The 270,889-nt window shown below is 40.0% G+C and overlaps 10 protein-coding genes across 20 annotated transcripts in view; 5 read left to right on the top strand and 5 right to left on the bottom strand.

Annotated features, from left to right (window-relative positions):
- piezo1 (piezo type mechanosensitive ion channel component 1 (Er blood group)) overlaps window positions 1–13,497 on the top strand; it is a 175,763-nt gene extending 162,266 nt beyond the window's left edge. For 4 of the 5 annotated variants that reach the window (XM_028604250.1, XM_028604248.1, XM_028604247.1 and 1 more), the window contains 10 exons: window positions 1,668–1,826; window positions 3,040–3,187; window positions 7,096–7,284; window positions 7,798–7,890; window positions 8,495–8,667; window positions 10,887–11,009; window positions 11,104–11,183; window positions 11,707–11,896; window positions 12,575–12,716; window positions 13,335–13,497. In XM_028604250.1, the coding sequence (XP_028460051.1) occupies window positions 1,668–1,826; window positions 3,040–3,187; window positions 7,096–7,284; window positions 7,798–7,890; window positions 8,495–8,667; window positions 10,887–11,009; window positions 11,104–11,183; window positions 11,707–11,896; window positions 12,575–12,716; window positions 13,335–13,463 (1,426 nt within the window). In that variant the 3' untranslated portion in view covers window positions 13,464–13,497. Of the gene's footprint in view, window positions 1–1,667; window positions 1,827–3,039; window positions 3,188–7,095; window positions 7,285–7,797; window positions 7,891–8,494; window positions 8,668–10,886; window positions 11,010–11,103; window positions 11,184–11,706; window positions 11,897–12,574; window positions 12,717–13,334 lie in introns of those variants that run through there. The other variant, XM_028604252.1, reaches the window with a different exon arrangement.
- A 3,874-nt stretch (window positions 13,498–17,371) lies between these two features.
- On the bottom strand, window positions 17,372–19,997 carry LOC114572580 (uncharacterized). 4 transcript variants are annotated; one of them, XM_028604265.1, is made up of 5 exons: window positions 19,855–19,997; window positions 19,237–19,328; window positions 18,948–19,143; window positions 18,572–18,650; window positions 17,372–18,459 (listed from the first exon to the last, which is right to left on the bottom strand). In XM_028604265.1, the coding sequence occupies exons 1-5, from the start codon at window positions 19,886–19,888 to the stop codon at window positions 18,138–18,140; spliced, it is 723 nt and encodes a 240-aa protein (XP_028460066.1). In that variant the 5' UTR covers window positions 19,889–19,997; the 3' UTR covers window positions 17,372–18,137. The 4 variants fall into 4 exon arrangements, with proteins under 4 accessions (XP_028460066.1, XP_028460067.1, XP_028460068.1 ...); XM_028604266.1 differs by having other exon boundaries at window positions 19,237–19,316; XM_028604267.1 differs by lacking the exon at window positions 19,237–19,328.
- Window positions 19,998–33,267: 13,270 nt separating this feature from the next.
- On the top strand, window positions 33,268–52,271 carry tm9sf2 (transmembrane 9 superfamily member 2). The gene is made up of 17 exons (XM_028604259.1): window positions 33,268–33,681; window positions 35,964–36,031; window positions 36,586–36,679; window positions 38,618–38,745; window positions 39,642–39,771; window positions 40,898–41,022; window positions 42,478–42,586; window positions 43,345–43,424; window positions 43,586–43,694; window positions 44,125–44,257; window positions 46,129–46,248; window positions 46,414–46,471; window positions 46,611–46,770; window positions 47,174–47,325; window positions 48,775–48,886; window positions 50,670–50,841; window positions 51,761–52,271. The coding sequence occupies exons 1-17, from the start codon at window positions 33,565–33,567 to the stop codon at window positions 51,826–51,828; spliced, it is 1,935 nt and encodes a 644-aa protein (XP_028460060.1). The 5' UTR covers window positions 33,268–33,564; the 3' UTR covers window positions 51,829–52,271.
- A 1,019-nt stretch (window positions 52,272–53,290) lies between these two features.
- pcca (propionyl-CoA carboxylase subunit alpha) lies at window positions 53,291–84,760 on the bottom strand. Its single transcript, XM_028604257.1, has 23 exons — window positions 84,677–84,760; window positions 81,500–81,577; window positions 81,172–81,219; window positions 80,767–80,835; window positions 79,808–79,921; window positions 77,473–77,526; window positions 75,928–76,059; window positions 75,435–75,471; window positions 74,942–75,020; window positions 72,876–72,978; window positions 71,627–71,721; window positions 70,177–70,327; window positions 68,162–68,305; window positions 67,063–67,137; window positions 66,583–66,651; window positions 66,349–66,424; window positions 66,029–66,242; window positions 60,028–60,130; window positions 59,632–59,730; window positions 56,010–56,063; window positions 55,191–55,331; window positions 54,419–54,496; window positions 53,291–54,052 (listed from the first exon to the last, which is right to left on the bottom strand). The coding sequence occupies exons 1-23, from the start codon at window positions 84,728–84,730 to the stop codon at window positions 53,984–53,986; spliced, it is 2,136 nt and encodes a 711-aa protein (XP_028460058.1). The 5' UTR covers window positions 84,731–84,760; the 3' UTR covers window positions 53,291–53,983.
- A 6,151-nt stretch (window positions 84,761–90,911) lies between these two features.
- On the bottom strand, window positions 90,912–97,863 carry LOC114572579 (zinc finger protein ZIC 4). Its single transcript, XM_028604263.1, has 2 exons — window positions 97,107–97,863; window positions 90,912–92,626 (listed from the first exon to the last, which is right to left on the bottom strand). Exons 1-2 carry the CDS (start codon window positions 97,627–97,629, stop codon window positions 91,995–91,997), a joined length of 1,155 nt encoding a protein of 384 aa, XP_028460064.1. The 5' UTR covers window positions 97,630–97,863; the 3' UTR covers window positions 90,912–91,994.
- A 17,309-nt stretch (window positions 97,864–115,172) lies between these two features.
- On the bottom strand, window positions 115,173–117,284 carry LOC114572582 (DELTA-stichotoxin-Hcr4b-like). The gene is made up of 3 exons (XM_028604269.1): window positions 117,261–117,284; window positions 116,425–116,530; window positions 115,173–115,684 (listed from the first exon to the last, which is right to left on the bottom strand). The coding sequence occupies exons 2-3, from the start codon at window positions 116,490–116,492 to the stop codon at window positions 115,261–115,263; spliced, it is 492 nt and encodes a 163-aa protein (XP_028460070.1). The 5' UTR covers window positions 116,493–116,530; window positions 117,261–117,284; the 3' UTR covers window positions 115,173–115,260.
- A 10,005-nt stretch (window positions 117,285–127,289) lies between these two features.
- On the top strand, window positions 127,290–188,687 carry vps8 (VPS8 subunit of CORVET complex). 2 transcript variants are annotated; one of them, XM_028604253.1, is made up of 45 exons: window positions 127,292–127,495; window positions 129,754–129,822; window positions 130,942–131,072; window positions 132,389–132,485; window positions 132,807–132,839; window positions 134,357–134,411; window positions 142,619–142,743; window positions 143,763–143,849; window positions 144,081–144,148; window positions 148,796–148,949; window positions 149,059–149,118; window positions 151,512–151,619; window positions 153,614–153,694; window positions 154,220–154,390; window positions 155,425–155,499; window positions 155,750–155,785; window positions 156,798–156,888; window positions 157,932–157,978; window positions 158,085–158,174; window positions 160,227–160,273; window positions 161,526–161,748; window positions 161,997–162,086; window positions 163,490–163,541; window positions 163,666–163,708; window positions 164,453–164,525; window positions 164,817–164,936; window positions 165,695–165,766; window positions 166,096–166,215; window positions 168,632–168,688; window positions 169,190–169,272; window positions 169,930–170,014; window positions 170,307–170,405; window positions 171,370–171,459; window positions 172,958–173,004; window positions 173,136–173,280; window positions 175,097–175,186; window positions 175,962–176,144; window positions 176,228–176,309; window positions 178,375–178,457; window positions 180,153–180,233; window positions 181,236–181,405; window positions 182,261–182,429; window positions 186,528–186,581; window positions 187,204–187,284; window positions 188,174–188,687. In XM_028604253.1, the coding sequence occupies exons 1-45, from the start codon at window positions 127,424–127,426 to the stop codon at window positions 188,297–188,299; spliced, it is 4,215 nt and encodes a 1,404-aa protein (XP_028460054.1). In that variant the 5' UTR covers window positions 127,292–127,423; the 3' UTR covers window positions 188,300–188,687. The 2 variants fall into 2 exon arrangements, with proteins under 2 accessions (XP_028460055.1, XP_028460054.1); XM_028604254.1 differs by lacking the exons at window positions 187,204–187,284; window positions 188,174–188,687 and having other exon boundaries at window positions 127,290–127,495; window positions 186,479–186,559.
- Window positions 188,688–211,343: 22,656 nt separating this feature from the next.
- On the top strand, window positions 211,344–223,505 carry fam98a (family with sequence similarity 98 member A). The gene is made up of 8 exons (XM_028604261.1): window positions 211,344–211,520; window positions 212,285–212,433; window positions 213,267–213,401; window positions 217,278–217,459; window positions 217,956–218,036; window positions 218,145–218,261; window positions 219,719–219,886; window positions 222,200–223,505. The coding sequence occupies exons 1-8, from the start codon at window positions 211,483–211,485 to the stop codon at window positions 222,881–222,883; spliced, it is 1,554 nt and encodes a 517-aa protein (XP_028460062.1). The 5' UTR covers window positions 211,344–211,482; the 3' UTR covers window positions 222,884–223,505.
- An 11,599-nt stretch (window positions 223,506–235,104) lies between these two features.
- LOC114572572 (uncharacterized) lies at window positions 235,105–256,520 on the top strand. Of its 2 annotated transcripts, none has more exons than XM_028604256.1 (8): window positions 235,105–235,434; window positions 248,476–248,621; window positions 250,354–250,936; window positions 251,582–252,221; window positions 252,608–252,675; window positions 252,792–252,885; window positions 252,990–253,108; window positions 255,232–256,520. In XM_028604256.1, exons 1-8 carry the CDS (start codon window positions 235,258–235,260, stop codon window positions 255,775–255,777), a joined length of 2,373 nt encoding a protein of 790 aa, XP_028460057.1. In that variant the 5' UTR covers window positions 235,105–235,257; the 3' UTR covers window positions 255,778–256,520. The 2 variants fall into 2 exon arrangements, with proteins under 2 accessions (XP_028460057.1, XP_028460056.1); XM_028604255.1 differs by having other exon boundaries at window positions 255,229–256,520.
- A 4,010-nt stretch (window positions 256,521–260,530) lies between these two features.
- Window positions 260,531–261,964, bottom strand: LOC114572584 (cadherin-3-like). 2 transcript variants are annotated; one of them, XM_028604270.1, is made up of 3 exons: window positions 261,862–261,964; window positions 260,996–261,162; window positions 260,531–260,651 (listed from the first exon to the last, which is right to left on the bottom strand). In XM_028604270.1, the coding sequence occupies exons 1-3, from the start codon at window positions 261,896–261,898 to the stop codon at window positions 260,604–260,606; spliced, it is 252 nt and encodes an 83-aa protein (XP_028460071.1). In that variant the 5' UTR covers window positions 261,899–261,964; the 3' UTR covers window positions 260,531–260,603. The 2 variants fall into 2 exon arrangements, with proteins under 2 accessions (XP_028460071.1, XP_028460072.1); XM_028604271.1 differs by having other exon boundaries at window positions 260,649–260,888.
- Between the last annotated feature and the right edge of the window lie 8,925 nt (window positions 261,965–270,889).

Raw genomic sequence — 270,889 nt, 5'->3', positions numbered from 1 at the left:
CTTTCTTTGACATCATGGGAAAATCAAGAGAAATCAACCAAGACATCAGGAAAAGAATTGTGGACCTCCACAAGTGTGGCTCATCCTTAGGTGCAATTTCCAGATGCCTGAAGGTCCCACGTTCATCTGTTCAGACAATAATACGCAAGTATAAAAAACATGGGAATGTACAACCATCATACCGCTCAGGAAGGAGACGGATTCTGAGTCCCAGAGAGGAACTTTTTTTTGGTGCGAAATGTGCGAATCAATCCCAGGACAACAGGAAAAGACCTTGTGAAGATGCTAGCTGAAACTGGTAAGACAGTGTCATTATCCACAGTAAAAAGGTAAAGGTTACTCTGGGAGAAGAAAGCCATTACTTCAAAACCACCATAAAAAAGCCAGACTACAGTTTGCAACTGCACATGGGGACAAAAATCTTAATTTCTGGAGACATGTCCTGTGGTCTGACGAAACAAAAATGTAACTGTTCGGCCATAATGATAAACGGTATATTTGGAGGAAAAAGGTTGAAGCTTTGAAGCCTCAGAACACCATCCAAACTGTGAAGTATCGGGGTGGTAGTGTAATGTTGTGGGGCTGCTTTGCTGCAGAAGGGACTGGTGCACTTCACAAAATAGATTGCATCATGAGAAAAGAACATTTTGTGGATATATTGAAGCAACATCTGAAGACATCAGCCAGGAAGTTAAAGCTTGGGCGCAAATGGGTCTTCCAAATGGACAATGACCCCAAGCATACCTCCAAATTAGTTACAAAGTGGCTTAAGGACAACAAAGTCAAGGTATTGGAGTGGCCATCACAAAGCCCTGATCTCAATCCCATAGAACATTTGCAGGCGGCACTGAAAAGGCGAGTGTGAGCAAGAAGACCTACAAACCTGACCCAGTTACACCAGTTCTGTCAAGAGGACTGGGCCAAAATTCCAGCAAACTATTGTAGAAAGCTTGTGGAAGGATACCCAAAACGAAGTGAAACAGTTTCGGGGCAATTCCACCAAAAACTAAGGAAGTGTATGTATACTTCTGACTTTGATGAAAGTGATTAAAAAAATACATAAAAATTTTCCCTCGCTCGATTCTGACATTTAACAATGCAAAAATATGTTAATACAGTACAGGCCAAAAGTTTGGACACACTTTCTCATTCAATGAGTTTCCTTTTTATTTTCATGACTATTTACATTATAGATTCTCACTGAAGGCATCAAAACTATGAATGAACACATGTGGAATTATGTACTTAACAAAAAAGTGTGAAATAACTGAATATGTTCATTCATAGTTTTGATGCCTTCAGTGAGAATCTACAATGTTAATAGTCATGAAAATTAAGAATACACACTGAATGAGAAGGTGTGTCCAAACTTTTGGCCTGTACTGTATGTGTTGATCTAAAACAGAAAAGGTTTACTCTGATTTAATGTATGACAGTAAAGAAATAAATGTTTTTGTGTTTTTTTTTTTAAAGTGTATGTAAATTTCTGGTTTCAACTGTGTGTGTGTGTGTGTGTGTGTGTGTGTATATATATATATATATATATATATGTATATATATATATATATATATATATATTGTATAGCATAGTTTAGTCTTCAGCATTCTACTGCAAAATTAAATTTATCAAGTTTTGTTTTTCCTTGTTTCTCTTTCTCTATGTTTAGGAAGTTCAATCAGAACTTTGTGGCCCAGCTCTGGTACTTTGTCAAGTGTATTTACTTCGGCCTGTCAGCCTATCAGATCCGCTGTGGATACCCCACCCGTATCCTCGGCAACTTTCTCACCAAGAAATACAACCACCTCAACCTGTTTCTCTTCCAAGGGTATGGACACAATGCCAGTCTGCAACTGTCTGCACTGTTTAGTAGAGCTTTCAATCTTCTTCTATAATACCATTCGAATTTCAATAATATTTGAATATTTAATGCTCAAATGCAGCCTGTTATAAATATGTACTACACTACTCAGGCTTATGCATTGTCAAGACACTATAAGCATGTGGTTGTTGTTACATGTTCTGTCCACTAGAGGAACTTCCAACATCAGCCTGTCCTTGAAGGGGACCTACGTCATGGCGCATTGCATTTCTGGCACGCCGCTCTCTGTATACATTATATTCCACCACACACACAGCGACAAACACAAATCAAGAGAGAACTCTGTAATGAAACATTATCTAAGAAGTGTATTGAAGCGGCTCTGTTGTAAAGGCTAACGGTGCTCGATTACCACAATGACATCATGTTAGAAAGCACAGTCGAAACGATTTGTCATAAACTAGGTAACAATAGTTCTAGCCATGATGCTAATGGCATTGATAACTAAGCCAAACGCAGCTGCCACTACTATTTTCGTGATTTTAAAATGAAGTCGAAGTTAACTCTGACAGCTGTAGGGCAGCTGATAAGAGTTGTCTCCATGAAGCTTCCAGCTGAGCTCCTATAACAGCAGTTAGGAAACCAGAACGAGCTAACTATTAATAACATAAGCATTTTGGTACGGTGGATGTCGATTTTAACGTTACTAACGTTACTCGGTACGTAATGCTAGCTAACAATGCCTTGTGTTTGTCACTCCTGTAACTTATTGTTCATCAGACGTGACATGAGAAGAGGGAGATTAGCTGATGTTAGCCAACCTATTTATAAAAAAAATCTAATTTGAATAGTAATTTCAGCATTCGAATAGTATTGATTTTTTTACTGTTCGAATTATATTCGACTTTCTGAATTTGTTCCAACAGCCCTACTGTTTAGTAGAATGAACATTTGAAACAGACGTTCCAAGAATCAACTATGTGTATCAGTTTACATATTATTATTATTATTATTATTATTATTATTATTATATATATTTTAGTTTTCTTATAATAATGAGATCTACAATCCAGTGGGAACTGTATGCGTGTTTATAATGATAGAGATTAGGTCAACTTTTATCATTACTAAAGAAAACTGAGGGTGTTAAATGGGTCAAGAATCCACATATAGTATATTGACCGTATGATATGGATGTTGTGCGTCTGTGTGAGTGTAGGTTTCGTCTGGTGCCATTCCTGGTGGAGCTACGAGCCGTGATGGACTGGGTTTGGACTGACACCACTCTGTCTCTATCAAACTGGATGTGTGTGGAGGACATTTATGCCAACATCTTCATCATTAAATGCAGCCGTGAGACAGAAAAGGTATGTTGTGTATGAGTACAGTGATATGACAGCAAACCAAAGGACTTCTACTGGCATAAATGTACTTGGGGAATGACAACTCAATGAAAGAGGAAACTCCTCAGAATCAGCTGCAACAATATGTGAAAACTAAATCTTTTCATTATAAAAAATGGTCACACTGCATTGGTGTGAACCTCAGCACCTTTATAAGTGTGAACCTCAGCACCTTTATAAGATGACTATAATTTGAATGCCCTTTTTTGTTTGTGAAGTGACCTTGGATGTCATGAAATGCGCTTTAAATAAAATGTATTATTATTATTATTATTATTACAAACACTAACAGTAGCCAATCAGAAACAGCTAGCAATTTAACATTCAAATCTAGTTTTTTTATTCAAATCTAAAATCGAATTGATCCAACGGAAAACAAGCTGGCACTTATCAAAGGGTAAAAGCAGAAGACGCACGCACACAGAAAAGTATTTTGGTGATGACAAACAACTTGAAAACAACACCTACTGCCGAATGGAAATAAGTTTACAACCTTGAAAGTTAGTGAGAGCCGTTTTTTAGGGTTAGAAGAGTCTGAAGGTTTGCTATTGCCTGTCTTGCGAGTAAATAGCAGAAAAAACGTTTGGAGAAAATGCAACCCCACATTGCGCTGTGTTTTGTGGAGGTGTGTGAGAGTCCCGTACAGTATACGGTAACATCACTGCCTCTATCGCTTCCATAAGAAAGTTTTAAAACACCAAACGCAAGCCGTCAACTGGCCGGGAGTGTATGGAACAGCTAAATGTTTGCCAAACAACAAAGCACAGTCAATCTCTCTGCACGTCTCTTTTCTTTTTCTCTTTCTCCGTGAAATGAAGCTGCATTCAGGTACAGTAGGAAACACTGTGTTCTATAAACCATCTGACGAAAAACTGTTACTGTGAAATTGGCGCACGGAGCTGCGCCAAACAAAGCTGACAGAAGCACAGAAAAGTTAGGATACCCGTCTCGTCCAGTCGCAGTGCTGTAAACTGGCAGGTTTTAATGTTGCAGACCACTTATTTTTTTAGTAGTTTAAGTGTAAACGTATTATTGTGAATCTTTGGTTTAAACTAGCTTTCAAACAAACGCCCCCCAAGGGCACCTCAACGCCCCCCTTTACAAAATATTGCTTCCAACGCCCCCCATCATCTTCTGAACGCCCCCTGGGGGGCGGTACCGCCCCCGTTGAGAAACACTGCTCTAGAGCCATCCTTAGGATAGTCTCTGAAATACAGCAAAAATTTGTTCAGAGACGACACCTTGACGTAAAGCTCTATGTGTAGAAATGTTTTTGTACATTCTGTCTGCTTTCTTATTGCAGGGTGTAATGAACATTGCAGCCTCTAGGTGCAACTGATGGTGTTTTAAACTTTTAGTGTTGTTATCTTAGACTTTATAAAAACTAATTTATTTTCCAACCTCACACAAAAACCTCTTTTGTTCAAAAGTATTATCACTGTAAATTTTGTAAAACACACTTTTAAAGGAGAATTTTTACGTTCTCTTGATCGCTATACGTATATGAGTACTGTTGATAGCAAAAAAAAAACAGGCCGAATCGATGGTAGCAACAAGAGCTCCCACTTAGCTAAAACGGCAGTTTGGGGGGCATAAGATAAAGAGTTCCTTTGTGCCTCTTAACAGACACAAAATGCAATTAAAATGTCTGTGCAACATGAATAGGGCCCTTACATAACAACAAGATGCGTTTAGCAACTTAGCCATTGTTTAAATTCACCTACCCTGTTACTGTACGTACCGCCGCCGACTTGAGCTGCAAAGAAGCTCTGGCCGCCCTGTCGAGGACGCTTGTCAAAAAGTCCGGGGAAGCTGTTTGACGCTTTGGCCGCTCTGACGTGGGAGCATTCTTCGATCATGTTCAACACACGATTGAAAACAAAGCACAAGCAGCCACTGCACGGCCAATACACTGACACTAGAAACCTTTTATAAATTACATATATAAGGACATAATTTGTATTGTTTGTTGGTCACAGCAGTGTCTGTTAGCAGTTAGCTGTTGAACCGCAGCAGAATGCAGGCAGAGCGAGCAGCCGCCAGCTGTTGACCCGTGCAGGACTTCACCGTGAGCGGACTGTTTAGAGACCATGTGACGGCACGTTAACTGGTCCCTATACACAAACAACGTCACATCATAAATGATAGGGGAACCCAGCAACGGCGATTATGAGATTTACCTCCATTTTCATGGAACATCGTATGTTTCTCCAGAATCAGCCAGCGAGAAGGACGTCTATATTCCGATTGGTTGCTGCTGTTTGCCGCTGCTTGCCGCTGAACCGCGTCATAGCTCATTACCATAAAGTTGACCAAAGTTCAACTTTCTGATTGACGCTCAAAACGCCCACGTTTTTGACGCTCCTTGAGCTGAGAGAAGCCAGCTTCCATTGAAAATGAATGACTTCCGGTATCTTTAGACGCTCAAGTCGGCGGCGGTGTGTACGTACAGTTAGCTGCTAGCTGCCGTCTGGGATGAGTGAGTGTGTTCAGCCAGGCTTCGGAAATAATCATCACGAAGCAGTTCCGTGTGTATTTGTAGCATATATATCCATTTTGTGTGTGATCCATCTGGCGTTGGTGAGTAGGAGTCTTGTCGATCGTTGTGGTTTCCTTAGCCGGGCTAGCAGGCCAGCAAGTCATATTATGCGTCGTATATTTGCTTGACAGTTGTCAGAAAAGCAAAAACACGGCCGGGAGGTCAAATGCAATGACTCGGATTAGCTTTAGCTGAATTGAGAGGGACACCAAGCAGAGCTGCACATAGGAGCTGCAGCCCAGGGCTAGCCTCGTCTGTCTCACTACAGGCACCTGTCACTCAACTTGTGACAACGGCCACACCCTTAATTATGCAGAGGTTTGAGCCTGAATATAACTTGATCTGATAAATTATAAAAAGAAAATCACCCCCCTCAGAGTTGTCATGAAGGGTAAACTTAGCTATAGAGACCAAAACCATTTTTTGAACCAGGCTGTAAACATGTTCCATTCTGCTGTAAAGTGGGGAATTTAACATGGGGATCTATGGAAATTGACTCACTTCTGGAGCCAGCCTCAAGTGGTCACTCGATGAACTGCAGTTTTTGGTGTGTGCTTCATTGCTCAGCAGGGAAGGTGGCCCTTGCTTGTTATATACATAGTGGCCGCATTAAATACAAATGTTTAAGCCACCTCTGTGTTTCAGTGGATCAGTGTACTGTATATGTCCAAGTGTCTCTTTCCCTTAGGTGCCTGGGTAGCTCAGTTGATAGAGCATGTGCCCATATGAAGAGGTTTATTCCTCGACAGATGGTTCAAATTCAACCTGCGGAGATTTCCGCTAAATGTCATTTAGCTGACGCTTTTATCCAAACTGCCTTACAAATGCTATATATAACAGAGGTTGTACGCCTCTGGAGCAACTATGGGTTAAGTGTCTTGCTCAGGGACACATTGGTTGATGTATCGTAGTGGGAATTGACCCAGATCTCCCACACCAAAGGCATGTACTATCATATCCACTGTGCCATCACCACCCTCCATGTCTTTCCCCTTTCATATCTAAGCTGTCCTACTGATTAAAGGCGGAAATGGCCAAAATTTTATCTTAAAAAAAGTGTCTCTTTCCTGTTTTGGGTTGCAGCTCTGATTTTGCCAATTTAGTCTATGAATCGCTCTTAGTCTGGCCCCTCAACTGGGACCAATTTGCCTTTAGAGTCCCTACCAGGGGCCAATGCCCCCAACAACATAGCTCCCATGGACACAAAAAACCCAGTGCCTGTCTAAATTATGGTTAACATTTTTTTATTTATTTTTTTAACAAAAATACTCAACATTATAAGTTTAAAAAATAAAATGTATTATCTCTAAAAAATAATATTTTCTCCCCTCAGAAATACCCACAGCCTAAAGGACAGAAGAAGAAGAAGATAGTGAAATATGGCATGGGTGGACTCATCATCTTCTTCTTGATCTGCATCATCTGGTTTCCCCTTCTCTTCATTTCATTGGTCAGATCAGTGGTGGGTGTGGTCAACCACCCCATCGATGTCACGGTGACTGTCAAGCTGGGAGGATATGAGGTAATCAACATTGCATAAAACAGTCTCTTCTACTGTCTCTTAAAACAGAAACAAATACGTTATGACTATTCAAAAGTACAACTATGGCAGAGTAGCTGTATTTAATGTGATTTGACATCAACAAAAATCGAAACCTGCTTTCTTTCAGTGGGTTAAATTAATAGACAGTATACAGTGATTACTTTAGATATGACTTCTTAATACATTTATACTTTGCTTGGTCTTAATCTAAAATGAAATCACTTTCCCTAAAATATTAAAACTGGCATGTGATACATTTCCACAATGATGTAATCAGGGTTATTCCAGTTATAACTCCATTTCATTTCAGTTATTCCGATTGTAGTTTTTGAGGCTGTACTTGTTCCGATCATCTGGCAGGGCTCAAAGAAGTAGGTTTACCATGCAAGCCAAATGGAATAGAGGCAAATGTAAAACGCAAATGACACAACGTGACACAGGATATAAAATGTGCATAATACACTGGTGTATTTTTTGTGTGTGTATGTCTAGTCCCTGTTCACCATGAGTGTGCAGCAGCAGTCCATCCAGCCGTTCACAGAAGCTGAATTTGACAAACTAACCAAAAAATTTGGAGACAATGCGGTTCGTACTGATTTCAGTTTGATTTATATGTCTTGTCTGTCTGTATTTACTGCTACAATCTGTGTTTCCTGCTGTCTGACCATTATTTGAACAGTTCTGTCATTCTGTAAGACTGTTTCTCAAGGCAGGAATTTAGTAAAACAGCCCTAAGGAGATGACAATGAAAGTGATATGTGTCAAAATTCTGTACCTCTATAGAGTATCCCAAAACATGGAGCTGCAGGTTCTGGAAGTATTTTTTACTAAGTGTACTTTTAATGATAACCTCAAACACAGGAGACTCTGGGACGAGAAATTGATACTACAGGGTTTTGTTATGGACATGTGTTATAAATGTTTAAAAAAACAAAACCTCTAAATGAAAGTTCTATCACACACCAGGATACTAGGATTGACACTATATTTTATTAGCAGATTACTTATGCGTTTTGCATGTTTCTTCATCAGATTCACTCTGTGCTTGATTGCCATCAGGCATGCCTTTTTCTATTTTAGCATGCTCACCTCTCACATGCTCAGTTGTGTGTGTGTGTGTGTGTGTGTGTGTGATTGTGTGAGTCTCTGTATAACTGTTTTTCATGCATAATTTGCATTGTGCACCTAGGTAGCCATGCAGTTTATCACTCTCTACAGTTACGAGGATATCGTGACCGCCCTGATAGAAGGGAGTTCAGGATCGGTATGGAGGATCAGCCCTCCCAGCAGACAGGAAGTCATTAAAGAACTACTTGGAAGTCATGTTGACCTAACACTACGTCTGGCCTGGACTTTCCAGAGGTAAGACCTTTGCTCTCCTAATCAAAAAAGGGTGAGGCTATTTGCACCCCTGGTACAATTAGCAGTGTATGCTATTTGTACCCTGGTGTAATTAGAAGTGCTATTCGTACCCTGGTGCAATTAGAAATGAATGCTATTTGTACCCCGCCGGTGCACACAGCAATGTGTTCTATTAATACCCCGTCTGGTACAAATATCAATGTATGCTATTTGCACCCCTGTGCATTTACAGTACCTTGGCATATATTTACACACAGTTATCCATACTACTCATGTATTACACCTTTTTGGAATATTATCGCTCTCACATTTTTACCATAACCAATCCCACTCCTCTTGCCTAAACCTAACCAACCAAACCAGAGCAGGCATATTCATGAGTCTTCCCGTACCACCCTCCAAAAAAAAATTTTGCGGCCCCAGACTTGCGCAATTGCATGCAAATGATCTAATCCAAAATTACAAAATCAAGATCGCCTCACAGGGGAATCAAACTCCTAACTCCCATACCAAAGGTAAGCGTTCTAACCACTCACCTAGCAGTTCTTACAGGGTGTTGAACAACTGTTTACCACTTGCTTTCTTCAAGCCTCGGTTGCTAGGTAACCGTACTGTATACAAAAAATAGATACTAACTAACAAACCAACGGTTGTATGCTTTCACTGAAGACAGCGCAACTGTAGTATCCATTTTCCACTAGAAATTCAATTGTTATAAACTTCAGAGACAAAACTTTCCTAATATGCCAGTTTCTGCGGTCATGGAAGATGAACGTCGGCCATGATTTCGGTGCAGGCAAGCAACGTGTTTTTGTTGTTACGTGACAGCGTGTGAATAGCTCAGCTGTGTGGCCGAGGCTATTCGTACCGGGGGTGCAAATAGACACTCCGATAAAAAAATCGCACTATACTATTAAACATTATGCATAATTCTCACCAAACTAACTGGGTAATAAATAACAATGCTGCACTGCTGTAAAATAAACTGTACACTATCTTTACAATATCAATACGCTGATGATGGTGAATTATGGTGGAGTCTGACAAGAAGTCAGGAGTCTGAGATATCCTAAAAGAGCCACCAAACGTATAAAAGGTACAGCTTTTTAAAGAGCCCCTGTTATACTAGGTTACAATAGGTTATAATAGGTTTACAAAAAACATGTTATGTTTCTCATACTGCTCATTGCTGCAGCAACTCTGCCTGAAACACTCTGTCTGAACTCTTGGCCCACTTTCCCAAAATGCCCAGTCTGCTCTGATTGGTCAGCTTGGCCCACTCTGTAGTGATTGGTCAATCAAATTCAAAAAGCCACTGTGATTGCTCAGGCAGCACCTATGGGCGGTACATATGAAAAACTAGGCTGGCATTTTCCTCCATCCATCCATCCATCCATCCATCCATCCATCGTCAACCGCTTATCAGGGGTCGGTTGCGGGGGCAGCAGCTCCAGCAGGGGACCCCAAACTTCCCTTTCCTGAGCCACATTACCCAGCTCTAACTGGTGGATCCCGAGGCGTTCCCAGGCCAGGATGGAGATATAATCCCTCCACCTAGTCCTGGGTCTTCCCCGAGGCCTCCTCCTAGCTGGACATATCTAGAAAACCTCCCTAGGGAGTTGCCCAAGGGCCATCCTTACCAGATGCCCAAACCACCTCAACTGGCTCCTTTCGATACAAAGGAGCAGCAGCTCTACTCCGAGTTTCTCACGGATGACTGAGCTTCTCACCCTATCTCTAAGGGAGATGCCAGCCACCCTCCTGAGGAAACCCATTTTGGACGTGACCAGTGACATCACTAATTGAGGAATTTCGAACAGGAATGTGGGCAAGGCGCTTTATGGCATTTGAGAAAAAGTGCTGTCTGTGGGAGAGAAAGCTCTGTGAAATGTGTATTTTTGTACGTTATACATCTATTAGATACACAAAAACTATATAACACACTTCAAGACGGGAAAAATTCATAAAAGCATAATTGGGGCTCTTTAAATTAGGTTACACAATTGTCCTATGAGATAATACAAGACACATTATATGGATACTATGGATAGCTGTTAGGTCTGGTGGCGGCCCTTCACTTTTTTATTTTAAATATTTGTTTTCCTCTCTGTAATGCAGTTCCTCTGCTTTGTCAGTAATATCAATGGGTATATGTGATGTATATTTTTATCTGAGGCTAATTGTATCTGTCTCTCTTTCTGTCATAATGTCTCTGACAGGGACCTAGGTAAAGGAGGGACGGTGGAACATACATTTGACAAACACTCCATAGACCTGGAACCCGGGAACCCAGTCAGAGCAGATCTGGCCTCACTACTGGTTGGCAATCGCACTGAGCCTGTGTAGGTTTCCTCTCTGGAAGGGTGTTAATGTCTATACAAGTGTTTTAGTTACATATAGTTGTATCTTACAGATGGTGTCTTGTCTCTTTCCCAGGCATGTCCCTAGTATGTTCCCTAACTACATCCGTGCCCCCAATGGAGCTGAGGCCAAACCAGTTACTCAACTATATAAAGGTCAGAGTTCATTACATAAAAATGCATGCAATATAAGGTTTTTTCATAAAATGAAAAATATTACAGGCAAAATAATTTCCATTAGTCATGGCAGGGACAACCAAAACACCGAAATGAGTTATAGCCTGCTTTCTTTACAGTACAGTACAGTACAGAGTAACAGTTCTTGCAGGATCAAGTCAAAAGTAACATACAGGTTTTCATAAGGACACATTAATCTACTTGTTAACATTAAAATCATATCACTGACAAAAGTGGCCCAGTGTCTTTATCACATTTAAAGCTACTTGCTGGATTAATTTGACCAACGTGGTGTCACAGAGCACTTTGTGTCTCACAACAATAACACCACCACCATGCTGATAAAGTGTCTGTTTACTAGTTACACTAGATGGCAGCATAGCAACCAGCAGCCTAGTTAGTATTATAGCGTTATAATCTCAGACTGGAAACCAGCATTTATATTTGCTATTTACACCTCAAAGTATCTGTTAATTAACACAGCTGACTGGCTGTCTTGTAGGTAATGAAGATGGTTACCTGAATATAACCCTGTCTCTGATGAGTGACAGGTCACTGAATGGCAGTGGGAACCAGGAGTGGTGGGACATTGCCATTGCGGGCTGTGCCCAACCCTCTTGTGGGGTTCTGCCCATGGTCATATTCAATGATAAAGTCAGTCCACCCAGCCTGGGTTTCCTGGCTGGATATGGGTAAGGAACCTACACTTGCAAACATCACATGGGTTGGATGTATACAGTTTTAATTTTCATAAAAACATCCATGAATGGAGTATAAATCCATAAAGGAGCCATTTATAACTTGGAGCGCTTTTTTCTGGCAGACCTCTATTTTTGGAACAAAAAATCCAGTCTTTGCATAATATTAAATCTTTCCTGTGTCACCTTCCACGTGTTTTTTCTCGTAACAAAAAGTAGTTTGCAGACCAGAAATGCTCATCGGGGATTCCTCCTGATAGAAAATGTTGTAGTGTGTGAAACAGGTAATTTATAAGTGGCAGCCCTGTTCAAATAGATTTGGTTGGTTGATAATCTGTCAGTTTTGATGTTTTGAGCAATTTACTGTCCTGTTTCAATCCATCCATCAGTGATTTCAGTTCTGCAAAATGCCAAATTACATTCCATGACAGTGCTGTGTATTTCAAACATGCACGACAGCTAAGTAATAGTTGCATTCAGGCAACTAAAACTTTTTGTTTATGGTTAGGGAGATTGTTTATGGTTAAGATTAGGTTTTAATATGTTTCCATACTGTTCCCTTCTGCACATTAAATGTTTTTAAACATAACAGTTGTGATTTGTTGTTTTTTTCACACCTTTTGAATGTAAACATTATTTCTTCTCATTTCATTTTCTTTTCTGTCCTTCCAGGATCATGGGTCTATATGTGTCTGTGGTCTTAGTCATTGGGAAGTTTGTGCGGGGCTTCTTCAGTGAGATCTCCCACTCTATCATGTTTGAGGAGCTGCCCTGTGTGGACCGCATCCTGAAGCTCTGCACAGACATCTTCCTGGTTAGTGTACAGTGCGTGCATACTAACACACACATTCTGTACATGCATTTACTGTACTCGTGCACACACATATCAGTCATTGTGTAAAATAAGTTTTTCAAATTTGAATAAGCAGTTCTTAAACCAAGAATTATGGAATATTCCCCTCATTAGCATAGACTTTCCGTATCTTTGAAATAACGCGTCCACAGTAGGGATGTAATGTGCATCGTGAATCTGTTAAAAATCAATATAAATGTTTAAAGTTTACAACTGGTTGAGAAAAAAAAATTATTGAGATGCAATTTCTAAATGGCCTAGGGCGTAATCTACTTTTCATTTCACTTGTTTGACTTCAGACGTCACTGCATATTTTTAGTTTATTTATTTGAAGAGATTTTTTTTTTCTATTTTTTTGTTATTTTGATGTGGGGTTTGTTGATACATCTATTGTTTTGCATAATTTATATAAAGGAATATTTTTTGGTCATTTCATTCTGTTTGAAAAATCGTATCCTGAACTTTAAATCGTGAATCGTATTGAATTGTTAGTTGAGTGTATCGTTACATCCCTAGTGTCCTGGCAAATCATGTCTTTGTAATCCTCTTCACAAACTGAAATGTTTCTGTGTGATTCAGGTGCGTGAGACAGGAGAGCTGGAGCTGGAAGAGGAACTTTACTCCAAACTTATCTTCCTCTATCGATCTCCAGAGACTATGATCAAATGGACCAGGGACATGCACAGCCGAGACCCAGACAGACACTGACTGATAGACTGACTGATCATGTTAGGTTGTAAAACACAGTGATATCTGAAGCACACTGCAAAGATGTCCAGGGGACAGCACAAGGAAGGCTTCTCGAGAACACTCCCTACCAGAGTGGACATTGCCTTACAGTCAAGGAGTCCCATGAAAGGAGTTGTACACTAATATACACACTGTATGAAACATCTCCTGTTGCTGTTGCATCTTCAGAGCTGCCTGAGCACTTTCATCAAACCACCTTACACTACAGACTATTGAATTGCAGTCCCACTGATGGATAGCAACTGGATGTCTGTCCTGCAGGTTTTGGACATGACTCCCCTGGAAGGCAAAATTAGCTGTGTTAATGGTCAGAGATTAAAGGTCAAACACAAGAGACACTTCATTTCTGACCTCTGTGCATTGGAGCCACCCAGGTGGAGTGACTGTGTGGCTGAAACCTGAAACTAATTGTAGGTTAAATCATCTGCAGTTACTGTATTAGAATGCTGATTGATTGGAAAACATGCCATGCTGTCAATTAGAGGTGTGAATCTTCACTGATCTCCCGATTCGATTACAATTATCATGTCAGCGATTCGATTCGATATCTCAATGCATCACGATGCGTCAAATACATTTTTACTATTAAAGCCATATAGGATATTTAATTCATAGCTTTTCAAGCTTCAAAAACAAAACATATTGCAGTGCTCTAATACTAAATAAATTGGATACATAAAACTACAGCACTGAGCACATGGCACTTCCTGAAAGTGCAAAACATAACAGAATATGTAAACAGAAAGGTTGTTAGGCATACATTAAATTGTAAACAGAAATAATCGATTATGGCCTGGCCAATTATCGATGCAGAATCGTCCATGTCCACGATTCGATGCATCGATTATTTGATTAATTTCAACACCTCTACTGTCAATAAAATTCCTGTAAAATCACTGTGTGTGCAGCAGCCATGTTCGTTTGAGTTTACATCATGAACCAAGGTTTGACAAACAGGTCCGATTGAAAGTTTAAGGATATATTTCCCTTGTCAGAAGTAGCCAAATTCTAAGTTTGGACTAATCAAAAGCACCTCTTTCAGTTAAAGGCTGCCACAGGCAAAGGAATGGAAAAATGTGGCATATACACTAAACTTCCAAATAAAAAAATAAAAAACATGTTACTATTTTGTTGGCTTACAGTCCAAAAACTCATCAAACTCATTGTAATATGATGGCGCAGAGAGCTCAACACACTGCAAATTAAGAAACCACAAGCAAATAAAACAACCATCCTCACCAATTTGACAACACATACAGTAGTTAGCTGCAAATAGAGAAAACAATCAAATACAGAAACATGCTGCAAGTAGCTGAAATAACAATATAAACTGTTTGTAGGGGACATGTGGTAAAGACGGCTGGGACACGCTTGTTGTTGCCATGGTTTTTGGCTTATGAAGTTCTTGAACTCAGTTGTCAGTGGTGTTGGAAAATTAGCTAAAATGTAGTTATGTTGTTTTGGTTTATTTTGACATTGATAGCATTATTAAAATATTATTGCAGATGTCTGCTTTTAATCTAGTGTCAGCTTTTTGCATATTATTAGCCTGCCAATTAAAGCAATCGGACGAAATACACAATTAAGTGTAGAACAGGCTAATGTTAATGATTATTCCACCATCATTTATAGCACTTAAATATTTTTTTATTTACATGTGTAACATTTAAGTTGCTATTTCATGATCCCTTAGCCTAATTTTAGTTAGGCCGTCATTGTTTTGTGGGGGACAGGTGGGAGTGTAACAGACTCAAGAGTGACATGCGCGAGAGTTGAGTGGAGAGTCTGCTGTGAACAGAGTAAAGTTGGGTGTTGATTAAAGATTATTCAAAGAGAAATTAATTAAAAGATAAAGAAATAAATAATTTGTAATGAAAGAACCAGCAGCAGTTACTTAATTGTTAACTGATGAAGCAAAATACAAAGTGATAGGTTTAGTAATTTAACTTGCTTATCAGGGATCTGAGAAAACCCTAATGTTAGCCTGCTGTGTTAACTATTCCTGCTCAGTCGAAGCTTCTTCTTGAAGCGTGTTTCTGTATTTGAGTTGCGTGTTGTCAAATTGATGATGTTTTTTTATTTGCTTGTGTTTGGTCTATTTGTATGTGTTTTCTTAATTTGCTGTGCGTTGAGCTCTCAGGGCCACTGTATTGTCCAAAATAAATAGGTTTTTGATGTTCCAGACAGCACACTGCAGTTTAATTTTCTACCTGAAAGTGGAGATATTATTTTTGTATCTACACTCTTAAAAATACCTAAAAAATCAACCTTTTCTAAACTTTGAGAGGTTTATTGCTGTAACCTTTGAGAGAGAACGCATCAGAAGAGAAATAATCATGTAAATAAATCAAAGTGGCTGATACCAGCTAATGACTCACTAAGCTGTAGAGAAACTGGAGTTAATAAAGCGCATCTGTCTTTTTTAACTGGCCTGCCGTTTGTCTTCAAAATGTTGAATTGCTGCTGAGAAATAGCAGCAATTCATCGAAGAGTAGCAGTTTTGTAGCTCGGTGTGGGATACCTGAGGCAGCATTGGCAGAGGCCGCATTGGCTGAGGAGATTTTCTGTTAGCTGGCTCCACTTGTTTCCAAAAGGCCAGGAAAGATTTGTACGATGCAAATCTGAAATAACAACAAGACCTTAACACATTTGGGTTGTAATAAACAATGATAATAAACAGAAATTAACATTAACAGATCTGTGGAGATTTGATAGTTGGGGTCGCTACTGGATAGGCTGCAAAGACACACACGTATTTATGAGAAGTGGCGCTGTGAGTTGAAAGCCTACTTTACGGCTTTATTATCGAGTAATTAATTGGCGTGCGTGTTCACGTTGACCGCTTCTGAAATGTAAACATTTTTTGACTACTTTTTAAAGGGCGTACGCCCGTGAGCACCCACGGAGGAAACACACACACACACACACACACACACACGGAGAGGGGGGAAATCAGTATAATAAACAGTATAGTAAACAAACCTTGTATAAAAGCGAATATCCTCGTCGGATCCGGCGATGCGTTGGAGTCCAAAAGTTGACCGCAGCAGCAGGGACTCTTGCTGGTGTTGGAGCTGCTCAATCTTCCCCCTGAGTTTCTTGTTTTCCCTGGTCAGCTCATAAACTACCACGGAGGTGTTGGGAGTGACACAGTAGTCGTGGTCGGTAACGGTGACTTCCATAGGCTGAACGCTGTCTTCAGACATGTCCGCCGGCAGTAACTCTGGGGTCGGAGGTCTCGGGTGACGTTGCCAGACATTGAGCCTGGGTGCCGGAAGAGAAAATTTGTTCCAGGCGAACAGACATGGTACTGCGCCCTTCTTTAAACTTCTCGGTCCCACAAAATCCCCAGGTAAAAAATGAACACTGCACACTCGAGTACAGTGAGTTGGGGAGAAGTTCTCCCGTCAAATTTTTGCTGTCCACACAGACTTCACTTCTTCATCCACAGGGAAACAATGAAAACTCAGGATTGAATTGTACGCGATGAATTGGTACACAGCAGTGAAGAGAAGTCTTCTTTTCTTGGTGCTGAAGTTTCAAACGCTTACCGGCTTTATTACCAAAAACACTCATATTTTTTTTACAGTACACTGGACCACAGTCCGTCAAGCTAGAGGGCGCTATCAACGGAAGCAGTGACCGGAAGTGGTCTAGCTCACCGCAGATAACCTGGAAATTCTAATTCCATTGTTGTGCACCTAGCAAATTACCGTATAGTACAGGAGAAGCAGGCAGTTTCGACTTACATTAGCTGTTTAGGTTTAATTACTAATGTTAACTAGCGTGTTAGTGATCAATAATTAGCCTGTGCCTATGTTATATACTAGTATACTATATACAGTAGCCTACATAAACAAATGACACCTTGTATATGTTTGTAATGACAAATATATACAGTACATAAACATGAAACTATTTACATGTGCATGTGTACATTGTAATGAGAACTATGAGATTACATTTTACACAAACACATATCTAGGGAGAATGGGGTGATTCAAGTTTTCATGGGACATGATAAGTAAAAGTAGAAAAAAAAATCCCCCTTCTCCCTGATGACTGCAGCCACCTCTGGGTCCTTGTAGATCCTTTGAATGACCATGTCCTCCTCTGCAAAAACAACAAAGTCACACCAGTCCATACCTGTCAGTAGGAGTTGCCCTTGGACCTGCCAGTAGTAGCTGTGTTGCTTTTTTAGCTTCATGGAGTCATTGTGGAGCTTCAGGTATTTGCAGTCAACGTAACTCTTGACATTGGGGCATTTTACCTCCAACAGGCCAAAGGGTGGGTTGTCTGTGGGGTCAAAAACAACACCATCGGGAGAAGACCCTAACCAAGGGGCATCAGGGTATATGACGAAGCCACAAGGCCAGTAGCTGTTGTTCTTCACTTTACAGTATTCTTGAATGGCCTGTGGCTCCAATACCAGACCTCTTTTCATGACCGATGTTTGGGCCACACCCCTGAGCAGTCTTTCAGCAAGATGTCCTGCTGATGTCTGACCACGAACATGACAAACCTCCCTAAAGTGAGAAGATGTTAATCTCATCTTTCTGACCCGATGCCACTCCACAGACATACTCTGGTCCCTTGTTGCCACTTCTATTGCCCTTGCCATATCCAAGTTGGTCAGTATAGATTGCAGATGCAGTTGCTGGTGGAGACTGCATACAAACTGGCAACAAGTGGGCTCCAATCTGTAGCCATCCAAAGGCAGTGGTGGTGGTGTAGGAGCTCCAGTGTGGAGTGAAATGATGCGGCTTGCTGGCACTGGTAAGAGATCAGACTGCCCTCCTGAACTTTTCCCAAAGCTGACTCGACCAGCGGGACATTGGCACTGATGGACATGGTGGTAATAAGGGGTGCTATGTCAGGTGAAAAGCCTTTATATGCTTCGGTCACTTTCAAAACATCAGGCATATCCCCCCGCATCGCCTTGTAGAGAGGGCTCCTATGTGGAATTTTATATCACAATTCAAATTAGTAAACATGTACCTATACATATCTGTGTGACAGATAACCACATTTTCATGATTATTTTTTTTACTTAAGACATAACCTACCCAACACCACTGGCAACTGTCCTTTGTTTGGGCTTGGCAGACATCACAACCATATCACTGACCCGGCCTGGTTTTACAATCAATGATAAAAGTAAAAAGAAATGGCATCTCAGAGGTGGTTAAATGTAACGTGTGGAAAATGTTATCTTTTATGCACAGACAAATAGTCCAGGCAAAGTAGCGTTTTACGACAGACAAATTGTAAAATAATTTTTTGCAGCTTAGATAATTGCTATGAGGTGTCCAGAACAACATACTAAAAGTCCTAAGAAATCCTAGTTGAGGAAATATGTTTAATTCTCAAAATGAGTTACTTTGTCTTGACTAAAACTACACCCAGCACATGTGGCTACTGGTAATAATGCTCTGAAAATTACCATAGTCTTTGGCTTGTGCCAGCGTTGCTCTGTCTCGGTGCAGCTAAGGACTGGGGGTACAGCAAGGAGGCGGAGCTGAGAGTAGGTCGCTGTCTGAAAAAGGAGAGCCACGGTATGGTTGCAAAGTGCCTTGCCAGCAGCACACGAGCACACCGTCTCATACAGCTGCACTGGGGAGGAGTCTTCGAGGACAATCTAGGAAGAAAACAGCAGAAAAAGTTACTACTCACGCATAACTAACCTTAATCTAAGCAAGTGTAGTATAATGTGATGTGAACTATATCCTACTCTCAAGTTGTGAGGTCTCTCCTTTTTCCTCAGGGACCTGTGGCACATATCTCGCACACTGACTCTCCCTGTGCCTGACACTTTGTTTGACACTGAGTTAGGGATAACATCACATTGATTATCATTTAAGTGACACATCACGATCGTTTAGGAATAATTACATGGTACAATCACTCAAAAGTTATATATTAATTTTTAACAGAATAGCCCCGTTTACATGACACCTTTTCACTTTTAACCCAATTATGATGGGGTCCGATCAAACATCCATTTCGTTAATCGATTGATAGAAGTCGTGTGTGTTATGTACACATCTATTTTATACGCTATTCCAATCAAGCAGGAAATTAGTTACGTTAGGATCTTGTGAACGGATTGACTTTCAATCGGACTAAAAAGAGGTGAGCTAAATGTAAACGAAAGTCTAAAATAAAACTATCTACTCATGAATCATGTGAAATATGGCCAACCCTAGAGGAAAACCTGTAATTCCCATAGATGATTTGGTTAGTTAGTAACAATCAAGCTACTGCTAACCCGACATAGTTTTAGTCAGCTAGCTAGCTAGCTAACTCAGCTGTCACTGAAGATACGACACATTAAAAAAAAAACACGTACCTTCATAGTTGTCAATGAACTGGGAAATGTACATTTTGAACCCCTTCTCTCTCTTACTCCTGGGAGCAGATGCAAAGGTGTTAGTAATCCTGTGCAAATCACTGATGGTAAATTCAGGTAGATCTTGCAGGCTTCTTGTATAAAACAACGCCATCTTCAGGCCAGAATGACTCAGGAATGAGGCGAGCGGAAGTGGGACGGCTTACCGGAAGGAAACCGGATGTCGGCAACATTTTTTTTTTTTTTTTTTTTTTTTTTTTTCTTGACAAAAAGCACCAACATACAAAACTCTCGTTGGGGAAAGATATACATGCTTACATACAATACAAATGTTGTCAATGTACAAGAAAAATTACCTGAGAAAAGAAACAACAAAGAACAAAACAAAGAGGGGGAGCTGCCTGAAAAATACAAGTCAAAAGCAAAAAAGGCTAAAGAAAGTAAAATTAACATTTAGAGCGGTACACAAGGAGACTAATCAAAACAGTAGTTTCCTAGATATGTCACTACATATTTCCCTTGCAATCTTAGTAGATTTGATCTTTTTCAATGAGGAAAAAAACAATTTAAAGTCATTTATAAACCAAACAAAGGAAGGCTTAGAAGATCTCCACTTACTGCAATGAATATGATATTTACCCATTAAAATAATCATGTTGACTAAGTCTGATATTGATGAATCTATATTATCCATATAAAAGAGGATGTGTGGTAAGGTCAGAGTACGGATATTATCCATCTTAAGGGACAGCCAATTATGTATCTCAGACCAAAAGCAGTTGGACACGGGGCAAAAAAAGAACATGTGGTCCAGAGTTTCATCAGCCACCTCACAAAAAAAGCAAGGGTCAACATCAAATTTGAATCTTCTCTTAAGAAAGTCAGCGACGGATATATCTTGTAGATTATTTTGAGGTGAGTCTCTTTGACTTTAGGGGAAATAGGCCATTTAATGAATTTAAAATGTGCTTTATCTATGGACAAAGCGTCCATGTTCGGAACCTGTACACACAATCCTCTGTTATATCCAAAAACTAATTTAGATTTCAAAGCATCACTAATACATTTATTATTACATTTATTGTCAAATAAAGTACAATCATTAATGACTAAATTTGGTAAAAGTCGGTAAGGGTCTTGATCTTGCATATAGCAATGTGTTTTGAATTAACTGTAATAATGGTACAGGTATTGCTTTACAGATCTTATTGTATTCTCTATATGTACAGTTTAGATTATATTTATCTAAAAAAGCTTTATATTCCAAAAAGTTACCATTGTCATCTATAATATCATTCACAAATACAATGCCCTTTTCGTACCAATCATACCAAAACAATGATTTCCTATTGATTATAATGACCCTATTATTCCATAAGGTAGATCCATGTGGAGAAAAGTTATGGGTAAATATCATTTTCCAATATTGGAGAACTTGCTTGTGGAAGTTTGACAACTTAACAGGAATTTTGGTCACCTCAAAATCACATTGCAGAAGAAAATCAAGCCCTCCTACTTTCCTAAATAGATGTCTGGGTATGTGAAACCACATAGAATCTGGTTGTGATAGATATGTTTTCAACCAGTTAATCTTAAAGGTCCCAAACATTGATTCAAAGTCCAATGCTTTAATACCACCCATATCATACTCTTTAACCAGCTGTGATTTCTTTATATAATGGGTTTTGTTTTTCCACAGGAATTGGAAAACGATTGAATTGGCTTTCTTAACATTACCGGAAGAAACATATAGGGAGTGACAGGGATAAATTACTTTGGAAATACCTTCTGATTTAGACAGAGTGACTCTACCAAAGATAGTGAGATCTCTAGTAAGCCAGCGACTCAACGATTTCTTCATATCTGTTAAACGGTTAGAAAAATTAACATCTTCTCTTCTAATAGTATTTTTGGATAGAACTATTCCTAGATATTTCACTTCAGCTTTAACCTCAATAGATGAGATGATAGAATCAGTTGATGAGTGAATGGGAAGTAGCTCACATTTTTTAATATTGAGGGTTAAACCTGAAGCTTTAGAGAAAATTGATACTGAATCAAGGGCAACATCAACCATGAACTTATCTCTTAAAAGGATTGCTGTGTCGTCTGCAAACTGACTAATTTTAAATACCTTGTCAAATATTGAGATCCCATGCAAGTTGGGGTTGTGATTAATGAACATTATAAGAGATTGGGTGGCTAGAATAAACAGTTTGGGAGAAATCAGGCATCCCTGCCTAATACCGCGGAGCACTTCAAACCTAGGAGTTATACCAGGATTAAGAGACACAGAACTATATATATCAGTATAAAACATCTTAATTATTTTACAAAAGTTGCTCCCAAAACCTAAAAAATCTAGGATTTCAAATAAAAAGGTATGTTCAACAGTATCAAATGCCTTATAAAAATCAAGAAATAAGATAAAAGCATCAGTGTAAATGAAGTCTCGATAATCAAGCATGTCTAGTAGCAGTCTGGTATGATTATGTATGTTCCTACCCTTCATGAAAGCTGATTGACATTCGTCAATAATATGTGGCAATCCCTCATTCAGACGATTGGCATAAACAAGTGCCAGCAATTTATAATCGTTACATAACAAGGTAATTGGTCTCCAATTATCCAATAAAAGATTATCTTTGTTAGGTTTCGGAATTAGAGTGATGAGACCATGTTTCATAGTGGGAGAAAGATTACCTTTTGAAATACAATCTAAATAGGCATTATAGAGCATTTCCCTGATATCATTCCAGAAGAAGGAGAAAAACTCCACGGTTAGCCCATCTATTCCAGGTGATTTCCCCTTGGACATCTGTTGAACTGCCAAGTCCAACTCCTCAATTCTTAGCTTACCTTCCATAAGATGTTTAAAGTTATCTTCTATTGTCTTTTTAGACCCCTGAATCTTACTTAAGAAAAAAATAACAATCTTCTTTAGAAAAATGGGATTTATACAAATTACTATAAAAATCTTTAATGTTTTCGTTTACTTCTTGTTGATTTTCAACAATAACATCATTGATATTTAACTTCTGAATATTTTTCTTTGTCTGTCTTTGTTTTTCTAGACTAAAAAAATAGGAAGAGTTTTTCTCCCTTCTTCAATCCAACGAGCCCTTGAACGAATAAATGCTCCCTTGGCCTTTTCCAGATATATATTATCAAGATGGGACTGTAAATTGTTTAATTCAGTCTGTTCTTGCTGCGTCAAATCATTTTTACAGCATAGAGTATTGATGCGACTAATGATATCCCTTTGTTTTATCCTTTTAAGTGTTGATGATTGCTTACTAGTTCTGATAGCTATCTGTTTAACTTTGAATTTAAACCATTCCCATTTACTCATAAAAGACATTTCCAAATCACCTACTTCTTTAACCAATTGTTTGACTACATCACAAAACTCAGTATCTTCCAAAATGGTATTGTTAAATTTCCATATAGAATTTATGTTATTTTCTTTACCACCCGGAGAAAGTGTCAAGGATATTACACAATGATCAGTCAGGGGTGATGCTGAAATATCACATCTATTAACCTCATTAATGAGATTGTCTGATAATAACCAATAATCCAATCTTGAGCACTGGCCATTATTAGATGAGTTGAACCAGGTAAATTGTTTTCTGGTTGGGTTTTTCATTCTCCAATAATCTATTAGATTGGCTTTCGTGATCAATTCAAGTATTGTTTCATCAAGTGTGTGGCAAAGTCTCTTTGACGGTAAGCGGTCTAACCAAAGATCAGGGGCTAGGTTGAAATCTCCGCCAATTATGACTCTATCTGTTGTAAAAAGCATTTTCCATTCCTCTAAGTACTTACTTAAGGATGAGAAGAGATTTTTGCATTGTGCTCTTTTGTTATGACCATACACACATAATAAGATGTAATTTATACCATTCATTTCTGTCACGACCATTAACCAATAACCGGTAGAGTCACTTTTATGATCAATAATTTTTCCAGGAAATCTGTTAAATAAAATCATAACTCCTGCGGAGTGTGACGTTCCATGACTGAAAAAGATAGAGTCTCCCCATTGCAATTTCCAAAATTTTGTGTCAGCCTCAGCTGAGTGAGTTTCTTGTAAAAAAACACAATTAGCCCTTTGCTCCTTACAGAAAAGAAAAATAGCCTTACGTTTTACATTATCTTTCATCCCCCTAGTATTTAAAGAAATAAAGGACAACATTTAGGTAATAAGTGAATAATCTATAAACAATGCACAAAAGAGTGTAACGATGCGCAGGAATGAGTAGTAAGTCCTGAATCTACATGTTTTGTGTAACTAGCCCTCTAGAACCCATAGGGACAGAAAGAGAAACCTACAAACTTAACAGCTATTGTAGCAAAATCCTATTTAAATGTAAAAACAATTTCGCCTACTTCATTACAATATTCTTAATTTTGGCATAACAAGAGATAGCAAGGGTTGAGCAGTTTTAGTACCATATATGAACATAGGTAAACAGGGTAGACAGTATCTGTCATATAGTCTACTGGCGTGCAAAAAAACAAAATGGGAATCATTAACGTAACATTAATCATGCTCCAATCATATCATCAGGTTATTTAACCACAAAAGTTCAGTGATGCATTGGCAAACAAAGTGCGGTTAGTGTCATTATACTTATATATCGGAGCGTTTATGTCAAACAAACAAAAAGACTAACGTTTCACTGAAAAATGTTATTGTAGGCGGAATCACTGACAGCCCTAAATGATAACAATTCAGTTCGGGTCTACTCTCCGGTTATCGATCAGAGCGTATCCTTCTTTCAAAAATGCCCGTTTACCTTTCTTTCTGGCTTCTTGGACCAGTGGCCATAGCTTCGCACGCGTCTCCCGGTCTTCTTTGGAGAAGTCTTCTTTGAAACGTATGTGCATGTCTTTACACACTCTCGCATCCTTCGACTTCTTCCAAACATCGTCCCGCACCATTCTCATCCCGAATTGAATGATGATTGCTCTCGGTGTGTTCTGTGAGGTAGCGGGGTCACCTTTCCTTCCCAGCCGGTGAACGGTGTCAACGGTGTCACGCAGTCGTTCCACTGACAATGGAACAACTTTCGTCAATATCCCGATAACAACTTCTCTCGTGTCCTCTCCATCCTTTTCAGTGAGGCCAATCATCCTCAGATTCCACCTTCTTTTGTACCGGGCTTGCTCTGCACATGCTTCTTTCAAAAGGCTGTTTTCTTTCTGAAGGCCTCCTATTTTTCCCTTAAGCACGCAGATTTCCTCTCGGTTTTCTTTTGCTGTGGTTGTGTTAGCTTCAATACGTCTGTCAAAACTCTTCAAAAGTTCCATCTGCTCGTCCATTTTTCTGGTCAGAACTTGTACAGCTTGTAGAATTGCGGCGCCAGTGTTCGCGTCCTCGCTTTCCCTTTGGTGTTTCGGTTTCTTTGGATTCGGCTGTTTAACTGGCGTGTGGTCCTTGTTAATTTTGCCTTCTTTAGAGGAGTGTTGCTCCGCTTCCATTTCTTCCTCAATGTCAAAATCATCACATGCCTCATGGAGAGCAGCCAAGTTGTAGTTATGGTCAGACATGGTTACAAAAACGAAGAAAAAAAACCCCAAAATGTTGTAATAGCTTACTTTGGTCACTTAATTTTGACCCTATATTAAATAGCTGTTAAGTAGAGGGGTTGTTACAGTAGTTTATCACATTTCTAGGACTAAAAATTTTTTTTTTACCGGAGCCTGCAGAAAGTGCTGCCACTCACTCCGCCATCTTAAAAACCCCCCTATGTCGGCAACATTCTATTCATGCAACTAGCGAATTCCTCTACTGTGTAAGTCACTTGGTTATGACACAATTGTTAGCTTATTTTTACAAAAACGTCTGCTACAGAGCCATAACGTGAGGTACAAGGTAATGGAGCCTTTTATACATTGTCGTGTTTCTTTAGAAATAAACAATGGACAAATAGAGTCTTTAAACGCTTCAGATGTAAAGTTATTCGCAGTCAAGTGACATAAAAAAAAAAATGGCGGTTAGTGTAATGCTAACAAGAGGTGATACCTTTGTAGCAACAAAATGGCGCCATCGAAGCGAAGCTTACCCCCTTGGGTTTACCTGGTGCTCTGCCTGCTGCCATCGCCAAGTTCGCCTTTTTCATATATCCCCTTGACTGGGATTCGTGAGTACTGAGTATATTGCACGTGCATTTTATTTTACTGGTTGTGTAAACAATTGAAACGGCCGTCACATTTTTAGGCCTCCTCTCCCAAGCTTCTATTCAGGCCTGCAACAGGGTTTTTTTTGTTTGTATTTTGATTGCTGAGTATGAATGTGTGAGTGTGGGCCCACAGATAACTATTCAGGTTTACATGTCAAAAGTACGGTGGCTGACAGACGCAAACGCCCTGCAACTTCAGAAAACACATGCAAATAGACAAAACACAAGCAAATTAATTAAATAAACGCGATGCGAATAAAAAACGATGCAAAAAGAAAAGAACACAAACCCCAAAAACAAATGCAACAAAAAAACGCTGCATCCAGATTCCACAACGGAAGTTCTCCAGACCTCCAGAGGCAACAGCTAATCAGCTGTATTTTCGACCCCTTTTCGGCCTTTTTATTAGAGTCGGGTATGGCTGCTGAGGTATATTAACATCCTACTTTATTCTGATCATTCTATAACTTGTATTTAGGCCATATCTGAACTATCTATATGTAGCTAGAAGTGATGAACTTTAGCCTACTTTCAGAAGACACATCTGGAAAAGTGTTATCAATGTGGCCCTCCAGGACAGAGCCAGTTGGCTTGTAGCCATTGGTCAAAGTATTGTTTCCTCCCCCATCTATGTTACATATGTTATAGAATATATACCATGTTCAAACAAAGAAAGCCAGAGTAAGCATCAGAGAATTGGGAAAACAGGTCCTCTCCGAGCTCTGCAGGGCTTGTACATGATGCTGATTTCTTTGATGTAAATAAACCGTTATAATCAAGAAACAGTGTCAGCGGATTCCTCTCCACATAGCATTACAGCATCGCTACCATATAAACAACACTGCATAGTAAAAAGAGAACTCCTGTCTCATGCCCTTATTAATAACATAATATAATATATTAGTAATATACAGTCTATGCTCCCGTCTCAGCCGGTGAGCTGGTGCCGTGCTCGAGCTTCGACTTTTCAAAATAAAAGCTTGCGCTTGGTCGGCTAGTCTTCCTTCGGTGTTTTGGATGTTTTTGAACTAAACAGTACGGCAATCATGGTAATGAATACAATAACTTTTTCAGCAGATGTCTTACTTACAACACAATGGAGCAAGCAAAGCAGTTTTGTTTTTATTTGCAGGCGGGATTTATTCAGTTTGATAAATCCCACGGTAAATTGGCTGGTTTACTAAAAAGGGAGGGATTATAAATAGTCTGTTTCTTGTATTTCAAGAGCGAATTGCTCCACAATATGAATACAGATTGGTCACTTATTTTGTTGTATAATCACAATATTACACTTGAGGGAAGTCTACACTTCAGTGATGCGCTTTCGGACCTGGAAATTAAACCCTCTTATTTAATGTAGCTTAAACAAACGTCAACGTTAAACACTGATGCAGTTTTAAATGTTTTATTACCACGAGTTTACAGACACATCTCTGCTGATTGAGTATCACCTGTGACCCAAGCCAAGACACACCCACCAAACGAGAGAAAACATATCTCAAACATAGACTAAATATTTACAGTCTATGATCTCACCGTTGCACACCGTTTAAACGTCTCTCTCTCTCTCTCTCTCTTTCTCTCTCTCTCTCTCTAGCTCTCTCTCTCTCTCATAGACTGTTATGCTCTCCCCCAGCCCAAAAAAAATCAGCTGTTCCACTGCTAAGTGTAATATTGTGATTATACAACAAAATAAGTTACCAATCTGTATTCATATTGTGGAGCAATACAAAAAATACACTATTTAAAATAGTCCCTCCCTGTTTAGTTAACCAGCCAATTTACCGTGGGATTTATCAAACTGAATAAATCCAGCCTGCACATAAAGACAAAACTGCTTTGCTTGCTCCATTGTGTTGTAAGTAAGACATCTGCTGAAAATTGTATTCATTAGCATGATTGCCGTACTGTTTAGTTCAAAAACATCCAAAACACCAAAGGAAGATGAGCCAACCAAACGCAAGCTTTTATTTTGAAAAGTCGAAGCTCGAGCACGGCACCAGCCTCCCAGCTGAGACGGGAGCAGAGACTGTATATTACTAATATATTATATTATGTTATTAATAAGGGCATGACACAGGAGTTCTCTTTTTACTATGCAGTCATACCCGACTCTTAATAAAAAGGCCGAAAAGGGGTTGAAAATCCAGCTGATTAGTTGTTCCCTCTAGAGGTCTGGAGAACTTCCGTTGTGGAATCTGGATGCAGCGTTTTTTTGTTGCATTTGTTTTCGGGGTTTGTGTGCTTTTCTTTTTGCATCGTTTTTTATTCGCATTGCGTTTATGTATTTGGTTGTGTTGTGTGTATTTGCATCGCGTTTGCTGAATGCTGCACATGTGTTGTCAAATTAATGAAGTTGTTTTCTTAATTTGCTTGTGTTTTGTCTATTTGCATTTGTTTTCTGAAGTTGCAGGGCGTTTGCACCTGTCGGCCACCGTACAAAAGGATTTATGCATTTATTTTATTGAAACCTAAGCAGAGGTAACAATTTATAATATACTCTGATAGCTGTATTGACGTAACATATTATTTTGGGTGTCATGAAAAATAGGGAGTTATTTATACTGGCCTCACTTGTGTTTATGTTTCTAACACCATACATGTGTTTATTATTTTTGTACTTTAACTAAATAAATTCCAATATCTGGGTTTATAGTATTATCATTTTTGGGTCTTAGATTTTGTATATGAGGTTTTGTTCTGAGTTACAATTTAAAAGAGTAATCAAGGTTAACACAAAACTTACCTAATTCATATTGGAGGCACCGCCAGTTATTTTAATAATATTGAGAAACATAGATTGCATTAGTTAGTACCAGTAAAGACAAAAACAAAAAACACATATAGCTACATGGGACAGGTGTTACAAATATAATAAATGTAGTGTGTCCCTATTTGACTGGTGGGTCCACCATGTATAAACTCACCCTATTACTGCACTAGTAACCTGTGGACAGCCAGGGGGAACTAACAGCTGGTAAGTAACATTAGAGAGTAGAGTCCATCACTCAGACAGTGACACATTTAGGTTGTTATGAATGGCATATATGATTTGAAATGAAACATAAACTCAAACTGACTAAAACCAAGTTCTGACTCGGTTTCAATAGTGTTAGTGTGTTGAAATACATACTGGGTGAACAGTACCAGTATCGGTATCGGCTCCGATACTGCCTAAAACGCTGGTATCGGTATCGGGAAGTACTGGAGTTTATGCACCGATCCGATACCACGTAATAAAGCCCTAAAGAAAATCTACATTAAAGTAGTTCATTTATGTTTTTTTCCGTTATAACTGACTGTCAAACTGGAGAATAAAAGAAAGTTCTGGGGCATTCATTGTTTGTGTTTGTTCATGTTTCAGAAAGAGTTTAACCTGAGCCAGACCGACAACAAAGATAGAAATCATATCCCATCCATACAGGGATAGTAGTATACAGCTGTTAAAACATAATAAAATACATGACACTCTGGTATTGGATCGGTACTCGGTATCGGCCGATACGCAAGTTCAGGTATCGGAATCGGTATCGGGAAGCAAAAAAGTGGTATCGGGCCATCTCTACCAGGAACTATGCACAAAGGACTACTTGCACCCTAGTGCTGCTGAATTTTTGATGTTATTTAATAAATGTCATGCTTTATATCTGTCATGCTTTTGTGTTTGTCAGTACATTTTTTCAGCTTTACATTTTTAGTAATGCATGGAATAAAAATAAATTAAAATGCTTATAATGATTTATCATTACAACTTAATGTCCAATTGACTCAAGATCATAAACCATAGTATTTGAATGTGTTGAGAGATCTGACACCTGCTGTTCCTGTGTCAAGGTAAGTCTCCTGAAAAGTCAAATGAAGTATGACACGTATGTTTAATTTAGTTGCTTTATATAGAGCGCTGGTGGGTGTTTTTTGCGTAAAGATATGAAAGTAGAGGAAAGAATTAATATATCTAGCTATCTTCAGGTCAATTGCGTGCAGGCAATGCCGCGTTCGGCCAGCAGATGCCGGGAAAACGTCATTTTACGATCCGATCGATATTCAGAACAACAGTATATTTAGTATATCTAAATGCTTGCTCTTGGGGGAATTACTGGAATTGTTGGGTCTTTGTAAATTATAGAGTGTGGTCTAGACCTACTCTATCTGTAAAGTGTTGAGCTAACTCTTGTTATGATTTGATACTATAAATAAAATTGAATTGAATTGAAAAATTGGAGTAACTTATTGAAAATGCTTGGATCAGATCAGCTGTGCCGGTGACTAGGCACTATGCTAAAAATAGCATTGACAACATTTGAGAAATAATATTTTTTGCAGCAGATATCTTTGTTATAACAAGATTGAGCTAGCTAAGCAGTAAATATGTGCGGGATTTATTGAATTTGGAATATCACACAATCTCTACAAAGCTAGGAAATTGTCTCTGATGCTTGAAGTCCGCGGACATAAGGTAAAACATAAGGTAAAACCATAAAGCTAAATCTATCCATTAAAAAAATATTTTTTCAGCAGATATCTTAGTAACAACACAAATGAGCTAGCAAAGTCAGTTTTGTGTTTATATGTGTGGTATTTATTCAGTTCGGGAAATACTAAAATCTCTACAAAGCTAACGTTAGCTTGAGTTTGCTTGCTGACAAAACAGGGACCAGAAATGGTCTTTGTTGCTTGAAGTTGGCGGGTGAACTTTCTCCTTTGAGATGTAATAAGATGGTAGTCCAAGGTTTCTAATGTTATGCCAAATATATTGTACTACTTCTAATATCTGCAATCATGCTCTCTCTTCCTAAAACTATTCAGCTGTTTAGAGGCGTAACCAACCAGAATTGACCACGAAATTTATGATCCAATCGCATTACATCCCTGCTACCACCACTTTGGGAGTAGTCGGAGAATGCACACCAGAAACGTTCTAGAATATTTGCACATACTGGGGATAATGGTTAAGAATATTATTGTAGTGAATGCTGATGTGTGTGCAATAGCAGTAATCGGCACAATGACTATTATTTGTCATACTTAATAGTAATAATGATAATAATAATAATAATAATAATAATAATAATAATAATAATAATAATAATAATAATAATAATAATCTTATTCTCCATCTTTCGCCACATTTTCGTTCCGCAGTGTACGCAGCGTTGCCAAACTCTTATCATGGAGCCTCTTTACTGTAGGACGTGTTGTTATCTTCAGGATATGTCAAACAGCTGATTTACTGTTAGCCAGGGTACTACTTGGGATGTGCACCAACACAGTGTCCACATTTCTTGCGGAAATGTCTAGTTGATTATATTATTATAAACCAGTGGTTCTCAACCGGTGGGAGAGTGTCCTAGGCTACAGGATGGGAGAAAAATAAAAGAATTCAGAAAAAAAATGTCTCCCATGTTGAAATTCAAGTGGTTGGACTATAACACACAAACAAATCATCCTCCTGGCAACTTTTTTGTCAAAAACTAATCTAGCGACTTTTACTGGTGTTATTAGAGACTTTTGTGGTGTTTGGAGACTCGAAAGCACGTATCACTCTGCAGCTGTGCTCAACGAGCAGCGGGTGCTGCCGTGAGCCCCTCCCCCGTCCTAAAGCCCTCCAGGCGGTCAGTCTCTCAGTAGCCTCGCGCACCAGTCCCAGCCTGCAGTCGGACCAGAGAGGAGACACACACCACTCCTCATATAAACTCAGATTTTGCTCCTTGCAGACAGAGTGGACGCCTTCACACAACAACTTGACCTATGGCATGGCCGCATCAGTGAGGGAACTGCGACATGTTCCCCAGCCTTGCAGACTTTATCACTGATGCACGTCACACGACTTCTCCTCTCTATTTCAATCAGCGTCTGAGGACCTGTCAGCAATGAGAGAACAGCCACTGACCAAGCAGGAGTGAGAACGGGTCAAATTAATTTCCTTGTTTCTGTTATGAAGACGATCGTGTGTGTGTGACTCGAACATCTCACATTTACCAACAAAACGTACAGCGAAAGACCGCGCAAAACATTTCAGACTCTACTGCAAACGTGTGTACATTTTAACATCAATGTACGCTGTAACGATTTTTCATTATAGTCACTGAAGCCGCTGCTGTTTCAGTACTGTCTGCTCTCTGCAGCGGGCGGGGCTGCTGCTCCATTTCCCCGGCGACTGACGCGCGCGCGCGCGCACACACACACACACACACACACACACACACACACACAATCACACACGGTGGATGCAGGAAAAAACGCAGATGAGCTAAATTGAGGACCGCTATGCTCGTTATTGTAAGTGCAATGATAAGTTAAAGTCCAATAAGTACTTTATCAAACTGTGTGTGTGTGTGTGTGTGTGTGTGTGTTCATATTTGATTCATTCAATGAATTATAATTTTTTTGTCTTAAATCCACCAGCCATTTTCCTATTATACCAACATTTGCAGCATCCAGAGCCTTTTAAGATTCCCTAGGAAATCTCAGCCCAGAGTAATTAATTAATAGTAATAATTATTATTCTCCCCAAAACAAGTTTCCTTTTTATTTTTAAAGAACTATAAAAAAAAAAATTCACTGTCTTCTGCAACTTAATTGCAACACACATACAAAAGACACCACATCTTCTATCGCAATTTTTAACAAAAGCTCCTGCTCCCGTGAAATCAGGCATTTTGGGCCGCAACAATCTCAAAAAAAGGCAGTGAAATTCTGGAGGGACTGCCCTTGTGTGTTTTTTCATGTGTTATGGTCAACATTCACCAGTGTTTTTTTGTTGCTGTGGTGCGCATAGGCTACTCCTGATTTTGTCAGTCATCCAATCTCTTATATGCTGTGTCTCTATGATCCTGTCCTGTCCTATTCATGGTAGCCTACTCGGGGACATTGCGCCGTCATCATGTGCTGTAGTGGGGGGGCCCGCCTTGATAATCCTGCATAGGGGCCCGGAGTTGGCTAGTTACGCCCTGACCTCCTGCCCTCTTTCGTCATTCTGGGCAGCATTGATGCCGGAATGCAGGAATACTCTCAACTCTGTGACGTCACCTTGAAGATTCTTCTCCCTTTCACGTTGGCATATTTGTGTGAGGCAGGATTCTCAGAAATGACTGCACTCAAAACGAAATACCGCAATCGTGCACAAATCGAGGATGATTTGAGGCTACGTTTATTAGACATTTCGCCAAGAAATTGGAGGGGGGGCAACTGCAATGAACCAGCTTTGGGGGGGCCCAGCTTGCAAAAGGTTGACAACCCCTGTTATAAACAATTTAATTCTGTTACAACATTACGGAATGCATGCTTCTCGCGATTCATGTATTTGGTTTGGTTGTAATGGTTGTAGGCATAGACAGTATATGGGTTGTAGGCTACATGATCCCACAATGCTCCACTTCATGAAGCAGGACTTCCGGCATATGACGTGTCTGCAGAAGCGGATGCTGGTGGCTACCCAGTGTGGATGTCAGATGCAGTCTTAAAACTGCGAAGAGGAGCAAGTTACCGTCTAAATTTTGGGTGAAGATTGGCCGGTGTGACGATGTTGCGGTGGCTGCTTGGGGCTGTGCTGCTGGCTCGAGCGGCCGGATTCTACCTACCGGGTCTGGCACCCGTGAGCTTTTGTGAGCCTGGAAAAGACCAAGTTCCGGACTGCAAGGTAAACAAAACATGTCACAGATCACTGTGTAGCTGCCAGATGTTATAGCAAAATAACTGAATAAATCAATATTGACTGCTCCCACTTAACAAATAGACAAGAGGTATTGGAATGCAAATGCTTGGTTAGCTAACGTTAGTTCTTTATAAACAGCTATAACGTTAATGTATGTGTCAGCTAACGTTAGCCAAAACAAACAACAAAGCTAACGTATAACGTTACTATGTTAGCTATTAGGTTAGCGAGGTACCTCAAAGTCACTTCGTTCGCTGGACATCAAACTAATAACAGATTGTCAGATTTTATAACGTATTTCAAAACTAGTCATACTCTCTGTAGTGCTGATACCGATTTGAACTGACTAACATTAAATGATTGAAGAATAATTACTTTATATTCTCATCCTACCCATTTTATTTTATTTTATTTTATGGCTATTGGCTACTTAAACATATTCGTAAACTCATGTACACTACAAATTGAGTATTGTGAATATTGTGAGGTGTTGGTTCTTGGTATTGAAATTTTTAATGCCATGTAAAATCCTCTACAGTTTTTAGTGACAGACTGCACTGGTATTGCAACTAGTTGTGCCATATTTGACTACATGTGGTACCGGCTTCTAGCTTTTTCAAAAGCTTTTACAAAGCACAACTTTTCATATAAAAAGATTGAGTAAAAACCATTCAGACTGATTAGAAAACACATTCAGAACTTTTTTGCTAGAAAGGAACCTAGAAACCTAAGTCTCTAATCCACATAGCACAATCCTTGAGTATTAGGCATTCATTAGGCATTCACATGTTTATTCTGCTTGAATCCACAACCTCAGACACCAAGGGCAAGTCATGATAACTGGCAAGTTAGAAACCATAGATGGCTTCACAGTTCACACTATGACTGAGGCAATCACCAGGGTTGCTTGTAAAGACAGATTTATAACTAGTGTCAACAATTCATGTATCAAGACAAAATTCTGAGAATTTGTGTACTCCATCTAAACAACATAGATATGACAAAACTGATGTTTAAAAATGCTCTATTTCCATTGAATGCAATAGCTTACTAGCCTGACAAGCCAGACCCACATCAAGATGTTGGGTCTGGTAACTCACCATCGACAGGGCTCAATCCGAGGGCCGGGATAAACGTTTGTCTTTCAAATTCTCTCTGCATGCAATAGGATAGCGCTACAACCAAGCAGAGCAACAATGAAGGTAGCAGAGCTAGTTGATAGATTTTGCCATATCCGGTCGGCAAAACGGTGAACACATCTTCCTTTTTTTAAGAATGACTTCAGTGCCGCTCTTTGTTCTTTTCTCAAAGAAAAGCTTAACTCCCAAGTTTTCCAGAGTCGCGGCCGAAGCCTTTTCGAAAAGCCACTGTTCCCAGCAGCAGCAGCAGCCATAACCCTGCCCACCGACTCAATACACAATGTGATTGGCCCGGCCAGAGTTGGGTTTTTCCAGCTCGCAAGCCAACGGAGAGTTGCTAGACCCCCAGAAATTACATTTGCTGCCGCTAGGGTGCGTCTAGATTTCTAGGCTAATTGCTTACATCAGGATAGAATTCAAAATATTGCCAAAAATGATTTTGTAATTTACCACACAAGATCCAAATTTTGTCATTTATTTTCATAAACATTGGAGATTTATTTTGCGAGAATTTGCAGTAGTTGTTTACAGTACTGTTTGCAGTAAAAATAAATTTTTGGCTGGATTGTTTGTGGAGGACAGTCTGAAGATGCAGTGGGGCAATGTGTATATATACTGTACTAACAATAATTAAGCAAAATCTGTTGTAGGAGGTTTTATAGTTTTTTGAGAAAAACAGAGTAATTCCTCACAGTAAAACATTTGTGCTCAGTTGGGCCTACAATTTGGTGAAAGTTGCAAAGTGCTACCATGTACGACTGATTTGTTATACATTTAAAAAAAATTAAACTAGATGGTTGCTGAAGCACCACCATCATTAGCGCAACAAGCGGGTTGGGGAAGTTTAGCATAGAAAATATATTGTATTTATTCCCTTGGACTTTTTCATGATTTATTTATTCACCCAAATTACAAAAAAAGCAGCAAACAAATGTCCTTACTTAGCCAGAATATCCAGAACATTGTTTTTGGAAAAGACACACTGCTGTTGAGTTTAAAAAAAATGTCGACACAATGTAGTCACGACAAGGTGTAATAGCCAAACAAGAATCAATATCTAACAATATGAAAATTAAAGCCTGATAGGAGCATGCCTAATATGTGTCTGTCTGCTTTGTTTTATTCTAGTCGACCATTGAGCTGTTTGTGAACAGGTTGGATTCAGTGGAGTCTGTTCTGCCTTATGAATATACTGCGTAAGTGTGTAACACTGTAATTGTGTAATTGTGATTTCCCCCAAAAAAATTGTTTTAGATTTAAACACATCAGTTTTTCATCTTAACTTTGTAATAAATTGGTTATTCTCTGCACTGCACTATTTGTTCTTTTTTAAAAATGGTGTTTGGATTCATACATTCCTACTCATCATATTCAAAGTGTGTCAAATTAAGTTATTTATTCAGTAACAGTTTTTGGAAGGCACCTGCTGTGGCATCAGAACATCAGAACTTTTGAAAACATTTCAACATGATTAAAAGTTTTAGCCCATGGATAACGATGCATCAGCATTTCTCTTATTTCATTCAAGTCGGGTCTAATTTCAGACAGAATTCAGGGAGTTTTAACAGTGTATCTGTATTAATGTAAGCAGCCTCTCGTTCTCATCTATTTGGATTTCTTTCTATCATCTGGAAACCCTTGGCCCAGTTAACAAGTTACTGAATGCAGTGTTCAATGGGGAATAAAGGTGTTGTGCAGTTTAATGTGTCCTGCCCCAAACTTTTTGAACATTCGCTTCCTGTTTGTGCAGGTTTGACTTCTGCTCAGAGAAAACAATGAAACGTCCATCAGAGAATCTGGGCCAGGTTCTTTTTGGCGAAAGGATTGAACCCTCACCGTACAAGGTAACTCACAAAACTACAGAAATACACACACACACACACACACACACACACACACACACACACACACACACACACACACACACACACACACACACACTCTTTCAGCAACAAACATTAAAACAGAAGCTCCTTTCACACAAGGTTCACTTTTAATTGACCAGGCAAACCAGATCCACAAACCTCATTAAGTATAGTAAGAGTATATGAAAATACATTTCTTGGTGTGATTTTAGACCACAGAATCTGCTGGAAACCTCACATAAACCACATCAAAGTAAAACTGGCAAAGACCACAGCAAAATAAATCAAGACAATAAAGCACTGCATACTTTCTGGGGGAAAGCATACAAAACCAACCTATGCACATTACAAAAGAGAGCAATCAGGATGATTGATGATGGCACAAATCATGTTCAAAGCAAGAAAAAATCTACTTCTGGGAAATTAAAATTTTTTTTTTATTGAAATGCAGGGATAATTTGAGAGAAGAACAAAACTTGTGAAAAATAAAAAACAACTCTTAAAAAGTATGTATATCACTATCTGGGGTGGTGAGTCTTTGGAAGGGTTTGGAGCAGGTGCTAAAACATTTTACAAACATTAAAAGGTTTACAAAGTTGTATAAAAACAATTTACTAAAAGGATATGTGTTCTTAATATGTAATCTTTGTGCTAAGCAGTATATGATATCAGATGTATTTCCTACCACAATTTAGTTGTTTTATGTTATTTAATGCCAGACGTAATTATTCTACTCATTTTTTAAACAATGCAATTATCTGTTTCAGCCACCAGGGTTTTTTAAAGCAAACTCATGGGTCAGACCCACCTGGTAGCGAAGGAGGGCCGAGACTAGCCGGGGATTTCCACCAGATGCGGAACTGCTCCGAAACGGCAGCGGAGTCATTAGGTTTCCATTAAAGTCAGTGTGTGTATTTCCACTGGCTGCATAACGGCTGCGTTCTGACTCTGGCCCAGCTCCGGCGGTCCGCAGCCCTCCGGAGCAGATACGCAGAGCTTCTATTTCTGCCGAACGCCGGAGAGCTCAGATAGTGCGGGACAGGAAGTCGAGCACAGAAACAAAATAAATATCCGGTTAATTTTCAAAATAAAATACACCGTGCTCACGGCGGATCATATTTCCCTGCACTACGCCTTGAAAACACAACACAGAGTCGTTTCCCCTATACTCCTCTGGATGGAAACAAACTGTTGTTGTTTTTTTGGTTCTATTCTACCTGAATTCGCGAGAACTTGTGGGTCCTCGTGACTACAGCTGTCAGTCAGTGCCGCAACAAATCCGGACCTGGTGGGTATTGACAGACGGTGGAGCACGCAGCAGACACGCAGCGGCGCCGGTCCGCGGCCGTTACGCATCTGGTGGAAATCCGGAGTAAGAGCTACATAGAAAAATATGCACCAAACAAGCCACTTTTAAATTTTGCTCTTTCATGAATACGAATGTTGGGTGACTCCCCCACCCTCCCCTCAACAAAGAATAAAAAGACATGACCCTCCCCTCTTTTCCTCCAGTGGTCCATTCCATAAATACCGAACGGTCCCCCAAGCTAGGCTAAACTGTCTGTGCTAATCTTCCTATTTGTCTGGGTTTGAGGTTAGTGTCCCCACAACTGTTGTGGGTGCTTTATGGGGATTCATTAATTCATTCCATCTCTCACATCATTACAAAGGGGCATATTAACACCTGATTGACCCAGACCGAGACCAATGTCTGTGTTATATATTGTTTTTTTTTTTTTTTTACGGGCAAAGAAAAGGTTTTAAATTTGACATTATTGATCCTGCTTTTTATGTCAAATTTAGTTTCTTTATTTTGTTGTAGAGTGTGCACTGTCAATAAATGATGCGTTGTTTATATGAATGATGGCAACAAAAAATAAAACCCAGTTGTTACATTACGTTGTTCCTGTGTGTCAGTTTGAGTTTAAGAAACCTGCAATGTGTCAGAAGGTGTGTACCCAAACCTACGACACCAACAGCCCCCCAGACAAAGCCAAACTGGACTTTCTCAAGAAAGGCATGTTACTCAACTACCAACATCACTGGTATGTATGATTCACTTACATGCTGACCTACTAATATCATAAAGTGAAGGGAAATGTAACCACATGCTTAGAGGCTTGCACATACATCAAAAACACAAACTGTGTGATGTAGAAATTCTGGTCAATCTTCACTTTGATGAATAATAGAACAAAATTGATGAGTTATTACAACACAAAATCTGACTTCAGAGAAGATCTCGGTACAGCATGTATGTATGGACAAAAACTTGACAGCCATGAATAGTTTAACAACTCCAGAGTGTGCTGCTTATGAGCATTATTGTTTATTAGACAAGGTACAAGTTAGAGATGGCCCAATACCATTTTTTGCTTACAGATTCCGATACCTGAACTTGCTTATCGGCCGATACCGAGTACCGATCCGATACCAGTGTGTCATATATTTATTATGTTTTAACAACTGTATACTACTATCCCCGTATGGATGTGATATGATTTATATCTTTGTTGTCTGTCTGGCTCAGGTTAAACTCTTTCTAAAACACAAACAATGAACGACACAGAACTTTCTGTTTTATAATCCATTTTGGAAAAAGAAAATAAATAAACTTTAATTTTAATTTAACGTAGATTTTCTTTAGGGCTTTATTACGTGGTATCGGATCGGTACATAAACTCCAGTACTTCCCGTTACAGATACCAGTGTTTTAGGCAGTATCGGAGCCATCTCTAGTATCGGACCTAGTATAAATACAGTAAATGATAGCAAATTTATGAGTGTTCATCTGATTGATGTCCGTGTTTTCTATCATCCACCAGTCAGTCTGTGGCCGGCGGCGTGCAAACGCCCGCGTTCGGTACTGTTGTCAGTGTACACTGTATACTGTTAGTAAGCATCACAGGCTTTGTGTGTGTGTGTGTGTGTGTGTGTGTAGGATTGTGGATAATATGCCAGTCACCTGGTGCTATGATGTTGAAGATGGACAGAAGTTCTGTAATCCTGGTTTCCCTATTGGCTGTTACGTGACAGAAGCAGGTCGCCCCAAAGATGCCTGCGTGGTTAATGTGAGTGGGTCACGCACGGACATACACACCCCCTTTAATACTATAAGTCACATTTTCATCAATCAAACATCTATGCAATAGGCCAGCAATTCATTAGATCCAAGTCTATAAAAAATATAAAATAAAAAATGATGATGATAATAATAATGTATACTCTTTATTGATCCCCAGTGGGAAATTTACAATTTAGACAGGGAGCTCTGATACATAAAATCAGTGAGATGTTGACTAGGGATGCCACAATCAATGTATGAGGACTATGGTTAACAGCTCCTCAGATCTCTGCAGGGTAAATCCAGACAGCTAGCCAGACTATCTGTCCAATCTGAGTTTTCTCTAGTATAACTAAAACAACCTTTGAACGTATACGTTCCTTCCCGAGGCTATTTTGCATGAGGAGCTTAGCCCATGACGATTGTGATTGGTTTTAAAGAAATGCCAATAAACCAGAGCACGTTTTTCTCCCATGCTAGAATAGCCAGACCCTCCTCTGCAGCGCTGTGGAGAAAGGCGCCTTTATCTGGGAACATTTTGGCTTCACTTTTATACAGTGGGAGGAAGTGGAGACACGTCTTCCATCTTTTTTTACAGTCTATGCTGTAGACAGGTAAAACACTCTCAATGTGGTATGAAGCCTTGCAGAGGACGGATGAAAACCCAGTCGAAACTCGACACCACTGCACCCTAGTGTTAATAATACTATGCTTGTATTTTACATATTAGAGTTTTTTTTTTTTATATGATGAACATGGGAGCTGATACAACGGTAGTCAGTGTATGCCCAAACACAGCGTAACACGACTACCGCAGCAAGCAAGTTTTAAGGCCCCTATGCATATGATTTTTATGGAAGTATAGCATCTTTCAGACTATTTTTTTATTTTTATTTTTTTAAACATGCCAATCCTGATGAAATTCATAATCTGTGGGTAAGATTTGATAGGGGGTAGAAACACGGTGAGCGGCATGCATCACTGTCAGCCGCTTTGCCTTTTTTGATACTAGCACTTGTCTCAGTCGCCAAAGTCAGAATGGTTTATATCCTACACATAGATGTCACTGTATAACACATTATTACTTTATATATCTATGCTTTAAACCTTTGTGTCTTGGTTTTGTTTTCCAGTCTAACTTTAATGAAAAGGATGCTTTTTACATCTTTAACCATGTGGACATCACCATCCATTACCACATCGTTGAGCATGAACAACTGGGAGCACGATTGGTTGCTGCCAAGATTGAACCCAAAAGGTAATGAATGGCAGTTTTAGCTGATATGAATCTGATTTGGAGCTGTCCTATGTTACCGCTTTATGTATAATTTATAATTCATCCACCTGCCATACATTCCTGTCATACTGGTCATCTCCCCCCCTTTATATATTGCATATATTGTTATGCACTGGTTATATTGTTTCATTTTTCTGAAACTCATACTGGTCATATTGTTTAATTGTTTAACTGTTTCATTTTTTTAATATGCATTTATATATAATTTTTTTTTAAATGTACTGCACTTTCTAATGTGTATGATGTGTATGTGACAAAAATAAATCTTGATTTAATTTGATCTAGCCCAGTGTTTCTCAACGGGGGTGGTACCACCCCCCAGGGGGCGTTCAGAAGATGATGTTGGAAGCAATATTTTGGAAAGGGGGGCGTTGAGGTGCCCTTGGGGGGCGTTTGTTTGAAAGCTAGTTTAAACAAAAGATTCACAATAACAATACATGTTTACACTTCAACTACGAAAGAATAAGTAGTCTGCAACATTAAAAGCTGCCAGTTTACAGCACTGCGACTGCACGAGACGGGTATCCTAACTTTTCTGTGCTTCTGTCAACTTTGTTTGGCGCGTCTCCGTGCAGCCTTCATGGAAACGGGACGTCAGAGCATTTTTTTAAGAAAAAAAAAGCAATTTCTGATTGGCTACTGTTAGTGTTTGTTATAATAATAATAAGCATAATACATTTTATTTAAAGCGCATTTCATGACACCCAAGGTCACTTCACAAACAACAAAGGACATTCAAATTATAGTCATCTTACTTAAAGGTGCTGAGGTTCACACCATGCAGCAGGCCTTTTGATAATACCTAATTATAGTTTGAATGTTACATATCTAGTCGATTGGCTGCTGTTATTTAATTTGAATGTGAAATGGTTGCATTTTTAAAAAAAACCTGTAAATATATATAATTTCTATTCACATGGCTTTTTGATACCTGGTAAACTAATACATGTATTGTTTGTTCGTCAGTGATTTGATTTTTTGATAACCATAGTAACAACAATAATAGGCCTATATTAGGGCGTAATCATTAATATTCGGGGCAATTAGCCTACATAATATTTATATATTAAGGTTGAGAACCACTGATCTAGCCAGTTTTTTATCTTAGTTTGTCGTTTGGTTAAAGCTTTAGTGAGTAACTTTTTGATATTAATGAGCGTTACATTCAAGCCATTGCCAAATGTTGCTACAAAGCTAATTAAGACTATCAGCTCCACAGCTGTAGCCAGCTGTAGAACTTTTTATGGACACTAAAAGAGCTCTGATGCTGTCCACAGACTAGTTGAATAGTGTGGTGTTAATTAGTGTTCTTGTAGGTTCTGCCTGTATTGTAATTAGATCTCAATATGCAAATTAGATAACTGGTGGACTTTGCTACTTTGATCTATTTTCTTTTGTCTCTCTTTCTCTGTCCAGCTATGAAAACCCTAACGATAGCCCTGATTGTACTGGAGGGCCAAAGTTCCTGAAAAACAAACAAACAGGAGTGTTCAACATCCCATACACCTACTCTATCAACTTTGTGGTTAGTACAATACTATCGTCCTGGTGTGTTTAATGCTGTCCATGTTTTTGTCATGTGCTCTGCCTTGTTTCAACTTTCTTCTCTGTAGCGGGGCACCAAAATTTGTAGCGTAATTACAATAATTGGTACGAAAGATGAAGTAGAGTGAACGCACTCAACTTCAGGCTATCAGAAATATTCAGTATTTCCCCAAGAAAATGTTACGGTTTTACACACACACACACACACACACACACACACACACACACCACACCCACACCCACAGGCCTGAACGATTATAGGAGGAAACTGCAGCTGCACTTAGCTGTCAGCAATTTTGGTGCCAAGAATGAGTGCGTCTCCTCTCCGCTTGCTCAGAACAGGCCAACAGTTCTGTGCAATGGGCTCCTCCCACTGTGGTGCATCAAGCCATAAAGATATCAAACCAGTGCAGTCAAGGGAATAACCTCAGTGCGTCTTAGATAATTACCAGGTCACCGGTGTAAAGCTGCATGTCATGCCCGGCACCAACACCGAAATAAAGCCCTAATGCAGTCATTAAGTCAGTGGAGGTTTAATGTCAGAATGTAACTATTAAAAACTTTCAGCAGACCATATGTAGGTGTGTGTGATTGTGTGTATTTGATAATGGAATGTAACTGCAAAACTGTGTGTGTGTGTGTGTGTGTGTGTGTGTGTGTGTGTGTGTGTGTGTGTGTGTGTGTGTGTGTGTGTGTGTGTGTGTGTGTGTGTGTGTGTGTGTGTGTGTGTGTGTGTAGGAAGACAAGAATATTCGTTGGGCGTCTAGATGGGACTACATCCTGGAGTCAATGCCTCACACCAACATCCAGTGGTTCAGGTAAGGCACACACATTAGTTAGATTAGTATTGATTTTTTTACTATTCGAATTAAATGCCCTAATAAAGTTAGCTGACCCCTTGTCTCTAGGCAAAGAGATAATCCACATCAAATACAACAACAGCGATAACTGATTTGGCTTTGCTGTCTTTTATCCACAGCATAATGAACTCTTTGGTGATTGTGTTGTTCCTGTCTGGAATGGTAGCCATGATCATGCTGAGGACTCTGCATAAAGATATCGCCAGATACAATCAGATGGACTCAGTGGTATGTAGGCGTGGGACGGAATTCTTTTGTCCTGATTAGATTCTCTCATGATACATGGGTGCAACTCACTCTTGTATTGCGATTTTCATTTATTGCGTTTCTAGATACTGCGATTTAATGGTATTGAGTATTGCGATTTTCCTTTGCTTCTTTAACAAAACAAAAGTTGAATAATATACTTCTAGAGACGATATATAATTTCGAGACATTTCTAAAAACTAATTCTTTTCTAAGAAGAATTCCCATCACCAGTCAGTCAGTCTGACATTTGTTTCATTTGTAAAGAAGTATGTATTTTCTGCTTTCGGTCTGGGAAAAAAAATTCTAGGAAAAATAATCAATTTTAAAAATCGTCTAAAAAAAAATCATGATGCATACGATTTTCGATTTGAGGTTCTCATCATATCTGCTCATCCATCTTGTTTTCCAGGAGGATGCTCAGGAGGAGTTTGGGTGGAAGTTGGTCCATGGAGATGTTTTCCGTCCTCCCAGGAAGGGCATGCTGCTGTCTGTTTTCCTCGGCTCTGGAACCCAGATCTTCATTATGACCTTTGTTACCCTTTGTATGTCTTTTTTTTTTTTTTAATCTTTATCTTCAACAAACTAGTACTGCCTGATAGACAGTGCCTGAAAGGTTTGTTGCTTCATTACTTGCTGTAGACATGCCATTAGCTTTCCTCTTCTTCTGTCCACTCTTTATTTCTGACACTTGATAATTAATGCTCCCTGACTCTTTGGCTTGCCCAATTAAGTAAAAAAAAAAAAGTTTAAAATTCAAAACATGCAACTTTTTGTGGCATCAAATAATTCCGAAATATTTTTTATTTATGCTTTGAAAAATGTTACATTGCACAGATATCTTATTTACCTCCCTGCCTCTCTTTAGAACAACTCAGGAAACACTTAATGTTGCTCTCTGAACAATAACAGATTTTGAACATTATTTGTATTAGTTATTATTATTATTATTATTATTAGCCATTAGCTTATCCCAAGTATAACGGTATCCGTATACATATATCTGCTGAGGACTATTAAGAAATGTCAGTAAAGTCCTATTCGCACGGAATTAGTATAATCTTGGGACCTCACGTGATTTAGAAATTACCCCCCCATGTCTGAGTTTCATGTGGCGTATTCGCACGGGAGAAGCGAAGCCCACTTTTACTCAAATTTACTCTTACTCATTTAGAAACAGTGTCTCCATTATGACATTTGTCCACCAGAGAGCACTGACATATCTATTTTTACACTGAAAAATGTCCCGCTCAATACATATCTTGGGCACAGTTCTTTAATGTCTAGATTTATGAGATTCTTTTTGAAAATGTCAAGTGTTTCTGCTGAAAAAAACAGTGGCCCGGATGTGCAAAACGCAATGAGTCACCAATATACTAGGCTTGCATTGCCAGACCTATCCCCACAGCACTGTAGAGTAAGGTCTGGCTACAGGTGTGGGCGACGCTCACCTCTGGATGCAGCGATGGTGGCTCTGCAGAATAATCTTGGGAAAGAACTTGTTTTGGTGGAACATTTGCACCCCGCAAAAGAAAACGCCACATACAATATTAAATAAAGTTTACTGTTCACACAATACAGTAATGTAAGCTATTTAAATTAGTTGGATACATTGTTAAACGTAATTTGCTTTTACCAGTGTATCGCTGTGTACTTCTTCCACAACAATCCCACCAATCAGTCTCAAAACGTTAAATAGTAAATGCCTCAAACATATTCTTTGTAAATCTTTACAATCATTCCCCGAAAGAACCAAGCAGTCCTGCCTTGTTGAACAATCCAAATTTTCTTCTAAACTTGCCATCGAAGTTTGTTGTTTCCCGAAGAGAAGAAGGGGTCGGACATCCATGTGCCGGATGTCAGGCAATTATCCTAGAAAGGTTGTTCTGTTGATCCAAACTACCAAGATACCAAACTGACGCAGGCGAGGAAAATAACAGTCCACCACCGGTGTGACATTGCGTTTTTTGCCGTATACCAACACGACAATGCCCAACATTTCACAAACCTAAAAAACACAGCAACATTTTAAGAAACGTGACTGCGCCGACTGGCTGTGTTAATATTATGGACTAATGATTCAACCATGCTATACCGATCCAACTTTGGTCTATGGGAAAAAGGAATAGGGCTTTACTTCAGGAACCAATACAGGGTTCTGTCCAGTCATGAAGAATGTTGTCCCTACATTTTCCATTTTGTAAAATGTGTTTTCTATTTTGTTGTGTTTTGTCAGATGTTGTTGTGTTCTGTCCTTCAGGGCCATACAAATCCAATATAAGCCAGTATTTTAAACTCAAATATAAATATTGTTATTAGCCTAACAAAAGTCCAGTATCAGTGGAGCTCTATAACTGCCTTACTTATCCTAACTTCAAATGTGTAACATGTAATAATGAAAACCCCCTCTCTCCAGTCTTTGCCTGTCTTGGGTTCCTCTCTCCGGCGAACCGTGGGGCTCTGATGACATGTGCTGTTGTTCTCTGGGTTCTTCTGGGAACTCCTGCTGGATATGTGGCTGCTCGCCTCTACAAATGTAAGTGGGAAAGGAAACAGGGAGGTGTTTTATGTTGAAGGAAAAAAGAATATTGAGAACAAATATTCCAGGTAGGGCTACAGCTACTGATTATTTTCATAATCCAGCTAATTTGATTTCTATAAATCCTTTTTTTTTCTATGTCTTTGTTTGGTTAATTGTCAGCTTTTGGAGGAGAGAAGTGGAAGACCAACGTTCTGCTGACAGCTTTCCTCTGCCCTGGGTAAGTACTGTTACGGATCGCTCAAACACTGAACATAATAATGGACACAACACCAGGATAGAAGTTTACTGCAGGACAAAGACACAACCACTTGATCTCGCTCTCTCACTGAATAACTTCTCATCTAACATTCTTTCAGGGTGGTATTTGCAGATTTCTTTGTGATGAACTTGATCCTGTGGGGTGAAGGGTCTTCAGCAGCCATGCCATTTGGGACTCTGGTAGCCATATTGGCTCTTTGGTTCTGTATCTCAGTGCCACTTACCTTTATAGGAGCATACTTTGGCTTCAAGAAGACAGTAAGTAAATGTAAACATTGGTATACATTTCATGCCAGTTTGCAAAAAAGAATGTGCTGTCACAATGTTGTCAGTTCAGTTACAGTAAGTAGCCCTGAAGTAAAAAAATAACCAAATGTGAAAAAGAATACAATACTACAGCATTACTAATTAAGTTGCTGGAAGTATCTGTAGCTTGGTCAAACATTGTCTGTGTTGTTATGTTCTGTCATTATGAAGATTTAATTTTCCCTCCGCTCTAAGCTAATGTGAGTAAACCAACAAGAATGTGAAGACGTATACTGTGGTTCAAAATCTGATGTATGTGATTTTTAAATTGTTTTCTGAGTGACTATTTCAGGGTGTACCTGTCTGAATGTTTGATTCTCTCTCTCTCTTTCTCTGCTGTGACTGAATGTTTAAGGGTATTGAGCACCCAGTGCGGACCAATCAGATTCCTCGTCAAGTCCCAGAGCAGTCATTCTACACAAAGCCTTTCCCTGGTATCATCATGGGAGGAATTCTGCCCTTTGGATGTATATTTATTCAGCTGTTCTTCATTTTAAACTCCATCTGGTGAGAATAAAGAAAAAATAATTATTCATAGAAAGCCAGAATCCTTCTTGCAACCTCCGTCTTTGCTACTACATTTAAGTATGGAAAGCTAAGAACAGAGCTGTGGGGAGTTAGTTCATTTCCCAGCTGTCGCGTTTAACTGCTGGGGGCTGGCTGAATTAGGGATCATCAATGTATTACTGTTTAAAGAACACAAAACCAGTGTTTTTACAATATCTTCATGCTGACTTGCACATATTAGTAAAAACATATGATAAAAAAATTATACAAATTAGTCTCAAGTAGCTTAACCATTTTGTAATTACCAATGTGTAGTTAATTTATTTTACATAAATATTTTAATAGAAAATAATGAAAATGCTTTCAATAACTTCCATGTAATGTGACGCAGTGGCTCAAATGAAATACCAAAATGTATCACTACACAGGACACACCTGTTCACATGGGATTTTAGTGCTTGATGTATTTTTCCAGTAGTAGTTTTACTGTACATTACTGTAGTTTCAGCCAGATCTGGTGCAGGTAAAAAAAACTTTGGCGCATGTAATTTTGAAAGTTACATGCACACAGTGCATGCACATAGAAAAAAATCATTTTGAGCTGTGCATATTGGAGTCAAAGGTTTTTAAAGCCACTAGAAATCCATTTTCACCACATTTTTAGGTATTTATATGTTATATAAATCATGCTATGAATAATATATGAACAAAATTATCTAATTACCTACAGTTTGGTAAGTTCAGTGTTACTGAAGTGGAAGTTTCTGGCTCAGAGTCTGAGAAGAAAACCTTTTGAAGATAGGGATTAAAAAATTCCCACATTTTGAAGACCCTACAATAGGATAAAATATTTTAACTAACAGATATCCCTATGAAACTTGCCCAGTTGATTACTTACATTAATGTAAGTAATCAACAATTATTTCTGAATCTCTTAAGTTTTCTGAAATTTTTGTTTAAATAATAAATGTTGCAAATGGGGAATTATCTAATGCAAACTTTTGAGGAATTTAGGAGAAATCTACAGGTGCAAATAGACAAAGTTTAGTAAAATAAACACCTAAATGTGTATGTTTTTTCCCCACTAGTCTGAAAGAAGAAATGTTATAGAACACAATAGCCCAAAACCTCAAAATTGAAAAATGATGGGTAATCCTTTACTTGAAGGTATCTACATAAGAGACACTGTCATGAACACATGACACTGTCATGACACTGTCATGACACATGAACCCTAACCATAACCATAACTTGTCATGACAAAAACCGAATGACACTTACTAAAAGAAGCATTATGTCATAATTGTTTATGACTTGTTTATAATGTTTATGACACGTTCATGACAGTGTCATGTCACTCTTATGACATACCTTCAAGTAAATTGTAACCAAATGATGTTTAGCCTGTAAGTGTCTCCCCTTAAGGACATATCTCTGCCTGTCATCCAGGTCCCATCAGATGTACTACATGTTTGGCTTCCTTTTCCTTGTCTTCATTATCCTGGTCATCACCTGCTCTGAGGCCACCATCCTGCTCTGCTACTTCCACTTATGTGCTGAGGTAAACAACATGGTCAATGCAATACTGACAATCATCTTTATGTTTCAGGGATGATATTAACACTGGCATTTTTGTATTGAAGCCATTAGCATTAGCTATTAATTTTAGATTTGTCCAGTTTAATGCATAAAAATACTGTTACTGGTGATTAGATCATTGTGGCAGGAAATAATTGTTGCCAATAAGTTTGCAGGTGTCCAACAGCCTGATCATGGACGGCAAATGCAATGGAGGGTAATTCTGAAAACCACTAGGAATTAACTAGAATGTTATTAGGGAAAAACACAATTTATTTAGAATATATGCAATTTGCAGATTATCTATATCGTGTTTTATTTCACTGATTAAAGTTAAAGGGTTTTTTCTTCAATCTAGGTGCCATTTCAGAGAGAGAGAGAGAGAGACACAGAGACAGAGAGAGACAGAGAACACAAAAAACACAAAACCATGGATGTATTGTAGCCTATTGCTCGCATGAAACATTGAGCAGCTGCAGCGTCTCTCTCGCTCTCTCCCCCTCACTTGCTTATCAGTATACTTTATCCATAGATTATAGCCTGTTCTGGCTCAAATGAATATGGGCGGCCATCCAGTTAGAACGACTTCATCCACATTGTCGAAATCATGTAAATATTGAGCCAGTACATTGAAAACCGCTATCTTCAGACAAAAAGTCGCATCCTAAGATGGATAATATTGTCAGACACTTTTAGTAACAAGCTGAGCCTGTAAGTAGCACAAAAAAAAATCACTGTTATTGGACAAAAAGCAAGGCTCCACAATTTCCCCATTATGTTACATTGCAGCTCGGTTCGCGCCAGCTCGTCATTGCGATCTCGCTCAATACTGGACCAAATTCAAAGCTTTTTGGTCACATCAGTCTATTAGACACAAATGCATGGGGAAATGTTGGAAATGTTGTCCCAGGTTGGAAAAAAAACGGTAGTTACCCTTTAATTAATTAAAAAGCGTACGCTACAGCTCTGTAAGCAAAACTTGCAATCAAACGTTTAGCATGTTAAAACTTGTTTTTATTTATTAATTTTTTTGACTGCATATTATGTTTAAAGTTTCAGTTTTATTTAATAATTGCTTAAAGCAACTTGTGTGTTGGAGTTTATCAATCCAAAATGTTAATTTTGACCAGAAGATTTTCATTTTTACGGTAAATGCATATCGGTTCCAAATATCGTTTTTTTTAAATTAAATACTAATTATTGGTATCGGCCCTGAAAAACTATATCGGTCGACCCCTAATTTAGAGTCTAAAGAAGCTAATTTACTCATTTAAAATGCAGAATTTATCTGCGGTTACAGTTTGATTTTATTCAATTGATTTGACATTCGTTTTTTGACATTTGACAGGTCTAAAGATTCATATTGCAGTACAACTTTAATTTTTGTCCCAATAAATTACATTATCCAGGAACTGATCTAAAAGTAAACTTTATTTTTTGAATGCAACCGAAATCGCAAATTCTAAAATTTCTGTATATGGTCGTGTTTAGAACTTAACCCCAATCCCTTTAGGCCTAGGAGCAGGAGATTGTGACATGAGGTGTGAGGTTGATGGTCGACAAACCAAAGGATGCCTTGGCATGTTTGCATTAGTTTAAATTAGATTTTGTTCTGACTTCTGTGTTCCTGTGATTTATTTAACACTCCCCCACCACTGACACTGTTCATGGCTCTGTATGACAGGGGCCTCTCGCATTTTTAACCCTTCAGTTAGAGTGTGTGTCTTCCCTTACATCTCCACTTTGGCTGTTTGTCCTCTTCACAGGACTACCATTGGCAGTGGCGTTCCTTCCTGACCAGCGGCTTCACTGCAGTCTATTTCCTGGTCTATGCCGTTCATTACTTCTTCTCTAAGCTGCAAATCACTGGACTGGCCAGCACCATCCTGTACTTTGGATACACCATGATCATGGCTCTCATCTTTTTCTTATTCACAGGTAGGTACATAAAAAACAAAGATGGGAAGGATGAGGGTTGAAGTGTTTTTCCATTTTGAATTTTCATGGCTGGTTAAAAGGAAAGATCTCCGTTTAGAGGGTGGAAAATCTCGCAGTGGAAGGAGGTATTTTTTATGGCTATTATTTATTATAAAACGCTACGTTACATCACTACCAGCAAACTTCACAGAGAACATTAACGAAAAACAGCATCACCAATCTGTTTATTTGAATATTCTCTGGTCTAGCTCCGCTAAAAACACAATACGGATCCGCCAGTTAGCATTTTGTTCACTACTGAGTATATTGATCTGTTCAACTGACTTTAGCATTTTAGAGAACACGCTCGACTGTCCTGCTGTTACAGACATGAACTAACCAAAGGAGGTTGCCTTGTCAGTAGTCTCATGGCAGTGCGTCGCTGCAGAATGAATACACACTTATTTTTCTTATTTTTTTGGCATTAAAAAAATTATTTTCCTGGCCTGGCGGGGGTTCCCACAGGCCTGTACAGGGAAACAGTGGTCCTTTTACCATTCCACAATGATGGAGTTTTATTAAACGGAACCATTTGCGTGCTTGGCTTAATAAAAAGAAAATACAAGTGCATTTTTTTGTTGTGTTGAGTACACCTAGTTTTAGCCAATCTAGACAGATTTTATGCATCTGATTCCTGGTCAGCTGAGTTCTAAGAAAAGCTATACTATTAAACAGTAAGTCTTGTAGTGTCCTGAACTTGCAATGTGATAAAGTTACAATGCTTAAAATGAAATAAATGACATACTGGTTGAGGGACAGTGGCCAATGCTTAAGCATTGGCCACTGTCCCTCAACCGCACGTGTATGCAATAATTAATTGATGTGCTATGGGTCAAGAAAAACTTCATATAAATCAAAGGTGTATTTTCTCTGTCCTCAGGTTCAATCGGCTTCTTTGCCTGTTTCTGGTTTGTTACCAAGATCTACAGTGTGGTTAAAGTGGACTGAAGGATCCAAACACGCAGACTATATAAGGCTGGAGGTTGCTTTCTCCCACTAACCTCTGGAACATTCAGCACTGTCAAAATGAACTGAACAATACAATCTGAATCTTCAACTCCTCGTTTCCTCAAGCAGAGAGGACTCTGCCTCAGACAGATGACATTTTTCTTTGTTTGTGTGCCTATGCTGTTTGTGTGTGAGCATGTGTACAGTACACTGGGTTGTAATTTTGAACATACAGTATCTATCTGCTAAATGATTCATAATGCTACAAGCCTGTTCCCAGTATCTGACACAAAGACCCACAGCTGGACTGCCAAAGACTGTGTCAGCTATCATGTCATGCATTTTAGGTTTATTTCATGATCCATGCACTCTGGGTTTGCAGATGTAGTTGAAAATTGTAGTCAGACAAATAAAGCTGCGAGGCTCTGCTTCTTAAAAGCTTCTTTCTCAGACTGGTTGTGTTCAATTATACAGTGGTATGAAATTGCCTTTGTCACCATTTTGTGTGCAACATGTTGCACGTTGTGTCCCAAAATGTGTCTGTGCACATTCCAACACCAAATATGTCAAAATGGGTCAATACAGCTGTTCCAGTCTTAAAGCTCCTCCCAGTGCAGCAGAGAAATGCAGCCTACTTTTGTTTAAATACAGTTTATTTATTTCTCTGAAGTCGGGGGATATGATGAATCCCCTGCTGATGATTTGGGTTCAGCCAACCAGCCTTCAGTTCTGGGATTGACAGATTCTACAATTCTGCATGCCTTGAAAGAGAGCCTGAAATAAAAGCGCTGCAGTTTACCAGCCTTCATGAAGCAGGGCCAGATTAACCTTTTTTCAGAAAAGGATTGTATTTCTGATTAGTAATAAATCCACGTTATTGCCCCAGAAAAGCAACAATTTTATTACATTTACACCTCACACGAGGTACTTCTCAGCTACCTATTTTGGGGTTCATTGTGTACAATAAGCAGAGGTGGAAAGAGTACAAAAATATTCTACTTAAGAAAAAGTACTATTACTTTGATGAACTTGTACTTAAGTACAAAATCAAAATCTACAAGTAAACTCAAGTAGATCATTTAAAATGTACTCAGAGTAAAAGTTACTTAGTTAATTTTCAACAGGGGAGGATTTTCTATTTTATTTATACTTATATTTAATTAATAAAAAAAAAGCAAATTGACAAAAACCTTTAAAAAAGAATATATTCCAAAATCTAGCAAGTACACTCACTCTCCAGGTTTTAGGTTGCTCATTTGGATCAAAGTATGTAATTCCATGCCAGCACAGGTATTTTATATTCTATTTCTTTATTATACAATTGTGTGTCCAAGTCCCGTCAGTCTACAGCTAAAGAGTAATTGAGCATATCATACACATCATATACTCTGTCATATTGAGGCATCTCTTATCTTATTTTAACAGTTGTTTCTGATGTAGCCAGACAGCAGTTCAGTCAGAGTTACTGTTTGTGGAAAAGAAGGAGCACTTTATTGGTTGTATGTAGTGTGCCTTTTAAAATGTCAGTTCAACCAAATTACAACAGACATTTTTTTTACTTGCCTTGAGTGGTATCGGGCAATGCACAGTTTGGGTTTTCTGCGATAAGGTTTTAAGATATCCGTCTCTGCCTCCACTCTAATACAATGGAGGTTAATGGAACTCTTTTTGGTGCTCAAATCACAGAAAAATGACATTTGAAAAACTCAGCAGCTCCATGTACATATCCAGCAGCAGCTGACATTTGCTATGTAGATATCTCAAAACATTGGCACATAAATCAAAACTATCTGCAAAGAAAGACAACATAGGGGTAAAAACATGTTTTTCTGTAATATAACAAAAACTAATAATCAGGTCTGGAAAATACATACGGGAGAGAGATTCTTTTTTTAAGATAGCTGCATCTAAACAAGCAACATCATTGAGTTTGACATGGAGAAAACACTGGTACACTGCTGATACAGCTCAGCTCTGAGTCACCATCAGGGAAACTAAACTGTGCTTGGGGCCACTCTGGAGACTGACCACTGGCAAGATAAATCAAGCATCTGTTATTGTCCAGTCTGTTTGCCAATGTGGCTCTTCAGAGGGGAGTAAGGCTCATCCTGGTGCTGATGTTACACATCAAAAGTTAAAAAAAGAAGCTTGGGTTTTATTCAAGCTCTACCAGCAGGTCTCCTTCTCCCACCGTCTCCCCTGGCTTACAGTGGACACTCTTAACCTGGGGGGCACACACACACACACACACACACACACACACACACACACACACACACACACACACACACACACACACACACACACACACACACACACACACACACACACACACACACACACACACACACACACACACACACACACACACACACACACACACACACACACACACACACACACACACACACAGACACACACAAATAAGTGTCTAATCTACCACCATGATTATTTATCAATTTGCTCCCAATAACTGCATAATCTGTGGACCTGGTGCCGCTTCTTTATATTCATTAGCAGGGATGCACTGATCTTAGCAACACACCCATAATACGATAACAGCTCCACTGTCAGTGTTTCATGTTGTTACCTTTGCTTGCTTGACGGCAGTCAAACTGTTCTGCATCTTCATTGCTTCGATCACACAGATCTCCTGACCCTCTGCAACCTAAAACCACACACACATTTTAACAATATATTTATGTCCGCAAAGAAAGAACCAGGACAAGGACACAAATATGAACGGCTGGCGGATGGCTTAGCAGCATTTATAGAGTCCACCCATAATGTTTGCAGTTTGTCACTCAGTACAGTAAAACATAACTGAAAAGTTAAGCTCATCAGGGCACCTACACTACAAACAACCACTGCTCACTCGAATCGTGTTTGGACTGAAAAACCGGAGCACATGCACTACATAGTGGACTTAAAGGTGGACACCTTAAAATATTGTACCACCCATACTTGAAAGTTGAACAGGTTGCTCTAAAATCACAGGTATGATGCAATAACAGCATCCACTTCTCTGGTTTCAGGCTTTTCACCAGACTTTGAAACCTGGCTGCAGGGAGTTGATTTGGGAGTGATGAGGTTAGTGTTTCAGCATTCCCAAAGTGGGAAAACCATTTCTTTATGGAGCTGGCTTTGTGCATGTTGAGAGAGAAAAGGGACAAATCCAATCTGTTGACACAATGTTGGAAGCACACTATGATCTAGATAATTATATTATAGCTATACATTAATCTGCAGCTAGGAATATTAGTTTGTTGAGTCTCTCTTGTAACATCGAGTTAGGTGGATAAAGATTACCCAGGCAGTGAAATCAGGTATTTTGAAAACCTCTACATATTGAGGTGTGTTACCGGATCTCCAGGCTTGACGGACACCGCTACCACTGTGCCTGGCATCGGTGAACGCAGGATGCTGCTGGTGTCTTCTGGAACTTTTTCTGGCATGTAGGAGTTAAACTCTGCAGCCAACTTAGACAGAACGCGAACCTTAAACTAAAGAAAAACAGTATAAGAAACACAAGCAAGATGTGTCTTAATACGGCAATATGATCAAGAGGAAAGATGGGAAGGGAAACTACCAATTTAACATAGCAAAGTCTGTTTACAGCTCTTGCTGAGTACAAGGTAGAATTTATCCTAATTCTTTCCTTATACAATAATCAGTATACAGGGAACCAAGTTAAGTTTCTTCAGGGCAACAGTTTACGCTATAAAACAAAGAATAATAGAAAAGACAGCATTTTGTTGCTCCAGAGGAAGTCATCTGATAAATGTCCTCAAGTGATGTCACTTTACATTGAATTACAACCATGGATCACTTGGAGAACAAATGTTAATTAAGGTTTCACTTGGTCTATCAATGCAATTTACAAACTGCAAGCAAAGTACATATATTTGTCCTTTGTGCTCATCTCATTTGAAGTACATTTGTCAACATTTAATTACAAAATAGTTTATGGAATTATGGCACATTTACTCAACAACACTTGCCAACATTCTCTACACTTCCTTGATGCCACTGGTTGAGGTAAAAATGACCACGTTCCTTAACATTACACTCTGCACTATAGCCTGCTTGCATAGCATGAGGACTAGAGACAGCAGCCTGTGTGATTAAGTGTAGCTGTATGTGATTATGCAATTATAATTCCTGCAGACATGCAGCCTTACCGATGTGCCAAGGTACTGCAGGAGAATCCTTCCAGAAGCATCTCTGGACAGACACTAAAACAAAAGACAAAATATCACCTGCACTACATCTGTCGCCTCGAGAACTTTTTAAAAACACTGGTGATTTTATTTTTTGAATCTGTGTTTTTTTAAGCTCTTACTGTGTGCTTACTGTAAGGTAAAAAAAGATAAGAGTGAAGCTACAACGATCTAGACTGTAAACCCAGCCCGATCTGCCAGCAATTTGATTGGCGGGAAACCTGTACGTTTATCTATCCTGCTTCCGTTACAAATTTGCGGGGACCAATCACAAACTGGCTTATCCACCTGGCGCGCTATTGGCGGGTTTAACACGATGACAATAGAGAAGCGACTAAGCAGCTTTTTGTTTACATTCAACAAGCCAGACACCGAAGCGCAGCACTCTATGGCAGCAACCCGTTGATGCCGCTGTCGCTGCTACGTCAACCGGATCGTTGGTCTGATTGGTTGAAGGACTATCCAGTTGCGTACGGAGTCATTTGAACTATGCCCGTTGATCACGCCTCTTGTGCAGAGAAAATACAGAGCAGACTCCCCAGACTAATGTTCAATCTTAAAAGATTGAGCTTGGTCTGGTGATAGCCAGACTAACAATGATCAGGTGTGCTGAACTATCGAGTAACATCTAATTGGGTATTTCCACTGAATGCAGAACGTCTGCGGACTGGCTCCGCTGCATGCTCCGCTGTCCGTCAATACCCACCAGGTCCGGATTTGTTGCGGCACGGTTGCCATGACTGACAGCTGTAGTCATGAGGACCCACAAGATCTCGCGAATTCACGTAGAATAGAACCACAAAACCAGAAACAGTTTGTTTCCATCCAGAGGAGTAGAGGGGAAAGAACTCTGCGCTGTGTTTTCAAGGTGAGGTGCAGGGAAATAGGATTAGTGTTGACGAACTGACCGAAGAGCCGGTTAATTAACCCGACTTGTGTCACTGAACCGGGAAGATCGAGTGCCATACGTCAATGAACTCCGTTTTTTTTTCTTTTACCTCATTCGTGCCGTTGTGTGTAGCTGGTATGCTTTTGCTACTGTGTGTGTAGTAATCTAGCTCATTAGCGCCTCCACTTGAGTGGTGGTGGTAGAATCAATCAGGAAATGAGCTACCTAGACTACTAAACGAGACCGAATGTAACCGTGCAACCGGCTGGCCCGCTTGAGTCACGTAATCAAGCGGTGTCTTGGTTCTCGGCAAGTTTGAGTTATTAACAAAGCCTTGTTTCTGGTGCATCTTAGATGATTGTGTTCATGGCAATTCGCACATTATCGATGAGGAAGTACATCACATACAAATACACGTAATGTTATCTTGGTAGTTATGTGAAGTTAAATGTTAGAAGTGAATGTTGCTACATGGTAGTTAGACTGTCACGAGAAGACCGCCCACCAGGTGGCTCTGGGCAATAGTTTTAAACTTCAACAAAGTACCCGTCTTCAAGGAAGTTAACAATTGTCAATGGAGTGTGGCCAGACAAATGAAATGTACGAGTAGGGGTGGTACGGTTCATGAAAAAACATCCGAACCGCTCGGTCCGCTTGTCTCGGTTCGGAACGTGTGTGCACCGCACGGTTCGACGCATGCGCAATGTGGCCTGGTGCCTGTCAGGTATGTGACCTCAGAGTGTTTTTCCCTTTCGCACGAAAGAAGAGGTGTGGACAAGTTACCAACAAAACGTACTGCACTACACGTTATTTTTAATCTATTGATTCGTGTACACGGACACGATTATCTCGTTGCTGAGGATGTCATTTATTTGTGTGGTCAGCATATAATGGGAAGCATCTATACGGAGGTTGGGTTTTGGAAAGGAAGCACGGGGAAAAGACACACCACGCCAACGCCCCACAACAATGGGATGCCGACGCGCCACAACAACGGGACGGTTGGGGTTTATGCCGGGACGTGAACCCCGGTCTCCGGGGTGAAAGTCCTGTGTTGTTCGACCCATCCACCACCCCAACCAACCTCCTTACTTGGATTTTCTGCATTTAATACTACTCGCTACTGCAATCGTGCTGTGATCACGAAATATGCTTCCCATTGAAATTCATTAGTTTAAAAATCGTCCTCACCAACACAAAATATTGAGAAAAACGTGATCTATAGATTAAATAATGTGACCATTTCACGAACTACTGAGAAATGCTGTAAATGCTAGCAGGTTTAGAGCCACTACTAAAAATAATAAATAATTTTGAAATCATATTTGCTTTACTGAAAGCGCATGAAATCTTGCAAAACGTGCTTTTCTTTATAGCTTGTAACTTTTGTTACATTCCATACACTAAACATTTAATTGATTAAAATAACCATAAATTGCAGCCATAATATTTACAGTCTATGGTTGCATCCCAGCTACTGACAGGAAATGTAAACACACCAATATTTAGTTTCATCAAGGCCGAATGTCATCGTGATACATTGTGTGTTGAGCACTGAAATTAATTTTCAACTGGAAATGTCAAAGTGCCAACAGACCTTTCTGACATGTTGGCCATGACCAGTTAGAAATTATATAACTAACCACATCACTGCCTCTTGAAAAAACTACTTACTACTTAATACTTCCAACTTAAACTTCAAAGTATTTGTATAACTTAACTCATGGTAAGGGAATTAAGGTAAAGTAAAGTAAACATGAAGGGATTTTGGTAAGCACTGTTTCAAATAGGAATACACTAATGCACTGTTAGTAGCAGTGATCAGATCAGTAATTGGTAGAGAGTATTAAAAATAATGTTAACATTTAGTAAAAATAACCTTCAGGGTGGTGAGACTGCTGCCATTAGATGTGTGGATCAACAGTGAATGTATACCTGGCAGTCACAGTTGATAAAAACCAAAGGCTCCTAGGGTTAACCTTTGAAATTCCATAGAAAATGCTTGGGGTCATTTTTGACCCCACGTATATAAAAGTGTGGTACTGATACAAAACATGCAATTACTTAAAAAAATATAACAATTAGATACAAATCCAAATGGCCTCATGACAAAGACAACCTATTTGAGGAATACATGGAAGATTAAATTATAAAAATGTAAAATTACAAAGATATTGCAAAAAAACAACCGCTGGGGTCATTTTTGACCCCACTTATGCATCTAAGGGTTAAAGGATAAATTTTTGTAAGAGCTACACTGAAGTTGGCAGTTTGATGAATGCAAGTTATTTCAATGGATATTCTGTAATATTTCAATCTTCATGTGCTAAAAAGGCACATTCCTGTAGATGGCAATACACTGTCTCCTTTTTTTTGCCAAATAAATGAAAAGCATTTTGAAATCATCAATGTCTTCCCCAAAATCTCAGCTAGCTTTCCTCAGAGAGTGTTAAGATTAAAAAAAAAAATAAGAACCGTGAAGAAACAAAAAACGTGACCCTAAAACTGTGATACGAACCGAACCGTGGGTTTTGTACCACCCCTATGTACGAGAGTCTGGTAGGACCAGGCTACCTGTCTGCATCAGCTTCACTCAACTGATACACCTGCTTTTACAGCTACTGTGTGTGTGTGTGTGTGTGTGTGTGTGTGTGTGTGTGTGTGTGTGTGTGTGTGTGTGTGTGTGTGTGTTACCTGTAGCGTCCTGTGTGTGCCGTTGATGGTAAGTGGTAGCAATGGGGAGGCCAGGTTCCACTGTCCACTTACTTCCACCTTTCCTCCATCCACCTCCACCTACAGAGACAGATTATTCTGTAAATGCCCATTACCAAGAGACAGTGCCCTCCTGTTGTGGCTACACATCGTTCCCTGCTAACTGATGTCAGTTTTTTTTATTTTTCTCTTTCTTCTGGAATGTGAGCTTGGGTTTTGACACAGTTGATAACATATTGTCTTAATCAACTGTCCACATTGATGAATTAACATCACAGCTTTAAAGATTATTTTCTTTTTTTTCCAGTACAGCAGGGCAGGAATGCCCATAGATATTGATATATTTAATTTGTTCATAGAGGCACATTAAATACTCACAGTATAAACATTTCCTGATTTGGTAACCTCCACAGAATGGCTTCCATCCTCCAGCTGCACACACAGCTCCCAGCGGCTACATTCCACAGGACTGGAAGACACCCTGCCACACACACACACACACACACACACACACACACACACACACACACACACACACACACACACACACACACACACACACACACACACACACACACACACACACACACACACACACACACACACACACACACACACACACACACACACACACACACACACACACACACACACACACACACACACACACACACACACACACACACACACAGGGGCATCTTCTGGAGTAACATCCAGTCCTTCTATTGAAGACATTTTACAGTTCCAAATGATTCAACTGTGCCACCTAAACTACTTAGTACCACGTTTCTAGCTCCTAGGTGGTGCTGGACAAAATGCTCCTCTATGAATGTATTAACGTTACAGCATTTTTGTTGGTTAGTGTTGATATGAAGTGGGCGTGAATGTTTTTCTGGTTTCTGCAGAATAAATTTTGATTATCTTGAAAAACACAATAAAAAAATAAATTAAAAAAAAAGGTAAAAATAAAGGACAAACACGCCAGGTAGACATCTTGCTCTTACCAACTGCTTCCGCTGCTAATTCAACCCATTCAACTGCTGATATTTTAGAGTCCAAATAAGATTGTGCAAATGTGAAAACTTACCAGTGCGCACAGGTGCGAGTGAATCCGGGCTCTGACACTTGGACTGCCAAGATACAGACAGATTTGCAAAGCTCCCATGCTAACGAATTTCTTATCTGCTACCAAATATTTTCTCTCCTTCTCATTAGCAAAGCTTAGTGTACAAAACATTCAGGTAGCAGCTTCTTATTTTTATCTGGCCCCGACCATCACTTTCACATGTTAAAATAAACGTTGTTGCAGGCAGACGAAGGGTAAATTAATTAAATTCTAGTAAGTAACTTGAGTTGAGTAACTTTTTCTGGTTCCCACAACACAAACCGATACGTGTGATACGTCTTCTAAAATTATCTAGCTCACAATTCAGATTGGATTTTTATCCAATTATTGAGTCTTGTTTCACTATGAAACACCAACCCTACTTGCTATGCCTCAAAAATGTCTTAGTAATCCCTAAATCAGTTTGCTCTTGCACACTGTATGTTTATTGTTAAAAATAAATAAATGACGTGTAAAACAGACTTTACCTTGTCAAAGTTGAAAAAAGATGGTGGGTAAATAGGACATAAATGGAACCTCAAAATCCCATTGAAACATCTTTCCTCTGCAAATCTCACAATTTGAAACTGCTGCTGAAAACGGACGAATCTCAACAAAGCTAAAAGTTGACGTCAACTTCTCAACTCCTCATCTGGCTGTAGTCTCTAGTCTTTGTCATGCCCCAACATTTACATAGGCTACACAACTGACCTGAGGTCAGCTTCTTCTGAATCTAGGTCACGCAGATCTCTGAAATTGTATCCATTGTTCATCTGCTATTTTACCACTAAATTCACTTCTGAGACTTTTTTTTAATGCGAGAAATCAACTATATATAGCTCAAATATGGGCCGTTTCACGAAAACATATGGCTAATTGCAAATTTGGTAGGACAGTATCGGACTTCATGAGCTCCACAATCTGCCGGGACAGGCGGCGGCTGCCGGCCGGGTTTGCTGCCTTCCTTGTGGGCCTCTCCCACTTCACAGACCCGCTGAGCTGGAGCTCTGTCAGGATCTCACACATGAGCTGCGCTACGTAGGACTTTAGAAAGAACAAAGTTTGGAAGTTTTTCAAGGATATTGAAAATGAACCACGGTCGTAAATGCATTGTTCCAGACTGTACAAAGGAATAGCCTACTGGCCCAGAGAAAAGTGTTTAGAACGAGTATATCGGACAATGGAGCGTGAGTTATGGATCTAACGCAGCGGTGCAGAGGCACTGGCAGAAGACACTGCAGGGGTTCACTCTCCGCTCCCCGCGCTTACTAGCTATTAGGTGAGTTGTGATTCTTTGGTGGAGGTTTTTTATGTCCCAAGGGTAACTACAACTACACTAGTTATAATGAAAGTGTCGCCGGCTCGCGCCCGGGCATGTCGGAGCATGTAACAGACAGTGTCCATCCATCCATCTTCGTCCGCTTATCCGGTGTCGGGTCGCGGGGGGAGCAGCTCCAGCAGGGGACCCCAAACTTCCCTTTCCCGAGCAACATTAACCAGCTCCGACTGGGGATCGGCGTTCCCAGGCCAGGTTGGAGATATAATCCCTCCACCTAGTCCTGGGTCTTCCCCGAGGCCTCCTCCCAGCTGGACGTGCCTGGAACACCTCCCTAGGGAGGCGCCCAGGGGGCATCCTTACCAGATGCCCGAACCACCTCAACTGGCTCCTTTCGACGCAAAGGAGCAGCGGCTCTACTCCGAGCTCCTCACGGATGACTGAGCTTCTCACCCTATCTCTAAGGGAGACGCCAGCCACCCTCCTGAGGAAACCCATTTCGGCCGCTTGTACCCTGGATCTCGTTCTTTCGGTCATGACCCAGCCTTCATGACCATAGGTGAGGGTAGGAACGAAAACTGACCGGTAGATCGAGAGCTTTGCCTTCTGGCTCAGCTCTCTTTTCGTCTGGCGGTGCGATAGATTGAATGCAATACCGCACCCGCTGCGCCGATTCTCCGACCAATCTCCCGCTCCATTGTCCCCTCACTCGCGAACACAACCCCAAGGTACTTTAACTCCTTCACTTGGGTTAAGGACTCATTCCCAACCTGGAGAAGGCATTCCATCGGTTTCCTGCTGAGAACCATGGCCTCAGATTTAGAGGTGCTGATCCTCATCCCAACCGCTTCACACTCGGGTGCGAACCGATCCAGTGAGTGCTGAAGGTCGCAGGCCGATTATGCCATCAGGACCACATCATCTGCAAAGAGCAGCGATGAGATCCCCAGCCCACCAAACTGCAACCCCTCCCCACCCCGACTACGCCTCGATATATCCTGTCCATAAATATTACAAACAGGATTGGTGACAAAGCGCAGCCCTGGCGGAGGCCAACCCTCACCTGAAACGAGTCCGACTTACTACCGAGAACCCGGACACAGCTCTCACTTTGGTCATACAGAGATTGGATGGCTCTGGTAGAGACCCCTCACCCCATACTCCCCGCAGCACCTCCCACAGTATCTCCCGGGGGACCCGGTCATACGCCTTCTCCAAATCTACAAAACCCATGTAGACCGGTTGGGCATACTCCCAGGCTCCCTCCAGGATCCTTGCAAGAGTGAAGAGCTGGTCCGTTGTTCCACGACCAGGACGGAATCCGCATTGTTCCTCCTCAACCCGAGGTTCGACTATCGGCCGAACCCTCCTTTCCAGCACCTTGGAGTAGACTTTACCAGGGAGGCTGAGAAGTGTGATACCCCTATAATTGGCACACACCCTCTGGTCCCCCTTTTAAAAAGGGGAACCACCACCCCAGTCTGCCACTCCTTTGGCACCGTCCCAGACTTCCACGCAATGTTGAAAAGGCGTGTCAACCAGGACAGCCCCTCCACACCCAGAGCCTTGAGCATTTCTGGACGGATCTCATCAATCCCGGGGCTTTGCCACTGTGTAGTTGTTTGACTACATCAGTGACTTCCGCCTGGAAATCGACGACAATCCCCCATTATCCTCCAGCTCTGCCTCTAAGATAGAGGGCGTATTAGTCGGATTCAGGAGTTCCTCAAAGTGCTCCTTCCACCGCCCTATTACCTCCTCAGTTGAGGTCAACAGTGTCCCATCCTTACTGTACACAGCTTGGATGGTTCCCCGCTTCCCCCTCCTGAGGTGGCGAACAGTTTTCCAGAAGCACTTTGGTGCTGACCGAAAGTCCTTCTCCATGTCTTCTCCAAATTTTTCCCACACTCGCTGCTTTGCCTCTTTCACGGCAGAGGCTGCAGCCCTTCGGGCCCTTCGGTACCCTGCAACTGCCTCCGGAGTCCTCCGGGATAACATATCCCGGAAAGACTCCTTCTTCAGTCGGACGGCTTCCCTGACCACCGGTGTCCACCACGGTGTTCGTGGGTTACCGCCCCTTGAGGCACCTAAGACCCTAAGACCACAGCTCCTCGCCGCAGCTTCAGCAATGGAAACTTTGAACATTGTCCACTCGGGTTCAATGCCCCCAGCCTCCACAGGGATGCACGAAAAGCTCCGCCGGAGGTGTGAGTTGAAAGTCTGTCGGACAGGGGCCTCCTCCAGACGTTCCCAATTTACCCGCACTACACGTTTGGGCTTACCAGGTCTGTCCAGAGTCTTCCCCACCCTCTGACCCAACTCACCACCAGATGGTGATCGGTTGACAGCTCTGCCCCTCTCTTCACCCCAGTGTCCAAAACATACGGCCTCAGATCAGATGAAACGATTATAAAATCGATCATTGACCTTCGGCCTAGGGTGCTCTGGTACCAGGTACACTTATGAGCATCCCTATGTTCGAACATGGAGTTTGTTATAGACAATCCATGACTAGCACAGAAGTCCAACAACAAACAACCACTCTGGTTTAGATCAGGGAGGCCGTTCCTCCCAATCACGCCTCCAGGTGTCTCCATCATTGCCCACGTGTGCGTTGAAGTCCCCCAGCAGAACAATGGAGTCCCCCACTGGAGCCCCATGCAGGACTCCAGTCAAGGTCTTAAGAAGGCCGAATACTCCGAACTCCTGTTTGGTGCATATGCACAAACAACAGTCAGAGTTTTCCCCCCACAACCCGCAGGCGTGGGTAGGCGACCCTCTCGTCCACGGGGTAAACTCCAACACAGCGGGCGCTCAGCCGGGGCTTGTGAGTATCCCCACACCCGCCCGGCGCCTCACACCCTGGGCAACTCCGGAGAAGAAAAGAGTCCAACCCCTATCCAGGAGTATGGTTCCAGAACCAAGACTGTGCGTAGAGGTAAGCCCCACCAGATCTAACCGGTAGCGCTCCACCTCCCGCACCAGTTCGGCTCCTTCCCCACAGAGAGGTGACGTTCCACGTCCCCAGAGCCAGCGTCTGCCGCCCGGGTCTGGTCCGTCGAGGCCCCTGACCTTCACTGCCACCCATGTGGCATTGCACCCGACCCCAACGGTTCCTCCCACAGGTGGTGGGCCCATGGGATGGAGAGGGAGTTGCCACGTAGCTTGTTCGGGCTGTGCCTCCGTGGCAAACCCGGCCACCAGGCGCTCGCCGACGAGCCCGCCGTCTGGGCCTGGCTCCAGACGGGGGCCCCGGGCTTCCTCCGGGCAGGGTCACTCCATCTCTGCTTAGCTTTTTCATTGGGGTTTTTGAACCATTCTTTGTCTGGCCCCTCACCTGAGACCACTTTGCCTTGGGAGACCCTACCAGGAGCACAAAGCTCCAGACAACACAGCCCTCAGGTTCACAGAGACACACAAACCTCTCCACCACGATAAGGTGATGGTTCACGGAGACAGTGTGTGTGTGTCTAATATGAGACTCCAATGTATGCATATGTGGGTCGCTCAACCAATCAGCGCGCAGCTCATCTAAATATTCATGAGCATACCATATTTGGAAGAAAAGCTCTTTTTCAAAATAGGGCCATATTCACAGGGTAGTTAAAGGCCCACAGAAAATCACTTGGGCCATTTTTCAGCCCAACCCAGACCATTTACATACCCTATTATTAGGAGACCTTAAGGAAAAGTGTGAAATACCCTATATAATCATTCTATCACAGCTTTAAAATAAATTGCTATGCTCTTGACTTTACTTACTTAAATACCTGTAAAAAATAAATGCAAGTGTGGAGCCCTGTAAAAGTACCAGACACCGTGCAAAAACTGGTGAGCCTTATATGCTCAACGACAGTCAGCTTTTAAACTTTAACATTTTAGTTTCTATTATGTTGATTATGTGGTGAGGCTCTATGAATGCACTGCATTTTTCAGGAAATGTTAATTGACGGTAGGGCCGGTGTGTAGCCCCGATGACATCTCGCTGGTGTACTCACCTCAGGTCACCCAGGACCTTCTGTGATCGGAGCTGAGCAGTGATGTAGAGCGCTGCTGCTGAGGCCAACAGCTCCCTGCGTGTGTCTACGTCCAGCTGGTGACCCTTAAAGCCATCAGGGTAAACCTCAGGCAGGAAGTTGGTGCTGATGTCACCAGAGATAAAGCGGGGGTGTGTGATGATTTCCCGAAGGAGGGGAATGTTGTGGGTCACACCTGGAGAGAAGATTATCAAACATCATTACAGAAAGAAAAATAAGATAATATCCATTTAAAAAGCAAAGTCTATAAGCTGACAATCACTGAAAATCTGTTTGTGTACCTCTGATTACATAGTTATCCAGAGCATCCTCCATCCTGGCAAGGGCTTCAGCTCGCGTAGCTCCATAGGTAACCAACTAGAATATACACCACAGGAAATTATTGCAGAACCACAAACCCTTGTGAAATGGCGGCATGTTTTGATCTATTGTCTTGATGTATGTGACCATCAGTTCGTAAAAAAAAAAAAAACACACTATTTACAAAACTATTATGTATTCAATACATCACTGACCTTAGAGATCATGGGATCATAGTAGATGCTGATGTCACTTCCTTCCTGGATTCCGCTGTCTACACGGACCTAACAGAGTGGGGAGCAGACAGAATAAATGTTCATATTGGTAGGACACTTGCCAGTCACTCAGGCAGACTAAGTGGATTGTGTGTGAGGAAAATATAGTTTAAAAAGAAAGAAATCAGGTGAAACTACAAACTGCAGTATTCTATCTGAGAGAGGGCTGAATGTTCTTCTCTGTTGCAGCTCTAATATGTAGGTTAAGGTTGTAAGTTTAACAAACATCTTGCCTCGTGAAGCTTTAAGACTCATATCACACACACACACACACACACACACACACACACACACACACACACACACACACACACACACACACACACACACACACACACACACACACACACACACACACACACACACACACACACACACACACACACACACACACACACACACACACACACACACACTTACATTGCTGAGGTTGAGTGGCTCTTGGTATTTAGATAGCCGTCCAATGGAGGGAAGACCAAAAGACTTGTAAGGATCCTAACAGAACAAACAGAGAAATAGATGGACAACAACAACTGAATCTTCAGGTTTCCCTTACAGTAGTGTAGGAGAATGTTACATCAACAAAGGTTTAAAGGTCCTATGACATGGTGCTCTTTGGATGCTTTTACATAGGCCTTAGTGGTCTCCTAATACTGTATCTGAAGTCTCTTTCCCGAAATTCAGCCTTGGTGCAGAATTACAGCCACTAGAGCCAGTCCCACAATGAGCTTTCCTTAGTATGTGCCATTTGTGTGTCTGTAGCTATTGAGGAGGGTGGGGCAAGGTGGAGGGTGTGGCCTTGACCAAGCTGCCAAGCGAAGGCTTGTTTGCAAGCCATGATGTCTCTCTCTTTCTCATGGGCGAGCCAAATTCTCTGGGCGGGCAAAGCAGAGAAAGGGGCGGTAACCTTTCCCCTTATGATGTCATATAGGGAAGATTCTAGATCAACCCATCTGAGCTTTCATTTTCTCAAAGGCGGAGCAGGATACCCAGGGCTTGGTTTACACCTATCGCCATTTCTAGCCACCGGGGGACCATAGGCAGGCTGGGCAAACTCATTAATATTAAAAAACCTCATAAAGTGAAATTTTCATGCCATGGGACCTTTAAATGTTTAAAATGTAAATACTTTATTATTTCATTGGCTTAACACCCCGCCCTCCCCCTTGCATGTCTTTGCAACATGTTTCTATGTGTTGTGCATGGTTTGATCATCGTGATCAGTGTGTGTGTAGGGATCTACAGCCCTTTCTGTGATCAGTCCACTTCCAGCTGCTGGTGTTTGTTTCTTTGCTGCCTTGTCACTCCATACAGTCCTTACCTTCAGAAGTAGTCTTTGCAAGTAATAACTAATTTAATAATTGTAAAACCATTTTAATATTATCAAACAGAGCCTTGCAAAGATTTCTTTTACAAATACACCAATGTAACAGACACACACAGACACACACAGACACACACAGACACACACACACAGACACACACACAGACACACACAGACACACACAGACACACACACCTCAGCGTAGACGCGACTCTCAATGGCCCAACCGTTAATTGGGATATCATCCTGTTTGTGCTGCAGTTGGTAACCCTTGGCAACCCTGATCATTTGCTCCACCAGGTCCAGGCCAGTAATACACTCTGTAATTGGATGCTCCACCTGGGATCAAAGTTAAAACAGAGAAGATACAGTTCCTGAAAGCAAACTAGTGGAGTTCTTGTTGAGCGGGAAACTCAAGGAACCATTACTGGCCAGTCCTTCCAGAAAAATGAGTTTTTTTGCGATTTTTGCAGGCAAAACTCCTTGATTATCCGGCACGTTTTTAAAAAAATGCGATGGAATATGCGAGATATTTAAGCAATTTCATGCGATGAAATTGCGGGAACTTGCAAAAATTGCAGGAACTTGCAAAAACTGCGGTTTGATGAAAAAGAAAAAAAAAAGTGATTCCCCCCAACACCCTGGTTCATCACGTAATTACGTCACTTCATAATGTTACCATGGCAACAGGGGAAAATGGCTGCTCGTGTGAAGTAAACAACATTTTTCAACTTTCTGCTAAGATATGAGACATTTTTGCAACAAAAATGCAGGGATTATGAAATCATGCAAGCCCTGCATATTTTGCATGGAAATCGGCAATTTATGCGGCGAAAGTGCGGCGTATTTGCAGCTTCACCTTCAACTAATGCTAAAAGGAAAATTGACCACTTTAAAGCACATTTTAGAAAAGTTTATTTAATTTGTCATCTTTATTGAGAGACATACTTAACACTCGGTTTGCTCTTAAATTTATAATTCATCATTGTTCGCATAGAACTCCACCCAGCTGGACAGGGGATGTTTTGGTTCCTGGTCGGCGCTTTCAACTAACAGGGGGCCCCAATTAAAAAATCTTAAATTAAGGTCTATTTACAAGCCTTTACTGGAGCTTTAAGCCACAGGTCACAGTCTTCATCAGTTCATTGAGTTTGACTGAGCAATCTTTGAACCTGTCCATGACAACTGAGAACCCCCCCAACATGGTAAGTGAGCATAACCGGCTGACTGATGTTATTGCCAGACCTTCCTCCACAGCACTGTGACTGACTGATGTTACTTGTTACCTAAGCTCTGCAGACTGACAAGCTGCAGGTTCCTTTAATACATACAAACTCAACACTGCTCTGTGATTTATCCTGTTTATTTGGCAGATTTATTTGCCTATTTTTTAAAGGATAGTCTCTCATTCCTTAGTCTCGCATTGCCAGACCTTCCTCCACAGCACTGTGGAGGAGGGTCTGGCTAGTCCACACGGGATGGGAGAGTTAACGTGCTTTGGTTTATTGTTTATTGACATGGCTTTAAACCAATAACAATCGTTATGGGTCATTATGTTCCATTATCTTTATTGTGACTATTATTGCCACTGTTCATCACAGTCCCAACCGGCACTGTCAGACACTGCCTATCAAGAGCCTGGGTCTGTCCGAGGTTTCTCCCTTAAAAGGAAGTTTCTCACCACTGAAGGGATTTTTTGCTCGCCACTGTGGCACTAATATGCTTACTCTTGGGGGAATTACTGGAATTGTTGGGTCTTTGTATATTATAGTGGTCTAGACCTACTCTATCTGTAAAGTGTCTTGAGATAACTCCGTTGTTTTAGCAGTTGTTTAACAGAAAACTCAGATTGGACAGATATTCTAAGCTAGCCGTCTGGATTGACCCTGCAGAGATCAAAAGGAGCAGTTAACCATAGTCCTTTTAAAAATCGACCGGAGTTTAAAATTCCAACACAAAGAAAGCGGAAGGTATCCGGACATCCGGCGAAAAGGACATACGGCATATGAAAGGTCGGGATACTCATTCCTCAATGGATCTTTCCAAGTGAAAATAAAGGCTAAAGGAATAATAATAATAATAATAATAATAATAATAATAATAATAATAATAATAATAATAATAATAATAATAATAATAGGGAGTGTAAACCCAACTGTTAAACAACTGTCTACACCTACATACAGACACACAACCAGCCCTACACTGACCTGTAGTCGTGTGTTCATCTCCAGGAAGTAGAAGTTCTTTTTAGAATCCACAAGGAACTCCACGGTGCCAGCAGAGGAGTACTGCACAGCCTTGGCCAGTTGCACTGCCTGCTCACCCATCGCCCGCCTTGTCACTGGGTCCAGGAAAGTACTGGAGAGGACACAACACTAGACACTCAGACTCACCTCAGTGGTGCAAATTCTTTTCCCAAACACTTTATTTAATTTTCTTTTTCTTTTCATGCAGTACAAAAGAGAGAGTTAGTACAGATAAAAGTACAATGCAACCAGCAATAACCATGACAAATTGGGAGCCTGATCAAAACAAATTACAAAGCTTGACATTCCACAAACCTTTTTTTTTTTATATAATTACTAAAATGTACTCACAAATGTAATCATTTGCAGCCCCTATCATTGCTGAGTATTGTACGGGTGCAAGGTTTTATGGTTAACCTGTAATTTTGGTTGCGGATGTTAATTTTTCCCCAATTTCAGATCATATTCCTGCTGCAACAAGTTTGATTGTGTAGTTTTTGGTTTAGAAGCTTTTATTGTTGATTTATCTCGGTAGAAAGTGCAGCTATACTCTGTTACAGCATACAGCTAACTTCATGTTTACGCCAGGGAAAACTGTAATCTTGGTTGCTGAGGTTGTAATTTTCTTCTCAATTTCAGGTAACATTCCTGCTGGAACATGTCCGGTTACTCATAACATATGACATTGGTCGCAAGCCGCTAGTATTTTACATGCATTTGATTGTAATAAAGCTATGTGCAAGTACTGTCAATGTGATTGAGTATGTAGAGTCTCAAATACCATTGGGAAAATATCCCTTTACAAATACATTTAGAAAAGATAAAATTGTGCGATTGATGTTAATCATCGTGGCCGAGTTGGATCAGTGGGTAGAGCAGGCGCACATACACTGAGAGGTTTATGCCTCGATGCAGAAGTCTAGGAAATCGTCACACACCTGTGACGTCATATGTTATGAGTCACACACCTGTGACGATTTCCTGCATGTCTTCCTCCTCTCTCTCTCCCATTTCTCACCTAGCTGTCCTATCAAATAAAGGCGGAACAGCCCAAAAATAATCTTAAAAAAAACAAACCCAAAAACTATGGACAATCATGTGATTAACCACAATTTAAATATTTTAATCTATTGAAAATTCTAGAAATAATATTTTCAAACATTAACAACGAAACTGAGTATATGATGTGAATAAGCAAATATTAGAATGAAACTAACTGTTTTCATAGTTTATTGCATTCTTAATGAATCAAGAGCACTACATCAACTAAAAATGGGGCAACATTAGAACATTATTGGTATCTACGTTGTTGGCTAAGCTGTTCAAGGAAACTACAAGATTTTACATTTAATTTAGCATGCAGTGTGTGGCTTAAAATGCGAAGAAAGAGCAGACGCAGTTTCTCACTAACCTGGGAGCTTCTTCCACCACCTTCTGGTTCCTCCTCTGGATGGAGCATTCCCTCTCATTCAGCCACAGAGCATTACCATGTTTATCAGCCAGCACCTACAAGACAAACAGTATTATACAACAAGTAGATCTGACCGGGCTAGACTGAGAATATTACTCCGCCATTTTTTTCATGTAAGCATTCTAAGAGTTAATTCAAAATTCAACTGTGCCGGTAAGTCAGTGACATGGCCCTATGTTAAAAATAGCCTACATGTGAAGTTTGCAGACATTGTAGCCAACGATCTATCCATGTAAAATATGTTTTCAGCAAATATTTTAGTTACAACACAATTCATCTAGCAAAGCAGCTTTGTGGTTATATGTGCGGTATTTACTTAGTTTGGGAAATCCTAGGATCCCTACAAAGCTAACGTTAATGTAAAGTTGGCTGGCTGAGGTTGACTCAGCAGGGACTAGAAATCTTTTTATATTTATGAGCAAATTGCCTCACAATATAAATACATTTTGATTAAATCTTTTATTTTGTTGGTAACCGTTGTATGTATAATCGTATAATCTCAAAACTATCGCAACTTCAGTGAGGCTTACAGACCTTGGTGCTGACCGCATCACTGTCGTTCAAATGACGACATTAAAGCATGCCCTCTTGTATAATATTGATTCATTCTATGGTTCTCTTTGGTAAAGGAGAGGCATTTGGAATTGATTTAGTTATTTATTTGACTTTTTTGTCAGAATAGCTAGATGTCAACAGTGTTGCGATTAAAACTAGAATATTTGAATTTTCTGAAACAAGATTCATGTGTTGGAGAGCTAGAATCTGCTAGCTGCTGCTCCCAGCTGCACGCTGCTGCTACAGCAGCAATTATTTCTTCCTTAGCCCATAATACACCCACCAAGTCTCATGAAAATCTAGCCAGTATTTTTCCGTAATCCTGCCGACAAGGAAACAGCCAACCCGAGGCGAAAACCTAACCTTCCTGGTGGAGGTAATAATAAATAATGTTTTGCTACGCCTTACGGTTCATGAGTTATTAGCCAGAACATAGAACATGCAATAACTGACTACATGGCGGCGCTATTGGTATCATGTATTAATGTGTTAATATGAAGATTTCAGATTTCAACATTACTCCCATACACTTCCCATTATAATTTTTAATAAAATACATGCATGTCCTGGTCACACTCAAATTGTCAATATTAAATGACATCAGACCTATGTGTGCATGTGTCTTACACAGTACCTGTATCTCAATGTGTCTGGGGTTGTCTATAAACTTCTCAATGAGCAGCCTGTCATCTCCAAAGCTGGATGCTGCCTCCTGGGACGAGAACCGGAAACCTTCCCTGTAACAGTACACATACACACACAAATTGCATTAGACATAAAAGGTAGCACAAACAGTCTTTCCAGTGGCCCAGGACAAGATGATCTCCAAATAGCACCTCTGTTATAATTTTCTCTTTTTCCTTTCTCTGCCTTTTGATGATTGGCCATTTTTTAAAAGTTTACTAGCGGGAGGACTAGATGTTAAACTTTTGATCTTACAGTAGCATGACCAGGGCTATTCAATTATAAATTCAGTTGGGCCAGATTGTAAAACCATGAAATGGAGATGGGTCAGACATTTTCACCTGCCTATTTAAAACCTGTCTGCTTGCATGACCTTTTTTTCTGAGCCCACTAGATGGCGCTCTCTGTTTAATAAAAGGGTTGAAAGGTCACTGAATTCATCTAGTGGGGTTAACAAATACAACTAATGGTTCATAATTTTTTTTTAATTTTATTTATCCTTTATTTTACCAGGTGATGTCCCATTGAGATAGTCAAATCTCTTTTACAAGGGAGCCCTGGAGCAACAATAAAGCTTCATTTAGACATCACTAGTATTTGTCTCTCTGGCTTAGACCCAACTGATAAATATGTGGAATTACTGTCATTTAAAAAACACAATCACAAACAGCGGTGATACTAGGCTATTTCTAAGAAATATAGTAAATGGGCAGATGCAGACAGGAGGCGGAAAGGCCCCAAAGTGCTGGGAAGCACTGCCAGCTTTCCTTTTTAAGAATGATTTATGCTTCTGCGTTAAATCTACGTACATAGATACGTGGAAACACTGTAGCCTGACGTGCACCTCTTGAAAAATGTAACTACATGTCGCAGCGACGCACATTGCTCAGCCGTAGCTTGGTAGCATTGCATTCCCCCCCCACTATGCCTCGGAGTTGGTACTCGCCATCACTCTCTCAATTACTCTACCATACACCACATGCCAGCCCTGCTATTCTCTTAAAGAGATCAACGCAGACACCAACGCACAAGTATAAACTTCAGGCCACTTACGTAGGCTATGGCAAAAGCTGTGTGGAGCCTCCGCCGAACCATAAATCACGCTTAAGACTGTATAGGCTATGGCTTCCTTTTGGCGCACATGTCAATCAGTTGGGCTGTTCAGACAGACAGGACGCGCTGCGGCCGACTCGTCCATCTGCAGCAACTGGTCTATTTTCTCCACGCATAATGAGCGAATTGGACAAGACAACACACTGACCATCTTTTATAAATGATAAATGATAAAGGACAGCCTATATTATAGCTATGAAATACAAAATATCTGATTATGCTGGGCCACTCTGAGGTTGCTTCTAGGCCAGTTGTAGCCCGGCCGCCAACTGAATAGGCTGGGACTAAACCATTTTTAGCATTATAGGGAGGGAAAGTGAAATTATTTTCGACCACTATGTCAATGAAAATAAGGAAGATAAAGAATAACAAGCTTTTGTGTTACCTACAAATACTATATAAAGTCTTCATATGTCAAATATGTATTTTTGAAACATTATTCCAGCAGATTATTTAAAGGTTAGAGTGCCCTTTTGGGCCCTCACTTGACCCCCGATGTGTGCGGCCCTGCAACAACAGCAGTAGGAAAGAAAAGTAGCCGAGGTCTTGGAAGTAAGAGTAGACAGCGACAGCAGGGAGTTGAAGGGGATGATTAACAAGTCAAAGTAGTAACTGTAGAAGTAGCGTAAGGAGAGTTTTTGGCATTTCAAACAGTTAAAGTAAAAAATAAGCTGCAGGAGTAGTTATTGTGTATGCATTTGCAATACAAGGTTTTGCAGTAGTATCTAAGGTTTAGCAGTTTAAGTCATACAGTATTTGTAGAAGCAAATTAAGTAATTTTTGTTTAAGCAGAAATGTCTGATTGTTTTCATTGATAAAGTTGTTTATAAAAAAAAATAAAAATAAAAAAGGAGTGCATAGATAGTGTACATTGGGTGCGTGACAGAGACAGGAATACAATACCTTGTCTCCTCAGCATTCCAAGCAATCCTCATTCCTTTCCCTCCTCCTCCTGCAGATGCTTTGATCATCACTGGGTAGCCTAGCAACAACAGACCTGGCATTAAAATGCGTCCTGGGTGATCCGATCACAAGTGGACAGCTCTCAGTACGTGAGTTCACACCTGGCATTAGAATGTGCCTCCACTAGGCTTGCTAAGGTAGTCTGTGTTACATGGTGGTCAGCCATAAGATTACAGATACACGGATTACATTACTTGCCCACCTTCGTTTTTTTTTTTTTTTTTAATAGGAATAAACCCATTCAACCAAATTATCGAAAAACTGTATAAAATAAACCAAACTTCTTTATACTACTAATTAGTATATTTCTAAATCATTCTGCTACAATAATACAACAGTTAATTGCCTGACATAAATGTCCCTTACAAGTGTACGTAGAACATTTCTGCAATAGAAGAGCTGAGTGGGAACGGAACACACACTCACGACTTACCAATGTCCTGTGCAATCTTCACAGCTTCCTCAGCAGTCTGACACAGAGAAGGGTTTATGGTTACTGATGAGGAACCAAGGCATTACTGACAACTATGCAGTGATCCATGCTTTGAACTGGCTTGTATTGTTACAATTAATTGTTTGTCTGGAGGCTAACTGATGCTAGTGGTGAATGAAAATGATCTTGTACCACACCATCTTGAAAGTTATTTGTATGTCATGACTGTTTTTCTAAATTTCTTTTTTTTGGTAAAAATGTTTTGTGCCCAAGTTAAATGAAAAAATTAATCTTACTGTTGAAACAGGAAACAATGAATCACTTTTGGCATTGCCCATTACGGTTTGTAAAAAATTATACTGATTAAAAAAAAAAAAAAAAAAAAAAAAAAAAAAAAGATGAATAGGGTGTGTGCCCCATAAAGGGAACATTCCTCTACTGCACTCTTCTTGTTGCATACATGCATTGCTGTGTACTGTATGTGTGCCCATACCTTGACAACTCCATCATATCCTGGGATAGTGTTGACGTTTGCAGCCTTAGCAATCAGCTTGCTCTCAATTTTATCCCCCATTGCCATTATAGCATGGGTATCTGGGCCAATGAATGCCACGCCTTCTGCTGCCTAGTAACAAAAGAATACTACGATGAAATTTACCATATCCGGCATATAATACCACAGATATGTTTGCATTTAGTAAATCTATCATCCAACTTCCTAAAAAAGATGAAACATAATACTGAGGTTTATTGTCCATGTTTTTAGTAACTACTATTGTAATTGCCAGTAAAATTTGAACCTGTTTTTTTAAAGCAATAGTTCAACATTTTAGTAAATAAACTTATTTGCTTTCTTTCAGAGAGTGAAAAAAAAAGATCAATCTCATGTCTGTGTGTAGGACAGCTAGAGTCAGGAAAACTATTCCTTCAAAAACACAAATGCATACACTTTTATTTTAGCATTTAATAACAATTAAAGTACTGTAAAAACCTGACTGTAGGTGGTTTTATAAATGCTAACAAAATAACTTCTCTAATGTGGGACAAAAATACAAGAAATCATTACTACCACAGGCAATACAACTTTTTAAAACACTTCATCACTGAGTGTTAGATAAGACTCATATTCATCACAATACTGCACTAAGTTCAAACTGCATCTTTATAAATGTTATTTAAGTAGTTGTACATTTTTATTCCCACTTTATATACCTTTGGACAATCTTTCCCTTATTGTATATTTTTATCTTTATTTTTTGTATTCTATCCCATTTATTAATAATTAATATTCTACATATTTCGTGAATTTGGGTACATTTAATTAACCTAAAAATATAAGGTTTTTGTCTTCTGGCAGTACCCCTGCACACACAGAGAGCCAGTGATGAGAGCAAGCGGGTGTGTGTCAGATATGTGCAGACCACCGGAACAAAAACACCAACACATCCTCAACAGTATGATAATAACATCTAAAAACACAAGATTCACTCTCAATGGATGACATGAGAAATACTTTCAAAAATACAAATGATTAAAAAAATATAAATAAAAACAAATATGGTGAAAATACACCGTGAGGAGGAGAAAAACCAAATCCTTTATAAAAGTTTGCTCTCCGCAATGTCATCTGCCGTGTCATATTGTAAAAGATGGATTATGATTGGCTGTCAGTGTTCCATTCATCAACTTGTTCTTGGTGTGAATGACCCTTTATCCTCCATAGATGCACAAGCCTCCACATCCCTAATCCATACTTTCATTAAACATTTGTGGATCATTCATTAACACAAATACTTTCTGTTAATGATACTAAAATAAACCATCAATAGGTCAAAGACTGTAAATACATCAGTAACAAATGCATGTCTCACCCCCAAAGCAGTAATCAATTACCTTGGCATGTATTTGTCATGGATTCATTTTGAACTCATGGTAGTAAAGTGTGTGATAAAAGAAAATAAGTGTGTGTGTGTGTGTGTGTGTGTGTGTGTGTGTGTGTGTGTGTGTGTGTGTGTGTCTGATTCTATGTTTTACTCACCAGTCGCTTTGCAAACTCTTTGTTTTCAGAGAGAAACCCATAGCCAGGATGAACCTTCACAGACAAACAAAAAACTTTATTTGATTGTTTCAAAGTCTTTAAAACACAAAGCTGTTGTCAGTCTGCTACAAAGATGAGTCTGCTTTTTAGACGAGGTTCAAACTTCTCACCTCAAGATCAATACAAGCAAAAGGAAGGACATGCTGATTGATTTTTCATCTCAGACTGTCATAGCAAATAACACAGTGGAGATTGTTAATACCTACAAATACATGGGCACAATCCTCTATATATTACATTACCTGTCATTTAGCTGGCGACTTCCAATTAAGTGAGAGGAAGCAGTATTTAGTGGTGGGGGAAACCAGAGCACCCGGAGAATACCTCATGCAGACATGGGGAGAACATGCAAACTCCACACAGAAAGGCCCGGGACGACCTGGGTTCGAACCCGGGACCTTCTTGCTATGAGGCCACAGTATATTTTTCTATATAGTTTCTATCTCAATGGCGGAAAAAACAGCGGCCAAACTGCATTACAGCAATATTTACGTACTGATCCTTGTCCGTTCTTAGTGCCATGTCAATTTTGCACTCAAGTTCTTAATAAAATGAGAAAAAGTCAAGTATTTCATTCACAAAGGAGTATACCAAAATAAGCTTCAACACGTGGTTATTTCATATAGACTATTTGTTGAATTACCAGAAAACATCATTCATTCTGATATACAGTATCTTTATCAAGATATAGAAGGACTTGTATCAAAATAGAATATTGTCAATAGACCCATGTCAATACTTGTTGTTTATAGTGTCTTTGTTGGTGCCGTATATTTCTTGTTATTCATAGCGTTTTTGTTGTCGTTTAGGTTCTTAGGTACTTCTCTCTTTTTTATGTTGCACTAGAATTACACTCCATTATACAATAACTGAACCTCTTGACACAGCTCTGTGAAATGTGATGCAGTCACATGATTTACGGTTTAGAGGACCTACATGTTGTCTTGAATAATACCTGGTGTACCTTTCGCATCTGAACCAATATGGGTACCGATAACGGTACCTGAAATTCGGTTCCCTGTACCCAACGATACTTTTGTCTGTACTTTCCCTCTGTAATTACAAAAACATTATTTCAGTTGTAAAAATAACTCCAAACCTATTTACTTAGAACATTATGTCATTTATTTAAAATATTTTACACTGACAGAAATTAAATAAAAATAAACCCCCTCCCACTCTCCTCCCAAACCCGTCCCTACAACTTATTAAATTTAATAATTATTCAACTTTTATTTATGCATTTGTAAATAGTTTTATTTTCATCATGACCGTTTTTAATTGCTCTTTAATGTGTCATATAAAGCACTTTGAATTGCCCTGTTGCTGAAATGTGCTGTAAAAATAAAGTAGCCTGTCGGTCAGTCCCCAGGGCATAGAACCCACTCTTGTGCCTGCTTGTCTCACAGGAAGTGTAACGTCAACAGCACCGCGACTGCTTTCGGCTCGCCATTAATATCATATCACAGTGAATGGCTTGCACTTAAGCGCTCTCAGGTACCAAAATTTGGCACGGTTTGAAGTCGTTACACACCAACCACACGGCTGACCCTTGGCAGAAAAGCCAGTGGAAATGATCAGTCGCGTCCCCAAGGTCCAAAAAGTGCCACAGAACACACCAAAAAGACGAGACGAGACCTAATACATCTCTATAACAGCAGGCGGCGCTAATCTGTATTGTTGCCCAAGAAATGAAAACCGGCAGCCGATTGGACGAACGCGTCACATGGGTTTGTTTTCTCCGGAAATTCAAAGCCAGACTGTCATGGCGGCCGTTCAGAATACGATCTCATATTGTACTAAAATAGTTCACTGAAACATGTTTCTGAGAACATTTTAAGTGAGAAATAGGCCATGCAGTTCCTGAATCTGTCTTCATTTCAGTTTAAAAGATTTTCGTCAGATTTTGAGAGACTCTAGTCACCTCATTCCGCTCGCCATTACCGGGTGAGTCCCAACTGCCCTGCCGCCGACTGAACATGTCAGGTCGGCCAAAATGAACGGCGACAGCCCCTCAGATGTACGACGGCACGGGACACACCGAACAGACTCGAGTCACTGACCTCGCCAGACTGTCCAAAGGCCGATAATCGGCCCCGTGTGTCCCGGGCTTACGTGAACAAATACTCGGTCGGTACGTGATTCAGTCGGTATTGGTACCGGTACAGGCTTCGGTACCCAACCCTAGTCTTGATGGGTGTATCAAGTACACAGACTGTCATGCATGTCACTTACCACACTCACATAATGTAACAAGAGCCATGTAAATGCTTACAGCTTGTGCTCCAGTCGCTCTGATGGCGTCCATGATGGCATCCATGTTAAGGTAGCTCTTACTGGTGGGGGCGGGGCCAACACACACTGCTTCATCAGCCATCTTTACATGAACCTAGATACACACAAACAGGGAAATTCAATCCAGATTAAGTGAGAAAGACACATCGAATATGGTTATCACCTATTCCATATTCTATGAGCCCTGAAGATTCCAAAACAACAATCCAAAACATCCCTACCTTATATAGTTAGGTTTCAACAGAAACTCTGGGATTTGTGTTATAAAGATGTATTTCACGTGACTGTATGTATGTGTTAGAGGTCAGAGCCCCTCCTTTATTTCTTCTTCGGTGGTCCTGTGACTGTAAATCACTTGTGCCCCCTTTCCCCTTTTGTAATACCGTTTGGGAAGAGTTGAGTGTCATTTATTTTTGGCTCATTCATTACTTGAATTCATTCCATTATTTCTTGTATTATTTGGTTCATAATTTTATAATGTCTTTCTACATCTTGATTTCAACTTTCTTTTGTCACTTTATTGTTGTTTTACACATTTTTAAGAGTTAGTGTAGCTAGCTTAAATTCGCAGCAGACAAAGCTAACTTCGGTTTTGTATATGTGTTAATGTGTGTATTGTAGAATTTGGATCAGGCCGTTGTATGATGAGGTCTGTTTATTCAGGTTTGTCACATTGCTGTATTACGTATATTATTTTTGTTGATTGTTAATATGCCCTGACATACTGATGTATGACGAGATCTGTTTATTTTTGTTTATCACTAGAATAAACAGACATCATCCTAAAGAGATCCTGGTGTCACGGTGTGGTGAATAAAATATAACGTTACACAATGCAGAAGTCCACCAGTTACACATACATGAGTTTTCAGTACACACCAGGCTTAAAAACGAGTAGATGTTAACAAGAATTTCCTGAGAAAACAGATGGAAACTCACAGCACTGGAGTCTACATCACTGTGAACAGCTACAGTCTGGATGCCCATCTTATGACATGTCTTCATCACCTGATGGAAAACACAACATTAACAACTTGTGCTTCGCTCTATGGTCAATGTAAAATACAACACTGAGAATGACCGTATATTAAGTATAGGTTGCTATGTGTTAAGGTGGAAATGTACGATTAACAAAAATCTGCCAAAAAAAAGGAACAAAGCCAAGTTTGTGGTTAAACATGTTCATAATTCTGCCCTTACAGAATATTTTTTTACAAGCTCCTCCATCTGGGGTGGTGTGAGTTGAAGCTCCAGTGAGTGTTTGTCTTTATGTGTTAGACAGAAATCCAACCCAGTTTCAGTTGGATTTCATTTACAGTGCATGTCTGTGTCAGCCAGTCTTACCCTGCAAGCAATCTCTCCTCTGTTGGCAATGAGGATCTTATCAAAGGTCTATGGAAGGAAACAGCAGACAGATTAGCGGTTTATCAATATCAACAAGGACTTTCTTCACTCCACCTGTTGGTCATAGAGAAGACTAGCAAACTCTTTAACTCACCCTAACTCTGGAGTAAGGCATTTTATTTCAAATCACAACGGTTCTTACCAATGTCAGACATAAATCACATCTTGCCTCACAATGTCCCAATTTGGAAAATGTTTTCAGTGTTAACAGCTGCTTGTTGAAAACATCCAATACAGTCAAACCGAGAGAAGGAGAGTTATGCATTACCTTTTCACTGGGACTGTGGATGGTGGAATATTGAGCGTTGCAGTGCACTGCACAGCATCCTGACTGGAATGAGGCATACTGTAAAACACATACAAATACATTAGGCATGTGTAAGGGTGTGGTACGTCTGAAATTACCACCCGCCAAATGTGTGTAAATTGTTGTTGTAAAGTGTTAAGTAAAGCTAGATAAAGCTATAAATTTGAAAGACGCTTGCAACTGCTATATAAAAGCAATGCTACTGGCCGTAGAACCTTATTTGTTTGGTTGACATAAACAAATTGGCCCCTAGAAAGCCACAGTGTAATTCAAACACTATAATTAAATAATTTAAATAATGTAATGACAAAAAATGCCGCAGGCAGTGAAAAAAAGTTCATTTCAGATCCTGAACTCAGTACACAGTAGCCTTAAACAACTTTAACAGTGGTTTTGCATATTGCACTAATTTTACTAATCATTTTATAATCCAAGCTACTGTGTGTTAGGATTTCAAGTGTAACACCCGTCCCATATAGCTATATAGTCTCTAGTGTAGTAGTACTATGGGAAGGCGCCTGGGTTCTTTGTTTTTTCTTTAGATAGCGCCATTTTTAGTACTAACTAATGCTTGTTAGCAATCTATGTTTCTCAATAATATTAAAATAACTGGCAGTGCCTCCAATATGAATTGGGTAAGTTTTGTGTTAACCTTGATTACTCTTTTAAAAATTGTAACTCAGAATGAAACCCCATGTACCAAAATCTAAGACCCAACAACAATACTTTAAATACAATAACCCAGAAAAGGGAATTTACAAAAGTACAAAAATAATATGAAAACAAATTTATGGTGTATTAGAAAAATAAACACAAGTAAGGCCAATATAAATAAACAAAAGTACTCCCTCTTTTTTATGACACACAAAATAATAGGTTGCCTCAATATAACTTTCATTGTATACTATAAATTGTTACCTCTGCTTAGTTTCAACAAAATAAATGCATAAACTCATGTTTTATTTGCTCTGGCAGATGTGTCTGGTCCCCCTTCCGCTTTGAACAGATTTCCTTCAGCTTAAGCTCCGACGGGCAAATCACAAGCATTTATTTAATATGGGGGATGTTTGAGAGGATTTCTGTTTTGAGGAGTGCCAATGAGGCATTTTCAAAAACAACCAAAAATGGCTGCAGCTGATGTGGAACTTTCTGTGGAAGCTGCTATTGCGTAACCTGACATCCCAAGACCAAATCGCAAATGCATGTGCCAGAACAAATAAAACATGAGCTTGCAAATTCATCTGGTTCCCAGGCAAATTACCACATTTTAATGGCAAAAACAGGAACACTTCACAGACATATTGATGCTATAATGGATGTATAAAAAAAAAAAAAAAAAAAAAAAAAAAAAAAAAAACTAGATACAGATTTTGAGGCAGAGCTCTGTTCATTCCTATGAGAGTTGTTCAGTGGCGGATGAACATGGATGAATTATAAGAACTGGATACAGCATTCGAGGCCAGTCATTGCTCAGTGGCATATGAAACCATCATGGAGCTAAAAATTACCTGGATAATCAGCACTACTTACGCACTACGGGGCCCATAGAGTAGGCACACTAGAGACCTCCGGCTACTTCTGGTTTTGCGCTCCACTAGCTCTTCTAGACTTTCCAAAGGTTACCGGACCAGATGCATCATATTCTGATAGTGATTTCACAGGGGGTTGTGATGCTCAAAAATAATTATCCACTAATTTACAGATGTGTCTTTCCCCATGTAAATCTATGGGGAAAGTCTTTTTGGGCCATAGGGCATTACTGTCGGCCTGCAATTCCACTTTCTCAAACTGGCTTCAAAGCTTGACGCACTTCATGGGGGCTTGGACCAGCATGAAACAATTAAACTCAATATATATGGTTTTATCAAGTGTGAAAGCACTTGTAATACGACTTTGATATAAAAACAAGTACTAAAGTTGCACTGTGCCGCCTGATCATATATGCAGGTATGCTTGGTAGAGTGACAATAAAGAAATGTGACATTTTGGCAGCTTTTTTTTTTTAAAGATTATTTTTGGGGCACTTTCGGGCCTTTATTTATAGAGGACAGCTGAAGACATGAAAGGGGAGAGAGAGGGGGAATGACAAAGGCCCGCAGGGCGGACAAAGGCCTGCAGGGCGGAGTCGATCCCCGGCCGCTGCTTTGAAGAGTAAACCTCTATATATGGGCGTTTGCTCTACCAGGTGAGCTACCCAGGTACCCGAAATGTGATATTTTGTATGAGTGAAAAATCAAAAAACAACTTTGTGAGTGAGGCCCTTCTAATGCACAAGCCTTGAGGAAATTACCAACTTATATAACTGGTTTGTACAGAACAATAGTTTTCAAACCATTTAAAGTGCCTTTATTCATTTGGAATGCAGAATAATTAACATGCACACATGCTCGGACTCAAACCTCCCTTAGCATTAAGGCTCAGTGTTAGAATGAAAAAGCTATGCTATGTTTGAGGGTGAACCAGTTTGCTTTAAAATGTTGCTCCTAATGTGTTAAACCAAAGTATCACAAGCAGGTGGCCACTAGGGGCCAAACGATCAATTTTACTTGGGGGCCCCCTAGTGGACTGATCTGGTGAAACATTAGACCTTAGAGGACCCAGTCAAAACAAGTTAAAGCTGCAGCCTGGACCCCTCAAAGCGATCCAGCGATGTCTTGCTAAGGTCATGCAATAAACAAACAAATAAAATGCAATTACAGTTGTTTAAACAGGATATAATGAGTTAATGTTCAGCACCATCGTACCAGAACTTGTTTTATACACACGTTTGGAGTACAGCCTGTCTGTCAAAGTCGGACTGGATTCAGTCGCTTTCTGGTTAAAAAAAACTAACAAAAAATGTAGCCTACTAGTCAAGCTTTTAGCAGCATACGTTTTTCCAATTTTAGCAAAGCGGTTCTTTCTTTTGATTATCTCATCTAAGGACGTTCCATGTTTAGGTTATCTTTATGCCTGTTCCATCAAGAACGTTCAGGACTGTCCTACTTGTCATTAGTAGGTGTTGGACTTATGCTAACAGCCATCATGTCATTCTGCTGATAGTAAACACACGGCTGTCAGTTTGGTCAACGAGCTCGCACTTTGCACAGTCGCTCTGTGAACAGCTCACCTCTACAGCAAAAAGTGTGAACAGCTCACCTTTACAGCAAACAGCAGCCTGTTCAGTGATGGAGAGACCCTGTGCGCCGCCATGTTGCCAAACTGTGACGGTGACGGTTAATGACGTATTAGCTTTAAAGAGACCAGATTGGCGGAGGGAGAGGCGTCAACGCCAAATCATATTTTTTTTCTCGCAACTTTATTTATTCATCATCATCGTTCATCATCATACCTGCAAACAAGAAACGCTGCCTTAAAAAATCTTTGGCAGAAGACATGCTAGTCAAAATCCTAGCAATTGTTCCTTTTGTCTGGTGGGTACATCATAGATTTTCTGTCAAGAAACAAGATTCATTGAATTTATTGTGGGGCAGTTTTTAGAAAAATAAGTTGGTAACTCAGAATGTGTTTTGTAAGGAATAAGGAGTAGGCTCACTGCGTTGTATAATAACAGTGGATTATGACTGTAAAGGATAGGTTGGGTAAGTCCATTTTAAAACAGTGTTCACATTCTCATAGGCCTACTTTGCAACAGTTTTTGGTTGCTCTAATTGTTCCTCCTGTCCATAGCCTACTGGTCGTGAAATTATCTCTTCTTAATGCATTTCCACTGTAAGAGATATGCGCAATGCGGAAGTGCCTTACATCTGCATTCTATCTTATTTAAAGCAGGGGGCGACTCCACTGTTTCCAATAGAGGTCTATGAGGAAATGACCCTACTTCTCACTTGATTTATTAACTCAATAAACATTTTCATTCATTCATTCATTCCCATTAATCACTAGTTTCAAATCTTCTTCATCAATACAGCATGATATTCATTTTGTAAATTAAGGTCCCATTTATTTTAAAATAGACATAGAGCAGGAAATGCTTCATGCTTTTTTCCGGGTTTCTCCCGTTTTTTAGCCCTATCTCCCGGACCCCTTACGGTTTGTTATTTCTCCCGGGAAACTCCCGTAATTTGCATGGCCCAAACTCCTTTATAAATAATCGGATCCAATATGTTTGTCTAATGTTGACCAGTTGCCAGGTCTTGTATGAAACGCATCCTATTCACACAATTTTCAACCCGTTTGTCACCTCAACCTGGCAACCCAGTTGCGCAGTTGAAAGTGAGCCGACAAAAAAGGTAGGTGAAGGCGGTGTTCCCGCAAAGAAATCAAAATATAGCTGTAAATATCAACAGTGTTGGGCGCAACAATTTACATGCATCTTATCTTATCTTATATCGACAACCTCCACGCTTTTTGTAAGGTGTGTCGCATTGATTTTAATGTAGTGCACGGCGGGAAAAAAAACCTTACCCAACACATTGAAACACAGCGGGTCTTGTAAACCAAATGTTGGTAGGTATGGTGTATATTGAAATAGCCATTAACTTGTTTTTGGGTGTTGTCCATGTTTTCATCTTGAACTTTGACCCCTCTGTGTGTTTTCAATTTATCAAAGTTTAATGGAACACTTTAGTCAATTAAAAATTTCTTATTTAGCCTTATACCAAACTAGCGTTAGCTGGTAACAATTTTCAATACATGCTAACGAAACAGTTCGTACCCGTGGGTCTGCGTTTAACCATCAGTAAAACTCTGCTGGATGACTCGCGTCAGAACAGTTGAAAATCAGCATTTAGCTTAATGCAGCACCATGAAACCATACACAACACTGGCTTACACATCTTCCTTCCCAGCTGCGCCTTTTTGTTCGAATCTGGTCACTTCTGGCTCCAAAATACCAAGATAATGACAGACAAAATGCAAACTCGTGTCTTCAAAACGGCAGTCCACAAACCAATGGGTGACGTCACCGATATTATGTCCATTATGTTTACAGTCTATGGTTTGGTTGTTGAGGTCTGCATACAGCAGATGCAGCAGTAGGCAATATGAGAAAAATCATGTGGTTTTTTTAACATTAAAGCATGTAAATATGTTCTAGTAGAAAACCCAAGCATGTTTTCTTTAAGACTATACATTTTACTTCTCCTTTTTCAGACTAAATTAACCAAGGTAGCAAAATAGATAAATATATAAAAATCCTAACAGATGCACGTGGGTCCCTGTGCTCTCTGGATTCAAAGAACAATGTTCATTTGTGTCTCTCCACATTGGCCGGAGTTTTGTGGGGTCAGCTGTGTATGTTGTAATTAAAGTGAATCCTTCAAAAAGTTTTGGTCACATGCCATTTTGCCATCCATTTAGAACAGCACTCCCTAGAGCCCTGAAGAAGGTAACATATCCAGATTTTTTAAATGAACAAAGCTAAGATGAGATGAAAGTCTGAAATAACATACCTTTGCGTAGCAGAAATATGTTTTTGTTTGTTTTTCTCTCCTGTTAATCATCACAACCAAGCAGATTTATCTTGTGACCCACATTGGGAACTACTGACTTACAAAACCACACTAAATTGTAATTTTTGTGCAGTTACTCCGAATCTGTGTTAAATGCTGCATTCCACTGATATCAAAAAAGTCAGAAATTCACGTCACACGGAAGTATCAAGTCCATGAATCCACATATACAATCCCACCTGAAAATCAAAGTCAGCTCCACATCAGTAATCCTGGTCACTTGGGGTGGACACACTGAGCCCATATCTTCATTATTTCCGGCCGCGTGAAGGTTTGAACAACGTGTTAACATGTGTAGCTTTCAATTTATGTGGAAATCAGTTGCTCGGAATAGTCTGCCAGGATAACTTTGTTGTCTAATTTAAAGGTTTTTCAAAAATATTTGGTCTGGCTCAAGTCTGTCAGGTCCTGTGAAGCCTATGTAGCCTTTTTGTGGTTGAAAGAAAAGGGTCACAAATGCTGTATTTGATTAATAAAATAACAAAAAATAAATTAACGGTAAATACCTCACCATCTACTTGTTTTAAAATTGCTGCTGTATTGGCTTCTATACATATTTTTGTAACATTTTAAAATTTTTAAAATAAGAAGTTAAGCCACAAAAAAATGAACAAATAGTAGGCCTACAGCCGAAATACTACTGGTTATTTTTCAAATTAAATTAGGCAAAAATAATTCTTATCCACACAAAAAAAAACTAATTAGTAAAATCCTGTCAAAAGAATAATTAAGAAGCTGTGTAGTAGTAGTAGTAGCTGTGCCTGCTTCATATATGCTTAACAGAAGACTAATAATAAGTTATTAGGATTTAAATGGTTTATTTAACAAATTACACTTTCATGTGCATGAGAAAAACAATTCATTGAGAAATTCATTTTAGATTTTTTTGTATTGCTCTGTGAAGACTGCATGTGACTGTAAACCAGTGGACCTGCATGAAAAATGCAATTTTACTCACCATTAGTAAGTAACCTATCAGAAACTTGCTAGTGCCTCCAACAAGTTTTTTTTTAATAATAATTTAAAAAACAAACAAATAAATATACTTGCTAACTTATATACTACTCGTTCAGTGTATTTGTGACACTGTCTTTTAAATTATGGACCATGACAGAGTCCTTTACATTGTAAGTCTGACAACAAAATTCATCATACTCTTCTTAAAACTCTTGACTAATGTAGACACATACTGCTAGTGTCTTTTTCTTGTTAAAACAGATAGACACCGGTCATCAGGTTTGGTGTAAAAGGATCTCACACGCATCAGTACTGTGGGACACTGGGAAATGCAAATTGAAGATGGGTCTTTCGTAAAATGGCATTGGCCTATGCTAACTTTACAAACAGCTTATTGGTAAGCAGTCTGGGCAGGCAGTGTATATCTGATTCATCCCTGACGTCAATTAATCATTAAACCTAGCACCAGGATACAGATTCATTTAGTTGGCTTGAATTATGTGGTTAGAAGAAAGCATTCGTCTAGTGAGACCAACTATTGTCACTTCAACAGTTCAGCTAGTGGTACAGTAAGACATCTTATTCCATGGGCTACTTACTAGTATTTCCAAGGGCTGCATGGTGCCTTAGATCAGGAGGGTCAGGGTTTGAACCCTTCTATGTGAAGTTTGCATTTTCTCCCCACGTAATTGTGGGTTTTCTCTGGGTTTTGCAGTTTCTTCCCCCAGTCTACAGACATGCAGTTTAGGTTAATTGGCGACTCTAAATTGTCCGTAGGTGTGAATGTGAGCAGTTACAGATAATGATTGAATAATATTTCCAAGATCAAGAATGAGCTTTTTAATGCTTAGGTGGTGTAGTAGTTCCAGTGCTCCTCAGGCACACTGGATATGAATCCTTTCAGCTGCTCTGTGGTCAGATTTGTGTCAGATCTCTTGACCTCACACTAAATCATAACGTTAGGTTGTTCTTTTAAAGCCTGATGAGCCTTGTTAATAATCATGATACAAGGACAGACAAATGCTGTCCTTTCACCTGTTTCCAGAGAGTCACCAAGATACAGTACTGATTACTGAGTAAAATCGACAAAAATGATTGATAAAAACTCTGACATTACTCAATAGCAATAGCATGAAACTTCAGTAATGTTGGTTGGTTTTAATTAAATTTCTTATTCACTCGTTTACTCACACATCATTGTGACTTAGTGTTGCTAATTCAGAGGGTTGGGGTGGGAAAGGGTGAAAGGAAATGTTGATCTCACTGGAGTTCATATTAGCTGACTGTATCTTGCATTTCATCTGATGCGTTGAACATGTTTTTAGACAATGTATTGTTCAGAAGGTGTCTGAACTGGAAACCTTCAATGACTTCTGGTGGTCATGGTGTGATACTGCATCAAACAGCCTTTCTCGATAAAACAAATATGTGCTATTTAGTGATCAATAACTCTGAAATGTCTGCCCTATCACGAGGCAAAATTAATCAATCTGTAGGGCAACATTTATGATAACCCAGGGACAGATTTGTACTCAAACAATTTGAAGCAACAACCTGATTGGGTACTAGTTTTCATTAGCTGAGAGATTCTGAGCACTTGATAACATGAGACAGAGAGCTGGAGCCTATCCCAACTCACATTGTGTGAGAGGCATGGTACACCTTGAGAAGTTACCAGTCTAGCACAGGGCTAACATATATGGACAGACAACCATTCACACCTACAGCTAATTCAGAGTTTCCAATTAATCAGACCTGTATGTGTTTGGACTGTAGGGAGAAAACCCACACAGACATGTGAACTCCCTACAGAAAGGCCACAGCTGTGAGGTGATGGTGCAAATCACTGTTTCAACGTGACGACCAATAAAATAATACAAACTTCATAAACTGAGTAGTTGCTTGCTCCTGTCTAGAGATTATTGAGAATCAAAACTTCAATGACACAATTCTGTCTGTCCAATTTTGTTCTGCACTTACTGTATGTACTTCCCTGTACCCTCTCCACTCTTGACTTCCAGATTGATTTGTCGTATGTAAACCTAAATGAAATTGAAACTCACATTTCTCAAATAACTTAAATTGTTTAAAGGGAAATTCTAGTTTCATTCAACCTTGTTGTTATTTACTGTTTTGTCCATCATTCCTGCCAGTAATAATAATGTACACACTAAGTTAATAGCTTGGGGGAAAAGTGACTTAAAAGGTTTTAAACAAACTCCCACTTTAGCCAAACGTACTTGGAAGATGAAAACTAAAATTATTTCCCAAGATAACCCTTGAGAACATAATTCACAGTTTACAGACTCACTTCCTACTCCAATTTTGATGTACTGTACTTACTTACTGCACCCAGTTTTCCTGTGCAATGAGGGATTATTAGAGAGATTTCAGGTGTGCTCACTTTCAGTTTTAAGGTTGTAAGACCTGGGTTGTACACACTTTAAAACCAAAAATCAAGGGCACGCACGCACACACTAAATACTGGCTCTGCTCTGCTATTCTCTTAAAGACATGCGCTAGAATGACGCAGACACACTAGCACACAAGTATAAATCCTCACAACGGCATAACCCACTTACTTAGGCTCTACGTAGAGTCACGTACAACCATAAATCAGCCTTAATTTCCCTTTAAAATATAATTTAAATCCTGTCTCATTGTATGTTTAAACAATCTGCTTCAGCTAGATTTTCTTAGAACTCAGGTTCAAATCCAGCTTGATATGTCCTACTAGTTGATGGATAATGTATATTGGTATAAGTCACTTATTACTCACTTAAAGTGTTCTCAATGCAGTAAGTTCAAACATAGACAAAATATTTTTCCAAGCTCAACCACAATCTTTCACAATACATTCTGCTCGTTTCGTTGATTCATTGAAGCTACGTTGAGTACATTTTCAAATCCAAGATTCCACTTTTTATGGCTGCCCCATTTGATCAAAGGGCAAACAATAGATGTCTTGTGCATCATTTAATACACATTTTCATGTTAAAGGAATATGTGTATGACATATATGGTAATTTTGGAAACCTTGGGGTCTTGACTTAATTGTAGATGGAGTGTAAACAGATGCAGGCGATTAACCCACTGAAAGGTCCATAGAGTTGAAGAGGTTAAGGAGACACTTAATGATCAGTACAAAGAAGGAACAGTCCCTATGGTCTTCAAACTGCAGCTTCACTGCTGGCTACTGTGTTGGATTAGACTGTGATCACATAAAACACGTTTGAACAAGTTACTACCAATGGTTTATAAGTAAAGGCATCAGTTTGCTTTAAACAAAGTGCTTGATCACCTAACAGCATTTAAAAAAACCTTTCCGACCGCAAAATCAGCTGCTTCAAACAATTTCTGATCTGATGTACAAACTAGTTTGTTTAAAACATACTGGGGCCATAACAGGCACACGCTCACCTCCAACCTGTGTGCCTGCTGTTTTGGACCTGTCGGGGTACCATGTGTACAGAGCTATATTGACCTCAGGATAACATTAACCACCTTCTATCAGTGTCAATGTAGCCCTTAAAATTGCTTCATTTAGGTGGAGCGCTTAGATAAATTGGGTCAATAATCTGTCTCCCTAGAGAGGTCATCATGTACACACACCCTCTTCATATTCTTTAACAGCAAGCAGAGCAGTACCCAACATCGCCTGGTCCATTTTTACAATGTCATCCCCTTTGTTAGCTCAGGTAAGCTAGCTAGCACTGATTGGATATGTTGTAGTTTTTTTGTCAAACATTTTGTTTGATAACCATAACGATGGAATTCTTCTTGTCCCTTCTGGCAACATTTGAGCCATTGCTTTTCGGTCCACAGATAGTGATGATCGCCAAGCTGAGTTTTGTATTAGAGACAGAGTAAAAAAAGGTCTCCATCGGATCACAGCCTTCTCCATATTAGCAGGGCCTCTGATGTTGAACCATACAACTGCTGGTTCTGGAAATTTACAGCAACTATGATTCCACAGAGCATTCTCTTGGCCTGACCTGGGTCTGATAATACATGTTCATCAAGTCCAAATTCTCAGTCCCTCCATCCTACGTGACATACTGCTCATCATCACTAGGTTCTGATTTGATGTGGTCTGGGTGAAGTAGAGGAAAGTGTGGTGCTGTACTCCTGGTACAGACATACCACTCCTTAATGTTAGACAACTGAGGTAAGGCTGGGTTGACTGAGCGCTGGCTCCTACGCTGGGTCCTACCACTCTGCTGCTTCTGGGCCAGCTGACTCTTCAGGCCTGACAGAGAGAGATCCAGAGGCATTGTCATTGGCGATGAACTCCGCAGCAGCAGCTTATGGTCAACTTCGCTGGCTGAGCTGATATCCAATTGGTGATTGGACAGGAGAGGAAAATTTGTGTTTTTATTGGCAAGTGATGGAGAGAGGCGATTCATTTTAAGGTCAAGGGGCTCGAGGAGGGCTTGATGAGGTTGTTGGAGTTGATGAGGGATGGAGTCGTACACGTCCTGGGGTTCAGAGGTAGGGGACGACTTGACGTGAACCTTCATGTGTTTGCGCAGGGAGCTGGGGTGGGTGTAGGACTTGGTGCAGCCCAGGGCTTTGCAGTCGTAGGGCTTCGAGGCTGTGTGGACCTGTGAGTGCTTCTTCCGGTCGCTGCTGTTGGCGAAGCGTCGCTCACAATAATCACACTGGAATGGCTTCTCACCTGCAACACAAACATCCCACTCATTATCATCACACTCTAGAATGGGCCCTTAAGTACTGGTACAGTTGAAGAGACACCAACTTTTCTCCACCACCTGGTGGATATACTACTGAGTGCATTTTGGCCTATGGTGTGTTAAATGTGTTGAGCGACAAGAAACTCTTATTCATTGAATGTGGGGCTGTGTTCAGGTAAAAGAGATTTGGAAGGAGGTGATTAAAAAGAAATCTTGAGGATTCTTGAGAGTTTATTAATGTTTCTTTAGTACACATGGAATTGTTAAATTTAGTTCATTCATTTAAGAGCAAAAGAGTTTAGAGTGTGTGCACATTACATGTAAAGTTACTTATTGCCTTAAACTGGAAGAAAACTGTCAGTGTTAAAAATATGGTGTACTGTATGGGATTGAAAGAAAATACCATTTACTTTGAGAGCCAAACTAAGTTATTATGAAGAGATTATATTGGAATATTCCTGTGGATGAAGAACTGGGTCATGTTCAAATATAAATGCAATGGTATGCCTTGCAAGAAGTGAAAGGGAGGCTTATTAATCATAAAAAAGTAGGGAGAAATGAAAAGGGGTTTGCAACAACATTTTGCTGTTAATATGCTTTTTTTAGATATGTAATTTGGGATGGCATGTATATTGGAAAACTGACAATACAAATTATGGTGTCAACCAGTGACATGAGTGCAGCTCTGAATAGTACATAAAAAAACTCACTGCATCTCTTTCCTGCAGCTAACAGATATTTGAAAAAATTACTAGATTTTATTTACTTTGCCATTTTATTTCTGCTGTCAGCACTGACAATTTCTGTAGGAAATACATTTTCTAGTTATTATTTGTTGTCTTATGCTGTTGGTTAATTTGCTGTGTACTATGAGCTAGAGACACGATACTTTGCCGCATAATTTTAAATGATGCAAATGCAAATGCTTCACAAGAAATATGACCCCAATCAGCCTGATGGTGGCGCTATAATAAAGTTCAAAAAACAAGTCAGATTGACTTGAAATTTGAATATTGAATATTTGGACAAAACCTAGACAATAAAGGCCACCATGATGGATTTTCTGCTCATTTGCATAATACACATTTCATTTACCATTTGGGATTTTGACTGTATCAACACCACATTTATACAGCAGATACACCAACACATTACAATTGAGCTAGATTGGTCCGAAAACATGGCTGCCATCAATCAAAAAACATTTGGTGTACGTGCTCTGGGGGAAAGAACCAAAATCTGAAGTTTCATAACTCAAGTTCCCTTTGAGCAATACTGATTAAACTCAGTCGAGACATTTGCACTATGTCCTGAAAATAAAAATCAAGCTTCGTTCACATTAAATAAAGAGGGGGGAGGGGATACGACTATCACAGGTTGTACTTCAGAAATTACAACCAAGTGACAAGAGAGAAAAGAGGAGCCTGGTGATTGGATAAAGTTTTAGAGAGGACTTCTCTTTTCTGGTTTCCTCCATTACTGAGTGTAGCAAGAAAGTTAATCCTCTTAGTTTTTCATTATATTTTTAAAAAACTACTTGCTGTAAATTATTGAAACCATTTTTTGGATGAATTATCAAGAACATGTTTTATAGGAATTTTACAAATACAAATATCTTTTTACAAATGACATGAAGATTTGACAAATAAGTTACAAAACACTAACCCTAAAACCCGCTCATTACTGTGGCTTTAATTTTGGGTCCATAAAAGGATTGAACCCAGAATTGCTGCTTGCGACTTTATTTATGACAATTATATATATATATATATATATATATATATATATATATATATATATATATATATATATTTGTATAACATAGGTGGAATATGGCGAGGGAGGTGTCCATAAGTAATAGAAGAGGAAACCCTCAGTTAAAAATATTGCACTGCTTAAAGGTAACCCCATCCCACCTTTGACTCAAATTGTCATGTAAAGGTGGGATTTAGAGGGACTGTGTGTGGACATGAATCCATATTGGACTACTGGGGCAAAATGTTGGTAAACTTAACTTGGTCTTTAATGTGACATATCCTCATTGTTTGTCTCTGGGTTTACCCACTCATGAAAAAGAAGCTGACATTCTGACTGATAATTCACCATCTACAATTGTAGAATGGCATAAACCGATATAATTGAATATCTAATCGATAGGTTTAAATGTTTTGAGCCATTTCTGTAAGGCTTGGACATTGTTCTTAATATATATTGGTCAAACACTCACAACTAACAACTAAACAACATTAAAAAAAATAAAAATAAAAATATATATATATTTTTTTTTTCCCTCCTTGTTTTAATTCTACCTAATTGTTTTAATTTGTTTTCTTCTTTCTCATTATGTGGTCATTTGTCACTGTCAACTGGAATGGGGGTGTTTCTATATTCCTATGTGATAATAATGTCTCATTTATTCTCTCGCTCACAATTAGGTGTGTGTACAGCTATGTCTGGGTATGTCATGTACTATGTACAGTAGACATCATACTAGTGTTGTACCCTGGACCTAAGTTGGATTAGTTATTGTTGTCACTGTCTAAAGTTTGTACTTTGGGGGTTGTTTGTGTTTTTGGAATGATAAAAAGTTATCAATTCTTTTACAGCATTATTTCATCACCCCATGGACATCTAATAGAGCTAAAAGGGTCCACCTAGCTAAAGGTAGCTATTACAGTCTAATTCAATAGCTCTGGTTCTAATGTTGACTTTTTTGTTTAGTTGTTCAGTTGGGTTAATTCAACATTATGTTGATGGTCCTGTTGAAAGAAATGTATTGCATTCTACTAAAAAGTGTTTCTAATATTTCGTCAACCCCATTTACATGATGGTAGATGGTGGCTGGGCGAAAAATCAATATGGAGAAAATCAAATATCACGAAATTTTTGACCAAATACCTCGATTATCGATACTGCAACAATATTGTAGTGTTGACTATTGGTGCTTTCACTAAATATTTACACAATGACATTTTTTGATAAATAATCATCAGTAATGTGGATAATGACTAAATGGGTAAAAGCAAATAATAGAACAGTTACAACAGTCTGGTAAGTTCAGAAAATGACATAACTTTACTGTAAGGCAGCCTTTAAAACCAGGAAAAGACAATACTTATGCCATATTACGATATCCAAAATCTAAGACGATATCTAGTCTCACATCACGATATCGATATAATATCGATATATTGCCCAGTTCTAGTAGATGGTAATGCTTTCTAATATGGCACACTTTGCAAACGTTGTAACTAAGGGCTTTATAAAATGTATTAAATTATTTAGTATTTTTTCATAGATTTGTTTTAAGCAATTAACAAAAACAACTTTGGGGTTGCCAGGTTGTAAAAAAATCCCCATGACTCCATCATTGCACTTGCTTTGTCTTTTTAGCCAGCTTAGTTTATCAGGTTAAACTTAAGTTAGTAGGGCATCTGGAATTAGATTTATTAGTAAATTGGATTCTAAAAATAATGACTCAAGTGTTCAGTTGTAAATGTTAGGTTGTTTAAATAGATTTTGGTGGGGTGTTCTGGTAGCCAGAGAGTTTAACATACTAAGAACATTAAGAACAAATACCATACTACATTGTATGGCATTTGCTTTTATGTCCTTTGAATATGTATTGCTGTGATTTTTTTTTTTGCTGTGATCTGCATAACAAATTTACCCTTGGGTACTAATAAAGAAACCTTGAAACTTGAACATTGTCCGAGTCTATTCTGGGACCTATGTTAAAGTTTATCAATGCTATCTTCCCTTACACTGTCTAATAAAACCAAAAAAAAAAAAAAGCAAGCAAACAAAACACAAGGGATTGACAACTTATAATTAATCTATAGAGCATGAATAAATGATTCATTGACCATTACAAAATATATTAGTTACAGTTTATAATCCCTTCACAAAATGTGTCTAAGTAGAAATCAGCACTGTCTCTTTGGCATAAATGGAATGCCACATTTTAAACAACTGGCAACTGAACTGCACACACTGACATAATATAGGCCTGATTCTGGGTAATTGTGATAAATAATAAAATTCCTGCAAACTATGTTTTATGCAGGCTGGGAATTAAAATGACAACTATAACCATATGAATGTCTCAACACACTCAGTTCTTTTGTGTACATCGAATCAATTAGATTCTGCACTAATCCTTTTCCCTCTCTCACAATCCAGCTGCTTTGTCCTGCTTCCTGTCACCTTGCATGACTCCTGAGCTGCAGTTTCGACCTATGATTCCTCTAGGAAACAAGGAAGCAATGAAGGCCGGATGTGAATGGGGTACTGAACTGTGCCTACGTAAACATGGAGGGGATTCCTAGCAGACTGGGAACAATATCTATTAACCTCTTTATTCTCTGTCAGGAGGCTGCTGTCTAAACGGGTGACACGGATTTAAAGACTATAATGACTGTATCACAGCGCTCGGTGTGTAGTCACAGAATCATGAGACCCTACCAGTGTGCGTGCGCGTGTGGATCTTGAGGTTCTCGGAGCGTGCGAACATCTTGCCGCAGTTGGGAAATGCGCATGAAAAAGGCTTCTCCCCGGTGTGCACGCGAATGTGGTTGATGAGTTTGTATTTGGCTTTGAATGCCTTCCCGCCGCGCATACACTCGTCCCACATGCAGACATGACTGAGGGTCTCGAGCCCCGCTGCTACATGCTCGGTGGTGACGTGGTCCACCAGCTCGTGCATGGAGCTGAAAGTTTGGTCGCAGACGGATGTCGCCGTCCGCCCAAGCCTCGGTCTCGAAGAAGTTCGGTCAATCCATTTACAGACCAGCTCGGTTTTGACGGTGGGGCCTTTGGAGAAATCCAGCAGGCCGTCCATCCCACCGCCAACACCACTGTCGGCAGAAGCGGAGATACTAGTGGCTCTCGGCTGTGGTGGTGAGACGATGCTCGAAGCCCCGGAGTTGTTGTTCCCCAGCGGAGAGACGAGGCCATTGTGCCTGGCCACTACAGCCGTCCGCTTCATGCTCAGCAAGGCGGGCTGCCCCGCTCCTGTCTCCAACTACAACCCTCTCTTCCACGTAAAACGAGTTAAATCCAAATGGCAAATCGTCCGCCGCTGTCCTGCTTCCTTCCTGTGTGTTTTGGTGAAAGGGAGAGCGCATGCGGTGTCTTTACCCCCCGCTGTTCGGTATTAGATCCCGAGAGTCGGAGCCTCCATGCTTTTATTTACTGTGTGAATGGAGGTGAACAGAGGCGAAGAAACACAGCAGGAAGCGACCCAACAGTGTCTGGGGCGTCCTCGTCTCCTTTCCTTCTCAATCCTTCCTTCCTTCATTCCCTTTCTTATTTTTCAACTAACAGACCCCCAAAGTTATGGTAGTACACAATAACATGACAAATTTACCTTCAATGATTACACTTTGTCACAGGATTTGTGTGGATGACCTAAGTTTGTCAACCCAACATTACATGGAAATTTGTGTTAAAAAGACAACATATAAAATAAATCTAATATATGAGCTAGTATTTGTGTAACCATAATTCACACACACACACACACACACACACATATTTTTTGTATCATTCCATGTCTGGTATGACAATTCTAGATTTTTACCATACAGTCTTATTGTATAGTTTTGACAATTATTCCCATCATTGCTGCTATGATTTGTATTATTATTAGCCCATTATTAGATATATTATTATACATTTCTACCATGAAAAACCTCCCTATCATAAAATGCCACTTTTGTCCAGAAATTATTGAAATCAAATAACCATAATGTTGGGTGACAGCCCATCTTGTAAGAATTTATTTTCCTGCATCACAAACACCAAAATGACCTTTCTGAATAAGAAAAGAGAGGGAGCGCTAGTTAATGTTTAAACGTAAGTTAATATAACAAGATAAATGTAATGAATTTATTGATAATAGTAATAATAGGTGAATAGCCAAATGATGGTGGATTGTAGGTGAATAACCAAATGCTTTGAAATGTAAGGTCTAAGTGTTTGACACAGTTGTGTGTTGTTCTTTTTGCAAAAAAAGCATTGACAAATTGCAGTTGAATGGGTATAGCCTGGAGCCCTGCATGTATTGTATGTATTTATTATAGGATTAGATTATTCAACTATATGAGTATAAGGGCCCCTTTTGGACTTTCCTTAAAGATAATAATTTGTGATATTTCTGCATTAAAATGTATAAAAACGACTATACCTATGTTATTTATTATGTTATCTTTAATATAAGCTATGTACTTACCTTATCCCAAATGTTTCCAACAATGTTCAAATTCCGAAAAATCTGTAATTTTAATCAATGACACGTTTGGCCTGTCAATGGCATCATATATTAACCCCTCTAGTTGCTCTAACTTTGGTTAAAAAAACAGGAAACGGACAGAAACAATACGTTTTGATGTATTTCAATATTGTTCCAGCTTTGTGAAGTGCTACGGTGACAAATGGCTCATGGTGATGTTTGATGGCTAAAAATTTCAATGTTAAATACGCTCATAAAGTTATTTTTAGTATGATTGTTTTGACCAATCGTGGGCTAACATACGATTAAATTTGCCATAAAACATCAGCTGTATGGGTAGTCAAATAATCTAATGCTATAGCCAGCTAGGGCACCCCGGTGCGTCTGCCTCATTCCCAGCAGACAGACAGACTTCGTCAGGATGAGCGCGGACAACAGCCCCGGGGACACAGCCACAGCTGGCCTCGAACTAGCAACTACAGCCACCTGAAGCTAGCCAGCACAAAATCCAGTGTCGGGTGCTAATGGTGCTAACAGCAGTGTGGAGGTCCTGAAACAGACCGCAGGTGCTGGTGCATGAATCACATGATATTTTAATAAGCATTACTCAACGTAATGTGAATAAAACTTTAATACATTAACTAGTCAGTACATACAATTTATGCTACGTTTACACATGGCCGGCTATTTTCATAAACGGACATTTCAACCTCTCCGTTTTCAAAAATAACATTGTACACAGCTGTCAGTTTTCAGAAAAGTGTTCGTTTACATGTACCAATGTATATATGCCGTCAGTGCAGTCAAGAGCATGCCAAACCTGTAGGTGGCAGTTTAACAAGAAGCTCAAGCCCACGTTAGCCAATCAGAATCCTGAAAATAGCAACAACAGCGAGGAATCACTTCCTCTTTCTCTCTCTCGGCTGCCTAAACCTCCGTTTGTCTCAGTTTACATGCAAACGTGCAAACAAAGATTTCAAAAATCTCCACTCTGGCCGGAGTTTTTAGAAAGACTCGGTTTCAGAGGCGAATTCTCTGTTTGCGTGTAAACGAAGGGTACAAACGAAGGGAAATGTCTCCGTTCGTAAAAATAACTATGTATGTGTAAACAGGGTCTCAATAGGCAATTGTGGGTTAAGCAAGCAAGTGTGCAGAAAGTAGGTGAGTAGTAAGTAGGGAAGAGGCTTTGGCCCCCCCCAATTTACACCCCTGGCCAGACAACTGTGCAAGATACGGTCAGAAAAATTTACAGTAGTAGAGTCGTAGCGTAAAGAGTAGTCTAGATCAAAGGAAGTACATTTCCAGGATAATTGCCTGACAATGTCCCTCACCTTCCGCTCTATGGTGTTGCCGTTCTCAAACTCTGCTTCCTTCTGGGACAAACAACAAACTTCGAGCTAGCAAGCTACACCCTGAAAATGGCAAGTTTAGAAGAAAATTTGGATCGTGCAATAAGGCCTGCTTGATTCTTTCGGGGAATGATTGTAAAGATTTACAAAAAATATGTATACGGCATTCACTATCTGGGACGTTTTGAATCGATCTTTGGGTGAGCTAAGCATATGTCATAGATATGAGGCACAACATGCCTACACTGTACACTGTACACTGTAAGAAATAAATCCGTAGAAAAACGGATAATGTCCTGGCAGAAAATTACCAGAACCTTTTTTTGTTAAGTTTACGGACATTTGGGCCCATGGGTAGCTCTCCCGTATCATGTCTTCAGCTGTCATATAAATAAAGGTCTAAAATCCCCAAAAAAATCATCTTTAAAAAAACTGACATTTCTGTTAATCCAAAAAACAAAATACGGAAAGATACCTGTGAAAAAGCATTACAGAAAATTCCTTCATATTAACACAGTATACAAGCCGGTATTTCTACGTACTTTTTTAACAGTGTAGTCTACCATCTTTAGTGCCAAGATGGCATAGAGCTAAGCTAAGTGTTATGATATCAGTTTAGCGTCCTGTGAGTAGTGAGCTAATGGAGTAAATGCTGACATGTGACATAATGGGGGCGTGTTTGTGTAATGCTGATACAACCCAGATTTGCAGGTATGTGGGGGATATCATTTGAGGAGATTGCTTCCAGCTGGAAGCAGTCCTAAAGAGCGGACGGCTGCACACCAGACGTTCCACACAGAGAACACTACTGAAGACAAAGAAGCTGAAAGACATTCTTTTTCATTCATTGTTTTCCTACAACACAAACTTTTATACAACACAATAAATCTTTTCAAAACTGAATTACAAACAAGGAAGAGCAGGGTTGGCCCGGTGAAGATGTCTACAGAGCGGAACCAAAGCATTGCTTCAGACGCAAAACCATGCAGAGTCTGGGTGAGTCAATTTAACACAGCACAAACCCCTCTAGAAGTAGGAAAGACATACAGTACGCTCATCCAGGCAAGTTTATGCCTACCCTAGGCTACACTTTAAACAAACTTTAAAAAAGAATAAAGTCTGACACCATCTCACATCTAAAGACAATCAGCTAACCGCCAGCGTTAAAGGCACAGTTTTTCCGATTTTCTGTTCTGGTGTACATGCAGATGAATGGTGGCAGTACCCGGAGGTCCGTGTTTATCCGCCGGTAAAACTTCCATTGACATGCTTCAGAAGAGTTGAAAATCTGCAAATTTCCCTCTATAGCAACCATGAAAAATACTGGCTCTAACCGTTTGCTGCTTCCTGTTTGAAGCTGGAGGGAGCGCACCCATTGGTTGTTGACAATGTTCACGTGATTCAATACGCAGACTTAAAACTTACGATAATATCAAACACGTTTTCACGTCAAGATGGGAAAAAAAGACTGACTCGGACTGAGTTTTATGATCAAACGATTGAGACGGCAGTAGACACTGTAGCAAGACTCTCATGATTTCGTTCCGATATTGGAAAATAGTCTGCGACAGTGGACATCATCGTTTAGTGTAAGGTCGGCATTAGTCTCATGTCTCATGTTAAACGCAACACATAGGGACAAGGAGACTGGCGGATTGTTGTTAAATGAGCCCAGGTATAGCTTTAGCGATTTGTAACACTATAACGCGGTGCATTTAAAGAGTGTGAGCATGCCTGTAAGGGCGTGTGTGTGTGTGTGGTAAGTAAAAGGGAGAGATAATCACCCAGAGCAAGGCAAAGCAAAAGAGGTGAGATTCTAAATGCCAGCAGGGAGACAATAAACTATTCTTTTGATCTCCAGTGTTTACTTTATTATCTTTATCTGCAGTAGTATGTAACTAACACGGTGAGACAATACAATTTATGTAGCGTATTTAGCATACATTAACAAGCAGCAAACACAATAATTAAGGCACTTAATCTGTCAGGATTTCACAATTATAAAATAAGACTGTACAGCAATAGAGCTTACATATAACCAGTGTTGGGCAAGTTACTGAAAATTAGTAATTAGTTACAGTTACTAGTTACTTCTTTTAAAAGTAATTTAATTACTTTACCAATTACTGTATATCAAAAGTAATTAGTTACTATGGAAAGTAACTTTTAAGTTACTTTTATGTCTGCTTTTTAAATGTAAATATGAACAGTACTGAACAGTCAAACACAATAAACATAATTTTTAGTCCTATTTATTGTAATCAACAGTTGACAGAGGATGCATGTCATCGACAACATACTACAACATGCTATGACAATAAATGTCATGAAATATTAGCAACATAAAACCCACACTCTGAATGTCCAATATCTAAAAGTAATAATAAAGTAATAATGGTGTACTTACCTTTGTATGATCTTCAGAGTTGAAAAAAGGCAAAACCAGTTTTTGGTGCTGTCAGGACAGAAGACAGACTGCTTATCTTGTTTAAAGGGGTGATAGAATGCAAAACTTATTTCACCCTGTCATAGTTGAATAACAACAGTTCGGTGGGTACATAAGACATACATAGAAGCTCAAAATCCCATTGACACCCCTTCACTATGAAAATCTCATATTTTGAAACTGCCGCTGAAAATGGGCGAAACTCAACAAAGCTGGAAGTTGACGTCAACCTCCCAAAAACCGGAACCTTTGTCAGCCCATGGGTGTATAAAGAGAACGGTCACGCCCCAACATTTACATAGGCTACACAACTGACCATAGATCAGGTAGTCTTCTGAATCTAGCTAGGTCACGCAGATCTGCTATTCCATTACAAAATTCACTTCTGAAACTTTTTTATGCGAGAAATCAACTATATAAAGCTCAAATATAGGTACTTGGAGCTCCGTCACAACTGGCAGCCCACATCACGCCAAACCCGCGCAAAGTCACCGTCTCTTGGGCTAATAGACAACCAAATGCCCCTGCCCTGACAGAGCTCTAGGGCTTGCAACTCCCCTCTTCCTGCTAGCTAAATGCCCGGTGTATGTGAGTGAGAGCGCGGTCAGCGAGCTTGTTACACCAGCAATCTCTTACCACAGGTTTCAGTTAATCTTTTAATGTGTGTAATTATAATGTGTTGAGTTATTTAAACAAACAATTGGGGAAATAAACGCTGCTTGTCCGCGAGTCTCATTGATAGAGCCTTTGGCTGGATGTAGCTCTATCAATGAGAGCTAGCTAGCCTCCTGTTAGAATTCCTCTGAAATTCAGAAATATTCATTAACTTCAAATCGGACACCGTTGTTAGCTTTATAAGACATTTAGCTAGATGTTGTATACGTGGCGTGACAAAATTCAAACTGTAAATATACTCGGAATTACGCTGAAAATGAAGCTAACTATCAGTAATTTGTAGCTACACAAGTAGCTACGATTGAAGGGACAGTTGCAGCTAACAAAAGCCCTACTCTTCACAAATATTCATTAATTTGAAATCGGACACCGTTGTTAGCTTTATAAGACATTTAGCTAGATGTTGTATACGTGGCGTGACGAAATTCAAACTGTAAATATACTCGGAATTACGCTGAAAATGAAGCTAACTATCCGTGATTTGTAGCTACACAGGTAGCTAGGATTGAAGGGACAGTTGCAGATAACGAAAGCCCTAATCTTCACAAATATTAATTAATTTGAAATCGGACACCGTTGTTAGCTTTATAAGACATGTAGCTAGATGTTGTATACGTGACATGACGAAATTCAAACTGTAAATATACTCGGAATTATGCCGAAAATGAAGCTAACTATCCGTGATTTGTAGCTACAAACGGGTTACATCCAGCCGCAGGCTCTATCAATGGGACTCGCGGACAAGCGGCGTTTATTTCCCCAATCTTTTGTTTAAATAACTCAACACATTATAATTACACACATTAAAAGATTAACTGGAACTGTGGTAAGAGATTGCTGGCGTAACAAGCTGACCGCGCTCTCACTCACATACACGGGCCATTTAGCTAGCAGGAAGAGGGGAGTTGCAGGCGAAAAAACAGTGACTTTGCGCGGATATGGAGTGCTGTGGGCTGCCGTGACGGAGCTCCAAGTACCTCATAGCAGGCCGGGGTCTGTGAAGGAAGGCAGGCCGGGCGGCAAGGCAGCAACAAAGGCAGCACCGGTCGCTGAACTCCGACACACAGTCTTACCAAATTTGCAATTGGCCATCAATTTTCATAAAACGGCCCATATTTGAGCTTTATACAGTTGATTTCTCGCAAAAAAAAAGTCTCAGAAGTGAATTTAATAACGAAATAGCCCGACAAACAATGTATAACTTTGCAGTGTCTGAAATATGAGACCTGCTGTCGAGTCTCCCATGTGTTTCTATGTAGTTTGCTCAAACCAATCAGCACGTAGCTCATTCTGAATATTCATGAGCATACCATATTTGGAAGAAAAGCTCTTGTTCCAAATAGAGCCATATTCACAGGGTAGTTAAGGGCCTAATAAAATAGCATTTGGGCAATTTTCAGCCCAACCAATGTTACATACCCTATTAGGAGACCTTAAGGAACAGTGTAAAATACCCTATATAATCATTCTATCACCCCTTTAAGTTGGTTCGTTAACTTCAGAATAATTAGTGCAAGTCTCGTACAGGGATCTTTCGGTTTAAGAAGCCACAGTCAGTGGAATGCAGTTTTTAGCTACACTATTAGGAAGTAAACATTCAATCACATAATTAAATGGCCGACAGGTAAATAAAACAACTGTCACAATAGCATCAAATGAAATTAAATGAAAATGTACCTATTTACGGAACTGCATCATACTGCGAACAATAATTATTTTATTACCAGATAGGGATTGCTTACCTACACCTGTGAGTCTGAAAGCATGTCTCTCTCTCTCTCTCTCTCTCTCTCTCTAGATAACACAGAAGTACCACCACAATGAGGCTAAGGCCTATCCGCTGGAGAAGAAGGGAGATGTTCATGGAGCTTTTGCTGTCTTGTTAGAGGTAGCTACAAAACACCTATGGAGTAATCAATCCTTAGATTTATTAATTAACTAATTATTCATAATTTACAAATTTGACACATCAATACAAGAGCTCTAAAGTAGTAGTGGCTAATAAACAGTGCCAACATGTGGAAGTTATCACTCCTCAGTATAACAGTGACTGTCAGCTATGGCACTAGGTTCTTGCCCTCCTTTGTCTTCAGTGTGGCCCGACTAGGGGCAAATTTAATGGGGCTGGATCTGTTCATGGCATTGGGATTTTCACTCATTGACACAGGGGGGGCTGCCATCATGACTGTCGCTGCCGGACCGCATCAGAAGTGATCATCACTGTTCAAAGGGCTGGGCTGTCTGTTTGCGCTGTATTCCACTGGCCCTGAGGGATGGAGTGTCCGTTGAGCTGCAGCGGCTGCTGGATTGAGCCGGTTGATGCTTCGCCATGGATTTCGACCCTGGTTGTGGTCAGAAAGAAAACAAGTGCTCTGCGCGTCTGTGTGGACCTCGCAGTAAACAAAGCAGTTATCCCAGACAGATACCCATTGCCCACGTCCGAGGAGCTCACGGCACAATTTCATGGCTCCACTGTCTTTTCTAAACTGGATCTCAGAGAGGGCTATCTCCAGGTGCCCCTCCACCCTGAAAGCAGAAACCTGACAGCCTTCGTTGCACACCTTGGTGTTTTCTGCTAAACGAGGATGCCGTTTGACCTTTGACCCCTCTTGCTTCCAAAAGGTCATGGCCTCAATGTTGGCAGGTATACCAGGTGTGGTGATCTACCTTGATGATGTGGTGGTACATGGTGCTACTGCTGCTATCCATGACAGTCGCTTGCGAAGTGTATTCGAAGCCCTCGCCAAGCACAGTCTAACCCTCAATGGCAGCAAATGTGTTTTTGCGGTGCCGGCGATTGAATATGTAGGCTTCCGACTTTCCACTGAGGGCATCTCCCCCCTTCAATCTAATGTGGAGGCCATCCTCTCCGTTCCCAAACCGACCTCGGCTGCCCAGCTCGCTTCATTCCTGGGCATGACGGGCTACTACATGAAGTTCATCCCTCAGTATTCGGTCATAACGGCCCCACTGCGACAGCTACTTTGGAGAGATGAGCTGTGGGTCTGGTCCCTGGAAGGCTGTGCAAACCCTCAAAGCTCAACTCACCTCACCTCCAGTGTTGGCACACTTTGACATATCCAGTCACACACCCTGGTCACCTGTGATGCCTCGGCCATGGTGATAGGGGCTGTACTGTCACAAAGTACAGAACGGCGTGGAGAGGCCTGTTGCATTCACCTCCCGGGCTCGGAACCAAACTGAACAAGGATACTCGGTTGGGGAGTGGGAGGCACTCGCTTGCATGTGGGCTTGCGAGAGATGGCACCTCTACCTTTATGGCCGCCAGTTTACGCTGAGAACTGACACCAGGCCTTGACAGCTCTGCTCTCCTCTACTGGCACCTGTCACAAGCTGCTGAGACTGCATTGTTGGTACGACCCCCTTTGCCGGTACAACTACACTCTACAGTTCACCCCGGGCCGGGATAATGTTGTTGCAGACCTTCTTTCTCGGTCAGTGCCTGCCCAGGCCCCGCCCGACAGCGTCAACCAAATCGAAAGTGAGATTATTCACATGCTCCACATGCCGCTCGAGTCCACGGTCACTCTGCAGGAATTGAAGGCAGCCTCAGAGCAGGATCCAGTCATCTCCCAGCTCTGCACCTACATTTGTCAGGGATGCCAAGGGCGTTGCCAGAGGAGCTGTTAGCCTTCTCTCATATGCTATATCAACAATAATGCATCTCACTCTGAAGCATCTTGAAAGTCCTGTTGCATATGCTAGACTGCTGTTTGTCGATTTTAGTTCTGCCTTTAGTTCAATCCAGCCAGATATCATGCTTAGGAAATTAGTTCAGTTAAATGTAAATCCCTTTTTAATCAGGTGGTATCACTCATTTTTGTCAAATAGGCCACAGCAGGTGAAGTTTAATTCCTCCTTGTCTGATCCAGCAGTGTGCAGCACTGGTGCTCCCCAAGGGTGTGTCAGTTCACCTCTTCTGTTCACACTGTACACCAATGACTGCATCAGCTCTGAGCCAAACCAATATGTAGTTAAATTTTCAGATGATACTGTCCTTCTCAGTTTGCTTACTAAAGAAAGCAATATCAGCTTCCACCAAGTTGCTGTGGACAAGTTTGTTAACTTTTGCGATTTACATCAACTTCACATTAATACTAGTAAAACTGTGGAAATGTTGGTAGATCCAAGATTAGCTGGGGATCAGAGCCCTGTGGCCATTCATGGTTTTGACATCAAGCAGGTGTCCTCCTTTAAATATTTAGGAGTTCATATTGACAATGACCTAAGCTGGCGCACACATGTAACAAATGTCTGTGCCAGAACTCATCAGCGTCTTTATTTTTTACGTACAGACTTAGAGTGTTTGGGGTCTGTACAAATATCATGTTAATCTTCTAAAGAGCAACAATAGAGTCAATTCTTCGGTATGGTATAACCAGCTGGTTTGGAAATTTGACAGTTAAATCCAAGACGCAGATTTTTAATTTGGTTTAGACGGCAGGCAAAATTATGGGAACACCTGCACCCCTCAACCTGCAGGAGCTTTTTAATCATGCAACAATCAGACAGGCTAAGATCATTCTATCTGATAACTCTCATGTGTTGTTTTCGGAGTTTGAGCTATTGAACTCAGGAAAGAGGTACAGGGTTCCTCTCTGCAAATATAATAGGTATAAGCACTCATTTGTTCCTCTCGCAGTTAAGCTCATAAATGAGCAGCAATGAATGTATGACCACGAATTATATTAATGTAAATTTGTGACTGAATGTATGTATGGATAGGAATGAAGGAATTACTGCATTTTTACAATGGATTGTAAGGATATTTATATTTCCAAATGGATACATTTTTTTTTTTATTAACTGCCTTTTTAGAAAATGGTAACTTGTAATTTTGCACAGCTACTAGAGTAGCCTACATGTTCAATGTCTAACTGTTTTAACCCCGTGTTTGATGTGTGTCTAGGTTACTCTTGCAGCAATTTCTTTCTGTCCAAAACGAATTTCTCCTTAGGGAGACTAATAAAGAGACTTTGACTTTGACTTAGAGGAGCTTGGCCTGTTGGAATGACACATGTGTGGTGCGTGATTCCTGGGTCCCTTCGCGCCCGTGTGCTGGCCATGGCACATGAGGGCCACCTGGGCATAGTGAAGCTTAAACAGAGATGCCGTAACCTGGTGTGGTGGCCAAGCATAGACAACGACATTGCGCCCCTTGTTAAAGAATGCCCAGCATGCCTTGTGAGTGGGAAAACCGGCCGCCTTCCCCCACGACCCCTGCAACTTCTGGCCTGGCCCTCAAAGCCATGGGAGCATCTGCAGCTAGACATATGTGGCGAGATCCACGGGGCCCCCCACTATCAGTGGTTCTTGGTTGTAGTGTATGACTTACACTCCAAATGGCCTGAGCTGACCACCACTGGCTCTGTCACCTCCCAGGTCATTGTGGACTTTCTGGAGTCCCTCTTCTCCCGCTGGGGCCTTCCACAGACCATTACCACTGACAACGGTCCACAGTTTATTTCTGTGGAATCATACCTGAAGAACAGAGCTGTATAGTAACGAAGTAGAACTACTTCACTACTGTACTTAAGTACTAAAAGGCTGTATCTGTACTCTACTGGGTTTTTGATTGTGTGGGTGTTGGTGGAGGCAGAACGTTTGATATTACTTTATGGTGTTTTGCTTTTCTTTAGCTTTTCCTGACTTCCTCTGATTAAATCTAAGCTGTACATTTTTTTTGTTTCAAACCAGGGGCATTGTTAGCCCTTTTTTAGGGGGGCTGAAACTATCCCAAAATGTTCCTAAGCCCACCCAAATAATAGTAATAAAATGAAATATATATACTGTCACTTATGTGATGACGAAAGGACGTAGTTATGCGATGTATAGTTCTTTAGTGCGCTTGCATAACTGTGAAACCAAACAAACCACATCAGTGTATACTATATAACAAAGACATGGACCTCAGTCTGGACTTTGCTTCAAACATTCAGGTGTGAAAAGGCCCTATGGTCAAGTGACAGGTGGCTGCCATCACAGGAGACTGTGCCACCAGGAGCTGCCCACTCTGAGCTTAATTTTGTCTCTTCAGAAACCTGTAGGTGATGTCACAGGAACCACTTCAATATTTTATTCAGTCTATGGTTTATGTGCATGATCATACAAATGTCTCTCCCGTCATACACACACATCCACAAATACTGACTGTAGTCTGTGCAAATGCTATGCTGCCCTCTAGTGTCTGTCCTTTACATACACACCTAAACCTAGGTTTATTGTATCATTAGTAGAAAGCGTGGCCTCATAAGACTTCTTCTACAGTCCTGTTCCATAGATCTGAGTAAGGTTAGGGTTATTTTCACACACACTCAGGCCATCTGGTGGAAACACAAGTTTTCCCAATTAATTTTGAATGAGGGTAGGCTACTGTTTTGGCTGTGTCAGTTGAGGGCTGCAGGGTGGTACCAGAAAAAACAGTAGCAGCCTGCGGGTAGAAGTTAAGACAGATTCAACTTTGGGAGACACGCAACCCAACATCACCCTGCGGTGGCCAATCATGTAACCGGTGATCAGACTTGTCAGTCGGTTTTGGGGCGGTGTGAGAGTCACAAACATTAAACATGTAACATCACTGCCTCTATCGCCGCCACAAAAAACAAAACAAAAAAAAACACTGAACTGCCCAGGAGTTTGTGTAACAACAGCTGACTGTTTCCTGCAACAAGCTCCAACACAAATCACAGTCGCTCGTCTCTTTTCTTTTTCTCTTTCTCAGCGAAAGGAAGCTGCCTTTAGAAATGATGGGATCATAAAAACGATCTGATGGAAAACAATAATTGTAAAATATAAGGTCTACTTGTGATACATTGGCTAAAGAACACAACAGGACGCCACACAAATAGGCCATTTAAGTTACACTCTCAGCGGTGCACAACTCTGCAGCGAATTGCTCGCTTTGGTCTGAATGCGCCCTAAAAGAAGTTTGCAATTTCTCTGGGCCCTCCCACAGTCATGTAAAAAGTAATGTAGAATACATATGTAATAAATATGAACTTTAAAGTTAAAACTCTCGAGGGTAACCGGATGCCAGTACTCTCAGAGTGACTGCAAGTCTCTCTTGTAAACTTACTGGGTTTCGGTTAAGAGGAGTTATTTTATGGCGAATGAAAGGCTTGATCCGGCTGCGGCTACTGTAAAAAGGCCCTTTGGAAGCCCAAGACGACATCTACTCAGTATACAGTGGTGTGAAAAAGTGTTTGCCCCCTTCCTCATTTCCTGTTCCTTTGCATGTGTGTCACACTTAAGTGTTTCGGAACATCAAACCAATTTAAACAAAAGTCAAGGACAACACAAGTAAACACAAAATGCAATTTGTAAATGAAGGTGTTTATTATTAAAGGAGAAAAAAAATCCAAACCATCATGGCCCTGTGTGAAAAAGTGATTGCCCCCCTTGTTAAAACATACTATAACTGTGGTTGTCCACACCTGAGTTCAATTTCTCTAGCCACACCCAGGCCTGATTATTGCCACACCTGTTCACAATCAAGGCATCACTTAAATAGGAGCTGCTTGACACAGTAAGGTCCACCAGAAGATCCTTAAAAGCTACACATCATGCCGAGACCCAAAGAAATTCAGGAACAATTGAGAAAGAAAGTAATTGAGATCTATCAGTCTGGAAAGGGTTATAAAGCCATTTCCAAAGCTTTGGGAATCCAGCGAACCACAGTGAGAGCCATTATCCACAAATGGCGAAGACATGGAACAGTGGTGAACCTTCCCAGGAGTGGCCGGCCGCCCAAAATTACCCCAAGAGCGCAGCGACGACTCATCCAAGAGGTCACAAAAGACCCCACAACAACGTCCAAAGAACTGCAGGCCTCACTTGCCTCAGTTAAGGTCAGCGTTCATGCCTCCACCATCAGGAAAAGACTGGGCAAAAATGGCCTGCATGGCAGAGTTCCAAGGAGAAAACCACTGCTGAGCAAAAGAACATCAAAGCTCGTCTCAATTTCTCCAGAACACATCTTGATGATCCCCAAGACTTTTGGGACAACATTCTGTGGACCGATGAGACAAAAGTGGAACTCTTTGGAAGGTGTGTGTCCAAGTATATCTGGCGAGAAGGAACACTGCATTTCATAAAAAGAACATTATACCAACTGTAAAATATGGTGGTGGCAGTGTGATGGTCTGGGGCTGTTTTGCTGCTTCAGGACCTGGAAGACTTGCCGTGATAAAAGGAACTATGAATTCTGCTGTCTACCAAGAGATCCTGAAGGAGAATGTCCGACCATCTGTTCGTGTACTCAAGCTGAAACGAACTTGGGTTCTGCAGCAGGACAATGATCCTAAACACACCAGCAAGTCCACCACCGAATGGCTGAAGAAAAACAAAATGAAGACTTTGGAGTGGCCTAGCCAAAGTCCTGACCTGAATCCTATTGAGATGTTGTGGTATGACCTTAAAAAGGCCGTTCATGCTCGAAAACCCTCTAATGTAACTGAATTAGGACAATTCTGCAAAGATGAGTGGGCCAAAATTCCTCCAGGACGCTGTAAAAGCCTCATTGCACGTTATCGCAAACGCTTGGTTGCAGTTGTTGCTGCTAAGGGTGGCCCAACCAGTTATTAGGTTTAGGGGGCAATCACTTTTTCACACAGGGCCATGATGGTTTGGATTTTTTTTCTCCTTTAATGATAAACCCCTTCATTTACAAATTGCATTTTGTGTTTACTTGTGTTGTCCTTGACTATTGTTTAAATTGGTTTGATGTTCCGAAACACTTAAGTGTGACAAACATGCAAAGGAACAGGAAATGAGGAAGGGGGCAAACACTTTTTCACACCACTGTATATATATATATACTGAGTAGATGTCGTCTTGAAAAAGCAAAGGGTGGCTACTTTGAAGAATCTAAAATATAAGACATGTTTTCAGTTATTTCACACTTTTTTGTTAAGTACATAATTCCATATGTGTTCATTCATAGTTTTGATGCCTTCAGAATCTACAATGTAAATAGTCATGAAAATAAAGGAAACACATTGAATGAGAAGGTGTGTCCAAACTTTTGGCCTGTACTGTGTATATATATATATATATATATATATATATATATATATATATATATATATATATATATACACACACACACTCACCTAAAAGGATTATTAGGAACACCTGTAAGATTTCTTGTTAATGCAATTATCTAATCAACCAATCACATGGCAGCTGCTGGCAATGCATTTAGGGGTGTGGTCCAGGTCTAGACAATCTCATGAACTCCAAACTGAATGTCAGAATGGGAAAGAAAGGTGATCTAAGCAACTTTGAGCGTGGCATGGTTGTTGGTGCCAGACGGGCTGGTTTGAGTATTTCACAATCTGCTCAGTTACTGGGATTCTCACCCACAACCATTTCTAGGGATTACAAAGAATGGTCTGAAAAAGGAAACAGAATGAGAACAATTATCACAGCTTGTAAACGCTTTTTGTAGCCAGCCAAGAGTCTTTCAATTCTTGTTTGAGGTATCTTCGCCCATTGTTCCTTACAAAAGTCTTCCAGTTCTTTGAGATTTCTGGGCTGTCTGTCACTCACTGCTCTTTTAAGGTCTATCCATAGATTTTCAATTATGTTGAGGTCAGGAGATTGTGAAGGCCATGGCAAAACCTTCAGTTTACGCCTCTTGATGTAATCCACCATGGATTTTGAGGTGTGTTTAGGATCATTAGCCATTTGTAGAAGCCATCCTTTAACTTCAGCTTTTTCACAGATGGCATCAAGTTTAGCATCCAAAATTTGCTGAAATTTTATTGAATCCATTTTTCCTTCTACTCGTGAAATGTTCCCTGTGCCACTGGCTGCAATACAACCCCAAAGCATGATTGATCCACCCCCATGCTTAACAGTTGGACAGAGGTTCTTTTCATTAAATTCTTTGCCCTTTCTTCTCCAAACGTACCTTTGGTCATTCCGGCCAAAAAGGTCTATTTTAACCTCATTGGTCCACAGAACTTGTTTCCACAAGGCATCAGGTTCATTTGCAAACTTCAAACGCTGATTTTTGTGGTGAAGACGTAGAAGAGGTTTTCTTCTGATGACTCTTCCATGAAGACCATATTTGTACAAGTATCTCTTTATAGTGGAATGGTGTACCACAACTCCAGTGTCTGCCAGATCTTTCCGGATGGATCGTGCAGTCAAATGTGGGTTTTGACTTGCTTTTCTCACAATCCTGCGAGCCATTCTGTCTGATATTTTTCTTGGTCTTCCAGATCTTGCTTTAATTTCCACTGTTCCTGATGACTGCCATTTCTTAATTACATTCCGAACAGAAGATATTGGCATCTGAAAACGCTTTGCTATCTTCTTATAGCCTTCTCCTGCTTTGTGAGCGTCAAGTATTTTCAGTTTCAGTTTTCTAGACAACTGCTTAGAAGAACCCATGGTGCTGATTGTTGGGGCAAGGTCAGATGAGTCTAGGCATTTAAAACCTTTGAGATTGACATCACCTGGTCTTTCCAGACGATGATTAAGAACAATCCATGACACTGTCAGGTCTCAGCTTTCCAAAGGGGGTGGTGCATGCTATAAACTCTAGCCTGGTTGACACCAGACCCTTCTCAGTTGTAACTGAGAGCAAATCTCAAATTTGCCGGAAGTTCGTCAGGGTTTACCCAGGCTATATAAACTCTGCAGGGTGCCCAAACTTTTGCAGACGCCATTTTTTTTGTTTTCTGTTATTTTGAAATTGTAAATGATGGAAATAAAATCTAACTTTTTTTGACATATTATAAGAATATCTAATTTGTCATTTGATGCCTTTTGGAGACTTTTCCATCTTTTCTTGGCTTCTTTATGCGCATTAATACAAATTTTTACCTGGGGTGCCCAAACTTTCGAGCCCCACTGCCGGTTCAGGCCTGGCCCCAGTGGCCATTGTCGATTTAGGACCAACTGAAGTTGTCTCAGACTGCATTTTTAACCTTTGTGTTAATTTAATGGTAGGCCAGAAATAACATTCAGGAGTCCTCTATTTCAAGTCAATTATCTTTAGTGACAATATTACAAGTTATTACAGCTTATGCATATGTGTCAAACTTCCTTCCAGACAATCCTCTCTCACCCTGACGCCAACGTGTCTTTTCAGAGTCAGACCCAGCCCTAACTTTCTTGTGGCTTTTTATCCTCTTGAGATCCTCCTTTCGCAATGGTCCCGTTGCCGCTATCAGTTGGATGCAGTCCAGGTCATCTTGGCTCTGCTGTCCGGTCCTCTCCTTTCTGCCCCTTCCGCGATGTCGTGCCATGTATGAAATACACAGACTCTCCTCACTCCAAGGCCAAACAGTTTGTTACTGTCTTGGATCTACAAATTGGATCTACAAAATGTTTTTATGATGTTCATATTACTGAAACATCTGTGTGTCTTATCTTTTCTGCTGACCTAGGAGTGATGATTCCACAACCTGTATCTTACCTTTCAGTTATTTCAAACTACATCTTACACAGTTGCCTTGTTCTCTGCTCCTCCCGATCCGAGAGTCTTTTTAATCAGCTCAATTATTTTCCCAGTCCGGTGCTCCCTTTCATATTTATCAGGTCAAGTCCTCTCACAGATACTCAGGAAGAGCAACTCCTTTTCAAACTTATCAGGTCAGATGCTTGCTCTCAGATAGTCAGGGAGATCAGCGAACAAAGCAATTCATGATCTCTACACATATTTCACAAAAAATATCCTACAGAATCAACTTTTTAAAATCACACCATCACCACCACTATTTAATGTACTCGTATTTTAGGTATACAGTATTGATTAATGAGCACCACTTCAGCTAGTGACAAACTGTGCCAGTTGATTGAGCTTCACACCTACTGAAAGATTTTATTAAAATGACTAATCAGTTCATATGGCTTACATAAGAGTAGGATCTTCCTCCTTCTGACTTAATACATGCCAGCGTCACAGATATCCACCCTCAGGACTGCTTCACATGAGTCTGACATGGAAGCATTGACAATAGCATAACCACCCTGAAAAGAAATGCAGGAGCCATCAGCCCTTGCTCTTACAAAATTTTCATATCCATTATACATCATATCATAAAGATCGTAGTCACAGATGTATCCTCTGTCAAGGATCCCCACAGCAAACCGGTTGGAGTAGAGGTTTCGGTCATAGGGCACAGAGAGCATGATGGCCATGACGTGGCTGTAGTCGTTGAGGTTGGGGTTGAAAAGGTCATAGGTGAAGACGCCGACAGCCCCGGTCGCACTGCCCATGTGCTTATTGAACAATGCGCTGGCAGGGGAGTAGGGACCCACCATCGGTGGCAGAGAGACCTCACAGTGGCTGCTCTCAGTGAACACCCTGAACACAGAGAGGCACATCATATCAGACAGGTTCTTGCAGAAATCTTACTTTCCAAAAATCATACCATTGATTTGATTTTAGGTTTGTGTCTTTTCCTACAAGCACACGAATGTACCCACAAAGAGTCGGTTATCTCAACGGCTTAACATTCTTGCACTAATGTGACATTATACACACAGCTGAGCATTATATTCAATACACTACAAATAAGATATTTAATGTTCAAACTGATACATTGTTTTTTGCAAAAATTCCAAAAAGGAAAGCATAGTAGTGTGTGGGAGCATGCAGCTTTTTCATTTGAAAATGGACAGTAAGTACTTGAGTAAAGTCAATTTTGCCAATGAGAACAATGTAGCTTGAAGTGGTGGCACCTGCAAGTTGATTAATGCAATCGGTCTACCTACTGTTGTCATCTCTGTCCATTCTGTAAACTTGTTTTTACTTTCTGTATTTTTCTCTTTAAATGCAACAGGTTTGTTGTCAAAAGAGTGAAGATGCTTTGTTTTTGTTGTCACACACTGACTAGCCTAAAGCATTTCCCTAACTACCTATACAACTGTCTTGCTGCTGTGTATTATAGTCTTTGCCGTCAGTGGGTCAGTGGGTGGCGGCAGTGTTTGTGATTGCGGTTACAAAATACAACTAATACAACCCAGGGAACTGCTTAAGTCTGGTTAAAAATGTACTTTCTATACCTTCAGAAAAAGTCAAGTACAAAAGCAATCATGCATCACCTTGGGTTGGCGAGAGTGTAGCAGCCAGAGTTGTTTTTAATCTCAACAGAGCAGAGGCGATGAGGCATTGTGATGAGGTGTGGTGGCAGAAGAGGCTGGATGTGAACTACAGACAAAACAGAATATTTCAATTAATTCAGCATCTGTGAAGCAGAGAGACAGTTTGTCAGAATCAATCATCTATGCTTTGTTGATCGATGAGTTTGTATCTAAATGGACTGCATTTATATACATATAAATCAATTTTAATTAGAATAAATTCCCTAGCGCTGCTTCTTTATACAAGGCTTCAAACTAGATAAAGTTCAAATTAAGTTAAAAAATTAACTTCACTTCTGAGACTTTTAATGAGAGAAATCTGTGGAGCTGAAATATGGGCTATTTTACAAAAATTGATGGCTAATTGCAAACTGTGTTTGAGTTCAGGAACTCCGCAGTCTAACGCGACAGCGGCCAGTTCGGCCTCGCTGCTTGGCCTGTCCCCGCTGTGAATTTTAACAAATTGTGTGTTTACACTTTTTACAATTACAATTTTTTCACAACATTTGTCACAGCTGGCCCAAGTTTTTACAAAGCTAACACTTTTTTCCCCGATTTCAATTTAATGCATTTCTGGGAATTTGAGGGGTCACGGGGGAGACAGAGCTTTGACCCAAACACAGTGGTGACGAGAGCAGAGTAGCATTCAACGATTTAATAAGCAAAACGTACAACAAAAGGTGTCCTGAAGTCACAGGCAAAATATGTTTTAAAAAAAAAAACACTGAGGTTCGAAAAGCCCAGGAAACCCAGAACAAACTGGAACACTGACAACAAAACATACCAGACAAGCGCACCTGCAACACACCAGCACCACAATACAGAACAATGATCCCACAAAACACCAAGAAACACAGAGACTAAATACACAGGGCAACGAGGTTAAACAAGGAACAGGTGTAACACATCAGGGCTGGGCAGACAATCACAAAGGCGGGAAACACAAAGCAGGAAGTAAAACAAAGGGTGTTTCTCAATCTCAAGAATGCGAAGTACGGACTTGTGTTCTTGGGGAGAACGTTCTTGCTGGTTGTTCTTGGAAGAATGAACTCGCAAGTTCACAAGCACAGAAAACGCTGTTAACAGTTTGAGACGATGCCTTCTTCCTGTTATTGCTCAACACTCCCAGCACAGAGGCTACCTGCAAGGCTCCAAAATACCAGCTAGAAATAAAAACCACAACAATATAACCACTTTGTATTAAAACAATCTCCGGACAAGAAAACCTCATAATGCTACAACTATTGCAATAATATTGAAAAATAAAACTAATTGAGCTTTAATTTTATTGTTTATGGTTTAGCTCAAACACCTCTAACTTATTCAAAAGAGTGGAACGCGATCCCTACTATTATTAGTGTATAAGTTTAAGTCAGTTTAAATTAAAAAATAAATAGGCATATGTACTGGTGTGTGTTCCTATTAGTGTTATGTGGAATTATCATTTCTATATTATTGTAGTGCACTGAATATGCTCCGAGTGTGACTGTCCGAGCACCGAGCTAGCGGCCCCGGCAGGCGCAAGCTGGCGGCCGCGTCACTTTATGGAGCTCCAAAAACTTTGGAGCAAATTGTCGATTCGGCAAAGATTTTCGCAAGACTGCCTATATTCGAAATTTAAACCATTCATTTCTCACCTAAAATGTTCTCAGAAGTGAATTTAGTGATGAATAAGATGGCGAAAATGTATCCGTTTTTGGGCTGTCTATGTACTGGAAATCCGACCATCATCGAATGCCGAAATGAATGTTGGGATACAGGTGCTGCAAAGTTCATACAAGTTACCAACCAATGCATCCTTGGTAAAATGGGTGTGTCAAGAACATTTCCGGGAATCTTAACTGTTCTTGGTGAAATGCGAACTTGTGTATTGGGACAGCACTTTGGCAACACAAGATGACGTTCACTAGGGATGGCTGAAGTGAAACTGACGTTCCGAAGCTTTGTCGAGATCCTGAAGCGCAGATGTTTCGAAACACTGATTCAAAGCGTGATTCAAAACACCCATGTCACGTGACTAAGGCTAAATGAAACATCGGAGTGTTTCACAAGTGTTTCAACAGGTGGCATGAATCAGCGTTTGATTGACAGGGTCGGGAACACACAATCGCACATCAGTATAAAAGTGAAGTCAACGCATCTTGACCTTGTGGGTTTTTGTGAGAGGAGTTTGATTTTGAGATAGCGGATTTTTGGTGATATAGTGACATTCATAGTGCGAGTTGTTTAGTTATATTTAGGCTTACATTTAAATTTACACATTGACTGATAGGCTAGAGACAGACAGAGTATACATAGTGACACATTAACATATTGATAGGTAGATACATATATAGATACACAGATAGATAGATATATAGATATAGATAGAGATAAATAGATATATAGATATAGATGGATAATTATGATTGAAATATAATAAACTGTTGGGACATTCATATTTTTGAATACAAATCTATAAAGAATTGAGACATTGTGGCTTGATTTCTTTTATTAATATTCTTTTGTCATCAACACCTGCAAGTGACCACTATGTGTTATCGTTGAGACGGGTGTCGGATTGTTTCGAAGCCTCGACACAATATGGCACATTTGCTTCAACAGTTTCATTGTTTCACGAAGCCTCGATCTGCCCACCACTATGTTTCACAGGGACACAAAACATACCAGACAAGCGAACCCACAACACACCAGCTCCATAATACAGAACAGCGATCCCACAAAACACCAAGGAAACACAGAGACTAAATACACAGGGTAACGAGGTTAAACAAGGAACAGGTGAAACAAGGGAAAGTAACAGGTGTAACACATCAGGGCTGGGCAGACAATCACAAAGGCGGTAAACACAAAGCAGGAAGTAAAACAAGACATGACAAGGGAGAAAAACAGAGACTTCAAAATAAAACAGGAAACAATAACAACAGAAACTCACAATCGTGACAGAAAAACTCACAATCATGACAAGGGGTCTCGTTAGGAGGAGGCTATGTTTGCTATTCATTCCTACGAACCCAGAAACGGTGACTTTGCGCTGGGTATGGAGCTGCCGGCCGTGATGGAGCTCCATCCAGGCCACAACGGGGTCTATGAAGGTGGATAGGCCAGGCGGCGAGGCAGCTACCCAGGCAGCAACGGCCGCTGTCACGTTAGACTGCGGAGCTCCTGAACTCTGACACACAGTCTGCACAGAGGGGAGCGGTGTGTGTGTGTGTGTGTGTGTGCTTCGATCAACCAATCAGCATTCATGAGCATACCATATAAGGCAGAAAACCAGTCATTTCAATCAGGCCTATTTTACAGGATTGCATTTGGGCCCATACAACAGCAGTCGTGCCATTTTCAGCCCAACCAATGTTACGTACCCTATTAGGAGACCTTGAGGAACAGTGTGAAATAACCATAGACAGTTAAAGAAGTGGACAAAGTGACACTGTTGTTTTCTACGGAGACCAGTGAAGTATATTAGACTTTTCCAGTGATGGCTGAGCGTTACTGCGCAGCCTCCAACGGAGCTTGACTACGTAGATGTGACGTGAGCAACCTGTCTGAAAGTTGGAAGTCTTCTGGTAACTGTGCCAAGAGAAATCTCAATCATTCCGAATCTTGCAGAGATGGAGAGCTTAGGTAATTAAACTTAAACAGCTAATGTAAGTCGAAACTGCCTGCAAGCTTCTCCTGTAATTCCTCTACTATGCGACAGTAAGTCGCTTCAAAGTGGCGCCAAAATGAATGGCAGTCAATGGGATTCTAACAGCGGGTGATTGATAGCAACAAAGCAAACAAAACAAAATGGCTCCATAGGAGCTGGACGCTCGCTTACTCTCTTGGAAATACCCTAAATAATCATTTTATCACCCCTTTAACTTTTGATCTCAGGACTAAGACTATGACTAAATCTAAAAATAGATAAAAACATGTCCATGTGGAAATAAATGTCATGAAATATTAGCAACATAAAACCAATGTCCAATATCTAAAAGTAACAATAAAGTAATAACGGTGTACTTACCTTTGTATGATCTTCAGAGTTGAAAAAAGGCAAAACCAGTTTTTGGTGCTGTCAGGACAGAAGACAGACTGCTTATCTTGTTAAAGTGGTTTATTAACTTCAGAATAATTTGTGCAAGTCTCGTACAGGGATCTTTCGGTTTAAGAAGCCACAGTCAGCGGATTGCTGTTTTCAGCTACACTATTAGGAAGTAAACATTCAATCACATAATTAAATGGCTGACAGGTAAATAAAACAACTTTCACAATAGCATCAAAATATTTGTATATTAAAGGATGAAAATATATCTATTTACGGAACTGCATCATACTGCAAAATAATTATTTTATTACCAGATGGGGACTGCTTACGTGCACCTGTGAGTCTGAAAGCATGTGTGTGTGTCTCTCTCTCTCTCTCTCTCTCTCTCTCTCTCTCTAGATAACACAGAAGTACCATCACAATGAGGCTACAGCCTATCTGCTGGAGAAGAAGAATTTGGATTTTTAATACTGATATATTTCATAAGTTTGCCAATTCGTTTACATAGAAACTTTATTTGTATTCGTCACATACACAAAATACAATGTACTAAAATTCAACTACTACATTTAACCCATACTAAGTATAGCAGCAGTGGACAGCTATACACCATGACCACTCTCCCTCCGAGCCACAAGCCACCATGGGTGTTTTTGTCTATATTTAGATCACATTTTGTGGATGAATTATGCATAAATGTAGGTAATTCCAAAGGGTTCACTTTCTTTTTCTTGGCACCAAATATCCACATATATATAAATATTAGGGCTGTCAAAATGAATGCGTTAATGACGAGTTAATGCAAATTCCTTAATGCAAATTAACGCACACACGTTCTGTGATTTTGCTCCGTAGTTAGGGAAATCAGGAAGCTGCCTGTAGCAGTAATGTTGTGGACAGTGTTGCCAACCTGGAAACTTTCTCGCTAGACTTTTTAGACCCTCTTAGCAACTTATATATATATGTATATATATATATATATATTCTGATATAGTTCCATTGTAATTCAGTCCACAACTCCTTCATACAGCGCAGCAGCTCTCTCCCACTTTGTCCACTGTACTGCAGCACTGTGACTGCTTGCAGCAGAAGACGAGACGGTGTCTCTTCATTCATTATTTTTACTTCCTCACAGGTTCTGTGGTTTCCATTGCTGGAGACAATGATGGCTTCTCAAAAACTAATAAAGGGGCTCAATGCCAAACACACATTTGAAGGTAAACACACGCACTTGTGAGTAAGAATGTTACAAGTTATTTGGCCCTAATCTGGACAGAAGTCCTTCACTGTTTTTGTGTCATGAAAACTAACGTTAGCTCTGTGCTTCTCTCTGCTGGACTGCACTGAAATGCGGAACACCTCTTCACGTTGGTTTCATGTGATTTTGATTTTATGTGGCATTGAAAAATTGACATAAATGACATAAAAAGACATGAAAAGTTAAATTATTTTTCTATTAGCATATGTTATTCATTCACGTATGACACAGTGAGTGCATACACGCAAAGGAAATACAACAATTTATGATGTACTGTATGGCAATATTTGTTTTCCTTTTTATAGGGTGATTTAGACCATGAACATTATAAGATGTAAATGTCAAGTTATTCTGTTTCATTATGTTCTGCCTCTATCTGGACTGTACATAATGGACGATTAAAGCAGTCTTGCTTACTTGAACTTTATTGCAAGTGTGCAGTCATCACATCTCAACTCTCTGTCTTAGTAACGTTATCCGAACTGGTCAGCATGTAACCTCTAAATCAGTCTCCCGTACAACAGTACTTAAATAAACAATCCTATTGTTACAGTCGCCACTCTAAATTTACCATATGATCTTAATAGTTGACCCATTTTTTCTTTCCTTTTTTTTCCTTCTTTCTTTTATTTCTTGCCTTGAACTGTGTACCTGAGCTTGTTTGTTTACGTTCTGAATATTCCTGCTTATGCTTGCTTCTGGATAAGAACATGTGAAAAACACTGAACATAACATTTGCTTCCAAAAATCCTAACTGGTCAATAAAACAACAATACATGACCAACTCTAAGTCTAAGAAACAGATGATCACTAATCAAGGTGGCGTAGTGTTATCTTTTGGTCTGGCTGTCAGAGACCTGCGCTCTCTCAATATGAATGTTCAGGTCGTCTGGAAGATGAAGTATGGTGCGGATTAGCTCTGTTACAAATATTATTATTAAATATTTTTTATAATCACTTTAATATTTACGACTTCACCAAGGAATTGTCCACGTACAGGGAACCATGGGCAGAACAAGATGTGGCTATCACTATTGATAAGTGGACAGAGTTCACCAAATTCTTAGGGGGGTGAAGGAAAGGAAGAGCCCTGGTCCAGACAATATTGGTGGCCGCCTCCTCAAAAGCTACGCAGAGCCACTGTCTGACATACTCGCCTTTATATTTAATAAGTCACTTCAATCACACCGGGTGCCTCATCTCTGGAAAGAGTCAGTGATTGTGCCTGTGCCTAAGACCAAAGGACCTAAATCACTTAATGATTTTAGACCAGTGGCCCTCACTTCTCTCATTATGAAAGCTTTTGAAAAAATGATCAAACAGGAGATTTTAGCAATAACACAGCCACAACGCGACCCCTTACAATTTGCCTACAGGGCAGGAAGGGGGGTCGAGGATGATACTGGCAGCCTGCTCAACACAGTTTTTAACCATCTGGAAGGGGCAAAGCAATTTGTACGACTAATATTTATTGATTTTTCATCAGCTTTTAAATGTATTCAACCCCACATTTTAGCAGAAAGACTTTTAAAGACACACAACATCAACCCAGGGCTAATATCCTGGCTAGTTGACTTTTTAACCTCAAGATCCAAAAGGGTTAAAGTTAATGGTGTTTTATCTGGCAATCTTTTATCTTCTACTGGCTCCCCCCAAGGATGTGTCCTCTCCCCTCTCCTTTTTGTCTTATACACAAATGAATGCTGTTCACAATATGATAGAAGACAGGTTTTTAAATTTGCAGACGATTCTGTCATTGTGTCTCTTCTTAATGAAAGTGTGATTGACCACAGACCAATAGCGAAGGATTTTAATGATTGTTGTAAGCCCTCCTTTTTAAACATAAATGTTTTCAAGACTAAAAAATTAATTATTGATTTTAGGGACCATGCCCCCCTCTTCCCCCCACTATCATTGATGGCCAACCTGTTGAGATAGTACAAGAATATTATACCTTGGAACAATAATTGATAGCAAGCTATGTTTTGAACTACACACTGATGCTGTTTGTGCCAAAGCCCATCAGCGTATGTACTTTTACCGAAAACTGAGGAATTTTATTAAGAATCAACCCCACTTTTATGAGAATGTTTTATTCCTGCTTTATTGAGTCTGTTTTAACCTTCGGTTTTATCTGCTGGTTTGGTTCTCTGTCCATAAAAAACAAAAAAACGACTAGAGAGTATCGCTAGGACATGTGGCAACATTGCAGACATCAACTTCCCCACTCTCTCCCACATCTACTCCAACAGAGTGGCAAAGAAGGCCCAATCCATTGCTACTGATCCTAGCCCCCCCTTGTCCTGCCAGTTTAAGCTACTTCCTTCAGGCCGTAGGTACTCCATGCCCAGATGCAGGTCGAATAGACTCAGAAACTCTTTTATCCTGACTTCCATTTCCATTTTAAACAATTTGCCAGAACTGTTTTAAATGTATGTATTTTATGTACTATTGTGTTTTAGATACTGTGGGTATTTCATGTTTTGCTGTATTGTTGTGTGTCTTGTCTTTATGTCTGTCTGCTGGCTGTACAAACAATTGCCCCTCGGGGACAATAACGTTACCTCACCTTGATCTTACAAACATTAGGCTTGCACTACATTTTAAGCAGCAGCCTCATGCCATCATTATATGCCACATTAAGTTTCTGCATACTGCTTTTTTTATAGCACCGCCACAAATGGGCAGTATACATTGGGGTGCAAAAAGCTTTAAAAAGTGTGGTCTTCACAGACAATGAAAACATACTAAATTTGCGATTTAGCATATTAGCTTGTGCATACATCATACAGTACTGTCTATGAATGTCCCTATCATCAGACAGGTCATCAGTTATATAGTGTTTTGTTTAGTTTTGTTCTCTTTTTGTACTCTACCTCCCCTGGAAAGCGACTTTGAGTCTATGAGAAGCGCTATATAAATTCAATTTATTATTATTAAGATCATCTGCGTACATCAGGTGGTTGATAATGGTGTTCCCAACCATACAGCCTGTTCCACTGTTTAACAGCTTTGATAGATCATCCATATACATATTAAAAAGAAAGGGAGATAAAAATGCTTCCCTGCCTAACTCCATTGCTTACATTGAATGGGGCAGACATAGAGTTAGCCCATTTCACAAACATTGACTGATGAACATACCAAAAAGCCAAAATTCTCACTAGATATTTGGGAACCCCTCTGTTGTGCAATTTGTAGAATAGCTTCTCATGATTTACATGATCAAAGGCTTTAGAGGCATCAATAAAACACATAAAAATTGTGGAATTATGACTGTTCTACGTTATACAAATCTAGGACCTCCTTTAAGGCAAAAATACACATCCGTGCCATGTTTAGGTTTGAAGCCAAACTGTTTGTCATAGGTCAGGTCAAACTGTTCCAGCCTATTCAGTATAGTCCCCTCCAAGGCCTTGGATAAAATACTGGCCAAAGCTATAGGCCGGTAATTAGGCTATCCAAGCTGTTCATTTTGCCAGCTTTGTCTTTGATGATAGGCACTAATGTGACAGATTAAATAGAATCAGGTAGAATACCATGGAGTAACAACCCAGTAAAACAAATAGCAATAAGGGGACAGAGTTTTCTACTCACAAGTTTAAAATGCTCTGCAGATATCTTATCCATCTTATCCAAATGCCTTATTTTCTTTTAGCATCATAATTGCATCGTATATTTCTTGAGGGAAAACAGTCACATCTTCATTACTATCAATGTTACCCACTGTAAAGGAGTTACTTTTAACACAGTTAAACAGCTCATAATAATGTTTCTGCCACAATTGAGTAATTTTCTCTGAGCTGCTGACACCATCAATGTTCGTTGGTAACAATGTTTTACAGTTATTCATTCTTTTGATTTCTTTCCAGAAATTAATAGGACTATTGTATTGCAGCTTCCTTGCAAGAGAGTCAGACCTCAATGTATTTTCATTCCTCTTAATGAAACGTAGAGCATATTTCAATTTTACATTCACATGTTTCTTATATTCAAATAAGGGACCATGTTTATGTCTGCCTGACTCAACCCATGCTTTGAAGGCCCTTCTTGCCTCAGCATGTATCTCTTCCACATAGCCATTCCAGCCTGGCTTGACTTTGTACAATCTATGTGTCTTATACAGGGGCCTGCTCGAAACAAGGAGGGACTTCACAATATTCTCATACAGGGAGCACAGCTCAATACCATGTTGAGGGTTCTTATAATTAATATCACAGCATGCAGTGGAATCTTTTGGTAATTCAATGTTACTCAACAAGATGTCAGATTGAATATAGTATTCTTTAAGATCCTCCTCAGTCAGGTTAGGCCAATCTATTTTCCCCATACACATGGTGTTATCTACAGACACAAGAGTAGGTATATTGCCTAGATTTACAGGTAAAGAAAAAGGCACATGATCAGTTGTGGCAAATTCATAATTAATTCTCATGGCCTCTAAAGAATCATGTGCATCAGCTGTGAAAATGCAGTGATCTAGCCATGAGGTTGTGTGCCATGCCTCACGGATGTAAGTGTAGCTACTATCAGGCAAGAGCACTTTGCTAGAAAGAATCAGACCATTATCAGAACAAAACTGCAGTAAATATTTGGCAAATAAAGAGCTGCCATCGGAAACATCTGCATTCATATCACCCAAAATAAAGAAGCATGTGGAAGCATTATCTTGAATGAAAGACATGACACAAGCCAATCTATTAAGATATTCATTTTCATTTTGAGAACACTCATAGGGTGTATAAATGTTTAAGATAATGAATTTTTTATTACCACAACTAAAATTAATTCCTATGGCCCAATCAACATCCAGTCTAACCACATTAACCAGCTGATCATATTTTTTACTTGATTTGCAATAAAGATAAAAAAAAAATAATAATAATTGTCTACTTATTATAGAACTTTATCACAGTTTGCTAAGATTACACCGGGGTGGCATAGATGTTCAGTTCTGCTGGGTGCCAGCAAATGAGGGGGTGAAGGGAATGGTGCAGACAAACTAGCAAAAGAGGCATCATTAAAGGAAATAACAGTTCCATTTCCACTTGGAAAAGGAGAAGGAAGCTATGGTTAAGAAAAAAGGAATTGATATATGTCAGAAATGGTGAAAGGAAGGGAAAGGAAGGGGATATCATAAAATACAAAAGTATGTCAGTAAAAAAGAATCATAGGGAAAGTTCCAGGCTGGAGGAAATTAGAATGACAAGACTCAGAGTGGATCACACAGGACTGAATGGCACCTTTTTTTCAATGGGAAAAAGGAATTGTGAAAACTGTGGGGTTAAAGAAAAGGCTGAACATGTCATATGGTACTGCACATTAAATCAGGTGAAAAGACGGGTGTTTAAAGATAGGGTTCAGGAGGCAGGGCAGGAGTGGAATCTGATGGGGATACTGGATTCAGAAGGAGAGGGGAAGGGGATAAAAAATCACCATGAGAGCTCCAATTAAAACTTTGAAAAGACACAGGGTTGATGAGTAAAATTTGAGATAATTGTAAAATGACATGATGTGACACACTCCTGTACACTAGGTGTCGATATGCACCTAAAAGTTGTTTGCAATCCGGCATTAAACAAGAGAAGAAGAAGTAATCGTAATAGTTCCTGACAGAGGAACAGCAGAGGGACACAGCGAGCCTGTGCATGTAAATACCATACGCAGCGATGTCGGACTCTCCGGACGCCCGCAGCCTACTCTCTGCTTCCTCACAGCTCAACCTGACGGAGATGGACGCGGTGAGAGACTCTATATTTATTCGAATGTCATCATGGCGATGGAAGGCTTGAGTGATGAAGCAGCAGTCGCTTGTTTTCCCGTCGGTAAACCATGATGGTTGCACAATTATTTCCTCTCTGTCCAGAGGAAAAACAATGACTATGATGATATTTTTTTTTTTACAGTCTATGGGGAAAACACGTTTTTGTTATAAACGAAAACCCACCACTAGCTAGTTCATGACCGGTCCAGCTACGCATGCTGGATTATCCCATAGATGGTCACTGTAAACAAGGCTGCTTGGATTTTCACAGTGTAATGTCTGTGCTGTCCCATTATTTAATGACAGTAACGTTAGCTGTTAAGCGAAACGCCTTATAGACACCGCCGGCTTTAGTTGAAACTACAAATCTTGCTTTTGTTGAACTTTGTAACTGTATCAAAACATTCATGAACAGACTAACGTTAGTCCTAACCTAACTAATGAACATTATCACGTGATCAAGGAACGTTATTTTTTACCATGCAGCTCATGCCAAAACGTAGCCTAGCCAAACAAGAAATGTTGGCACTAGCTGTGCGCCAGACAGTGAATTAATAATGTGTTCCTTTTCAGTAATGTTAAGTGTTTTTAAGCATTCAAGCGACGTCACTTCCGTCGTGTTTTACCTACACGCCCAAACAGGAGTAAACTGAATCAAATGGTTGTTGTTTGCAATACATGTTGATTATATTGTACGTTCTACATGGGACGTGATTTATTACATATGATAATTGCAGGTGATTCGATCTCTAATTACCAATGAGACTTTGACAGTGTGAGTTAACCTAAAAGGTGCTGACTGACTAAAACTGTTTGAGTCGTGACTCACTTGGATCTTTCACTTGTGTTAAATTAACTGGTCGCGAGTCTCTAGTATCATTAACTCGGATCAGTTGAGTCCTACTACAATTCAATCTAAAATGATAACTGCACCACACACAAACCTCTTGCAACATTAGCTACTAATAGTCCTAGCCATCTTAGCTGCCAAAAGCTTTATAATTTACAATTTCGTAGGCAGCAACAACAACAACAACTCCACAAGTCAACTCAAGCGACCAAGTGAGCAGAGACAGTAGCAGGTTATAGGAACTTACCGACCCGCAGACTAAGAGCCGGAAACATTGCAAGCTCGCAGACCATGGGACTCAATCATGAGTCCTCGAGTGAGTCAAGTCAGTTGCGCAAATCAACCGGCTACGTTGTCATGAGTGGATCTGTAGAGCGAGTGAAGTCTCTCCTTGAGTCAGGGTGAAAAGCAAATCCACAACAAAAGCAATTTTTTCACTTCTGAAATAACATACAATGTTCTGCACGTAGCCTAGGCCTACTGTAGGTTTGGTGTATAAATGTAGTATATTAAAATGCTATTAGGTCGAGCAGACAGTCCGAAACATTGCAAGCTCGCCTCGGCTCGCAGACCATGGGATTTGACTTATGAGTCACTCATGAGTCCTTGAGTGAGTGAGTGACTCAGTCAGCTGGCTATGTTGTCATGAGTGGATCTGTAGCAGACGAGCGAGTGAAGTCTGTCTTCGAGTCAGGGTCAAAAGCCATTCTTTCACTATAGGTTATAGGTTTGGTGTATAGATGTAGCATATCAAAATTAGGTTGATCAATTTAAAAAAAAAAAAAAAAAAAAAAAATATATATATATATATATATATATATATATATATATATATATATACATACATACATATTTATACATATTTATTCACTGCAGGACTTTCTCCGTTCCTGTTTCTATGTCTACATTGAAAGCCTATATATCAGTTCTGAAATAGTGAGTCTGCACCGAATGAATCCACACTACTTCCTACTACTTTAGTGGCTAGGGACAATGGGCTAGGACTGAGTTTTCTTGGTGATTCAGCAATACTGACTCAAGTGACTCGCACAACTTTTAGTGCGTGACTAAGAATAACCCAAATCGAGTGTGCCAGGCTTATGCTTTAGTGGTCAGGCAGCTTTATGACAATTGTCCGATGAGTCCGATTTGGTCGTACGAGACTATATCGACCCACCATTAAAAATATAAAATAAAAAGGAGTGGGAGATATAAACTTTGTGATGATTACTTTTTTTTTCTTTTCTTCTTCAGTTTAACAGGATTGTTTTCTTGGCAACAGTGAGGCCATCGGGCCATGGTTAATGTCGAACCCTGTTGCACACAACAAAGAAACAAATACTGCTTTCTTACCCGTCATTTCTTTGTAATACTTCTATACTCAGATTGATGATAAGGAATTTGACATTCCCCAAGTGGACACACCTCCCACACTGGAGAGCATCCTTAATGAGGTGAGAACATGTTACTCTTTGACTACTACACTGTGCTATACTGCATCACACACTGTCAACAGTGTAATGACAACTTTTTGAAAGTAATTTTAATCCACTTTGAGAAGCTACACCACAACTCTTGTGTCTGTCTGTCTGAGAATAACGACATTTGCTATGGAAGCAGTTCTGATCATTGACTCAAGATGACCCTTTTTAAATCAATATTTTGTGTCAAATTATTGATTTCTTTAGTAAGTACGGTGTAATAAGCGGAATAATGTAAAGCAAGTGGGTCATTATCCCTCCCACAGTCATCATTAGTTAAAAAAAAAAGTTTGGGAAACTTTATTTGCATATGTTGCTACAATGTAATGTATACTGTAAATAGTTACCAGGTGCCTTTTATTTATCTCAGCTGCAGAGTAAACGAGGGCTGTATTTGAAACAGGTCTATTTTAGATACTTTAGTTCTATTTACTTTATTTTTATATGATATTCTATCATACTGGGGTAAGAAACTTCCCTGTAAACTCATCACTTCCTGTTGTCTTGATAAATTCAGTGTAATGTACATTCCACAACACGAACTCTATCAGTACAACAGAGACGTGTCAAACTCACCACTGCTGCTCTTACGTTCTCTTTTTAACACTAATGGTGTAACGCGTTACATTAACTATATTGCAGTTGTTGTGTTGACCTGTCGTCAACTTCAGGCCTTCCCAAACAGACTTGAGGTCATAAACAAATTTGTACTTAATTTCTTTCTTATATTCAAGTTTGGCCCTTCAGTCAATTGTCCTATCGCTGTGAGTGGGACAAGTGATACACTGATAAAAATGGGCTTAGCATCGTTTAGCAGTTACAGTGGTTAAAACCACCCAGGATAAAGTTTAGGCCATTTGCTTAAACAGTCTGAAGTTGTTTGGGATACTGAGAAGATAACGGCGGAAGCAGATTTAACATCAACTTAGCAATGAATATATGGGTATTCCCCGGGCAGGTAGGGTGGTTCTTACTGATACAGTCAGTAGTTTGATATCAGATAAACATATTTGTTTGTGGAGCCCCTCCACTATGGATGTAGGTGAGCCTTGTAGCTGAAGTGTTTGTTTTTGTCCTATGTGGTATCTGCAGCTGGAGGATGAGGAGGAACCATTTGTGTTAGAGGATAACTGCGTCCTTAACACAGATAACATGGATGCTCACTCCTGTGACACCTCCTCTCTGGCCAGCTCGGACAGTGGAGACCCAGCACATCTTAAACGGCATGTACACACATACATACAGACACACACACACACACACACACACACACACACACACACACACACACACACACTCCTTGTGCATCCCATTGGGTAGCAGCAGCATTTATGTTGCTTTACTCTTCTGGAGTCTGTGTTTTATATCTGTTGCAACATTTATTGTACTCTTGAAAGATGCTAAATATACTATATAAACTTATATAATTACTAACTTACTCTCTCTTTTGTAATAATACATTTTAAAGGGGCGCTATGCAGTTTTGGCACTTTTTGCTCGCAGGTTTCTCTAGCGCTACCCCTACAGTTTCAAAATAGATATTTGGCAACACTGTGGTAAAAACTCGTTGGCAACTCTCCCCCCTCCCCTTCTTCTCCTTCTGGTGGCGAACGCACGGAGCCATGTCCACCGACTATGCTAACATCTCCGCTAACTAGCTAGCTAGTAGCCTGTAACAGACAGCGATCATAATAAAAACCTTTACAGACAATAGCAGACATCCTGAGGTCACAATAACAAGAAATACAAAGATTAAACAGAGTTTATCCCAAAGATACTTAGAAGTGCAAAAGCAAGAATGCCAAGTCGGCAACGGATTTGCAGGCTTCTGTTTGTCTTAGTTCTCGCCATTCTGGAAACGCAGGTCCGATGTTTACTCGTGTCTGACTCCTCGCTCGGTCAGTCTGCCGTTTCCTCTTTCTCTGTTCCTCCAACAATACTTCTTACATCGCAAGACCTGATATCACGCGATACTTCCTGACGCTGGCCCGCCAGCCCAAAGTTGCAAGGGTGTTTTTCCTGCTCACAGTAGCTAGGGGGAAGCGAGACGACCACCATTCAACCTGAAAAAAAGTCATATAACCATTCCAATGACTCCGAAGCTGTTCAGTTAATGTAAATTAAGCTAAAAAAACTGCATAGTTCCCCTTTAAACAATTCTAAAGGGGAACTAACAACAACAAAATAAATAATGTTGTTGACAACATAATTTTCACTGTTTTATTAACTTTAGGCTTCATTACACCAGTCTAACGTCACATTCTTCCAGCAATCAAATTTTCTTTTTATATGACTTGCAATTTTTATTTTATTAGAAACATCAGTCATACTCAACAGATGACATACAGTATGATATATACTATTCCAATCTGACTCAAACAAGAATATTAACTTAGTTTTTTTTAACAACCCATTTCATTTGTACCACACTTTTTATTTTTGATGCATACCTTCTTGTCTTTGCATGTACAAGGTAATTAAACAGAACATGTCTTCTTTGTGTGTGTGTGTCTGTGTGTGGACATGTACATGTGTGAAGAAGGAGGAGGACAATGGATCTGAATGCAACAGTTCATGGGTCTGTTCTACGACACAGCCTGCTGAAGGGCATCTCTGCACAGATTGTCTCTGCTGCTGTAAGATGCATGCACGCACGCACACAAAACCTGTGTTTTTGATTAAAATACAGCTTTAGTACTGTGCTTTCCAAAATGTGGACAAAAAATAATAATGATATAACATCTTAGAAATGAGGAGTAGTCAACTTAATTTAATCTGTCAATGACAGGGTTCTGTTTTTGTTTGGAAATATGATTATCAAATAGTAATTCTATTTATATTACTACTTTTTATTATTACTATAACTTAAGTCTTTCCTTTTGTACTAGCTCCAGAATTTTGCACATGTTGCAGTACACTAATCAATTATAATAAAAACATTTGCATGTTTTCCTCAGGACAAAGTGGATGCTGGACTGCCAACTGCTATAGTGAGTATTATTTTATTCAACAATTAATTCAGCTAAGCCTAGATAGATGGTATTAGTTTAAAGGCAAATTTGGTAAGGCACCATATAACTCTATGACTTTTGATGGCTGACTATGTTTCATAGGGCACTTTAGCAATTTATAATTTCAAAGGAGGCTATATACAAGAGATAGATATAAGGTTTAAGGTGTTGCTTTTGGCATTTTGCCTATATCAACAGATGATAGTTGATAGAATGACACATTGATCAATGGAGAAAGAAGGCTATGACATGCAACGTCAACCCAAATTTGTTGCACCATAACCATTAGGCTGCCGGGATGCCCCACATTCAAGGTTTTTGCTTTTATTTGAATTGCTTATTATAATTTTTATCAACTACAAACACTACTGTAGACCAGTGTAAGAAGGTTTTACAGACAAAATACAACAAAAAGCAAAGTTGAACATATTTTTGAAAGCAGACACAGCATTTACATAGAACTCTGAACCGTAGTGTGAAAATAGTGAGAGGTGTAGTGGAGTAGCAAGTCAATGTTTGCCTAATATCGCAAATCACAAATTAGCCTGAGAAGGCTTTACAGTCTGTACAACATACATCACCCTCTTTCCTTTGAACCCCGTATCAGATAAGTAAAAACTCCCCAAGAAAAACCCTTTCACATGGATTTTATGGAAGAATCATCAGGGAGAGCAACTCTGGAGAGAACCCTCTCCTAGGACGGTCATACTTGCAATAGAGATGTATGTACAGACCTAATGGTAATATAGTAATAGTAGCAGTAAATATAAAAGAGTGAAATATTTACTGTGTCGGAGGTGCAATCCTGATCCATGTAAACGTGCAAGGCAAGAAAGCACACTTTTTGAGACCGTATGTACCTAATATTTGCAGTGTTACGCAGGTGAAAGCAGTCAGTCATTTTGTTTGTTTTATGTGTGTGTTTAGGGACATATCATATCAAAGATAACACCAAGGATCCTTACGGTGGTGCTGGAGGCCAGGGCAATGGCATCCAGAGTAGCTATATTATTAGATAATGAGTTTCGGAGGGCCAAGTATCAACAAGACCACATGGCCAAGCATGGTGGCTCAGTGGCCAGCACTGTCATCTCACAGGAAGAAAGTACTGCTGATGAAAATGACTTAAACCCGCTTAGTGCTGTTCCTTTAATGCCAAATAAATGATCCAGTCTCTGTAATAGAATGTGATGGTCATTCGTGTCGAATGCGGCACCAAAACAGAAAGAGAATGTGAGGTTGGGCACATTTGCAAGAGGTTTCATATTTTATAAAAATGCAGCTCAATGAGAACACTGCTACTGAAAGATTGTTCAAAAGAGCAACCACTATTACAATAAAGTACACCCACAGGTAGGTTCATGGTTGTGGTTTTTGTTTGTGTGGGTTTGATATTATTTTATGGTGTTTTGCTTTTGTTTAGCTTTTCCTGACTTCCTCTGATTAACTCTAAGCTGTACTTTTTTTTTTTTTTTTTTTTTTTTTTTTTTGTTCAGACCGTGGCAGGTGTGATTGCTGTAGGAACGTCTCATGGTCTGGCTTTGGTTTTTGGTGAGTGTAAACTTGATTACACTTTTTATATACACAGTGATATAAATTATATTTTCACATTTTTTAAACTTTTTACAATGCAACAGTGTAAATTAAATCTAATCGAGTGTAGTTAACAGTTATTTTTCATAAAACAAATCATGTAAAGCAGGTCTAGATCATAGTCTTAAACTATGAAACAATGCTTCACTTCCAATTAAATTAATAAAAAGTGTATAAATTGTGGGGAGGCAATGGTAAGCAGTGTTGCATGTTGCTGATGTTGTTGCTCTTGCTGAGTATGAGAATGTTTATAAAACGTGTGAGAAATTGAGGTTGCCTAACTAATATGGTACTTAATTAGAAACTCCTTATCTCACATTAGAATCATTTGTTTCAACTTAACATTAGTATTAATAATAACATTGAGTCATATGTATGAATGCATGTCATCACCAAAACAGTGATCCTCCTCTATAAACAAGCCTACAGTTGATGGTATGTTCTCTTTAAAAGAACAATCCATGTATCTAGGATATCTATGTCTTGGGGTCTGTTAAAACCTGAAAGTAGAGTTAGGTAACCGTAGCAAAGGATGTCAAGCAGCAACCTCCAGTGCTGAGAAATAAAGCCAACGCAGAAGTGCCAAGTTTATAGAATAGCCACTTGAGGCTCGCTCCAAAAGCAAGTCAATATCCATAAATCCTGTGTTAAAATGCCCAACTTTACAGCAGAAATAAACATGATACAACAAAAAATACGTTTTGGTCTCTATAGCTGGGGGGGGTAAGAATCAGAGTAGGGCCCACAAAACATCCAGAAACAATTCTGTATCAAATAGATCTCTATGTATCAAAAGGAACACACTGAATTTGTTATCATTTTCTTACAAAGAGGACCTAATTTGATGGACACATTCAAGTCTTCGTTTTTATTTGTAATTAGGCATCAGCGTTTTAAAATCACACCTGAAATAATTATTTAATGTACTAATATGTTTGGTATATTGATTAATGAGCACCACTTCAGCTAGTGACGAACTGTGTCAGTTGATTGAGCTTCATACATACTGAAAGATTTTATTAAAATGACTGATCATTTCATATGACTTGCATAACAAGAGTAGGATCTTCCTTCTTCTGACTTAATACATGCCAAAGTCATTGATATCCACCCTCAGGACTGCTTCACCTGAGTCTGACATGGAAGCACTGACAATAGCATAATCACCCTGATAAGAAATGCAGGAGCCATCAGCCTTTCCTCTTACAAAATTATTTTCATTTCCATTATACATCATATCATAAAGATTGTAGTCACAGTTGTTTCCTCTGTCAAGGATCCCCACAGCAAACCAGTTGGAGTAGAGGTTTCGGTCGTAGGGCACAGAGAACATGACGGCCACGACGTGGCTGTAGTCGTTGAGGTTGGGGTTGAAAAGGTCATAGGTGAAGACGCCGACAGCCCCGGTCGCACTGCCCATGTGCTTATTGAACAATGCGCTGGCAGGGGAGTAGGGACCCACCATCGGTGGCAGAGGGACCTCACATTGGCCGCTCTCAGTGAACACCCTGAACACAGAGAGGCACATCATATCAGACAGGTTCTTGCAGAAATCTTACTTTCCAAATCATACCATTGATATTTACATTCACTGGTAGGTTTTTGTGTCTCTTCCTACAAGCACACAAATGCACCCACAAAGAGTCTGTTATCTCAACTGCTTAACAGTCGGTAATGTGACATTATACACACAGCTGAGCATTCCATTTATGAATCCTTTTCAACTTATATTCAATGGAATACACTACAAAGACCAGATATTTAATGTTCAAACTGATAAACTTTATTGTTTTTTTGCAACAATTTTCTCATTTTGAATTTGATGCCTCCAACACGTTCCAAAAAAGCTGGGACAGGGGCGTGTTTACCACTGTGTTACATCACCTTTCCTTTTAACAACACTCAATAAGCATTTGTAAACTGAAGATGCTAATTGTTGAAGCTCTGTAGGTGGAATTCTTTCCCATTCTTGCTTGGTGTACGACTTCAGTTGCTCAAGAGTCCGGGGTCTCCGTTGTCGTATTTTGCACTTCATAACAATAAAGTTTATCAGTTTGAACATTAAATATCTTGTCATTGTAGTGTATTCAATTGAATATAGGTTGAAAAGGATTTGCAAATGATTGTATTTGTAGTTTTTATTTATGTTTTACACAACGTCCCAACTTCACTGGAATTGGGGTTTGTATATGCTGAAGCAGTAGGATTTGCCTTCTTTGGAACTAGAGGATCCAAACCAGGAAAAGCTGACTCAGACTAGACAGGGGTTTCATAAAGTGTGCCATGTGTCATTTACTTCAGAGAAGTATGCAAGCTGGGCAGCTCAAACACACAGTAACTGGCAGTTAAGCTACCTGGATGAATATCTCTGTCTGACTAAAAGGAAAGCAGAGTAGTGTGTGGGAGCATGCAGCTTTTTCATTTGAAAATGGACACTACAGTAAGTACTTGAGTAAAGTCAATTTTGCTAATGAGAACAATGTAGCTTGAAGTGGTGGCACCTGCAAGTTGGTAAATGCAATCTGTCTACCTACTATTGTCATCTTTCTGTCCATTCTGTAAACACAACATTGATTGCATGTCTGTCCGTCCTGGAAGAAATATCCTGGCTCTAAGGATGGAGGGTGTCGTATGCTGTATAGATTGTAAAGCCGTTTGATGCTACATAGATAAAATTGACAACCATGCAACTAAAACTGATCTGATGAACACATCAGTAATTAGTGAAATTCTGCAACCCCACTGATGAGTGATTGTCTATAGTAAATCATATGTCCATGCGTGTTTATCAGTTTTTAAGATACTTCCCTGGTTGGGTAGGATTTTGCAGTGTACTTTTTTTTTTTTTTCAAGCTGTTGAATGTTTTTGTTTACTAGTTTTATTTACTTTCTGTTTTTTTTTTCTTTAAATGCAACATGTTTGTTGTTAAAGTAGTGAAGATGCTTTATTTATTTTTGTTGTCACTACAGCATTTCCCTAACTACCTATATGACTTTCTTGTTGCTGCTGTGTATTATAGTCTTTGCCGTCAGTAGGTGGCAGCAGTGTTTGTGATTGCTGTTAGAAAATACAACTAATACAACCCAGGGAACTGCTTAAGTCTGGTTAAAAATGTACTTTCAATACCTTCAGAAAAAGTCAAGTACAAAAGCAATGCGTCACCTTGGGTTGGCGAGAGTGTAGCAGCCAGAGTTGTTTTTAATCTCAACAGAGCAGAGGCGATGAGGCATCGTGATGGGGTGTGGTGGCCGAAGAGGCTGCCTGTGAACTACAGAAAAAACAGAATAATTTCAGTTAATTCAGCATCTGTGAAGCAGAGAAACAGTTTGTCAGAATCAATCATTTATGCTTTGTTGAATGATGTGTTTATTGTTTAAACTAAATCTAAATGTACTGCATTCATATATATTTACGTATAAATCAATTATAATTAGAAAGAATGAATTCCCTAGCGCTGCTTCTTTATACAAGGCTTCAAAGTAGATCAAGTTCAAATTAGATCAAATTATTAGGAGTAAAAAAAATATTTAGTCATGTCGTAGGTCTGCTGCTAAGAAGAAGGATCTCAAAAAACTTTAACTATCCCACAATACTGTTGTAGTAGTAGTAGTAGTAGTAGTAGTAGTAGTAGTAGTAGTAGTGTCCATTACATACTGTACGGGCTCTCAGTTGAAGCAGATTACATTCCCATCAGCTCGTTTTCTTGAGAAAAAAAAAATATTTCTAAGTATATCTAAAACCTTTTCAGCTCTTGAAGAGTGTGCAGGTCAATCGCATACATATTCTAACATATCTTTCTAACAGGCAATTTAGAGTCCCTTCGTTTACTCTTTTATACATCAGTCTATCCTGTTGAACCAAAATCAGTTTGCTGCCATTTAAGATCTTGATCCGAGTCTATCTTGAAACATGTTTCTTTGCCATGGCTGTTGATATGTCTTCATCTTTGTACTATAGGTGTAATTGTTGTCTAGCTCTGTGTGTAGTTTTCTTTTTATTTCTTCTTTTGAGTGGAGCTGCTCTGGAACACAAAAGGACTTTAGGTGTGAACTCCCAATGAAGTTGTGTAGTTTATACCCCTCCGTTTGTGCATAGACAACAATTAGTTATTCCTAGAGCCAAGACCAACTTCTTAAAAAATACAGTTGTATACAGGAATTTTGACTTAAATGTGGCTGTATAATTGTAATAATTTGTCAATTTTCACTCTTTGCTTTATTTTGTGTATATTATGTGGTATTCGGAACCATTTATTGATAATATTGATAATTTTCTGTTATTGATTTGGTTGTGTTGTATTACAATTACTGTTTTGTTCCTCTATTTAAATTTTTTTTATTTGAACCCTGCTTTTATGTTTTATGTGGACTTTTTTTGTGGACCTCTGTAAAATCAGCAACTGCTATGACTGAAGCTAATTGTTTTAAATTACTGGATGTCTAAAACTACACTAAAATGTTGATGGATGAAAAAGATGAAGTCCTCTCAACATGACTACAAACACACATTAACTTTTGATCTCAAGACTAAAACTACGACTAAATCTCTAAAAATAGATAAAAACATGTCCATGTAGAAATAAATGTCATGAAATATTAGCAACATTAGCCCACACTCTGTCTAATATCTAAAAGTATTAATAAAGGTGTACTTACCTTTGTATGATCTGCAGAGTTGAAAAAAGGCAAAACCAGTTGTGACCAGGTGAGGACAGATTGTTGGTCCAGGTTTCAGGCAGGATGTGGTAGTGAAGTCACACACCAGGTTTTATTGACTCAGGTAATCAGGACTTTTAGGCGCCAGTTGACTCCCTCCTTATCTCCTGTCCAGTATCCGCTCCCCCCATTGTTCCCGGACCTCGCCAGCACTTTATCACAGAGAAAGGATTGGACCATAGTGATTACAAATTTACGCCTTCTTTTGTTTGAACCTTTTAAAACTGGTGTCAATTTTTTGTACAGGGTGTCCGCAGGAGGGAAGGACTTAGTGGCCTACCATGTTCACAGGGTACCACTACAAAACAGAGTATTCGCTTCTAGGTTCTTAGATTTGTAAATCCTTTTAAACCTATATTCAGTTGAATATATCTACTACAAAGACAAGATATTTAATGTTCAAACTGATTAACCTTTTTGTTTTTTTGCAAATAATTACTCATTTTGAATTTGCAACTCGTTCCAAAAAAGCTGGGAGAGGGGCTTGTTTACCAGTGTTTCATCACCTTTCCTTTTAACAACACTCAATAAGCGTTTGGGAACTGAGGACACTCATTGTTGAAGCTTTGTAGGTGGAATTCTTTCCCATTCTTGCTTGATGTATGACTTCAGTTGCTCAACAATTCAGGGTCTCCGTTGTCCTTTTTTGCGCTTTATGATGCGCCACACATTTTCAATGGGAGACGGGTCTGGACTGCAGGCAGGCCAGTCTAGTACCTGCACTCTTTTACTACAAAGCCACGCTGTTGTAACACATGCAGAATGTGGCATAGCATTGTCTTGCTGAAATAAGCAGGGACGTCCCTGAAAAAGAAGTTGCTTGGGTGGCAGCATATGTTGCTCCAAAACCTGTATGTACCTTTCAGCATTAATGGTGCCTTCACAGATGTGCAAGTTACCCATGCCATGGGCACTAATACATCCCCATACCACCACATATGCTGGCTTTTAAATTTTGCGCTGATAACAATCTTGATGGTTCTTTTCCTCTTTGGCCCGGAGGACATGACATCTATGATTTCCAAAAACTATTTGAAATGTGGAATCTTCAGATCACAGCACACTTTTCCACTTTGTGTCAGTCCATCTCAGATGAGCTTGGGCCCAGAGAAGCCGGCGGCGTTTTTAGGTGTTGTTGATACATGGCTTTCACTTTGCATGGTAGAGGTTTAACATGTATTAACTGACAGTGGTTTTTCCAAAGTTTTCCTGAGCCCAAATGGTAATATCATTTACATAATAATGTCGGTTTTTAATGCAGTGCCGCCTGAGGGATCTGTAGGTCACAGGCATTCAATCTTACATGACATTGTAATGCATTCAATTTTTGTTTTCGGCAGAGATTGCTCCAGATTCTCTGAATCTTTTGATGATATTATGGACTGTAGATGATGAAATCCCTAAATTCCTGTACTTTGAGGCATCAAATTCAAAATGAGGTGAATATTTGCAACAACAAAAATAAGTTTCAGTTTGAACATTAAAAACCTTATCTTTGTAGTGTATTCAATTAAATATAGGTTGAAAAGGATTTGCAAATCATTGTATACCGTTTTTATTTACGCTTTACACAAGGTCCCAACTTCATTGGAATTGGGGTTTGTATAATCCCTCAGTATAGGGCTTTGCTTTGTTTACAGCTTATGGAATTGAAAAGAAAATCAGTACTTAAAGGACCGATAAGAGTTAAAAGTAATTTAGTAAGTAATGGTAGTATCAGTGAATCTTAGTCGTAGCAAATTTCTGTTACAATATGCATTTTGCTTCGATATAATGGAGGTTCTCAGAGAATTTCCATCCATCCATTGTCAACCGCTTATCCGGGGTCGGGTCATGGGGGCAGCAGCCCCAGCAGGGTAACCGAAACTTCCCTCTCACGAGCCACATTAACCAGCTCTGACTGGGGGATCCTGAGGCGTTCCCAGGCCAGTGTAGGGATATAATCTCTCCAGCTTGTCCTGGGTCTTCCCGAGGCATTCTCCCAGCTGGACGTGCCTGGAGCACCTCCCTAGGGAGGCGCCCTGAACTACCTCAGCTGGCTCCTTTTGACGCAAAGGAGCAGCGGCTCTACTCTGAGTTCCTCACGGATGACTGAGCTTCTCACCCTATCTCTAAGGGAGACGCCAGCCACCCTCCTGAGGAAACCCATTTCGGCCACTTGTTCCCGTGATCTAGTTATTTCGGTCATGACCCAGCTTTCATGAAAATAGGTGAAGGTGGAAACGAAAATTGACCGGTAGATCGAGAGCTTTGCCTTCTGTCTCAGCTCTCTTGGTGCGGTAAAGCGAATGCAATACTGACCCCGCTGCTCAGATTCTCAGAGAACTTATGTTGTAAATTGTGTCAAGGAAGAAGCAACCCTCAAATACTTTTTTATAATGCACCAGGTTAATGTTTACATTAAGAATTGACCCCCAAAAACTTTGTTTAAAGTATATTTTAAAATATCAATTTCAGGATTTTATTAATCAATATCAGATCACTGTAACAAAAATTGATTTTAATTGGACAATTGGTTAATTTAACCCAGCCCTAGTGGCAAAAGAAGCAGCAGTAGTAATAAATAAAAATAATGTCACTGGCATTCATAGCGGTAGTTTCAGTAACATAGTTGGAATGGTATTAGTGTATACAGTATAGGTGTTGCCATGATAATGTGAGTAGGTTGCAGCAGTATTACCAATAAAAGCATGCGTCATAAGTGTTAATCAGAAGCCATATCAGTTATATGAGTAGTATTTGCAGAAGCAGTTATCAGTGCTTAAATTGGAATAGAGAATGCGTCAGAGCAGCCTGAGCAGTGTGTACATAATACATACATATTAATTGGTAAGCAGAAGGAGTAGAGACATACTGAGGACCAATATCTGTAACCAGAAAAACACACTAAAGGTGTGATAATAATCCAAAGCCATATTTGTTTTTGCCGCTTTTCCCTTTTTTATTAAGTAGCGACAGTGGATAGACCTAAAAAGGAGAGAGAAATGGGTGAGCTCGAGGCCGCCCCCATAAGTCTTAATACTGTGATGTTGTTTGTGCTTTGACTGGGGTTTGATTGGGGCTGAGATCTCAGCAGGGCTGACCCATGTCTCTTTATATTGCTGACATAATGATGCCCGGGCAGGAAAAGGTATGAACATCCCTGTCAGATGGGTTACTCATGCTTAATATTGTTCATTCTGTATTCAACCTGACTGGCTGTGAGGCATCACCGCTCATGTCCATTTTGGTGTGGCCAAGCTACTTTGGTGCATGCTTTGTTGTTTGATTTATTTTTTTTCTTTCTTGGTTTTAATTGCATTTACACCTCTTCATTTGGTACCTGTTTGTTGTGTTTTGGTATTGATGTGTAAAATCTTTTTTGATATTCATTTTACCATCCAAACCTTTTTTAAAGTCTGCATCGCTTTTTCAGCAGTTACTGTAAATGTCCTCTTCATCTTCTCCAGATACCAATCAGGCTCTGCGGCTCTGTCTGGGTACCAAGGCAACTGGGGCAGAGTTTGGAGCTGTCTCTGCCCTCAGCATCAACCACGATTGCTCAAGACTTCTCTGCGGGTTTGCCAAAGGACAGGTATATACTACATGTACAAACATAGTGTAATCACAGGCTTTTTTACTGGGAGGTTGTTGGAGTTTTAAAAAGTTCAAAAGAGTGGACTCAGGACTTGAATAAAAATGTAACAACAGCCTGTTGAAGTTCAGCAGGGTTTCTACTGATGGTTTGCATACAGTATGTGTTGTTTGTTCTGTGGCATGTGGTCGTGATGAGGTGGTGTGGTGCTCTGAAAGAGTTGATGGTTTACAAAGTATCAGGTTGTCCAAATCACTGATACTTTACTTGGTTTTGAACAATTTCAACTACTATCACAAGGGCTAGTCCACACAGGAATGAGGAAATGTTTGGCTTGGTGTTGGGTATCAAAATACTGTATGCAGTTCTTCGGCCAGTGTGTACATGGTTTTTGAAGTCAAATTATTTTACGGCTACATCTGAGCCGGGATAAATGGAACAATTAGGTTTAAAAAAGCGACTTTCTGTATTGCCAGTATTGTCCGGAGAGAGCGTCGTCTTTATCTCTAGAGGCCGCCACACTCACCTCTCTCTGTCACTTCTGACTGAGGAGCATCAGCGAGCCTACAGGCGCGTCATGTAGTGGGCCAGTGCCTTGCGGGCAGCTTCGCCCCCATGGGTGTATGTGAATGGAATGAGAGGCAAATTAACTATTAGACGAGTTGTTGTTGAGCGCTTCGAACGGGCACGCCACCTAACAACAATGCAAGCAGCAATATTGGGAACCAAGTGTTTTATAACTGCATTTTCTGTCACAGGTTTGTGAGAATTTACACAATAAAGTTGTGAAAAGTAATCCTTGGAACCAAGCAATTGGCCCATTCCTAACAGGCACACACTCCAAACGGACACTGCACTAGTAAAAATAATTGACAGCTGAAATCACAAATGATTTGATGCCTTTTTGGTCACTTGGCTTGATTTCCTCCAACTATTTTTGTCAGATGCCAGTTTTTGTCCAGTTGCTTACTCTGATCCAAATTTCCTTCAAAACTTGCTTTGTCTCTCTGCATGATTAGATTACAATGTGGGATCTAGCCAGTGGGAAGCTCCTGAGAACAATCACTGATGCCCACCCTCCAGGGACAGCTATACTGCATGTGAAGGTACACACACACACACACACACACACACACACACACACACACACACACACACACACACACACATATACACACACACACACACAGCCACCTTTTTTCACTGGAGCAGGTTGTATGGTGGCTACAGTCAACACGCTTTACCCACACAACAATACATAATTACATAAATTGGATCCTTGATAATTTTCATCTGATTTCTGTCCCTTGTTTTTATTTTCCTGTTTTTGTGTCTAGTTCACAGATGACCCAACTCTTGCAGTGTGCAATGACAGTGGAGGATCAGTTTTCGAGCTGGCTTTCAGGTAAATGACCTTAAAATAAAGTAAATTATTATTGTTTTTAGGGTTAAAGAGCTCCTTTGCTAGAGGGGGCTGTTTGGCATGGTTTGGGCTACAGCTGTTGCCATGGTTACAGGTGTCATGTCTTCTATTGTGAGGATAGTGGAAAAGGCACGGTTTACTTTTCATACACCGTGTCCATCCAAGGTGGACTACATGAATGACTTTGCTGATATGAATCATTTCATTTGGTTCAGCTCAAGATTCATAGTCACTGATTTCTAGTTTGTTCACTTTGTTTTTCCAACGCTAAGCGATCACATCAACATTCAGGCACTGAACCCATCAGCGCTCATACACCCGCGATGTTTGGAGCTGGTTTAGACTGTCCTTCAGTCTGTTGCTAGTCCAGCGTGAAAACATTGTCTCATACGGATGAGTAATGTTCCATTTGCAGGGTGGAAGCTTAAAGGTATAGTGGAGGATTTTCTTTTTCCGGGTGGATCATCAAGACTATTGGTCCTCCTGGTTGTCAATCATTCTGGTGATATGTATACGTAAGGCCGTCGTACGTGCACGACACTAGCTTTCAGGTGTATATGTGTGGTGAGCTTGAGCTACAGTTTCAGCCATTCATTGAAGCATTGAAGCTTTTGGGAGAATATTTCACATGCTGGCGTGCGCTAAAAGCACAGGTTGGGCTTCCCACTGATGCCTCAGTCGTGAAGTTTCTACTCCACAGGTAAAGTTTGGCATGCTATTTGGAGAAATCCATTTAAAATCACTGCTAGTAAAAGTTGATGTAAGCTATTAGCGATGCTAGCCCTGGCACAAGTCACGCACCGCGCACACACGGTAAAAATCTCAATTTGTGAAGAAGTGCAAATCTTCTTTTGGAAAGTAGGCTTTATATGAGCCATGCCGACAGCAACTTGTAAACAGTGCACTCTCGTGCACACGTTTAATAGGCGTTCCCTCTCGGGAGCAGGCAGAGTGTTGCGCATGTGCATTTTTTCAAAAAGTACAGAGGGCGGTTCTTTTCTAAAATTTGGGAAAATCCTCCACAATACCTTTTTAAATACGTTCCTGTTGCACTGGAACCAATAAAAAAAAAAAAAAAATTAAGCATTTAACTACCGCTCCATTAACTCCTTTAATGCAAAATGGTCTACTTGCCACTTCAAGCTAACATTATCACCACAAAAAAAGTTCATTATTCTGGCTTTTTAAGTGATAGAGCTTGGCTGGCTTGCCACTTTAGTGTGGAAGATTATAATGTTTTTACTTTCTGAAATTCAGAAATCTCAGAAATATGACTCATAATATTTATAGCAGTGGGTATAATGGAATCACATGATGAACAGTGTCAATTATAGTAACGGTAAAGATAATAGAACTATGACTAATAATAAAGGTAATAGCAGTGCAGGGCGTAGCGGGGCTGTCTCCGGCCATGGCTGTCGCTGGCGAGGAGGCATTATGTTCTCAGTCTGTCCGTCTGTCCGTCCCGTTCTCATAACTTGATATAACAGGACTGCCTTGAGGGAATATTTTCAAATTTGGCACAGACGTCCACTTGGACTCGAGAATGAACTGATTAGATTTTTGGAGGTCAAATGGTCAAATGCCAAAAAACTTAACACAATGCATTTTTGGCAATAACCGAGAACACTGTGAAATCATAATTTTCTTCAAAAAAACAACGCAAAAACAGTCTTCACTACATATATTCCTATATGAATCTCGACATTAAGATTAAGATCAATTTTATTGATCCCGCAAGGGGTAATATATTTTTTTCACTCTGTTGTAGTTATTACGCACACTGAAATACACACACATGCCGTGTACATGCACTAAATGGAGAGATGTCCAAGAGAGCAGTTGGGGTTTAGGTGCCTTGCTCAAGGGCACCTTGGCAGTGCACAGCAGGTAAACTGGCACCTCTCCAGTTACCAGTCCACACTCAGTATTTGATTCGCACAGGGACTTAAACCGGCGCCCCACCGCTTCCCAAGCCAGGTCCCTACAGACTGAGCTACTGCAACCCCCAAACCACCCTCCAGACATGGATGTAAACTGCAACTTGACTTGTTGGCCAAGACATACAACCGCAAGGCAGTAATTCTAGTTGCTTATAATCTCATGTCACTTGTGTCTCTTGCCGTATGGACTTTATTGTGAAGCAAATGGAGTTTACCTGTGATAAAATGTGCACTATAAAATAACAAGGAGCTATATTTATTGCTGTAATTATACTATGTTTTAGTCAGAACATATCAATGGTCCCAGTTTAAGTTTAGTCTCTGTATTGTTGGTTTTAAGTTTTCTTTTTTTTTCATTCTTATTTCTTTGTACTTTGTCTCTTACCCACCTTTTATAGTGCCATTATTTTGTTTTGTTTATGATTAAGTAACTTGGCTACTGTGACAATGGCCCTCATTTATCAACCTAATGTAGAAACCAGCGCAGATATGAGCGCAGAAATCCTCTTACGACAGGCTTCACGTGTGATTCATGAAACGTTCGTATCACACCAATCAGAGCGTAAGAATGGTTGTACATTGATAAATGCAGCGACTGGATCAATCGTAATTTAAATATCACGCCCCAATATATTCTATATGAGTCCTCACCCCTACAATTTACGACATGGCGAGACGTAATCCATAGGGTTGGGTACCGAACCCGGTACTTTTACCGGTACCGACCGAATCACGTCGGTACTACAGAGTATTGGTTCACGTAAAATCAAACGGTGCCAAATTTCGGTACCTGAGAGCGCGTAAGCGCAGGGTTTGTCTGTCCTCTCTGCATGTTGACAGAGAGCGGAGCTCCGACGCGCGCGTGTGCAGAGGTGCAGACGGAGTAAACTACTTTGGCTCTGCAGTTTTGTTGAAGTCACGGCAATGCCGATAAAGTGTGGTTACAGTTTTTCAAAACTTCACGCAGACAGCGTTTGCTTATGATATTAATGGCGAGCCGAAAGCAGTCGCAGTGCTGTTGACGTTGCACTTCCTGTGAGACAAGCAGGCAAAACGGTGGTTTCTATGCCCTGGGGACTGACTGACAGGCTGAGGTTTAAAGGCAAGGCAACTTTATTTCTACAGCACTTTTCAGCAACAAGGCGATTCAAAGTGCTTTACATGAAACATTTAAAGAGCAATTAAAAACGGTCATGATGAAAATAAAACCGGCTAAAAAAGATTATACAAATACAAGTATACAAGTTTAATAATTATTCAATTTAATAGGTTGTAGGGATGGGTTTGGGAGGAGAGAGGGGGGGGGGTTATTTTTATTTAATTTCTATCAGTATAAAATATTCTGAATAAATAACAATGTTCTAAGTAAATAGGATAAATAGGTTTGGAATTATTTTTACAACTGAAATATTTTTTTTTGTAACACACAGAGGGAAAGTACCGAAAAAAGTACCGTTGGGTACCGGAACCGAATTTGAGGTACCGGTATTGATACTGGTATTGGTTCAGATGCGAAAGGTACCCAACCCTAGTAATCTGGCTAAGAAGCGGCACTTTTCAGAGGTGGAGATTGAAACCCTGATATCTCGGGTTCATTTGCACTAATGTGTGTACTATTTGGCAGCCTGAACACTGTTATTAAAGGCTATTGAAAGAATGCGAAATGGAAATAGATCACTGATGCAGTGAACAGTGTTGCCGTAGTAAATCGGACTCCAGCTGAAGTTTATTTAATTTATACATCCTTGACATATGTATGCTATAGTCCTAATAGTTATATACAGGCTTATATTGCAATATCTTAGGCCTACATGGTATAGCCTACCTATATTTAAATAAACACACAGTAGCAGAGTTTATGCAGTGTCTTGTGGCCATTAACAACACTTTAAAAGAGAAACGAAAACCTGAAGAATAAATAAAAATGTTGGGCATCGTCATGTTTCCTGTATTGAATATCATTGCCAAACGCGTACGTGTGCACTGTTGTACCGGCGAATAGAGGTCTTCTAAAAGAGCCAGATCTGCCATTGCTGATAAGTGATCAACTGATGACTTCTCCTCCTGTTAAACTGATTATATGCTGCACCGCAAGACCACACTGACTCGAAAACTTGCGTACACGAGTTCAGACCAGATGTGAGATTTTATCGCAGCTGTCGCTCACGTTCAAATTGATAAATGCCTTGCTTTGTGTAGGAATTGGCATACGCCCATCCTATGCCTGTTTTAGGTCGTACACGTTTCATAAATGGGGGCCAATATCATTATAGTTTTTTAATAGTGTCAACAGAATTTTGACCCAGTGAAAAAAAAATACAATGTCTGTTTCACAATGCACTTCCACTGAGACTGAGCGATGCATGTGAAAATTGTCAAATGCTGAAAGGAACTTCATTTAATTGTAAATAGTTAATGTACATTATTTTTTATATCATCGGATAGTTATTTTCAAGCCTAAAAGCTTCTCGCTCTACTTTGTCATGTATGTGTTGGTAACACTCTCTGCATCTATAATTCACATTTGCAGCGGTGTGATTCCAGTGTGCTGCTTTTTTCCCTTACTTGTCCTCTACCTTTTATTATCTCCTTACTTTTACTCTGTTCTTGTTTCATCTTAATGTTACCCTCATTATCTTCCATTTCCACCTTGTTTGTTTCTGTTAATGATTCTCTTTTTTTCTAGGAGGGTGATGGGGATGCGGTCCTGTGACTCTCGATGTCTCTTCAGTGGTTCTAAAGGTGAGGTCTGCTGTGTTGAACCGTTGCGTGCTCCTCCAGACTTCAGAGACCATCCCATCACACACTACTCTCTGCTGGCTATGGCCTCTCTCACTAAGGTACACAACACACACAGTTCCGTTCACAGTGCATTGTCCAGCTTCTACTTATCAACCCCACTGTGTGTAAAGTTTGTGATGTTTCTGCTTTCTGCTTTTCTTTTACCAGATTCTGGTCATTGGACTAAAGCCCTCGCTGAAAGTCTGGATGACTTTCCCCTACAGCAAGGTTTGTATATTTGTCTGCTTGTTTATTTTGTTGTTAATGAGTGCATGATAGCCCAGGTTCATTGATACAATGAGATGTTTAATTCTGTGTTTGTACCTTTTATTCTTTGCTGAAGTTAACAGTTAGCATGAGTTATTGAATGCCTGCTAAGGCTACAGTCCCACTACTACAATTTCATTTTTGAATGGCATTTTAAAACAAATATGAGCTCCATCCACACAAGAGTTTTAGCTCCTGTAGCAGAACTAATCTCCGTCCATATTAACACGTTTGAATACACATATCACATGACCTTTTACATACACTCGGCATGTGCGTGCCAGTGTAAAAAGGAAGCAGATTGTTACTCTGCGGATAAAATCATGAAATGGGATTTATTTACCCGGACCGACGACGAGGTGGAACTGTTACTGAAAGGTATGTATTCGTTTGTTAAAACACGTCAGCAGTGTTTGCTAATGTCTCTGTTTTAGGGGCTCTGAATTGCTGGAGTAGTGTAGACGCGAGGCGTAAACGTTACAAAAGATATTTTAAAATGAAAACGTATTAGTGTGGATGAAGCCTAAGGTGTTGTAGATTATAGGTTCATCTCACTTATTAAAGGCCCCATGGCATGGAAATTAATTTCACTAATTCCTCACATATGAGTTCCCCTAGCCTGCCTATGGTCCCCCAGTGGCTAGAAATGGCGATAGGTGTGAACCGAGCCCTGGGTATCCTGCTCTGCCTTTGCGAAAATGAAAGCTCAGATGGGCCAATCTGGAATCTTGCCTTTATGTCGTCATAAGGGGAAAGGTTACCTCCCCTTTCTCTGCTTTGCCCGTTGCCCACAGCTGCCCAGAGAATTTGGCCCGCCCATGAGGAAATAGAGCTACAACCGTGGCCGCAAGCTGGTCAAGGCCACACCCCCACCCTCCACCTTGTCCCACCTCTCTCCTCCTCAATAGCATTTAAAGCTACAGACACAGAAATGGCACGTCCTACGGAAAGCTCATTGTGGTACTCGCTTGTAGTGCCTCTAATTCTGTACCAGGACTGAATTTCGGGAAAGAGACTTCAGATACAGTACTAGGGGACCACTAAGACCTATATAAAAGCATCCAAAAAGCAGCATGTCATAGGACCTTTAACAAAGGCTGTGGCTAGCAGTGTTGTCACATGTCCACAATGAAAGTGATGAGTACAATTCTCTCAAAGTTCTACTGATGAACATTTTTAAAGGCAGGGAAACGTATCAAAAAGTGCACAGAAAATTCTTAAAGCTCTCTAGAAGCAAGAAATACAGTATATACTCAGTACTTTCCATTGAGATTTGGCCAATACATTGCTAATCATACTACTTCCAGCTGAGTTTAAGGAGGATTGCAGAGGTCCTGCAGTAACATTGTCATCAAGTACAAAGTGCTGTATTGAAGGGCAGAACCAATGCATTGGGTCTATAAACAAAAAGAGGTAATTCTTTGTTCATTGTGAATCAGGTAATAAATTGGGTCAAGTATTTCTCACCACTTCTCTGCTCTTAAAAGCTATACTGTACACAATCAAAAAATAGGTGAAATACACTGTTCCTGCTCAGGTGTTTTCATGGTTAAACATAGAATGTATGTAATGTAACCTCAGCTCAACTTTAGCTACAGCTTGATCTAGTCAAGTCAATTTTATGTATAAAGATTACGAATTACTATTACAAAAATAACTAATCATACATTTCCCTCAATAGGCTTTAAAACATGTAGAGCATACAACAAACAACACCCTCTATCCTTAGATCTAGTGACCTTAACAGTCACCTGATACTAGTGAGGTAATGAAATATGACATGTCCATTTCTTGTCCATATTGACTTGATTGATTGAGGATCATGCCACATAGTGAGGCTTGTCTGTTTCTTAATGATTTAGCTAGAGTTAATGCGACCAACATTACTACAAATGCCACATCCAGCCACAGGATTGATATTAATTAGATGGCCATCACGTAAGATGTCCTAAGTGACAAAATGTGTTGTACCGCATTTGCAACAAACCCGAGTGTTGCTTTTCAAACAGTCTCTACAGTTAAATTTAGAATATGATCATTACTTATAAGATGATCACTGCAGAGCCTTGTGAACTTTGAGCTCCAGGTTTAAGAACAGCAATGGTCTCTTCTGTAGTTTTCTCCCTCAGCATGGCACTTTCAATAGGCCTTTTTAACTAAAGACATTTGTACATGTCACAGTAGGAAAAGCACGGCTGTAAATAATAAAATTAATTATGGTTGAATTCCATTCTGTGTGTGTGGCATAGTGAACATTTTCTTTGTGACATGGAGGCAGTGTTAGCATTCGGAACATTATTGTAAGAGGCTGATTAAGAGGTTAATTAATGATGGGATGTGTTGTCTTTCACCAGTCCGATCCGTCCAGTGTTCCCCAGCTGGCCTGGCAGTTTGTTCCTGTTCAGAAGACGGTCAACCCTATCCTGGCTTTTTGTAAAGGAGATACAGTCCACTTCCTCCTGGTATCTGCTCAACTCCCTATTTACTTCAAAATACACAATACACACAAAAGAAGTCCAGATTTTCCTTTCTTTTTTGGAATTTTATTTTTTTTCTGCTACGATCAGAAAACTTTATTTTCTCATAATACTACTCTCTTAATATGGGTGTTGTTTTCAGATAATATAATGAAAAAATTGTACATGTTTGATTAAGGGCTATCTTTTGTTTCTACTACTTAGAACCTAGTCTTGCATTGCCAGACCTATCTCCACAGTGCTGTGTCAGTGCTGGCAAAATGTCTGGCTGCACCCATTTTGGGATGTGAGTCAGACTATTTGGAACCACAATTTAACTCAACTGGTTTCAGGTTTAATTTAGGATCCTAAAACAGCCGGACATACAAAAACAGGTTTGATTACTGCTTGTCTATTAGAATAAGGTGAGCTACTGTACATGACCTGTAATGTTGTTACTTCCAGCAACTCCATATGGATGTTCTCTATGAAATACTATCCTTTTTCTGCATTACAGTTGCATTAAATAGCATGACTTCATGCATGAAAAAGCATGAATTCATTCATGTAGAGCTTTATGAACTATCAGTAATATACAGGGATTAATAGTATCACATGCATGACTTAACACAGGAACAATACGTTAATGCATCAATTAAGGTATTATAATCATCATGATTTTCTGATTTATGTAATCATGATTAAACTAAACATTACTTCCTCATTACTTCATCATGTTTGTGGCCCTTCAAATAGAGTGCTGACCTGCGCCATCTTTAACTTTAACTATTTTGATAAATAAGATGTGATTAATGGTGGCATACAATTAAATGTATTAAGAATTAAAGGAGTAGGTTGGCAAAATGATACTGCACTACATTGACCCGAAATACAGAATAATGCAGATGCATTTCTATGGTTGCTTTATTCACCAACATAAGGCACTTGAACAGTAATGCCTAAGAACAATTCTCATCCAAGTAGGGCATTTATTAATTTTACTTTTTACTAACTTCTAAGTGTCTGAACACCAGAAATGTCTTGACAATATTTTTATTTGAGGGGTCACAAAGAGGATTTCTGTATATGCCACCATTAATCATATTGTATTAATCAATGTTAAAGATGGAGCAGGTCAGCACTTTATTTGAAAGGGTCACAAAAATGATGAAGTAATGAAGAAGTCCTGTCTAGTTAATTATGATTACAACACAGTCACCGTTCTTAAGCCTGTCACTTTAACTACAGATTTTCCTATGAAGAAGACATTAATAAATCAGAAATAATGATGAATGAAATACCTTAATTGATCCATTAATTAACGTATTGTTCCTGCATTAAGTTATGCATGAGATACTATTAATCTTTGTACATTACTGCTAGTTCATGAAGTACTACATGAATAAATTCATGCTTTTTCGTCATGCATGAATCCATGATAATTCATGTACCATTATTATAAAGTGTTACCAAAATATGCTATTTAACTGCATGTTTTTATTAACTAAACCTTGTCATCCTGTCACTGAGAGAGGTGAGCTGAGATTGGCCAGTTTAACTAAAGCTAACTGACATAAAGGCCCGAATAAAAGACAGACAGGTCAGTTTGTAAGATTAGTTTAGAAGAACAGTAAGTTCTTCAGCCAACTAATTGACTTAAAATGTTGCATACTTCACTTAAGATAGACCTTTCTTGATTAGTATTATTTTCCAATATTATTGAATTATGGCCCTGTCTACATTCACCTCAGACACCGGCAGGTTGCAATCTCTGTGCTTGTTGCAGATATTTAGTAATGTACAACATTGTCTAGCCAGTTAGTTACAGGTGAGTGTATCCCCAATGCATACCCGCATTAGAATAATAATTTTTTTTAATGTAAAATTTCCCAGATATCTACATGCTAAACTGCTTCAACAGTGTATTCTGAAAGTAATGATCAGTGAGCAACAGTTTGTTGGTGTTTTAATTTTCTCTCTCTGCGCTACGGTTTGTTCAGGTAAGGAAGGAAGAGACGGGGACCATCCATGTCATCAAACAAAAACAACTCCACCTCAGCTGTGACATTATTAGCCTGAGTGTAAGTACCTAACTCACCGCCCCCCTTACACTCTCACAGACCAAGTCAGCTAAGTCCATGAGGGCTCAGGACAGTCACACTGGAAAAACACGATTTGATGTTCAAGCGATGCTTGGGCGGAGACTGACGGAATTTGTGGCAGAAATGACAGAAGTTACCAACAGAGCCGAAGCGTGTCACAGCAGAGCACCGGGAAAAGGGACGGAAATTGTATCTTGTACCGGGTGTCCTGTTTTCATCACTACTAGTCGAGGCTGAAGCCGATAAATACCTGTGCCTACAGCAGAGTAATTTGTCCTGGGAGTGAATGCCTATTGTAACCTTTCCCAATGCAGACAAAAGCCAGATGTTAGTGGGTGTAAGTAGGTTTTTTGGCCAGTGGGAAAGAGGTATTACATGTTTCTTGTCCAACAGTTTTCCACTACAAGTGCGATCTAACTAAATAATAATAATAATAAACTAATAAAGACCTATATTTTCATTTGTTGTAAGTGCACGACTCCTCCTATCTCTTTGTCTCTGCAGTGGATTAACAGTCGTACGCTGGTCCTGGTAGACAGCCATGAAAAGCTGCAGGTTGTGGACCGGCCCAGTCAGGAAGTTTTGGAGACCCTGGACTTGGAGCAGGTGCAACTGGTCTATAACAGCCGACATTTCAAATCGCTGGCAACTGGAGGGAATGTCTCACAGGCTCTGGTGAGGGGTTAGCTCATGGGGAACACGATCAGAGGTCAAATTTAACATTCATGTTCTATAACAGACTTCACTTTATAACAATAGTGATAATGAATTGGATTTGGAAGGTAGGAAGTTATTGATCATAAATTAATGGCTTAAGTTCAAAACTAATTTGACAAGTTAGTAGCAGTGATGGGCTGCTAAAGGGACAACTCAGAGGTTGTATTTAACTTTTTAGGCTTACAGTTTGTCAGTTTTACTTTGTGCAACTGCCTAGCATAGCCTTTTTTAACCACACTGTTCCAGGAACTATGGAACCAGAAGAACTGAATTAGGAGGTAAAAGTCCATTTTGTCTAAAGAATTGTGAAAACTTTGCAAATTAGACTGATGACAGATTAAAAAATGGTTGTGTGTCAGTTTGGCAAGATCCTGATGTTTTGAGTTAGATTTAATGATTATAAAGAAGACATGCAGAAGGTGGAGAAGGAGACTAAAAACTCAAGTGTCTCCACTGTCACAATCTCCTGAGTTTGATTCGCATGCAACATCATTTTTTATTTTTTTTTAATAAGGCTTATAAAACTAATTTGTTTTTATATATACAGAAATACTCTCCAAAACCTGTAAGTAGAATTGGATGTGCAAATTCTAGTAAAGCTTGATTCTCTAGACTTTTTTTTTGCAACTTTTACAACAAAGCAAGGATCCATCCTCTTTAGCCGATACTAAAACTTTGATCCATGCATTTTCTCTAGTCTTCTAGTCTCTGTATCTCTTGTAGTCCCTGGCAAGTTTGATTACATCACACTAATCCAGATGTCTCCACTGGTTGTCATGCACATCAGGGCTGATGTTAAAGTTCTCAGCCTGACTAAAGTGTTAAATAGGCTAGCTCTTGGTTATCTCTCAAATCTTATTACAATATGTAAACCTATATATGTTTTCTCCTGCTTTAAAAGCAATTTCATATCATGGTTCCTTCAGAGAAGTTTTCCTACTTAAACGAGAACAACTAGAACAGGTTCTGAATTTGTGTTTTCTGTGTTTTAGGCTTTAGTTGGAGAAAAGGCCTGCTACCAATCAGTCTCAAGCTACGCAGGACAGCTTGTCTATTTGGGTACCAAGGTACTGTGTTGTATGTGTGTATTTGTTCTATTTTATTGTCTGTGTGTTGTGCCATTTCTGTTTGTGGAATTATTTCTCCCTGCACATTGGCCAACTGTAATTGTTGGTAACCACTTTGGAAAGTAAATGCGGATTATTATTGCAGTGGCAAAAGCAGGTAAAACACTGAAAAAGTAAAAATGTCTCTTGTTTGAGTCTGGGGTTTGGGTTTTCTTATCCTTTAACAGTGTGATATTCTCTTGTCTTGCAGTCGGCTCACATTATGGCTCTAAGGAATTGGAGAGAGGTATGTTTTTATGTATGTATGTGTGTATGTGTGTGTGTGTGTGTGTGTGTATGTATGTATGTATATATATATATATATATATATATATATATATATATACATAATATTTTATATGTGTGTATATATATATATATATATATATATATATATATATATATATATATATATATATATATATATATATAATATTTTATATGTATATATATATAATATTTTATATATATATGTATATATATATAAACATAAATTGGTACCTAAAAATGAATGCAGAATGCAGGAATTAAAGTCTTTTACCCTGAAAATTTCCTGGGTGAGGACCCCCTGACCCTCCCTGCTTTATGTGTTTCCCCAAAGGCCAATTCTGAGCAAGGAGAAACCCTGAAGTATAATCACAGACAGCCATAAAAACACATTTCAATTACAGAGTTAGAGAGTTAAAAACGATGACAGAACAAGACAGACAATGTGTGCAGTGTCAACCGAGAGAAACACGGACAAATCGGACAGACAGACAGTGACGACAAAAAAAAACCATAGAGAATGACAGTGACAGCATACAAAATGGCATAAATAGGCAGTATGTGTAAATTTGTTAGAAACGTGTGCTCTTTCAAAAGTAGAATGCATTGTTTGCCAGTTACTTACATTAAGTGTTTACAAATCAGTTACATAAGGTGCTGCTTATATTATTTCACCATCTATACACAAATGTAATTAGTGAATGCACGTGTCCGTGGGTGGAGATGCATGGGTGTGGTGATGTGGGCTGGTGTGGCTACAGTGCCAGGGCTTAATTTTTGTCTCACTCCGCCCCTGATAAGATTTAAGCAGTAATGCTGATATGGGAAGACTGCCTGTTTTTGTAAACATCCACAAATATAAGATTTAAATAGAAGATATGTTTTTTTCTTGAGCTTCTTCGTACTGGAGATTATTTAGTTTAGATTAGTAGACCACAAACTGCTTGCTTTGCTGTTGATCCACGTTCTTCCTTTTCTCTGTCTGTGTGCAGCGTATAGACTGCCTGCTGAAGCAGGAACATTTTGTGGAGGCTCTCTCTCTGGCCTGGTCCTTCCATGAGGGAACTGCTAAGGCTGTGGTTGGTAGGTATAACACACATCACACATCCAGCAGTCACACAGAAAATGTGTTCCACCAAGTGTTTGGTTCCACTTCTGTTTACTGACTTATTGCTTTGTGTTGATGAGTTTGTGGCCCTTTGATCAAGTAATGTGGTGTTGATGTTCTGAAAACAGGTGATATAGGCTGTAAAAGACAGCCTCATGATTCAGAGTGTTTCATGGCATACAAAATCTTAATTTAACTTATGTGTACTATTGCTGGCTGTCGTAAATACAAATCAAAATCTGTTTGCAAAGTCTACTATAAAATCCACTTCTAACTCACATACAGTTATGCAGGTTATTAACTTATTAACATTATTTAAATTATTCACAAATGATCACTAATGGGTTTGGCTTCCTAACCCTTCGCTTGATTTATCAATATGGATTAAAACTTTAAAAAAAGAAGAAAATGTGATATACAATAGTTATCTTATTAATACTTTGAATAATCAGCTTGGTACACAACAATAAGGCCATGTCATAAAAAACTGGACTGCGACTAACCAGATGAGTTTCCGCTGGGAGGGACATTCATTAAATGACATGCCGTAACGGCAATAAATAACTTATGGGCTCTGAAAAGGGAGCGAAAAAGATCCGTCATCTGTAGCTGCTGTAATCATGTAAAAATGGCCAAGAACTGCCTCGTGGTCTGCATGGAAAGAACCAATAAAATGCCTCCTTGCCCTGCTGCACATGCTGTACCCCTACCCTGTATGAGACTTGATAGCCACTGCCGCAGTTACTTGTAACTGCCTGCCCTGCTATAAAGGCAAAGAAAAGAAAGACTGATGCTGAAAAAGCAGCGACTAAAAAGGCTGCAGGTACAGAGGAGAGGGCAGGGGCTGGGTTAGACAGCGCCCCAAGGAGAGTTTTTCCTGAATTTTCAATATGTGCGCTTCAGCATTACATATGATTAATCAGTTATGAAATTTCAATTTGGGCACGTCAGCACGAGTAATCAGAGATATTTAGAACTGTAAAAGAGAAGAATAATGTGTGGTGTGTGTTTATTCCAGGCTTGTTTGGAGATCCAGTGAAAAGAAAGGGAGTGGTTGGTGACAAGGTAAGAACAGAGAACCATTGCCTGCTGTAATAAATCTATCTGCCCTGGACAGTGTACAATGTCCCTGTACTCATTGTTGAACATGTAACACTCCTTGTGTGTGCAGATGGTAGAGATCCTGTTCCAGTTTGCAGAGCATGCTTTGAAGAAATGTCCAGAACAAGGCAAGATCCAAGTGATGGAGCAACATTTCCACGTAAGCTAACATTCCATAAAGAACACGCATTACAGTGTCCAGTGTGCCACACAGTCACGGAATATTAACCGCTCGTACATATACAGTGGAAGTCTAGAGAAAATACAGTATAGGCATATAGCTAAGATTTAACCATCATGGCCGACGATGCTTCAAACTACCCAGCATTGCTAGTTGAATAGTTTAACATTTTGGGAAACATACAGTACATGTTGTTATTTCCTTACTTTCTAAGAGTGAGATGGGAAACAACTATCCTGACTCTGTCCAGTTCTAAAATGAATCTACTAAAACCTATAAAGTTCTCTAATTAACAATATACACATTTGTTCAATTTTTACACAAACAGAAATGTAAAATTGCGTTGTTGTTGATTTCTGGCGCTCAGAGGCTGATACAGTTCCTACTATTTCACCAACCCCTGTAGAACTCATATTGTAATAACCTTTCGATAATGTAATAAAAATGATGAGCAAAATCTATTTGCACAAAATGTAACAAGTTATTACATTTTATGGAATTTGCAAGAATTTAGTAGCAACTTTTTTAAAACAAATATGTAAATTGTAACTTGACATATATTGTAATAACAAATTTAAATCTGATGCATTAAAGAGACAGTTCACCCCAAAATCAATATTACATACTGTATTTTTCCTCTTACCTGTAGTGCTATTTATTAGCCAAATAGTTTTGGTGTGAGTTGGCCAGTGTTGGAGATACTGGCCGTAGAGATGTCTGCCTTGAAATGGAACTAGATGGCACTTGGCTTTTGCGCCATGAAATACATTTGAAAAAGTCATGACTCGGTTACTCAAGATAATCCACAAACTCGTTTGTGAGCAGTTTCAACATTTTCAACTATTTTCTTTCTACCGAACTACTCCTGCCATTTGAATCACCGCGCGGCAGGAAGCAAACTCATTGATGAGAGCACCAGCATTTGAGAGCGCGAGATGTAAACATTAATTGCGTCCTCTGTGGCTGAGCTGTAGAATTAGCTAGCTCAGGTGACCTAGCAATATCGGATAGCTATAAACTTATCTCTACAAACTAACAAGGTCGGACCCCAAGCATCTCATCCACACACACTGACATTGTGTTTAATATGGAAGGCAAGCATCCTGGGATTCATAGTGCTGCAAAAAACACTTCCCCAAATTACTGTTCACACAAACACCTTGGTTGTTATTTCCTTTCTTATGTATTGGGGAAATAAGCCCCCGGCTCAGGAAATCTCAGGAAAGCAACCTGACTGCGAAACAAGACTGGAAAGCTGAAGCAGGGCCTGTCTCAGCTCAGGGCTGCAGTGTTTCAGCATCTCTGTCCTGATGCTGTCAGGTCCACATGCTTAGCCAGATTGTAGTTTCTTACGCTATTTTCTTATTCTTTCATTGTAATTAGGTCATCAACGGTTCTGATTATTTTGCATTGTTGATTCTAGGATTGTCAATTTTTCTTGAATTTGTTTCTGAAATTTTCTTAGAGAGTTTTTCAAAATTATCTTTCCAAATGTTACGATTTTGTAGTGTCGGGCTGTCTTTTTTTTGTTTTTCCATCTCTCCCAGAACTGATTTTGATCTAGTTTCGGATCATCATATTTGTTCTTTTGTTTTATAATCAGAGGTGTGTGTTTGTGACGAGCGCAACGAGCCTGACTAACGCCTCTCAAAATCTGACGTAAATCTTTTAAATTGACCTTTGTCGATCTGAAATGAAGACTCAGATTCAGCAACTGCATGGCCTAATAGTGCACCTTTAATTATTTCTGACATTGCAGTCAGCAATGGATTTCACTTTGCATCAATGATATTCTATCATGAAATCAATATATCAGTCCAGATTGATGTATTGTTACACCCCTACTGGTTTCTCAGATTGCTTTGAAACTTGCCTACTTTGCTCTATACGTTTATTTTAATATAAAACTTGCCACTAACTGGATCTAAAAGCAGTTAAATAATTTGCTGAAGTAGGAGCTCATGTTTTGTTGTTCTGTCACTCTCCCTCTCTCTCTCTCCCTCCTTCCCTCTCTCTTTGCGGTGTGTTCAGGATGTGGTTCCAGTCCTGGTGGACTACTGCCTGCTGCTAAAGAGGACGTAAGTATATGCATTCATTGATGCACAAATGCAAACACACAACCAGTGAATAAAAACTACAGTATAAGGGTTGACTCATAGACTGGCGGGAAGTACCTGATTGTAGCTGATGGCAGTTCCAGTGTCATATACACAAACGTACAGCTGGTTTTCTGTCGTAGCCTAGTATGAATGGTTTATGGTTAATATAATAACATCCTCAATTCTTTAATATTTTTCTATTAAATATTCCCCTGGGCTTCTAATCTTTTTCAATAATGTCTGGCAGGATAGCATATACATTCTACAGTAACACTTTACTTGAAGGTATCTACATAACAGTGACATGACACAGTCATGAACACATGACACTGTCATGAACCCTAACCATAACTTGTCATGACAAAAACCGAATGACACTTACTAAAAGAAGCGTTATGTCATAAACGTTTAGGACTTGTTTATAATGTTTATGACACGTTCATGACAGTGTCATGTCACTCTTATGTAGATACCTTCAAGTATAGTGTAACCCATTCTACTATATACATTTGACCCTTTTCAACATTTTAGATGTTTAGCCTGACACATTTTACATCTTTGGAAAGGATCTTGCTAGCACGTTATTTATCTTCCCTGGTATCAGCTCACCAAAATACAACTGATTATAAGCTTTATTAGTAAAGACTACAACTCAACCTCATTTTATGAATAATGACAGGTAGGGGTGTGGTTTAACGTCAAGTGAACCACATCAGATTTTGCCCTGACCCATGTTCAATTGACAACTTTTACACCGACCTAAACAGGTCTCGGTCCACTTCCAGGTGGACTTTGATGCTGTAAAATTCTATTGTAGCATTGGGAAACCAGGAGTCCGTTGGGAAAAACGTACAACAATTCCGACACCAGAGAGAGGATACTAGAGGACAGGGAAGCCCGTCTACTAACCAATCAATCACAAGTATCGGGGGATGCGGCTCACGTATGTGATGATGGCAGGGCGTAGCTATGTCATGTATAGTTCTTTAGTGCGCTTGCAATACTGTAGGGTGAAACCAAAACTAACCGGATCAAATGTATACAACAAAAACACGAGGACCTTGGTTGGGACTTTCAGATGTGAAGAGGCATTTATCATTATCATAATAAGGTATTTCCTTGTTAGGTCTTTGTGACACCAGAGAACATAATAAAAAAGTGTGAAGAAAAACAGAACAGAAGTAAAATGCTTATTTTTCGTGTGTGTGTGTGTGTGGGGGGGTGTTCACAGCGACCTGATGTTCAACCAGCTGTATTCTCGGCTGGTGGAGAACATGGTAGCTAAGGGTGTCTTTCTAGAGTCACTGGAGTCATACATTGTTGCGGACCGCCTCGGTCACCTCACCACGCCCATCATGAAGGACCTCCTGGCCCATTACCATGGCAATGGCATGATGGACAGCCTGGAGAGATGCATTGTCCATCTGGATGTAACCAGCCTGGACATACAGCAGGTGTGTGTGCGTGTCTGTTTTGTCTGTGGACATTAAGGACTATGTGGAGAGTAAATCATGCCATTTCCACTGGTTTCCCTTTCGTGTGTGTGTGTGTGTGTGTGTGTGTGTGTGTGTGTGTGTGTGTGTGTGTGTGTGTGTGTGTGTGTGTGTGTGTGTGTGTGTGTGTGTGTGTGTGTGTGTGTGTGTGTGTGTGTGTGTGTGTGTGTGTGTGTGTGTGTGTGTGTGTGTGTGTGTGTGTTTTCAAGGTGGTTCAAGTGTGTTGGGAGAACCAACTCTATGATGCAATGATCTACGTTTTCAACAGTAGTATGAATGACTACATTACACCGATGGAGGTAAGAGCTTCACCAAAAGGTTGTTTCATCATGTCAGAGTTGATGCAAATCTTTTACTAAATTATGTGTCTTAATCAATAGGATTAGTTTGATTTCAGTTGGACTTAAATGGCAATATGTAAACAAAGTACAAAGCATTTGAACTACAGTAAAAGCCTCCCCTCGGTGAGATTAGGGCTGGGCGATATGGAAATACCTTGATATCGATACCGCAACGATATTATAGTGTTGACTATTGGTGCTTTCACACAATATTTACACAATGAGATTTTTGATAAATAATCATCAGTAATGTGGATATAATTACTAAGTGGGAAAAGGCAAATAATAGAACAGTTACAACAGTCTAGTAAGTTCAGAAAATGACATCACTTTACTGTAATGTAGCCTTTAAAACCAGGAAAAGACAATTTATGCAATATTACGATATTCAAAATCTAAGACAATATCTAGTCTCATATCACGATATCGATATAATATCAATATATTGCTCAGCTCTAGCTGAGATAATATAATAATAAGTTTATTTGATATAGCACTTTTACAGACAAAGTCACAAAGTGCTTTACATGATAATGTTGTTAAAATAAGACCCATAACAGTAAATTGAGCAAGAAAACAAGACCTAAAATTAAACAAGTCAGTCTTAAGCTTCTTTTTAAAAGCATAAACAGAGACCACAGAATAAGCTGTTTGGGGCTCCTATTTGTGGTGCAAAGGTTGATGCTATGATCTTAATGAGTTGAAGTGGTTTGATCTGAGTTTTCGAAACATTTTTCTTAAATTGTGCTTTCTTACAGGGATAATGCATTAATACTTCCCCACTAAAAATTATCCTATTTAATATTTACTCTCTTTAATTATATTTATTATTGTGTGTGTCTTTTACTTTTCCTCTTATCCCTTGCTGCTGCAACAGTGTGAATTTCCCCATTGTGGGATTAATAAAGGATTTTGAATCTTGAATATACTGTATATATATTACTTACTCTGTGTTGTCTTAAATTGTGTTTTTGTCGCATGCGTGAACAGATAATCGAAAAACTAAGAAAGTCTTGATGGATTGCAAAACTACATAAAAAATGTTTACAACTCTCACACAACTCGTGCAGTATAAGTCTCGATTATCGAATTGTATGCTCAGTACTTCCCAAACACATGTTGTAGGTTAAACACAGCAATTATTATGTACACCTCAGAAAAAATACTGAGGCCCAGACCTCGGGGACAATTCACATATTGTGTTCGTTTATTTGTAATGAAGAATCTGTTTTTAGTCATTCATGTTTTCAATGTATACATTTTTGTCAACTAATAAATCCTTTTAATAGGAACTGTACATCAGAGCCTGAGCAAGAATTGATAACATTCTTCTTTATTTATACTTTGTGTTTATATTTCAGAAACTCTTTGCAGTGATTGGCCCACCACTTAGAGCTGGGAGGGGCCTAACAGGTAAGGCTGGAAACCGCACACCCCAGAGTTCATAGCACCAACCATTTTAATTATCTCAATAGTTTTTTTAAGTTTTAAAGGCACATTTTCAGTCTTTAACTATTCTCCTTTTCTTCCTGGGCAGATGAGGAAGTGGTGATGGGAAACAAACTTCTGGTGTACATAAGGTAAGTTCACACAGATCAGTTAGTTTAAAGTTTATTAGTCCGTGGCATACATTATAGCCAAGTTTGGAAGGAGCCAGCACCTCTGTTCAACTGTTGATAGTTAAGAACTTTACTTAAACAGCAGATTTGGTGATATCACAAACACTTTTGTCAAATGCCTTTCCTCTTATGGCTTTCGTGATAGTGTGAAGAATGTTCATTGAAACTGGTCTGCTGTTTGATAAAAACGGTTCCACAGCTTGTATGGAGAGCAGAGGTGTGACAGATGGTCAGAGCATAACATTTGACCTAAAAAGATTGGAAGTGGACTAGGCTTTATATAGCTTGTATGATGGTTAGACATTCTGCAGGGCCAACCTTTTTTGAGTTGACAGAAAGCAAGATGAGCACAATCAGCTCTTTCTCCACGAAGGGAGAGTCAACAATACGGCAATTAGCAGTCGAATCAGGCAACCTTAGATAACATTTTGTACATATTTTCTTGCCTTTTGTTTTAGTATGTGTGGCATTTGGTGTGGCTTCATTGTTGCTTTTACGCTTACCTGGCAGTCCTTTCAACTTGTCCATGTATTCCTATAAGTGCAGCAGGACTATGCATTGTTAGTATATTTATATTAAGTGGTTCTCAAATTGGGGCTAAGCTTCATACAGTATACAGGGTTATGGAATACATTCATGAAAGAGCACCTGTGTTAAAGTCCTGAACTCTGTTAATACTGTGTGTGTCTGTGTGTCTGTGTGTAGCTGCTGTCTTGCAGGAAGGGCATATCCACTAGGAGACATCCCTGAAGACCTTGTGGTTCAAGTCAAGAACCAGGTATGTATGTAGCTACTATTTGTTTGGCAGACATTAGGCCAGAGGATGTTCGTACATGCATTCACCCCTGTACTTCCTGCAAGGGTCTGCAAAATATATTAGGACACTTAACTGATGGTAATGGTTAAAATGGCAAAGGTTCATTAGGGTCAGCATTGAAGTGGGGCAGCATTGAGGCTTTAACACAGCTGTTGTCATCTGAAGAAATGTGGCTGTAGTCATTACAAGCAAGCATTTATAATATACTAGTGGGCTTATGTGGTGTGTGTGTGTCTGTGTGATTTGTGCCAGGTGTTTGAATTCCTTATTCGTCTTCATTCAGCCGATTCGTTAGAGGAGGAGGAGGTTTTCCCGTTTATTCGTACACTCCTCCACTTTGATACCCGGGAGTTCCTTAATGTCCTCGCCATGGTGAGATTTCTTCATATAATTTTAACTCTTGTCATGCTGATTAAATGTGTGTTTAGCATGTTGAAAGACTGGATGACTGTATCTTAAATATCTTACAGTACGTATGCTTATGTTTATGGTAGGTTTATTTATTTTGAATAGTCACATAATCCAGAGAAATATTGAGTTATTCCTTCTCTAATTTTCATTCAATCAGCTTTGAATTACTTAGTCTATATTGACGATGTTTCATTTACATGGCATAGTTCCAGTGCCGCCGGAAGTTCTGCCGGATTCCCCTCATTTTCGGCCGGATGTACATCACCTTCCGCTTTCTGTGTGTTGGCATTCTAAACTCAGATTGATCGATTTATGAGGACTATAATGAACTGCTCCTCAGATCTCTGCAGGGTAAATCCAGACACCTAGGTGGACTATCTGTTGAATCTGAGTTTTCTTTTTAACCACTGTTTGCAAACAACTTGTCCCTGCACATTCACTCGCAACTGACTGAGACTTAAACTAAACTGAGAAATGAACTGATTGTTTCAGGAAGCGATTCAGTTCAGTTCCTTTACCCAAAAGATTTGACCTTTAAACTCATTTTTCGCCAACCATACAACACTATTATAAGTCTTGTTTTGGTAGATTCCACTCCCCCAATTTCAGGTTGTGTTTTCACTTTCCTTCTTAGAGAAATTGAACTGTTACCTTTGAAAGGTAAGATTTGCTTTTGCTTTTTTTCTGTCATTTAAGATTTGGTTCTGACTTTATTCTAGACGTTTGAAGACTTTAAGAATGATAAGCAGGCCCTTGAGTACCAGCAGAGGATAGTGGACATCCTTCTTCAGGTAAAATCACAAAAAAACACTAAGGTCTATATAAAAGCTTCCAAAGAGCACCATATCATGGGACCTTTAAACCTTCACTTGGTTGTTGCTTTCTGTTATGGGAAAAAACTGGTGCTAAACACAAAATACAGTGACATCATCTCATGTAGCTAGAGTATTAAAGTTTTTGTTTATCTTTATTACACAATATACCTGTATTTTTGAATACCCAACAAACACACTAGGAAAGCATTTAGTTTACTTTAAATGATGGTTCTATTAATATCATGAAATACTACAAAAGTTATTATTTTTCTTTGCCTAATAATTGTGTCTTTCTGGTTACCTAGGTGATGGTGGACAACCCAGACTTCACTCCATCCCAGGTGGGCGGGCTCTTCACCTTTTTGGCTCGCCAGTTGGCCAAGCCAGACAACACACTTTTTGTGAACAGGAAGCTCTTTGATCAGGTAACCAATCAGATCCCCTGAATACCCCAAATATTTCATTATAGATCATATCATGCTGATACTTTCATTCACTGGTATAGGCTGTACAGGCAAACGCTAAAGGCGCAGGGTACTGTATGGGTGCATAAGGGACTGGAAAATAAGTAAATGAATACATAAAAATGAATTTAAAAAACAATGCTTTTGTATGTTTAGATAGCGGGGGCAAAAGCGTCGCCATGCTGTTCACATGTGTTGGCACCTGTTCAGATATGTTCAGACTTGTTCTGACCATCTCTTATAGCAGTAGTTGGCGGAGGCACACACACAGACCTCTCTGCACTTACAAAGTTTTCAGCTCTTTACCGCAGCTGACAAATCGTTAGCTAGTAGCAGGGTAACTCCAGTCTTAGGTAAGGACTACTACTCTTACCTTTACCACTCCATCTACAAGAGGGTTTTTTAAATGCACCTTATACGATGGGGCTGACTTAAAGGATGGGATAGCCTCCTCACTTTTAGTATCAATTACTCCCTGGACAACTGATTGCCTCCCTCATAAGTTTAAGAAATAATACGTGGGGTTTTAATTACACAACTTACTCTGGTAAGGTCATTGCCATATACCACCCCATCTGGAGATACCCAGCCGTCGGAGATAAAGGCTTTAAATTCTTCAGGTACCTCCGTTTTTCCAGGCATGCCGGAAGCTTTGCACTCTGCTGGAGTGATTTCCTTTTCCAGTATCTCTGAGTTGGAACCAACATGAAGAACATTACCATGACCTGGTGTCAGAGTAGACACTATCGCCATCTCATAACTGACTGGAGGTTATATTTTCTGAAAATGTATTTGACAGGATCTAGGATCATATCCAAATCAGCACATGCATTGTGCTTGTAATTGATGAAAGTGGGTATTTATAGTATGTAATACAAACAAATCCAAATCCATTAACTCCTTAAACTCCTAAAACTCCTAAAGGATTAATTCAACTGGTAGCAACTTTTATTCTCAACTTTGGTAGTCTAGAGGTTAAAGGTGCCCTGCCATACAAAACCATTTTTGTTTTTGTGAGGTCCATATGTGTTTGTGTTATGACGTGAATGTGAAAATGAACTGCTACCTCCTCTGTCAGCTCTAGCCACTGAAAAGAAATAAGCAGAGAAATCAGGCCAATTACAAAAGCTGGTCAGTCTGACATCATATTGCCTGAGCTCATTACTATTCATGAACTCGCCCAGTAGGGCTGGGTAAAGGATTCTGACAGCCAGGCTCTCATTGGCTAGCTGTTAGCCAATCAGATTCAAACAGCTTAGCTTGTTGAATATTGATGAGAACTGGCAGAAATTGAGCTGAGTCTTCCTGTAGGCTTTCTATACCACGCTAGAATGGCTTGAAACAAGGTAATCAAGGCATTTTTTCCCAAAAAAAATGTTACAGAGTCCATTGTAGAACTTCAGACATCACCACAAAGTAATGAACCAAGTATGGCACCAAACAAATTTCTGAGGTTTGAGTCCCGTTTGGGAACTTTTGTTGAGAGGCAAGATGAGATACTGTTGTCTCTTCTGTCGACTTCATGGTAAAGGCATAAAAGCACAATAATTCATACTGATAAGTTTTATTTAAGTAATTCGCAGAGTAATATTCCATTGAAGACTGCTGCTGTTGTATGTCATCTTCCTGTTTCTCTCCACTCCACTGTTCCACTGTCCACACAACTATTGAAGATGTGGGCCTGTTAGAGGCTGTGACACTCATAGCTGATCACATCCCCACTGACACTGTTAGTCAGTGATAATCCGGAAATGAATACAACAACTAAAATATACTATCAAGACAAGAGCTGCACATGAGACGCTCCAGATATGGATCTGGTGGACACACACATGCCTGCTAGAATGGCAGCAAATCATCTATGGCAGACAAGATGGTACCAACACAACAATATACTGCTGGATTGCCATTGGCACACCTCTATTGCACCTTCTCTCCCGCTGCAGCATGAGGTGGTCACCAGGATACCAAACTCATCTTGCCTCTCAAGCTAAAAAACAATAACTGCAACCCTCCTACGAGCTAAGACTGACACTCAACATGTCGGTGGAAATCTAAACAAAGCATTACAAAGCAGTAATGAGAGGAACAAAAGGCTCTTCTGATATTGTTTCGCAGCGATTATGTTCTAAAACACAAATAAACACGCCTTCGCGGGAAGGTGCCACATTGTTTATGCATGTTTATGAGTGAATTCAGAGCTTCATCCTGACTTTTGCGTCAATATGAGGCGATGACAAGCAAAGAGGCTGTTGGGAATGACAACAGGCTGCACACCCTGCGTGCTATTATTGGCTGGAGGTTAAACACCCACGTGGGGCTTTGCCCATAGATGTCACGCACACAGGAAAATAAAAATAAAAACCTGTCTTTGCAGGTTCTGGAGTTCCTGTGTTGCCCAGACGATGAATCCCGACACACTGAGAGGCAGCAGGTTGGTGAAGAAAACACATAGCATTTCCTTACTCTCTCTCTCTCTCTCTCTCTCTCTCTCTCTCTCTCTCTCTCTCTCTCTCTTTTTTTTATATATATATATATATATATATATATATATATATATATATATATATATATATATATATATATATACACACTATGTATACACTTTATGGTGCATTCATGTGCACCTTGTTAAACTAATCATACTAACTAACTAATAACTAACTAAGTAATAATCGATAATTTTGAGAAACCCAAACTGTTGTTACAAAGTACCCTTCTGTCATCTAGTGCCTCTTATTGCTGCATTGTCGTCCCGGTTTAAATCGAAAATGTTATCGAATTGTGTACGTATGTATGTATGTATGTGTGTATATATATATATATATATATATATATATATATATATATATATAAAAACGCTGACACAAGTCTGGGATTTGCTAGATAATGCCATCATTTCATGTGACTGGTCTTTATTGTGACTGGTTTGTAGGTTCTGCTGGAGCTGCTGCAGGTCGGCGGTGTGGTCCAGTTTAATGAAGAAAGACTGTTGGCTTTGGCAGAGAACGCTAAGTTGTGAGTAGCTGACCAAAGACTGAAACCAAAGACATTTGCAAAATCGTATCAAGTAATTTTAGCATCTTCTACCTTTTCATATTTTCCATGCATTTTATTTTAAAAAGTTCTATATTTTGTAACTTTTTTGGGTTATGAGCTTACATTCTTGGTCCAGGTTTTGCTAAATGTAGTTCACATTTTCCCCTGATGGTGCTTCACTAAAGCGAAAAGAGCCTCTTTAGCCTCTGCATGTTCCACTTTCATCACCAGCTGCTCTCTAACTGTGTGTGTTGCCTGTGTGATGCTGGGCAGGCTGTGTACAGTAGGTCTGAGCTATCTCGCTGAAAACAGCGGTCTGTTGATGTGGTAAACAGAGTTGAGTTTATGAGAACGCTGGGACTGAACCAAACTGTAAATTTGGGAAGTGCTCAGTTATAGTCCTTTTGAGCAATGGTTAATTTAAATATTGACGTCCCAATGCGGTATTTTGTGAGACAATCTTATTCAAAGTATCAGTAAGTTGGTGCTCAGTGTCACAATGCTGCATTTAAAAAATGTCATCTAGAAATTTAATAATAATAATTTATACAAGTTACTATTTTTTAGTCTTATTCTTATTTTAATGTTATGTGGCCTCAAATACATATCTTTGTGTCTCCCTGTCTGGTCCTCCAGCTACCAAATCTGTGAATTTCTTTATGAGAAGAAACATCTGTATGACAGGATCATTGACTGCTACCTGAGAGACCCCCTCAGAAAGGTAACATACATTTCAGATTCATCAAACTATACATGCATTTGGTTGATATGTGGTAGATTTGAATGTGAGCATTTACATTATTTTTGTTATTGGGTTATGATTGGCAAGCTTACCATAAAAAGGGCTAGACATCTGGTGACATTGTATCCCATCTCAGGTGTAACAGTCTGGCTGTGTTTTCTTTATCTTTTGATTGTCGAACAATGTAGAAGACCTTTGTTATTGTGTCCTGTTTACTATTGTAATGTAATTTGTGGATTCATATAAAGCACTTAATGCGTATGTGTGTCAGGGGGAAATCTTCAGCTACATCCACAATCTGATGTCCATGCCTGGCTACAGCACTGAGGAGAAACAGATGGTCAAGGACAAAGGACTGCAACACATACAGGTCAGAACATACTCCGACAAACACATAAATATGATTATCTCTTAAATTCTAGGCAGGTCACGATGGTATCCGGCTAAGCAAGGTAGAAAGGGGGTCGATGTTTTCCAGCGCTTCCTGGGGGATCCCAAGGTACCCCAGGGTAGATGAGATATGTAGTCAAGCATGTTCAAGATCCAGAAGGGATCCAGATTAGATTCCTGAACCTATAAACTACTAGGGGTTAATACGTTTTTTTTTTTTATCCATCCGTCTTTGTCTACTTATCCGGGGTCGGGTCGCGGGGGCAGCAGCTCCGAACCACATTGACAAGCTCTGACTGGGGGATCCTGATGTGTTCCCAGGCCAGTGTGGACATATATTGAGGCCTCCTCCCAGCCGGACTTGCCTGGGAGACCCTCCCTAGGTAGGCGCCCAGGGAGCATCCTTACCGGATGCTGAACCAGCTCTGCTGGCTAATATCGACTCAAAGGAGCAGCAGCTCTACTCAGAGTTCCTCAGGGATGACTGAGCTTCTCACCCTATCTCTAAGGGAGACGCCAGCCACCCTCTTGAGAAAACTCATTCTGGCCGCTTGTACCTGTGATCTAGTTCTTTTGGTCATGACCCAGCTTTCGTAACCATAGGTGAGGGTAGAAACAGCTCAGCTCCCTTTTTGTCACAACGGTGCAGTAAAGCAAATGCAATACCACCCCCGCTGCACACATCAGCATCTTTTAAAGAGCAAAACCTTTACTCTCAGCAGACAGGGAGACGTAAAGTTTGCCAGTCTAGATGGAGGAGATAGCACACAACACAGCCTCACAATCTTGATTTGGCTGTGTCAGCTTTTATTTGTTTTGTGAACTTCTGTGCAGTGATCTACTTTTTATATTCGCATCAATAAATATTAGGAAGACATCTCTAGCTAACAATATGTCTCTAAGTAATTGTGTTGACATACAAACCCTCTAACATATCTTCACAGGAGCTTGTGACCCTTGACCCCAGCAAGTCAGCTGACCTAGTGGTGTTTCACTATGCTAAAGAGGTGCAGCAAATCATCTCTGAGCTTCAGGTAAGGTTAAAATAAATAAGATGTTATTATAATGTCTTTATCTGGTAATATTTGTGTTGAAAGTCTACCTGCATGGACTATAATCTACAAGCTATTACAGAAATACAAACAACTAATTTCTGCACTAAAACTGTAGAAGATCATTTTTTACTTTTACTAGAACTAATATCATGATGATGTCACAGAGTTCTTTAAACCATGACTAAAAAGGAAAGAAAGCTTTTCAGTGTGAAATGTAATTAGCTGAACGCTGCTCGAGGAAGAGCATCAAGCCTTTAAAGGTATCAAAACATGAGTAGTTTCTATCCAATCCTTGTCTTGTGTTCTGTATTCCTCTCGCTACCTGCACTGTGTACACAAAATGAGCACATTGAATTTCACACTTGAATTTCACACTTTTACATTGAGCAGCTATCATCCATGTGTTCCTGCTGACCTGTTTGGAAAGCTAACTTTTTGGTTTTTGGTTTTCATAACAATCCAAACTGAGTTGAAGTTACCAGTACTGCAATGCATTTTAAAATAATACAAAAAGCACAAGCTATGTAATCCATATGAAAACCATTGGCATTTTTACAGACTATACAGTAACACTGAGGACCGACAATCTTGCTTATTCAAAAGAGCATGAAATCAGCTGGTGTTTAGGTGGTGTGATCAACCATACCTGTACCTGCTGTGCTGCAGCTGCAGTTGTAATGTTGCCAAATAATGTAACATCTGTCTCCTCATTTCCACCTCAAGATGCTTCCCCCTGAAGATCGTGACTGTCGTTGGTCTCATCTTCATATTTGAACTAGCTGCAAGTTTGTTTTTAACTAGACCCGTCCATTTTGTACTCTTCCACAAAGGGTCCCACATTACTTTCCACTGGTTAACTGGCAGGAGGCTTTTATTGTGAAGAACTTTTTAGAAATGCAATGTGTTTGCATAGTTATAATAGCAGTTACATGAGGTAGGTGTGTTTGGAACCCTCCCAGCATTCACTGTGGCAATATCATTTTATGTGTGTTCCTGTGTTGTGACTGGTGTCATTTTCTTCAATGTTTCAACACTGTTAAACTGAAAATCAGCTTTTATTGCATTACAAATTTCCAGCAGTGAATTCTTCAGTTAATAAATTGATAAAGGTTTAGTGTTCAATGTCAAAATGGTCAGTGTATGTTTTAATGTCAAATTAAATGTTATATGATCTGGCCCCATTGGTCTTTATACAGTCCAAATCGTTTAGTTGAGTTAATCAACATAGATCAAATTTTGATAGTGAAACGAGTCATTTTACAGAGGTTATAGACATATACTTTTTTGGGCCAAAGGGTATCACGTGATGGTCCGGGAATTACAGTTCCACTGCTTTGGATTTTGATTGATTAAGTCCAGCGCACTTCTTGAGGGGCTGGTTGACATGGGTTAATATTTTCCACTGAATCAATCTCTTTTTTTTCTGTCACTCTCTTTATCTCTCCCTCTCTCTTTCTCTGTATTTCTATCTTTTTAGGATGACCAGCTACTTTTCAAGTTCCTCAACTGCCTCCTGGAGCCACGGTATGGTGTGCGTCCTGCTCAAGTGATAACTCTGCTACCTCAATCCTGCATTTCTTCTTAATTTGCCTCCTCTTCTCCCTCTTTGTCTCCACCTTTTCTTCCTTTAACGTCTCATCTGCTCTTTTCTTCAGGGAAGGCCATCATTCAGGGACCAACCTGCCTCTGGAACGTGACCTCCATGAGCTTCTGCTTGGCTTACTGTGCCGCTTTGCCCCCCAGCAGCTCCTGAGCTTCCTGCAGACCTCCCAGCACTACAGACTGGAGGAGGCCATACAAGTACTATCTACTATACTTAAAATATATTTTGCATGCGTTTGTGTACAAGAGTTAAATACCTGCACTGAGTTCACGTTGCAGCAACAGCATGAGTAGTTTTCCATATGACAGTAGTGATGCAGTAAGTAAGTAAGTAAAGTTCATTTATATAGCACTTATCACAGACAGAGTCACAAAATGCTTCACAGGCCAAATAAATACATACATCAAATAAGATCAATAGTCAGAAAAAGCACAATAAATCATAGTGAAACACAAATGCCTGACTAAAAAGATGCGTCTTGAGCAGTTTTTTTATTTTTATTTTTATTTCAACAGATAAAAGGCCCACAAAACACACTAAACACACTAAACCAGTACCTCCCAAACTTTTTGTGCAGGGCCCCCCTTTTGTGGATATAAATATTTTCAATATTTCTTCAGTTGATGGCACCATCGCAACACTAGGATGTATTTAGTCTCGCTTTGCCAGACTTTCCTCCAAAGCGCACTGAAGGAGAGTCTGGCTACTCCACATAGCATTCGGGGATGGGAGGAAAACGTGCTCTGGTTTATTGGCATTTCTTTAAACCAATCAGAATTGTCACGCGCTGCAAAATAGTCGTGCGAGAGAAAACTCAGATAGTTTAGCTAGCTGTTTCAATTTACCATGCAGAGATCTGAGAAGCAGTCAACAATAGTCTTCATAAATCCACCAAATTTAAAAATCCAACACAAAGAAAGCGGAAGGAAACGGAAAATGCATACATCCGGCGGAATTTCCTGCAGCACTGGAGCAATACTGGAAGTGGAATGCAAAGGATATAGACTAGGATGTATTAGTGATGCGTATTGTTCCTTAATTATATATGTAGTGTGTGCACAATGCGCATACACTTCTCTCTACACGCAGCATTTCCCATTTTGATAAACTCGACTGATATTAGAGAATACCCTCACTGACGATTTTAGAAAATGATAAGAATATTTATTAAATATTATAGTTACGTTACAAATTACATACAAGGTATAAAATGATAGGAGTTCATGAGGTCACTTAATCTACCTGAAACGTTTGAAGTCACAATCAGGATAATACAGGAATATTATAATAAAGCTGAAATTATAAGATTGTTTCAGTAGGTTTCTATAGCGTTACTCACCACATACTGCTTTCACTTTTATGCAGTCCTGCTGAATAATAGAACACATCCGCTGCTCCCTGCATGCCTTCAATATATTTGTTCAGATCGTACAATTTTACAGTTAGACTGATGGACGTCAGTGATGAAGTGGAATGTTGCAGATCCATTTAAACTGAAGGGGTTCATGATATCACTAGCTGAGATGGCTGATAGGGGTACAACTATTTTCATTTAGTTGCACCTTAGTCTTGCATTGCAAGACCTATCTCCACAGCATTGTGGAGTAAGGTCTGGCTACATTACACATACCTTACATTCCAGGATATGAGAAAAAAACTGTCTGGGTTGTTTGCTTTTCTTTAACTGCAACACAAAGAGAGCGAAAGGTAAGGGACAACACGTCAGATATCAGGCAATTATCCTGGAAATGAAGTTCCGTTGATCCAGACTAGCTACACTATTAGGAAGTAAACATTCAATCACATAATTAAATGGCCAACAGGTAAATAAAACAAATGTCACAATAGCATTAAAATATTTTTATATTAAAGGATGTAATGATATAATGAAAATGTAGGGAACTGCATCATACTGCGAACAGTAATTTTTTTATTACCAGATGGGGACTGCTTACATGCACCTGTGAGTCTGAAAGCATGTCTCTCTCTCTCTCTCTCTCTCTCTCTCTCTAGATAACACAGAAGCACCACCACAATGAGGCTACAGCCTATCTGCTGGAGAAGAAGGGAGATGTTCATGGAGCTTTTACTGTCTTGTTAGAGGTAGCTACAAAATACCTACAGAGTAATAAATCCTTAGATTTTCTAATTAACTAATTATTCATAATTTACCAATTTGACACATCAATACAAGGGCTTTAAAGTAGTAGTGGCTAGTAAACAGTGCCAAGAAATACTCAGTGAACCACAGTGTTTTTGTCTATAATCAGACCACATTTTATGGATGAATTATGCAGTGGAACTGACTGTGACAGAGTGGGTCTATATTTTATTATTATATTATATATCACAAGTCTAGAATACATCCATGAACGGGAATGGATGGCTAGCAGAAACAAAGCTCCTTGAGCAGAAACGGATAAAGAAAAGGGTCCTTTGTATGGCAAGTTGAGTTTCAAATCCCTTCCAAATGGTTCTCTCGACAAGACTAAAGTTATTTGCATGTGCTGTCGATGTGAACTAAATTACCACCAGAGTATGTCCTGTTTCAAATACCAATTGAGCATTACAAACCTAAAAAAATATCCCTTTTAAATTACATTTTGATCAGATAAAAAAATGTGATTAATTTGTGATTAATCGCCATTTAACTAGGACACTCGCGCAATTTAAAAATGTAATTAATTGAAAGTCCTAATAAATATATATTGGTTTGCATATGGTGTTGTGGAGTAGGAGCATACATTCATATAAAATGATAATACTCTAGTACTAGAACAACTGTACTTAAACCGAGCAAGTACATGTACTTACTTTCACCTCTGTTGTTCAATGTAGCTGTTATTGTCACTAAAGAACTTTAATACTCCCTCTGAAGACATTGAAGGAAAAACTAAATCTCCTCACTGCTGAGGGTGACAGAGGAGTTGAAGGAGATGGAAGACCAAATATAGAGGCGAGTGACAGTGAATCAACACTGACGAGAGTAACGGATTCACTGAATGACATCATTGCCTTGTGTCATCGAAGCTCTGACAACCTATACCAGCAACAAAGAGAGGTACAGTGCACTGACAGTACAGTGTGTGACTGGGGGGGGGGGTTGACAGTGTCTCCTCATTCATTCTTTTTACTTCCTCACAGGTTCTGTGGTTTCCATTGCTGGAGACCATGATGGCTTCTCAAAAACTAGTAAAGGGACTCAATGCCGAACACACATTTGAAGGTAAACACACGCACATTTGAGCAAGGATGTCCCAAGTTATTTGGCCCTAATCTGGACAGAAGTCCTTCACTATTTTTTCTGTCATGAAAACTAACAGTGCTTTGCATTAAAGCTCCATTGTGTAATTTTTTTTGTTGATTCTTAGCAAAAACCCCTTTGTTCTTTCACAAATATGTGCTCATTCATGTGTAATTACTTCCACCAACTAATCAAAGTAGAATCTGAAAGCGTAGAATCTGCCATTCAGAATCATTCAGAATACATACAATTGACTCGCTGGAATGACGGCCGCCATGTAGCGCCATAATAGCAGTGTTGTGTTCGCTTAGTGAGGTGATTGATTCTGTGAAGACACAATTATGGTCCATATTTAAGGAAGGAAGGAAGCAAATGTGCATGCTGGTTATAGTGCATTTCACACTGAAATACTTAGCAAAATGGGTCGTTCCAGTCATTGCTCTGAGGAACAGCAGACTTTGATTAATAAGTCGATTGGAGAGGGGAAAACATATGAAGAAGTGCAAAAAACTATAGGCTGCTCAGCCCAAATGATTTCCAATGCCTTGAAATGGCATCCAAAACCTGAACGACGTCAACTACAATTTGAATGGATCGAAGAATAGCCAAAATGGCAAAAGCTCAACCAATGATCAGCTCCAGGAAAATCAAAGAAGACTTAAAGTTACCTCTGAGTACTGTTACGATCAGAAGAAGGCTATGTGAAGCAAAGATATCAGCTAGAAGCCCCCGCAAAGTCCCATTGCTGAAAAAAAGACATGTACCGAATAGGTTGAAATTTGCCAAAGTACACATTGACTGGCCAAAGGAGAATTCTGTGGACTGATGAGAGCAAAATTGTTCTTTTTGGGTCTAGGGGCCGCAGACAGTTTGTCCGACGACTCCCATGTACTGAATTCAAGCCACAGTACAGCAGTTCTGCCTATTTGTGTAAATTCAAAGTTTTATAGTTGCTACTTGCTTGGCTAATTATAGCATGGTTGTGCATAACGCTAGAATGACGTCTAGGTTACTTTTCCTCGCATCAATGATGAAAAAGGATTGTCTACCTTGTAATATAAACATAATCATATGTGTCGTGATTTCCCTGGCAGACAACTCACGTCATGGAGTTGTAACACAGACTAGCTACAGCTAGAACAGCTGCGTGTAAACAATGGAGATACTAGAGCATTGACAATATACAGAATAACGATAGCACTGATACTTTACTTTATTAGCTTTCATATGTTTGGGAACCTGATAGCAGATGTTAGCAATGAAATGCTACCAAAATAACGTCAAACTATTATTACAGTGGAAGGAACACTCACGGACGAAGTCGTCGCTAATTTTGGGTTCGGCCGCCGTAGGAGTTTAAACACGCTCGGAATGGGGGGTGCTAGAAAGTAATATTCAGTTGGTTGTCAAATACAATTTCACTGCTAGATGGGAGAAATTCTTACACATTATAGCTTTAAGTTTTAACAGCTCTGTGCTTCTGTCTGCTGGACCGCACTGAAATGCAAAACACCTCTTCACGTTTGTTTCATGTGGTTTTGATTTTAGTGTGGTATTGAAAAGTTGTATTCCTATTACAGACATAAGAAGCTAAATCATTTTTCTATTAGCATATTTTATTCATTCAAGTATGACACAGTGAGTGCATATACTCAAAGGAAATACAACAATATATGATGTATTTCAGGTTATTTCTTTGTTTGATTTGTATTTTATTTATGCAATTTACATCTTCCATATTGAACAGTAGAAAAGAGTGTCCGTATTAATTAGGATCTCCATCATCAGCTACTCTTCGCCCAAACATAAACATAACCCAATAACAAGAATTTCATTAACACATTTAAAAACAACAGGACATACCATCTACAACTATCAAGCTTGTGCAGTACACAAATTACATACATTCATATACTCTATATGATGTGATTGTGCTTTATGTAGCCATTGAGCACCTTTGTTTATTTCTTCACCATCTAAAACAGTATGACAGTGATGGTGATGCTGTTGATGAAGATGATATTAATTAGATTTGTGTATGTCTCAGTGCTAAAGGAGCTGACGATGAAGGTTCTCAACTGTATGAGCAGCTTTATTTCTCTGCCTGCCATCATCCAACGAATACTGAAGGTGTGTATGTGTGTTTTGTGCAGCTTTTTTAATCTTCCCTATTTTAAAGGATAACTTCAGGGTCTTTTTCAACATGGACCCTATTTTCCCATGTTTTTTAGTCAAATAAAGGGGCTTTTTTTTAATTTTTATTTATTTTTTTTATATAAAGGAGTCCAATATTGAGAGAGAACGCTGCAGTTGGCATTTCAGGCTGCAATGTAACCACTCGGGTCATTGGTGCACCATCAATTTCCGTCCACCAAGGCCCTGTTTATCGGATGTGCCTTTCGTTTATACGGTGACGGCGTTTTTGGGGCTTAAAAACGCAAAAAAGTGAAACCACACCCCAGAGTGGAAATCTTAATAACACTCCACTGTCGCGTTACCATCTAAAGGGTAAAAACGCAAAAGTCTGAAGACAGCGGTGTGGAGAGAGACGAGAAAAAGGCGTTCAGGTAGTCTGTTGTTATGGAGTAGGCTACAGAAATGATAGGCTCCTGTTATCTAAAAGATTGTCAATGTAATGGCTCAATATTTAAATGATTTCGACAATGTGGATAAGGTTGTTATAGTTCGATGACTATATGTAGGCTATTCATTTGAGCCAGAGTAGGCTACAACATGGCGGATGAAAAACAAGAGCGAGAGCGAGTGGTAGAGGCCAGTGGGCAGAGGAGGGTCTGCTTCAGCCTCCTCTGCCCGCTGCCTCTCGCTCTCAAGCAGTGGCTGAAGGGCTGCGAGGCTCAGGATATTGGTAGTACCACCCTGGGTGCTGTGCCGGTCATCATCAGACAAACATGCAACTCCACCTCCTCGTCTTTCCAGACAAGCTTTTGTTGTTCACTTTGACATGTTTTGGTTTTAGGGAGTGAAGTAGAAGGAAGGTTCTACATAGGAGCGCGGTCTTGGTGGTGTTGTGTGGCAGTGCCACCTAGCCGCATGGCGTGTATACTACATCGAATTTCACACACTTTTGCGTCACCATATGCACTCAGATTTCCCCCCCAAAACTGTTGTCTAAACACGGAATAAAAAGTTAGAACGCAATGCCACTTTTGCGTTTTCTCTTCAGATCGTTTCCTAAATATAGCCTATAAATGCTGTTTTGCCACTGAAAGGCTCAGATTATTATTCTAAATGTCTGACAACATTACGGAACAGATCCCTACAGAAATAGTCCTTTTTGTTAAGGAGAAAGATCCTTTTTGTTCAACCAGAAACAGCCCTGAAATTGCCATCACCAGACTCCATTTAAATAAACAATACTTTTAGCGTGTATAGAGGCGGCATTTTTTTTACATGTAAATAGTTTTAAATGTAAAGGGTTGATATTGACCAAAACAGAGTGGTGATTGCTGGGTCAGTGGCAAGACGAACAAAGACGGTTTATATTGTTTCTGTCGACTTTCAATGAAGTGTGTTTTACAATGATAACTACTGTTTATTTAAATGGAGCCTGGTGGGTGGCTATTTCTTGTAGTATTTGCACATCATTTATAGTTTTTTGGCCAATTTTCCAGTCTCCAGTCTCTACCCCTTCAGGGCTTGAACCCTAATGACAATTACACATGTTAAACATGTTACTTAACCTTGAAGAGAGACCATTAATGTAGACATAAGGGCTCTAATCTGTGATTTAATAAATGAATGATAATATGCTGTATATTGTGTACTCCTTACATGTGATGATGTCTGCATGCTTATGTCTATCAGGACCCAGTCTACGGTAAAGGAAAGCTGGCAGAGATCCAAGGCCTTATTCTGGGTATGCTGGATACTTTTAACTATGAACAGGTAAAGCACTGTGTGTATGTTAAGTAAACAACAGAGCAGCACCTGAACCACAATTCACTCATTTAGGCCGGATATCTATTGCCTTCGGCTTCCTTTGTGTTGGCATTTTAAACTCTGGTCGATGTATCAGGACTATGGTTGATCTTTTCTCAGGTCTCTGCAAGATAAATCCAGACAGCTAGCCAAACTATCCAACTGTTCATTCAGAGTTTTCTGTTGCACGACTAAAACAACACTTGAACGTACACATTCCACCAAAACAAGTTCCTTCCCGTATGGTTCTTAGTACTGCCCAAGACAATTGTGATTGGTTTAAAGAAATGGCAATAAACCAGATCACGTTTTTCTCCTATCCCGGAATGCTGTGGGTACTCACCAGTCGCCAGACCCTCCTCCGCAGCGCTGCGATGGAGGATGGTCTGGCAAAGCAAGACCACACCCTCACTAACTGATTTGTCAATACGCCACTCCATCTAAGCTGTTAATGTTGTCTGATGCTATTTAAAGTTGGTTTATATTGCTGTTGGTTTAAACAGCGGTATACTACTACTACTCTTTCTAGTCATAGTTCTATTATCTTTATTGTGACTATAATTGTCACTGTTCATTACACCCCCAACCAGCACCGTCAGTCACCGCCTACCAAGACTCTGGGTCTGTCCAATGTTTCTCCCTAAAATGAAGTTTTCCTCACCACTCGAAGTTTCTCCCTAAAAGGAAGTTTTCCCCGCCACTATCGCACTAAATTCTTGCTCTTGGGGGAATTACTGGAAATGTTGGGTCTTTGTAAATTATAGAGTGTGTTCTAGACCTACTCTATCTGTAAAGTGTCTTGGGATAACTCTTGTTATGATTTGATACTATAAATAAAATGTAATTGAAAACATTTTCCTTATTTGTCTATATTTCCAACTCTTGTATTGTATATGTGAAAATATTTGTAATAAACATGGTAAAGAAATGCAGATTGGCCTTTAATAATGCTGTCTTTTTTGGTTTTAGACTTTACTTGAAACAACCACCAGTCTGTTGAACCATGACCTCCACTGGTCCCTGGCTCACCTGCGTGCTGCTGTCACAAGGGGACTCCACCCACGACAAGACCACTGTAACATCTGCCTCCAGCAGTACAAGAGGAGGCAGGACTCAGCTGAGGAGATCATTGTGTTCAGGTAACACACAGTGGAGCTGTTTAGTTCCTGGGATAAAAGTTAAGAGACAAATGGCTTCTGTTTGTTTGTAACAGTATGTAAAAGTTTGGCTCAAGGAATGATAATTTCACTGAACAGGATCGTATGGTCAATAGTGTCGGATGCAGCACTAAGATCTAGTAAGACAAGTACGGAGACAAGTCCTTTGTCAGCAGCAGTTAGAAGGTCATTAGTAATTTTCACCACTGCCGTCTCTGTGCTATGATGCATTCTAAATCTTGACTGAAAATCCTCAAATAAACTATTGCTAAGTAGAAAGTCACATAACTGATTAGCGACTACCTTCTCAAGGATCTTGGAGAGAAAGGGAGTTGTCAGTAGCGCATTAAGCCTTTATGGAGCCAAGAACTACCCAGATGATCTGCACTGCTTCCTGATTGTGCGGCCCATAGAGCAGGCGCACTAGAGACCTCCGCTGGCTACTTTAGTGCTCTGCTAACTTGAATGGGGATTAAATCATTTAATCGTGTGGCTATTCTAGACTTTCCAAATGTTATTGGATCAAATGGATCACATTCTTATAGCGAATTAGTCATTTTGCGCTGGTTTAGACAGTAAAAAAATGTATCTACTGATTCACAGATGTCTTTTTGTCATGTAAGTCTTTAGGAAAAAGCGTTTCTGCTGCATGACATCCTGATTTCCCACACCACGGCCCAAGGCCCAAATCACACAATGGGTTAATCACATGTCAAAACAATGAGTGGCGTTAAAAGAAATTTGTGTTAACTTGTTATTGTGTTAATGACAGCCCTAATAAAAAAAAAAAGACATTAACAGCTGCTAAGGTATGTATGTATGTGTGTGTCTTGTCAGCTGTGGCCACCTATACCACTTCCAGTGCCTGCAGCAGAAGGACTCTGGGTGGGGCTTTACTTCAGAAGTGCAACAGCGGTGGAGCTGCTACAAGTGTTCCTCCAACCAAGGAGGAAGGGGCGGGCTTTCCACTGAGACAAAAAGAGGCCGCAGCACGTCCCTGGCACAGGTATGTGTTTGTGCTTGCAAAGAAAGAAAGAAAGATCTGAATAGACACAAGAGAATAAATATACAGTGGGTACGGAAAGTATTCAGACCCCTTTTAAATGTTTGTTTCATTGCGGCCATTTGCTAAAATCAAAAAAGTTCATTGTATTTCTCATTAATGTACACTCAGCACCCCATCTTGACAGAAAAAAACAGAAAGCTAGAAATCTTTGCAAATTTATTAAAAAAGAAAAACTGAAATATCACATGGTCATAAGTATTCAGACCCTTTGCTGTGACACTCATATTTAACTCACATGCTGTCCATTTCTTCTGATCCTCCTTGAGATGGTTCTACTCCTTCATTGGAGTCCTGCTGTGTTTAATTAAACTGATTGGACTTGATTAGGAAAGGCACACACCTGTCTATATAAGACCTTACAGCTCACAGTGCATGTCAGAGCAAACAAGAATCATGAGGTCGAAGGAACTGCCCAAGGAGCTCAGAGACAGAATTGTGGTAAGGCACAGAACTGGCCAAGGTTACAAAAGAATTTCTGCAGCACTCAAGGTTCCTAAGAGCGACCAGAACTTTTCCTAGACCTGGCTGTCCAGCCAAACTGAGCAATCGTGGGAGAAGAGCCTTGGTAAGAGAAGTAAAGAAGAACCCAAAGATCACTGTGGCTGAGCTCTAGAGATGCAGTAGGGAGATGGGAGAAAGTTCCACAAAGTCAACTATCACTGCAGCCCTCCACCAGTCGGGGCTTTATGGCAGAGTGGCCCGACGGAAGCCTCTCCTCAGTGCAAGACATATGAAAGCCCACATAGAGTTTGCCAAAAAACACATGGACTCCCAGACTATGAGAAATAAGATTCTCTGGTCTGATGAGACGAAGATTGAACTTTTTGGCGTTAATTCTAAGAGGTATGTGTGGAGAAAAGCAGGCACTGCTCATCACCTGCCCAATACAATCCCAACAGTGAAACATGGTGGTGGCAGCATCATGCTATGGGGGTGTTTTTCAGCTGCAGGGACAGGACGACTGGTTGTAATTGAAGGAAAGATGAATGCGGCCGAGTACAGAGATCCTGGAAGAAAACCTCATCCAGAGTGCTCCGGACCTCAGACTGGGCCAAAGGTTCACCTTCCAACAAGACAATGACCCTAAGCACACAGCTAAAATAACAAAGGAGTGGCTTCGGAACAACTCTGACCATTCTTGACTGGCCCAGCCAGAGCCCTGACCTAAACCCAATTGAGCGTCTCTGGAGAGACCTGAAAATGGCTGTCCACCAACGTTCACCATCCAACCTGACGGAACTGGAGAGGATCTGCAAGGAAGAATGGCAGAGGATCCCCAAATCCAGGTGTGAAAAACTTGTTGCATCATTCCCAAGAAGACTCATGGCTGTACTAGCTCAAAAGGGTGCTTCTACTCAATACTGAGCAAAGGGTCTGAATACTTATCCATGTGATATTTTAGTTTTTCTTTTTTAATAAATTTGCAAACATTTCTACATTTCTGTCTTTTTTTTTTTTTTTTTTTTTTCGGTCAAGATGGGGTGCTGAGTGTACATTAATGAGAAATAAAATGAACTTTTTTGATTTTAGCAAATGGCTGCAATGAAACAGAGTGAAAAATGTAAAGGGGTCTGAATACTCTGTACCCACTGTACCCTAGGTTAATGCATAAGTCTGGTGTTATTGGTTCCTACAGAAGGCGTTGAATTGTAAATCTTGTAAATCTCATTTGAGATTATCTGAATGTGATTCCAATGACACCTATCTTCAGTTAGTCTGTAACATTGTCATTTTCAACTGCCCCAACAAGTAGGACTTAGTGAATTCAACAGTCAAGTCAATGCTGCCCTGCAAGTAAGGGTAATAAGAATAACTTACCAAAAATTTCATTTATTCAGTGAGACAACCTAGAATGACTTATAACACATTTTAGTATTCTTCAAGTAGTAACCCGATGTAGAATAGCTGTTATTGTCAATTCTTTAGATCATATCCTGGGATGTAGATGTCTGCAAAACTACCCCATAGAGTAGCACTAACTAAAATGTCAAAGTCATCCACTGAGGTTCTCCGTAGTACAGATGTTTCTTCTGGCATCTTCTGTCTTGTGATTTAGTAGCAGTGGAAGTGGTTCCTTACACAGATTTACCCATCTTAAATACTGAATGCAGCCATTTCCACTGAACTCCACCTTCTTTTTGATCAAGTTTCAGTGGTCTTGACTATTGTAAGTAATGAATGGCTTCATAAATAGACAACCATCATCCCAATGCATGCATGCCATTAACAGTCTATGAGTGGTCAACTAGAGTCCAATGACTTTTATTGGTGCTACTCTTTTTTTGCCTCCAGATAGAGCTCATTCAGCATTAGAAAGCACCAGTTAGCACTGAATATCTATTCCAAAAGTCACATTCTTTTATTTATTTAGCTATTTGTGGGGAAACTGGTGAAATGGACTGTCTCTGCAATTGTAAGTGTCTGATGATTAATTCACTACCAAGACAACCCCAACAAGAATCACTTATGAACACAATAATCATCAGTGTCTCAATTTGAGGTGATCTGAAGTCTTTTTTTTTTTTTTTTTTTTTTTTTTATCAAAGCAAGTCGAGGTGCTATATAAAGACTGAAAGTTTCAAAATGCTCAGTCCAGAGAGAAATGAAACCAGCCCGTTTTATGAAACTGTGGCTTTAAACGGCCATCCGGACTTCTGTACAGTTGTGATCTCACAACTATAGTATATAGATAGAAAGTGCAGCTGCAGTGCCGTTACAGTCTGCAATGACGGAGCAGAGGGGGGCTTAAAGAGACAGGTGCTAAAATGGAGCATTTGAGACAGACATACAGGTATATTCAGGGGTGAGCAGTGGTTGGATACAAGCACCACATTTCTGCACCAGTCCATGTTAACATATATGCACAGCCCACCTCCACGTGTCTTACCCGACTAATGAGCGGACATTTGCAAGCAGGATGGATGGGACAGGTGGCTGGCTAGCGTCAGCTTTCTACCTAGCTTGGACTCCTGCCCTCGGTCCACGTTTCTGCTTTCTCGCACACCGCTTTCGATGTCCCCTTCCCCGGCTAGCGGCATCAAGTGACACCGCAGGCTGAGGTGCTGGTCTCTGTAGCAGGCGAAGCTCGCGCAGTATGTAGAGTATTCCGTCTGTAATAAAGTTTCCTGCATATTCTCTGATCTGTACCAATGTATCCCGGTGGTACACAGGTGCGGTAGTTTGAATGCAAGGTTCCTGCTGAAAAGAGAGAGCCTGTTAGCTTAGCTGACACTCAACTCGCATCGGGTAGTGACAGTCCTATGGGACGGGTTGAAAACATGCGGAACTGGCTAGCTGTAGTCTATAGCATCTGACTGAGAAAGCCTCCGATGACGCAAAATGATGATTTTTGCATCATCAGAAGGTTTTTCCAGACACACAATACAGAGATCTCTCGTCTCAGGGGGCCATGAGGGAGGGAAGCACGGTCATTTGAAAATACTACTGGGTTTCTACTGATACAAAGCTTAATGCTAATCGGTGAAGTATCCCTTTAAGCATCACAGTGGAGCTGTTACTCAGTTTACAAGTTAATCATCTGGATTAATGCAGATGATGCCCTTAAATCCAGAGCTTATAAATATTTTCAGTTGTGTCTCATGCATGGAAGTGTATCCATATAATCAGTAACAACACATGGCTAAAGACAAATGTTGGTAAAAACATTTTAAAGCAACACTGTGTAATTTTTTTTATTTGATTTAAGTGCAATTCATTTGTACATCGCTGTTATTAATATGGACAGATGTACACATGCATTTTTTATGATTACATTACTTGTGATAAAAAACGAGTGAGTCCACAGCTTTGCTAACACAGCCAAACATCAAGTAAGTGCAACAACAACACAAAACAAGACATAGCAAGCCAGCTATTACTGTCATAACCTTTTCTTGCAGCCTTTTATTTTGCGAAGAACTAAAAGGCAGTCCGAGATTTACACTTGTCAGGCGGCTATTTGTTCAGTCTCCTCTCTTCCTTTTTTACAGTCTTCCAGTAGCTAACAATCCTGACACAGCCCTGTTCTCTCTGTCTCAGACTCGTGTAACATCAGTGTATCATGACGCAGGAGCAGAGGCTCACAGGAAGAAGGTAAGGTTTTATCAGATCCCACAAAGTATAAATACATCTCCAAATGACAGGTAACAAATGCAAGGTATAACCACCAAATGGCTCCACAAAAATAAACCAGTTTACTTGCTCCTTGCTCATGTGTTAGCAAATATCAGGTGTTTGCAATCATCTTGTATCTACAAAAGGGCAAACTGCACTGGTGTGTGCTACACCCTGAAGAAGTCTGTTTGTGTCAGTACGCATGGGTTGTTACTCAGTTCAATCTTAACATACTAACAATTTCAATATGAAACCGCCATCTAAATAAAGTTTTTTAACTTTTTGCCAGAAGACCTTTTCTTCTTTTTCTTATTTTGTGTTCCCTTCCAAAGGGCCACCTTCATCATTTGTAAAGACTTCTGAGCACTCCGGGCCTTTTCTCTTCTACAAATATGAGCCTAATTACTACTGTATTGTATTACTACTTTTGTCTACCCCTTAAAATCAATCCTGTTGCCATCACATATCTATCTATAAATGAAACTTGTGCTACAGCTCCTCTCATTATGTTAAAGTGGCACCGTTTGCACTCTGTATGCCAAGTTACAAATTACGGCTTAATGCTTTAACTAAATTCTTTTGGTTCTTTGTTGTGGCCCAGGTGGTTGTTGACACAACGTTGGACCTTCAGCAGGAACAGTCTTGGGATCAGCTACGCTGTTTATACCGAGGACCATCCAGGGTAGGGACACTGTCTGTGACAGTTAAAGAACCTCCCCACTTACATTACTTAATGACTAATAGCCAAACACATCACGGAAATGCTTTGTTTGTTTCCTGTCTGTAGAACGTGTCTCCAAATGCGTCCTTAGTGATCATTTGTGATCGGATCTCATTTCCTCGCTCTTTATGCAAATAAATGCGTCATTTTATTTCCTTTTGCATATATTAGTTTTCTAGTAATGTCCTACATATTGCTGAATTAAGGGATGTTTTTTGAAACTAAAAATAATATTTTTAAGGAAACTGCACTGCAGAGAGCTTGAGAAAAAAAAAAAGCTTTCTGTTACGTGAGAAATACTTTGTATGAGTAGACGGTCTTTAATGTGGCCAAAGTCACATAGCTGTTCTCACTTCTATTAGAATGTGGACACATGCGGCCTAGAACACCTCCAAATGTGGATTTTGAAATCCGATCTCATGCATCCTGAATGGGTCTTGAGTGTTTGCACCTGTACTTAGAGCTGTCCACTTATGATCCGATCACTTAGGATGAGTGTTAATGCCAGGTAAAAACAGAATGAATACCTTGAAAACAAACACAGATGGTTCTTCAGAATCAGATGGAGTTAAAATAAGCTTTATTGGCATGACGGATCAGACACTTATATTGCCAAAGCAGCTAATACTGCACACTGGCTTTTCTCCACACACATTTAGGGCAGTGTCTGATGATCAGGGAGATGGATAAACTCTGCATATACAGTATATGATTTCTTTTTTTCAAAGAAAGCCTCTCTCCAATCCTAATATTTGTCACAGTATTTATTTGTGTGCGTACACTTGTGAGGGAGGAGAATAGAGACAATGTATCTCCTTTTCTAATTATTTTTTCTCTCTCTTTCTTACAGTTGTCTATCCTTTCAGAACTCGCCCACTGCCGTAGCAATGACAAGACAGGGCTTCTAATCCCAGCTCAACCAGGAACAGAGATTTTCCAACTTAAACTCTCTCCTCCACCCTTATTGGAAGAGTAGCATCATGACTGGTTTTGGATCCATGTTTTCTTCATTTGTCCAGTCTTAAGTCAATGGGATTGGTTAAAGTCATTGCCCTAACTATTCTTCATCGATGTCGGCTGTAGAATTTCCAATGTTTTTGTTGTTGTTGTGTGACAGTTGATATTGTATGTCTTTCAAAACAAATGGTTTAATATTGATAATATTTAGTCACTCTACTTCTACTGAATGTAGCTTTAATTTTATCCATTGTTTATGTACTAAAGTTGGCTAACAATGTTGCTTGGTTTGCATGTTAGTGCTGGGATGTCAAAAGGTGTAACTTAACTGCAAAGGATGTTGTGCCAATTATTTTGGCTAAGGAAATTATACTGAATGTTTACAAGCAGTAAAAAGACGCAAAATACTTCTGCCTCTTTTTTAGGGATGTTAATATTAATGATAAATGACCTTTGTTGACCAAATCCAAAACTGAACAAATATAAACTACAACATTTTCAGAGGATTTACCTTTTGTTGATGTTAGTAGTTTGTGCCGCAGTTTTTAAAATCCGTGATCGGATGTTTCTTACTAAAAATGCCCCTTTGGACTTGGGAGTTGTCGTTACCTGGTCTTCACTTTGTATGTCCATAGGTGTGTACCTTTTGACTTTTTTTTTTTAGCAAAGAATCAGATATTTTCAGACACAGTTCTTTATCTTAAGAAGTGATTATTCAGAGTTTCATGTTCATCCAAGACTTGGAAGAGCTCCAGCTGTCCATTACCTAACAGTCACTATGAGAAAATGTATGGTATCTTAACTTCCCGAATCCTGGATGCCTGACATACATACAGTCCTCCTATTCCGGTCTCTATTGTTGGTGTATTTTTTCACTAAAACATGCTGCGTGACCTCAAAGGCCAAAACACTTTTTCTCATTTTTCTCTCTCCATTCCCACCTGTGTTTATTCACTATTGTAGACACACCCACTGCTGCACCCTGGGTCCTTCCTTTTCTCTCTCTCCCTTGACCCGTCAACACTATTTTCTGTGTTCACATTCTGGTTTACAGCCTGAAGCACATTGAGATTCTTCAGACGTAAGACTTGGTGGTGGCACATAGCCAGTGCCCACTGTCTACTCTTGCACTCACCCTACAACATTTTCTCTGCCACTTACGAACACTATTACTACACATGTATTAGCATCTACTCATATCAACAAAGCATTGTAACAAGGAATAATCTGTATTGAAACATGATGGGAGATGTTACAGTAGATAAGGAAGGAAATCCTCAGACACTTTTTTCCAAATAGGGCAGGTATTTAAACTTAAAGGGGATAGTTGTTTACCTGTCAAACTGGGTCATCTACAGTTGTCTGGACAGCTGCCTCCCTGGGATTTTGATCTTCAGATATTTAAAAGAATTAATACTTAAAACAAGGCAAATCCAATAGGACTTTATCCTATAGGATTGGTTTCAAGATCAAGTAGAATTTCTAACAGGAAATTCCTTATGGAGTCCTATAGGACTTTTGGGCTTGAGAAATAGGACATTTTTAACTGATCAAATCGAAGTCCCATTAAAATGTCATTTACGGTAACAATTTATAACTAGAACTGCAAGCAGTTATGATGGGGCCCAAGCCTCCGATGCCAGTCGCCCCCGGTGACCCGTGGAGCTGTGCCAAAGCGGAACCGAACGTGGGGGGGGGCAAAATTGGTTAATATCTGCGGTACGGTGTGAGCCGTGACGTCTGTGGTAAATTGCCGTTGCAAACATAGTGGTTAACATTTCATCTCCATGCATATACAGACTACCTTTAACAATTCTCTACAATAAACAAACTTGTTAATCCCCCTGACCACAGGGAACAGCAGAGAGAAATGAGATAGTGACTGAGAGGGGGGAGGGGGGGCAGTTGTGGTGGTTGAAGGAGCAGGGGAGGTGGTCTGGTTGTTGTAAATGGTGTCATAGGCGGCGATTTAGTTTTCCTCCGTGGTTGCTCACAGGCGCGTGCCCTTTATAAAAAAATAAAATAAAATAGAACCTCAAGAAATGGACAGCGCCCGACACGAACACACACGCCTATTAACTCGATAATTTAGCCGTAAAGTATGCTTTCAAAGGGCATCGCTCTCAAATACAGATAGGATTGGAGATGAAAAGTTTAACTGACACGTAACCGCGATCAGCTTTGTGGGAAATTAAGAATCAATGCCACCGACATAACCAATCACATTATGACAGACGCTCCACTTAGCACCAACTTCAATGTTTAATTTTAAATGAATGTAGCCTGCTGGTAGTCTGGCACACGTGGGTGGTCAGTATTTTCCGGTAGTGTCAGGTATCAGCTCCTATGAATCGTGTTGATTTTGGATTGAAAAAGTGAGAGAAAAGAGTTGCATTTGTCCACTCCGAAGGTTGTAGAAACCAGGGGAGCACACAAAAGCAAAAGCAAAAACCAAAACGTAACGGTAGGAGGCAAACATCAGTTAATATTGAGAAGTGTGAGCTGCAAGGTCTGTGGTACATTCCCATTGCACTTCGCCAAATTTGGTTCAGAGCCTCAGAGCGGTATGCCAAACAAGTTTTGTGTTGATTGCATTTACTGTGGCAGAGATATTGCAATTGCAAATTTCCCATTTAAATGCATTGAGTTATTGGCCAAAACAAATAAACGTTGCTTATAGCGCCGATCTTCACCAAATTTGGTACAGAGCATCGTAGTGGGATCTTTGCTGATAACATTTAATTTGGCTGAGATATGATATGATATGTGTGTGGTAGCTAGCTAGGAAAATCAGTTTGGTTGTCAAATGCGCATACTTTAATGTAGAAAAATTCTTTGTACAACTTTTGGTCAGGTGTATCTGGAGATAAGTTTGGCGTTGATAGGATTTATTTTGGCCAAGATATGGCAAAGTTAGTGTTTTCATAGTTAGCTACACAAATTAGTTTGTGCGTTATATGCGCAATTTTTATCCTCTAAAAATTCTTTTTATTAACTTTTTGTCAGGTCGGTCTGGAGATGCTACATTCCAAGTTCCGTGCATATCGGTCACACGGTCTAGGAGGAGATAGAAAAAGTGGGTTTTTGATAAATCACGATTTTTCACGCATAAAAGTCTAGGCGGAAATGGGCGTGGCCTATATCACGTGATTCAGTTGGATCCAGGGAACGCGTGGATATAAGGTTTTTAAATGTCCCATGTACAGTGTGGGAGTTATAGAGCCAAACGTGTTTTTTCTGCTATAGTGCCACCTAGTGGTGGAAGTGGGTCCATTGTTGCGACTGAGATACAAGACTGTATGGCTGCAGCCTGGAGAGTCCCATGTCATGCCGTCCCGCCTGGTGCCGTCCCCGAGCTTCTACTTTTCAAAATAAAAGCTGGTGTCTGAAATAAAATAATTTAAAATACTTTACTACTTTAATACTTTACTTTTTTTTAAAGACACTGATGTGTACCTTAAGGAAAATCACAGAAAGAAACCATCAGAGTCTGCAACCATAAATTGCTCTAGGTAATATTCGCTAACAAATGTCAACCAGCAGGTTTCATCAAATGTACATTAACATCAAGGACACAATGACATCCAGAAATCCGCAAACTATAAACTAAACTAAAAATTGTTACTTTAACAGTTTAAACGTTTTTCAATTGATTGCAACAAACGTGGTCACGAACTTAACCATAGGCTCAATTTTCGGTGGGGATGGTGGTACGCGAAGGCCTACTTACCAGATTTCGTCATTTTGTACCCACCACTTTTTTTGAAAACCTCAAGCTCAATTTAGTTAAAAAAAAAAAAAAAAAAAAAAAAAGTCCATAACACATAATTCTTGAGCGACAGATGCCAAAAAATCCACAACAATCTCTATCCCCACAGGCTCTGCTGCTGCACAGTCTGCACGCATCTCTGTTCACAACACTGCCTGTCGGGACATTCTGCTTAACGTGAAAAAGCTTAATGTGGTTTAATGTACCTCAACAACGATCAATGATCACCATCTTGTAATGAACACTTAAGCCTGTCAAAAGAACTAAACAGAAATCCAACAATTATAAGTTATCTCACATTAACATTTTCTTCTTCATTGGCGCCTATGGCGATAAAAGCTTGTACCTAAACAATGATCAATGATTACCAAATTTCTCTCTCATATTGCTCCTCATAACCACTGAAAACTGTCAAAAAATATAACCAGAAATGTGGGGAGTTGTTTAAGTACATTAAACCACGTTAAGCTTTTTCACGTTTTGACTTATAAAGCCTATGAGAACCGTTGGGAATCAACCCACAGCCGCTCCGCTGCCCTGTTGAAAATGTGAAGCAGAAACGCGTCAGATAACGTCCATAATAATTGGACTTTGCGTTCGATTTTTGACCATTTTCAGTGGTTATGAGGAGCAATATGAGAGAGAAATTTGGTAATCATTGATCATTGTTTACGTACATTAAACCACGTTTTTATTCATTAGACAGCAAAAAATGAATGCGTTATTGTACCCGGCACTTCTGGAAATGTACTTCCAAATTTGCGTCTCTGTCCCCAGCACATTTCAAACCAAACTGACGCCCATGAACTTACCCGTATCTCCATCTGGAAAATAATTCGATTTCATATTTTTGACCCTCTGAACTTACTGTTGGACACGCCTTGGCATGAGACGACACGGCATGAGACAGGACGGCTTGACATGGGACGCTCCAGGCTGCAGCCATACCCGCCTCGAGGTCCTTGCAGAGTTCTGGACCAGTCCTGAAAATGGCAACCCCCAACCATGTATGGTTTAGGCTGTAGTCAGAGTTTTAGGCGGAGAAGAATAATGATGATGATGGAGGAAAATAATAATCCTTTGAAAAACAATAGGGTTCCACAGCCCTGCTTTGCGAACGCCATAGCTCTTGCTACCGCTGGTTCTTGCAGACTCTGGCTCGGACCCCTAATAACAATCAGTCATAAGTCCTATACATAAGCCTTTAGTTAATGAAAGCATGAAAAAAATGTATCATTTGTAAATAACTAATATCTTAATATTTCACAAATCAGTTGTAAGTCATATAACCAGTGGTTAATCATGAACCAATCATTAGTAAATGATCAGTATAGATTTTGCTGATGTATCATTAATTACTTATAGGTTAGTCTAGAGCCAACAAGTGCTAAGCATCTCTGGGCACTCCTTCAAGACTGTTGGAAAACCATTTCAGGTGACTACCTCTTGAAGCTCATCAAGCGAATGCCAAGAGTGTGCAAAGCAGTAATCAGAGCAAAGGGTGGCTACTTTGAGGAATCTAAAATATAAGACATGTTTTCAGTTATTTCACACTTTTTTGTTAAGTACATAATTCCGTATGTTCATTCATGGTTTTGATGCCTTCAGTGAGAATCTACAATGTAAATAGTCATGAAAATAAAGGAAACGCATTGAATGAGAAGGTGTGTCCAAACTTTTGGCCTGTACTGTATGTGCATTCAAACTACCGTACACGTGTACCACCGGGATACATTGGTACAGATCGGAGAATATGCAGGAAACTTTATTACAGACGGAATACTAGACACACTACACAAGCTTCGCCTGTTACGGGACCAGCAACTCAGCCTGCGGTGTCGCTCGATGCCACCAGCTGGGGAAGGGGTGTGCGAGAAAGCGGAAACGCGGAACGGGAGGAGTTCAAGCTAGGTGGAAAGCTAACGCTAGCCGGCCACCATCCATCCTGCTTGCAAATGTCTGCTCATTAAACAACAAACTGGACTACATCCAACTTCAACGAAACTCCCAACGCAAGATCAGAGACTGTTGTGTTTTTGTTGTTGTGGAAACATGGCTGAACAACAGTGTACCACACTCCGCTATCTAGCTACCAGGCCCGCTTGCCTTGCTGCCTTGGCTGTGTTAACACGGACTGGTGCAGAAATGCGGTGCTTGTATCCAAGTACTGCTCACCGCTGGTGGAGTTTGTGACTGTTAAATGCTGACCATTCTACATTCCACGCGAATTCATGACACTGTTTAAACTCGGTGTTTACATCCCACCAAGCGCTAATGCTACCAATGAGTTAGCTGAACTTTACAGAGCTATCACTGAGCTCCAAAGCGCACATCTGGATGGACTATTTATTGTTGCTGGTGATTTGAACCATGCAACTCTCAAGAAAGTTATTATATTCTACCTTCACCTTACGGTGAACCTAACTTGTAACAATCAGTGCTCTGTTACAAGTCTACTTATGCCCTGTCTTTTGTTGTCTGTTGTCTGTCCTGTTCCTGGTCTGTCTTAAATGCTCTACTTTAAATAGTAATTGCACTTTATGTATAGTCTATAATGTGTGTGCACTAAATGTAGTATGTCGTTTTTATATAATGTTTTTATAAAATGCCGTTTATATATATTTTAAATGTGTAACACCACTTAAGCCACGGTGAAACGTTGTTTTGTTTCACTATATACAGTGTAAATGGTTGAAATGACAATAAAACCCACTTGACTTGACTGTCCTCTGTAACCGGTAGGCGTGGCTTGGGAGTGGCCTCCTAGGGAAGCGAAGCAAGTGCATTCTGTGAGTTGTTGTCTTTCATCCACATAAGCCAAAAATACATTTTCTGGCTTTTCTCGGTCTAGAAGGCATCTACTTCTAAAATGATTTCATATTTTTACTACATAAATGACCCAATTTAAAAACATATTCATCTTTCCAGCGGTGAAATATCCCTTTAAACATGTACATATTCAAGTACTGACTGTTTAAACCCAAATAAGTAAATAGTAAACTGTATAAACAGATTAGATTAACTCATATGTAAATAATTTGTAAATCTTCCAATATCTTAATAATTGTTAACAATTACAGTGACGCAATAATTGGCATTAAAATTCTTGTTTTCAGGCTCCTTTCAAAAATGCTAAATGTATTAAAGTAAAACACACAAGTAAAAATGAGAATCCAAAACAAAAAAACAAAACAAACAAGTGCAGAAGTTAAAATATAGGAATATATCAAATCAAATATGATACTGTATTGTTTTTTTACAAAGATTTCTCTAAGGCTATTTTGGATATACGTAGGCCTATGTTGTTTATAACGATATTTAACAGAAATATTCTTATTTAAATAGCTTTCATGTTGTGTGTCTGTGACTCAAAATCAATACCAAGGTGTATGATTATATATGACAGGAACAAATGCAAGTAGTATCAGCACTAAAGGAAGCAAATCATGACATGACGAAATGTTCTTTGGAAGACATTAATGATGTTCTTAATAATTGGGGTCAGCGCAAGATGGCGGCTCTGTAAGGCGCTGATTCTCAAACTCCCCTAACAAAACCGTACATTTCAGTCTATGACAAACATGAAAGTGCTTGTTGGTGGGTAAAATAAACTCTGGGACTGCCTGTTGCCATGCCAAACAGCGGAAACAAAAAGCGTGTGGCTAACACCAAATTAGAGATGTTCCGATACCGATACCAGTATCGGTATCGGCTCCGATACTGCCTAAAACGCTGGTATCGGTATCGGGAAGTACTGGAGTTTATGCAACGATCCGATACCACGTAATAAAGCCCTAAAGAAAATCTACATTAAAGTAGTTTATGTTCTTTTTCCGTTATAACTGACTGTCAAACTGGAGAATAAAAGAAAGTTCTGGGGCATTCATTGTTTGTGTTTGTTCATGTTTCACAAAGAGTTTAACCTGAGCCAGACCAACAACAAAGATAGAAATCATATCACATCCATACAGGGATAGTAGTATACAGCTGTTAAAACATAATGAAATTTATGACCCTCTGGTATCGGATCGGTACTCGGTATTGGCCGATACGCAAGTTCAGGTATCGGAATCGGTATCGGGAAGCAAAAAAGTGGTATCGGGCCATCTCTACACCAAATCCATCCAAATGGACTTCCACAGTTAAGCTAGCAGTAATGCTAACAAGTCCACAACCGAAGTTCAAATGGAAGACGAAGTTAACGCCTACTCGGTCACTCCGCTGCCTGACACCCCTTCCAGTTTGCCATGGCATAAGAAAGGTTAACCAACTGTGGCTGAGGATTCAAACAGTATTGTGGCAAGGCTCTCCCTTCTGATAAATAATTGAGCTGATAGCCTCGAAAAAATGGTCGGCGCCAATTGTAAAAAAACAATTGACTTTGTATCTGGGGAGATAAAAGATATGAAAAAAAAAATGTATGAAGTTGAATCTAGGCTGAAAACAGGGGAGCGACAAACTGAAACATGTGAAGGGCGTATAATGGAGCTGGAACGATATTCCCGTCAATGGAATTTCAGGTTGCTGGGGATCCCTGAAAAAGAGTGCGAAGACATCAGAGCTGAGGTTATCCGTATTTGCCAGGAGGTCTGCCCAGATGTGAAGGAAAAACTTCTAGATGGAATTGACATCGTACACAGACTGGGTAAGAGGGATCACAACAGAGGGAAGCCTTGTCGTGTCGTCATTATGCAGTTCTCCTCCTGCATACAGAGTGATGCTGTTGGAAGGCAGCTAAAATGTCTACGTTCCTGAAAGAACAACATGTGGTAGGGATGTGCATAGACATTTGGAGGGGCTATTGCTCTAATCTGGAAAAAAGGCAATTACAACATGACTACAGCTAGTAAAAGTATTTTACTCAATCCCCAGGTTCTCAAATTCTCTGTGAACTGGAGCTTTCGAAATAACTAATTTACAATGCTATACATTGCACAGACACAATTTTTATTATTAAATGAAACATTTATTTTCAATGAGTTATTAGCCTACTCAAATACTTAAAGAAAATGCTTTTGATAAAATAGGCCTACTTCACATTAAAGGTGCAATATGTAATATTGTATGTAACACTGGCAGCTAGCGGTTAAATTAGTTACTGCACTTCCAATTCAAAATACTGGAGAGTCGTCTCCCCCGCCCCCTCCTGCCCAGACTCGAAGTTCACGGGGGTTGCCAGGCTGAGACCGCAGCATTCACAACAATGTTGCTAGACGCTTTTCTCACATAGCCAGACATTACTCCACAGCACAGCGGAGTAGCTAAAGTTCAATGCTAGTCTCACATAGCCAGACATTACTCCACAGCACAGCGGAGTAGCTAACGGTAAATGCTGGCTATATTGACAGTCATAAAAGCCCATGGTCACGCGGAGCTCTGTAACCAACTGACACACTTTTTCGGCTTAAAATTACAGTATGAACCGCTAAAAACACAAAAACCTCACTGTCCTCTCCACACGCCAGTCAGGCACACTTCCTCGGCTTAGAATTACAATACGAAACACTAAAAATACCACTACCTTGCCGACGGAACACACTTCATTGGCTTAGAATTACGGCAACAATCGCTAAACACACTGCAAACTCACAGTCCTCTCTTTCTCTCGTGGCTTAAAATAACTCACCGTTGTCGGCTCCGGCCGTTGTAAACAGCCATGGCCCGCTTGCCTGGTCCTCCGGGTAATGTTAGCAGTTAGCAGGGTTAGCAGGGTTAGCATGGCGGCGTTAGCCAGGACAAGTCGGGATCACTTTACTGGCTATGTCTCTATGAAATGACAAAAAATGCCCATCCCTAGTAGCTGTGATAAATTAGCCTGAAGCTAATGCTTACCTGTTCAGGAGAAAATAAGCCAACTCTGTGTCCTTTTGGGATCTAAGCTGTCTCCATCTTTCAAATACATCTCCAATATTTACCAGGGGGTTGTTACGTCTCTGGTCATGCAACTGTTAGAAACATGCTGTTTTCTTTTTTTTATGTCATGTAGAATCTATCTCCGTTGATCCTGTTCGTTTGTTTGCTGCTTTCATGGCTGTACTACCGTTACAGCTGTAGCGCGCTGGGATTACGTTTTTACAGGTATATCTGGCAACCCGGCCTGCCTGTCAAACTGGGCTGTTGATAACAACACACAGATCAAAACATAAACATAAATTCCATCACGGAATGTAAATTTCAAAAAGAAAAAATACTGACATTAGCATTGTTGTCAGAAAAGATAGTTATTCAGTTTAACATGTTTCCTTAATATCTGATGAGGCATTGGTGTCATTTTTGGATTTATTACAGTACAAATATTACATATTGGACCTTTAAATGAATAATGTAGGATGGTTGTTTGACATTATCAAATGCTTTAACATTAAATGTTGATGGTTATAGACCTTCAACAATTAATTAAGGTTTCTTCAGCTAAGCCATCTACCTGTCTCTTAGACCCCATCCCAATGAGGCTACTTAAAGAAGCGTTACCCATGGTTAACACTTAATTATTAGATATGATCAATATGTCTTTTATTAACAGGTTATGTACCGCAGTCATTTAAAGTAGCTGTGATAAAACCTCTTCTGAAAAAACCCACCCTCGATTCTGAGGTCTTAGCCATTTATAGACCTATATCTACGATATCTACAATTTTCTGATGTTCTGAAGTTATTGTGCTGGGCCCTAAACACCTCCAAACCTCATTATCTAAAGATATAGCTACTCTGGCTGGTATTGCCCTGGCCTCCAGCACGACTGTCAGAAATCTAGGAGTTATTTTTGATCAGGATATATCCTTTAACTTAAAAAAAGGACGTCGTTAGGCCTAGTTTAGGGGTGCTGAAGCTACCCCAAAATGTTCCTTAGACCCCCAAATAATAAGAAAAATAATATATTTTTTACAGTACACTCTGTATAACTCCCTACTTTGAATTAATCCTCCTTCACCATTCATCTGTTTGTGTCGTCGTGCACTGCAGTCTGTCTGTTTTATTTATGTTTCACGAACAGTCAGCTTGTGGAAAAGGCAGAGACTGAGGCTCAACGAGCCCGCGTGCACGTAACGGTATGTGGATGAGCGAGGTAGAGAGTGAGTGAAGAGAGACAAGCGCCTGGCGGCATTAGAACAAAGCAGTAAATCTGAGAAATATTTATCTCTCGAAATGCAACTGTAGCAAGCATCTCACTATCACTAACATTATCCAAATTCATATTTAGAAACAACAAATAATATATCCAGCTACAAAAAAGCCAGAAAGTCGAAAGTTAGACAGAAGTACAAAGAGTCGATGGCTATGAAGATGATACACCGTCCCGTCTCGTCTCATTGGTGTCTTTCTTTGGTCTGAACTTGCTACTGCACACACAGTGAGTGATACAGAGTGAAATTGTAAGTTGTTGTTACTTTTACTTGCTTAACTTTAGCTACGTTTACTTGAGGTAAAGATAAATGGATATTTTATATTTTTTTATATTTAATAACTAATCTAGTTAGCTATCCGAAGTTAAGTCTATTCTTTGCCATTAATATAGTATTAAAAACAATATCAGTCGCCACAGAATGTTGTCACTGAAAACTAAATGTCATACTGTTAATGCTATTGTATGGTTATATCCTTCAATTTATTGAGCAGATGGATACTGGAGGATATATTTTGAGAGAGAGGGAGAAAGAGACAGAGAGAGAAGCAGGAGTTTGGCAGGACAGCTGATTCTGAGGGAAGTGGCTTGATTGAGGTCAGTAAATGGTCTGCAGCAATGGTTCTTAAAGTGGGATCCAGGGACCCCCAGCTGTCCTTGAGGGGATAACAAGGGGTACCCAGCAAAAAGTGAAACAACTATATTTTCACTATAATTCCATCCATAATTAACTAAATGTTTCATAGACTTTCTGTAATAAAACATCTAAAAGCAAAAATCCTATCAGATGGGGACCCATGGACAAAATCGAATCAAATGGGGGTCCGTGGTCTAGTTTCTGTCAGTTTAGGGGTCCTTGGTGTCAAAAAGCGAACCACTGGTCTACAGGGCTAAGAAAGTGTGGGGTGTTTTGTTTTCTTCTAACAACAGGCATTTGTTGGCAGGTCTAGGCACTAAGGCAAAGCCTAAACTAAATTATTTTATGATATTTATTATATATGCTATATTCTGACCAACTTAACTTTCTGCATTAATTTGCTGTAATAAATTATAACAATTATAATTTTAATATTATTTTATAATATAACAATTATGTAGATGTAGATTTACAGAAAAAAAACACAAATGTTGATTATGTGCATTGTCAAATCTTATGTTGTATATGGGATTAGCTTGAGCATACATATATACATACATACATATCAGTCGCTCCAGCAATTTGTGATGTTGCGATCGCAACAATTCACGTGAATTCAACCAATCACCATGGTTTTTTATTTTTAAAGAAGTATGTAAAAAAAAAATCAAAATCACATTTTTTTTTTTGCAATTTTCACTCTCTCACAACTTCATTGCAACAAAAATACCAATCGCAACTTTTATCCTCTACCATGCAGTAACAGTAATTAATGTAATTAAATAGTCTTATTTTGACCTGCAACTTATCTAGTAGAGAGAGGAATTAGGTGGTATTACTTTACCACACATTTACATGAGCAGATGGATAGCATTTAAGTCATAGCCTACAGAATAACTCAGCAGGAGCACAGTCTGACCTAAGTACGTTCCCCCCATGCAGCTTTGATATATCTAAAACCTAACATTAGAATAACCTAAGTAACATTTTGCAAGGGAAAGTTTTGCAAAGCCTGGGGACTAGGCATCAGTCTTTCAATCCTAGTGATGTCCTTGACTTAAAATAAACCTCAAGAACATCCTTTTTTTTCACCTTGGTAACATTACCATTGTCACATTCTGTCTCAAAACAGTGCTGAAAAACTAGTCCATGCATTTGTTACTTCCAGACTGGACTACTGTAATTCCTTACTATCAGTCCCTTAAGACTCTCCAGCTGATCCAGAATGCTGAAGTGCATGTTCTGACAAGATCTAAGAAAGCATTGGCTTCCTGTAAAAGTAGAATAATAAAAATAAAAGTTAAAAAAAGTAGTAGAATTCTAAAGTAGAATGGGAGCCAGAGCCTTCAGCTATCAGGCTCCTCTCCTGTGGAACCAGCTCCTAGTCTGTGTTCGGGAGGCAGACACCGCCACCACATTTAAGAGTAAACTTAAAACTCTCCTCTTTGATAAAGCTTATAGTTAGGGAGTGAGGAGTTGCAGCGTTCGCCTAGACCGGCGGGGGAAGGTGTATAGCTTCAGACACGGCACCCCTTCTTTTCTCTGATTCTCTTCATAGTCGTCAGATTCATCTACCAACCCTTATAGAACTGTCTCAGGTTTGCCTCACACCAGCTCTTAATTATGCTATTATAGTTTTAAACTGCCAGGCAACTTCCTTCCTTTGACACACTGAGCGCCTCTCTCTTTCCATCTGTGTGCATCCATGTGCCAGAAATGCTTGTTACTAACCTAGCTCTGGGGAGCTTATTCCCTGGAGTCCTCATGTTTTATTTTTTTTCACCCAGCAGTTTTCCTTGGATTAGGGTGGCACCTAAATCATGGTTGCAGCTGTCGCCGTGGTCCTGCTCCACGCCCTGCTATGCCCTGCTACACCCTGCTACACCCTGTAATGCCCTGCAGTGCCCTGCAGTGCCCTGCTACAACATGAACTACTATAACTATTATTTCTAGTCATAGTTCCATTATCTTTATTGTGACTATTATCGCCACTGTTCATCACACCCCCAACCGGCACCGTCAGACACCGCCTACCAAGAGCCTGGGTCTGTCCGAGGTTTCTCCCTAAAAGGAAATTTTTCCTCGCCACTGTGCCACTAAATGGGAGAATTAACCCGAACCAATCCCATAGTGGGATTCATAATTTTGCGACCGGGAAAGAAGACGCCAGCTCTGGCCTTGAGTAAAGGAGGCCCATGCTGCTGACAAAATGGCATATTACATCAGAGCGCGTGCCTTTGCTAATGGCTCTGAAATCATCCTGTCAGCCGCTAATGTTACCTGAATGGTCACCAAGTATGGAAAAGATATCTGTCCCAAAGTTTGCCATATGCAATTAAGTTAGATCTCATAAAGCAACTTTCTAAACAGCAGTCTGGTTACTGAAACATTTATTTAACATGTATTTTTCAACCTAAGTTCAAGGTACATCTTGGTTTTATGTGGTTTTCTAAAACCAACCTAGCCAAACAGGCTTCCAAAATCATTACAATATGTTAACTGTTAGTGGAGCTTGATCTCTGCAAGGGATTCTTCACATATTTTGATATCTTAAGGGGTTTTCTTATCCTCTATGGCTTTATCTTTTCTTTCTTTTAATGCCATGGGTCTAAGAAATAATTTAAAATACAAAGCAGTTCTCTTATTTAGCAAGAAGTTTAAAAATGTTTTTTGTTTCCTACAAGAGACTCACTGCACCAAGGATGATTTGCCTTTTTGGAAAACTCATTGGGGCAAGGATTTATAGGCAGCTCATGGTTGTGATAGGTAAGCTGGTGTCATGGTCTTAATGGACAATTTTCCTAGAGAGATTATTCATCATTGCAGCGACTCACACTGTCACTTTATTATTATGGTGCTCTCTGTTTTTCAATAAACAATAATTATAATTAACATTTATGGGTACAATACTACTGAAAATTACATTTTGTTTGATATACTAGAAAAGATTACACTGTACTGGTTGAATAAGTTCCCTAACTCTTTTTTGATTTTTGGTGGAAATTAATTATAATAATATTGTATTGAACAACAACTTAGATTTCCACCTAAGAGATCCAGCTTTACCAACTCTCATCCTAGAAATCTCATGGACAAATTTAATAGAATTGATGCCTGGAGAGAAAAATGTCCTGCATCTAAATCATACACTTGGAGCTCCAAGGACCTTTCCAAGCAGTCTTGACTTGACTATTGGCTTGTATCTCAAAACATCGACTTGGACAATATTCACATTAATGTCCATGCTGCTCCCTTTTCAGACCATAAGGCAATTATCTTAAACATTAAGTTTTCCTTATTCTGGATATTCCTAGAGATTTGTGCTGGAAACTTAATAATAGTATTCTTTTACATGCTAAAGTCATAAGTGATATTACATACTTAATTAAGACTCACTGGGAAGAAGCCTGTAGGAAAAAGTCTTTTAGTCAACATTGGGAGCTTTGAAAAATTGGAAAATATATGAGGTCCTATGGTAGCAATTTAGCCAAACGTAGACAACTTGAAGAAGGCAGGCTGTTGACTCAAATTGCATCTTTATCTAATAAGACTACTGAAAACCTTTCTGAGGAGGAGTTACTGCAGCTTAGTGAATGCCAGAATAAGTTAGATGATATCTATAAACAGAAGGCCCAAGGCGCTTTTGTGAGGTCAAGAAGGAAGTGGATGGAGGAAGGTGAGCATAATTCATCTTATTTCTTTTGTTTAGAAAAATCAAAACTTAAAAATTCATCTACAGTGGGGGAAATATGTATTTGATCCCTTGCTGATTTTGCAGGTTTGCCCACTTACAAAGAATGCAAAAATCTACAATTTTAATCATATGTACATTCTAACAGTGAAAGACAGAATCCCAAAGAAAATTCCAGAAAATCACATCATATGAATTTATTAAAATTGATAACCATCTGATGAGGAAAAACAAGTATTTGACCCCCTGGACAAACAGCATGTTAATATTTTGTAGAAAAGCCATTATTGGCCAGCACAGATGTCAAACGGTTTTTATAGTTGGTGACAAGGTTTGTGCACATTTCGGCAGGGATGTTGGCCCTCCTCCCTGCAGACAGCCTCCAAATCATTCAGGTTCGAGGTTGTCGCCTGGCAACTCGAATTTTAAGCTCCCTCCAAAGATTTTCAATCGGATTCAGGTCTGGAGACTGGCTAGGCCACTCCAGAACCTTGATGTGCTTTTTCTTCAGCCACTCTTTTGTTGCTTTGGCGGTGTGCTTAGGGTCGTTGTCGTGCTGAAACACCCATCCTCGACCCATCTTCAGCTCTCTCACTGAGGGAAGGAGATGTCGGTCCAGAATTCCACGATACATGGCCCCGTCCATCCTCCCCTCAATACGATGGAGTTGTCCCGTCCCCTTGGCTGAAAAGCACCCCCAAAGCATGATGTTGCCACCACCATGCTTGACGGTGGGGATAGTGTTCTTTGGGTTGTACTCGGTGTTCTTTGCCCTCCAAACACGACGAGTTGAGTTGAGGCCAAAAAGTTCTATTTTGGTCTCATCTGACCACATCACCTTCTTCCAGGCCTCTTCTGAGTCGTCCAGGTGGTGAATGGCAAACTTCATGCGGGCCTGTACATGTTTCTTCTTGAGCAGGGGGACCTTGCGTGCGCTGCAGGATTTCAATCCATGACGGCGTAGTCTGTTACCAACCGTTTCTTTTGTAACTGTGGTCCCAGCTGCCTTCAGTTGATTCATCAGTTCCCCCCTTGTGGTTTTGGGATGATTCCTCACCGTTCGCATGATCAGGGACACCCCACGAGGCAAGATCTTGTGTGGAGGCCCAGACCGAGGGAGGTTGGCGGTGGTGTGGTGCTTCTTCCATTTCCTGATAACTGCACCGACAGTTGAACTTTTCTCTCCAAGTTGCTTTCCGATTCTCTTGTAGCCCATCCCAGCCTTGTGCAGATCAACAATCTTGTCCCTGATGTCCGTAGAAAGCTCTTTGGTCTTGCCCATGGTGGTGATGTTGGATGCTGGTTGTTTGGGTGTTGACAGGTGTCTTTTATACAGGTAACGAGGTGAGGCAGGTGTATTTGATGTAGATAATTGGTTCGTATTGGGGCTGTGTCTTAAAGAAAGACTAACTGGCTTGTAGGAGCCAGAATACTTGCTGTTTGTCCAGGGGGTCAAATACTTGTTTTTCCTCATCAGATGGTTATCAATTTTAATAAATTCATATGATGTGATTTTCTGGAATTTTCTTTGGGATTCTGTCTTTCACTGTTAGAATGTACATATGATTACAATTGTAGATTTTTGCATTCTTTGTAAGTGGGCAAACCTGCAAAATCAGCAAGGGGTCAAATACTTATTTCCCCCACTGTATAGATGCTCTAAAAATTAATGGTAAGCTTGTGAATGATCACAAAGAGATTGCTATTTTTTTCAGTTATATAGTAAACTTTATTTCCAACTTTTCAGAAGAAAAAACGTTTCAACTTCTAAACTCGATTAAAACTTGCAAAACAATTTCTGAAGACTAGAGAGCACTTTGTGACAGCAAAATCAAGATGAGGTTTTGAATGCTATTTTGAAACTTAAAAATAACAAATCTCCAGGCAATGATGGACTAACTACATAATTTTATAAGAAGTTTTTTAATGAACTGACCCCTTTTCTTTTCAATGTCCTTTCTGAATATGCTGAATCTGGAGTATTAACATTAACACAAGGCCTTATAACTCTCTTTCCAAAACCCCCAAAAGACAACTGGCAACCTATCTGTTTGCTAAATAATCTCTTATTCTGGTAATAGAATTAAAAAAAAACCTTAACCTCTATAATTGACGAATTATCTGGCTTTATGTCAAACAGGCATATTGCAAACAATGTTAGACTGGTTCTGAATGTATTAGATTATTCTGAACTGATTTATGATAATAGCTTTATTCTGTTTTTAGATTTTTATAAGGCCTTCGATTCCTTAGAACACAAATTTATTTATCAATCACTTTCCAAATTTGGTTTTTTGCTAACTATTTTTGTAACTTAATTAATAATAATAATAATAATAATAATAATAATAATAAAAATAAAAATAAAAATAAAAATAAAAATAAAAAAAAATAAAAATAAAAATAAAAATAAAAATAATAATACATTTTATTTATGGGCGCCTTTCATAGCAATCAAAGATGCCTTACAGTTAAAACAAGCAAAAATACAGTTAAAAAGGCAAATATAATTAAAGCTGCAAGCAGCGTTGGACGGGCCTCGCACCTCTGCGCGCGTCGGGGTTACTGGTGGACGCCGCTCCTTGCGATCCTGCATTTGCGCGGCACTCAGACACTGCAAATCGTCACCAATGAAAAGGGAACTCCCTGCTGAGTTCAACGATACCTCATAAGACTCTACATCCTACAGTTCATTAGCTGTGAAAGGGGGCGTGGCCAAAGCATAGGGTTCGGGGCAAACCTTTACCAATAAAAAAGAAAGTCTCTGCTGAGTTCATTGATACCTCACATAAAACTCTACCTTAAATGGGTCCAGGGGTGGATTACTGGGGTGGCATAGGGCAAATGCCACCCTAAAAGAAAGCCTTGCCACCCCTGCTGCCACCCCAGTTGGCAGCAACAAATGAAAAGTTATGGCCATTGATTGCATGAGATTAAGTTTGTCTAGGCCCTATATGAGTTTGTAAATGGCAGCCTGTGCCCTTTTGTAGTGTGTACATACTATTTCTCATCAAACTGTGATAACTGTGATGAAATTCAGTATATATACGTCTGCCATATGTTATATGCCACCATGTTGTATGCCACCCCTCAAAAATTCCTGCCCCCCTCTCGCCACCCCATAAATATTTTCCTAGCTCCGCCCCTGAATGGGTCACCAGTTATGAAATGGGGCAGGGCTTAAGATAGGGGGGCGGGCCAAACCATGACCAATGAATAAGGAACTATCTGCTGAGTTCAATGATACCTCACACAAGGGTCTACCTTAAACAGTTAAAATGTTATGAAAGGTGGCGTGGCCTGAGTAAGTGGGTGTGGTTAAAGTATAGGGTATCACGTGTAGACCACACATTATAAGTTTCATGTAAATCAGATGATGTTTGTCATATAAGGCTGATTTCCTTTTGCCAGTGGGGGGCGCTTAGCCTGGTTCTACCAGATTCGTACATTTCATTTGTACAGAGAGTCTGGCCTCTCTCCATTGACAAGTGTTAACTTCCTTAAAGGCGGGTACTCTGTTGAAGTTTAAAACTATTGGATCTGCCCAGAGCCACTCTGGATCTGCCTTAACCAATCGCTAACGTTTGGTCGTGACGTATGTCATGCGCACTTGCAACAAGAGAGGAGACTGTCAATGCTATTAGCAGTGTTGGGAAGGATACTTTCAAAACATATTTCGTTACAGAATACAGAATACATGCCCACAAATGTAATTTGTAACGTATTCCGTTACGTTACTCAATCTGAGTAACGTATTCTGAATACTTGGATTATTTCAAGATTACTTCCACATTGAATTGCGTTTTATAAGTGTAGGAATGCGGCTATCACATCCAGCTTACTAAACAGGCCTATAATGGTGTGTTCTTTTTATTCCAACTAGCTGAATGTGTACCTGAACAAGCAGATAGATTATTGTATTGGTAGTCCCGAACTGCATAGCCTACTACAAAAATCGAACTGCAGTCTAAGCTACCACAAGTTAATTTTAGCTAACGTTAGTTAGCATGTCAAACAGGGCTATAGTCTTTAAACGGCTCTGGAGCTAGTAAATCAGTACCTAGGAGAATGTAAAGTCGCACGTCAATGTTAAAATAGCAAGGTGACCAGTAAAACTACAGCAGACGACTACCCTTGGCTAATTAAAAAAATAACTTACTTTAAGATGCTTCTTCAGGTTGGAGGTGGAGTAATTTGGACGCTGAAAGGAGGTTGGTTGCTGGCAAGCAGAGGCTGCACGGCACAGTAAACTGTATTTCATTCTCCCTGTTCGTTCTTTAATGTGAAATGTTGTTTGAATTTCCAAGATAGAAACTTATTGCTGCCCTGGCTCTGTCGTGCCGGTTCCGACTCCATTGTGACTGATCACGCAAATAGCTATTTTTTTCTATTTCATATTGGGGCTTCTGGAAAATGCATTAAGTTGCCTTAATTTATTCAGAGTGAATAAACTCGTGAAACGGAGAAGTATTGTCATTGATTGATTTTAACAATCTAACTATATTCTAAATACCAACTATTTAAATTGTAACTGTAACGGAATACAGTTACTCATAATTTGTATTCTGAATACGTAACGCCGTTACATGTATTCCGTTACTCCCCAGCACTGGCTATTAGCATTAGCACCGCTAGTGATAGCCTTAACCAACTACTTCACCACTAACAGAGCGAGCTGGAAAATCAAACTTTTCCCGAACCCCGTGGGGAGGAGGGCCACAACATCATGGCAGCCAACAAAACTCAACAAAGATTGTTCTTGCTCGGGCTTTAACTTCTGGATATTCGGCGACGTTGCCACAACGGACCGAATGGCTTCGCTCACATCTTTCTAGCGCAGTTCGTAACGTCATTGTTCTCAGCCACTCCAATGAAAATCGAGCGGAAGTACGTAGGAGGGCGGATCCAGGCCAGGGGGCGCTGTGACCAAAAGTCAATATTGGCCTATATGTGTCCTCAAGCCTGGACTCTTGTTGATTGTGGGAAATTTCAAGCAGATATGACAATGTACACTGTAGTTACAGTAAGTAAGTAAGTAAGTAAGTAAAGTTTATTTATAGAGCGCATTTCACAGATAAAAATCACAAAGCGCTTTACAAGATACAAACACATCAACCTGACCATACATATACAAACATACAATGTGACAATGGGATAGACAGGGCAGGAAGACAGGGTATTAAGAAAATACAGCATGACATGAGGAGAGGGGAGGAGAAAAAGGCAACTCCCGTCTCCCAGACTATGCCCCTGATAGGAGTACAGTGTGGGAACAGGAAAAAAACACCTCAGCAACATAAGCACACAACCAATACAAGAGCACACAAGACATGCAATGGGGGAGGGGAGTGTTGGGGTGGAGGTAGTCCAGCACAGGCAAGCAGCGTCGTTACAGCCACTTTCTCGTTCATCGCTAAACACTCAAAATGGCCACCACGCCACGCCCACACCATTTGACGAAAAGTTTTTCTTTTAATAACTTTTCATCTTTAAGGTGTTGAGATGGTACAGACCAAATTTGAAGTCCATCGGATGAAATCTCTAGGAGTTTGTTAAAGTATAGCACCTTGACTTTTAGGTCTACTTCCTGTTGCCACTAGGGGGAGCTATGACTTTGAGTCAATTTTGTCCGGTAAATGTACTCAGAGTTAGAGTCTTATGAATCATGAAATAAGTTTCAATAAGGCCTTCACACTGTCGGAGCTCAGGCCCTAATTCAATTAAAACAAACACATTTAAAAGATTGAGATAGAAAATGAATTATCTATTATTTTTGATGGAGAGTGGAGTCAGGCCTTTCGGGAAAGGTGGGTTTTGAGGGAGGTTTTAAAGGTGGGTAGAGACTCTATGGTACGGATGGATAGCGGGAGGGAGTTCCAAAGGCGAGGAGCAGAATGGCTGAAGGCTTTAAACCCCATTGTGGACAGGCGGGCAGATGTGTGAAAAGCAGTGAGGAAGAGGAGGATCTGAGTGTTCGGGATGGAGTGTAGGGCTGAAGGAGTTCAGAGAGGTATGGATTAGCGAGATTATGGAGGGCTTTAAAACACTTTACTCTAACTACTTCAATCAAACTTAAATATGGTACCTCCCCCTGTTTTCAGGTAAGTTTGTCAAGGCTGTCCGGTCTCACCCAACTCCTCTCCACATTAATTCATGAAAGTAATATACTGAGTGTTTCTCTTGCTGGCAGACAAGTTACTATAAATCAGGTGGCTGATGACACCACATTTTTTTTGAAAGATTCAAACCATATTCATATTGCAATTCAGCACATTCAATTATTTCAGCAACATCAGGCCTTTATCTAAATGTTAAGAAGTGTGAGCTGTTATCCATTACACAGTATTTATATACATCATTATATGGCATTCCCGTGAAGTCTCAGGTAACTTATTTAGGCATAGTGATAACTAAAACTAAAGATGAAAGATGCAATTTGAACTTTAGCCCCATTATCAATAAAACTCAGAAAAGATGCAATCTTTGGCTCCAGAGAGACTTGTCATTAAGAGGTAAAACTTTATTAACAAAAGCTGAAGGTATATCAGGCTAACATACGCTGCAATTGCTTCAAAGTTGATTCCTCTTTTTGTAAGTCTATTGATAAAATGCTATTCAAGTTTATCTGGAAAAACAAAAAACATTATATAAAAAATACTGTTATGATGAATACAATTGAATCTGGTGGCCTTAACTTTTTAGATGTTACTACCCTGAACTATACCTTTAAAGTCAACTGGATTAGAAAATGTCTCTGTAACCCAGAATCCATTTGGAATTCTATTAGCTTGGTCTCTTATTGACAAACATGGTTTCTCTCCTCCTATCTCATGTGGAATAACAGTGACATATTCAAAAACAAATCCTTATTTTTCAGGAGTTGGTTTCACAATAATATTCTATTTGTCAAACAGTATTAAACAGTATTATTCAATGCAGATGTTCTTCTAATGAATTACTGTGATTTGTTGTCCTTCTTTAACATCCCTGTCACCCCAAAAGAGTTTGCTATTGTAATGGATGCCATTCCAAAAGGTGTGATGATGTTTATTTAGAGGTAACACTGAACCACTTCCTTTTCCTTGTCTGTCGTCATTAAAGGACACAACAATATAATTTCGATAAAAGAAAATATGTCTTTTATCGAGCCCTTCAACCCGAAACCGAAGGATCAGATCCCTCTTTCAAAAGGACATTGTCACCATCACATATGTTACCCATTACTGGGGAAGATTTATTTCAAATATCTGGTGGAAAAATGACATTGACTGCTCTTTCTGTGGAGTTGATCGTGAAACAACCATACACGTATATTGGAGCTGTCCTTATACTGTCACTTTTTGGAAAGACTTTGCCCAATATATCTGCTGTAACATTTTTGTCAACTTTTCTCTGCTGTACAAAGATGTGCTGTTTGGTTTTTATGATGTCTGCATTCTAGAACAAAAATAGTATTACATCATCAATCTTTTCATTATCTCGGCAAATTTCACATTCACAAATTCTGTAACAGAAAACCTCTATTTAAAATCTTTATGAATGAAATGCTACAATACATACAAACTATTCAGAACTCTAGAAACCCTAAAGCCTTATAGACTCTTGATATTTATAAATTTCTTAATTGCATGAACTGCTAAATTATTTAATGTATTTTCCGTTATATTTTTAGTTTTTTACTCTTTCATATTTTATGTACCTCCTCACCCCTGGTATATATGTGTTTTGGAATTTGTCATTGTACTTGATTTGCAAAAAAGATTAAAAAAAACTTTTGTAACTGCCTTCTTTCTACTTTCTTAATACATCCATGATTGGAGTCCGCTAGATGGCGGTAAAGCATTTGTAATTTGGTTCGCCAACCACCAATAAATCCAAAGAAGAAGTAGAACAAGTCAAACGTGTATCAGCTGAGCTGGCTGTTGATGTGAAAACTCTATTTAATAGTACGTGATTTTAGAGCATAAGAATAGATCATTGGGATGGAGAATGACATCCTCGTCTCTCTTGAAGATTTAGGGTAAGTTAAAAACGTGATATGTTTGCCTTTGTATGAAAATTATGTGCAAAAGCTGGCATTCCAATGACCAGCCTTGCCAATCTTTCCTATTTTAGCCACCAGCACATTAACGTTACAGTGTAGCTTGCTTTAGCAAAACGGCTAACTTGCTGTTGTAACGGTTATTCCAGTCTGACGGTGATGCATTTTTTCATTGCTATGTATGTGAACCATAGCTATCTGTGTGCGTACCGATATTAATAGACCTACAGACTGGTTGTAATTATGTTTACAAGCTGCGTCAGCAGAAGCTGCTTCCGTCATGATTTATATCAGGCTAGCTCCAACACATTCCTTTCTATTAACCAATTCTAGACCCACTTTCTAAAAATAACCGGCATGATTGATTGAAGTATTTCTTGGTTAATTAGCCTACTATGCTGAAATATCTTGTAGCTTCTCAATGGTCAGTAATGTCCCAAGACAAGTCTGTGCGGCTAGTGTAAACCTCGCTCTGCTTATTGAACGAAGGCTCAGTATTGTTTATCTTTACTGCCAAGCTGTAACGTTACTGATAAGGGTAGTTGTGTAATATGTCAGATTGAATGTTTTTTTATGTCATTTATTAATTTCTCTTCTTTATTTATTTATTTATTTATTTTATATATATATATATATATATATATATATATATATATATATATATATAATGTTGTTTTATTTTAAATGTTCAAAATGAAGTAAAAAGAAAGTATTTTATATGAACTATGTATGTGTCAATGTAGGTACCAAGGCCCTCTGTTGGAGGAAGGAGCTCTGGATTCTGCTGTGAGCAGAGGAGCAGCTTCCCCTGAGTTTACTAAGCTGTGTGCCTGGATAGTCTCAGAGCTTAGACTCTACTGCAAGCTGGATGAGAATGTCCACGCCACTAACTGTAAGACATATTTTATCACTGTTAAGTAAATGATTCTACTAGTATCTTTACCTTTTCTTGCAAGCTAAAGATTGATGACGATTGCAAAGAAGTGACAAAATTGAATATATGCTTGGCACATGCTATGGTTTGGGTTACTTAGCGTTTTTAACCAATGGTAGAAGAGTTGAGGAGAGGGTGGTGGTGGGTGTGGGGTCTTTGGACATTTTTAATTGCTGTTATCTCAAATTCCGTAGTATAGGCTTTTCATTTCAAGATGGATAAGTTTGAAGGATATTTCATTTTTAGATTTTTTTTTTTTTTTTTTTTCTTTCTCACTTTATTGAATTCTAAGTTAAAACAGGCATCTGTAGAACATGACATTAGTTTGTTACAGTTCAACTGAGAACATGACACAAATACTGATAAATATAAATATTGTTTGAAATTAATAAGTAAAATAAGGAGATCTACATGTGAGTAAATATTTTGTCAGCCGAATCAAATTGTTTACAGGATATTAAACCTTTTGTTTCATTATAATACATTTGTTGTTCCAAATATTTGACTTTCTTTTCAGGGATTATATAAAGGCGAATAAGTATGTCCATGAGTATGAGTTTACAATTACAATTCTTCCTCGGCATTGAGAAGTTGCATGTTTGGTCTATGGGTAGAACTATCTTCTGGAATCGCAAAATAAAACATGCACATCATTGCTGCTGGAAGAATTCCTACGGGAAACACTGTGCTAACACAAATACTGTAGCTGGCTGTATTTCTTAGATTGTGAGATTTACCCAGCCTGCCTTGTGACATCATGTTTGGTGTGTTTCTCTTTCAAACCCTGCCAGGTCCGAGTGAGGCAGAGGGCTTCCAGCTGGAGATGAGTGGCCTTCTGTCAGAGCTCGCCTGTCCTTACTCTATCCTCACCAGCGGAGACATCACCCAGAGGTTCCTCAACAGGACCGACTGTCTGCTGCTCATTAGTATGATAACAGCACTTCGCAACATCTGAATTTCAAACACAACCCTAAATCTTTTTTTATAAAAAGCATTGCTGCATTAACCTGTGAGGTTAAAGTCTATTGCACTTTATGTGGACTGTTGTACCACACCCACCTATGATGAAGTGTTGCACTGTCATCAGGGCTTGAAATACTTTTTTTTTTCTGTGTACATGCGCTGTAGGGCTTTGACTTTTGCCCAAAAATCATATTCGAAGTTTGTTTGTTTATTAATATTCAAATATATTCAAATATTTATTAATAATGTTTTGACCATTAAATGCCTTCAGTAAGACCTATATTTTTATCAAACTTAAGTTGTATATGTTCTGTCCACCAGAGGGCATTGTATCGATGTCAATAGGCAGACAATGATGTCTTCAGAAGAAAAACACAATTATTAAAATTGTTAATATTATTAAAAGTCAGACCCCGGATTAAACATAAACCGTATGCTTTAGACAGGAAGTTCGGAGCTTTCACCGTAGCCTACGTAAGTGGTCTGATGTTTATACTCGTGTGCTGGTGTGTGCGTCGAGCCGGCGTGTGTGTGTGGGGAGTGTGTGTAGAGTGAGAGAGTGACGGTGATTACCGGTAGCTTCAGAGTGAGTAGCGACTCTAGAGTCATAGTGAGAGAAACAAAGTGTCTCCCCTGTTCTTTCTGACCAACGTGGGAAATCTGTAGCAGGAAAAGTTTACCCTCTCCTTGATTTCATGTTGTTTATGGAGAAGGAGAACCAGCAAATGAGTGGGGGGAAAAATGCAAGCCATGGCCGAGAGACGTGTGTCGCCGCGACGTGTAGTTACATTTTACGTGAAAAAGCCTCGTAATCTGAATTTAAACAACGTTTACAAGCAAACACATTTACAAAAAAGAATGCCCATAACAGGTTAGAATATTAAGGGCTGCCTAATATTCATTCGAATATCATTATTTTATTTTTTTATATTCAAATAATGAAGTTCGGAGTCAAAGCCCTAATACATTAGTCTGACAAGCCTGACAAGAACTCACCATTGACAGCGCTCAATCTGAGAAGCGGGATAAACGGTTGTCTTTTAAGTTCCCTCTGCACAATAGCACTACAATCAGGCAGAGCAACGAAGAAAGAAGAGAAGCTAGTTGATAGATTAAACTTTTGCGTATCCGGTCGGCAAAACTCCAAACACATCTTCCTTTTTTAAGAATGACTTCTGTGCCGTTCTTTGTTTTTTTCTTAAATAAAAGCTTAGCTCCAATGCTACGTTTACACGTGGCTGGCTATTTTCATAAACGGACATTTCAACCTCTCCGTTTTCAGAAAAGTGTTTGTTTATATGTACCCGTGTATATATGCCGTCAATGCAGTCGAGAGCATGCCAGACCTGTAGGTGGCAGTGTAATGAGAAGCTCAAGCCCACGTTAGCCAATCAGAATCCCGACAAAAACAACAGCAACCAATCACGTCCTCTTTCTCTCTCTCGGCTGTCTAAACCTCTGTTTGTCTCAGTTTACATGCAAACGGAGATTTCAAAAATCTCCACCCTCGGCCGGAGTTTTTAGAAAGACTCTGTTTCAGAGGAGAATTCTCCGTTTGCGTGTAAACGAAGGGTACAAACAAAGGGAAATGTCTCCGTTTGTAAAAATAACCATGTACAGTACATGTAAACAGGGTCCAAGTCTTCCAGAAGACCGCTGTTCCCAGCAGCAGTTGCCATAAGCCCCGCCCACCGACTCTATACATGATGTGATTGGCCTGACCAGAGTTTGGTTTTTCCGGCTCGCAAGTCAACGGAGAGTGCACTTTCACCGCGCAGTTTGGTATATTTGTCCCAGATGTGTCCTCCTTTCTCTGTACTCTGCATGGTCTGATCCGACTAAAAGAAATCCAACCTTGACCGCTGAAACGTATTCTTTTTTATGACAGTTCAAATATTACGAAATCAATGTGTAATTTCAATATCAGTGTAATTTGAAGTTACTCAGTTCAGCTTCTCAAAAACTGTACAGTAAAATACCTTCAAATGTTACATGTTTATAATTGGAGTCATCCCTGGATAATATTGAAAAGTTTAGCAAACTTCTGAAGAAAAACGTTTAATTAATTTATGAGAGTTTAAAAATAAGGACAGTTCTAATGTGTAACAACAACAACATTTGAGATTACCTTCTGTTTAGTTATGTACAGTGAAACAAGTTATGGTCCTATTCAGGAACATTTTGAGCAGAAATCCATTGTGCTTCTAAGAAAACCTAATATGGAACGTCGTCCTCGCTGTCAGGTGGCTCGCAGTTTGGAGCCATCTGCTGTTGTGAATGTATAGACATATAAAAATCTAGACCCTGAATTTAACACACTTTTTCAAACGTATTTTCAGAAGAAAAAAAAACTGTCCCGTGAATGCGGTATGTCCCCTTGACAATTATAAGCACCCTCTCCCAGTTTTTAAGTTAAGTTTAAGTTAGTTTAGAAAAACTGATGTGCTGCGTTGGGAAATAAAAAAGTCATTATTTTAGATATTTTAGCTTAGTGCCATCCCCTAGTTTAGTACAATATTCCACTACCACACTTCAAACTTCAGCATCACTCTCACAGATTGTTTACTATGTTCATGTATGTCGGCGTCCTGGAATCACAACCTTTTTCAGGGCTAAATGCAGGGAAGTTTTGTTGTCTTTTGTTATTGTTTTGATTGAGGGAAGAAAAGGACTTATTGTGCATTTAAGTATTCCAGTGAGCAAACATTCACAATTCCCCCGGACCCTGGAACTGACACACATAAATGGAATACAGCCATTAACATTTTAATTGACTATGGTTGTGCTTTTCCCACCAACATTTTGACATGTGGTGTCAAAGGCCTATACACCTCTTAAAACTGGGAAACTCGTGTTTAGTAATTTTTCCGTTTTTAGACCATGACTGAAAGTGTGTCATTCTATGCGATGATACACTACCTTCACTTGGGGAAACCTAGGCATTGTAATCTAAGGAAAAGTGAACAACTGACCTGGTAATTTTCAGTAGTACATTGTCAAATAATGTGCTATTTTAAGCTAAGTTTTTGTAAGATGATATGACTTGTTTCACTTTTCTGCTGGTGCTTTTGGCTTTCTCTCATTCAACAGTGTTTGAAGGGCATTCAGCATAGTGTTGGGATGATTAAATGTTTAATTTTTCACCATACAATAGGCTTTTCATACAACAGATATTGTGTCTTGTCAAACTCAGTTGTAACTAATGATGTTAATAATGGCTACAAGTTGTTATTAAGGTGTGTCCATGTATTGTGCATCCTGGCTTACTGCCACACCAAAGCTGGGTAGACACTATTTTTATTTATCTTGTATTTATTTATTTATTAATCTTATCCTGTACGTATAAATTGATCAGCAACAATGTTGCACTAAGACTGAAAGTAAACACTGAACCACCAGTTGGTTTTGGCCATTGACAATTCCAACTTTATTCATGTTGACAAAAACGGAGAGCAACAGCGTTACTTTTTGCAATTCTACCATGAACAGAAATTAAGAAGGAAAAAAAAAATAGGGAGCCTCAGATGGTTTTAGCCACAACATGTAAAAATACTACTACAGTAATATTAGAACAAGCAGTACAATTTAGAATATATCTTTTGACAACAGCCTCTGTGGAACTGCTCAAACTGCAGGTGGATTTCCTGTATGCCCCACCAAACACAGCTGAATTTCATAACACTTAATTACATTTCTAGTGACTTTTATTTGTTCTTTTGTGCTAAGCTAACTTCTTGAGCCAGATAGCATTTTAAGTGTTTAAATATGACTCTGAAACCTAAGCATCCTAGAAATGTAACCAGTCCAATTTTTTATATATTTTTTTTTTGCCTTTGAAGCCTTTCTGGTGTCTGACTTGGAGGCGTCAAGGATGATCCTGGTAAATAAGCCTGAAAAGAAAACCCAAGATTCAGGCAGCCCCATGTTCCAGGAACTGAAGGGCATCTGCATGGCACTGGGCATGTCCAAGCCTCCAGCAAACATCACCATGTTCCAGTTCTTCAGTGGAATTGAGAAGAAGGTCTGTTGACAGAGAGATGATGTGCTCTCAAAGAAGGGTTTAAACATGCATTTCAAGCTGGCCATTGTTTAAATTCCTGACAATAGCTACCGAAAAACACTGTGTACAACCACAGTGCAAAATTTGGATTGTAATGTGTCCCCTACCACTGAATCTGTGGATTGTTTAACTTTAAACTTCCTTCTAGGAGCTGCAAACCCAACTTTAAAAACTTCATTTGTGAATCCATTTTCAAAAGAGTTTCTGTCCTTAGAGTAGATGCCTATTTTAGTTGGAATGATGTGACCTCAACATAGAATAATAATGATAATAATATGCAAAAAATATTGTCCGCAGGTTCAGTCCAAACATATGTCATGTTTAGTCACAGTGTGAGAAGACATCTGGTTGTACATTTCTGCTTTTGTCAGTGTGGTTTAATGTATTGTATCTGCTGTTTGATTGTCTATTCAAGCAATCATAATACACACATCTGCACGTTGTCCCTTTTTCATAGCTTAAAGAGGCCATAAGTAGAGTCCCACCAAATCACGTAGGAGAGCCTTTGCTGAAGAAGGCCCTTGGACCTGTTCACTTGGTAAATACAGAAAAACAATAAAGAAATATAATATACTTGTGGAACACTGCATGCAAGTGAATAACTGTTACATACATTTTCTCTTTTCTTTTTTTCTCTTTTTGCCAGGAAAAAATTGAAGCTATAAACCAAGCACTTGTAAATGAGTATGACGTGAGAAGAAAAATGTTGTTGAAACGTCTTGATGTGACAGTGCAGTCTTTTGGTTGGTCTGACAGAGCAAAGGTATGTGGAAACTTGGTATCCTTCTAAATCTGAAAATGGGGCACTATGCACTGGAGCACGAATAAAGCATTTTAGACAGGAAGTCTTTGTACACTTTGTGTTAGAGCAAAAGTTAGGCATCTTGTCCATGTGGGTTTCTTCTTTGCCCTGCTAAGGAGGGAAAGGAGTTATTGAAAAGGAGTTTGTTTAACATGGAATGGAAAAGTAAGAAAAGAAAACCCATCAATGCATGTAAACAATTAAAACATGTTAAGCGTTTCTGCAAGAATCTTTTTCAGGGCTGCAACTAACGATTTATCAATGAATCTGATAATCATTTTGGTCTATAAAACATGAATGGTGAAAAATGCTAAAGGGGATGTCATCAAATAGCTTGTTTTTTTTTTTCTTCCAACCAACAGTCTAACGCCTGGGCCACTCTGCCTACCTGAGCACCGCATGCGTGTTGCTTTTATTTGGTGACACGCACAGTTCTCAGCAAAAATAGACAGCTAAAAGGATCTTACGTCAGTCATATTGTCAGTCACAATTTCACTACAATTTCAGTATCAGTATCTGTAGAATATGTTAGACATGAAAGAAATGAGGGTGTTTGGTGTTTTTTGCCTCCAAAGCGCGGCAATGGTTATGTTTAGTAAACCTAACCATTTAGTAAACATAACCATTTAGTACATAACCATTGCCGCGCTACCTGGAAGGCAACTTTGGAGGCAAAAAACACCACACCCTCATATTTTTTTCAGGTCTGTAACATATTCTACAGATACTGACACTGAAATTGTAGTTTCCTTGCCTTCCAGGCAGGCAAGACGTTGGAGGCAAAAAACACCATGGAGCCTCCGGTTTATTTTTAACTCAACACTTAACTGTTTCAGTGTAAAAATTAAAACCCGTTTCTGCGGACAAAATCTTAACCTCTTCTGTAATGACATAATGAAATTAAACATTCTATTATAGCTGACTATTATCAAAGGCAATCTCAATGTAAACAGATAGGACTGTCTGTCTGTGTGGACACTGCATGCTTGCGAGCCGCAGCAGTTCAACAAGGTTGCCGTCATTATCAGGTAAAGCTAGGCAGTGTGGCCCAGGCATAAAATTGAAAGATTCACAGTATACTATAATGTGAGAAATCCTCAACAATTGTTCTTGTTCAACTACTTGTGAAAAATGTTGTAGCAGTGCTTCTGCATGCCTGTAATGGAAACTGCTTTCTGCTTTATTTTCATTGTACCTCAAAGTATTGTGTGTTTGGATTTCTGCAATATGAATGAATAAATGAACTTTAAAATGGTCCATCCCAAATGGACTACATGACTGCTTCCGATGATTGACATTCATGTTCCAAAAAACTAAACAAAAAAACAGTGCTGTAAACCACATACTGTACACTTGATGTACTTGATATATTGCTTTCCTAAAATGAATAAGACTTCCTTTTGTATGTCTTATTACAGACGCATGCTGAAAAGTTGGCCAAAGTTTACAAGCCACTCCGTTTGGCTCTTGGCACCAAAAGTAAAATCTCTTCTGCCCACCTTCTTGCTGCTCGTCAAGACTTCTCCAAGATCCTACGTACAAGCAGTGGCAAGATAAGAGAGAAGACTGCTTGTGCCATAAATAAGGTAGGTTAAACACAGTTTAGTCACAACGCTATTTTCTTTGTCATAGGTTATTCAGACAGTTTTTATCGTGTTCTCTGTTTATAAGTGATGTGAGTCCATGTTCTCATGACTGTTCTGTATCATTTAAACCAGTGGTTCTCAACCTTTTTTGTGCCAGCACCCCCCTATCCATTATCCAGGTACACTAACCCCCCCCAATCAAATATTATGTAGGCTAATTGCCCCGAATATTAATGATTACGCCCTAATATAGGCCTATTATTGTTGTTAACATTAGCCAATCAGAACGACTAGATATGTAACATTCAAACTATAATTAGGTATTATCAAAAGACCTGCTGCATGTCCCTGGTGTGAACCTCAGCACCTTTTATAAGATGACTATTCATTTCATTTTCATTTTTTATTTATTAAACAGGAAAAGATTAAAGACAATCGGGCCTGACTCAGTGTAAAACTGATTTTCAGCAGGTTCCTGCTCTGCAGAACATAAACACCACATACACAACAAAACTCCTAGACAGAAACAGTAACAAACATACAGACCAAGAGAATGATATGACTGATGATATGAAGAGAATGACTATTTGAATGTCCTTTTTTGTTTGTGAAGTGACCTTGGGTGTCATGAAAGGCGCTTTAAATAAAATTTATTATTATTACAATACAAACACTAACAGTAGCCAATCAGAAACAGCTAGCAATTTAACATTCAAATCTATTTTTCATTCAAATCTAAATCTATCCAACGGAAAACAAGCTGGCACTTATCAAGGGGTAAAAGGAGAAGGATTACACACACACACACACACACACACACACACACACACTCAAGTATTTTGGTGATGACAAACGACTTGAAGAACGACACCTACTGCCGAATGGAAATAATTTTACAATCTTTGAAAGTTAGTCAGAGCCCTTTTTTGATGCTTAGAAGAGTCTAGGTTAGAAGAGTATAGGTTTGCTATCGCCTGTCTTGCGAGTAAATAGCAGAAAAAAACGTTGGGAGAAACGTTTTGGAGAAATGCACCCCCATATGTGTTTTGTGGAGGTGTGAGAGTCCCGTACAGTAAACCATGACATCAATGCCTCTATCGCTTCCATAAGAAAGTTTTAAAACACCAAACACAAGCCCTGAACTGGCCGGGAGTTTGTGAACCAGCTAAATGTTTGCGAAACAACAAAGCACAGTCGATGTCTCTCGCTCATCTCTTTTCTCCGTGAAATGAAGCTGCCTTCAGGTGCAGTAGGAAACGTTGTGTTCTATAAACTATCTGACGAAAAACTGTTACTGTGAAATATAAAGTCTACTTGTGCTACATTGGGGGGGGTTAAAAAACAAAATGACGTCACGGCGATTGCTTTTTTTTTTTTTTTTTTTTTTTAATCTGAACGCAGCTTCACGTATTAGGCCAGGCTACAGAGCTCATTTAAGATGACCTCTGACGTCCCGTTTCCATGAAGGCAGCACGGAGCTGCACCAAACTAAGCTGACAGAAGCACAGAAGAGAAGAGTTATGATACACTGATACACCGTCTCATCCAATCGCAGTGCTGTAAACTGGCAGCTCTTAATGTTGTAGACCACTGATTTTTTTTTTATTTTTTTTTTTTTAGTAGTTTAAGTGTAAACATGTATTGTTGTTGTGAATCTTTGGTTTGAACTAGCTTTCAAACAAACGCCCCCCAAGGGCACCTCAACACCCCCCTTTCCAAAATATTGCTTCCGACGCCCCCCATCATCTTCTGAATGCCCCCTGGGGGGCGGTACCGCCCCCGTTGAGAAACACTGATTTAAACAAAAGTTTAGCTGATTTTTTGCCGGATAAAGCAGATGTTTAAATTAAACTTTTCCACGTCTGTGTGTGGGGGGAGCCCAAGGACAGGGAAGGGTTAGACGGAGCTTGCTTTTCAAAACTAGACTAACTCTGCCTTTTAAAATAGAGAAGGATTAGGATGTATTTTCAATAAAAAATGTTATACTTCCAAGAACTATACCCTCCTTCAGCAATCCAATGAAGGAAGCCTGTAAAGGGATATTTTGCTGATTTAAAACCAGCTCTGTGTCATGGCAGTGTGTTTAGCTGAAGTGTTTGGCTTCACTCTGTGGCGCCAGTGCACAGAGCTCCCCACGGAGCAGAGCAGTGGAGGTCTGACTATTTCCGTCGGATGATGTGAAATGCGTTGTTTACGGTCATCTGGCATTATATCGGAAGACCTCTGTTGCTCCGCTCCTTTTGAGCTTTGAGCTACTTGGCTAGCGGGCTTCCTTTTAAACCGTTTTGTTTTAAAGTGTGTCCTTTTTTCCAGGTTCTAATGGGCCGAGTGCCAGACAGGGGAGGCCGACCCTGTGAGATCGAGCCTCCTCCCCCAGAGATGCCCTCCTGGCAGAAGCGTCAGGATGCTCCCCAGGGCGGAGGGCACTATGGTGGGAGTGGGCACGGAGGCGGCAGGGGGGGCTACGATCACTACTCCCAAGGTGGCCGTGGAGGATATGAGAGAGGAGGCGGAGGAGGACATGGAGACAGGGGAGGTAGAGGAGGAGGCGGCAGAGGGGGGAAGGTGCAGGGAGGCTGGGTAGATGGAGGAGGGAGAGGCGGTTACAACCAGGGCCACTATCAAGATACAGGAGGACATCAGGGGGGAGGAGGGAGAGGTGGTTACGGAGGAGGAGGGAACAACCAAGGAGGCTTCCAGGACCCTGGTTACCATGGAGGAGGAGGAGGAGGCGGAGGAGGCAGTTCCCATGACAATTACCAAAAAGATGCAGGTTGGCATCAGGAGAGAGGCGGCGGTCGAGGAGGTCGTGGGGGTAGGGGAAGAGGAGGCCGAGGTGGTGGTGGTGGAGGAGGAGGAGCAGGACAAGGAGGAGGCTGGGGAGGGAGAGGGGGCCAGAATTTTAACCAAGGAGGACAGTTTGAACAGTTCTTCCAACATGGCGGGCAGCACTACAACCAAGCTGGCTTTAATCAAGGCAGGCAGTACACTAGTTGAAGACTCAAAGGGCATCGCAGCAGAGTCTACTCAAAGATCGACTCCTTAACATGTGTGAACAGATTTTAACTGCCTTATCATACAATTTAGAATTTTCAGCATGGTTGAAAGTTGACATAAATGTTAAATGATGATCTAGGAGATGCATACCATATGTTTGGAAATTATTGTTTTAGTACAGAGGGCTGTAATGTAGTCCCTTGCTTTTTCATACTGGTGGGGTAATGTTTTCTCTTCCATGTCAATACTGTAAATGGTTAGTCAATTAGTTGGACTCTGCTGTTTTGACCTCATTTTGACACTTAATTAGCCTTATGTTATTTTTTTAAAAGACAGGAAAAGGGTCCTGAGATTTCAGTGTTGGTGCACCTACTGTGTATCTGACCTTAGAAGCGCACCTTCAAAATCCTTAAGTTTCATTGAATTTGGCAATTACTTGAAAACATCTTCATCTTTCCAGTCTACATTTTGTTTCAGTAGATTTGACTGGAATCTCCTTTGTTACTTATTTAAAATGCCATATTGTACTGCTTATGGAAGATTGTGTGGATACAAATATGGATGTTGGAAGGTTTGCATGGGTGTGTGTGACTGAGCAATAAAATCTAAAATGAGAACATTATTACTTTTTCATTCAGTGGTCTGATTGTCTAAGTCAAGGAACTGCAAAACCTTATAAGGCAAATTTAGAATTTTTTTTCAGATGCTTTTAAATTTTGACTACAAAAAAAGAGATAAGCGGAGGTAGAAAAGAAATCTATAACAACTGACACTAATTCACAAGGTATAAGTAAATGCATTTGTAGTATCAAGTTAAAACGATTTAGGGGGAACAGCAATCAGTATAATTTGGCTTCAGGCTTAACCAAATTACATACTGGACTAGATTTCAGCAACAAAAAAATATATATATATATATATATATATATATATATATATATATATACATACACATACACATACACACATATATAGTGGTTAAATTGGCTTTTGTAGGGAGGGGGAGCCCTTATTTAAGGGGAATGGTCGTCATTCAAAATCGCACCGTAAAATGACTTAATGTGTTTTTACACCAAAGGGGCTCTTTTTCCAGTATTAATGTGTAAGGTAGGGTTGATTAGTTATTCAAACAGAGAAATACTTTACAATTCACTTACTTTATTATTTTTTAGCTTTTATAGGCTAATGTTAACAGGCAGGTGGATTTCACCCTTGGAAAATGTATGAAATTGAACATATTGAAAATATTGGTTGGTTGGTAAAAAAACATTTTTTTAAACAAGAAAATTATGTTGATTTAAGAGAATCAGAAACCACTATTATAGCCTTTTAAACAGTGATTGGCTTGCCCAGCTTTTTAATAGCCAGTGTATGTTCATTTTAGCTTCCAGTTTGTTAGATGGCACCAACATTTGGTCTAATCATAACTGGCCTGGCAACCCAAAAGCCAAGGTTTTGCTTCCAGATTTGTGTGCTGACTTATGATGTGGGGGTCTGGGGTAATTTTTATAGCATTAAACACTTCATTTCCTGCATTTTGGTGATTTTTTATGCACCTATTTCTACCTTTTTCTGAATACATATGCCTGAAATATCTTTATGTAAAGGGAAACATTACAATCCAAATATGAAAACATAATGGAAAATATTGCAGTAAGGCTGTCAAGCATTCTGTATTGCTTTCATCTATTTATTCTCCTTTAGATCAACTTTTCTAATTATATCTGAGTCAGAACAAATATAGCTTAGGCATCATTTATTCTTCCCTCTTTTGCATCTTTTGTTGGGGAAGTAACCTCCGTAAATGTGCATATGACAATTATTCACCTCAGTTATACATTATTAATTTCATTTATTAATGAACCCCTGGACCCCTGGACTGAGCAAGATTTCTGCTTGCACATTCAAAATATAACTCATCCCATCTGTGCTCTCTGAGATTTGGAGGAGTTGTGATATTTTGTGAAAAATAGTTATAATAAGCTATTAGCCTACAAGAATAAAGTCACTATATTTCAGAAAATAATCTACCTGCACCGTAGTCTGCTGTGCATTACGTGATTGTACTGTTGATATGGTAGATCTCAGACCTTCTGATAGACACAGAGCCCCGTTTGAGGGAAGTGGCTGTACGCTTCGCTACATCGGTTAGCCGGACCGTGCCGCCACGAGCGTGAGTAGAAATGTTAAGACGGCGGGGGAGACGAGCGACGGGGACAGAGCCGCCGGATGGACATTTGGTGGCCTAAGTGATGAACTGCGTCAGCTGGAGGACAGCAGAGCTCACCTTCGGGGCACTATGGGAACGATGGCCTCCGAGGCTGGCTTCGTCGGGCAGGGACATGCTCGCTTTGGTTTGGGAATTTCACAAGGGCAGAGCTCCTCCGCAATGAACTGAATAACAGATACATAAGACATGGGGAACCACTACGGCAATTAGCCAATGACATTGAGAGCCTCACCCGCAGAGCATACAGCAGCATGCCCCCGGCAGTGCAAAGCGAGTTAGCCCGTGACCGCTTCATGCAAGCCCTCTCACCACCCAAACTGCCTGTGGAGGTACAGCTGACACATCCACGGTCCCTGCATGAGGCGTTGGAGAGGGCGTCGGAGAGGGAGACAGCTTACGTCATGATGCCCACACCGGAACACAACAGCCCCCATGTCAGGGCAGCAGCTGAGGTCCCACAAACACCAGTGAGCAGCAGAGCTGACGGAGCTGGTGCGGTCAGCCTCCCTGGGTGCTCAACGGCGCCCCGACCGCACTGCCAGATTGTGCTGGGGCTGCAGGAAACCCGGAAACCTGGTACGCTCATGCCCGAAAACACCCAGACACCAGGGAAACGACTCGGGGTCCGCCTAGAGGGGATTACGCGGACCTTGACCCAAAGTTCCCCACGTATGCCCTCAAATACGGCCGGCCAGGAGGTGGTTGCGGTGGTGGGCCGGACTTTGATTGGGGACCTCTGCCACCTCCCAGTCACTGTGGAGGGAGTGGAGTGTGTGGCGCTGGTTGACACCGGCTCTACAGTGACATTAGTACGGCCCAATGTCCTCCCCGTTCAAACCGTTTTGGAACCAACAGCAGTCCACCTGCGGACGGTGACTGGGGAATTGTCGCACATAAAAGGCAAAGGGACTCTGATATTTGTGGTGAGCGGTAAAACGGTGCACCACCCGGTCTGCGTGGCGTCTGTCCAGGACCCCTGCATTCTCGGACTGGACTTTTTGAAGAACACGGGCTGTCGGCTGGACCTGGTGGAGGCCACCCTGTGCTTTCCAGGTGAACGGCCTGTCAACATGACCCCACCCCCCCTGGGTTTCAACTGTATGGCACCCCAGATAACCACCTCGTTGGCAGACAAGGCTGAGGGCGCCAGCGACCCCGCTGGGGGGACCGAGAGACCCACCTACCGAGGCCCCCATAGCCCCCTACTCCCCTCACCCCACCTAGCGGCTCCACCTGCTCCACAGCCAACACACAATGCACAGACCCTCAAAAGCCGGGCCTGGGACCCGTTTGCAGCCCAGCTTCCCCCAGATGGAGAAGAGGGAGGCGTCTTGTCGGCAGTACAGAGCATATGGCGACGAAACTGTTCTCATCTGGACCCCCAGCAAGGTGAGGAATTGTGGCAACTGTTGCAACATTTCAAGGACATTTTTGCATTCGAAGAAGGTGACGTGGGGTGCACACACCTAGTACAGCATGACATAGATACAGGGGACAGCCCGCCTATCAAATCACGCCCACGTCGCCTCCCGCTGGCACGCCATGAAGCAGCAGATAAGGTGTTGTGGGAGATGCAGCAGGCGGGTATTGTGGAGCCGTCTGACAGCCTGTGGGCCGCCCCCGTTGTCATGGTCCCAAAGAAGAACGGGCAGTTGAGATTCTGTGTTGACTACAGGCGTCTCAATAAGGTGTCTCAAGGAAGGACTCCTACCCCCTACTACGGGTTGACGAAACCCTGGACCAGGTGGCAGGGTCAGCTTGGTTCACGTTGCTGGACTTGAGGTCTGGATACTGGCAGGTGCCTCTCTCTCCCTCTGCCAAACCAAAGACTGCCTTCTGCACAAGCCGTGGCCACTGGCAGTTCAAAGTCATCCCATTTGGCCTCATTTGAAAGACTAATGGACAAAGTGCTGTCAGGAGTCCCTCGGAGTGAGTGCGTGGTGTACTTGGATGACATTCTCACCCACAGCCCCTCCTTCCAGGCAGCTCTCCAGTCTCTGCGGCACGTTTTGGAGCGTATAGCAGCTGCGGGTCTCAAACTATATCCGGAAAAGTGCCACTTCATGCAGAGAGAGGTGTCATTCCTGGGGCACAGGCTGGGCAGAGATGGCATCGGCACAGTGGATGACAAGATACAAGCGGTCAGAAACTGGCCCACTCCAACTGACCAGCAACAGCTAAAAAGTTTCCTGGGCTTAGCCTCTTATTACAGGAGGTTTGTGAGGGGGTTCTCCTGCGTGGCTGCACCGCCAGGACTATGTGTGGACCAATGAGTGCCAAACAGCATTCACCTCGCTACAGAAGGTGCTGGGGGAGGCCCCTGTGTTGGCTCCGGCTAACCCCTCCCTCCCGTTCATCTTGGACTGTGATGCGAGTGGCCAGGGAGTGGGTGGGGTATTGGCACAGCTAAGCCCGGAAGGGGAGAGAGTGGTGGCCTATTACAGCAGGGCTTTTAATAAGCATGAATGCCGCTACTGTGTCACACGCAGAGAACTCCTAGCGGTGTCTGTTGCCTACGACAGAGCTTCTACTGGGGGCAGTTCAGGAGAGATGTAGAGGACTTCTGCAGGTGGTGTGACAGCTGCACGGCAAGGAAAGGCCCATCTGAACAGTCACATGCCCAACTACAACAGTTTCCAGTCGGCGCACCCATGGAAAGAGTCAGGGTGGACATAGTCAGCCCACTCCCGGTCACGGACAGCGGAAACAAGTATGTGCTGTCAGTCATGGACTACTTTACCAAATGGCCAGAGGCTTATGCCCTCCCTGACCAGGAGGCAGAAACAGTAGCCAAAGCCCTACTGGAGGGCATGGTCTGCCAGTTTGGGACACCCCAGACCATACACAGCCACCAGGGGCGGAACTTTGAGTCACGGGTGTTCGCTGACCTGTGTAATAGACTGGGCATAAACAAAACTCGTACCACCCCCCTACACCCGCAGAGTGATGGTGGAGCGCTTCAACAGGACACTGGTCCAACAACTGGCCATCATCACCGCCAAACACCAGTGGGACTGGGACAAGCGCCTCCCACTTGTGCTGATGGCCTGTCGGACCGCCGTCCAGGAGTTAACCGCCTGCACACCAGCTCTGCTTATGCTGGGTAGAGACCTCTGCACCCCACCAGCATTGGCCTTTGGCCTCCCCCCTGACAACCCAGCTGCGCCCCCAGGACGTGAATATGCCCAGAGACTGCAGGACCGCCTAGAGACAGCCCATGACTTCGCGCGTGTGCAGCTGCAGAACGCAGGGGCAAGACAACGCAGAAACTACGACCTGCATCACCTGGACTCAGGAGAGCTGGTTTGGGTCTACAGCCCGCAGAGGAAAAAGGGTTGTTGCCCTAAGCTGGACAGTGACTGGGTAGGCCCCTGTAGGGTGTTGGAACGGCTAGGGGAGGTAGTATACAGAGTACAGCTACCCCCCCGCGGCAAACAGGTGGCCGTGCTCAGAGATAGATTGGCCCCCTACCATGGAGACGCAACCCCCCAGCTTCCACACGGGCCCTCACAGACCCCTCCTAACAACCCCCACCAAGATACCCCCGCCACGCCTCCCTCCCCAGTGCCACTCTCTCCCACACTCCTGGCGTTGAGGAGCCCCGCGCTCAATACCGCGGCCCCGGTACGGCCCCGGAGAAAGAGACTTTGTTTAATGTGGTTGAAAACTCACCTGAAGGACTGTTTAACTGTTTAGCTGTTTAGCTGTGGGCCCGTAGTTGTTGTTGTTCCCTCCGGGTCGAGGGACTTTGACGGGGGGGGGGGAATGTAGCGAATGTGGCTGCAAATCACCTACATACTACCCCCTGCAAGCGGACCCCCCTGGGGATATAGCCAGCGGGTAGAGGAAGTTCTGCCTCTTTTGAGTTCCGGCCAAGTCACGGCTCTCTGTGTTCCAATGCCTGTAGCTTATGCTTGGTAGCTAATAAACGAGCTAACTAGACTCTGGCCTGTGTATGAAGCATTACTATATATATATATATATATTAGGGCTGTCAAAATTAGTTAATTTTTGCGTTAATTTTTTTATATTTAACTCGTTAAAAAAAATTAACAAAATTAACGCAGCTGTGTTTGTTTACTTCATGTGGCGGCTGAGAAACGTAATACGTCTACATAACAGCAGGCGGCGCTACTCTGTATTGTTGCCCAAGTAATGAAAACCGGCAGCTGATTGGACGAACGCGTCACATGGGTTTGTTTTCTCCGGATATTGAGAGCCAGACTGTCATGGCGGCCGTTCAGAATACGATCTCATATTGTACTAAAATAGTTCACTGAAACATGTTTCTGAAAACATTTTAAGCAAGAAATAGGCAGTGCAGTTGCTGAATCTGTCTTCATTTCAGCTCAACAAAGGTCAGTTTAGAAGATTTTCGTCAGATTTTGAGAGACTCTAGTCACACTCATTCCACTCGCCATTTCCGGGTGAGTCCCGACTGCCCTGCCGGCGACTGAACTCTCGGCTCGTTGGAGATGAATTGCGCCTCGCCTGTAAAGTAGGCGAGAGCAGGCGACAGCAGCCGGGGACGGTGACAAAAATCTGCTCTCAAGTCGGACAGTTTCTAGCCGTTTCCAGCAGCCTTCAGCAGGACTAAGCCAAATTGTTGCTGCTGTTGTTCTGAAAGATATTAAACATTCTGAACTTAGCAGAACCTTTCCTTGTTTGTTTTTTTCTTCATATTTGCAAAGTTAAGTGATTTAGCATTTAAATATCCATTATTACAAGCTTCAGTCTCAATTTAAAAACGCGATTAATTGCGATTAATTACAGCAAATTGTGCAATTAATTAGTTAATTTTTTTTTTTATCGATTGACAGCCCTAATATATATATATATATATATATATATATATATACTCAAGCTAAATCATGGCTACAATGTAAGTAACATGTGTGTTTTAGTGTATTTAGATAACAACACGGACCTGTTCCTGAACCCAGAGAGGACCCTGTCGTATCCTAGTCCTCTCTACCAGCATGAAGCTGACCCCACCGCATACTATGCTGATGGGGACCTATCGATCGCGGTCAACCTTGTTAGAGCTGGTAAGATAATGGAAATAATCAGCATAGTATAATCATAAGAATAACATTAGTAAGGATGTTAATAATCTTATGCTTACTGACATATTGATTTTTATGTGTTCTAGGCAGCTGCCCTGAGGCACCACCCACACCTCTGCCCATGCAGAAGCATGATGTCTTCACCAAGGAGCACACACTATTCATATTAGACATGATGAGGCTACACCTGGAGAGGGTCTCCCAAAGTCACTGACGGACCTCAACAGCCGACTTAAGCTTGGCCGGAGGCACAAAAAAGGGCAGTTATGGCACTTAAACTAACTGAACAGTTCAAGGACACATTCTGCCCTGACAAGGTGTTCAGAAAGTGGTGCACCTTAGTGCAGGGCTACAAAAAAGTCAAGGACAATAACACCAGTACAGGGAAGGGCCTCATGCGCTTCCAGTTCTTTTTAGAACACATTAACATCCAGCAGCCCAACAACCAGTGCATCATCAAACTCCACACCACCGCAGACACCATATATCACCCCAAGGATGTGGCGCAAGCGGCATAGGGATGACAACCTACTGACTTTCCTCCGGGAAATGGAGATGACCAGCCAGCAGCGCCACCAGGAGACCATGGAACAGATGAGGTCTTCCCAGCAGGGCATGGAGAGCCTGCTGACACGCATGCTAGAGAAATTTTGAAATTGTCATCCTCCCTCTATTTCTTTGTAGTTTAAGGTGTGTGTGTATATACACATATATACATACATATATGTATATATATATATACACATACAGTGAGGAAAATAAGTATTTGAACACCCTGCTATTGTGCAAGTTCTCCCACTTGGAAACCATGGAGGGGTCTGAAATTGTCATCGTAGGTGCATGTCCTCTGTGAGAAACATAATCTAAAAAAAAAAATCCAGAAATCACAATATAAGATTTTGTAACTATTTATTTGTATGATACAGCTGCAAATAAGTATTTGAACACCTGTCTATCAGCTAGAATTCTGACCCTCAAAGACCTGTTAGTCTGCCTTTAAAATGTCCACCTCCACTCCATTTATTATCCTAAATTAGATGCACCTGTTTGAGGTCGTTAGCTGCATAAAGACACCTGTCCACCCCATACAATCAGTAAGAATCCAACTACTAACATGGCCAAGACCAAAGAGCTGTCCAAAGACACTAGAGACAAAATTGTACACCTCCACAAGGCTGGAAAGGGCTACGGGGAAATTGCCAAGCAGCTTGGTGAAAAAAGGTCCACTGTTGGAGCAATCATTAGAAAATGGAAGAAGCTAAACATGACTGTCAATCTCCCTCGGACTGGGGCTCCATGCAAGATCTCACCTCGTGGGGTCTCAATGATCCTAAGAAAGGTGAGAAATCAGCCCAGAACTACACGGGAAGAGCTGGTCAATGACCTGAAAAGAGCTGGGACCACCGTTTCCAAGGTTACTGTTGGTAATACACTAAGACGTCATGGTTTGAAATCATGCATGGCACGGAAGGTTCCCCTGCACATGTCAAGGCCCATCTTAAGTTTGCCAATGACCATTTGGATGATCTGGAGGAGTTATGGGAGAAAGTCATGTGGTCAGATGAGACCAAAATAGAACTTTTTAGTCATAATTCCACTAACCGTGTTTGGAGGAAGAAGAATGATGAGTACCATCCCAAGAACACCATCCCTACTGTGAAGCATGGGGGTGGTAGTATCATGCTTTGGGGGTGTTTTTATGCACATAGGACAGGGCGACTGCACTGTATTAAGGAGAGGATGACCGGGGCCATATATTGCGAGATTTTGGCGAACAACCTCCTTCCCTCAGTTAGAGCATTGAAGATGGGTCGAGGCTGTGTCTTCCAACATGACAATGACCCAAAGCACACAGCCAGGATATCCAAGGAGTGGCTCTGTAAGAAGCATATCAAGATTCTGGCATGGCCTAGCCAGTCTCCAGACCTAAACTCAATAGAGAATCTTTGGAGGGAGCTCAAACTCTGTTTCTCAGCGACAGCCCAGAAACCTGACTGATCTAGAGAAGATTTGTGTGGAGGAGTGGGCCAAAATCCCTCCTGCAGTGTGTGCAAACCTGGTGAAAAACTCCAGGAAACGTTTGACAGTATCCTTTGTACTTGCAAACAAAGGCTACTGTACCAAATATTAATATTGATTTTCTCAGGTGTTCAAATACTTATTTGCAGCTGTATCATACAAATAAATAGTTAAAAAATCATACATTGTGATTTCTGGATTTTTTTTTTTAGATTATGTTTCTCAAGGCCTGGCCAATGTAGGCACTATCTCCAATCAGACAGTGCTCCCCCATCTTCTCCTGCCGTTGTGTGAAGAAGGTGGAGCTCCTCAGCATTTTGGCGTAATGCACCCTGCCTGGTGGTCCAGCAAAGATGTCGATGAAGCGGGCCTTCTCATCCACAATCCCCTGAAGGAGTACAGAGTAGTATGCCTTGCGGTTCATGTAATCCCCTCATCTTATGGGTGGCCTCTGGACCCTGATGTGGCAGCCATCAATCACCCCAATAACCCCATCAAGACCACAGGAGCAGTGAAAGGCAGCAGCAGAGGTAGCTTTCTCACATGCGTTTGGCCAGGAGATAAAGGTGTTCCCAATGCCTGACATGATGGTCAGCACTTGTCGGATGATTCTGTGCGCTGCTGACTGTGACACATCAAACTTGTCAGATATCTCCCTGAAGCTGTTTTGATTGGCCATATACCACAGGAACATTAGCAACTTCTTGTCATCTGGCACCGGAGTCCTTCCTTGCGTGTGCTCGCTGTGTAGGCAGCGTTCTCCTGCAACGTTGTCAAGAGGTACTCGAACTGGTGTTTTGAGATCCTCAAATGACGAGCAAAAGTGTCATCATTCCAGTTGAGCATGATTTCCCACTCTGTTCCTGTCTTGAGGATGATTTGTCGCTTTGAGCGCAACATAATTGAGATCAGTGCCCTGATGAAAGAGAAAACATACATGTTATAGCTAGAATCTAATTAAAAGGGATATTCCATACATCATCCAGTAGAGGCTGCACAATCAGTGTGTCTATCTAACAACGAAAGCAGACTGGGGAACCTTTCTTTGTTAGAGGATAATGTATCCTAGTAGGCCTACAAGCTTTCTGCTTAGAAAACACTAATCTCTTTCAACATCTACATCTAAAAACCTATGTCACACATAAATAAAGCCTTTTAGGCAAATAATAACATATAACAGTGACGTTAACGTTAAATGCATTTTTTTTACCAGGCTGTAACGTTAGCAACGGAATGTTTGATTAAAACATTTTCATAGACTACTATCAAATAAGCTGAAACATGAACTTACATTCTCCGCTTTCTATCATCTTCTTCCAGATTTAGATGATGAACCACACACTTGGATTGTAGCTCTGTGTACTCTTTAAGAGCTAGCGCAATCGCAACTTTCCTTTTCCTGGAGGCGTACATCTTTTCTCCGACTCATAGTATTAGGCTCGTTCGAGAAGAGCCAGATCTGCGCAGAATCGATCACCGGCGATCGGCGCCCAATGCATGCCGGTTAGATTTGTGTCCGACTTGATCCCGACTTGCTCTGACGTCATGCACACGTGGGCAACGATAATCTCACGAGACCAAGGCGGCCGCAGTTCTGAGATGCAGGTAGCGCAGTTGCTTTTCACCAACTGCAAGAGCAAGGCGGACGCAGGTGGACCCAGTGCATGCTGGGAAACGCCGGCCTCTCAGCTGATCGAACAGCTGATTGGTTCAGAATCGACTCAACATGATGACGTTTTATATAAACTTTTTATTGATTTTGAATCGGAGGGATTTTAACTGCGATTTGTCTGATTTGCTGATTCTGTACAGAACACATATTGTGTGGCTGATAGAACATGTTTAGAAGTCAGAGAGACTAAATCTGTTCAGGTTACAGATCATCTAAGTCTGTTGTTAATTAAAATCAGCAACAGATCAGCTGTGACAAGAGAAATCTCAATCATTTCCAATCTTACAGAGACGGAGAGTGTAGGTATATGTAAGGAGATAACATAAGCACAGGCTAATTATTGCTAACTAACATGCTAGTTAACATTAGTAATTAAACCTAAAAAGCTAATGTAAGTCCAAACTGCCTGTGAGCTTCTCCTGTACTATACGGTAATTCCTCTACTGTGCGACAGTAGGTCACTTGGTTATGACACAATCGTTAGCTTATTTTTACAAAAACGTCTGCTACGGAGCTATAATGTGAGGTACAAGGTAATGGAACCTTTTATACATTGTCGTGTTTCTTTATAAATAAACAATAGACAAATAGAGTCTTTAAACGCTTCAGATGTAAAGTTATTTGCAGTCAAGTGACGTAAAAAAAAAATGGCGGTCAGTGTAATGCTAACACGAGGTGATCGCTTTGTAGCAACAAAATGGCGCCATCGGAGGTTCGCGTTCTGAAGCGAAGCTTACCCCATTGACAGCTACCAGAAGACTTCCAACTTTCAGACACGTTGCTCACGTCACATTCTCTCAGTTAAAGGCTGCGCAGTAAAGCTGGCCATCACCGGAAAAGTGCTTCTAATAGCCTTCACTGGTCTCCGTCCAGAGCAACGGGGTCTATTGGTCCATTATATACTGTCTATGACTGACACCCGCGGTTATTCGTTTTTCGACACGGATGTGACGTCACACTCGAGCTACTGCACAATGTCATTGAATATAAATGCAGGAGAAAACGTAAAGAGCTTTTATTTTGAATGAGTGGGCTTTTGCTTGTACGAATATTCGTGTCTAAGGATATTTAAAGTAATATTTTATGTCAGAAATTCTATACAAATAATTAGCTCCAGGATATGAATTGATGTAAGAGACTTTAAATCATGCTTTAAACTACTGACCAAACATAAACATTTATTCTGAATAAATGACTCCGGATATTATCCTCTTGTGTTACTATATTTCCGGTGGCTGCCACAGGCGCTGCCGTGGAAGCTATACTATGCGTGGGACCTCGTAGACCAATACATACATCCATGACCCTGCTACGCAGCCGTGTGAAAAATATATAGCACGTTTTCCCTTTCACTCTGTGATACGGGAGTTAGCATTTCCTCTTCAACATGTACCGCCCAGTTAAAACAGCACACGGACCGCCGCAGTTCGGACCTCCACTACCCCATGGCCCTCCTTTCAGACTACGAGGGCCTTGTAGTGGTCCTCCCCCTGGACACTTGCCACCTGCACCACCGGATAGCCATTTTTTTCACAACAGGCCACCAAGAGGGGATTTTATCAGCGTACGTATCCAACAGGCTAATAACGTCAGCTTAGCTGGCTAAGTTAGCTAACTAGCTAGCATTACATGATTCAGACAAGGGGTTGCTAACAGAGCGTTATGCTAGCCAGGAGAGGTATGGTGCGTTCGCGTGCTCCTCGGATGGTCCCATATCCCTAGTTGGGAAGTCGTTCTTTTGAATTTGTGTTTTAGTTGCTTTAGTTTAGGAGCTTTAGTCGTAATGTGGAAACAACATAGACGCTACAAAGACGATGTGTTGTGATGTATTGCTCGAAGCGTTTCAACAACTGTTGATAGCAGTTTCTAGTATTTATTATCAGTTTGTATTGTCAGTAGGGCTGTCTTCGACTAAAGATATTCTTAGTCGACTAACACTTATAGGATTTTGTCGACTAATTGATTAGTTGATTTAATTGACAGAGCTGTGTGCTTGGAGAGGTGGTTAAGACTAGAAAAGCACAATATAAATGTAGTTAATTAACCATCTGTAAAACGGAGTTTCTCTACAATTAATCCTACAAAAGCACCACTTTAAATCTTGTGTTTACCATAAATGTGCTCAGAAGTTTCCTGAAATAAATAATTAAGCATGAATAAGCATTAAAAATGACTAATCGACTAAAGAAATCTTAGTCGACTAAGACCAAAACGACCGATTAGTCGACTAATCGACTAAGAGGTGGCAGCCCTAATTGTCAGTCATATCTCCACAGCGCTGCGAAAGAAGTAGGGGTGGTACGGTTCACAAAACCCACTGTTTGGTTCGTATCACGGTTTTAGGGTCACAGTTTTCGGTTCTGTACGGTTCTTGTTATTTTTTCTTTTAATCTTTAATGCTCCAGAAATATACTTTAGCATAAGGTATAGGCCTATAGCTTAATTATCCACAATGTAGGATCATGCACAAACTGAATTTGACTTGACTTTAAGCACATTATTAAGACCATCTCTGAGGAAAGCTAGCTGAGATTTTGATACACCAAGAGGGAAGACATTGTTGTGATTTCAACAAGCTTTTCATTTATTTGGCAAAAAAAGGAGAATGTGTATTGCCATCTACAAGAACTTATGTGCCTTTTTTGCACATGAAGATTGAAATATTACAGAATATTAATTGAAATAACTTGCATTTATCAAACTGCCAACTTCAGTGTAGCTTCAGTGTAGCTCTTAGAAAACATGCGTGCGTGCGCGCCAGTCGCGGGGAGAACTGAGCAGTCCCGCTCGCTGCAGAGACCCGACAGGATCTAAACTGCAGCCGCTTCAGCGAGTGAAAAAACATTACAGCGTACATTGATGTTAAAATGTATACAGGTTGGCATGACGGCCTGAAATGTTTTGCACAGTCTTTTGCTGTACGTTTTGTTGGTAACTTGTTCACACCTTCTTTCGTGCAAAAGGGAAACACACTGAGGTCACATACGGGGCACCTGACGGGCACGAGGCCACATTGCGCATGCGTCGAACCGTGCGGCACACATACACGTTCCGAGCCGAGACAAGCGCACCGAACAGCTCGGATGTTTTTTCATGAACCGTACCACCCCTAGAAAGAAGGTCTGGCCCTTCCACACAACATTCCTGGATAGGAGAAAAACGCTTTGGTTTATTGACATTTTCTTTAAACCACTTTATCATATTGGGCTGCACTAAGCGCCTGATGCAGCAATGATGCCACCCTGCTCAGATCTATGCAGGGTAAATGGAAGTTGAACGTCAAGGATATAGACTCTTCCACTTCCGGAATTGTTCTGGTGCTGCAGGAAATTCTGCCTTTTTGCCGATGTCTGTCTTATTCCACTTTCTTTGTGTTGGAATTTTAAACTCCGGTGGATTTATGAGGACTATGGTTGACTGCTCCTCAGATCTCTGCATGGTAAATTGAGACCGCTAGCTAGTCTATCTGTCCAATCTGAGTTTTAAAGAAATGCCAATAAACCAGAGCATGTATTTCTCCCATTGATATTATATCGATATCGTGATATGAGACCAGCTATCGTCTTAGATTTTGGATATCGTAATATGGCTTATATTGTAAGTGTTGTCTTTTCCTGGTTTTAAAGGCTGCATTACAGTAAAGTGATGTCATTTTCTGAACTTACCAGACTGTTGTAACTGTTCTATTATTTGCCTTTACCCACGTCGTCATTATATCCACATTACCGATGATTATTTATCAAAAATCTCATTGTGTAAATATTTTGTGAAAGCATCAATAATCAACACTACAATATCATTGCGGTATCGATATTGAGGTATTTGGTCAAAAATATCGAGAGATTTAATTTTCTCCATATCGCCCAGCCCTAGCGAGACTAATCAAAGACTGACTATTAAGCGCAAGAGGCGTAACTAAGTTTTCGTTTTCCAGCGGGGAACTTGATACTTTTGGTTTTTTTTTGGTTGGGGGTTAGCTAGGATTCTAAATAGAACTGTTTTGGTGTTGAGAGAGATTTGCTGCAGTAAGTTAAATGTGTTGTGTGATATGAAATATAATGAAAGCAATAACCATTGTGTGGTTATCCTCATATACCGTCTTCTATCCTATATTCAAGAGGTTATGCAGAAAAAAACTTAATTGCTTGTCACTTCAGCTTTGCACAAGAGGATGGAAAGTCTATAAAATAGGCTAAATGGGGGATTTCTTCATGAATTCAGATTATTATGAATTATTTCTACAGGTAATGTTGAATGAAGGCAAAGACATTAATGTTAACGCTGCAGTGTTTACCGTTGAACATTAGTCTAGCAGCTAGCGAGTTTCCTTCCTAGTTTATAGCTTAATCCTGACAAAACCACACAGTTAATTTTCAGCCTGCATTCACGTTTTGTAGCCTAAAACGGAGAGGCTTAAATTGGTAGAGAGAGAAAGAAGCGGCGGACTGCCAAGTTGCCCTTTCTGCTTTCTGCTCAGCTGCCAAACCGCTGTGCTGTGAATTGTCTGCACTCGTCAGCAAACTCATCTTTTTTTTTTTACTTTATTGACAAGCTCTCTGAACAGTTCAGCTTTCTGAACTGTCTTTGGAATTGATCAACGGAGGAGAGGGAAAAAAAAAAATTGCGGGCCGGATGGTAGCTCAGGTGGACGTGCAGCAGGACGTTATCTTCAGTGAAGCAAACGCACAGAAATCCAACTTACTGTTAGCTGTTAGTCCAAGAAACGCAGCTCAAACACGAAAATGAAAACCAGTCCCTAGCTATGGCAAAGTCCTCTTTGGAAACACGCTGTCGTCCTCTCCAGTCCAAAATCAACATCCTCCGAATCGGCAACTCTCCGCCGTTAGCTCCAGCTTTAGCTAGTCCGTTAGCTCCAACTTTAGCCAGGCACATTAGCACAACCTTTGTTCTAAACCACTGCTGTTAGACCGTAGTGTACACCTCTTCAGCTTCGTTATTCCACTTGGATCTTCTCCAAGCTAACTAGTGTCTCTCGATGTTTCTCAGTGTTTTCTTTCCTCTTCTTGATTTGCGATTCTCTCCACTCTCCCGTGTCTCCACTCAGCCGTTTTGCGTGTTTGTTTGTGTGTCTGTCTGTGTGTGCATGTCTGCCTCTGTGTGTGTGTGAAACGGGTTAGGCGACTGAGAATGTTATTTTTCATTTGAATATTTATGCAGCGGCCGGAAAATTAACAAGCGACGTCATTGCGTTATATAATGGTGGGCCACTGCATCGATGCAGCATCGTCCATGTCCGCATCCTGGTGCATCGATTATTTGATTAATTTCAACACCTCTATTGACCGTAGCCTGTGGCAGGCGAGCGGCACCCACCATGTAACTGCCGAGCCTCTTTAGTTAGCCAAGTAATCCAGTTGTCAGTCAGCTTGCACATCCCATATACAGTGGCACACTCTCAGCAGTTGAGATGCGCCTCCCTCGACTCGCAGTCAGCTCGACCGCTACGTTACAGGTGCTACACTATGCCCATGTCATAGATCGCACTAGCTATCTCTCAGATAGCACTCCCCATTCTTCAGATAGCTATGTTTGTCAAAACTTATTTTTCGGTCAATGCAACTGATTCAGTAAGAGCAGATCACAACTCTCCATGTTGGTGCTTAGGTAACATTATCATTATCTATTGAATATATCTACACGGATGTTATTGTAGCTAGCTAATGTCCCTTACCCAGATTTTCCACTGGGTGTGTCTGTGCTGCGTACCGGCTGCAGTTTTGTTCCGTCCTCCGCCACACGCCATACCACACCGGGAGCATCGCAAAAGCGGAGCTTCTTGCGTGCCCAACTCGCAGATTTTATTGTCTTTACAAGTACTTCAAAGAACAATCACTTGTTTATCAAGCTAGTATCTACCTTTCACTTCAAGCACACCTGCAATTAAACTCCAGGCCTTGTCTTTTCTGGCGAAAAAAAAAGGTGGTGTGTATTATGTTTTTCCATCTTCAAGATGAAACTTTCGTCGTCCATGGTGTTGTAGATGAGACATATACGATATTGGGGGGTGTTTTTTGGTAAATTGACTGGATGGTCCTGCTGTTTCACTTTATGCCCGGCTGTCCGAAATCCCTGTGGCTCGTGTCAAAATGGACCTGGCGCGTATCTTTAGCAGAGCGGAGAGCTGCTTCATGCACCCTTGTGGGTCGCACGTATGGAATATCAAGCATTGACTTGTATGGTCACGATTGCTCGTGGGGGTCGCGCTGCCGCCGGAAAAGCAGTCAGAAACCTGGAAAACTGTTTTAAAACAGTAACGTTAATACAGTGTGTCGGAGGAATGCAGCGTCTCCTGCAAAGGGAGTCGGAGGAAGAGGGGCCGTCACAGCAGCGTTAGCTAACATTAGCTTCTTGTCTCATCTGGGGTCTGATAAACGGTAAATTCATCAAAGTCAGTGTGCCCAACACTATTTTCCAATAAACTGAAGCTGTCAAATTTCATGGGACCCGCGTGAGTGCGGATTTCATGTCGTGGCTTTCGTCGCTGTTTAGCAATTCAGTGAAGTAGTGATCTCGCCCTTTTGTTTATTTGGTTGCCATGACTTTGAGTGATGAAGTCCTGTCACTGTTCCAGTTGCTCTGCTCACCCTAGGGAGAGAGAGCAAATGACAGTTTGCTTGAGTTCAGTAGAGCAGACTCTAGAGCTCTACGACTTTGTCTTTTCATAAACAGCCGAAGGAACGGTGGTGCGTGGTGTACATAGCGAAACCCTATATTTCTGATACCGTGGCGCTGGAAATTTTACCGTGGCGCACCGCCACTATGCTATCCACCTAGAGGAAACACTGGCCACAACTGAATTTTGGTCCACATAACTATTTCTTATGCATGCAACTTTATCTTAGCATCCTAGCTATTGTCTACACACTTTTCCAATTTTCCTGACAGCCATGCTGCAGAGGTCATTTCAGTTGCCTGAAGACAAACCGTGAGGTCAAATTTGTCAGCACAATACGGATAAGCCACATCCATTGGCTACAGTGGACCTAGCAGTATGGTGTACCTGCTTTACATGAAAATGGGTAAGTCAATAGAAGCATTTTTTTAAATTTATTTTTAAAGAAAAATAGAGTAGGTTGTTGCTTTTTCTATGCCACCTATTACATATGTTTAAACATGTATGCAACCTAAGACTTTTCTCATTTTAAATAAAGGTGATTATAATGTTTTTGCTGAGACTATTGTAAAATTAAGTTTATGCTTCTATATTGTGTGATTTACTGTGTAGTAGAAATTATGATATTGTGATACATTTTTAATTATCTTATTTGTGGTCAATCATTTTTATGCTTCCCATATATTGCAGTAAAAACATTACGGAATCAAGGATTGACAGAGCCATTGGACCTGCATGAAAGGTTTCTCAATCATTAATTTATACAGTAGCTGTAAAAAGAGGAAGAAAGCTTGCAGATCCACCGAAGAAAGTACACTACTGATTTACTATCCTTTCAAATGTACCTTATTTGTATGCCACTTTGGACGAAAGCATGTGCCAAATGGTTTACCTTTTTGATGTTTTTTGGACCACACAGCTTTGTGCATAATCAGTCACACTTAATGTTTATTCTTAAGTAAAAATTGATAATTTCTAAACTTTGCCTGGAAATGACTGCATGCTCGTATTACAAGTTCTCCTTTTTGTACACCGTGTTGATAAATGAGGGCCTTGGACAATATAGCCAGTTCTTGCCTTGTTTAATACTGATATTGCAGCAAAAGAGAGGGACACTAGCCTTTCCAAGGACAAAAAACCCATCTCAATAGCAAATGCAGAGAGGAAAAGGTGGATGACTAGCTGAGTCTTCTGTTATGTTCTCCTTTCAAGCTACATGTGGAAGGTCCGGAACTGAAAATGAAGACCAAAATGGCTTGTAGAAATCAGAAAAGCAGAGATGAGAAAGGATCCTCGTGGCTTTCAAAGCATCATTCAAAACTAACTTTGTTTAAGACATGGAGAAATCCATTTGATTTGTGGCTTTTGTGGTTGTTAGCCTTTGTGGGGAAAACATGAAAGTCACCTTTTTTATAAAGGTTCTGTACTTGACATTTAGAACATTAATATAGCAATTAACAACTATTTGTTATGTAAAGATATAGTGGAGCATTGTGTGTGTGGTAATCCCAGCTTCTATTATTGCGTTCTATTTACCTTGGAACTTGGAAGGAATGTGTTCCACAAGTTGGATTTTCATTGTTTTCATTAGCTCTAGCCAGGTTAGCCATTGTTAGCAGTGCCAGTTTATAACATGCTGTTTTTTGTGTGCATACAAACAGCGTAACATGCCCACAGATAGAAGATGAACAGCACTGTGTGTAAGACTTATAACGGCTTATAACTGTATGTTACTACAGCTTTCGCACGTGTTGATGCACGGAGCAGCCATGTTTGATTTTTAGCTTGGGGAAGTTGTCATTCCTGCCGTTTCTGTTATATTTAGCCATGCTAAGGCCTGGCCACATAAATCCGCTATTTTAAATGTGACTGGGCCAGAAGTATAGTCATGGTGGTCTATCAGTCCCTTGTTCCAACACTTTGTCCCGAGTATAATATTTGAGCAACTATTGGATGGATGGACAGCCTTTACTGCACAGGACCGCTAGCGTGGCTGTAGTATTAACATCTTGTTTAAATATCAACTTCAACAAGTGCAATTATTAAGTTGAAACAAAGATGAAACTGAGCGTATGCTAGACACAATGAATGTATTATACCCTTCTGTTAACTATAAGATTCGTATTGGATTCATTGTTTACATTTTTGTCTGTTTATATAGTTTGAAAGTTTCTGCATTAGGTTTGCTTGTCATTTTTGTTGGCTAAAAAGGCACAATTAAGACTTTTGCTCTAGTAAATCGCTTTTTAAACCATTATCCACAAACTAAAGGAGATCTTATCAGGGTATACAATGTTGATTGAATATATTTAGAGACATAGATGAAATAAGGGTTTCACTTTTGCACATCCAGTTGACAATATCATGTCTCACATAGTATGCATTGTCATTAATTTCATTTACTGTGTAGTAACCTATGATAATGTCTTCATGTTGCTATAATTTGTCTAAGGGAATTCAACAGTGGTGGTACTAAATATATCAGTTATAAGAAAACCTGTTTGCTGTCTTTCTTTAAGCTGGTCCATTTTGGTTTTTCTGTTCATGGTCTCAGCAACATGCTACACATTGTACTACCACTACCATTCTCTTACAAGCACATCCATGAGCTGGATTTATGTGTTAAGCGGTTACGGCTAGCTACGGCATAGCTGATGGATATCTCCTCCACACTTTAACTACGCATAAGGGCTACAGTGTTATACCAAAAAGGAATGTGATTGGTCACCTTAGGCTGCTTGTATTGTTTTGCTTGGAGATTGTTGAGTGAAGACATTAAGCTCAAAAGTCAACGGATCACAATAGGCTATAAAACTCAAAAGCATCTTTTGTGCTATGTATTTATACAAAATAAATAATATAAAATATAAATTGTGCATTTGGAGGAATGTTACAATTATATGCCGATGTAAATGCCAACTGCTTCAGTAATTGTATTGCGTCTAAAGGCTGTTGAAAGCAGCAGGGATAAGGAATTGGTCTCCCGTTTGCTTTTTCCTTGTCCCAGTGCAAGATATATCGAAAGTGTCACAATAAGTATGCAATATTTTGTTTATATTGTGGAGTGCTGCGTCCAGTCCGTTGGCTGTGTGGCTTAAGTGTGTTCGATTTAGAGCCCGGTTCTGTTTCGTTGGCCAGTTACCGTGCCACTTGCACATGTTAGTGCACGTCAGCGCACGGGTCCACTACGTGACAAACCCTATGGAGCGTACCACGTGTGTGCATATTTCAACAGAGTGACAGTGTAAGTGAAGAAATTGATGGAGACAACAAAACGGAAGGAATCAGAGAAGCGATGGAAAAGTTGTGTCCTGTTCTCTTTATTTTATACTGTACAACCAGTAAGACATGTCCTGTTCTGTAGACATGGTCGTTATTTATTTATTCATGTTGGACCAGTCCAGTATGATTGTCAGTTGAAATAAACCTTGTGTTGTAAGAAAACTTCTTCAATTTAAGAATCTACCAGGAACCCGCAGGCGAGTCTTCCAGCTTCAGCGTTTTCTTTGCGCTTGCCATTGTGTGACTGACCTTGCACGCTATTCAGCTTTTTGTGCGAACCTCAGTACATGTTGCTAGCAGCGTTCAGTATCGGTCTTTAATTTTGGCGTTTTCTGTAAAGGCAATATTTCAGAAAAACTCACAAGATAATAATTAAGTTTCATTGGATCAAATGGCCATCAATCAGACTGATGGCAGGTGAGCAAGGATTTAGTTTAGTTAACTCTAACTTAAAGGGGTGATAGAATGATTATATAGGGTATTTTACACTGTTCCTTAAGGTCTCCTAATGGGGTATGTAACATTGGTTGGGCTGAAAATTGCCCGAATGCTATTTTATTAGGCCCTTAACTACCCTGTGAATATGGCTCTATTTGGAACAAGAGCTTTTCTTCCAAATATGGTATGTGAAGATTAGGGGTTTCGTTAGCTATGACTGTCCCTTCAATCCTAGCTATGTATGGCTAGCTACAAATCACAGATAGTTAGCTTCATTTTTGGCGTAATTTCTGTATATTTACAGTTTGAATTTCATCACGCCACTTATACAACGGTCTTATAAAGCTAACAACGGTGTCCGATTTCAAGTTAATACATTTTTGTGAACAGTGGGGGTTTTGTTAGCTATGACTGTCCCTTCAATCCTAGCTATGTGTAGCTAGCTACAAATCAGGGATAGTTAGCTTCATTTTTGGCGTAATTTCTGTATATTTACGGTTTGAATTTCATCACGCCACTTATACAACATCTCCCTAAAGGTCTTATAAAGCTAAGAATGGTGTCCGATTTCAAGTTAATGCATTTTTGTGAACAGTGGGTGTTTCGTTAGCTATGAGTAGCTATGAGTAAGCTATGAGAAGCTAGCTACAAATCAGGGATAGTTAGCTTCATTTTTGGCGTAATTTCTGTATATTTACAGTTTGAATTTCATCATGCCACTTATACAACATCTCCCTAAAGGTCTTATAAAGCTAACAGCGGTGTCCGATTTCAAGTTAATGAATATTTGTGAATTTCAGAGGAATTCTAGGAGGAGCTAGCTCTCATTGATAGAGCTACATCCAGCCGCAGGCTCTATCAATGAGACTCGCGGACAAGCGGCGTTTATTTCCCCAATCGTTTGTTTAAATAACTCAACACATTATAATTACACACATTAAAAGATTAACTGGAACCTGTGGTAACAGATTGCTGGTGCAACAAGCTCGCTGACCGCGCTCTTACTCACACACACCGGGCATTTAGCTAGCAGGAAGAGGGGCGCTGCAGGCCCTGGAGCTCTGTCAGAGCACCAGCGTGTAGTAGTCCATTTGCCAAAAACCGGTGACTTTGCGCGGGTATGGAGTGCTGTGGGCTGCAAGCCGTAACGGAGCTCAATCGAGCTCAGAGCAGGTCGGGGTGTGTGAAGGAAGGCAGGTCGGGCGGCGAGGCAACAACACAGGCAGCACCGGCGCATCCATTTTCGTAAAACGGCCCATATTTGAGCTTTACATAGTTGATTTCTCGCATAAAAAAGTTTCAGAAGTGAATTTTGTAATGGAATAGCAGAGATCTGCGCGACTTAGCTAGATTCAGAAGACTACCTCATCTCAGGTCAGTTGTGTAGCCTATGTAAATGTTGGGGCGTGACTGATCTCTTAAGGTTCTGGATTTTGAGATGGTTGCGTAAGCAACTGGCTTTTTTTGAGATTCGCCCGTTTTCAGCGGCAGTTTCAAAATATGAGATTTTCATAGTAAAGGGGTGTCAGAGGGACTTTGAGGTTCTATGTATGTCCTATTTACCCACCGAACTGTCGTTATTCAACTATGACAGGGTAAAATCGGTTTTGCATTCTATCACCCCTTTAAAACTTTTACGGAGTCAGTTGGATAATCGCATCAAATAAATTAATTATATCTATATATAATTTCAAAGGCCTGGCAATCATACTTCATCAAGGCTAATCTGTTACTTACAGTTTTCAGGTGATCTGCCAACCTCAGATTGAGATAGACCAGTTTTCTTTTGGCACATCTGGCACTCAACTTTTTGGTTGTCATATTCGCAAATTACTGGAATAATTACACAATTTGCGAGTGCTAGATGCTTGACTTTTCAACATCTTGGGTGCCGTTAGTTGCACCCAAGTTGCTAACCCTCACATGGTAAAACTTCTAGTTACGTTGCTGGTAACGTTGATGATGGGATGAAGTGAGGCAGGCTGTGACATGTTTTTCCGTCGGTCTATCAATTTCAGGGCGCCGCACGTAAGCCTAGACACACGACATCCCTGCCCCTAACGAAGCATTTGAATACTGATTTGGACATTGATTACCATGGTAACAACATTCATGTCAGCCCCAGCATAGACCCACGTGTCCTGATTGTTCCCGTACTTTACACAGTAACTTTATTGTTGCTGATAGATTCGAAAAGCCTATTTCATTTCAGGTACACCAGTGTTACTTATTTCAGCTGATGTTGATTTTCAGTCTGTTGACCATGTCATTTGTTGCAAGATGTAGCTGAACAGTAGAATGTGATATGACTCCTTGGGAAGTTTATAATCTTACTTTACACTATGTTGTAACAACAGATCATTTAAACAGTTGCTCAAGTTGTCAAGCATTCAGTGTATACTTATTACTCAAAAATATTGAACATGTACAAACCATAATTCCAATGAAGTTGGGACGTAAGTAAAAAAAGAATACAATGATTTTGAAAGAATGAAAGAAACATCCCCAAAAAGCTCAGTGGCTCACAAGCAACGGCGTGAGCAAATAGTCCCCCAGTTTAATAATGTTTCTCAATGTACAATTGCAAGGAATTTAGGGATTTTATCATCTACAGTCCATAACATCATAAGTGTCAAGGCCGAAAACCAACATTGAATGCCTGTGACCGTCAATTCCCCAGGCGGCACTGCATTAAAAACAGATTATGTAAAGGATATTACTACGTGGGCTCAGGAACCGGATAACCATTGTCAGTTAACACAGTTCGCCAATACATCTACAATCCATCCATCCATCCATCTTCGTCCGCTTATCCGGTGTCGGGTCGCGGGGGGAGCAGCTCCAGCAGGGGACCCCAAACTTCCCTTTCCCGAGCCACATTAACCAGCTCCGACTGGGGGATCCCGAGGCGTTCCCAGGCCAGGTTGGAGATATAATCCCTCCACCTAGTCCTGGGTCTTCCCCGAGGCCTCCTCCCAGCTGGACGTGCCTGGAACACCTCCCTAGGGAGGCGCCCAGGGGGCATCCTTACCAGATGCCCGAACCACCTCAACTGGCTCCTTTCGACGCAAAGGAGCAGCGGCTCTACTCCGAGCTCCTCACGGATGACTGAGCTTCTCACCCTATCTCTAAGGGAGACGCCAGCCACCCTCCTGAGGAAACCCATTTCGGCCGCTTGTACCCTGGATCTCGTTCTTTCAGTCATGACACAGCCTTCATGACCATAGGTGAGGGTAGGAACGAAAACTGACCGGTAGATCGAGAGCTTTGCCTTCTGGCTCAGCTCTCTTTTCGTCACAACGGTGCGATAGATTGAATGCAATACCGCACCCGCTGCGCCCGATTCTCCGACCAATCTCCCGCTCCATTGTCCCTCACTCGCGAACAAAACCCCAAGGTACTTGAACTCCTTCACTTGGGGTAAGGACTCATTCCCTACCTGAAGAAGGCATTCCATCGGTTTCCTGCTGAGAACCATGGCCTCCGATTTAGAGGTGCTGATCCTCATCCCAACCGCTTCACACTCGGTTGCGAACCGATCCAGTGAGTGCTGAAGGTCGCAGGCCGATGATGCCATCAGGACCACATCATCTGCAAAGAGCAGCGATGAGATCCCCAGCCCACCAAACTGCAACCCCTCCCCACCCCGACTACGCCTCGATATCCTGTCCATAAATATTACAAACAGGATTGGTGACAAAGCGCAGCCCTGGCGGAGGCCAACCCTCACCTGAAACGAGTCCAAGTACAAGTTAAAACCATGCAAAGCAAATTTGTTGCAGGCATCAAATTCATAATGATTGAATATTTGCAAAAAAACACAGTTTATCAGTTTGAACAATATCTTGTCTTGTAGTTCAACCCTTATCTTGTCTTCCCGTCAAACTTTTTTTCGACGCTTCTTTTTCCAACATTTTAAATTTATAAAATTTTTCTTATACACATTTCAGCGCTTATTTCTACGTCCCATATTTTCAGATATAAAACAAAAATTGAAAACTGGTCAATGTGACCCGAAGTCAACATAAGTGATATTCAATTGAATATGGATCAAAAAGGATTTGCAAATCATTGTATTCTGATTTTATTTACGTTTTACACAACGTCCCAACGTCATTGGAATTGGGGTTTGTACAACTGTCCCCTTTGATTTACAAGTTATTTATAATTTGTAAATTAAATCGAAGTATCTATTATGCTATTGCAGTTCTGTGTTGTACAACGCTATAACATGATTCTGAATACTCTCAGCCCCACTGTAGCAGCTTCTCCATAGACCGTAGTACAATGATTGGTTTGGGAGGCAGCCAGCAGATCGTCCCTCCCGCACAACCACCGCACATTCAGATCCCACAGTGGAATCCCACTCCTGTGCAACATCATTCTCTGGACAGTAGGTACGTGTCTATGTATTGAAGCTGCAGTAGGTAACTCTAAAAAAATAAGTTGTCATTTTTGCTGAAACTGTAACTATATCCTAACAATAGTACATGAGACTGATTTGTCGTAATGGTTTGCCTCCCCCTAGTGGTCCACATCCATTGGAAAACAACCAGTCAGAGAAGAGGAGCCGTTAATGCAGTGCCAATGGCTGCATGTCAACTGCGATCAAACCCTGATCAACAAATCAAGATTAGGGCTCGAGAGTGCGACCAAAATTTGAAAGGGTGCGACTAAGATTTTTCCTAGGTCGCACCGGTGCACCTAACGTCCTCGCAACCACTGAGTCCGATGTCGTTTATATCGATATGGTTTAATGTTGCGTTACATGACCCATTCCTTCTGTAAAGCCGTGCCTGTGTTTGGATCTCTCCTCCGCACAGCCCCGCCCCCATTCACTCACACGCCGGCCGGCTCACCTGCAACATGGAGAGACACAGCGCCGCTGGTCCAAACTAGCGACATTTGTCTACAGTTTTAATTGTTATTAACACAACTGTTTTTGTTAAGTATGAGAGGGAAACCTGTATTGGTACCAGTGTTTCCGCTGGTAACTCTCTGTTACTGCGGCCGCCACGGCGAAAAACACATTAGAAGTTATTAAATGCAACTAACTTCAGTTCGTTGAGTAATAGCGTGTAAGACGGAGCATGTTGGATCATAGTTCATAAAAATGCAGCGCAGTGACGATACAGACATTTCACACAAGACGGGTGTAACGCTGCTAAAGATTTCGGCCTTTATTTTGATAGGAAAGCTGAAGACATGAAAGGGGAGGGGGAGGAATGACATGTAGGAAAGGGCCGCAGGTCGGAGTCAAACCTCTATATTTACCAACTGGGCTATCCGGGCGTCCTCTTTCTCTTTTAATCAGTCTGTTATTGTTGTTGAAAGCTTATGATATGTATATGTATATATATATATATATATATATATATATATATATATATATATCCTAGGCTATTTATTTTAAAATTGTAAAAAATATATAATATTGTAAAAAAATACAGAGCTATATATTGTGTATCGCCATTCAGCGTTACGGCGATGCGAGGAAAAATTTGGGTGCACCTAAATTTTGTGCTGGTGCACCTAAATAAAAAAAGTTAGGCGCACCAGTGCAACCAAGGCAAAAAGTTAGTGTGGAGCCCTGGGTTATTTTACTGCATTTCCTAATTCTCGCCTCAAATGTTTCCAGAAACATATTTTATGTTTATTGTTTAGCTGTAAATTGACCTGGCTGCCATGTTGAAAACAGTGGAGCCAAAACCAAGCACCGCTGGCTGGAGCAACCTTTCTCATTTTACTGACCGTAAAAAATCTTGATTCATATTTGATCAGGGCTGCCTAGTTTTCTTTATCAGTGCAGTTTGATCAGAGTTCATGAGCAGTTAACACTGCTGAGACTCCTCGGCTCTGATTGGTTATTTTACATTCATGCCATTAGGAGCACCAGGAGGAGGCAGAGGAACTTGATTTTATTTGAGTTGTTTTTTTGTTTTTTTACAGTTTATCTGTCTCATGTACTACTATAAGGATATAGTGACAGTTTGAGCAAATATGACTAAAATTTATTTTGTTTAAGTTACCAAGCTATAGCTTTAATTAAGACTAATCAGGAACAGTTGTACTAATGTTTGAATGTATATTTTGAGTTTACTGTCGTTTGAAACACATGCTGCTTTTCAGTGACCGAGCTGGTGAGGAATTCCTGAGATGCATTGCAGCCAACAAGCCTCTCCCGGACTATCTCAAAGGGAACATGGCATACAACCTGGCTGATGCATTTAAGTCGGCTAATGTCCTGAAAGAAGCAGTCAAATCAGACCCTGAGTTCCAGAAGCACGCGACCAGGAGCAAAAGCCGTAGTCGAAGCCGCGGCAAATCGCGAGCCAAGAGTCGTGCACGAAGCAAAAGCCGAGCACCAAGCCCAAGCAGAGGAAGGAGCAAAAGTCGTGCCCGTGGCAAAAGCAGAGCGAGAAGCAAAAGCAGGGCCAGAAGCAGGGCTCGCAGTAGGAGTCGGAGCCAGAACCGAAGCAAGAAGAGTCACGTACGGAGCAAGAGCCGGGTCAGGAGGTCCAGGTCACGAAGCAGTAGTAGTGAAAAGAGCTATGTCAAAGACAAAAAGAGAAAAATGAGCCACAGCAGCACTGTTGGCAGCAGTACATATCTGACAGGGAATAGTCTGCTAGAAGGACTAAAGCTGGTCATGAACAGCAAAGAACTGGATGAGCGGTTGCCCACCCTCAAAGATGCCATCCTCACTATTCAGGTAGAGCTTACCATTCATTCTCCAAAATGTTTTGTTTCAGTTGGTTATCAGTGTAAATCTGCACAAAAAGTGTAAATTATGACTACTAGCATGTAAACCATACACAGAAGTATATCTAGTGTTTTTATTAAAATAATCTAGCGTTAATTTTTTTTTACTTGTGGCCTACTTTGTGTAACTTGATTTAAAAACATGATGCCTCAGCTCTTAGTGGGTGAGATAATAATGGTGATCCGCCACAGACTGAAACAAATGGTACCAAGGTGATAGGATGCTGCTGTGCTGAGTATAAAGAAATTTAATAGCAGATTTAAAGTAATTAAAGCAGATTATCCCATTTATAACCGTGGCGTCCACAAAAAAACAGTCCTTTATACTAACTAGACCAAAAGTTGGTATGTATGAAAACAAACCCTTACAAGATAGTTCAAGTATTTAACTATTTAGCGAGCTATCAAATACCTTTTGGCAAGCACTAGATAAAATACTTAAAATTGCCGGTAGTGTGTGGGTTTCATGCATCTCCTGAGTTTTAGATTAGATCTAAGCTGACTTGCAAAGACTTTATTGCATGGATGAACACTGGCAGTTAAATTGTGTAAAAAGTAAGAAGTGTATTTCATTGTTATGAACTCTTTTGTACAGGCCTCAGACGACAGCAAAAAAAGGGAGTGTGTACCTGATGAGCACAGACATCCGCAACAACATGACCGTAATGAGAATTCAACATCACTGGAAAATGACAGTATGCTCCTTCCCCATGACAGAGTAGGCAGTGACTTCTCTTGGCTCCAGGCGCAAAGTCAGGAGGACTCTGCAGTCCTGAAAGCTAATGAGCTTGAAGATGAAGAGTCATTCTTGTATGGAAATGAAGATGCTGGACAACAAGCCAATAAAACCTCTACTACACGTTTTGCAGTATTTTCCCAGATGGGAGAACATGCCAAACTACAGGAAATGGATAGTTCAGGCAGTCAACATCATCAAAACAAGTCCATATTTAGTAGCTTTGGGGATTTGCTTGATCTGAAGCAACCCCTTCAAATTACTTCCTCGAGCGTAACCTCTGCCAATCTGGACAGCAGTGAGTGTGAGAAGATCAAGAACATATTAAAAAGTCTGGGCACAACAGACATCAGCGAGTTTATGGTTAAGATGCAGGGGCAAAAGGAGGGGACGCAGCTGTCTCCTGCATGTCCCAGTTCAGAGCAAACAGCAGCAGGCTTAGCACTGAGTAACCCGAATGTAAGGCAAGCTCTGGAGTCTTTACAGTCGCTGATCAAAGGTGAGAATCCTGTATTTAATAAAGTCAATTAAAGTTTTTTCTTTTATATTTTATTTTTACTTACTGTGCCTTCAACACTGAAATCAACTTTGTTGATCGAGTTTATTGTTTTGATTAACTTTGGTTATGCCAGAGGTTTTAACTGTGTATGTTAAATATGTGTGGTTACAAATTTTCATAGGCATGTCTCATTTAGAATCGTAAGATGTGTCAAGTTAATATTGGATCTGTTTCTCTCCAGTTTTCAAGGATAAGATTATGTGACAGCTGAACGTGGAGGTGTACCCAATAAGTCTGATCCACCTGGCTTGATGAATTATCCTCTTTGTTCTTATTGTCTAATGCTTTTGGTGTAAAATACAGGATTATGTTGTTTCTTCCTTCAGCGACAAAAGAGAAGCGGGAAAAACGTGATGGCAGTGGCACCTCTCAGACATCCTCTGATAAACACAAGGTAATGGATGTCCAAGCTGCGTCACTGACTATTCAACATTTAATTGATAAAGTTAACGCCTTAAAACAATGACCACAAACACCTTAATTTTGTAAAATATTGCTTGTGTTTCCCAGGCAGGTGATGAGGAAAGGAAGAAAGAGAAACAAGCCAGAATGAATAAAATGGAATCATTGATGAAAGAACTGGAAGGATTGTTGAAACAGGATGGTAAAGCGATTTTCTCTGTTGACAATCGGTTTCCTGTTGACTTTATTATCTTCCACACGCGAAAATACTCCATATGCTTCACTGCCTTTCTTGTCCCTTTGCAGGATTAAGTTTTCTGACACCAGTAATCGGGTTTTACTGCCAGAAATGTGAGGAATTCATTGGAGATTTGAATAGTGCTGAAAACCATGCAGCAATCTACCGCCACAGTGACTCTATCAGTGTAAGTATAAGTCCTGTTTACCTCTGTGTGGTGATATTTTATATTTTCATTCATTAGTCAAAGCGAAATTCATTGTTCTGAGTTCACATCAATTCAAAATTTAGGAGGATCCATTACAGAACAAAAACTCCACCTTGTCCTCTACTAACTCTCTCCCTCTCTCAAACACATTAACACACCTTTGTGCTGCAGCGCCACAACTTTCTATGTCTCCCTCTACTGACAATAGTGTTCCTATAATACATAGGGTCAGTAGACAATTTGTCATAAACAAAGTAACGTGTGTGTGTGTGTGTGTGTGTGTGTGTGTGTGTGTGTGTGTGTGTGTGTGTGTGTGTGTGTGTGTGTGCGTGTGCGCTAGGGCTGGGAAAAAAAATCAATTTGATTTAAAAATCGAGTTGGTAGGTCAAATCGATTCATATTTTCAAAAAAATCTATTTTAAAAAAAAAAAAATTATTCCAAATACAGTATAAATAATTTGGATGTTTAACAATTTTTGTCGCACAGTGACTTTTCACTTAGAGGAAGGGTGTGCCTTTGCAATTTTGTTTATGTTGATGCACTTTAATTAAATACAATAAATATATATTTTTAAAATATATTTACAGTTCGCAGTTATTTTGTTTTAAATGGAAGAGGGGGGGAAATCGAATCGTAAATCGATTTTTTTTAGGGAAACAAATCGCCCAGCTCTAGTGCCCGTGTGCGTGCGTCCTGAGTGATTTACACCTGTACCGATCGGATCACTCAGGATTTTAATACCAGGTCAAAATGCAGCTTCTTTCGCCATATCTGTATGTTTATGTCTTTCCCTGTCAATATGTCTCTGCTTTAAAGAATTGTGGCCATAGGCCAGTATTCCCTTTTTCAGCTATTTATACTGCTTCAGCTGCTTTTCATGCATATTCAAGTCTTATTTATTGAATCATACTCAATTCAAACCTTAAAGTGTTCCACATCTTTCATTCATTAGAAGTTTAATGCTACTTGTGAATTCTATTTGTACTTTTTGAAAATCTTGACCACAGCTGATTGATTTCCTATTTTGACCCATTTGCCATTTTACCAACTAATTCATTACTCTTTTAACTACTTCTTTATCCAAATTAAAATTAATTACAGTTTGGCATCAGCTTTTACAAAACTTTCATACAATATTGGAATTATTCAACATTCATATTAACAAGAACTTAAATTTTCGACTTTTTCCTACAACTTCACCTTATACATTAAAGCCAGCCATTTATGTATTTACAACTTTTTGGAAAAACCTTAAAATAATCCACTTTTGTTTCATAAATTATTGGTACTATTCAACATTTCAATGAAATTCATGCTAATTAAAACCATTCCGTCTTTTTTAATTATTGTCACTACTTTACCACCTTCTTACGCATTTAAGCCAGCAATCCAGTTTAGCTTCAGCAACTTAGCTTTTCAGCTTTAACGCGCATTTTCTGGAGGAAATGCATTTTCTAGTTAGCTATATTAGCCACCATCCTGGTCATACCAGACCATTTAGCTTTAGCAGCAAAGCCCCTAAGTATATTGAAGTAAGCAACGGTGTGTTTAATTGCTTATCAGTTTGTTTAAGGAAGATTGTGTTATTTGTTTAATAGTTTAGTTAGTAGTTGAGGTAGAATTTTTATGTGCTGTGCACATTGTTTAACAAGTATAAATGATTAGGTTTTTTTTCTTTACTTTCAGCACAAACTTAAAATTTTATATGAAAAGCCAAATTTGTTGATATTATGGGGTTTAGTTCAGAGATTTTGGAGATTGTAAGTTACAATCTCCAAAATCTCTGTTTCGTAATCTTTGGAGACACCTACAAGCAGTAATTATATAATTATAATTGCAGGTGTGCTTTTGGTTCTCACTTCCCAACAGTGTGGCCTTATATTGATTTTTCCCAAGAATGTTGCCTCAGACACCCAGTTCATAATACTGCAAATGCAAAGACTTTCTTCTGTGTGCCATGGGCTTAATCCTGATTAGGTTACCTCATTCGGCAACAGATAGTGACTAACGTCTTTGAGATCATTACCTTATGGTAGCCATAAACGTATTGGTTTCTATGTCTTCATGCTGCAAAATTGTTTTCTTTGTTTGTTTTTAGCAGAAAGTGCAGGTGGACAAGCATTCTGGAGACAGCAAGGGACACTCACGTCATGTTAGCAACAGCACTCAGCAGCCACATACCTCAGACAGGAGAGATCACAGGGACTACAGTTACGCTAGAGATTCCGGAGACCACAGGAATCACAGAGCCAACCAACGAGACTTGAGGCACGAAAGAGATCACAGAAGCAAACTCCACGACGACTGCAGAAGCCACAGGGCGGGGCAGGACAACATCTCCTTGAAAGAGGAGATGAGGAAGGAGAGGATGCTCATAACGGTGTCCCGTGGACTGACACCTCCAAACGTCAAGGTAAAGGAGGAGGTGAACAAGGAGCAGACAATCGGAAGCCACAGCAAAGTCAAAGTGGAAAACGCAGACCGCAAGGACAAATCATCCAGGGGCAGCAGAGAAAAAGATGGCAAAGAAAAAGATGAAAGTAGTGATAGTAGTGACGACAACAATGGACAAACGCTGAAAACAAAATCAACTAAAAAGAAAAAGAAGAAGAAGGAGAAAAAGAAGAAGAAGAAGGATAAGTCCTAATTGTTGTATTATGCCTGTCACTTTCCATATTCATACTATACTGATCCCTGGGATGATGTTGGCAGCTTCTTGCTGCATAAAGTTTCTAAACTTAAAGATCCAAATGTTATTACCCATGGGAACAACATTTTTTTCTTTTTCTCTTCCTGCTTAGTAATTTTTATTTTTTATTGATTTGATCAGAAGAGGGAGGTAGGCATCAAGGAGTGATTCATCATTGTGCTTAAAGGAACAAACTGACTTGTTAGGAAGTGAGGTGGTTTGCAGTAAACCATAGTCAAAAGGGAAGATTAACATCAATAATTTATTTTTGTGCATCCAGTACAGAGACCTGTCCTACCTAAAGTTAGCACCAAAGGCATCCTTGACTGATCTATACTTAATGCACAGAAATGAAATGATAACAAATATTTTTTGGCTGTGCATTTTCCAAAATGTCAGCATGTTTCAACAGATTTTTACGTTTTATATGGCATGCCTTAAGTATGCCCTCACATCCTGGTTTCATGTTTTACTCAGTGTTTTAATTATTTTTAGACATTGATCTTTCTCAATACTATTACTACCATGTATATATTTTTCAACTACTAACAGCATTGTAGCGTTAAAAATGTCATGTGTACTTTTTTTTTGCAGTTGAGTTCCATTTTCTTACAGTCTGTGTTTTTATCCGAAATACAAGATGACTTAAGTCTGGCTCCTGTTGTGACTTTCTAAATAAAGAATGTGTACAATTTAAAGAGTTAAATGGTGTCATAATTGAGTACTCAGATTAATGCTTTATCTCTTTGCAGTGTGTTAGCCATAATCAATTACCCAAAAAGCAAAATAGGTAGTGTGATATAAAGTAAGCTGCCTTCGAGACTCGAGAGTAATGCTAAATTATGCTGCCTGCATTACATTCATAGACAAGTGTTTTCTTCCTTTATGTACCTCACAGGGGCTGTAGTGTAGTGTAGTATTTCGGCAGCAATAGCACTTTGGTTAAGGTTTGTAAAAGGTGGTAGTTTCAGTAAATGGTAATAACATGTCTATTGTTTGTGAAACCAAGAGCTGTGAGAGGTTAAACATTACTACAAATAATTCTGTAGTCTTTTAATGCTAGATCAGATGTTTTGGCAGATAACAAATGAAATGCATTGTCAGAATAAGCAATCTGCAAATTAACATTCTATAAATGTAATTTCTAGGAGACAGGGTTGTTATTTAAGCACAGTTTTTCTGCAGCTTTGTCATATATTTTTTTATTTAAGAAGGGACAATGAACAAGAACACAAGGACTCCCAACATGTAAAATGTTATTTGATATGAATATAATTGCCAGACTGAGCTCATGAAGTGGCGTATGTATGACACACCAATTCGTATGCCATTTTTGGTGTGTTATCAAGACGCATACTCGCTTTTTAGCGTGTTTATCAACGCTGTTTGGCCTCCATTGACTTACATTACCTTGTGATTGCGTGTGAATTTACGCCGTAGCGAGTAGTGTGAAAGGGCGAAAATCTGCTAGTAAACTCAACCGTCCCTTTCTTCTTTTCCTAAACCCAACCACCTTCTTCTTTTCCTAAACCCAACCGGTTATTCTTTTCCTAAACCTAACACACGTGTCACATTTCCTAAACTCAACCGTCGCTTTCTCGCGATAACACATGAACGTGTATGTTTACGTCCGCTGTATACAGTGTAGACATACACGCGGATAGCTCAAAATGCTTACAGATAACAAGCCACTTGGCTTAAGAAAGTGGGCGTGTATGTTTACGCAAAGTCATGATGTCATGTTGAAATTGTGTAGAAATGGTTTCCCTTTTCTTTTAGGTTTATGTTATTTTTCCCCGAGATAGGTTGTATTTTTTGTCACATACAGTATAAGGCTGTTGCCATATTCATGGATGCAAACAATATCTGGCACGCTTATATGACTGAAGAAAAAAAGTGTTCAGTCTTTACTTTTTTTACTCAACTGTCATGACCTTTTGCGAGGACCTAACATCACATCTCTAGGTTACTTGGTTGTTTTACTGTACTCTAGCTGGACCTTGGCTGTTTACATTCAGTTTGTTTGATGAATGAGCACGGTTGTAGAAACTGCTGGCTTCTCCCTTTGTTCTCATCCGTTTTTCTCTCATTTTTTCTTTGCACTGTGAAAGAACGGTGATGTACAAGTTCTTATATTTATTCTCCGCAGAGCAACTTAGCCAAAGTGAGTGTTGAAATCCAGGGCATACTGTAAAAGAAAACTATACGAGACATGCCTACATCTTTTCACAGGAACAGAAAAAGTATGGACAATGAAGCTCTCATCTCTGCTATGCTGTCAGACAAGCATGTCTGTGTTTGAGCTTTATGGATACAAAATAGGAAAGGATTCCCTCAAATGTGTTTATGAATAAGATGATGTTAATTATGTCTTTAGCTGTTCTGTCTCAGTTGATTTCAAAATAAATGGTCCTATAAACTTCATGCCAGTTCCTAAAACAACACCTCAGAGGTCACTGACATACATATCCATTTATAATAAAGGTTTATGGGGTAAGAGGACCATTCCTGACATCACATAAGCTACAGATTTTCATGCTTGGAAAACCTGTCATAATAAAATGAAGTAAAGACAAACTGGTTTTGTTCTTGTAATGTATGTATGCATTTCTAACATCATTTATAGAGAATTTAATAACAGCACAGAGTTCAACATGCTGAGTGCACAGTCAGTGGTGGAAGAACTATTCAGATTTACTCTTTACTCAAGTAAAAGTAGCAATACCACTCTGTAAAAACCTTTTTATAGCATTATTATATTCAAGAATCAAAAGTAAAAAGTACATAAGGTCTCATTGTGAATGGTACTATTATTGTTATATTACTAAATGAATGAGTTATATTATTATGACTGGTGCATTAATAACATGTAAGCAGCATTTTTAAGGGGAGACACAGCAGGTGAATAGGAAAAATATTTGAACCAATAGATATCACCATGAAACTTCCCCAGCTAATTATTTACAATAAGACACTTTTTTGTATTACAATCTTCATGAAATGTTATGGTTAAATATGCAAATGAGGTAGTATCGTTCTAAAAGTGCGCTACTTTGCATACATTTCCAGAACAGAAATCTGAACATTGAATAAAGCCATGTTCAAAATTCTTGTTTCATTTTGTTGACATATTAGAACACAGGTTTTTACAGAGCTCTTTTTATCACTTCATAAATCAGAAAGTATTGTCAACAGCTATAAAAAAAAAAAAAAAAAAAACATTGCCATGTTTTTAAATATAAATCAGGCTATGAATGATATCTGACCAAATTCCTCTGTACAAACCTTTGGAATATAGATAGATATGAAACTGCAAAGTTTGGTGTAGGTAAGTGTTAACCAAAGTGGAGATTTCTGGCTCAGAACAAAACCTTTGAAGATATGGATTGTAAAATTCATACATTTTGAAGACACAACAGGTCAATAGGGTAAAACATTTTAAGTAACAGATGTTACCATGCAAACTTCCTAGTTGATTACCAACATTAGGAAAACATTTTTCTATCTAACTTTTTTTCTAAGTTTTCTAAAAATGTTATGTTTAAATATGGAAATTAATTATTATTTTCTGCTAACTTTTGGTTTTATTTATGAGGAATTTACAGGCGCAAATAGAGAAAGTGTAGTAAAATAAACATCTTAATGTGTATCTTGGGTGTTTTTTCCCACTAGTCTTAAAGAAGAAATATTATAGAAGGAAATAGCCCCAAAACTCAAATGTCTTTGCTTGTAGTAGCTCCCTTTAATGTAGTTGGTCGAAATGAAGCCAAATTGAACTACCTTATATGCTGTTGGGCTGTTTAATGCAGAGCTTCATATTGTTTATATTTAATCAAAAGATTTGTATTTAAAAATTTAATTTTTAAAGTAACAAATTACACACTAGTACTACAAATTAACACATCATAAAGTGGCCGAAAATGGAGATGTCTGAAGGGATATTATCACACAGTCAAAGTGAGATGTGAAGTCTCAGTTTGGATATGAAGTTTCAGAACATTTAAATGATTATATTCCATCATTGGGTCCATAGTGTGCCAGAATGCCGTCGACTACAGCCTATTTTTTAAGAATTACAGTTTACTTACAATGGGTTCTCAATTTAAAAGAATACTTGAGTCCTATGAAAACTGCTGAAGACAGACACTGAGAAAATAAATGGTAACATGACAATGTTATAGTGGGAGTGATGAGGAAACATTATACCATTTAACAAATCAAAAATATTGTTAATTTTTAAAGATACAGAATTGTAACTTGCTTACAATTCTGTATCAATTCTGTAGCTTTTCCTCCTTAATAAGACTTGACCACAAGTTGAGGTTAATAGTTCCTTTCAGAGGCATTGTTTCTGCACTTTATAACATGTCACAATAAGACTACAAAATATATACTTACATTTGTTTAACATGAATAATCTTTTGCAAATAAGTATCACAACATGACATACATACATATACACATACACATACAGTTAAGTAATGGTCATCTGATGTCTGAAGTAATACTTGTAATGATAGTATAATAACCATTACTAATAAATGGTAAATTGATAGTTTATTTGTCTCATGTTCTTAGCTATTTTACTGTTACTGTTATGGACATTATTTAGATTGTTATTATCAGTTATACATCACCAGAAAAGATTTACAGTACATACACAGAATACTGTACATTTACATTTACATTTATATAATACTACTACATTTACCTGACAGTGAACACCACCCATGACAATTGTGATTGGTTTAAAGAAATGCCAATAAACCAGAGCAATTTTTTCCTCACATACAGGAATGCTTCGTGGACTTGGCAGACCTTCCACCGCAGCGCTGTGGAGGTAGGTCTGGCAAAGTGAGACTACATTTTTTAATGTGCTCTTTGTTAATGCAAAATGGAGGAAACTAGCAAGCACTGCTGAACAGATAATCATGACACAAAACCATCTGCCACGTAATCCGAGAAAGCATTTTGGACTTGACACCATAGACAAAAGAATAATGGACAAATGTAAGGTTTCCATAAATCAAAAGGCTTTACAGTCCCGTTACCACTTTGCTCCAATCTGTCTGAGACAGACACAGTACAATAAATCAAACGAGAAAAAAGAAAAACAAATAATTTTGATAGTTTGAAAGCATGCAAAGACTAGTGAAATTTGTTCTAGAAGTCTCACCTCTCTGTGTAGCCCACCGGCATTGACTCTGATGACTCCTGGTTTGATAACAAACAGGGAGTCACTGGGCAACTTGGGTTCCTGGCTCATCAGACGGTAGCGGATATCTGAGTTGTCAGTATATGGCTGGTCAAGATCTGTGGCCACAACCTTAATCACCTCAAAACCTGGAGAGAGGGAAGTCAGAAGTGAAAATGAATTAGAGACATATCAAACTATTCAGAGCACTTCTTTAAAGAGGGGATATACAAAATAAAGCTAGGCCATACAGGGCTAAAATTATGTTATTTTTCTTATAAAACAATGCACCTGGTGATTGTGGTGTGCGTGTAGAGTGTCAGTCACTGAAATCATTTTGTAGTCTTGTCATACCCCATATAGTGGACTAAAATTACCCTAAAATATAAAAAGTAGTCCAATCTACAGTACAATCTATTATCACTAACTATACTTAAGTGCATTGCGCAGCCAGAAAACAAAGATTTGTTTTCTTCTGGACACAACATTAGCACCTGCCTGGACCATATACTTTCAACTGGAAAATTAGTCCAAAAACTTTGAAATTTTGTTTTTTGAGAATTAGACTTTGCCAACTTGTTTTAATGCAAAGCTATAGCCAGTCAAAAACACAAGATCATCAACTAGAATCAGAAAAGGATTTATTGCCAAGTAAGTAACACTTACAAGGAAATACCCTTGGTTGTTGGTGCAATAAACAAACAATAGATAAAGAAACAAATATGTACTGTACATTTTGTACAGTTTAGGGACGTCGTTAGGTATATAGTTTAGGAGTGCTGAAGCAGCCCCAAAATGTTCTTAAGCCCTCCCAAATAATAATAAGAAAAATTATTTAATTTTTTTACCGTGCACTCTGTATCTCTCACTATCTTCCTTCACCATTCATCTGTGTGTGTCGTCGTGCACTGCAGTCAGAGGCAGAGACTTTTGGTGCGTTCTTTTTGTCCACCGAAGTCGATCTACGAGTCGTTTTGCGGAGTTACGAACCGGAAGTTGCAAAAAGAACGCCACCGAGGTCGTATATACGACTTGTCAAGTCGTCTGAACTCCGAGGACCCCGAGTTCACTTTCAAAGATGGCTACGTCGTGCATCACACATAGTAAACATTTTTTCTACAATTTTAAGCACTTTTGTCTTTGTTGTAACCAAATGAAGAAGTCATACACATAGCATTGTATACTGCTACCTATAGGCATGTCTCTACAGTCTGATTAGGAGTTAAATACAGCTTAATTAGTTATTTTGTAGCTTGTGCAGCTGAAATTGGCTAGAGACGCTCGGTTGCTATATGACAACAATGGCTTTAAGCCGAGTCTTGAGCAGAAAGCAGAGCAGTGCCTAACGTTAACGTTAATCAAAACGTAATTTTCATGTATCAAACTGTGAAATATATTTGTGTAATATGTCAATAACTGGGTGAATAGAATCCTAAATGTTACTAAAAATGTTACAAAAATCCATATTTTCTCCAACTCGTAGTATTGTGTGACAAAAAGAACACAACAACCCGCGGTTATTCATTTTTCGACATGGATGTGACGTCACGCTCAAGCTACTAGTCGCGATTACAAGACAAAAAGAACGCACCATGAGGCTCAACGAGCCCGCTTGCACGTAACAGTATGTGGATGAGCGAGGTAGAGACATAGACAGTATATAATGGACCAATAGACCCCGTTGCTCTGGACGGAGACCAGTGAAGGCTATTAGAAGCACTTTTCCGGTGATGGCCAGCTTTACTGCGCAGCCTCCCACTGAGAGAATGTGACGTGAGCAACGTGTCTGAAAGTTGTAAGTCTTCTGGTAGCTGTGCCAAGAGAAAACATGGGCACAGGCTAATTATTGCTAATTAACATGCTAGTTAACATTAGTAATTAAACCTAAACAGCTCATGTAAGTCGAAACTGCCTGCGAACTTCTCCTGTACTATACGGTAATTCCTCTACTATGCGACAGTAAGTCACTTGGTTATGACACAATCGTTAGCTTATTTTTACAAAAACGTCTGCTACGGAGCCATAACGTGAGGTACAAGGTAATGAAGCCTTTTATACATTGTCGTGTTTCTTTGGAACTAAACAACGGACAAATAGAGTCTTCAAACATTTCTGATGTAAAGTTATTCGCAGTCAAGTGACGTAAAAAAAAAATGGTGGTCAGTGGAATGCTAACAGGAGGTGATGGCCAGTTAGCAACAAAATGGCGCCATAGATGGCTCGAGTTCTGAAGCGAAGCTTACCCCCTTGGGTAGAGAGTGACTGAAGAGAGAAGAGCGCCTGGCGCCATTAGAACAAAGCAGTACATCTGAGAAATAAAACGCTGTTTTCGCCGATTTATCACTCGAAATGCAACTGCAGCAAGCATCTCACTATCGCGAACGTTATCCAAATTCATATTTAGAAACAACAAATAATATATCCAGCTACAAAAAAGCCGGAAAGTCGAAAGTTAGACAGAAGTACAAAGTATTGATGGCTATGAAGATGATACACCGTCCCGTCTCGTCTCATTGGTGTCTTTCTTTGGTCTGAACTTGCTACTGCACACAAAGTGAGTGATACAGAGTGAAATTGTAAGTTGTTGTTAATGACTTTTACTTGCTTATCTTTGTACGTTTACTTGAGGTAAAGATAAAGGGATATGTTAGCTGGTTATGGTAAACAATAATCTAGCTAGATTGAATGAGTTTAATACAAGAAATAACTAATCTAGTTATCTATCCAAAGTTCTCTATTCTTTGCCATTAATCTAGCATGCTATCTCTATAGTATTAAAAACAATATCAGTCACCACAGAATGTTGTCACTGAAAACTAAATGTCATAGTGTCATTGTTAATGCTATTGTACTGCTATATCCTTCAATATATTGAGCAGATGGATACTGGAAGATATATTTTGAGAGAGAGAGAGAGAGAGAGAGAGAGAGAGAGAGAGAGAGAGAGAGAGAGAGAAGCAGGAGTTTGGCAGGGCAGCTGATTCTGAGGGAAGTGGCTTGATTGAGGTCAGTAAGTGGTCTGCAGCAATGGTTCTCAAAGTGGGATCCAGGGACCCCCAGGGGTTCTTGAGGGGATTCCAGGGGGTCCCCAGCAAAAGTGAAATAACTTATTTTCACTATAATTCCATCCATAATTAACAAAATGTGTCATAGAGTTTCTGTAATTAAACATCTAAAAGCCCAGTCAGATGGGGACCCATGGACAAAATTGAATCAAATGGGGGTCCGTGGTCTAGTTTCTGTCAGTTTAGGGGTCCTTGATGTCAAAAAGTTTGAGAACCAATAGTCTACAGGGCTAAGAAAGTGTGGGGTGTTTTGTTTTCTTCTAACAACAGGCATTTGTTGGCAGGTCTAGGCACTAAGGCAAAGCCTAAACTAAATTGTTTTATGATATTTATTATATATGCTATATTCTGACCAACTTAACTTTCTGCATTCATTTGCTGTAATAAATTAAACAATTATGTAGATTTACAGAATGTTGATTATTGTGCATTGTCCTAATCAAATCAAATAAATCTTATGTTGTAGGCTAGGCTATACATGAGCATACATACATACATATCAGTCCCTCCAAGAATTTGTGATTTCTGGCCTAAGTACGTTCCCCCCATGCAGCTTTGATATATCTAAAAGCTAACATTAGATTAACGTAAGTAAGATTTTGCAAGGGAAAGTTTTGCAAAGCCTGGGGGCTAAGCCCCCCCTGTCTTTCAATCCTAGTGACGTCCCTGCGTTGTCCTGTGCTAGACAAAGATTAGTCATGAAAACTTCGTTTGAAGTACCAATGCACAAATACTTACCAAAACATGCTTCCGCAGATTAGATGTGGAGTTACTGAATGCTGCCAGTTCAGGCACATCTGGCATTGCATGATGATACTATTGGCCCTCTTGAATTTAAATGAAAAATGTGGCCAAGGATTTTCGTCATTTTGGGCAGCAGAATTCAATGTTTCAGCTAGCATTTCTACTGAAACAGTCTCTAAACCGTCGTCACTCGCCTGAACCATCTCCATCTTGTTCTCAATCTCCTACAGAAAGACTTGGCGCCTGGTAGGCAGCCTAGATGCTGATCATTCATCACTGTAGTGGTTCCGGACGCAATTTATTTCCTTCCTTTCGGTTTTCGTAGTCAAAGTTTTTTTTTTTACTCAGTAACGGATGGGATTTGTAATGTAGCAAAATACAATACTTCACTCAAAACGTAATCAAGTACATTTTAAATTACCGATTTTAAAAACTACTTGAAAAATACACAATACACAACAAAACTACTCAATACAGTAACATGAGTAAGGAGAGGGGTTCAAACCATTTTTGACCAGGGTGAGAGGGATCAGCTATAATCTTTCCTGCCGCCTCAGAGTCCTGGAGGCGTGTAGGTTCTAGAGAGACAGCTGATTGCAGTCAGTCACCTTTTTAGCAGACCGGATGATACGCTGCACTCTGCCCTTGTCCTTGGCAGCAGCGTACCAGATGGTGATGGAGCAGGTGAGGATGGACTTAATGGCAGCGTAGAAGTGAACCATCAATGTCTTTGGCAGGTTGAACTTCTACAGCTGCCGCAGTACATTGTACAAGTAAATCCTCTGTTGTGTTTTTTTACTGATGTTCAGCTCCCTCTACCTAAAGTGGGAGCTGAACATCAGTAGTGATGAAGAGCGATAGTGAGAAGGTGGCAAAAGAATTGTTTCAACTGCAGTCGTTAAGTCAAATACATTATTTTGTGAGGTAAAACAAACACATTGGATAATTTTTACATTACAAAATTTTACATTACAAAAGTCTCATTTGGGTGCCCGGGTAGCTCGGCTGGTAGAGCGCATGCCGATCTAGAGGTTTACTCCTCGACCCAGCTACCAAGGGTTCAACTCTGACCTGTGGCCCTTTGCGGCAGGTCATTCCCCCTCTCTCTCCCCCTTCATGTTTTCAGCTGTCCTATGCAAATAAAGGCCTAAAATGCCCCCCAAAAATTATCTTGAAAAAATAAAAGAAATCTCATTTAGCACTAGCACATCCACTGAGAAGTATTTCCCCCCACTGAGTTGGAGCAGGTCTTGGATTTTACTATATCAAAGTATAAGGTCAAACAGTAACCCTGGATTTCCACTGGATGCGGAACGGCTCCGAAACGGCGGCGGAGTCATTAGGTTTCCATTAAAGTCAGTGTGTGTATTTCCACTGGCTGCATAACGGCTGCGTTCTGACTCTGGCACAGCTCCGGCAGTCCACAGCCCTCCGGAGCAGATACGCAGAGCTTCTATTTTTGCCGGACGCCGGATGAGCTCCGCAGCAATTCAGCACACGGCAGATAGTCGAGCACAGAAACAAAATAAACATCTGGTTAAATTTCAAAATAAAATACACCGTGCTCACAGCGGATCATATTTCCCTGCACTACACCTTGAAAACACAACACAGAGTCGTTTCCCCTCTACTCCTCTGGATGGAAACTAACTGTTGTTGGTTTTGTGGTTCTATTCTACGTGAATTTGCAAGAACTTGTGGGTCCTCGTGACTACAGCTGTCAGTCACGGCCGCAGCTGTGCCGCAACAAATCCGGACCTGGTAGGTGTTGACGGATGGAGGACCACGCAGCAGACACGCAGCAGAGCCGGTCCGCGGCCGTTACACATCCTGTGGAAATCCGGAGTAAAACTCCTATCCTGCTTTTTTGTCTTGTAAAAGCAAAACATATTGTTAAACAGACATCTTTTTTAGGCATAAATGAGGTCCACTGATGGTACATTTGGATGAGGCCTCAGCAACTTCTACCAGACAAATGGTCGAAAACCCAGCAGTCGTGAGTTGATTTACACCTCATGTGCCTGACTAGTCACATCAAGTTGGGTATTTTCCTCTTTTTCCTGAATCACTGTTGTTGCTATATTAGTTCTGTTTTATTTATTTAAACTCTCTTCTGCCCTTCTCCCTCAGGCCCAGTATAACATTCATCAGATTTAAAGGTGCTGTAGGTAGGATTGCGAAGCCAAAACATTTGAACATCAACAACTTCTCAATCCCTCCCCCCTTTTCTTTCTGTAGTTCTAAATCGCACTACAGGCTGTACGTGGTGCCAGAGGAGCCGGATATTTTTTTTTAATTACCTGCTTCAATGTAATTCTACTGGAACATAGGGTCAATGAGCAAATATGACAGAAAGTTAGTTTTACCTACTGCACCTTTAAGTGTATGAGTATGCATGTCTATCTACATTGTGTGTAGGTCTGTATGTAAGTTTACGAGTATTTTTTAGATTAGATTCAACTTTATTGTCATTGTGCAGAGTACAAGTACAAAGACAGCGAGTATACGAGTATACATGTATGTTGATGTATGTATGTATACGTCTATATATTATGTGTGTGTGAGCATGTGTATGTATGCGAGTATGCGGCTATGCATGCATGTATAGGTACATCTAAAGGAGGGGGGGTCTTCCCATTACAATTGAACTACTCCCTTTTGGTTTCGGTTGTTGCCTGTTTCATTACTGGTTCTGTAATGGTTTGCTTGCTTATCTGGACATTCCTTGTATTGCCACCTCATAGTCCGTGGGGTGCTGCTATAATGTATATTGTGCTTGCCCTGGAAAAACTCAATAAAGAGATAAAAAAAAAAAAAGAGTGAGAGTGAGAGCCTTTAAACTTATGTAAAGGGTGGTACATGTGCTACTTTCATGTAATATACAATAATCATGGCATTTTTATGTTCAATAAACTAAGGACAATTTACTGATTTATTGACTGAGTTATGCAAGAAAATTAGTTAGATTAGAGAATTACATAAATTAACATGCATGTTACCATCATGTATGATGCATTTAACCATATTTTAGCAAACTTTACTTTTTGGAACATACAAAGGTAGGGCAATAGAGAAATGGATTATCTTGCAGGTGTTTCCTTGCTTTTCCGGCGTGAAAATTACGTTTTTGAATTACATGAATACAAGTCAACCATGTTTCCTGAAGAAGCAAAGTACCATCAGGCTGAATGTTTGGTACCAAGAGTATACCTTTGGGTAAGGTATAGCTTTAAAGATGTTATAGTAGTAGTAGTAGTAGTAGTAGTAGTAGTAGTAGTTTGGAGTAATATGAAGCTCTTTAATGTTTAATTCTGATTTAAAACTAATTCATTCTGAAGGGAAATGGAGAATAATAAAAGTGTGTTTGGATCACTCCCTGTCTGATCACAAAAAGTGTGCGTATGACACCAGAAAAGCTGCCTACCATGTACTTGTCTTTGTCCTCTCTGTCCAGTGGTTGTGTGAGATACAGATTACCAGAGTTATGGTGAAAAGGCCAACAGGATGCTGATCAGCTCCCGGACCAGTGATGCTGTAAAAGATCTTCTTTACTTTATCCTAATTAGGACGGATCTGAACAAAACACAACACATCAAAACTCTCACTGACTACAACAATAGTTACAATATTGTTAAACAATTTTCACTACAGTAAGGAATCAATGCAAAATGATTTGAGTTATACTGTATTTACATTTTTGAGGTACAGAAACCTGAAGTTGTCTGGTTACAATATTCTAAATCCTGTTATCAAGATAACAAGTTAGTTATTTTGTGACTACAGGCCTGTTTAATCACCATGGTGCAGCTGAGAAGAACTATGCTCTTTCATTATCGCAATTGAAAAACTTTTGATTTCTCATGATAACATGATTACAACTGTCATAAAAAAACAACTTAGGAAGACCAAGAAAACAAGAAAAACAATGAAAATCAGAGCTCAATGACTACAGTGGAAACCAGCATGAAGTCATCCTTTTCAAAAACAAATATTCAAAATACAGTTCAGTACCAAATTCTCAGGTGCAAGGGGCTTTATTTTCCCTTACTTGAGATACTTTTGGGGGGTAGGGTCCTCGGTCATTCTCAATGACAGTGAGGTCTGGAATAACCCATTCTCTTTTCCAACTCCTCAGCCCCTCAACAGAAACTTAAAATGAATCTCTTTACATGACAATGCTTAAATATCTGATCCTTTTACTTCTGTAAAAATGCTTTAAAAAGCAGAAAGACTTTCTTCCAGCATCCTTTGTCTAGTAGTTATAAAAAAACTCACAAAAAATGTGTAATGATTTACAGAAGACAGCTCTTTTATTCATCCATACAAACAAAACCAGATCAATGTTTATGGATAGACAGATAATGACGCTAACTACTAGAGATACTTAAGGATGTGTGGCTACATAGTATTTGAAGAGGGTGTTGTGGAAACACTGTCATGGATGAGCATAGATTGCAACCTAGAGCTGGTAGTTGGAGCTAACCAGTGAGCAGCTGATTTTGGTCTTCGTGTCATCACTGTAAAGCTAGATAATCTATATTTTTGTACAATTTGTTATTGTAAAGATCAGTACAGTGCGAGATACATTTGCACAGATAAACAATTAAACAAGTACTCCTATTAAATTATATTACACAAACTGAAAAAAAATAATTTAGATTATTAATTAATTTTTTTAAATTGACATACTAGCTTACACACATCTAACATTAAGAAAATACAGTAGCTATGAAAAAGAATTGTTCAAACAAAATGGAACCAGTGAGTCTTGGACAGTCATAGACTATTTTTTTTATGTTCAAAAACGATGTTAAAGGCTAAAAGCTGTACTATTGGCTCAATAATTAGTATGTCCGGTCATACAGCATTCTTACTCACAATAACATTAAAAACTAGTAGACGTAAAACAGTTTGGAGATTAAACAATTCACTTCTACAGGACAAGAAATTTGTATAAAAATTCAAAATATATTGTTTGAATATATATATATATATATATATATAGAATTAAACGATACAGAGGATATAGATCCAATTATATTATCCGAAGGAGCTTAAGCAGTCATGAGGGGTCACATTATTCCATATTCCTTTGCACAAAAAAAAGCTAGAGAAGCACAACAAAATAAGTTATTGGAGCATTACAAATAATGTAGGATAAACAGGATGACAAATAGCACTAAAATTAAACTAAATGAAGGACTACTAAGCGTTTAGAATTAGATAAAATATGCACATTGGAGATTGATAGATTAATGAGATTTACAAAGGAATGCTATGATAGTGGACCAAAAGCTCTGAAAATATTGGTTTATAAACTTAAAAGACAAATGAAGAAAGCCTATCACCAAACTTAAACCAGATCAGGCAGAAACAATAACTGATAAAGAAGAGATTGCAGAGGAATTCCCAAAATACTATAAAACATTATACACAAGTGAAGTAAACAAGGTTAGAAATCAAATTAAAACATTTTTGAGCAACCTTAAATTACCAAGCGTAATACAGGAAAAAAATATTAAATTGACAAAGTAAATTACTGCAGAGGAAATCAAAAAACAAATACAGGGATTGAAAGCAAGAAAATTTCCAGGAGAGGACGGATTTACAAATTAATTTTATAAAAAACATTTAGCAGGCAAATAACTCCTATAAAAGCATACAATTATGCATTAGATACAAGAAAATGGGCACAGACATGGCAATCTTCTATAATAACAGTCATTCATAAAGAAGGGAAGGATGCTACAAAGTGTTCCTCATACTGGCCCATATCGCTGCTTAACACAGACTATAAAATAATACCAGCGATACTAGCTAATAAAATAAAAGTCATAATTACAGATATAATTGATACAGATCAGTGTGGCTTTATTCCAGGAAGACTGCTGGCAGACAGTAAACTTAATTGATTATGCTCAAAAGCAAAACGAAGATGTTTTGTTAATAACATTAGATGCGGAGAAGGCTTTTGATTTAGTGAGTTGGCCTTTGATGTTTGAGACCCTTACCAGCTTTGGCTTGGACCAAATTTTTTGCCTTTGGTTACAAGCAATCTACAGCCATC

This window comes from Perca flavescens, chromosome 17 (assembly GCF_004354835.1).
Source record: "Perca flavescens isolate YP-PL-M2 chromosome 17, PFLA_1.0, whole genome shotgun sequence".
NCBI classification, from domain to species: Eukaryota; Metazoa; Chordata; class Actinopteri; order Perciformes; family Percidae; genus Perca; species Perca flavescens.
The sequence above is the reverse complement of the archived record's forward strand: the minus strand, read 5'-3'. Positions and strand labels throughout refer to the sequence as shown.

What these genes read in the sequence shown, in the direction of transcription:
- LOC114572580 (XM_028604264.1), bottom strand. Translation starts at nt 19,374, where the DNA reads ATGTGTCACTTAAATGATAATCAATGTGATGTTATCCCTAACTCAGTG. An exon ending in AGAGACCTCACAACTTGAGA is followed by an intron (nt 19,144 to 19,236) that starts GTAGGATATAGT and finishes TTTTCTTCCTAG; the next exon opens with ATTGTCCTCGAAGACTCCTC. An exon ending in GCACAAGCCAAAGACTATGG is followed by an intron (nt 18,651 to 18,947) that starts TAATTTTCAGAG and finishes TTTTATCATTGA; the next exon opens with TTGTAAAACCAGGCCGGGTC.
- tm9sf2 (XM_028604259.1), top strand. Translation starts at nt 33,565, where the DNA reads ATGTTGCGGTGGCTGCTTGGGGCTGTGCTGCTGGCTCGAGCGGCCGGA. An exon ending in CTGCCTTATGAATATACTGC is followed by an intron (nt 36,032 to 36,585) that starts GTAAGTGTGTAA and finishes CTGTTTGTGCAG; the next exon opens with GTTTGACTTCTGCTCAGAGA. An exon ending in CTCAACTACCAACATCACTG is followed by an intron (nt 38,746 to 39,641) that starts GTATGTATGATT and finishes GTGTGTGTGTAG; the next exon opens with GATTGTGGATAATATGCCAG.
- pcca (XM_028604257.1), bottom strand. Translation starts at nt 84,730, where the DNA reads ATGGCGGCGCACAGGGTCTCTCCATCACTGAACAGGCTGCTGTTTGCT. An exon ending in AAGAGTTTGCAAAGCGACTG is followed by an intron (nt 76,060 to 77,472) that starts GTGAGTAAAACA and finishes TTTTGTTACTAG; the next exon opens with GCAGCAGAAGGCGTGGCATT. An exon ending in AGATGAACACACGACTACAG is followed by an intron (nt 68,306 to 70,176) that starts GTCAGTGTAGGG and finishes CTTTGATCCCAG; the next exon opens with GTGGAGCATCCAATTACAGA.
- LOC114572579 (XM_028604263.1), bottom strand. Translation starts at nt 97,629, where the DNA reads ATGAAGCGGACGGCTGTAGTGGCCAGGCACAATGGCCTCGTCTCTCCG. An exon ending in CCACACGCGCACGCACACTG is followed by an intron (nt 92,627 to 97,106) that starts GTAGGGTCTCAT and finishes TTTGTGTTGCAG; the next exon opens with GTGAGAAGCCATTCCAGTGT.
- LOC114572582 (XM_028604269.1), bottom strand. Translation starts at nt 116,492, where the DNA reads ATGCCTCATCGCCTCTGCTCTGTTGAGATTAAAAACAACTCTGGCTGC. An exon ending in TACACTCTCGCCAACCCAAG is followed by an intron (nt 115,685 to 116,424) that starts GTGATGCATGAT and finishes CTCTGTGTTCAG; the next exon opens with GGTGTTCACTGAGAGCAGCC.
- vps8 (XM_028604253.1), top strand. Translation starts at nt 127,424, where the DNA reads ATGTCGGACTCTCCGGACGCCCGCAGCCTACTCTCTGCTTCCTCACAG. An exon ending in TGATGGAGCAACATTTCCAC is followed by an intron (nt 158,175 to 160,226) that starts GTAAGCTAACAT and finishes CGGTGTGTTCAG; the next exon opens with GATGTGGTTCCAGTCCTGGT. An exon ending in TAGTGGACATCCTTCTTCAG is followed by an intron (nt 165,767 to 166,095) that starts GTAAAATCACAA and finishes CTGGTTACCTAG; the next exon opens with GTGATGGTGGACAACCCAGA.
- fam98a (XM_028604261.1), top strand. Translation starts at nt 211,483, where the DNA reads ATGGAGAATGACATCCTCGTCTCTCTTGAAGATTTAGG. An exon ending in CGACTGTCTGCTGCTCATTA is followed by an intron (nt 213,402 to 217,277) that starts GTATGATAACAG and finishes TTGCCTTTGAAG; the next exon opens with CCTTTCTGGTGTCTGACTTG. An exon ending in CCCTTGGACCTGTTCACTTG is followed by an intron (nt 218,037 to 218,144) that starts GTAAATACAGAA and finishes TCTTTTTGCCAG; the next exon opens with GAAAAAATTGAAGCTATAAA.
- LOC114572572 (XM_028604255.1), top strand. Translation starts at nt 235,258, where the DNA reads ATGTACCGCCCAGTTAAAACAGCACACGGACCGCCGCAGTTCGGACCT. An exon ending in CAAGAGGGGATTTTATCAGC is followed by an intron (nt 235,435 to 248,475) that starts GTACGTATCCAA and finishes GAATACTCTCAG; the next exon opens with CCCCACTGTAGCAGCTTCTC. An exon ending in CATCATTCTCTGGACAGTAG is followed by an intron (nt 248,622 to 250,353) that starts GTACGTGTCTAT and finishes GCTGCTTTTCAG; the next exon opens with TGACCGAGCTGGTGAGGAAT.
- LOC114572584 (XM_028604270.1), bottom strand. Translation starts at nt 261,898, where the DNA reads ATGGTGAAGGAAGATAGTGAGAGATACAGAGTGCACG. An exon ending in TGAGAGATACAGAGTGCACG is followed by an intron (nt 261,163 to 261,861) that starts GTAAAAAAATTA and finishes CCCTCTCTCCAG; the next exon opens with GTTTTGAGGTGATTAAGGTT. An exon ending in CCGGTGGGCTACACAGAGAG is followed by an intron (nt 260,652 to 260,995) that starts GTGAGACTTCTA and finishes CTACCTCCACAG; the next exon opens with CGCTGCGGTGGAAGGTCTGC.